The sequence below is a fragment of the Muntiacus reevesi genome, chromosome 19 (genome assembly GCF_963930625.1).
Source record: "Muntiacus reevesi chromosome 19, mMunRee1.1, whole genome shotgun sequence".
Taxonomy (NCBI): domain Eukaryota; kingdom Metazoa; phylum Chordata; class Mammalia; order Artiodactyla; family Cervidae; genus Muntiacus; species Muntiacus reevesi.
The window spans coordinates 53,055,079-53,343,436 of NC_089267.1; the positions used below are offsets into that span (position 1 = coordinate 53,055,079).

The 288,358-nt window shown below is 37.1% G+C and overlaps 1 protein-coding gene and 1 non-coding gene across 7 annotated transcripts; both read left to right on the top strand.

The window, feature by feature from the left end:
* Positions 1 to 34,867: 34,867 nt before the first annotated feature.
* Positions 34,868 to 234,328, top strand: EPHA7 (EPH receptor A7). 6 transcript variants are annotated; one of them, XM_065911294.1, is made up of 17 exons: positions 34,868 to 35,081; positions 39,353 to 39,417; positions 42,972 to 43,641; positions 102,507 to 102,662; positions 103,514 to 103,849; positions 199,537 to 199,661; positions 202,267 to 202,450; positions 207,449 to 207,557; positions 208,157 to 208,212; positions 212,528 to 212,653; positions 213,496 to 213,681; positions 214,265 to 214,326; positions 216,110 to 216,319; positions 217,035 to 217,184; positions 226,710 to 226,903; positions 228,121 to 228,276; positions 230,838 to 234,328. In XM_065911294.1, exons 1-17 carry the CDS (start codon positions 34,985 to 34,987, stop codon positions 230,950 to 230,952), a joined length of 2,997 nt encoding a protein of 998 aa, XP_065767366.1. In that variant the 5' UTR covers positions 34,868 to 34,984; the 3' UTR covers positions 230,953 to 234,328. The 6 variants fall into 6 exon arrangements, with proteins under 6 accessions (XP_065767366.1, XP_065767367.1, XP_065767368.1 ...); XM_065911295.1 differs by having other exon boundaries at positions 212,540 to 212,653; XM_065911296.1 differs by having other exon boundaries at positions 202,267 to 202,435.
* Positions 234,329 to 251,863: 17,535 nt separating this feature from the next.
* On the top strand, positions 251,864 to 251,970 carry LOC136150988 (U6 spliceosomal RNA). Its single transcript, XR_010659976.1, has one exon. It is a non-coding gene; the product is annotated as a U6 spliceosomal RNA (small nuclear RNA).
* The last annotated feature ends 36,388 nt before the right edge of the window (positions 251,971 to 288,358 follow it).

Below are 288,358 nucleotides of genomic sequence, written 5' to 3' on the forward strand. Positions count from 1 at the left end.
CCAATAGACGCTCTTGTTGGCTTCTGTTATGTGTGGTCAGGAGCATCTTTTTTTTTTTTTTTTTTTTTTGAATTAGAGTATATTTGCTTTACAATGTTGTGTTGGTTTCTGCTGTAAAATAAAGTGAATCAGCTGTATGTATAAATATATCCCCTCCCTCCGACTCCCCACATCCCACCTCTCTAGGTCATCAGAGAGCATGGAGCTGAGTTCCCCATGCTACACAGCAACTTCCCACTAGCTATCTCTCTTACACATGGTAGTGTACACACGTCAACGCGGCTCTTCAATTCACACCCTCTCCCCCTCATGTCCATGCATCTGCTCTTTACATCTACATCTTATTCCTGCCCTGAAATAGGTTCACCTGTAGCCTTCTCTGGATTTTATAGATATGCATTAATATACGATATTTGTTTCTCTCTCTCTGACTTACTTCACTCTCTGACAGACTCCAGGTTCATCCACATCTCTGCAAATGGCTCAATTTCCTTTCCTTTGATGGCTGAGTAATATTCCATTGTATATATGTGTTTGCTGCATTGAGTGGCCAGTTGGATGACACCAGGTTTTCCTCAGCTTCACATCACTGATATGAACCTATCCCGTATGTCCTATCCTCCTTACCCAGCCACTCTCTTCACCTCGGTGACTGATCTAGTCCTTTCTTTGTCCTGACCCTGTCCTCAACTGGGTCATTTCTCTTCCCTTATCTACCTATCTTTTTAAATTAGTGCTAATTTTTTAATCTCAATACTCACCTTTAGAAAAGTTCAATACTTGAATTCATTTAGATGTGTATACAGGCTTTCCAGGTGGTGCCAGGGGCAAAGAAGCCAGCTGCCAATGCAGGAGGCATAAGAGACACAGCTTTGGTCCCTGAGTCGGGAAGATCCCCTGGAGAAGGGCATGGTAATCCACTCCAGTATTCTTGACTAGAGAATCCCATGGACAGAGGAGCTTGGCGGGCTACAGTCCATGGGGTTGCAAAGAGTTGGACACGACTGGTGTGTAACTAATAGAAGCTTGATAAGACAAACAGTAGATTTTCAGGTGTCAGAGGTCAGCTGTAAGTTGAGCTATCTGCGGAACAAGAACACTATCCTGGCAGTCTTAAAAAATCTCAGCAGTGAGATGACTGATTACTCTGCTTAAAAATCTGAATGTGGATGCTCGCTTTGGCAGCACGTATACTAAAAATCTGAATGTGGGACTTCCCTGGTGGTCCAGTGGCTAGGACTCATCTCTTGGTGGGGACCTGGGTTTGATCCCTGGTCAGGGAACTAGATCTCACATGTGGCAACTAAAGATCCTGCATGCAGCAGCAAGGCCCAAGGATCCCGTGTGCTGTGACTGGGGTTTGGTACAGCCAAATGGATAAAGAAACATTAAAAAAAAAAAAAAGAAAGAAAAAGAAAAATCTGAATGCTAAAAGAAAGAGGAAAAATAGCACTTTATACTTGTCTCCTACAGATCAATCACAATGAGCTAGACACGTTCAGATGGCATTATCTTCTTTCACTCTCACAATTTAAAAGTTTAGGAGATTTCCCCGAATAACCACTATTTAGACACACAGCTGGGATTTGAGCATGTAACTCCTTCCTCAGCTCCTGCCATGCCACCACTCTGCCTAAAAATCACAGCTACTTCTTTAAAGATTCCGACATTCCAAGTGTGAGAAAATTAGTGGCAGCAGCCAGTTCAGTGACAAAAGTACAAGAGACTACGTGGGATCTTCTGTTTCAAGACGAATTTTTGACAGAACAAGAGACATTTTATGAAGAAGTCATGAATTTGATTGGGTTATGCTTAGAACATCTACTAGAAAACCACTTCTTAAATTACCATTTTATTTTCTATGGTATTGATGGAAAGGAAACTGTATAATTTGCTCATGTGTCAGAGGTAGTCTGTTTACTGTTGATGATAATCAAAATATCTGACATGTAATAATGTTCTGGTAATACTTAAATCAACCTGATTATATTGGAAACCTAATAAACAATAACTAGAATTTTTTTTTAATATGCTTCTGGCTGTGGAAGCACTGCCAATCTGTAAATTATTTGAATTCCAAACCGCAAATGGATGTGTATTCAATTGTATAATCAAAAGGGAGGAAATAAAAAACACAGTTTTGATTGAGTAGCCTTTTAACATGAAATTAAAGAAAAATAACTGAAAATCATAAAAGGACCCTTCAATTTTAAATTTTAATTTTAGGGAATTAATATTATTTTGTGACCGTGATGAGGTTAGCATGATTGAATTCTTTTTGGTAATCGAGTTTCATAGGTGTGACTGGAAGCAGCTGCAAAAGCAAATCAAGTTTACTCAGAAAGAACAGCATTCTGAAATTCCTCATTCCCAAGAGAAAAGTAAAACCTTAAGCTAAATACTTGAAAGAATACACATTTTACATGTTTCTTTTATTAGTGATGAGGGTTGCTTATTAATCAATGTTTAACAATGTAATTACAGCTGTTTTAGTCTCACCAGATAACACAGATTAATAAATGACCTGCAACTAGTGAAGTGTGCAGAAAGGGTAATGAATTCTTTCCATCAGCACACTAATTTATTAGTAATAAACAAAGACCATGATGAATTAGGAGAATTGTAGAGTTTCTGAATATTGAAATCAAATTTCCAGATGAAAGCATTTAATCATTCAGTTTTCCTTCATTTAGTTCTCTTCATGTCTGATAATGGGGTGGGATTTGCTTTTCTGGACTGCATTAAATAGTTCATCTAAAGCTCATATCTTATACTGTTTGCAAGTTTACATTGATCCAACTCTTATTATTATATATTAGTTTTTACCTAACACTGAAAGTAGTGTAACTTTGATATCAACTAATCAAATTATCATGTTTAGAAGAGCTCCTGTTCCAGCTTGATGAGGCATGACTAGATGAGGCCTATTTTTCCAAAACTGGTTTTAACTATGCAGAATTCTATTTGACAAATTGAGCTAACTCAAAGGAGAAAGACACAAATCCATATGCTTTATGATAAATATAACCAAAATCTGATGGGGAAGAAAGTTATTAGTCATATGCACACACAAAATTTATATTGTACAATATTTGAGAATCATTTAAAATATTTCTTTGTTTTAATTCTAGCTCTATTTTGAACTTCTGTAGCAGAGAGTTACTCAAATATGAACACTACCTGGTGGCATATGTTAATTATAATACATGTCCCTTCTGTCATCTCCAGTTAACACCATATGCTATTGTTATCATTCTTGTGGGGAGGGCATTCCAAATCTGAGTTACTAAGTTAGAACTGCAGTACTGTATTAAAAATAATTAAAAGTATAAGATACCAACGATTTTCTTACATTATTTAAGAAATGATTATGCTTATATATGTATATAAAGCACATGTATATATGTTGTGTGTATGTACAGATCACACACTGCTGAACTGTATTTTAAGAAGTGGATCCTGAGAGAAAGGCATAAATCCCTTTAAGTCACAAGATAAAGAGTGAACAACAAGTGTGAAAAGTCAAAGGATAAGAATTTGAAGCAAAATAAATTTTTGCACTAACTTTCTGCTTAGAATGGAAATAAGTCAGTGATAAAATTATTCTCTCCTAATGAGAAAGCCTAAATCACAGAATTTTTCAAAACCCCAAGGGCTGACACTGATTCCTGTAACCACTTACTTTTGTAGACACCCTCTCTTCTTGTATCTTGAGTCTAGCTGGTGGAAGAGAAAGTGTTTCCTTTCATGTAAAAGAAGCAGATAAGTAGGGGGAGAACTACGTACACATAGGCAGAAGGTAACTTACTGCTTTTTCTACATACAAATTTCCAAAGGAGGGTGTTAAAGGCTTCAATACTAAGACTGGAAAGTGTAGCCTACAATGGCTGGAGAAACTGAAGTCATCATAAATCGCTAGGGGGGATGTGAAATGTTTCAGGTACTGTCAAAAAAAAGTTTGACAATTTCTCCAAAAAATCAAATGTAACTGTGATTAGAAAGCTTCCAACAAACAAAAGTCCAGGGCCAGATGGCTTCACAGGCAAATTCTATCAAACATTTAGAAAAGAGCTAACACCTAAACTTCTGAAGCTTTTCCAAAAAATTGCAGAGAGGAACACTCCCAAACTCATTCTATAAGACCACCATCACCCTGAGACCAAAACCAGACAAAAATATCACAAGAAAGAAAATTCAGGCCAATATCACTGATGTAAAAATCCTCAACAAAATACTGGCAAACTGAATCCAACGACACATTAAAAGGATCATACACCATGATCAAGTAGGATTTATCCCACAGTTGCAAGAATTCTTCAATATATGCAATAAATGTGATATGCCAATTAACAAATTGAAGAAAAACCATATGATCATTTCTACAGATGCAGAGAAAGCTTTCAACAAAATTCAACACAGATGATAAAAACAAACAAACAAAAAAACTCTCTAGAAAGTGGGCATGGAGGGAGCCTATCTCTACAAAATAAAGACCATATATGACAGAGTGACAGCAAATATTATTCTCAAAGGTGAGAAATTGAAAGTATTTCCTCTAAAATTAGGAACAAGACAACGGTTGTTTGCCTTCTCAGCACTATTATTCAGCATAGTTTTGGAAGTCCTAGCCATGGCAATCAGAGAGAAATACAAATAAAAGGCATCCACTGCCAAAGAAGAAAAAGAAATAAATGGAATCCAAAATGGCAAAGAAGGAAAACTGTAACTGTTTGCAGATGACATGATAATATAAATAGAAAATCTTAAAGATGCTCAAGTAAACTACTAGAACTAATCATTTAATTTAGAAAAGTTGCAGGATACAAAAATAATACACAGAAATCTCTTGTATTTCTATAGACTAACAATGGAAGATCAGAAAGAGATATTAAGGAAACAATCCCATTTACCATTGCTACAAAAAGAATAAATTACCTAGGAATAAACTTACCAAAGGAGGCAAAAGACCTGTACACAGAAACTATAAGATACTGATGAAAGAAATCAAAGGCAACGTAAACAGATGGAGAGATATACCATATTCTTGGATTGGAAGAATCAATATTGTAAAAATGACTATACTACCCAAAGCAATCTACGGATTCAATGCAATCCCTATCAAATTAGCAACGGCATTGTTCACAGAACTAGAACAAAGCTTTTTTTACAATTTGTATGGAAACTCAAAAGACCTCAAATAACAAAAGCAATCTTGAGGATAAAAAGAAAAATAAGTTGGAGTCATCAGGCTCCCTGACTTCAGACTATACTACAGGGTTACAGTGATCAAGATTGTACAGTACTGGCACAAAAACAGAAATATAGATCAATGGAAAAGGATAGAAAAACTAGAGATAAACCCACATAACTATGATCACCTAATCTATGAAAAAGGAGGCCAGAATATAAAATGGAGGAAAGACACCCTCTTCAATTAAGTGTTGCTGGAAAAACTGGACAGCTACATATAAAATAATGATACTACAACACTCCCTAACACCATATATAAAAATAAACTCAAGATGGATTAAAGACCTAAAACTCTTAGAGGTAAACACAGAACATTCTTTGATATAAATCATAGCAAGATCTTTTATGACTCACCTTCTAGAATAATGAGAATAATAAGTACTATTTATAATAGCTAGGACATGGAAGTGACCTAGATGTCCATTGAGAGATGGATAAAGAAGTTGTGGTACATATATACAATGGGATTTGACTCAGCCATGAAAGGAACACATTTGACTCAATGCTAACAAGACAGATGAGCCTCAGTTCAGTTCAGCCAGTCGCTCAGTCATGTCTGACTCTTTGTGACCCCATGAACTGCAGCATGCCAGGTCTCCCTCCCTATCCATCACCAACTCCAGGATTCCATCCAAACCCATGCCCACTGAGTCAGTGATGCATCCAACCATCTCATCCTCTGTTGTCCCCTTCTCTTCCTGCCCTCAATCTTTCCCATCATGAAGGTCTTTTCAAATGAGTCAGTTCTTCACATGAGGTGGCCAAAGTACTGGAGTTTCAGCTTCAGCATCAGTCCTTCCAATGAACACCCAGGACTGATCTCCTTTAGGATGGACTGGTTGGATCTCCTTGCAGTCCAAGGGACTCTCAAGAGTCTTCTCCAACACCACAGTTCAAAAGCATCAATTTTTCAGCTTTCAGCTTTCTTCACAGTCCAACTCTCACATCCATATATGACCACTGGAAAAGCCATAGTCTTGACTAGATGGCCTCTGTTGGAAAAAGTAATGTTTCTGCTTTTTAATGTGCTACCTAGGTTGGTCATAACTTTCCTTGAGCCTAGAGCCTATTAAACAGAGTAAGTTAGAGAAAGACCGATCTTGTCTATTAATGCATATATATGGAAATTAGAAAGATAGTACTGATGAACCTATCTGCTGGGTGGCATTGGAAACACAGACCCAGAGGACTGACTTCTGGATATGGTGGGGGGAGGGGAGGGTGGGACAAGTTGAGAGAGTAGCATTGAAACATGAATTACTACACGTAAAATTAGCCAGTAGAAATTTGCTGTTTGACACAGGGAACTCAAACCTGGTGCTCTGCGACAACCTCGAGGAGTGGGATGGAGCAGAAGGGGGGAGGGAAGTTCAAGAGGAAGGAGACATATGTATACCTATGGCCTACTCATGTTGATGTACTGCAGAAACGACACAATATTGTAAAGCTATTACCCTCCAATGAAAAATAAACTTAAATAAAATAAACAAATTGGACCTAATTAAATTTAAAGGTTCTGAACAGCACAGGAAACCATAAACGAGATGGAAAGACAACCCTCAGAATGAGAGAAAATATTTGCAAATGAAGCAATGGAGGAAGAATTAATTTACAAAGTTATGTAAACATCTCAAGCACTTCAATTTCAAAAAAACAACCAACCCAACAACAACAACAAAAAAAATGGGCAGAAGACCTAAGTAGACAGTTCTCAAGAGAAGACACAGAGATGGACATCAGACATGAAAGGATGCTCAACATCACTAACAGAGAAATGCAAATCAAAACTACAATGAGAAATGTATGATCTCAAAACTACAGTGATTCTGACTTCACACCGGTCAGAATGGCCACCATCACAAAATCCACAAACAAATGCTGAAGAGGGCAGGGAGAAAAGGGGGATCATCCTGCAATGTTGGTGGGAATGTAAACTGACAGAGTCACTATGGAGAACAGTATGCAGGTTCCTTAAAAAACTAAAAGAGAACTACCATGTGACCCAGCAATCCCACTATTGGGAAGATAAAACCATAATTCAAAAAGACACACACACCCTAATGTTCACTGCAGCACTATGTGCAGTAGCCAGGATGTGGAAGCAACCTAGATGTCCATAAACAGAAGACAGAATAGAAAAGCTGTGGTACGTACGTACACAATGGAACATTACTCAGCCATAAAAAGGAACAAACTGGGGCATTTGCCGAGATGTGGATGGACCTAGAGAGTGCCACACAGAGGGAAATCAGAGAAAAAGGAATACTGTTTATTAATGTGTATATGCAAAATGAGAAAAAAATGGTATAGATGATCTTATTTAAAAGCAGAAATAGACACACAGATGTAGAGAACAAAGCTACGGACACCAAAGGAGAAAAGTAGGGTGGAATAAATTGGGATATAGGAATTGGCATATACACACTATTGATACTATGTATAAAATAGATAACTAATGAGAATCTACTGCATAGGGAGCTCTATTCAATGCTCTGTGGTAACCTAAATGAGAAGGAAATCCAAAAAAGAGGAGATATATGTAAACATAGAGTTTACTCATTTTCCTTTACAGTAGAAACAAACACAACATTGTAAAGCAACTATACGCAGAAAATTTTTTTTAAGAAAAATAGAAAAACAGTAAAATGGAACCTTTGTGGAAAAAGTACAATGAAGATGATTAAGCTGTAAAGAAATAAAATGAACAAATTTTTTTTAAAAAGTATACAACTGAGCAATCCACTCAGCACACACCCAACAGAAATGAAAAGAGGCACCTGAATATATATTCACCCACACTCTCGGCAGCACTGTTCACAGTAGCTAAAAGGTGAAAAGCACCCATAAAAGGATGGATAGACACAATTACCACCATGTACTGTTATTTAGCAGGAAAAGTAATGAAGTACTGACAAATGCTACAGTTTGTAGGAAACTTGAAAACATTCTGAGTGAAAGCAGTCAGCCATAAAACAGCACATATTGATGGTATGATATCATTTGTGTGAAATATACAGGACAAGAAAAACCCAGAGAGAGAGAGCTGACTGGCGGTTGTCAGCTGGTGAGACTGAAGAATGAGAATGAGGAGCAACTGGTTAGTAGGTTTCCTCTTGGGTGATAAAAATGCTTTAGAGTCAGATAAAGTTCACAGCTGCACATATTATGAATGTACTAAATACCACTGAATTAACATTTAAAATCCTCAATTTTATGTTATTTGGATTTCACGTCAACATTATTAGAAACAAATCAGGAAATAGATAAAATCATAGTAAACAATGTCTAAATAGTGTTTACTCCAGAAAGAATGAGCAAAATGAGGATCTCTACTTAAGTAAAATATATACATAAGTATATGAAGATCAATAAAGAGCCAATAATAATAAAAAAAACTCTAATAGAAATAGAAGGAAAAAATACAATGATAAATACTAGCAACAGATATTTAACAAAAACTTAACATTATACTGAAGAGTGAAATGTTAAAATAATAACACAAAAGAATAAGACATCTGTGTCAACTATTGCAATTGTGAAAATTATTTTGCACAATTTGGTTAATATAATTGGACTTACAGATGGGAAAATTTTAAAATACTGAAGGAATAAAATATATCTATTTACAAAACAAATGACACATGCCCAGAAAAATCCTTAAGATACCAAACTTTCAGAATTAAAATAGAATTCAGCAAGCTGGGGAGAATATCAAAAAAACATGCCAAGTTCCATAAATAATTCCCAATAACAAGTTAGAAAAAAAGGCTGCAAAATAAAAGTTCCAGTCAAAATTATTTAAGATTAAAAAATACAATTAGCATCTTTCTTTTTAAAGTAAAGTACCTATATAAAGGACCTGGAACACAAAGCCTTCTCAACACTCTTGGCCACCAACATCGCTTAGATTAGTTTGTGGTAACAGAATCCCAGGATACTGGGGTAGCTGCCATTCCATAGAAGCATTCAAGGACTGCAGTTCCTGAAACCTACCATAGTTGCATGAGGATTCCAGCATGGCAGAGATCTGTAACTAGTCCCAGTGAAGAAGCCGGGGAAACTGGAGAAGGTAAGGCACTCATGAGATATGGATGAGATGGAGTCAGAGCCAGGGCAGAGGAAGCTGGGGCCATGTAGCAAATGGTTCTCCAAGTCAACTAGGCGGGTAAACGATCCACAATAATACAATTTGTTAAAAGACTACTGATTTAGTACTTTTGCTGAAAGACAACTATTGTAAAATTTGACTACAAGACACCATGGTGGGCTATGTTCAAACTTCAAACTGTTACAATTACTCTGGGAGATACATTTTTATCCCTATTAGACAGATGGGGAAACTGATACTAAACAGCTGTAAGACACCTGCCCTAAATCACAAAATGAATAAGAATAGGGCCTGGGATTTGACCATAGATGCACATGCGCTGAAATAAACAATGCAAAGAACAGAGGAAAATGATAGAATGGGAAAAACTAGAGATCTCGTCAAGAAAACTGGAGACACCAAGAGAATATTTCATACAAAGACGGGCATGATAAAGGACAGAAATCTTAAGGACCTAACAGAAGCAGAAGAGATTAAAAAGAGGTGGCAGGAAAACACAGAACTATACAAAAGAAGATCTTAATGTCCTAGATAACCACGATGGTGTGGTCACTCACCTAAAGTCAGACATCCCGGAGTGTGAAGTCAAATGGGCCTTAATGTCCCAGATAACCACTCTGGTGTGGTCACTCACCTAAAGTCAGACATCCCGGAGTGTGAAGTCAAATGGGCTTTAATGTCCCAGATAACCACACTGGTGTGGTCACTCACCTAGAGCCAGACATCCTGGAGTGTGAAATCAAGTGGGCCTTATGAAGTATTATTATGAAGTGAAAGTCGCTCAGTCGTGTCTGACTCTTTGTGACCCCAGGGACTGTAGTCCATGGAATTCTTCAGGCCAGAATACTGGAGTGGGTAGCCTTTTCCTTCTCCAGGGGGTCTTCCCAATTCAGGGATTGAACCTAGGTCTTCCACATTGCAGTCAGATTCTTTACCAGCTGAGCCACACGGGAAACCCAAGAGTACTGGAGTGGGTAGCCTATCCCTTCTCCAACAGATCTTACCCTCCCAGGAATCAAACCAGGGTCTCCTGCATTGCAGGCAGATTCTTTACCAAGCATTATGAGGCATTACTACAAACAAAGCTATTGGAGGCAACGGAACTCCAGCTGAGCTATTTAAAATCCTAAAAGATGATGCTGTGAAAGTGCTGCACTCACTATGTCAGCAAATTTGGAAAACAGAGCAGTGGCCACAGGACTGGAAAAGCTCACTTTCTGTCCCAATCCCAAAGAAGGGCAATACCAAAGAATGTTCAAACTACTGTGCAATTGTGCTCATTTCACATGCTTATAAGATTATGCTCATAATCCTTCAAGCTAGGCTTCAGTACATGAACCAAGAACTTCCAGGTGTACAAACTAGGTTTCAAAGAGGCAGAGGAACCAGAGACCAAAATGCTAATATTCATTAGGTCATGGAGAAAGCAAAGAAGTTCCAGAAAAACATCTACTTCTAAAGCCTTTGACTATACGGATCACAATAAACTGTGGAAAATATTTCGAGACAGCAATACCAGGGCATCTTATCTGCCCCCTGAGAAACCTGTACACAGGTCAAGAAGCAACACTCAGAATTAGACATGGAACAATGGACTGGTTCAGAGTTGGGAAAGGAGTATGTCAATGCTATATATTGTCACCCTGCTTATTTAACTTATATGTAGAGCACCTCATGTGAAATATTCTGCTGGATAAATCACAAGCTGGAATCAAGGTTGTAGAAATATCAACAATCTCAGATGTGCAGATAATACCACTCTAATGGCAGAAAGAATCTGCCTGCAATGCAGCAGACCCAGGTTCAATTCCTAACTCAGGAAGATCCCCTGGAAAAGGAAATAGCAACCCACTCCTGTGTTCTTGCCTGGAGAATCCCATGGACAGAGGAGCTTGGTCTATGTGGTCACAAGAGTCAGACATAATTTAGCAACTAAACCACCACCAATGGCAGAAGGTGAAGAGGATCTAAAGAGCCTCCTGCTGAAGGTGAAAGATAAGAGTAAAAAAGTTGCACTGAAACTCAACATTTGAAAAACTAAGATCATAGCATCCAGTTCCATCACTGGCAAATAGATGGGAAAATGTGGAAGCAATGACAGATTTTCTTTTCTTGGGCTTTAGCGTCACTGCTGAAGGTGAATGCAGCCATGAAATTAAAATAAAGTTTCTTCTCGGAAGGAAAGCTATGACAAATCTAGACAGCATATTAAAAAGCAGTGACATCACATTGCCAACAAAGGTCTGTATAGTCAAAGCTATGCTTTTTCTAGTAGTCATGTATAGAGGTGAGAGTTGGGTCATAAAGAAGGATGAGTGCTGAAAAATTGATACTTTTGAATTGTAGTGCTAGAGAAGACTCTTGAAAATCCCTTGGACTGCAAGGAGATCAAACCAGGCAATCCTAAAGGAAATCAACCCTGAATATTCATAGGAAGTGCTGAAGCTGAAGCTCCAATATTTGGCCATTTGATGTGAAAGGCCAACTCACTGGAAAAGACACTGATGCTGGGAAAGACTGAAGGGAAAAGGACAAGGACGAGATTGTTAGATAGAATCACTGATTGAAGGGACATGAATCTGTGCAAACTCTGGGAGATAGTGGAGGACAGAGGAGCCTGGTATGCTATATAGTCCATGGGGTTGCAAAGAATGGGACATGACTTAGCAACTGAACAACAACAATAGTGATGCATGCATACATCATTATTCAACAATGTAGCCCAGAATAAGACTGAGACTGTAGGAATGGTTTTGAGGGTTTTCCTGAATAATATTTATTTTCAAGATATATGCCTGGCACTAAGAGTTGAACTAACTACAAAGATCATGTTCAATTAGTGAACAGGTGCCATCAATTCTTTTCCATTCATACAATTTTTCTAACATTGCAGCCTTAGAACTTAGTTAGGCCTGAGTTATTGATGATATAGTTATCATATATTATAATATTATTGTAGTTATTGAAGCTACTTCTTGAGAAAATGGATTATGGCAAATGGTGAGATGGAATAGAAAATTTATTATCAATTTATACATGACGCAAACATGGGGAATAGAGCAAGTGCTTAGAGAATTTAATGTGTTGTTTGAGGTTATGTGCTGATACAACATATATGAAGAAGAGACAAAAATAGAGGGTTATATGGAAATGTTCTTTGAATTGAAATAACTATCAAACAAACATAGTCCTAAGAAATTTACACCAAAACCCATAAACCAGGAAAGACCCTCTGCTGGGGAACATGAAATTAGAACATACTTATTTCCCCAGATTGTCCAGATAGCACACATGGCTGATTATGAGTTGATTTAATAATTCTTTTTATGAAAGGTGAAAGTATTTGATAGACAAGGATACACTTACAGCACTCTGAATCTATATTCACTTGCCCAGCTGAGCTCAGACAAGGTTATTAAAAATGACACAGAAGCTATGGGGTCTGCAGCAGTAAGAGAGTTGTTTATGGCTGGCTTCCTGGATGTAACGAACAGGAAAACTTGTTACAGTCACGTGGAGTGTGTTTCTCTAATCAACTGATAGAATGGAGATGGGGTAAACAGAGATGGCTTTTGCAAGACATAAATCTCTGATAAGCTGAAAGGATTTTTCTCCATCAAGCTATGAAAGGAAACCCTTTTAGGAACTTCACTTCAAATTCTTCCTTTTGAGATATTTTCCTTGCAAGAAACTGCAACCTATTCATGGCAGATGCAAAAGGACTTGTTTAGTGGGAAATGACCATTTTACAACTCAAAAACAGCTCAGTAAGGACCTAGGACTTGAACTTAATGCAATTTAGAACAATAATGTGTTTTAACTTCTGTACCTACATTATTCAGTGGGCCATCTTTCAGTTTTTCTTTTTGATTTATTCTACTACATGTTGAGAACAGTGATCAATAAGTACATGTGTAACACAGTCTATTATGAGAGTAACTGAGCATAAAGGAGTAAAGCTAGATTTCTATCATAAAGATATGCAGTCTCCTGAAACAGGTCCCAAATTTGGGCCTTGAATGTGTTCCTGTGATTGCTTCATATTATGTCCGATTATACTACAAAGCTACTGTTATCAAGACAGTATGGCATGGGCACAGAAACAGAAATATAGATCTATGAAACAAGACAAAGGGCCCAGAGATCAGGCTCCTCTGTTCATGGGATTTTCCAGGCAAAAAGACTGGAGTGGGTTGCCATGCCCTTCTCCAGGGGATCTTTCCAACCCAGGGATGAAATCCTTGTCTCTTACATCTCCTGTATTGGCATGAGGGTTCTTTACCACTAGCACCACTTGGGAAGCCCCTTCTTCTTTTTTTCTTTTTTAATATTATTTTATTAGTTAGAGGCCAATCACTTCACAACATTGCAGTGGGTTTTGTCATACATTGATATGAATCAGCCATAGAGTTAACCTATATGCCTACGGTCTTTTCATTGCTCAGTCACTCAGTCATGTCCAACTCTTTGTGACCCCATGGACTGCAGCACACCTGGCTTCCCTGTCCTTCACTACCTCCTGGAGTCTGGTCGAACTCATGTCCACCGAAACTGATGACAAAAGAGGTAAGAATACACAATGGAAAAAGACAGTCTGTTCAATAAGTGGTGCTGGGAAAAGAGGACAGCTACATGTAAAAGAACGATATTAGAACATTTTCTAACATGATACCCAAAAATAAATTCAAAATAGGTTAAAAACCTGAATTGAAGGCCACACATTATAAAACTCTTAGAGAAAAACATAGGCAGAACACTCTTTGACATAAATCACACTAAGATCTTTTATGATCTACCTCTTAGAGTAATGAAAATAAAAACAAACAAATGGGATCTTTTGCACGGCAAAGGACAAAAAAATACCCTCAGAACAGGGAAAACATTTTGCAAATAAAGCAACTGACAAAGGATTAATCTCCAAAGTATAAAGAGCTCATAAAACTCAATATATACAAAACAAATAACCCAAACAGTATGGCGTTTTCCTTACAAAACTAGAAACAGAATTACCATATGATCTAGCAAACTCACTCCTGGGCATATACCCAGAGAAAACCATAATTCAAAAAGATACATGTACCCTGATGCTCATGCTAGCACTATTTACAACAGTCAGGATATAGAGGCAACCTAAATGTCCATCAACAGAGGAATGGATAAAAAAGATGTGGTACATAGACCCAATGGAACACTACTCAGCCATAAAGAGGAATGAAACTGGGTCATTTGTAGAGATGTAGATGAGCTTAAAGACAGTCATACAGAATAAAGCAAATCAGAAAAATGAAAACAAATATAGTATATTAATGCATACACGTGGAATCTAGAAAAAATGTTGCAGATGATCCTATTTGCAAAACAGAAATAGAGACATAGATGTAGAGAACAAATGTATGGATGCCAAGGGGGAAAGGAGGAGGGTGGGAGGGATTGGGATTGACACATATATACTACTGATACTGTGTATAAATTGGATAGCTAATGAGAACATACTGTATAGGACAGAGAACTGTACTTAATGCACTATGTTGACATTAATGGGAAGGAAGTTCAGACAGGAGGGGCTACATGTAAACATATAGCTGATTCATTTTGCTCTTCAGTAGAAACTAATATCATAAAGCAACTGTACTCTACATGGTAAAGCAACTATATAATACAACATTGTAAAACAACCAATAAAAATGTTTAAAAAATTAAAAAAAAACATTGCCTATGCCTTTTCAGATGGAGTTCAGGCACCTACTAGAACAACAAAACCGTTTTTCTGAAATATTCTATATTTAGATCAAAAAATTTAAATGAAAATCCTATTATAAGACATCTATTCTGTGCATATGAACACATATATTCATATGCAATAAATAAGGTTTGAGTACATAGGAACACTTCTATGTTCATAATCATAGAAGGAAATCAGTCCTGAATATTCATTGGAAGGACTGATGTCGAAGCTGAAACTCCAATACTTTGGCCACTTGATGCGAAGAGCTGGCTCATTTGAAAAGACCCTGATGCTGGGAAAGATTGAAGGTGGGAGAAGGGGACGACAGAAGATGAGATGGCTGATGGCACCACCGACTCAATGGACATGAGTTTGAGTAAACTCCGGGAGTTGGTGATGGACAGGGAGGCTGGCCTGCTGCAGTCCATGGGGTCACAAAGAGTCAGACGCAACTGAGCGACTGAACTGAACTGACTAAACTGAACACTTCTATGTACATGATGAAGATACAGTCAGCCCCCCAGTAATCTTTTCTGTGGATGGATGAGGGAAATAAAATTGACCCTTGGACAACAGTGATTAAGGGTGCTGACATTTCCAGAGGTCAAAAATCTGAGTATACCTTTACAGTCCCCCTCTTTATCCGTGGTTCTATGTTCCTGGACTCAACGAATTGCAGATGGTAAAGTACCTTATTTCTTGAGGAAAAAAAAAATCTGTAAGTGGACCCATGCTGTTCAAATGCGCATTGTTCAAGAGTGAACTGTAGGTGAAAGTATGTTTGTTGAATTTCTTGTACCCCTATTATCCTAGTTATTATCTCCATCCTCCATCTTTCCCTACAGACGCCCCGTCTACTCCTAACTCCCTGCAGCACCCTCTCCCCAACTACATCCTACAACCTCCAGATGATGTGCCTCTCTCAGAAACAAGTTCCATCCACAAAGAAGAGGGAAAAGTAAAGACAAGAGGCAGAAAGAAAACCTTGGGGACGATAGATACCCTGGCTCCAGTGAGTCCTAAAACCCGTCCCACTCAATTCCTTATATGAGTCACATGTTTTTAGCTATTTAAGTCATGCTGCTGTCACTCCCAGCCCAACAGATGCCACGACATTACAAAACTTATCATGAAGTCACCTTCTCATCTGCTTTTATTCTTCTTTCATATGCTACGATAAGAGACAAGAAAATCCTGTCCTCATATTTCTATCAGCATAAAGTTTCTGTGTATAAAGCCCGGTCCCACTTCTCTATCTTATCTGAACTCTCATTCTGCTTGACCTCTTGTCAGTATTTGGCAGAGGTGACCACTTCTTGACGGAGAAGGTAATGGCACCCCACTCCAGGACTCTTGCCTGGAAAATCCCATGGGCAGAGGAACCTGGTGGGCTGCAGTCCATGGGGTCGCTAAGAGTCGGACACGACTGAGCAACTTCACTTTCACTTTTCACTTTCCTGCATTGGAGAAGGACAGGGCAACCCACCCCAGTGTTCTTGCCTGGAGAATCTCAGGGACAGGGGAGCCTGGTGGGCTGCCGTCTATGGGGTCGCACAGAGTCGGACACGACTGAAGCGACTTAGCAGCAGCAGCAGCAGGCCACTTCTTAAAACAAACTGCCCTACCGCATTCTAGGACGCCACACTCTCCTTCCTCACTGGGTCTTCTGCTCCTTGACAAGCCCTATAGATGGGGGTCCTTTATGGCCTCTTCTATAATTTTGTTGCACAAATGTTTTTAACAAATGGTTCTGGAGCAACTGGAGCATAGGCCCCCTAAAATAAACCTTTACCTAAATCTCATACCTGACAAGAAAGCATTAACTCAAAAGATTCACAAACTTAAAAGTAAAATGTAGAAGTATTAAACTGTTGAAAGCATATGGAAAAGTCCTAAATCTCTAGAGCAAGCAAAGAGATTTCAGACTTGACAACAAAAGCACACAGTTCATAAAAGAAAAAAAAAAAATGAACCACAGAAAAATTAAAAACTTCTTCCTTGTGGAATACCTTGTGAAGACAATGAAAAACCAAGCTACAGACTGAAAGGTAATATTTATAAATCACATATATTTATAAGAGGTCTGTGTATGTTAGTTGCTCAGTCACATCGGATTCTTTGTGACCCCATGGACTGTAGCCAGCCAGGCTCCTCTGTCCGTGGAATTCTCCAGGCAAGAATATCAGAGTGGGTTGCCATTTCCTTCTTCAATAAAAGGTCTTACACCTAGAAAATATAACAAACTCTCAAACCTCAACACTACAAAAACAAATCAGTATATTTGACAAATATGAAAAAGATATGAGGAGTCATTTAACCAGAGAAGATATATAGATGGCAAATAAGCATATGGGAAAATATTCAATATCATTAGAGATAAGAAAGATTTAATTTAAACCCACAGGAGATATCACTACATACATAAATTAGTGTCTGTGCTGTTCTTAGTCACTCAGTCGTGTCTGACTCTTTGTGACCCCGTGGACTGTAGCCCGCCAGGCTCCTCTGTCCATGGAATTCTCTAGGCAAGAATACTGGAGTGGGTTGCCCTGCTCTCTTCCAGGGCATCTTCCCATCCCAGGGATCGAACCCAGGTCTCCCACACTGCAGGCTGATTCATTCTGGACTGAGCCGCCAGGCAAGCCCAAGATTACTGGAGTGGGTTGTCATTTCCTTCTCCAGGGGATCTTCCCGGCCCGGGAATCAAACCGTGGTCTCCTGCATTGCAGGATGATTCTTTACCACATGAGCTACCAGGGAAGCCCTAAATTAATGGCTAATTTTTCAAAAAACTGTGAGAACACCAAATGCTGGCAAGGATGCAGAAAAAATGAGACCACTCATACTTTACTGATTAGAAGGTAAAATGCTAGCCGCTTCAGTTTCTCACAAAACTAAACTTGTGCTAACCATATGATCCAGCAGTTGCACTCTCGGGCATTTATCCCAGAGAAATGGAAAATTATTGTCATATAAAAACCTGTACATGAATGTTCATAGTTTTATTTGTAAAGGTCAAAATCTGGAAATAATCCAAATGTCCTTCAGTGGATGAATGGGTAAATAAACTATGGTATATTCATACAGTTAAATGCTATCAATAAATAGCATAAACTACTGATATACTCAAAAACTTGGATGAACTTCATGGATATTCCATTGACTGAAAACAGCCAATCTCAAAAGCTCATGTCCTGGATGATTCTATTTGTGTAAACATTCCTAAAGTAACAGAATGATAGAGATGGAGAAGATATCAGTGATTGCCCAGGGTTAGGAATGGTGGGGAGAGGAGTTGACTGTAACTGCAAAAGAGGAGCAAATAAAGGATGCAAGATCTTTGTGATAATGTAACAACTCTACATCTGGATTATATTGGTGGCTACATGCCTCGACACATAGGACAAAACTGAGAGAACCGGCCCCCCCCCCACACACCCCATACCCACGAGTGACTCGAGTGAAACTGATGACATCTGAACATGCTGCGGATTGTACCAACATCAATGTCATGGTTTTAATATTGTACAATAGTTTCGCAAAGATGTTAATACTGAAGGAAATTGGGTAATTGGTATATAGTCCCTCTGTATACACTGATTCTGTGAGTCAATAATCCTTTGAGAAGTTACAAAATTAACTGAGAGTCTATTTAAAAAACCCAAGCCCAGATTTCATCTCAGACCAGTTAAATCAGCATCTCTAATTAAGCCAGGTCGTATCAAACAACAGCATGTTAAAAACATCCCAGGTAATCCCAGTGAGCAGCCAGCATTAAAAACCAGTGCGCCAAAGTAGGTTTTTCATGGTGTGATCCCAAAACAAGAAACAAAAAATGATCTGGAAACTTGTCAGTCATGCACATTATCAGGCCACACCCTAGACCTACTGGCTCAGAAAACAAGCAAAGTTGTGTTTTAACAAAATATCTAGGTAATTTTGTAGTACTATCCAATTGGAAGCAATTTTCTCAGCTATGTGAATACAGTGGCATCAATCAAGGAGCTCAAAAAATAAATAAATCTAGTACCTATACCCTACCACCCCAGACTGACCTATATAAATCAAACTGTTGGCAATGCAGACCTGGGGTTGACAATTTTAAAAAGCTCCCTGGATGATTTTAATGTGTTGCCAGGTAGAAGAATCACTGATCTAAAGCTGGGTTCTGAATTTTTTCTGCTTGGATTCTTTCAAAAATTAGATTTAGGAAACTTCCCCCAGAAAATACACATTCACACACAATTTACATATATTTTCAAGACATTTCTAGGAGTCATATAAAGAATTCCTGCTTTAGGGATTTTATATGGTTTGTTTTTAAGAAACTTGAGGGCTCCCCCCACCAAAAGAGAAAGGAGTTTTAGATAATGATAATTTATGTCCTTAGACCTAGACGTTTATGAGCACATTCTGTTTCTAAGCAGGTAAACTGGACTGAGGATGAGCTGTCCATCTTAAGCTCAGAGATAATTTTTGTAATTTACTAAGCATGTATAATGAGAACATATCCTGCTTAATTCTGTCTTATTTCCCCAATAATTATCTGCTATATTTTATTATGTATAGCTCTCTTTAAAAATGAATATACATCCTCTGACTTATTGTTCCCTCTTTTGAATTTTATAGATGAGTCACTGTAGTGCATTTCAAAAATTTGAATTTTTGTCATGAATGGCACTGCCAAAAATCTCACTTTCAGAAAATCTAGGCTACAAGAAATGTCCTTGTGAAACATGTCTCTAGGAATAACTTCACAGAGCTGATTATAAAACACATGGTCAAACTAACTGAAAACTATTCATTCACATATTCAGCTATCAAGTATGTAGTATGTGCGTAACCACTGTTCAACGCACCAAAGAAACAAAATATTCCCCATTCTCATGCATCTTACATTCTAGTTTGGAAAGAAAAGATAATAAACTTAAATAACGACATCACATATTGAATGGTGATAAGATCTGTAGAAAAAGAAAAAAATAAGGGATAGAGAAGTCCAAGGAAAACCTTTGTAAGAAGAGACAAGTGAATAAACTTAAAGAAGGTGAAGGAATCATAGATATAAACATCTAGAGGCATTATATTCCAGGAAGAGGGAATCTGAATGGCTTGATGAATAAGCTCCCCTGGCGTGTTAGGAGAGCAAGAAATCAGTGTGATAGAAAAAAAGACAGGGGAAAAGAGACAAGAGAAGTGGCAATCCCGGGGTCATAGTTTGGTGGGCTTTCTTGGGTCATTAATGAGCTTGATTCCCACCACAAATGAGATGGCAACGACTGGAGACTTTCCAGGGGAGGAGCGAGGTATTCTGTGTTGAAAACAGAACGCTCCGGCGCAGAACCCCAGCCTCTGGCATCAAGTGCCTGATGATGTGATGTGAAGCTGATCTAATGACAGAAATAAAGTTCACAATAATGTCCTTGAATCATCCTGAAATCATCCCCCACCCCAGTTGGTGGAAAAATTGTCTTCCAAAGCCAACCGGTCCCTGGTGCCAAAAAGGCCGGGGACCCTGGCTCTAGCAGACTGCTGAGAATGCACTGAGAGTATGAGCAATCCTGGAAGCAGAGAGCCTAGGTTAACAGAATCATTTAAATGCTCGGGAACAGGTGATATGTTTGAAACTTAAATGTTGTATTTCTACCTAAGGTTCTAAGTTTCTATAGTCATTTTGTTTATAATCACTCTCAGTCTGTATTATGTCCCACAAGGGATAAAGGAGGAAGCGGAAGAACAGGAAGCAGCAGGAACGCATGGCTCCAAGGCTCTTTTCTCTCTTAGGAAAAATTGATGGGCATGTCTTTAAAAGCTTCTTTATTCTTGCCATAATTCATAACATCATTTGTGGCACTGAATGCTGCTCCCTGTCTAGTGAAACAGGAAGAATGAAGGCAGATGAAACATCTGTAGGTTTGTCTTAAGTAAGCAATATATTTTTCCAAAGATCAGGATAAACTTCAAATGGACAATAACTAGACATTGTCTCAAATTATAACAAAAGGTTTTCGAAGTCCTATCAACAAGAATGAGATCTCTGTGAAGTCACGCAATGGCACAGAATTTTAAATCACACATTTCCTCCCTTACTCAAAAATAAATAGGTAAATATGCCAGTGTTCTGACTAGTATGGCTTTTTTGACAACTGAACATCACAAACACTTAGTAGAATCTTTCACACACATAGTCATCCACCAGATTACAATCAAAGCGCTATTATAGTACAATGCAGAAAAGTAGGTCTTTTGAAGAAATGATGCTGGGTCTATTATATACTTCATGGGGGGAAAAATACATCTTGATCTCTACCTTCCACCATAAACAAAAAAAAAACAGTTCTAGGTGGATTGCAGATTCCAGTGTGAAAGGGAAAACAATACAGATGACAGAGGAAAACACAAAGAAATATCTTTGTGGCGCTAAATTAGGCAAAGATTTCTTGAACAAGATATTAACATTACTAATCCCAGAAGAAAATCAAGAATTTCTTTGTATCAAAAGACTATATTAACAGAGTAAAAAGGCAAACCACAAAGTACACCTGATAAAAGATGCATATCTAGATAAATGAACCACACTGTAATCTACAATAAAAAGACAACTCAAAGAGAAAAAGTTTTATCAGATGCTTAATAAATGATACTCAAGTAGCCAATAAACATATAATAAAAATGTATTCAAGTTCATTAGTCATCAGATAAACACTAAGACCACAATATATCACCACACAGAATGGTAAAAAAAAAAAATGGGAAAAATTAAGTATATGGAGTAACTGAACCCCCATACTTCAATGCGCTGATGTATGAGGAAATGACTACTAGAGGCATTTGAAGCTGGAGAAAATTAATTAGAAATCAGACACCCACAAAAGTTTGTGAAACTTCTTGTATTAGTTTCGGACAATTGCATAATAAATTAGCCCCCAAGTTAGCAGCTTAACATAACAACCACTGTTTATTTTCCCAGTTCCTGTGGGTTAAGAATTCCATGTAAACGTGGTTGGACCCTCTGGGCCAGCGTCTTGTCTTCCACAGGCAGCAGTCCAGGTGCCCACCTGATTATATTCATCTCAAGGATCAACTCAAAGGTTCTGCTTCTTAACTCATACCTGACGCTGTTGTTAGTCTTCCTAATACCTACTTTCAAGATCATTCCAATTAAATTTCTTCAAATGTTTGAAAGTTTCCATTCTTCCAATAAAATATAACATGGGCATACCCTGCTCTGCCCTTTATACACTATCTCTACTCTCTGAAATGTTAATCATCAACTGTTTGTGACCAGCTAATCCTGCAACCCAAGACCAATCTGAAATGCCAGTTGCTTCAAGGATGTTCACCCCAGTCTGACTTATTGCTCTGAATACATCAGGGCACCTACCTCATTTAAAAAGCTCCATCTGTTAATTACATTAATGATGTGAATTTCTGTCACATACTAAAATAAATATTTTTTGTGTGTTGATATTTTACAATATGCAAAAGTGTTGAATCATGTCGTACATCTAAAATTAAAACAATGTTTGATTGTAACTCTACCTGAGAATCATAAACTATGATAAGCTAGGAAAAATATAAGAACTAGTTGTAACTTCTGAAAACAGAAGTTCACACCATATTTCAATTCTCTCCTCCCCTTTCCCAATTTTTTGCATCATACCTACATTCTCAGAATATAAAGCTATTATGACAGGCTGGAACCTGGGCCCCTATACCTGAATGCTTGCACCTGGAGAAAAGTCTCCTCCAGCAGCAGAATATAACCACAGGCACCCAAAGTCTGGTTAATTACAAACAACAGGATACCCAAAGGCCACAAACCTACTGCCACGTCGGAAGTGCTAGGATCAACGGAGGGTACTGTGCATGATCACTGCACACAGCAGCACCAAGAGGGTGGGCAGACCACCAAAGCCTCCCTCCAGCATCCGATGATACACCCAGACCCTCACCTCTTTAAGGAAGCAATCCCCTCCCCACCTTCAACAGCAAGCAAGGGCACTTGTTATCTGCGTTCACTCCCTCCGTGCAACACGAGTCCCAGTAAAGCCCTGTCTGAATTCCTCAGCAGATTTCAATTGATTAAATAGAGTCCGAGGACCCAAATCTGCATCAATTGCATACTATTTTTTTTTAAACCTTCCTTTAATCTTCACACTCATCTTACTGCAATGTCTCTTCAGTTATTTTCATTTCTGCAGCGGGTTATTTCGTAGGCTTCTCAAGGAGGGCGCCTGGAACATTTTCATGAAACACTGTCGTATAGTCAGGATCAGCATTACTGATTTTCCCTTTTGCCTCTAGGCTCCAGAATGGCTCCGCATCAAACTGCTAATGATTCTATCTTTAAAAGTTTGAGATTTTGCTTGTCAAGGATTTTTGGCATTAAATTCGCTTTTTGAAGAATTACTGCCTTAAAAATTTCATTTACTTTGATTTCTGAGCTGTTTGGAGCCCCTGAAATTTCGTGTCAGACACCAGGGCCTTTTTTGCTTTTCCTGGTTCCAGACCTGAATTTGAGTTTCCCTGGCGTTCGTCTTGAACCATCCTACTTAATTTTGATTCCGCTCCTTATTGTTGACGTCCACGGTGCAGTCCAGTCCCAGTGGAACCCTGACAGCTCAGTGTGAGGATATAAAGACTTTCACGCGTTACCTTAGACGTCTGCCTGGTTCACTGGTGGGGTTTAACCAAGATGCTCTGCCTCCCGTTGCAGCTCCTGGCCGGACTCCACCGCCCAAGCGCTGAGCTTAGGTGTCGCCGGCACGGAGCATGCGCGGGCGCTTCCCGAAAGGGTGGGGCTGGGCTCGCTGGGCTGCTCTACCGAGGATGCGCCGGCCACGCCTCGCTTCTTTCTGCTCTCCCCACGTTTGGGGGGATGCAGGGCAGCTCTAGTGGGTATTGTCCGCCGCTTTGTACTTTGTGATTACAGCGGGGTACCTTGTCATCTGTATGTATGGGCTGTCGCTTCAGGCGTGCCCGGCTCTGTGCGGCCCTATGAATTGTAGCCCACCAGGCTCCTCTGTCCTTGGGGTTCTCCAGGCAAGAATACTGGAGTGGGTTGCCATGCCCTCCTCCAGGGGATCTTCCCGACCCAGGGATCCAACCTGTTTCCCAGTCATCTCCTGCATTGGCAACTGGATTCGTTACCACCAGCGCCACCTGCTCTTGTTGAAATATTGTTACTGGATTTTGGTTTTAATATCTTAATGGCCCTGTGTGATGTGGGAATCATGGAAGACACAAGCTATGCTTCCACAACTGCTGCCATCTTCCCATAATTCTTAATTTATTTTTAAAAGAAACTTTAAAGGAAAAAAAATGGAGAATCAGATTTATTTTTTATGTATAGAAAAAAAAAAACCCACCTACAAGATGACTGTTTGCTGGAGGCTTAGATATGTTCTCATTGTTAGCAAGGGAGACTGCAGCTGGTAGCGATGTGACAGTTCCTGGTCCAGACAAGAGGTAGACTAGATAGCCCAAATGCCCCTGTGGTGCAAACACCCAGCCATGTGATGGCCAGACCAAGCTCAGCAGAGAGAGAAAGGCGCTGGGAGTGAAGAGGGAAGGGAAACCCAGGGGCAAGTTGTCATCCAATATTTCAGCTGCCAGGCTAGCGGTTCTCTTACTGCTCTATTGAGACAGGTGCCTGAACGAGTTGTCTTTTGCTGGGAGAGGAGGCAGAGATCTGCAGTGAAGACACACACACACACATACACACACACAGAGACACACACACATACACATGCACACACACACACATACACACACATGCACACACATGCACACACACATACACATACACACACAGACACAGACACACAGACACACACAGACACACACACGTACACACACACGTACACATGCACACACGTGCACACACACATACACACAGACACACACACATACACACATGCACACACACAGGCACACACACAGACACACACATACACACATACACATGCACACACACACACATACACACACATGCACACACATGCACACACACATACACATACACACACAGACACAGACACACAGACACACACAGACACACACACGTACACACACACGTACACATGCACACACGTGCACACACATATACACACAGACACACACACATACACACATGCACACACACAGGCACACACACAGACACACACATACACACATACACATGCACACACACATACACAGACACACATGCACACACATGCACACACACATACACAGACACACATGCACACACATGCACACACACATACACACATACACATGCACACACACATGCACACACACATACACAGACACACACATGCACAGACACATGCACACACATGCACACACATACACAGACACACACATGCACACACACATACACAGAGACACACACAGAGACACATACAGACACACACAGAGACACACACAGACACACACACATGTACACACGCACACACATACACACACATGCACACACACACATACATCTGATGGTGGATTGTGCCCCTAACAGAAGGTTGACTAGATACAGCAGTCCCCAACCTTCTGGCATCTGGGACCAGTTTCATGGAAGACAGTTTTTCCACAGACAGGTAGGGGGGTTGTTTGGGGGATGATTCAAGCGCATTACATTTATTGTGCACTTTATTTCTATGCTATTATATCAGCTCCACTTCAGACCATCAGTGTGGGAAAATTAACAAGATGGCCCCAGCCAGGCTCCCCGCCCCACGCTCTCCTGCTCTCTCACCTCCTGTTAACAGTGACTTTACGTGGTTATGCAACAGCTGAGATCACTTACAGCACTGCACATGCACGTCATGAGGTTGGCCACAGGCTGCTTTTGTTCTGTAAGTATATATAAGCTTCACCTGGAAAAGCCCGTCAGGCTTATGAGCAATTATGTTGTGTTATGTCCTCTGCTTCAGCTGCTGTGCCAGCCAGGAGAGAATAAACGTGTCTGCAGCTCCTTCTGCTCCTTGCGTTTTCTTCCAGCCTCTTAGCTCGTGCCTCACCTCCCATGGCGCATACAATGCACACAGTGAGATACAGAGAGAAAACTGACGCTGTGAGCAGGATCAGAAATACAACCAGGTATTAGATCCCAGAGATTGAGGACCCCTGGACTAGAAAACATTTTAATCATTAAGGAAACTTTATAGTCTGGGCTCTGGATGAGGAAGAAAAAGACTTCTCTGAGGGAATCCCAGGTGGCACGGAAGTAAAGAATCTGCCTGCCAATGCAGGAGACACAGGAGACCTGGGTTCGATCCCTGGGTGGGGAAGATCCCTTGGAAGAGGAAAGGGCAACCCACTCCAGGATTCCTGCCTGGAAGATCCCATGGACAGAAGAGCCTGGCAGATTGCAATCCATGTGGTCTCAAAGAGCTGGAAACAACTGAGTGAGCATGCATATGCACAGGCACTGAATATTTGTGCCTCCTCAAATTCATATGCTGAAAGCATAACCTCTAAGGTGATGCTATTAGGAGGTGGAATATTTGGGCAGTGATTAGGTCATGAAAGCAGAGCCCTTATGAACGAGTGCCCTTGTAAAAGAGGCCTAAGAGAGCCCCCTTGCCCCTTCTGTTGTGTGAGAACACAGCAAATAAATGACTATCTATTAGCCAGAAAGTAGGCCCTCATCAGACACCAAGTCTGCATGTACCTTGATCTTCATTTCTCAGCATCTGAAACTGAGAAACAAATTTCTGTTGTTTATATGCCATTGAGGCTATGGTACTTGTTATAGCAGTCCAAAATAAGACAGCCTGGGATTCAGCCAGTCAGTGTCTGATTATAAGTGTTAAGGGTATAATAAAATAGAGGAAGGGGTGGAGACTGGGAAAGGGGACTTTTTGTTTTAACTAGGGTGATAAGTGAAGTTTGAGACAGGAGTAACATTGAGGAAATGATATCTAAAAAGAACACTACATGTTCATCTCCACAGGGTCTGAAAATGTGTTTGAGAAAAATCAATATTCTTTTCTGATTAAAAACCAAAATCACATTTAACAAAAATGACCACAGGTAAATATGTCCTTAACATGACCAAAAAAACATATATATATATATATATATATATATATATATACAAGTGTGTATATATATATGTACATGTATATATATAAGTGTGTATATATCTCAAAACCTCAAAGCTAGCAAGGATTCACCATCACCAAAATATACCCTGATCTCACCATGAATAACAGTCAGCAGATACTACAAATTGGTGGACTACATCAAGACCTACATGAAATAGATAATTTAATAAAACTATAACTGATGAAAGAAATTCCTGTAAATTGGTTAAAGACATAAAGGATTCATGCTGTAACCCTAAATGAATAAGATACTGTGAAAAAATAACAGGAAATTAGAAAAACAAAACAAGATAAAAAACTTCTAAAACTAAAAAAAAAAAAAAAAACAAGCCATGGTAATTAGAATTCTATTGGATGGAATAAGTAGCAGATTAATTAGAGCTGAAGAGAGAAAAGATAAACAAAATAAAAACAGAACGAATACAATGAAACATCAAAGGGGTGACTCTAGAGCAAATTTTAAAAATATTATATTTTGAGATATTTGAGTACATAGAACTACAATATTCCTCCTAAATTTGTGACTGCTTCCCCCCTGGCCCTTTTTCATTCAGTATCTTTCACCATCCTGTTGTGTGGCCTTGGGAACCAGTGCAATTGATTGAATCACAGCTGTCATCCTCTAAAATGGACATGACTACCATTTAAAATGTGATGCTCTACTGGACAGTTTCCCATATTGTCCTTATTATAGTATACCTTTATTCAAACTTAGAAGGTAATTGTTTCTCAAAATTTAACTCAAAGTTACCATGTAAATATATGATAAATTGTTAAAATAAAGACAGATGTGATTGTATAGAAGCATTAAATCCATGTTGAGATTTGAAAGAACTCTCATAAGGGGTCTTGTCCTTCTTTACTGGAATGCAGGGTAAATTTCCTTGCCCTGTACTTGTGAGGTAGATAAAGCTGGTTTTGCCTTTTCTGATTATCGTTAAATGAGGCAAATTTCTGTCATGATTTTTACATTTTTAGTTTTACAGAGTTTGCCACCAGAGCTTGCTGCATAAAAGACTGCCGCGAGTGTGACTATCAGATATTAAAATACTTGATTAAGCTGAGATTGACCTCAGTCATTTCATCAATCTAAAATCAACTAGAGAATGTGCCAGCTTAACTTTGTAGCTTTAGTTAAAGCAAATGCATCTATATAACCAAGCAATGATAGTAATATACTCACAGAATCTTGAGATGGAGTATGAATGTTCATGATTTTTTTTTTTTTTTTTTCATCTCATCTGAGTGCAGAGAGGGGAGAAGAAAAGACCTTTGAACAAGCCAGATGATAAAATCCTTATCGTGGCATTGAATCACTTTGCAATTTATGGCTAAAAGTGTGACTATGTAGACCTCATCATTGTTCTCATGGCTGAAACCAACACTGAGTAACACTGGCTAGTTACCTATCTCTCTAAACATATGATCTTTCTGTTTCCTGGTGGTGTCAGGTCTTGAGAGTATTGGGCTCTGCTTTATTCATCTGGATATGACCCCCGTGCCTTTCTAAATATTTAATACTTGATAATACTATTTTAATCATGGTTTCTGTCAATATCCTTTTACTGAAATAGTATGCTTTTTAGATTGTGAATCTGTAATCTATTTGATCCGCATCATCAAGGAAAAGTATATAGTCATTTGTCTATTTTAATTTGCTCAGTTCAAAGGGAAACCTAGCATCTCCTTCTTGAGGTCTTCTTTTCTCCACAATTGTCTAGGAACTTCCAGAAGTACAGTCAGTTCAGACGGGTCAGATTTCTCCCCAATGACTCATTTGTTCAGTCCACTAGTGTCTTCATTTTCCTTTTTATTTATTTATTTTTTTCCCATCCTTACGGCCACACTGTATAACATTTGAAACCTAGCTTTATACAGAATGAGTGCAGTGAAGCCTTGCTCGGTCACTCAACGTTTGAGCTGCGATGGCATGTCTCTTTCACTCCACACTTCGATAAGTAGGACCAACACCATCCCTGGCTGGCTGGGTTCAGATCTAAGCCTCAGGCGTGTGGGTTCACCCAGCAAATTTTAAGCCCAGAATGTTCATTCCCATCTCAATGAGGACCTCGTTGAGGTCCTTAGGTGTATTTACTTCTCAATCAGAGCCAATCTAATATTTTAGAGCTTCTCATACTGTTGAAATTCAAATGGGACTGCATTAGGGACTTAAGACACCTTTCCTCCCAGAAACGTGTCCCCTTTCTCCACAGAGAACAGACTGCGGGCCCAGATAAGGGGTCGTGGACGGCAGCACCTTCGGCAGTGTAGAGTCCCACACTGGAAAGTGGAGGCGCTAGTCACTCAGTCGTATCTGACTTTTTGCCCACTGGGCTCCTCCCCATGGAATTCTCCATTCAGGAACACTGGAGGGGGTTGCTATTTCCTTCTCCAGGGGCTCTTCCAATCCAGGGATTGAACCCAGGTCTCCTTGCATTACAGGAGGCGTCTTTACTGTCTGAGCTAGCAGGGAGCTCACTTCGTGGAAAAAGTACCCACAGCTTTATAATTTGATAGCTAGGGCACACTATTTATAAGTTCTTTCCCCTGTAACATGGAAATCCTATTTCTAAATTACTCTGATGCATAAGATTACTATTGTTCAGACCTTTTCTTAGACCTCCTTGAGATCAAGAAGGCAAATTTTGACAACATTTCATTTTTAGTATTAACCATGGCAGAAGACCATGGGTAGAAGTGGCCTGTAAAATGTTCCTCAAACAAGGGAGTCCTGGGAATATCACAGGATCCTTAAAAACAGTACTGTCAAGTCCGAGGGAACACTCAATCCCAGCCTGGCCATGTTTCAAGGGTGAATGACTAGGAGTAAAGTGGGTGGGAAGCAAGAGTATCTGAGGTCTATCTGGAGACTGACAGCTCCTCAGATGTTTGGTTTAAAAGAATTGGAGAGAGCTTTTCTGCAATATCACTCACCGTCTAAGGTGCCTTCAGAATCTATTCAGTTAAATATGGCCTGAACAGTTTGAAATAGGTTGTATAGCATCTCACAAATTTTTACAAAGGCCTTTAAGTACACTGGTATAGTTACAGAGTATAAGAAACTTAACAGTGTCAAAGGACCAAGTATGTATTTACTACATACATACACATGTATAAAGTTATATACACACACATATATAAATACACATAATTATGTACGTAAATAATTTTATAATTACCTCATCCTTATTCAGTGTGGGCTTGGTTACTCAGGACACCCAGAGATCCTGATGCCCCCTGGTGGTCACTGAATTATCACAGATCTCCTTGACATCTGAAAATCCACTAGGTTTGAAGAGCTAAAAAGTTGCAAGATGAAAAACCATGTAAGCATGTAGAAGTAATTTGCATAATTTAAGCCAGTTCTTCCTCTCAGTGCTGGTGATTTATGGAATAGAGAACTATAAGTAATGGGTGAGCCTCCCCCAGCAAAACCAAATTTGGGAAAAAAATTCTTAAGCACAAGTGGGCATGTGTTAAGTGAATTTGAATATAATGTGTCACATTTCCCTGCTATGTTTACTAGTTATTTTAATAACAATCAAATAATTAAAGTTATTTTATTTAATACTTTTGAATATTTTAAGTGATCAGAAAATTTCAGAGTGACACCTCAGCTATATTCAATTTGACTTATAATTTTGATAAACTGTATTTTTGTTAAGCTCTCTTGAATTAACTCAGTAATTTCAGTTAAAGAATTATAATTTTAATCTTCTAAGTGTTACTAATTTATCCAACCATGCAAAAGTGAATGAACTTTTATAAAGGCACAAAATATAGCCTTGACTTCTGACTTCTGACCTCTGACTTCCTATACGACTAGATAAATCTGAAAATCTGAAGAATAAGTAAAATCATTGCTATTTATGAGCTTAGCCTATGTACATTTTTACACTAGACTACAAGTAAATATTTTAAATATACTACATAAATCATGCTAATGTAAACATGTAAGTGATTTTCCTGCACAGTGGAAAGACTGTTTACATTTAGACTGAAATAACAAATAGAGAATCCAATTTTCTGTAATATCTATTGAGACTTTTTTTTCTATTTATAATCAGTTTCTTCTGTACAGGACGTTTTCTTTCTTTTTTTTTTTTTTTTTAGGACCTTTTCTAATTCAGTTTAAATTACCCCTTTTCTGTGATGAACTTGCATTTCCACATTTACCAGCTGTGAATGCATTTAGACAGTAAGTGCAAAACTAGTAGGTTCAGAAACAGCCCTTTGATTTTGTTGTCACTGTTAACTATTTAGTTTGGCAGCCTTGGGTGTGTAACTAAAGTCTCAGGTTCTTCCTTTCCCCTCTGAAGGCCTGTTTACTACACACACACACACACACACACACACACACACACACACACACACACACACACACACACACACAAAGTCTTTTATTTGAAAATTTATGGAACTTATTCTCTGAAGTCATTAGAATATACTTCTAAGTAACTATTCCTCTCTTAAAATTCGAAAATATCTCCCAGAGATAAACAATGAGGTAAATATTAGTGTTGAAGCAAGTTAAATGAAGATAATAGCTGTACCCTCATTTGGAATGTTTCCTGAATTTGTACATTTATTTTCATATATGTACAGTTATGTGTGATTATCAGTAATCAGATAGATAAAAATAACAGTGCATAAATATTGGGCATATTTTCTTTGTATCTAAAAACAGGCATTTGTCATCTTTCTGCTATACAGTTAAGACAGATGTTTCAAAAGAGGGTTTATAAATGTAATATTAAAGTTCTGGTCTCTTTTTTCCAAAATTATCTTAATATAAGCAGGGTATTCAGCTGCATTTCCCAACAAATACATAAAAATTAAAAAACAATTTTTTTAGAATTTCTGTTTTGGCTCACATGTGTTGGTTATATATATGCCATTTGGTATTGTTCAGGAAAATGATTTCTAATACATTTTCTAAACATACATATGTTTGCTTTTCTAAAATTTGCCTTAGTGATAATATGCACAAATAGATAAGATGCTAATATAAACCATTTTAAAAGTGATAGAAAGGAATTAACTATTTTAAGTTATTTTAAATAGGACAGTTTTGTGAACTGATTATTTTTTTATTTCAATGGCTTCATGTACAAAGAGGTTTATAGGCTTTGCTGTTAGTCAAAGAGTCTATTACTAATTTATGCATTGTTTTTATATATTAAAATGTATACTGTATAAAACAGTATAACAATCATCCTTTCCTTGACTAAGTCATTAACTTTAAGTTAAATTCCATGACTTCTTTATCACCGTTCCTAGATACAAAGGAAAGAGGGTTGGTAAACCTAAAAATTAGTGTCGTTGTGCAACTCTGCAGGCAAGGCTGCCAGAAGTCTGGCACGTGTGCATTCAATGGAAAGTCTCTTGCCTCTAAAAATAAAAGCGAGGCTGAACATGCCTCTATGTCTGATAGAGAGAAGGGACGCAATAAGGAGATTCCTTATACCACCTACACTCATCAGAGTGAAGGATGTTACTTCTTTGGTTTCCTGGTCTAATGGAAAGGTATTTGTAGTCACATCACTGAGTATTAGTCATTCAATAGATGAAAGGAATATTTTAAACTTTAAAGGCTACCTTGGTGTCATTCTAAGAAGTGGGGATGAGACCCTGGGGAAAGTGTTGAAATTCTGGAGAATTATTTTAACTATTAGAAGTGGTTTAATATCTGGGAGTATGTGAGATTAACAGTTTTATTGCCTATGCATGGGGATCTACATTCTTAGTTCTAGTGTTTTAGCTTACAATTTTTACTCCTTAAAGCACCCGTTTGTGTAAATACTGCTTAATCTCTATAACAAGTGCACTCTCCATCTTTTTGTCTAGTTTCAAGGTTACTCTATTAAGTGGTTTACATTTTCCATGCATCTTCTAAAGGGCACTAAAGATGCTTTTAGTTATAATTTCTAAAATGTTTAATAGGGGTAATGGCTAGGAACAAGTAATATTTAAGAAATGAACTAGAGACCCAAAGAGAGGTTAGAGGGGAGGAAATCTCATTTCTCTTTTCTTCATAATTGCATTAGGCAAGTAAAAACTACAGGAGACAATTTTTCATAAAATACAATTTTAAAATCTGGGGATCTGTCATCTCTGAAAAGTCTCTGCTATAAATAAAAGAAACAATTCAATTTACTTTACATATCCAGATAGAAAAGATAGGAAAAGTTTGGAGTCTTAGACAAGGTCAAACTTTTTGCCTCTGTTACATAGAGGCAAATCATGAATGACAGATTTTTTTTTTTTTTTTTTTAAGGAGGAAATATATATAGGACAGGAAGAAAATGAAACTCTTCTTAGACATGTGATCAAGTTACTAGGCTTGACCTTCGGATTTGATGATTTGGCAATTAAGGTTTTTAAGTTCTTTATCTTATTGTATTACCCATCTTTTGAATTGCAAAGTGTCTGAAACTGCCTGACGGGAATGGGATTCCTCTAGGCAGTCGTCCTTAATATTTTAGTTAGACGAAATCAACCGGCGATGTTGGTGACACTTTATTCTTAGCTTGCCTTTGAAAGGTAATTATTGACTAATTATTGAAAAGTACTCAATATGTGCGAAAGAGGTCTTGCTCTTAATTTAACTTAATTGAATGCATGGTAACATTCTTTAAAATTAAATGTAATTTATGCAGCGAAATGGAAAACGATCAAAGTGGGGGGGATTCCAGGAAGATCTCGGAAAATGATACGCACGTAAGAAAAACGTTTCGGAACCTCCAGAAGTTTCTCTTGCAGTGTTCTATTTAGTCCTACCAACTATCGGTAAACGATAGGGCGGGGGTGAGGGGGGCACATAAAACAAAAGACTTCCTTTCTCCACTCCCTTTTCCTCTGGCTCTCTTGCCAGAGCTTGTTGCAAACTCTTGGAAACATTGTTTGAACATAATACATTTGATTACTTTTATTCTACCAGAGATTGTGCTGGGTGGCGCCTAAAGCTAAGTGTCTTTGGAGTCACAGAAAAGAGTAGTAACCCTTCAAGACAGAAAAAGAACAAAGTTACCCGACCCGCGGAGGTTGTGAGTAACCACAACAACAAAAAAGTGAAAGGCACTTTACTTAAAGGCACAGCTCATTTCACTGTCCCGGCTCCGTGCTTGGTAGCTGAGAGAGCTTGCATCGCTCTGGTTTCTAAAGGAGCACAAGGAGCACCGCTATAAACACGACTGTAAATTGGGAGGGTTATGTTAGGATTGCTTCTGCTCCGCGAAAGCTGCGATTGCTAAAAGCCAAGCGCCCACAGCAGCACGCACCTCGGCTGCCATCCGCGTCCTCCTCGGAGCATCCAGAGCCAGCCGAGAGCTCCGAACCTGGAGGGAATCCTGGATCCGCAACCTGACTCCGCTTGCCGCCGATTGGCCCGCGCCCCTAACCCAACCCCCAAGGCTGGGGCGGCCGCTTCGCTGGGACCCGCCCCTCAGCCCTGGGAATCGCCGCCTGGGAGGCCGGCTAGGCCTGCCACTCAACCCGAGTGGCGGAGGCCCTGGGCTCGGAGCCCCGCCCCCTCCCCTAATTGATATTATTGGAGTGTGGAGCAAGCGGCCGGTCTGCAGTCGGAGACTTGCAGGCAGCAAACACAGTGTGAACGAAAGGAGGGGGGGAAAATTTTTTAAAAGCTAAACGTGGAGCAGCCAGCCGGAGATCGAGAAGGGGAATCAATGCGTGGAGCGCAATAAAAAATAAAAAGCCCATATACTTCGGAGCAAACAGCATTTAAAAAGCTACGGCTCAACTGAAACCGAAGATAAAACCTGCTCATGCACCATGGTTTTTCAAACTCGGCACCCTTCATGGATTATTTTATGCTACATCTGGCTGCTCCACTTCGCACACACCGGAGAAGCGCAGGCTGCAAAGGAAGGTAAGGTGCTGGGAAAGCAAAGTTTGTTCTGACTTATTTATTTAGCTGTCTACCTGCAAGAGCCGGCTGGTCCGCGGGGCTGCCGGCCGCGCCTCCGGCGCCCGGCGACCCTCCCCCGCCGGCTCCCCGCCCCCTCACCGCCCCGGCCGCTCCAGGCTGGCCGGTGGCTAGCGGGGCTCTCTGAGCCGCCTGCAGCCCCGCGCCCAGGGCCGTTCGCCCGACGAGAGTGGGATTTCTGGCGCAGACTGTCCAGAGGGCGTGAGCATCAAAGGAAGGCGGAGGGGGGGCGGGGGTTCGGGGTTGTGGGAACCGCCGACGAGCTCGTTCTCCCGGACCCGGGGCAGGTCAGAGCTCTTCCTCTAGCCCTCTGCTCTTCCTCCTCTCGCCGTTCGTCTCACTGGGAGTCAGCTCTGGCCAGAGGTGGTCGGAGACCAGGCTCTAGAACCCTGGCCAGCCCGCGGCGAGCGGCTGGAGCCTTCCCTGAGGGGCCGTGACTTGTGTGAGCTCCGAACGCTCGGGTTACTAATGAAGTGCTCACTGCGTCGGAGGAGCAGGCGCGGGCCTGCGCTTGGCGCTCGGACGCCGGCGCGGAACAATAACGCCGCGGAGGTGAAGCAGCGGACGGCGCGCGCCCCGCGCCCCGCGGGCCGGGGACATCTCCATTCAGCGCGCGCGGCGCAGGTCCGGCGGCCGCGGGGCCAGGGGCGGCCCAGCGGGCTCGGCCCGGCCGGGGGCGGGCGGTGGGAGTGGGGGGCAAGGGAGGGGGACAGGGGGACGGCTGGGACTGTGCAGTTGATCAAAAGATGCCGCCTGGGCGACCAGAAGTCCTCAAACCTCTGCCCCCACAGTTCTGCAGTTAAGGAATACGAGGGATCGAAGCTTGCAAAAGACGTGGACCCCAGGGGCTAGTTCTGGTTCCTGAGAGCAAGATTCTTTGGGGCAGCTAGATACGCCTGTATATGGCCTTTTCCTCTCCTCTTCTCCTTTGAACCATTGACAGAAGGTAAAAATACCTTTCGGTGCCTGTAGTTGGAGCTGGGGAAAAATAAATCCTGTCAATGGAAACGTCTTCTGAGCAGTGTAACAATCTGCCCACCCTCCTCCGTATCGTGCAGGCTGATCTCCCGATACTGAAAAGCAGAATACTAATAATTACTTGTCCCTAAAGTGTGGAGGATGGAGGAATCTGTTACCAGATAGAGGTCTTGGGGTCGGGAGTTGATGCGCATCGGTACTCGCGTCATCTGTGTCTGAAAACTTCCTGCTTTAGGGCTGCTTTTTACGATTCTCTTCATGGGGCCTTCTTCGGTCAGGCAAACCTCTCCCCCCACCCCCGCAACCAAACGCCATGGCCTACTCTTTGATCCAGCCTGACCTTCTGACCCCAGTTTCCACATCTGCAACCTGTGTTGATGCTGAACCCATTCAGAGCAAACCTTAACTTCCAGCTCTCGGTTTCGCTCTTGCAGATGAAGACACATCTGCTAGAAACACACAGCCATACACACCAAAACCCACATTTCTCCTCGCGCGACATCAGAGAATAGAGACATTGACTCCTGCAAACTTATATTGATTGCTTCGGAATCTCGGGACCCGAGGAAAAGTTTGCACCGCCGGGGCGAAACCCCGCGCGCTAGCTCGCGCAGACCCCGGCTGGAGTTTGAGCTATAAATAACTGCATCACTAGGGGGAGAGGTTCCTGCACTCAGAATGGCTTTTGCACGCCCGCGTTTCTCTTCTGGGTGCGAAATACGTGGAGAGGATTCTGATTCTAGGAGGCCGAATTCTTTACAGGCAGAAGTGAGCTGTCTAAAAGGTGGGCGGGGTGGCGAAGGCGCTCCGCTCCTCGATGGCGAACTCACCCGGCGTGTCGCGGCGGTCAAGGGCTGCCGTTCTGGGAGCGAGCGAGCCCCGGGGCGACGCCGGGGCACCCAGGGCCGAGCGCCGGGAAGCGCCTGGAGCAGGTGCCGAGCTCTCTGGAGCGGGTGGGAATGATTAGGGAAAGATGAGGGACCTCCTTTCCCCACTTTTCCCGCACATGTTCTCTCGGGGAGGTCGGTTCCCGCTACTGCGAGCGCGCATATAAGTCAGTCTAACGCTTGGAGGCGAAGTGCAGCCGCTCTATTTCCCCTCCATTAAGGCTGCCGCCGCGGCCCCCTCCGAGGAGACGCTTCCCGATAGCCCCTCTCCTCCTCCGGCTCCTTCTGGAGCCGGGGCGCCACCGGCTCCCTGGAGTGCCCAGGTCTGCCGGAGGCGTAATGGATGCTCCGCGCGGCGGGCGCGCCCGTCTGGCAGCCCCCGCCCCGCCCCGCCGACGGCCCCGCCCCGGCTCGCAATGCTGCCCGCGGCGCGCCCGGCGTCCCGCTCCCCGCCCGCGCCCGGCGGCCCGCTCCCCGCCCGCGCCCCCGCGCCGCGACGGCTCAGAGTCCCGGGACCGCGGGCCGCACGCCGCGGCCGGCCGACCGCCAGGCTAGGCCTCCGCGGGCGGGAAGGGAGGCTGGAGCGGGAAGGCGAGAGCGCGGCTACCGGCTGGTCCGGGGAGCAGACCGCGCCAGGGAGACGGGCTGCATCTTTGAGCTAGTTCAGTGCTCGGGGCCGGCTTCCCTTTTGCTTTTATTTGTTCGTTTGTTTCTCTGTTGTTTGCCGTCACCGCCCCCCCTGGGACCCTGGCTCTCCCCCAGGCTGTGCCGAGGGGTAACGGAACGGCAGTAAACAATCATCACTGTGCTTCTTTCACCTTCAACAATGACCCAAGAAAGTCTCCTGGCTTTAAAATTCACTTGTCACTACGAACGACGGAAATGATAATAATAATAAAATAAATCATCTCTAAAAAAAGTACATAGACCCACTTTGTGCATATTGAGGACAAAAACACACTTTAAAAACCATTTCCTATAAATTCAGTAGTCCAAGCATTTATTGATGTTCCTAGTTCGAAGTACAACTTAGTTTTAAAAGTCTGGGTTTTAAAATTATTATTATTATTTGAAAGGGTATGTGCTATCATGGTCTTCCTGAGAGTCTTAAGTATAAAACATTTTGGGGGAAAAGTGTTTGTTTTCAGTTATAGGGAATAACCTTGACTAGTGTGAAGGAGTTGATAACATCAGCTGTTTCTCTCTTTTCTTAGAGTAAAAAATTTTCATTACCTTTAACACCACAGTTGTTTTCCTCTAGTAATAGTTACTGAAAAGTTTATTTAAGCATGTATTTCATTTGAGTTCAAATTTTAACATTTTGTTGAGGTTGATGGCAAGCATATTTACATGCCTGAAAATATATTCACATTTCTGGACAGATTGATTCATTTGTTAAAATGCTGTGGAATCATGGAAATATTTTTGAAGAATACAAACTCATGTAACTCTGAAACTAGTTTGAGCAGAGTGAATGCTTTAGGAGATTGTCATAAAAAGCAGTAAAATGTATCAAATTGGAAGTATGGTATATATTAATGTGTGACATTTGAATGCATTATCTTGCATTATATTGTATTGTATTGTAAATGCACCATTTATATAAATGTTAACTGCAGTATACTTTATGGTAGCCTAAGAGCAGAATACAACTGTTTTTAAAAGTCAAGTCAAAGTTTGAATATCCCATTTTGAGAATTAGCTAATGCTTTGAAATATTTGTAAATTTAAAAAGTAGAAATATTAAAAACAGATGTTTGAATAACCCAGAAATGTATCTTGTAAGTGATAGGCAATTTACTTTTTTCATAATAACATTGCTTAATATGATTTTTAATTATATTCATTTTGGCTTAAGAGAAGACATTGTGTGTGGAAAGTTAAAAAACTAAACTCCAATTCTCAAAAGGCACCAGGAGATACTTTTCGAAGAATAGTACAAGTCAGTGACTGAGGAGTAATATGGAATTATGCTTTATTATGTTAATGCTATTTTATTTGACAAAGTTTAGAGCACTCAGTGGTTTACAAAATTCTTTATAATATACAATTACTACAGAATCAGTATGCATCACATATCATTTTTTACCTTTGCTTTCATGCTTTTGAGTTTTTAATTAATTTTAATATTGCAATATAAAAAAGTAAGTTGGTTTTTCAATATCTTTCTTCCTTAAGTGGAATATTTTTGTCAGGTGGGTCTATATTTCATCATTCACTAATATAAATAACTTTATATATTTTAAATCATAAAGTGATAATTGTTTTAAAAATTAGATTGACTTTAATAACTTTTACAAACATTTTCACTTTTCATCTAACATTTAGAAATGCAACTTTCTTTTTCAGTACTACTGCTGGATTCTAAAGCACAACAAACAGAGTTGGAATGGATTTCCTCTCCACCCAATGGGGTAAGTGCTTCTCCTCATAAAATATCATTATTTTATTTTTTATTTTTTAAAGTAAGAAATAAAACTTATTTCCCTTCCCCAGTGGAGTTATTCAGATTCTTCACATTTAAATTGTTTTGATTTCACATATCTTGTTCGATATTTTGTTGGGTTTATAATGAGACATTGAATTCTTGGAGTAGAGATGGTATACTTAGAACTCTGAAAAATAAATTTTTAGAAAAACTCTTTAACCATAATCTTTTGAGTTCTTCTGTGAGTGGGACCATATGTCAGTTTCCAGGCTATAAATGTTAACTAATTACAGAGAATTTGCCTTTCATGAACTCAAACCTCTTTAGTTGCTTTATACTTCTTTAGTATAATCACCAGGTAGGTTGTGTGTAGTTCTTTAAAAACAGTAGGTAATCTGTTTTCCTCTTTTGAAAAACATTTTAGCATTATTCAAAATATACTTGAAAGGATAGCTAAAAGTGTGATATGCTCAACATTTTAACATAAAATTTACTATGAAATATGATTTGGATTCTCCAAAATTTGTACCATGTGCTACCTGTTCTTATTAATCAGAAGTGATGGCAGAGCAAGCGGATATCAGAGTAAAAATCTGTTACAATAGATGAGTGAAAGCTGTCCAATAAAAGTTTATGAAAATATAAGTAGATTCTAAAAAAATTCTGACCGTTAAGTTTCATGTATCCAGAAAGATACCTTGCTTACTTAAATTTAGTTCAATGTCGATGTCTTTGGGTATTATTTTATTTGTGAAAGAGGGTACATACGTCATCCCTTACTAAGTAAAAAGGCTCCAAGAAAGGGAATTGTAACCCCCATTGTTACTGAAGTTAATCTTTGGTACAATAAAACGTTTGGAGTCAAAGAGCATTAAGTATAAGTGAAGATATAAAAAGTTTGCAAAGAATGAAAGTCTGACAGATTTTTGAGTGTAAGTACATCATGAAATGAACATGTCATAAGCTGGAAGTTAGTTTAAAAACGTAAAATGTGAACAATGCAAATCTGTTTAAAGTAGATTAGGTTTTTAAAATGAATATTTGAGATGCTTAAGATCATATTGCAGTTTTCTATATTGGTCAGAAAGAGCTTTGAAAAAATGACAAGTATTTTACAGGTTAAATATAAAAAGTAGGCTGAGTTTGAAGTATGAATGTCATACTTACCTTGAAAGTTGAATGGTTTCCATGAGTAAAATAACATACATTATACAAAGGCATTCACAAAAAAATGGAGCACCTTTCTTGCCAATGATAGATGTGGCCCATTTTCCACCCTTCATCAGTTAAAACAATTAGAGATAGAGGATGGTTTTTATCTCGTAAGGAGAAGTAAACTGATACATGTTTCTAATATTTCATCCATGCAATCGGTAAAGTGATAAACCATGACCTTCTGTGTTATCATGGACTGAGATGGACATTTTATCAGTGCAAAGTATCTTGAGTGAACTTAACCCTACATATCTTAAGAAACAGCAGATAACATTAGACAATAATGATTGACAGTATATCCCATGTATAAAATGGGTTGGCTTACATGTGGTTGAATATCTAACTGGAAATAAAATGTTATTAAGAAATAAGTGTCTAGAAATAATTTTATAAGCATACTATAAAAACACACTAACCAAAGACTTCTTTCCCAGTGTAGAAATCAGTCTCTTAGAAATAAGATAATAAATCAAAAGTTGCATTAAATGCATTAATTTTGCCTCACTCCATCTTGAAGTTTCCCTTCAGGAGTAAATTTTTAAGTAAACATTGAAGTTAACTGAGTTTCATTGGTAGTAAAATTGATTTTGCATACATTGAACAAAATAATATAATTGTTCTTAGAGCTAGAAAAAAGAGTTCTTCAGATGTATTCCTTTCTAATAATTGGCCTTGGCTTCTTCTAACCAGGGAATTGTTAAAAAGAGCACATTTATCCTTGGAGCTTTTCACTTTTTGGTAGATGCTATTACTAGTTTCACTTCTTTTAATAATTTCAACCTAATTAAGAAACTAAAATCTGCTCATCGAAATGGATGAATTTGGTTATATTTGGCTAAGAGCCATTCAGGAAGATTATAAGCAGCTAACTGAAATGGAAAACTATGCACTCCATTAACTAGTCACAAACTTAAGTTGTGTTGAGTAAAAAGCTGAACATGATAATGGGCTGTTAGCTACATTTGAGGACCTTTGATGGTGTGTATAATAAAATGGTAGCAAAATATGTCATCACAAGAAATTTCTGAATTTCAGGGTACTGCTACTTTGTCTTGTTAGTTTTCTCAGAGCTACTTTTAAAAGTAGATTTTAGTATTTTACAGAATATTTAAGGAAATTGATGTTTCTGATTGAGTTTTACAAATGAAACTCATTACCCATGCTTATTTTTTTCCCCTTTGCTTTTCTTGAAGCAGTAGTTTAAATATTGCATGTTATGTGACTTTGGATTAGAAGACTAATAGGATTTTATATTTGGCATTTCCTATTAGGGAAAAGAATACGAGTAGGTGACAATTTCACTATTAAGGTATCATAAATACAAAGTTGGAAATTTTGTAATAATGGTAAGAAAGGATATAAATAACAATTGCCTTAGGCTTTTAGGTGAAGTGAAATTATTAACCAATAAGCAATATAAATAATATTTAACAAGGTTTAGTAATCTTTAAATTGTTGCAAATTTGGCTGAGCTTATTATTTTCCTTTTTTGTGAAAATAAATGAGTTTGCTATAGTATGTATTATATCAGTATATGAATGGGCATTTTTAAACATCTGATATTTTTCCTGTCAGAAAGCTTATTACCTACATGTGATTCAACATGCTGGTTTGCCATGGACATTTTATTGTCTGTTGATGAATCATACTTTTATAACTATTTATGGCTATGAGGCATTGTGGACAATATTATATACAACACTGCAGTAAATAAACAGCTCTATAAAACGTGACTCCTTTATATCTCATTTTGCAAAGATTGTGAAAGATTGCACATTATGAGTATCAACATGTTGTGAAATGCTCTTGCATTTCAGAGTACTCTTGGAATTTTCTTCCCTGTGTTTTTAGGTACTCTCTTAATTTAAATATAACATCAACACTTAAAATGTCAACGGAGTGATCAAAAATTCTGCCATGTAGCTGTATGTATATGCATTAAATGGTAATTTAAGTCATTTCGTTATGTGCTTTAGTCTATAAAAATCATAAGCTCGGTGGAGACTTTGGCATAAGCAAACACGTAAAAAGCGACACTAATACACCAGCAAACAGATACTAAGCAAATGAAAGATGCTTAGTGAATAATACACATACAAATGAAAGATTTATTGTATGCCTAAAAAATGTAAGTAACCTAAATGATGTTCTGCCACCAGGGTGAAGCTGAACAGACTTATTCTAAAGGTTCCATTGTCAGGGTAGGAGATCACCTCACTCTTTCAAAGACAGGCATTTGTGCCCCACTGAAGAGTCCTCAGGCACTTGCACAACCCGAATGTTATTATTTGATGAATGACTGATGACCTTTTCTGAATTTTGCAGTGGGAAGAAATTAGTGGTTTGGACGAGAACTATACCCCAATCCGAACTTACCAGGTTTGCCAGGTCATGGAGCCCAACCAAAACAACTGGCTGCGGACTAACTGGATTTCCAAAGGCAATGCACAAAGGATTTTTGTAGAATTGAAATTCACCCTGAGGGATTGTAACAGTCTTCCTGGAGTCCTGGGAACTTGCAAGGAAACCTTTAATTTGTACTATTATGAAACAGACTACGACACTGGCAGGAATATAAGAGAAAATCTCTATGTCAAAATAGACACCATTGCTGCAGATGAAAGTTTTACCCAAGGTGACCTTGGTGAAAGAAAGATGAAGCTTAACACTGAGGTGAGAGAGATTGGACCTTTGTCCAAAAAGGGATTCTATCTTGCCTTTCAGGATGTAGGGGCTTGCATAGCTTTGGTTTCGGTCAAGGTGTACTACAAGAAGTGCTGGTCCATTATTGAGAACTTAGCTATCTTTCCAGATACAGTGACTGGTTCAGAATTTTCCTCTTTAGTCGAGGTCCGAGGGACATGTGTCAGCAGTGCCGAGGAAGAAGCGGAAAACGCCCCCAGGATGCACTGCAGCGCAGAGGGAGAATGGCTAGTTCCCATTGGAAAATGTATCTGCAAAGCAGGCTTCCAGCAGAAAGGGGACACCTGCGAACGTAAGTAATATGCGCTGTTCAAATTTCACTTTGCACTTTTTTCTGTTTCAGTGTCAAAGATTTCAAGTAATAATGATGATTTGAACAGGTGAGTCAGTTTGTACCAGCAGTCCCATTTGGTGGATTTTAAGCAAAGTCACTGTTGAGCTTATTGATGATTCACCACAGTGATTTCTGCACTGTGTGCAATAGGTGTTGTAGTAAATATCGATGATAATGGTATTTCTTACTAAGATTTAACTAACCCTGTGCTTGATGTGGAAGACAACAGTTGCACTTTGGGTTATGAGATTTAAGAGAGGAGATTGGGCAGAGTGACGTGACATTAATCATAATTGAATGATGTGTGATTCCTCTTGTTTTGAACCCATATTGCCTGGATCCATGGGTATCAGGAAAAGGGCATTAAGGGGGCTGCTAACCAGAGTTCTTCTAACAGACAAGATACATACAAATAGATTTACAAACTTAGAAAAATTTTTTCTAAGTACTAAAACTTCTATGCCAAAATCATCAAATTTCACTTGCTAAATCTCTGAGATTGCTTCTGCCAAAGCTGTATTTCTTTCCTGGACTAAACAATAAAAGGAGTGTTCCTCTGATAAGTCAAGTTATACTACATTTTTGTGGAAGTGGGCCAAAGTAAAGTTTTAGTTATCAGAATATATCAGCTGGACATTTTCTGTTTTGAAATAATAATAGCATATGAATTTGTGAACCTTTTCCTTTGTCTAGTAAAACTGAATTTTCTCTTACATAGCTTTGTGTAGTCATAATAATTGGCCAGTGTTTTTTGTTTAAAACTATGTCCAGGGATATTCAAAATTAATAGGTATGTTTCTATTTGTGAATATCCTGAAAATATAATCAGGTTATATTAATTATGTCTCTTAGAAAACATAATACATTAGCCAAAATAACTTTTATATATTCTTTGTACCCCTAAGGCAGCTGTATAATTTTAATATTTGTACTTCCCAGTTAATTTAGAGGGAATTGTAGTGAACAATAATTATTGTAACTAGATGTTTTTTACTAATTTACTATATGCAGATACTCCTCCAAGTTCTTTACACAAAAGAGTTCATTTAATGAGATAGATAACATTATCACCTCTATTTTACAGGGAAAAAAAATGAGGCTGTCAAGGGTAAAAGACTGCTTGCAGTTACTTTAGTAAGTAATTGTCCTAGCTTAGATTCAAACTCAGAATGTTCTGATTCCAGAGCCTGGACGTTTAGCGACAGTATTGCTCTGGCTTCCATCAGAAAGCAAAAGAATCATAGCAAGTATTTTTGTTTCATTGCTGAACTTAAATGCCTTGATTCTAGTAGTTTAATATGTAAATCACATTACTTTCCTATAAAATTCTCATTCTAGCAGAATGTTTCAAGAAATTAGCAAGCATTTAGATCTCTGTTGTCTAAGAAGGTAGCTGGTGGCCACATGTGAATCTGAGGTTCTAAAAAATGACGATTCTAAGTTAAGATAAACTGTAAGTATGACTTACACACTGAATTTCAAAGACTTGGTACAAAAAAAAAAAAGTGGCAAACATGAGTAATTTTTTATGTTACTTTGTTATTGGAAGACTCATACATTAGAAATGTTGGGTTAAATACAATATAACATTAAAAATATTTCAATTGTTTCTTTTTACTCCTTTTTAATGTGGCTACTAAAAATGTAAAAATTGCATATGTGGCTTGTGTTATATTTCTACTGGATACACTATTTAGATGGAATAACTGAGCAAATATAGTTTTTCTGTCCTGACTGAAGTGTTAAATACTTCATGTGAATGGTCGCTAGCATATAAAATGCCTCTGACCCAGCACTCAATTATCATTCCTGCCATAGCTGACATTGTAAAGTGAGCTCTGAGCTAAACAGAGATGATGTATTCCCGTCCCCTAGACCAGTTTAGCAGCCTCCCTGGCTATTCCGTGAAGGAGTCAAACCTGTCTGCCCACTGTCATCGTTCCCTTTCCCCTGCTAGTAGTAGTTCTTATTGAGTAGAATATTCTGCAGGTTGCATATGTATGGAAATCAAAAACTGATGGAGATTTATCACTACTAATAGGCAGAATGCTATTCCACTGGGTAAGTATAGAAATATTCTTAGTGAATTCATCAATTCAGTGAAATGGAATGTTCTTATTGACTTGAGATTAACAACAGGTACTTGAAAATGATGGAGGATTCAACAATAACTATTATAAGAACATTTTAATGACACATTGTTACACTTCAGCTGTGAAAGCAGCCGGTTTCAGTAGTATGCAGATTTTGATTGATGTGAAATTGGAATTTAAAATGTTTTCACAATTAAAAATGGAACACATAAAAATTCATACAAAAGCACACAATTAAATTTGTCTAAAAAGAAACTGGGAAATAACATTAAAGATCTTGTTCTTTTAAGGTTTAAAGAATTTTAAATCAGATTATAGTCTTTTTTGTTTTATTTTATGTAATTTAACTCAAATGATCTCTACATTTACTTGTTAAGAAAATCAACCAGGAACTGTTTGACTTCTGTACTTCTAAGTATAGAATTTAGTATGAAAAGCAGTCTTTAAATGCAGTGAAGGGATATATTTACTGTGAAGTCTCCAGTTTCTTCAAAATGACGAAAATCATCTCATTAAAAGTGGTACTATTAAGATTATTTACATTCATTTATTTTGGTTTCAAGAATTGGAACCACATTTGAGTACCAAAATTATTGTCGCCTGCAAACTGTGCCAAGGTGGGGTGCTTAAAAATAAAGTAAAATTAGTTCACTGTCAGCTGCATTAATTCTGCATTGGAATAGGTGAAATTAGGTATTAATAGTGAGAGTTCATTAAAAACATGTGATTCAGGGGCTCAATATGCCTTCTTAGAGTTCAGCTGAAAGAGGATGTGCACACTGTTTTAAGTTAATTGTCTACCACGTAGCTTTCTTAATTTTTAACCTTAGCGATGTTGACAAAGGAATTAAATACCTTACCCTTAACCATGGCACTGTGTTCATTTGCAAAAACATTTCCCTCCTTGGCATAGCTCCAGCGCAGTGCTCTGGGAGTACTCGCCCCTGGAATCAGTCCAGGCCTGCCTTTATGAGTATTTCTCCTGTTTCCTTTCAGCGATCCTGCTAAGAGTTTGAAAACAATTTCAGTCCCATATTGAGGAAAACTGAAGAGTTTGGGAGAGGATGGTAGTGAGTCACCAGCCACATAACGGTAGTCAGTCACTTAAAGGCGAGTGTATCTGAGCACGTTCTAGACTGGCAGCCTGTTGTGATGTGTGTTAAAAGTGTAGTTTGAAATATGGACAATTATGAAAACTGATCACAGTTTTCATCAGTTGATGTAAAAGCTTTTATTTCTTTGTGATTTTGCAAAACATAATTCAATTTTGAAAACCACATGTTTCTCAAATCTACTAGTATATGGAGAACTTCTAATATTTTTTTTATATTTTTATGAAAATATCTTTACACTCATTTAAAAATATAATTCTAGATAGCATGTTGATTATGAAAAAGCCCTTTTGAAAATATTTAGTATATCAGTACCACCACAACTTCTATGTAAACTAGCCAGTATATTTAGATAGAAGTGTATTAATTTAAAAAATTGAGAGCAGATTTTATTTTACATATACAAATATTTCTTGAAGACTAGTAAAATTGTATTCTTAAATATAGCTTGAAATTTTTAGAAGTTTTCTACAATTTTATTTCATTTAAAAAGTATTTTCGAAGTGTGACACTTGTTATTATAACTTGAATTTGTATAAGTAATTTGCAGCTCACAGTGAAAAATCATGGTCATTTTTCTCGTTTAATCCTCACCACACTGCTAAGAGGTGGAAAGTATTTTTTTTCTCTCTTTCAATTTAGGAAGAAACTGAAGCTTAGGGATATTAATAAATAAAATTGGCTGAGAATCCAGGATCCTGTTTATCAGTTCAAGTCGTTTTTTTTTTCCCTACTTCATCACAACGCTTCCTAAAATTTATACTGAACTTCAACCAGTAGATTTTAGTTACTGAAGAAGTAATGAAATTTTATTCTAGGTAGGGTGACCATAAACCTAGTTTTCTGGAAATAATTGTTTTACTTTTTACACTGTGTCTTTTTTGCTTTTAAAAATCTTCAGATTTGGATGGTAAAATATATGGTCAACCTAATTGTAAAAAATCCAAGGATGTGATGCAGTTTACATGCACATACATTGGCACATAGAGATGTGAGCTACTTGCATTATTTATATTGCTTAATTTTAATTTCCTGAATTAAAATGAAGATTTAATAATTTTTGATGATTTCATATAAAGGAGAATTCAAATAATTGTAGATTTTCTAGTTTTTATTATAAGGGATTTCCCTAATAGTTGCTTCTTAATAGTTTCTATATACCATTGTTTTACTAACATATAACTTATGGACATAGAACAAATGTTATATGTTACTTCAAGAATTAGAACATTAATTAAAACACTCATTCAATTTAATGGCATTAATAATAGTTGAAATATGGTTGTTGATTTTGAAAACTGTGTTTTTCCACAGAAAAGTAGCAGTTTGTACCATTACTTTGACATTTACATTTGACAGTAACAAGTATGTCTTTATGATATATAGTATTTATAATATATAAAAAGAAATATAAGGTACACTACAGAGTTAATAGCTCAGATGCTGGAGTCATAGCTTTTAAATTCTGGCTCAACATCACTCCAGGTGCAAAAACTAGGACAATCTTCTAAGCCTTAGTTTCCTTAAGTATAAAATGGTGCTAATAAAAATAGTACCTGTTTCCGTAGAACTCTTGTCAGAAATGAATGAAATAATGCATGTGGAAACCCTAAGAATAGTATCTGGGACATAGCAAATAATCAATGAATGCTTGCTGCTGTCTCATTATTAATAATGCAACAAGGAGTTGTCTAAGTAAAGAAATTTTATGGCACTGGGTAAATGAACATAACTTTCCAAGGCCACAGATAGTTAAATATCCTTTAGGTCAGTAATCTCATCCCTGGTCATTTGCTGAGGAAGATATATCAATGGAAGAAAAGAACTTTTTATATAACCTTTTTTCCCACCAGCCTTGTTTATAATTTGAAATACTAAAAAAAATCTAATTGTCCAAAGGTAAGTGCATCATCTTGATTGAACTTAAAGTATCAGCAGTGTGATGTAGGAATTTTAAGTCATTTATTAATAGTTTTAAATGGAAAACAAAGAAAAATATGTTGTATATACTGATATTTAGAATTATGAAAAATATGCATATAGAAAAGATTAGATAAGAACATAAATATCACAATGAGTGTGTCAGATTGGTGAAATGAGGGCTGATCTTTTTTCTCTATGTTTTTAAAGTATCTTGAGATTAAAATTTTTTAGCAATGTAAGTTTTATGTAACCTGATAGCTTATTCAAACACAACTTGAAATGTATCTCCAAAATATGGGTTTTTAAATTAAGTTAACATCTGTATAAAATCGCTCAGGCAATAGAACAGCAGTAAACAGCAGGTATAGTTTAAACGATTTAAAAGAGGGGAGATTCACCAAAAGGCATTCAATAAATACAGGTCATAGATTTTGTTGGTTTTTAAATTATAAAAAGATGGCAAGAGCTGTTTTAAGTGCTTCATTTTATTAATTCATTTAGTCTTATAGAGAGGCATTCCTAACTCAATCTGGTGGGCAGGCACTTTTATTACCTAGTTTAATAGGAGAAAAACATACTTAGAAGTATGTAAAATGTAAAAGTTATACATTCTGTATATTAAATTAGATTTACATAAATGATATGTGTACACATTTTTATGTAAGAAAACCAAAGCGCAGTGAGGGGTGGGTTAACTGCCTGAAATCACATAGCACATAAGTGGCCAACTGCCTTTTAATCAAGGTAATCTGACTCCAGAATCCCTGCCCATAACTAATACAGTGGATCGCATCTTTATAGATGAGCATTTATCTATCAGAAACATTTTTTTAAAAGATAAGATTTCTTTCAGGATGTCTTAAAAGGTGATACAAATTTTCTTCAATTTATAATAATTTCAAAATACTTGGACCTCTGTCTTTCCCAAACATTCTAAATATTTCACCTGCTTTGCGGTTCTTCTTTTATGGAACAGTAAGAATTCACTTTGTAAAGCACGAGAGACATTTTCACAGTATTACTCGAAAAGCTTCGGGTTTCTAATAACCAATAAAAATTCCCCATTTTTTACAGTGGCATTTTATTCTTTTCTAACTTTCAGTCGCATAATTTATCATCCTTGAGACCCCTGTTCCATCTGCTTGGTACTGGTCTCTTGTTCTACCTGAAGACATCTGTAGATGTTTTTATGATGCCCTATCACTTAACATTTGGTCCCCAATAAACAGAAATGCAAATAAACCATCATGACTTCTTACAATTATCTATTGTATCTTAATCTCACATATCCCCGGCTTCTTCCGCAGCCTCTCCTCCAAATTCTGTTAGACACTGGCTTACTTCCCCTGGTTTTTACCTTGCTTGTTTTCTGCCTCACAATGCCACCTGCCCTATATCAGACTGCTGAAATTATGCCTTTCCTGACAATTTCCAATTAAATGACGCTTATGCCTTGTTAGATGATCTTGCTTTGAGGATTCCTACAAGTGCTTTGCCCTTTCCCGCTGGAGATCATCATATGTGGTCTGATTTTTATCATTGTAATTTCCTTTTGCAAATTCTAAAACTTCTTAACAACCAAAACCTACTTATGGTATGCTACCTATATTTCACAGTAGCTGGCACGGTTCCTTGCACCACCCAAATCTTCCAGTAAATGTTTATCAGATTTCTTAAAGACTTTGAGAAATTCGGTAAATATGCTACCTACTCCAAAGGCAAATATATTCTTATTTCATTTTTCTCATAGCATATAGCAAGTTGACTTGCTAAGAATAAACAAACAGGAACAGGAGTCTGCTCCAGACATGAGGATTTATTTCTATGAGGATAATGCAACTACTTATATGTATTCATTGTCACATTGCTATTTTCTATTTGTCCATTGTCTTTATGGTTTTCTTTTTAACTTCTCCATCTCCCTCTTTTAATGAAAGGAAAGCCATTTCCCCCTTTTTACTAACATACTATCCATGTCTTGAGAAAAGAGCCTGGTAGATTTTCTAAAATAAGAAGATTCTTGAAGTTTATCTTACATGGCAAAGTGGCTTTTGTTTTAAGGTTATATTGGTTTTCTTCCAAATTATATGTTGTAAATATTATCTTGATTTGCAAAAGAAATGAAAAATAATACAGAGAAACAAAACACAAGAAGTCAATTCCTAAACTAACGTTGTCACTGTATATGTTGGAAGTTAACATACATTCAATTTCTTGTCCAAATGTATTTCCGCTAGTTGAACTATAACTATATTGTATTATAATTTTTATACTCTTCTTAAAATTATTAATTTTTAGAACCTTGTAGTACATTTTTAAAAGGCTTTTTGAATAGGTAATTTGCAAGATCTGGAACAACTGCCATCCATGTGTGCTCCAGTCCCCAAATATTACTTTTCCCAGGAGCAACTGCTTTTAATCAGTTTCTTCTGAACTTTGCAGAGACAATTCCTCATAATTTCTTTAAAAATATGGAGAAGGGTCATTGTGATACTTAATAAGAATCATAGTACAATTTCCTTATAGAACAGTGTAGACTTCATTTAAAATTATACTGTTTTTTACTCATCTCTGGTCATCTTTGTATGTACCCACAGTTCATTGAAATGATAGCTATTCAAAAAATAAAGAAGGACAGAAAGAAGATCTGATGAAAGTGAGGAAAATTAATCAAAGAGGAAAGAAATATGAAGTTAATATATGCAATTTAACTTCATATGATTTAGAAACTCAGTATATGATATCAGATTATTTCTAATTATCCTGTGTTTATATACCCCTTTATATCTCTAGTGGAAATTTAAATTGGCATCAGTTTCTAGAAGCTAATGTTAAAATTTAAATCATCGATACCTTAAAATGTTGTGATTAGTTTGATTTTTTTATTGAACCTTGAATTGTTTTCTGTAAGATAATTATCACTAATCTACAATAGATTTTATTTATAGTAATATCATGTATAATATAGTTATTTTGTGCAAATAATGCTATTATTTTAATGGCATAAATTTAACCTAGCCATATATTTCTTATTTTTCTCTATGAGCGTAAAAATCTGATGCAGAATTCAGAAAGGAAAACTTCAGACAATCCTTTTATCTAGATTTTCCTCAGAGTTAATTTATCTCATCCTGTGCAAAATGTCACGCAAATTCATTTTTATGAAAGCATGTCTTCACTAGGATAGTCACATAGTACTAATACTTGTTAATTCCTATAGTAATAATATGTGGGAGGTAGAAGAGTACATTCACATGTAATATGAGGATTGGCAACAAATCCAGTAACAACAACAATTCACCCTTAAGTTTAGGTCAGATTAATGAGATAAAGTCATTTTTGTTTTCTGCCTATAATATCAACCTCATCAAAAGTTTAGGATCCGTGTGTTTTTGTTTAGTTGCCAAGGTATGTCCAGCTCTTTTGTGACCCCCCCCTCAATGGGATTTCCAAGGCAAGGATGCTGGAGCGGGTTGCCATTTCCTTCTCACAGATCTTACTGACCCTGGGATTGAACTCACGGCTCCGGCTCTGCCTGGCAGATTCTTTACCACTCAGCCGGCAGGGAAGTTCACATCTGTGTGTACACATGATATATATTAATCTGTAATAATAGCATTTCACAGGAGCCCAGAATAATACATCAATTGAAATAAGTTTACATTATTTTTCTTAACTTTTGTGATCTTATTAAGAAGTAAGGAAGGTTTGTTATTTAGTGTTCTTTGTTTAGTCTAGGGTCAACGAATGACATAGAAAACAGGGGAAAATACATTTGGGGGCATAGTAGTTTGAAAAATTTTAATGGTTCCATTTTATGTATTATGTATTTTGAATTTTTTAATTTAGTTCATTCACTTAAATTATTTACTGTTGATAATTATATTATCTCTTGCTTCCAATATATTAGAAAATTAAGAGGCTTCGAAAGGACATTTAACTGTGGTTTATTTTTTGTTTCATGTGTCATCTACTTAACATCTCGTTTAACTATGCTAGTGTCAGCCTCGGACCTACACTGAAGCTATTAACTCTGAAATAGCCTTTCAAAGAAAACCTAGATCCAAGGAAGGGTATTAGCATTGCAATGCTTTTATTAACAAAATACAATATTGATCACATAATTTACATATCTTTGTCACTTATCAGAGTTGCTTAACAGTTTGTCATGTTAATATTACCTGTTATATTTTTTGATAAGATCATATTTTTTAAAGAGAAATTAAGAGTGGGATTGTAAAGATGAGAATATATCTGAAAATCACTAGATATAGTAAAAGTTTTTCTCTGAGAAAAATAAATTATTAATAAATTCACTATATTAATCTATGTTTTCCAATGATATATATATATATGTTCCAATGATATATATATATGTTCAAATGATATATATATAAACATATATCTATTTATTTTAATAATAGTTTATTTTAGCTAAACAGTTCCCATATAGACATTGACACTTAATGGCATTAACTTACCTAAATGACATTAATTAATGACCTTAATTTAAACTAGTAGATGATCTAAATAAACTTAATTGATTTCAAAAATGTTTCTTTATATCTTCTGTTTTTAAAAGGTGAAATAAAGTATCCTACATAATGTTCTTATTTTAGTTGACATTTTGCTGTGAAGTAGTTTTATCCTTGAAAAGAGATGTGAGATATGTATCTTACCCACTCAAATGTATAAATTCATTATAGCAGAAGTGTTCTGTGGACATTCTTGTACTCCTTGAGGGTATAATCTCCTCCAAGACAATTAGAATCACAAATTCTTGAAGGTTGAGTGTACCTTAAAGATTTATCAAAGATAAATTGAGGGGTTTTTTTTTAGAGGATTGTAATAAATGGGACAACTGAAAACCTCATTTTTAGTTCTCACAGTTTATTTATGACAGGTCTCAAGGTAAAATCAGAACTTACTGTTTCAGTCTTCTTTCCATTTCAGTATCACAAGCACAAAATACATATGTACATATACACACATATACAGAAATATTGCCCACCTCATCCCCTACCAAGAAGAAAACCTGCAAGTGAACATAATGGGAGAAAAAAAACAAGATTTTTGTTCTCTTTGACCCATTTTTAGATTTCTGAATTGCTGTGCACTAATCTCTTAATTTATGAGTACTGAAGAGTTAAGATTCTTTTCTCTGTGGAAATCTCAGCTGACAGTTACAGAGAGGCTGAATACTCATATAGGATATTCTTGGATTACTGCAGATTTTAAAAAGAAAAAACAAAGTAAAGCTACCTCAGGAATGGCTTTAAATTTTGCTTCGCAAAGCAAACAATTTATAAACAAATTTTTGCTTCTTTATTTTCAAGTAGATTGTATTTCCTCTACTATGAGTGAAAGTAAATTTCACTTTTTTTTTTTTAACTTACTTAATTCATGTAGCATTTTACCAGATCCTAAGAAGGTGGATTTTTGCAATTAATGTGTTTTAAGATATTGTGACTGTTGTGGGTAAATATGTTTTAAAATGAGAACAGCGAACACCTCTTGCATTACCAGAAATCTAGAATTTGGGATGCAGCAGAAACCCTGCCGTGTAACTTTGTGGTTTCTGTCTAGATCTCCCTCTGAGAAGCCTATAGACTTTAGCCGCTCAGTCTTTTCAAGGACAGGGGACAGTCAGGCTTCACGAAAATCTTTTTCTCACACTGACCTCAAAATTAACACATGCTAACCTGAGACATTCGGCTTGTGATCTGAAGCTAGAAAAACACGTGTCTCCAGGTTTAGTATATAGAGACAGTATTTTAGTTTGCAAAGAAAACTGACAGGAAAATTTTAAATTTGCTTTTCAACCATGTTGCTTGCTGTGTCTAATGTTTATTGTGCACAAACATTATGTCCTTGAGTACTGTGTGTTTCAAGGTAGAACATAATGGTTTCTTCATTTTACCCCTTTGTAAATCTTTCCCATAAGAAGACATTGCTACTTACTTCAAATTCAGAGAGCTCTCCATTGATTTTCAAGCTTATTCACCAGGTCATCACTCTTCTTTCTAATATTCTGCAGTCATCATTCAAGGTGGCACAGTGAATGTTCTTTCCCATTCCAGCTCCCTCTGATTTCCCTTTTATTTTCTCTGCATCTTTTCCTATAGTGGCATCGACTTTGAAAATAGCTTTTCATTTACCATTCAGGAAGTTCTACACTCTTCTTGGGTTTAAAACTTTTTAGAAGGTAGTGAAACTACATCTTCCTTCCCTCCTCTGTGTTTTTATTGATGAGATATAATATAGTTTGAAACATTTTGCCCTTTTACTTTTCTAACATGGCAGTGATTCTATATATTATAATTCAGCATTATTCATATTAATAGTCAATAAATAAAAAAATTTAGACCTTATTAATAACTACTGCTCATTTTCATTGCAAAGTTTTGGTCTCATGATGGCGTATCTTTCTGTTTTGAGATAGTATCCATTGTTTCACGTTTCTCGTTGAATTCTTAAGTAGGTGTAACAGGAAATCTAGTTGTTATCTCTTCCATCATTGATTATGTTAATTTTTGCAAACATATATAAAGTTAAGCTTTTACTATTGATCAGAGAAAGAAGTTTTATAATGGAAAGGTAAAGTGGTAAAGTAAAAATTAAAACCACAAATCACAGTATGTGGCATAATTTGTATTCTAACTTTGGGTTTTTTTTTGAGCTAAGAAAATAAACACTTTGATCACTGTTGAAGGTTATTGTCCCTTTTGTAACATTTAGACTGTATCTAATTCTAGAATTACCACTGTCAGTACCACAAAGGAACAGTCAAGATGTGTATATGAATGCCTAATCAGTTAAAAGTTCTCAACCCTGATTTTTTAAAAAGTTGTAACAGTGACTGTTTAGAGTATGCTTAAATCTGAGAAGGAGGGATGAAGACACTGACAAAGAAGGGTGTAGTGATAATCTAAGTAGTTTTCCTACCAGGAAGGCAGATTAAGGGTAAATAACGGGAGAGGTGCAAGGTTAGGACACTGATGCAACTTCTTCTGGTCTTTAGTTTTTTAAGGATCTTCTGTCTTATATACTCTATTACAGAGACAACAAACTACATGTTAGGTCTGTAAAAGACAGCAGACACATTCAGGAGGCTGTGAATACAGCTCACTTAAGCTTGTATAATACAAGCTAAGACAGGTTGATTTCTTGAAAAGCAAAACACTAATGTATACCAGAGACCACATTAAGCACATCTTTTATTGCAGCTACTTTAAAAACCATTTCCTAATACATAATTAAAAAAAAAACAAAACAGCAAACAAATGCAAAAACCAAGTCTGCTTTTGCATGTTGGCTAATCTGCACCGGAAATAACATACATTTTATTCATGTAAACCTAAAGGGCATGGTTATTTATTATTCATTAATGTCAACAGATAACTCACTGTCACTTGTTGTCAGACTGGAATCTGATAGAATGCTGACATTGATTGATAGACGTGATCCTGAGAATTTGTAGGACACACTTTTTAGATCAGTTCAACATAAAACCCAGATTGGATATGAGGCATCTTTTTGGTTTTGTTTTTTTTTTAAAGCATATCCAGAACTCATTTGATTTTTAAGATTAGTTCTAGATTTTTAGCACCACCATTATAAAATAAGACTACTAACTGATTTGATTTTAAAAATAATTCAGGCTGCTGGTGCTTCTTCTGGCTCATGTTTTGGAGCAAGAATTTTAATTTTGTTCATGCTGTCTGATAGAAAGAAAAATCAGTAAAATAAATTTTAAAAATTGATAGCTGTTTTACATATGCATACCTGAAATAACTGAAATTTTTTTGGGAGATACTGTTTACTTAAAAGAGTAAAAATTAAGTCACTGAGGTACCATATATAAAAAGAAGAGAACTGTGTTCTTAAATTTCTCCTTGAATACCTATCAGCACTGTACAAACAAAATGTTTGGCTGCAAAGATTTTAAGTGATAATTGTTTTTAATCATAATTTATTTTCTCAACTTGAGTGAAAGCACCAGCACTAAAAATAGTATGTAGAATTAATGGCTTTTATTTCAAATTACGGGAAAATCAACATATTATATTTTGTCTGCAACTTAATAAAAGGGTTAATAAGTTAAAATTGGGAAATCCTTATCTTTGTTTTTGTGAAATATATTTTTATTTTTAGTTCTTTTTTTTCAGTGCTGAGATTGATATGTTATATATATATTTACTAGCTAACTCTGCAATTCCAGATATGCAAATATATTAAATTATATTTTGCATGGAATAAATAATGTTGATAGTTATATATAATAATATTTTGGAGTCTCTGAGTTATAAATACATACATAATCAAAATAGTTATTTTTTGTAAAATGTGTTGCATGTAAATCTCTTTGTAAGAACTTGTCATCATTTTATCATATGTGTTTTGAACATTTGAATTTGAATTTAGATAATTTCTTTCAAATTATTCAAATATCAATAACAAATCTCCAACATATTAAAATAGCTCGCAGTCAGGATCTCAAAGAAACATGTAATTTGTTACATTGTATGGCATCTTTGTTAGGCATTAAATATTTTTATGTATTTTTTAGTCAGGGAAGGCCATATTTCACAGTGTCAACCACTGGTAGAAGTCACAATCGAGTTCTGAAAATTATGTAGAGTATTTTCAGGTACATTTGTTCTAAAATATGGTTGTCAAAATTGCTTATATAAAATGACTGGGAAGCCCTTTTTTTTCCTACTGACTGAATAGTTCTGTGTAACATACATTACATACTAGTCAGTCATCAAAATGACAAAAGACTTTGATTTTCCATTGAGATATATACTAAGATTATCTAAGGGTTAATTTCTGCAGACAAATGCCATATTAGTTTCATTAAAATTACTTTGGTAAAAGGAGATAAATAGTTCAGCATGCTCTCTCCTGACATGATGCTTGCCTGTCCGATTGCATCCTTTCCAATAGACAGCAGAGATGGAATTACAAAAAAAGACATCTGTGCCAAGGTTTAGCTAGCCAAAAAGGGCAAGCTCTTGTGTTTAAAAGGTAGAGAATCCAATCGATGAAAATGTCTGTACCTGTTAGCACCAATAAAGCTGAAGGCCACTGGGAAGCTCAGAGAAGGTCTTTTGTTGTAGAGCTGGAAAGAGACCCAAACTATGACAGTTTAGGGGAGCAGGGTCAGCGAGGAAGATCATCCATCTTCTGCAGTGGCAGCTCTCTGTCAGATTCTAGCCCTCTTCTGTGCAGGAACTAAGCCTCTACTGTTGACACCAACCAATTCTCAGCCAAGTGTAAATGAAGCTAATATTCACTGACCTTATGCATAGCAAATGAAGCGCTGTGTGTCACTTAAGGAATAATGTTATCTGACACTTCAAAAAGTGAGTGATGGACAGTGTGGATATGTGTTTTTGTGTGTGTGTATGTCTGTCTGTTTTTCTGGATCAAGTCAACAGATATGTATTCCTTAAGCACTCTGTGTTTTTAATTGATTTTCACAAAAGCCACAGATTTACCATATTGACACTGATTTACTTTCTGTTTTATTTTCACTTACATGTCATGAAATTTTACATGCAGGGATTCACTGTGTTTCAGAACAAAGTCTTATTTGGCTTCCTTTAGATTCGGATACAGTACCTGGTCACAGAAAGAGAAAACTCAATTTCGCTCATAAAAAAAAATTTTCAAAGAGCATTGAGTTACTAGTTCACATCCAAAACATGATAAATTAGAATATATGTCTTTGTGATTTTGAAAAATGTATTGGTCTCTTTATAGTGTAGCAATACAGAATGACTGTTTTGTTTATCATTTTAAAGCATTGTCTAAAACCTCTTTTGAGTTAGTAATGCCTGTTACAATCTAATACCGTTTCTTAGTCTCTAAATCAAGATATTCGTATTTTATGCTTACTGAGGATTATATGTTAAATTGCATTTTGTGAATTTCCCATTCTCCAAGGTTTTTCATGGTACTTAAAAAAGATGCTCACAAAAGTGAGTGTTAAAATGTACCGGTGGTCATAAATATCCATTACGCCAACAATCCTATGTAGCCAGTGTGCTTTGTAAGTAAAACAGTACCACTAAAAAAAAAAATTGAAAAAATAGCCATACTAAATATAAAGCAAAAATTCTAAAGAATGTGAGGAATGCAAAGGTTTAAGAGAAAGATGAGTTAAAGCATGGGGTTTAATTTTCAGAGAGTTCCATGCAAGGTGATTTATCTGACATGGTGGATTTCATGAGACTTTCCAGGACGGATCTGCATCTAATTGACATCAATCATTTTTTAACTGAAAATAAACAGTTGTAAAATATTTGGGATCTGTGTATTGATTTTTGTTCACCTCATCAGTCTTGTTTATTTGTACTTATTAAATGAGTGAACATTTTTTCCCTACCAAACTTAAAAAGACAGCATCTGATCCGTAAGATATTTTTTTCTTCCTTTTTGACAAGTAACTAAAATCAGATGAGATCAAACACAAAGTTTTCTCCTGGCAGTGTTCCTGAATCTAATCACATAAAGACTCTAAACATGTGTTTAGTCAATTCTTATTTCTTTCCCCTCACATTTCTGTGAATCTAAGCACCCTTCTAAGAAAAATGATGCTTAAAAACCAGAGAGAAATTATCCATGTTGATAGTAACTTCACTGAATAAGGACAGCTCTTTGTCTGTCATCAGCTGTTTATCTTCTACAGGATTTAACAATGATGTCCGTATAAGACACAGGTACTAGAGTTTTAGCTTGTTTATGAATTATGTGTGATAGATATCTGCATATATGGTTAGTAAATTAGGTCAGTGAATCAATTATTTTCAAAGCAGTGCTCTGACAAAGAATAACTTCATAAGCTTTGCTGTCAGTGGTGTTAGGGGCTGGGAGGGTGAGTTAGGGATTAGAGTTAGGGTTATGGAAAGGGAGTGGACTAAATTGAACTGATTTTCATATATTTTCAATTGCATTTGTTTGTACAAAGGGTCTTTAAGATAAATACATGCAGATTTACTCCAGAATTGACAGGAGCCTACTATTCTGGGTATAAATTTGTTGATAGCAATCTATAGAAATTTGTGAAGAGCTCTCTGCAGTACAGATATAATTTTGCTTAGACTTTTTACATTATTTTGTCATAGATTTTGCTGATTTCTTCAGAAATGTCATTTGAAGAGTTTTCGTAATAGAAGGAAATAAGGGCATACTTGTTAAAAGGGAGTATATTTTGCTTTCTGGAATCAGGAGTTAATGGATTTAGCCAGGTGTTTGAGTCTACATTGAAAAGACCAATTGTACTTTATGATTTGCAGAAGTCAGTTTGGATTAGTAACACTGAAGTTTAGAAACCAAAGTGTCATTTTGTGCTACAAAGTAAGTCTCAGCACTTTTGCCCTGAGAGTTTACAAAGTTCCACTCAATTCCATCCTACTTGCTCAGAGGTTTTTTAAACATGTGGGTCAGTGTATTATGGTATCATAAAGACTTCTGATAACTTTCCAAAATGATTCCTTGTTGAATCATGTGAACTCATGGTGGTATCATATCACAGGACTGCTTCTCACAGCCATTGTTTGAATTGGAAACTTGGAGACATTGAAAGTACCTAAACATCTTTCACATACTAATTTAACAGTCACTGATGGAGCTATATCATTCAGCATTATACTATGTAGCAAATTCACGTATTGCAATACTGATTTATATTTCAGATTTTTAGGATCCAAAGAATGCCTGAAATAATTGTGATTCCTGGTTTCTGGTCGGAAAACTGTGATAGCTGACTATTGTAGTTTGAGAAAAGATGCCATAGAGGGTTATTAAAAATGCCTAAATAAATCATGCTACTTTACTATGAATTATAATTTGCTAGAGCAGATCTTAAGATGAGTTTCAAAGATCTTTGCATTCAGTCAAACTATAGAATCAAACCTTTTCCAGAGTTGATTATAGTCATTGCCATATATTAGTTTTAAATGAAATGAGATATTTTGTCCACCTAGTACTGGTTTCATGATTTTCTCTAAAATAAGGATTACCATAATTCATTTAATAAGTATTTTTACTTAAATTTTAAACTAATTCCCAAGAAAATTTTTGTTTCTATTTATTTTCAAAGAAAAATTGAAACATATATCAAGTAAGTTAGTTCTTAATTTTACATTTTATGCTTTAAAACTTTACCTGGGGAATATGTATATACAGAGAAAGACATTATTGTTTAAAAAATAATAAATGGTGCTGCATTGTGCAAACAACAGGCTTGACATGCTTATGTTTTTAAATAGGAATGAAACTGGTCTAGGTTCAAAACCCCCTCCCCTCCGAAGTCAGTCTTTTCCATGGTATTGATTTCACATGCTGTGTTAAGATATCTTAATCATTACTTTTTTATCTTCAAGGAACAATTTATGGAGTAATCAGGTAAATGGATAGTATTCAGTTTCAAATACTATTTGTTTATTTTTTCTATTCAAAAAGTGAATGGAAAAAATGGGACTGGTGATTTGTAGTATAATAGGTTGGAGACTCATCAGGTGAATAGTGGCATCTCTAACTTAGAGCTTTGGAAGTTGTGTTTTCCTTTGTGTCAATCTGGAGGGAAAAATAAACCGGCAGTTCCAGGCAGTTCCAATACCTGGTCTGACATTTCCCGTCTTTTCTTGTGGAGGCTGCTGGGCAAAAGCGCACACGGTGACTGAGAAGGTAACTGTCCCTTTGAGGGCATGGTTGATTTTACTTCTGATTCTGCGGTGCTGTAGGGGTCAAGGATTTCTTGAGAAGCTTGACCTATGTTTGCTGTCAGGAAAAGTGGGTGATTTTCACTCTCTATACCTGCAAGTCTCTGAAGTTATGTGTAGATTGGAGTTTATTCTGCACTGCTTTGTCAGCATGGCTGGGGCTTTTTTTGACACTTGTAAAAGAATCCTGAGATGGAAGGAACTGAGTGTAAAAATTGCTTTTTTTTGTAGAGCAGGAGACTCCTATATAATTTATAGAAATTTAGATTGTACCATATGCCTTTAACAAAATTTTAGAGTATGCCACTTTATAGTTAAGAAAATTCTGTTTAATTCTGACTGATATGCTCCAAAGTACAAATATTATAATCAATTGAAATTTTGTTCTTAGGTTTTGTTTGTTTTATATTTTCTGTCTCCTGAACCATGAAGAGTTTAACTTTTATTCTGTTTTTAGGTAGCTGAAAGTTGAATGAATAAGTAATAGATTAAAAAAAATAGATTATTTTATTCTGTTGTCCTTATCTTTTAGCTAGTTAACTAAATAACTAATCATCTTCTTCCTCCACTTCTCCCATCCTGCTTTCCCTTTTCTTTCTGTTATTTATTTGTAATCATTAATATACTGTAAATAGTTTATAATGACATAAATATTTTCATAAATACACAGATAGCTTTCCCAGGTCAATAGACCTTGCAGTAAATCTTCTTATGTACATCTTTTCCTTTGTGACTGAGAAATTATTACTTGAGTTTTTCCCTATTCATGCTACTTCCTTTAGGCCCTCTTCTGACCTTTTCTACCAAGACATGAATATTAACATAGGAGGTCAAGGTGCTGTATTTTTATCTTAGCAACACAATATGATTATGTTGCACTATATAAAAGTATTCTAGTAGGTTTTCTGCTTTTCTTTTCCTCCATTATCAGTTTTCTGCTTCTGTTTATATTTTGAACAATGATATCATATTGGTAGTTTATCGAGTGAAGATGATGCCGAAGATCTCATTCACATTTTTATACCCGTAATGACTTTTCTTGCTCTCAAAGTAGATTTATTTCTGCATCTGTTTGAACCCTTGGAGGGCTAGTGTGCAGCATAAAATTCCAGAGGGATTGATTTCATTAGAATATACCCATGTGATACTAGTGGTAAAGAACCTCCCTCTAATGCAAGAGACATAGGAGACACAGGCTTGATCCCCGGGTGGGGAAGATCCCCTGGAGGAGTGCATGGCGACCCACTGGAGTATTCTTGTGTGGAGAATCCCCATGGACAGAGGAGACTGGTGGGCTGCAGTCACAGGGTCGGAAAGAGTCAGACAAGACTGAAGCAATTGAGCATATACACATGCAGAAGGCTGCAAGGACTAGTAGGCTATGTTTAAATATGTTTTGACAATTTAGATTATTGCTGCAATTTAATGAATTTTTATTGAGCGAAAATTATGAGACTGACAGGAATATAATAGAAAGGGGAATTAAGGATTCTTCAGTGCTGCATAGAGAGTGGAAGATCAAACAAAAGTATTGGCCTTCACAGGAATTCACTGGTAAAAAGGACTGCTGGGGAAAAATGTTTGGAATATAAAACCAATTCAATTGAGTTCAATAAATATTTCTAGGATGCTTTTCACTTATAGATAACTATGATAAGCTTATAGAGACAAGCTTACTTGAGTTTATAGATTGCCAAAAACACCCAGTATTCACCAGATGATGGAGTAAAAGGACGTGTGCTCACCTTCTACTGTGAGAACTCCGAAATTGCAACTAACCTCTGAAAAACCATTAACAGGAGAATGTTGGATCCCACCAAAAAGATACCCCACATCCAAGGGCAAAGAAGAAACTCCAAGAAGATGGAAGGAGGGAAAAATCACATTTAGAATCAAACCCCATACCTGCCAGAGATGCTCAGAGGGCTCAGAGATGCACAAAATCTTGTGTGCACCAGGACCCCACGAGAGACTGAGCAGGACGTGCCTTTGAGTGTTTGAGTGTTGGCTGTGGAGCGCGGGTCAGCTGTGGCCTGCCTTGGGGGACAGGGGCTCTGGGTGCAGCAGACCTGGGAAGCATGGGTGTGAGCCCCACCACGGAGCCACAGGCTGGAGAACAGTTGTACCAAAGACGTTCTTGCCTGCTGTGAAAGTTCTAGGGACCACAACAGATTCCCCAACCAGGGATTTGGCAGAGGGACTGAGCACCCCCCAGGGAATTTGACTTTGAAGGCCAGTGGGTTTTGATTACAGTACTTCCACAGGGATGGGGAAACAGACACTGGGAGGGCGCAAGCAAAACTCTGTGCACACCGGGACCCAGGAGAAGCACAAGAGACCGAACCAGACTTGCCTGTGAGTGTCCAGGAGCCTCCAGCAGAGGCGTGGGTGGAGAGTGGCCAGCCAGGGAGTCGGGGGCACTGAATACAACAGTGCTGGCCTAGGTCCTTTTGAAGGAGATTGCAATTACTACCATTAGCCCTACCATAGTTTGGCTTCAGGCCAAACTACAGGGAGGGAACACAGCCCCACCCATCAACAGAAAATTGGAGTAAAGATTTACTGAGCACGGTTGTCTGAGGAGGCCTTAGAAGTAGCTGAGAAAAGAGAAGCTAAAGGCAAAGGAGACAAGGAAAGATATACCCATTTGAACGCAGAGTTCCAAAGAATAGCAAGGAGAGATAAGAAAGCCTTCCTCAGTGATCAATGAAAACAAATAGAGGAAAACAATAGAAGGGAAAGACTAGCAATCTCTTCAAGAAAATCAGGAAGAGAACGTTTCTTGCAAACATGGGCAAAATAAAGGACAGAAATGATATGGACCTAACAGAAACAGAAGATAGTACGAAGAGATGGCAAGAATACACAGAAGAACCGTACAAAAAAGATCTTCATGACCCAAATAACCACGATGGCGTGATCACTCACCTAGAGCCAGATGTCCTAGAGTGTGAAGACAAGTGGGCCTTAGGAAGCATCACTACAAAGTTAGTGGAGGTGATGGAATTTCAGCTAAGCTATTTCAAATCCTGAAAGACGACACTGTTAAAGTGCTGCACTCAATATGCCAACAAATTTGGAAAATTCGGCAGTGACCACAGGACTGGAAATGGTCAGTTTTCATTCCAATCCCAAAGAAAGGCAATGCCAAAGAATGCTCAAACTACCACACAATTGCACTCATCTCACACACTAGTAAAGTAACGCTCAAAAGTTCTCCAAGCCAGGCTTCAGCAATATGTGAACCGTGAAATTCCAGATGTTCAAGCTGGATTTAGAAAAGGCAGAGGAACCAGAGATCAAATTGCCATCTGCTGGATCATCCAAAAAGCAAGAGAGTTCCAGAAAAATATCTACTTCTGTTTTATTGACTATGCCAAAGCCTTTGACTGTGTGGATCACAATAAACTGTGGAAAATTCTGAAAGAGATGGGAATACCAGACTGCATTATCTGCCTCCTGAGAAATCTTAAGCAAGTCAAGAAACAACAGTTAGAACTGGACATAGAACAACAGACTGGTTCCAAATTGGGAAAGGGGTACATCAAGGCTGTATATTGTCACCCTCTTATTTAACTTATATGCAGAGTACATCATGAGAAACGCTGGGCTGAATGAAGCACAAGCTGGAACTCAGATTGCCGGGAGAAATATCAATAACCTCAGATATGCAGATGACACCACCCTCATGGCAGAAAGTGAAGAAGAACTAAAGAGCCTCTTGGTGAAAGTGAAAGAGGAGAGTAAGAAAGCTGGCTTAAAACTCAGTGTTCATAAAATGAAGATCATGGCATCTGGTCCCATCACTTCATGGGAAATACATGGGGAAACAATGGAAAGAGTGAGAGACTTTATTATTTTGAGCTCCAAAATCCCTGCAGATGGTGACTGCAACCCTGAAATTAAAAGACGCTTGTTCCTTGGAAGAAAAGTTATGACCAACATTAGACAGCATGTTAAAAAGCAGAGACATTACTTTGGTGAAAAAGATCCATCTAGTGAAAGCTATGGCTTTTCCAGTAGTCATGTATGAATGTTAGAGTTGGACTATAAAGAAAGCTGAGCACTGAAGAATTGATGCTTTTGAACTGTGATGTTGGGAAAAACTCTTGAGAGTTCCTTGGATTTCAAGTAGGTCCAACCAGTCAATCCTAAAGGAAATCAGTCCTGAATGTTCATTGGAAGGACTCATGCTGAAGCTGAAACTCCAATCCTTTGACCACCTGAACTGAAGAACTAACTCCTTGGAAAAGACCCTGATGCTGGGAAAGATTGATGGCAGGAGGAGAAGGGGACAACAGAGGATGATATGGTTGAATGGCTTCACCAACTTGATAGACATGAGTTTGATCATGCTCCGGGAATTGATGACAGACCGGGAAGCCTAGCATGCTGCAGTCCATGGGGTCGCATAGAGTGGGACAGGACTGAGCAACTGAACTGAACTGTACTGAGCATGCCCCCCCCCCCCCCCATAGCCAGTCCCTCCAATCAGGAAGCTTCCATAAGCCTCTAATCCTTATCCATCAGAGGGCAGACAGAATGGAAACCACAAGTACAGAAAACTAGTCAAACTGATCACTTGGATATCATCCTTGTCTAACTCCATGAAGCTATGAGCCATGCTGTGTATGGCCACCCAAGATGGATGGGTAATGATGGTAAGTTCTGAAAAAACGTGGTCCACTGGAGATGGGAATGGCAAATCACTTCAGTATTCTTGCTTTGAGAACCCCATGAACAGTATTAAAAGCCAAAAAGATATGACACTGAAAGATAAACTCCCCAGGTCAGTAGGTGCTCAATATGATACTGGAGAAGAGTGGAGAAATAACTCCAGAAAGAATGAAGAGGTGGAGCCAAAAAGAAAACAATCAGTTGTGTATGTGACTGGTGATGAAGGTGAGGTCCAATGCTGTAAAAAACAATATTGCATAGGAACCTGGAATGTTAATTCCATGAATCAAGGTAAATTCAAAATGGTTAAACAGGAGATGGCAAGAATGACCATCAACATTTTGGAATCAGTGAACTAAAATGGACTGGGATGGGCGAATTTTGTTCAGATGACTGTTTTATACACACACACACACACACACACACACACACACACACACACACACTCTACTGTGGGCAAGATTCCCTTGGAAGAATTGGAGTAGCCCTGATGGTCAACAAAAAATTCCAAAATGCAGTACTTGAGTGCAATCTGCAAATATCATTTTGAGATCAGAGAAATGGTAGAATGATCTCTGTTTGTTTCCAAGGCAAGCCATTCAATATCACAGTAATAAAAGTCTATGCCCCAACCACTAATGCTGAAGCAGCTGAATTCGTATTCTATGATGCCCTACAAGACCTTGTAGAACTAACACCAAAAAAGATGTCTTTTTCATCATAGGGGACTGGAATGCCAAAGTAGGAAATAAAAGGTATCTGGAATAGCAGGCAAGTTTGGCCTTGGAGTACAAGATGAAGCAGGGCAAAAGCTAACACGGTTTTACCAAGAGAATGCACTGGTCATAGCAAACACCGTCTTCCAATAACACAAGAGATGACTCTACACATGTACATCACCAAATGGTCAATACTTAAATCAGGTTGATTGTATTTGCAGCTGAAGTTGGAGAAGCTCTGTATAGTCAGCAAAATCAAAACCAGGAGATAACTGTGGCTCAGATCGTGAGCTCCTTGTTGCAAAATTCAGACTTAAATTGAACAAGGTAGGGAAAACCACTAGTCCATTCAAGTATGACCTAAATCAAACGCCTTACGATTATACAATGGAAGTGACAAATATGTTCAGGGGATTAGATTTGATAGACAGAGTGCCTGAAGAACTGTGGACCGAGGTTTGTAACATTGTATAGGAGGTGGTGATCAAAACCATCTCCAAGAAAAATAAATGCAAAAAGGCAAAATGGGTGTCTGAGGAGGCCTTACAAATAGCTTAGAGAAGAAGAGAAGCAAAAGGCAAAAGAGAAAAGGAAAGATACATTCATCTGAAAATGCAGAGTTCTGAAGAATAGCAAGGAGAGGTAAGAGCCTTCTGAAGTTATTTCAAGTTGAAACTTCTGGTAGGTATATAGTGTAGTTGATATGGTCTGTTTTTCACTGCATCAAAACAGAGCACATTTTCCTCTTATTTGTGATGCTGTTTGATGACTTGTTTCAGGTTATATATTCCAGATCCTTCTGTTGTAATAGACTGTCTTCTTTGAAATTAATCAGTCATCTATGCAGGGCTACTTGGAGATGCTATGATTTTCTAATTCCTTGACAATATTTCACCCATATTTTATTATCCATTGATAATATCACACGGAATCACTTATTACATTGGTAGTTGTAAAATGTCAATTACATAATTTTTTTATTTCTTTTATGTTTGGTAGTTTGTTTTATTCCATAAGAAAGAGTTTTACCTCCTTTGGCCCAAATTTTATTTTTTGAATAATGCTATGAACTCATAGAATCTAATAAAATACTTCTTTAAAGAGAGTATTTACTTAAAGAAGAATGAATTCTATTAAATGAAGAAATAAATTGAATGTTAATAGTATTTAATTTAATGACTGCTCATAATTTTTAGGGTTTAAATTCTACCCATGTCTTCCAGTTTTTATTCTTTTTTTTTTTTTTTTTTACATATTTTCCCTCAGAAGAGAAGTTTAATGCATCTTTATTGCTGTGCATCCTTTGTGACAGAATGAATAAGTATGTTATTTTCAGAGACTTTTTGAGACATCTTTCAGATTAGCATAACCCTATTAAAGTAATTAAATTATGCTTAAAAATATCCCTTCTATACTAAAGATACACAGAAATGCCTGTCCAGAAATCAACACCAATTATCTGTATAAATGGGCAAGTTACTTAATCTCTTTAAGACCTTGGTCTCTAACATTTAAAGAGGGAAATACTATCTATTTCAAGAGGTTGTGTGTGTAGACCAAATGATCTAATAAACAGAAAACACTTGCACAAGGAAAGTGGACAATAAATGTGCATAAAAATGAGGTGATTCTTGTAAAGCATTTAGCACACTAACATGTGATGAGCAACCCATAGATGTTTAGCTACAATTGTAATTATTTTAAGAACTGCGATCTGTGTTTCTGTTTTGGTTAATGTGCCTGGGAATGATTGAGGAGTCTTACTTTTCTACCTCTGTAAAATCTCTCCAATCGACATTCCTCCATCCTAATGCCACTATCTTAGTTTAAGTCTTTTCATGTCTAACTCAAAGAATATCAGTAGCCTTTTAATTTGTTTGTATTTTTTCTTACTCACCTTCCGTATTTTCTACTCACTCTCAAGAGCTTTTTTAAAATGCAGATTCAGTCATTTCAAAATTTTCTTCAAAATGTATAATTGCTTCGCATAGTTTCCAAGTTATTTTTTAACATCCTGCTCAAAATCCTTTTAACTTGCCTGTACATATCTGTTTACCCGTTGCTCACTTCCCTCGTGGCTCAGTGGGTAAAGCATCTGTCTGCCATGTGGGAGACCCGGGTGCCATCCCCGGATCGGAAAGTTCCCCTGGAGAAGGAAACGGCACCCCACTCCAGTCCTCTTGCCTGGAAAATCCCATGGACGGAGCAGCCTGGTGGGCTGCAATCCACGGGATTGCAAAGACTCTCACACGGCTGAGCAACTTCACTACAATACTGAATAATTTGAGGTATCCCAAATACTTAACTTCTTCTGATTTCCATATATTGTAATTTTCTACCTAGTTGGCCATCTCTTTTTGAAGACTTTTCTAATCTTCTTCCACTCTCCTCTCTTTCTCCTTCACAAGTGCATAGCCATACTGGTCAGGCAGGCATTCAATATGCATCAGCTTTACTGTATGCACCTCATGGGGTTATAGGTTACTGCAAAGTAATGACTTTTCCTTCACAACTTATGTTCTTCACAACTAGCACCCTACCTAAAGAATCAAACATATAATGATTGTTTAGTTAACTTGTTTTTGTATAGCAGGGCATAAAGATTACATATCATACCCAATATTCAGTTGTGCCAACAACTAATTTTGGTGATGATAATTATGCTAATAGAGTCTCTTCCTAGACAAAGAATTTTGACTCTTAAAGGGAAATGACAGCCTTAAAGGTCCAAGAATAGGAGATAAAAACTACTATGAAATATCCTTAATTTAAGATGGCATGCATGCATGCAAAGTCCCTTCAGTTGTATCCAATTCTTTTTGACCCCATGGACGATAGCCCACCAGGTTCCTCTGTCCATCTGATTCTCCAGGCAAGAATACTGGAGTGGATTGCCATGCCTTCCCCCAGGGTGGTTTCCTGACCCAGGGATGGAACCCATGTCTCATGTCTCCTGTGTTGGCAGGCAGGTAATTTACCACTGAGCCAGCAGGGAAGCCCTTTAAGATGTCAAATAGCATCTCAGATCATATCATTGAATTATAAAGTTTATGTGGGGAAGTGTTCACAATATTAGGTTAAGTAAGAGTAGTATGCAGAGTAGTATTTACAATATCATTTTTAGGATATTAGTTTAGGGTTAGGGTTAGTCTATGTTGTTTATGTTTTCTTCCTTGATCATGTGTTACTTTGCATGGATGTATGTACAATACGTATGTATGTGTCAGTATATGCATCTACTGGGGCCTTCCCAGGTGGCTCAGTGGGTAAAGAATCCACCTGTAGTATGGAAGACACAGGAGATGTGGGTTCGATCCCTGGGTCAGGAAGACCCCCTGGAGGAGGGCATGGCAACCCACTCCAGTATTCTGGCCTGGAGAATTCCATGGACAGGGGAGCCTGGTGGGCTACAGTCCATGAGGTCACAAAGAGTCAGACACAGCTGAAGCCACTGAACATGCACACAGATACATTTATCGATCTATCTCACCTCTGTCTGTGTAATTTCACAAAGGAAAAAAGGAACATGGGCGCTGCAAATGGCAAAATTAACTCATCCTTGTCTTGAGTTTTACTCTTAGCATTTGTGGTCCAAATACTTTTTTCTTTTCTTTTCTTTTTTTTTTACTGCTGTTTGATATTATGGGGCACCATTCTAGTTAATAAGTGGGCTTCCCTGGTAGCTCAGCTGGTAAAGAATCTCCCTGCAATGCAGGGGACCCTGGTTCGATTCCTAGGTCAGGAAGATCCCCTGCAGAAGGGATAGGCTACCCGTTCCAGTATTCTTGGGCTTCTCTTGTGGCTCAGCTGGTGAAGAATACACTTGCAATATGGGAGACCTGCGTTCGATCCCTGGGTTAGGAAGAGCCCCTGGAGAAGGGAAAGGCTACCCTCTCCAGGCCTAGAGAATTACCTGGACTGTAAATCCTCAAAAGTTTAATTTCCATAGACACTTAACAGTGGTTCATTTACTAAGGCCGAAAAAGTAAAATAAAATAAATTATCTAAACCAACTTAGTAAATGAACCACTGTTAAGTGTCTATGGAAATTAAACTTTTGAGGATTTAAAAAGTTATGGTCTTTAACTGTTATGATTTCTTTCTGATTACTAGATGACACAGAGAAGTAGATTATTTAAGCACCCTGTATGTATCTCTTCCTTTCTCTCTCTCTCTCTCACACACACACATATGTATGTATGTAATATATATTACCTATGTATTTTAGTCATTTAGTACACATATATTTTAGTCATTGATTACTAGCCCTTGAGCTGTAGCTGTTACTAAGAAGATATATACTTGCAGTCATTTGCATTGTTCTTTAGCATTGAATATCACTTACAGAATAAGCTGCAAATGGGTAGTATCAGTTCTAGTAGATTTTATTTATTAATTCCCCAAAAGTAAATGTGTCTTTTTGTGTGAGGAAGAAATTGGTATATAATTGCAATTTAATTACAAAAAATGAAACCAAATTAACTATAAGCTTAAGTGCTAAAAGGAAGTAAATACACAGTAACAATCACCTTCAATAACATATTGAATCTTGCCATGTTCTGTATACCACATATACATTTATATTTGTACTGCAACTGATTTTTGATTGTCTGATATGGCATATTCAAATCTCTGAGTTTCTTAGTTTGAATGAAACTACAGTTTTTAATTTTCATGCTATTCAGTATGTCTGTTTTAAGGACTCCACATTAATTTTCATATTAGACTGCAGACAATATTTTAGGGTGATAAATCATCTGGGAATCATATGACAAAAGTATAATGTGTAAGAGTGATTTAAAGATGTATGTAAACTTGTGGCCTCTAGGTCTGCATGCTGCTGCTAAGTTGCATCAGTCGTGTCCGACTCTGTGCGACCCCATAGACGGCAGCCCACCAGGCTCCCCCGTCCCTGGGATTCTCCAGGCAAGAACACTGGAGTGGGCTGCCATTTCCTTCTCCAGTGTGTGAAAGTGAAAAGTGAAAGTGAAGTCACTCAGTCGTGTCCAACTCTTAGCGACCCCATGGACTGCAGCCCACCAGGCTCCTCCGTCCCTGGGATTTTCCAGGCTAGAGGACTGGACTGGGTGCCGTTGCCTTCTCCTTAGGTCTGCATAGTCTTATATAATTTTGGCTAGAGCAACCTTCTCTACTCAGACATTTAGGGATAAGATATGTCAGAATCCCAATCTTAGAAGCTTCTGCAGCACCAGGAAACTTGTGACTAGTAGATGGAAAATAGATGGAAAAGGCTGCCCACAGCTTTTGTTTTTCTGCCACGACAACTGTTGCCTAGCTCAAAACTTGCATCAGGAATACTTCTGCCTCTGCAGACAGTTTCCCCCCAAGTTATCTCCCTATCACTAGTTGAAAAAACAAACCAGACAAACAAAGCAAAAAACTGTACTGAGAATCTATTCTGTACATTGTAGGTAAACTTTCTGTTTTCATCAAAATATAAATATTTAAATAACCAGTAATAATAAAAGTCAGAAAATGGTAAATTGTATATAAGTTCTAATTAAGGGTGGAAAGAAATTTCAACCAGAGAAAAAAATAAGGCTTTTAGGAGACGGTATGTATATTGAAAACGTTAGTCACTTAGTTGTGTCCGACTCTTTCCTACCTCATAGACTGTAGCCTGCAGTCTTCTCAGCCTGAGGAATTCTCTAGGGAAAAATACTGGAATGGGTTTCCATTTCCTTCTCCAGGGCATCTTCCTGACCTAGGGATTGAACCCAGATCTCCTGCATTGCAGGCAGATTCTTTACAATCTCAGCCACCAGGGAACAGACGGAAGTGAAATCATGTAGACACTTCCAGGCCTCGTGAGAATGATGAACAAAGATGGTGTATGTATGAAGTTACAGGTCGCATTTGTTGATCAGATTGCTGGGGTGAGTGTGAAAAGGAATATAGTGGGAGAGGAAAATAGAAGATAAGCTGATTGGATCTCGAGGGGCTTTCTACGTTGTAGTAAGGGAGTTGTACTTTTGTAGTTATGAAGAAACCATCACAAATTTGTTAAGTAGGGTATATAATCAAAAGTTGTGCTGTAGTGATAACTTGAAGGGAGGTTGAAGACTGGATTAGAGATGAGAGAAACTGAAAGTAACACCTATTTGAGTGACTAGAAAACAAATCTCTGAAGGAAGACCCTGTTACTGAGAATTGGAAGGGAGAGGTGTGTTGGGACACATAACAGACAAAACTAATGCTCAGAAAAACAGCAAAGCAGTTAGGAGTGGCATATGACATTAGAGTTTTCAACTTATCTTTTATTGCTATCCTGTTTAAGCCCACTTAGCTTCAGTATAACTTTATTTGTCAATATTTTCTAAATGTAGTCCTTAGTTTTTGGTTTCAGTGTTTTCTGTCATGCTTGCTTCAGATTCCAGATACTTCTTTTCCTCCATTCCACATAACACATGCATATTTTGTATGCTGTTCAAAAACTCAAGTTTAACTACCCGCAGCAACCATCTGTAATTTTCATGGTCTAAACAAATCTCTTGGATCCTGAAGTCCCAGGATATTTTATTTCTGTATTTTTAAGAAAAGTATATTATTGTCTAAGATAACACATTTCACTGGTAAAGAGCAAGAGCTTTGGAGTCAAATTCTTATTCTACTACTTCACTAGTCTTTGTGCAAATTACTTAATCTCACATAAGGTTTCCTTGTATCAAATTATGGGTTCATGGTTGATTCATGGAATCCAAGTCATATCACATATTATTATTAATAGTAAATTGTATGGTGTATATATATTACTGAATGACATCCCAGGAACAAAATAAGTGTTTGCTAAATTTAGTTTGGAGAAGCTCTATACAGTCAGCAAAAAAAAGACCAGGAGCTGACTGTGGCTCAGATCATGAAACCCTTATTGCCAAATTCAGACTGAAATTGAAGTAAGTGAAGAAAACCACTAGACCATTCAGGTGTGACCTAAATCAAATCCCGTATGACTATACAGTGGGAGTGAGAAATAGATTTAAGGGACTAGATCTGATAGACAGAGTGCCTGATGAGCTATGGATGGAGATTCGTGACACTGTACAGGAGACAGGAATCAAGACATTCCCCATGGAAAAGAAATGCAAAAAAGCAAAATGGCTGTCTGAGGAGGTCTTACAAATAGCTGTGAAAAGAAGGGAAGCGAAACGCAAAGGAGAAAAGGAAAGATATTCCCATTTGAATGTAGAGTTCCAAAGAATAGCAAGGAGAGATACGAAAGCCTTCCTCAGCAATCAATGCAAAGAAATAGAGGAAAACAATAGAATGGGAAAGACTAGAGACCTCGTCAAGAAAATTAGAGATACCAAGGGAACATTTCATGCAAAGATGGGCTCAATAAAGGACCGAAATGGTATGGACCCAATAGAACAGAAGATATTAACAAGAGGTGGCAAGAATACACAGAAAAAAAAAAAAAAAAAGAATACACAGAAGAACTGTACAAAAAAGATCTTCATGATCCAGATAATCATTATGGTGTGATCATTCACCTAAAGCCAGACATCCTGGAATGTGAAGTCAAGTGGGCCTTAGGAAGCATCACTATGAACAAAGCTAGTGGAGGTGATGGAATTACAGTTGAGCTATTTCAGATCCTGAAAGATGATACTGTGAAAGTGCTGCACTCAATATGCCAGCAAATAAAACTCAGCAGTGGCCACAGGACTGGAAAAGGTCAGTTTTCATTCCATTCCCAAAGAAAGGCAATGCCAAAGAATGCTCAAACTACCACACAATTGCACTCATCTCACATGCTCTAAAGTAATGCTCAAAATTCTCCAAGCCAGGCTTCAGCAATATATGAACCATGAAGTTCCAGATGTTCTAGCTGGTTTTAGAAAAGGCAGAGGAACCAGAGATCAAATTGCCAACATCTGCAGGATCATTGAAAAACCAAGAAAGTTCCAGAAAAACATCTATTTCTGCTTTATTGACTACACCAAAGCCTTTGACTATGTGGATCACAATAAACTGTGGAAAATTCTGAAAGAGATGGGAATACCAGACCACCTGACCTGCCTGTTGAGAAACCTGAATGAAAATCAGGAAGCAACAGTTAGAGCTGGACATGGAACAACAGACTGGTTCCAAATAGGAAAAGGAGGATGTCAAGGCTGTATATTGTCACCCTGCTTGTTTAACTTATATGCAGAGTACATCATGAGAAACGCTGGGCTGGATGAAGCACAAGCTGGAATCAAGATTGTCGGGAGAAATATCAATAACCTCAGATATGCAGATGACACCACCCTTATGGCAGAAAGTGAAGAAGAACTAAAAAGCCTCTTGATGAAAGTGAAAGAGGAGAGTGAAAAAGTCAGCTTCAAGCTCAACATTCAGAAATCTAAGATCATGGCATCTTGTCTCATCACTTCATGGGAAATAGATGGGGAAACAGTGGAAATAGTGGCTGGCTTTATTTTTCTGGGCTCCAAAATCACTGCAGATGGTGATTGCAGCCATGAAATTGAAAGACGCTTACTCCTTGGAAGGGAAGTTATGACCAACCTAGACAGCATATTAAAAAGCAGAGACATTACTTTGCCAGCAAAGGTCCGTCTGGTCAAGGCTATGGTTTTTCCAGTGGCCATGCATGGGTGTAAGAGTTGGACTATAAAGAAAGCTGAGCGCCAAAGAACTGATGCTTTTGAACTGTGATGTTGGAGAAGACTCTTGAGAGTCCCTTGGACTGCAAGGAGCTCCAACCAGTCCATCCTAAAGGAGATCAGTCCTGGGTGTTCATTGGAAGGACTAATGTTGAAGTTGAAACTCCAACACGTTGGCCACCTGATGCGAAGAGCTGACTCATTTGAAATGACCTTCATGCTGGGAAAGATTGAGGGCAGGAGGAGAAGGGGACAACAGAGGATGAGATTGTTGGATGGCATCACCGACTCGATGGACATGGGTTTGGATGGACTCCTGGAGTTGGTGATGGATAGGGAGGGAAGCCTGGTGTGCTGCAGTTCATGGGGTCGCAAAGAGTCGGACATGACTGAGTGGCTGAACTGAACTAAAATTTGGTTTAGCTATAGATGGTGTATGAATTGATAGGAACTGCCTACAAGCTTTAAGGCAGAGGAGAATAAGGCTCTCCTATCAAATGTTGGGCCAATCAGATTGAGCACTCTTAATGTGAGGCTTTTAAAATCAGATAAAGACTTTAAGTACAGTGGACAGAGAAGCAAAGGATAGTTTCCAATACCCAGTTTTGCTAAAATCTTATCCTTGGTCAAGACTTAGCTACTGAATAACAGCGACAGCATCCTTGCTTAGGTCAGAAAACCTGGCAATACGTGCTCTCCTTTAATCTGAGCGTGGCTGTAGATGGTAGCTGCATACAGGGTTAGTGATGCCCCATACACTTAGCTTGAGTAAGCTAAGACCTTGTCAGAGATGTTTGTGAAAACGGTAGTAGTTGTAGCAAAAGATGGGAAGACACGTTAGATTAAATCTAGCTGGCAGAATTTCTTAGGACGAATCATATGGGGGCAAGTAGCGTCTCAGTCTATCATCTAGATAGTGGTGAGGGCAAAAACCAAGTTCAAGTGAGCCAAGAAATGAATGGTCAAGTGTGAAAATGGTGCTTGTCATGAAGAAAAGGAAGCCAAGACAAGGTAAACTTGTTAGCAGAATGGATAAAAGTTTGTCTATTTAGTTACTTGGATGGTCCACATAAAAGGCATTCTCGTTCTGTGTTGGAGAGTTAATGATGATAGACAAAAGCTTTAAGGAGTTGGTATTAAAGACTTTTTTATCCAGAGTTTCCTAAACTTATTTGATAGAATGTGCAAAGTTGACTTTAAGATAAATCCTTTTTTGTGTAGTAATAATTCTTAATAATATTTGGAGCAGCGTTTCCAAATGCAGTGGAAGATTATCTATAGACCTTGAAGGAGAAGGGCAGAGAAGGAGGAGAGGAAGGAGATTCAAAGCTGAGATCAAAGTGGGGAGTTTCCGAGTTTGTGACTGGGAAATGAAAAACATTTGATTGATGATGATAACTTAAGCATGACTGTGCTTGTTGACAGATGGAGAGATTTCTATAAGTTTTTCTCTCCAAAAGATGGAGCAGAATTGGGAAGAGAGGATCACAGAGTATAAGAGAAAAGGACAGAGGCAAGAGTGGGGTGCGGTGGGGTGTGGGTGGGGGTGGGGGGAGATGCAGAACTCTGCCTTGGAATTCCAGAATGTAATTATCTTTTCTCCTGACTTATTAGCTCATTGGTTCTAATGACCTTTGATATAAAGTTTCTAAACTTTTTAATTTGTGATTTAGCTTGTGATTAATTTAATTGGTAATTAATTTGCTAATGTTTGTTAACCAGTTGTTAGAATTACTAAATACATGTGTTAATAATCACAATACCAAAGGAAGCTGCTTTGTTTGCCCTATAAATCAAACTGAAAGGTCCTACCTTTTAAGGACATATTTTGCAAAAAAAACGATTTTCTAAAATAGAAATCTTTAGTTTGTTCTCAGAGAAAGTAGAAAAACTTATCATCTTTTAAAGACATATTACATCTGATCTTACTTGTGTTCACCACCACTTCATTTCCTGATTTGTGAAAATGAGATATGTATCACTTACCCATCTAATAACTTAATGTAATAATTTACTTTTATTGCTTATTTTCCTTTTCACTGAACATTTATCACCTTAGAATTTTCTCAGTTTGTTCAAGGACAGTTGTGCATGAAGCATTGTAAGGAGGTGAATTTGTAAATAAAAAATATGATCCTTTGAAAAGAATATACTCATGAGTAAAACACTAAATAATCCAGAAAAAAAAAAGGCTATATGTTTTTTTGCTGAAAAGGATTTCGTTATATTTAAGAGAATACTATGAAAAATGTTCAGGAGGCAATGCTTAATGTTAACTGAAACACGTGAAAAGCAAATCGAAACAAGGCAGTCACCTTCTGCAGAGCTTTTAATAGTAACAGTGAGAAATTAAGGACCACCTGCCATGTTGTATTTTACAAGTATGAATGATGCAGCAGTATTTGCCAATACATTCACGAATAAGTGAAAAAAGAGGGGTTTTATATAGTAACACAAACCTTCAAATGGAGTTAATAAAAGACAGGGTTTTTCTTTACTGGGTGGAAAGTTATCTGCTATATAGAAAAAGGCCTACTGAATGAAACATTTGTCCTCAAATTCCTTTTAATCTGCTGTGAGGTTCTGCCTGTTACCTCCTTTGGAATAATGTGCCAATTTTGTAAGGATAAAGAGAATTTTATCCTTTTTTCGTTCCTTTAGCTTCTTGATGCAGCATTTCCTTGAATTTCACAGTACCTGCCTGTTTTTAGCAGCTCTAATTTCAGACTATCACTTTCCTGGGCTAAAGTGTAAAAACTGATATTCTCATCCCCTTGATGGAGAATATTCAAGAAATGCAATCCCAGTGAGAATGCTGCTTACTAATGGATATTTCTTTCTCCAGGCATCTTAAAAAATTCTGTTTCTGTTTCAACTCTTTAATACCCCCTATTCTCTGCAGAGCTGGATTAAAATGTCTGGTATCTGTGGAAGAATGCTTTTGTGGTAGTAATTGTTTTTGTATTATATATTGTAAGTGGTTATTGTTCACAGCTCACACCTTAATGGTTTGAATTAAAGGTTTTTTGTTTTGGTTTTTTTTTGCTCCTACCAAAATATTTGCTTTGTCCTGTGACAGTTTGGAACTGAAGTGCAAGGTATGCGAAAGTATAATAGGGTTTGATTAGGTTGGCACTGAAGCTTGGCTTTTCAAAGTTAATTGGGTATTGTTCCTATAGATTGAAAAGATTTAAGTGGAAATAATTATAGACTTGTAAAATGTTACTGGAGATTGAAATCTGTTTGGTAACTATGGCAAGGTATTCAGGTTCTTAGCACTAAAAATGATACTTTAGTGTGCAGGAATGTTCAACAGCAACAAAAGCTTTTACAGTTTTCAGTTCAGTTTTAAGCAAGTTGTTACTGTGAAATATATTGATTCTAACTTACTTCTAAAAATATTGGTATAATTTCCAAGCTCTCCAGATCTCAGAACCTTTATGTATGTCTAGGTTATCTAGTTATATTATTTGTATGTGAAAGTGAATTTTACTGAGGAGCTCATCACTGTAATTTTAGGAACTCTTAGAAAATCCATTTTCCTTTGTTGTTATCTCATTCTAGTGATTAAGGTGACACTCATTCTGTTGTTATTATTAATAGCTCCTTTTTCACTCTTGAAAAGGCTCTGGTTTGGAGAATAAATTATATAGTCACCTTCCATATAAAGTGTTTAGCTTCATCCTTTTCACATATTTTATGTGTTTCTAAAATAATCACATTAAAAAATATATTTTTGAATGTTTTAGCTTTTTAAAACATAAAGTTCTTAGTGCCTACTATATCCAAAATAAAATTTATATATGTGTAACTGGTAGTTATATCCACTAAGAAAAGTAATTATAATGCCCTAACATTAAGTTATTAAATTATGACTCAAATCTTCATATTTCATGATATAAACTGACTAATTATAGTTTTTGGAGTCAAATTTAGAGCTGAAAATGTGGAGTATTTTATAGGATTACTTGTGAAATGCAACTAAATGCAAAGAAAACTTGTTTTGGAGAAAAGAGGCAGTTCAAGGTTTTCTTTTTTTTTTTCTTCTCTGCAATCAATGTGTATTTGGAGTGAACTTGCATGAGGGTAAATTTGGTTTTTGTAATTCATTATATATTTATGTTCTGATCATGCTACCTAACCTAAGTGTACTCTGGATAATGATAATAGATCTCTTTCTCCCATATTATTTGTATTAAAATAAATGTTCATTTATGATTTTATTCATCTTGTTATATTCAATATAATAAAAGTTTTTGCTCTTATTTTCATTTATATGTATAATGGTTAATGACTATACATATACACAAATTAAATGATTAGGAAATTATACTTGACAGTAATCATATGCTACAGAATGAGTACTATATACCAAACAGCACAGAACTTGGACAGAAATCTAGATCCAGAAAAAACATTCTGCTAGAACCAGAACTGGATTCGGAAACGAATGGCTGTGTCCTAAGCCCACTTTTACTTTTTGGTAATATTATAAATTAGGATGTTACTCTGTGGCTTAATCTCTCTGAACTGTCACTTGCATCTCGTGTCCTATGAAGGAGATTTGCCTGCCTACTTATATGATGTTGTGAGGACCCTCTTACTTATTCTAAATCAAACTGCATTTTAATTTCCAATATTTTAATATCAAATCTGCTAGCATGAGCTAGGTAATTGGAAAGTATAAATATAGAGACTGGGGAATATCTGGCGGGGAAAAAAAAAAATCTCCTGATTCTACCTCCCAAGTATCTCCTGAGTGTCCAAGTCTCTATAAGCAAACTCACGCGTCCTCTCGCGGGCCATCTTCTTCCACCTGTGTTACTGCAGAGGCTGTTTCTCTGTTCTCTTTTTCTGTACCCTCTGAATCCATTATAGCCAGGGTGATCTTTCTAAGTGTAGGCCTTAGCAGAACACTCTTCTTAAAATCCTTCAATGGCTTTCTATTCCTCTTAGAATAAAATAATAATAATTCTTAACTCCTGCTCCTGTTTCCTTTTTCCAGTTTTATCACTTGCTTCCACTTGTATTCTACATTTCAGCCCTTTGACACTCTGTCATTGCCTCAAACATACCATCATCCTTTTCCTTTCTGCTCTTTCTTTTGAATAATTTCTTTCCACTCTCCTCTGAATATTTCTTCCTGATTCTGCAGGTTTCAGTTATAAGAGAAGAGCTGTCATTTATCTTTCTTCTTACTGCAACACTCTTTCCGAACACATCATGCTTTATGATAATTGCTTGTTTAATTATTGGTCTTCTGCTGGACAAGAACTCTGTGAGGGGAGGGACTTGTCTGTCTTTCTTCTCACAATGCCTGCTGTTCTTTGCATTAAGTGTATATGGAAGAGTGAAAATATTTGTTGAATGAATGAATAAGTGAATGGCTGTTATAGGAAGATAGAGCAGTAAACAAGATGAACTGTGATAAACGTTTGACACAGGGTTGCTATGTTCAGAGTGTCAGAAGAATAATGGACAGGAATTAACTTGATACAAGAAGTAGTGGAAAGTGGAAACTGCGAAGTTTCCTGCTCTTGATGGAATGACAAGTTCAGGGTTTGTTTTGCTCAGTTTTTGAATTTTAGGTTTGGATAGGCTTTGTAAGTAAAGACACACACACACAACTGTGTAGCTGGAAATTTGAATCAGGGGGCACCCTGTGAGCAGAGAGAGAGTGGTAATAGCAATAGCTCTGTCAACCCCAATCCATGTGGCACTCTTTTTTTAGTTTTCTAAATTTTTTTACAGAAATTTCAAATGAGGTTAATTTCTAAGCAAATCATATAGAACTTTAGCTGGAGAACTTTGAAGAAAAATTAAATTTATGAAAGATAAACCAGATGAACCTAACTTTTGTAAAACAATTGTTTTCTCTTTGTATAAATATGAAAAAATCTAGCCATGGTCCTTTTTTATTTTGCCCAGTTAGGACTAAGCTTCATTAATAAGGAGATACCTAGGACTTAGAGTGAAACTGACAGATAGCTGTTTGTAGTAAAGCAAGGTTTCTCAACAGCAACATTATTTAAGTTTCATGCCAGATAATCTTTTGTTTTGGAAAGCCCCGTAGGAGGCTGAGGAGCATCTCTGATGTCTGTTTACTATGTGCTGGTAACAGCACCACCCTTTCTAGTTATCTTAATAAAAACATACCTGCACTCATTGCAAAATGTTCCCCAGGATCATAGTCACCCCCACTTGAGAAGTATCTCCCTGGAGAATTGAAAATTATTTCCCTATGCCATAGATAGGAAAACCTTGTAATATATTGGAGTCTTGTAATTCCCTGATAAATTATTTCTAGATCTTTATTTGGTGATTATTAGCAAAATGCAAAGGACCAATGTCACTACTCCCAGATATTGCTAGTCATGTTGAGTGGTGAGGACTGTGGCTACTTATCTCAGAAAGCAGAGACACCAAAGGAGTAGAATAAGAATGGGAGTGTAAGAAGGGAAAGGAAGTGAATCTACATTTTGAGGATCTTCCTCAAAAGTGGAAGGAGAGAATGTATGCCTGCCTGAGTCTTTGACTTGGGGCCCATAGGCAAGCATTTGGTTACAAGGGTGTATGTACACTTTTGTAAATAAGTCTTTTTTTATTCAAAGGCATCGAGGTGGAAGACAGTGAATATTTTAATCTTATAATGGAAAGACATGATTTTTCCAAAAATCAGCCACATATGTTCCTATAGGTGGGAGAAGCATCTCCAGCCTTCTGTTTTCATACATCATTGATCAGTTGTGTTTTCTCAAAGATACCATGTCAGTTGTTTGGCTGCAGACACTCGATATTCTGTCATTATGTGAAAATGAAACCACAGTTTGTCACTTGATTACTGCTCATGACAGTAAAGCATGCTTCTGCACTGTGTTCTCTCCCTTTCCCTTTTCTTTTGTTATCTTCAGACTTTTTAATTAGGAGAAGGCTGCACCTCTTTCTGTCCAACCTGCCCTATCTCTATAGATGGTGAATCTCTTGCAGTGAAAGTTCTATTAGGCATACTGGCTAAGAAATAAAGCAACAAAAGTTCTAAAATACTGCACTTTTTTTTTTTTTATGTTTGTTTGTTTTGTTTTGGAGTCTTGAAGGAAGAAAATGGTAGCTTTCATTTTTCTCTGTTGTCTTTAGAAAAGCATTGGCAGGCTTGGAAGATGTGGGTGGAAAGTTGTTTGATATTAAATTGTATATGGATGCATACATCCCTGGTAAAGGTAGCAAATAAAAAGCTTAACCTGCCCTGAAAAAATATGTTGGATGATTATAGAAGTCTATGCTTTTTTCATTACTACCCCCCTTTTTTCTCAATGGATATTTCATCTATAATATCTTCCTGTAAGATATCAGAACGTTTCTTGACTTCAAATCTCAGTTTTTATCAGTCTGTCTTATGTTGTTTTATTTTATTACATGGAAATTATACAGATTGAAATGTGTGTTTGGTATATATCCCTTCATTGTTAAATATAGGGCAGAGTTTTGTCTCCACCTAAATAGCATATTAAACCAAGTAAGTTTATCCAAACCAAAAGAGCAGAAGGGGAAATACATTAATTTTCAGATGAAGATCTTTTTTAGAATAATGTTATTTTAAAGAATCTGATATACATGATTTCTTTAGTTGTTGAAACTATTAAAGAAATGACTAAGTTGAAACTTTTACACATTAAGTTATGGGATTTATAAAATGATGCATTTGAACAGATTGTTTGCAAAAGTGTTGGAGAATATTCCAAAAGTTTTGTATGTTTTAGTGGAAGCAAAATTATCTTAAAAAAAAAAAGAAAAGATAGTTGTCTTTACTATGTTAACATAATGATAATTAAATTAACTGATGTTTTCAGAGTATCAAATATGTGTTAAATACTGTCATAAGTTCTTTAATTTAACCGACACAGCAATCATATTAGGAAAATTTTTTTTTTATTATTTCTAGGCACTTTGTGGTTCAGTGGTCTAGTGGTAGCTCTGGCATTTGAACCTAGGGTTTGAATTCAAAGTGTTTGGCTCCCTAGCATGCATTTTTAAAGGCTATCTTCTACTGTTCTATAAACTTTTCCTTAGCCATCAGTACATATTCACACATACAAATGTTTTCTATTTTGGCAATAAAATTGCAATCTATATAAATATACCTAACACAGCAACATATCCTGGGTGGTAATAAAAACTTGCTTAATATTTCTTGACACTAGGAAGGAAAGCTTCAAAGGACCAAATTCCTGTGAAATATAAAAGAAATGAAGTTAACATTGTTACATTTACTTGGAAGAATATGATGACCATCTTGTAAGATTGTGGTGATAGTATAATGTACCTAGAATGAGTTAGATGTATAAGTAGATGAGAAAAATAGATGGGTAAATGGATAGATAGGGATAGATATAAAGATGGAGATTTTGGATCTGTAAGTGCTTAACTATTGGAAGGGGAAAAGAGAAGAGGGACTCAGTTGCCTAAGTGTCAGTTGCCCGGTTGTGTCCGACTATTTGTGACCCCGTGGCCCGTAGCCCGCCAGGTTCCTCTGTCCATGGGATTTCCCAAGCCAGAATACTGGAGTGGGTTACCATTTCCTTCTCTAGCAGTTCTTCCCAACCCAGGGATCAAACTCAGGTCTCCAACACTGCAGGCAGATCCTTTACTGTCTGATCCACCAGGGAAGCCCAGTAACCAGAGGTTAAATACGGTGTCACTAAGCAGTTGTGGTTTGAAAATTTAGCAAATTTATTTGTAAAGAATGTCCTTTTAGAAGTTCAGCACCACATACCTTACGCCATGATATAAATCTCTCTAAATTTGAGAATCTTAAAAAAAAAAAAAAAAAGTAATGTTCTATTTTAATACTTCTGTGAGACTTCATGTGCTTTCTTTCTATTAGGAATTCAATAGTCTACCATCTTATTAGTTCTTCTGGCATTTGATAAAGTTTTCTTTATTTATAGTTATGCTGTTTCTCTTTAGAAGTTAATAGTGGGGGCACTAACAAAACACCGAGGTGTACTGTAAAGGATTTATTCCTTCATATTTTAGTTTAATATGTAAAATGAAATTTGGAGTAAATTTTTTTAACCTTTCACAAAACTACATGCAACTGTATATTAATCCATTAATAAATGGTGTGCTGATGCTAAACTCGTGAACCTTCAGAAAGAACTGCGCCAAAAGAACAGGGAGAGTAACAGATATAGCTTAAAACTTTGTGGTTCTAAAGAATGACTTTGGAGACATGAGGGAATCCTGAGAGCTAAACATAACTCTAATTTTGATACTGTCATTCAAGCTCACTAATTAAACTATCTCTGTAAAATAAGACTGTGGAATAATATGTGGTGATAAACAGCTGAGAAATCAGTGTTGTACCAAATTCATAAGAGAAAATTGATAAGAGAAGAATTTCATTTTGGGAAAATCCTAGAACTTTACTGACCCTGTGGGCTAGACTATCCTTCAACATCTGTAGCTTGAAGAACTTCACCGTTTAGAGTCTAAGTTAATCTACAAAATAACCTTTTTCAAAAATAGCAAAAGGATTATTCCTTACTGGGTTTGGGCTCTCTCCTTTTGTAATTGTTGACATTTGGCAAGGATCACCTTTGATCCAGTCATGTCATTTTTTTTTGTTTAGTCACTAAGTCATGTCTGAGTCTTCTGGGACACGGGCTGTAAGCTGTCAGGCTCCTCTGTCCATGGATTTCCTGGGTAAGAATACTGGAGGCCGCTGCCACTTCCTTCACCCTGGGATCTTCCAGGGATGGGACCCCCGTTCCCGCATTTGCAGGTGGATTCCTTATCACTGAGACACCAGGGAAGTCCCCTGATCATGTCATAGGTGGTATGTTAATTACAGTGACGGGAAGTAGAAGCACATGAAAATTTGTAGCCATCATTTTCCCATTGGCGTGCATCTACTCAGAGGTGGTTTTTAAGTCATAACTTTGCTGCCACTGCTTCATCACTTCAGTTGTGTCCGACTCTGTGTGACCCCATGGACTGTAGCCCGCCGGGCTCCTCTGTTCATGGTGATTCTTCAGGCAAGAATACTGGAGTGGGTTGCCATGCCCTTCTCTGGGGATATTCCCAACCCAGGGACTGAACCCATGTCTCCCTCATTGCAGGCTGATTCTTAACCACCTGCAATTAAAGTCATACCTTTAATTATACCTAAATTACATAGGACTGAGTCAGTCACACGTTAGCTTTTAGATGTTTTGTTTAATTTAAACATAGATACAACTACTATTCTTATCAGCCTTTTGTTAAGCATTTACTCAAAAGATAATTCAACTGAAATATTGAAAAAAATTATTCTAAAAATATTGTCTGACCTCATCCACCAGGTTTCCATCTCTGACAGTAAATTTCCACAGTCTGTCACCTGCTTTTATTCTGTACGTTCTTTATCATTTGACTTGGATATAATCTTTGAACTGGTTTTCTTCCTTTCATATTATCTGAATTCAGATTAGTATAGATTGATATTTCCACACCTATATGAAGGTTTTGAAATGATTTGATTCTAATTAATTAAGAACATTTAATGTATTATTAGCTCTTGGTATATAATATTATATACAGGCTTCCCAGGAGACACAGTGGTGAAGAATCCATCTGCCAGTGCAGGAAATGCAAGAGATGCAGATTCGATTCCCGGGTCGGGAAGATCCCCTAGAGTAGGATGGCATCCCGCTCCAGTATTCTTGCCTGACAAATCCCATGGACAGAGGAGCCTGGTGAGCTGCAGTCCATGGGGTCGCAAGGACTTGGACACCCTGAGCACACACATGCATGTAATATTATAGTGCCATTAGTATAGCGATAGAATCAATCATTATATTCTTTTTCATTCTTTTCTTTGTAAGAACTTTCCACAGATATTTCATTAACAATATTATCCTTTTCTATGAGAAAACAGTATTTGACTTCTAAAGTTCTCAGTTATTTCAGGTTGACATCTGTCGGCATATATGTGTTGTTTGATCCTTTGTAGTATTGATGTTACATTCCCTGAAATCACTTTAATGTTAAGGTACTTTATGTTTTTATCCAGTTTTTCTGTTGGGATTAAGTTTAAACTTGAAAAAAGTGAGATATTATATGTACGTATAAATAGGCTTTAACCCTTAGTTTTATCATGATGCTCTTCTCATAAGTCATAAGCAAAACAATTAATTTGAGATATATGAAATTGAATGGAATAACACAAATGTATAGAAGGTTAAGTGAATGTATATATGTGTTTGCACTCATAATAAAACAAAAGATGCAATATCCCATTGTATTTAAATTAGCTTTTTGCTTACTCTACAGTAATTGTTTTTTTAAATTTAAAACAGCCAGTTGGAAATAAATTGAAATCATTTTTCATAATGTAAGGCATCAGTGGTATTTCTGTGTTTTTCAATAGAAATGTTAATTACAAGAATTTATTTTAAAGATGGCCTGTTCAATTCAAAGTTACTTGCAGAAGTGAAAGCATTTGTGTACTCTTTCAGTTCAGTTCAGTTCAGTTCAGTTGATCAATCGTGTCCGACTCTTTGTGACCCCGTGAATCGCAGCGCGCCAGGCCTTCCTGTCCATCACCAACTCCCGGAGTTTACTCAAACTCATGCCCATCGAGTCGGTGATGCCATCAGCCATCTCATCCTCTGTCGTCCCCTTCTCCTCCGGCCCGCAATCCCTCCCAGCATCAGGATCTTTTCCAGTGAGTCAACTCTTCGCATTAGGTGGCCAAAGTATTGGAGTTTCAGCTTCAGCATCAGTTCTTCCAATGAACATCCAGGACTGATCTCCTTCAGGGTGGACTGTTGGATCTCCTTGCAGTCCAAGGGACTCTCAAGAGTCTTCTTCAGCACCACAGTTCAAAAGCATCAATTTTTCGGCTCTCAGTTTTCTTCACAGTCCAACTCTCATATCCATACATGACCACTGGAAAAACCAAAGCATTGACCAGATGGGCCTTTGTTGGCAAAGTAATGTCTCTGCTTTTTAATATGCTGTCTAGGTTGGTCATAACTTTCCTTCCAAGGAGTAAGCGTCTTTTAATTTCGTGGCTGCAGTCACCATCTGCAGTGATTTTGGGGCCCCCCAAAATAAAGTCTGACACTGTTTCCACTGTCTCCCCATCTATTTCCCATGAGGTGATGGGACCAGATGCCATGATCTTAGTTTTCTGACTGTTGAGCTTTAAGTCAACTTTTTCACTCTCCTCTTTCACTTTCATCAAGAGGCTTTTTAGTTCCTCTTCACTTTCTGCCATAAGGGTGGTGTCATCTGCATATCCGAAGTTATTGATATTTCTCCCGGCAATCTTGATTCCAGCTTGTGCTTCATCCAGCCCAGCGTTTCTCATGATGTACTCTGCATATAAGTTAAACAAGCAGGGTGACAATATACAGCCTTGATGTGCTCCTTTTCCTATTTGGAACCCGTCTGTTGTTCTCTATGTACTCTTTAGAACATGGCAATTCTAGATTATCTAAAACTAGAATATTCTTGGTTTTGAGTTTGAATAGATCATATATTTAAAGTAAAGTGTTATTCTTTAAGAATATGAGGGGTCTGTTATTCTTTAGAGTTTGGTCTGGAAAAATTGCCCTACATTGAAAGTTTTGTCATGATTTCTAATTTAGTACTTAGCAGTTGCTCTTCCCTCGACTTTCCCTCTCCCATATTCAAAGAAAATGATTTTGATTATACTCATAAAATATGTTACATCTTGGACTTCCCTGGTGGTACAGTGTGATAAGAACCCTCCTGCCAATGCAGGGGGCCTTGGGTTCAATCCCTGGTCCAGGAAGAGTCTCCATGTGTGGGTAACTAGGTCAGTGTATCACAGCTCCTGAAGCCTGGACGTTTTAGGGCCCGTGAGCCACAACTACTGAACCTGCATGCTGCAGCTACTAAATTGTGCACCTAGAGTTTTGCTCCACCACAAAATAAGCCACCGCAATGAGAAGTCTGTGCATTGCGATGAAGAGTAGCTCCGGCCCACTGCAGCTAGAGAAAGCCTGCAAGCAGCCGTGAAGACCCAGAGTCACCAAAAAATAAAAAATAAAAATGTTACACCTAATTCATACATTTACTCATATTAATATGTCAAGGATGCTCATAGAATCATTCTAGAAATCATCTAGTGCATTAATCTAAATGTACTATTGTTTCCCCATACAGTATAATAGGGAACTTAGGAGTGCAAGTCCATGAAATGTCTCCTTTAACTGGTATAGTCAAGACGGCACCACATTCTACTAAGAATGTATCACGTCATTTCCAGCGGTCTGATTACTATGAAACATTTACTAACTGGTGTCAGTGAATTAACCTCTGATAAGTAGGATGACAGTTACCAGATGCATACTGCTGTAGGATGAATAAAGATTCTTTCCTTCAATAAATGAGGTTAACCTCCTGCTATGTACTAGGCAATGTGCTGTGGTTTGGGGATCCATGGATAATATAATCCCCGTCCTTGAGATGCTCACGGTGGGCTGGAGGAGACACACGGAAAGAAATAATTATGGCAGTGTTAATACCGCGATTGTGACCAGTTTATACTGCCTCCTACGTAGCTTTAGGAGGTCAGGAAATACGGAGGGAGTAAAGTTTTTAATTGATTCATAAAGAATGAGTTACTTATTCTTCAAAAAGGAACTGAAGTAGTTAGAATGTCTTTTTACATATCTAACACAGTTTTTTCTAAAGACTTTATTAAGAAACATTAAGTAATGTTCTAGTAGTACCAACATTATCTTTTTGCAAAGTGGATAGGACACTAGAGAACTATCTAGATTATTTGCTTGGTGTAGATATAAAAATTAGCAAGTAACTAGTTTTCTATTATTAAGAAGTTGTATGGGTATCCAGTTAGAGAATTCTTGCTGTTTTGTTTCCCTCTAACCATTCTGTTTTTCTGACAATTCTGTGTATCTCCTATATATGTATATGTATGTGTCTATTTCTTTTTGTGTATGTGTATAGCTAGCTCCTGTTTTGAGAAAAGGATTGAGCTCAACAACATTATTTGTTGTAAGGACTTATTCTGCCTATTATTTTCTTTTATTTCTGAGAATTAAGGATTGACTGAATCTCCTCATTGTCCTGATGCATCTTTTTAAAATGTCCTGCTTCAGGGTTAACTGATTTCTTTATGATCTTCAGAAAATTTTCCACTGACATAATAGAAATGATTATTTATTTCCCCACATGTTTAAATTGCCTTAAACTGCTTTAGGGTAATTTGTTTCACAAGACTTAGTATTGATCCATATTTTATAACTGACTAAATAAGAAAAAAAAAGAGTCTCCATGAAATAGCTAGAAAGATTGCCTTAACTGATGATTTTGTTTCAATCATTATTGAAATTATTGCAGAAAACTGATGGTTGAAAGCCCATATCTTAGGCTGCTTGAAATGGAAAGTCTGCTCTTAAGAAATCAAGGTGAAATTAATTCTTTTCATTTTGTCTATGGATCTTGCAAACTTTTTCTGCATAATTGTAGTTTTAAATAGATTGTAGGAGAAAGTTCAATTATTGATGAATTGCTCACAATATAATCTAAGTTTAATTCTTTGAATTTAACTAAAAATATTCATTTTGTTAAATATAATGAATCACAAACATTTGTATGTGTATACATATTTCTTGTCCACCTGAAGTTTTTTTAATGTGAAATAACCTGTCTTTACAGAGTATCCTTATATTGCCAGATCACTATTAGACTCATTGAAAAACAAGCCAATAACTGCCACAAATAGCTCTCCAGTTTAAATATAATTGGTCAATAATATGTACTTACACACATTTCCTGCATGTCCACGTACACTGAGTAGTTTTTTCCCTTCACATTGATGAAATGCTACAGCTTTGGCAGGAAAGGTGACTTCTGAGTCTGTGTTCAGCATGGAAATAGAAGATAATTAAGTACATTGTCAAAGATAAAAATTAAGGTACAATATTTATAATTTACATAGGTGATTTCTATGAAAAATCAGAAATTTAATTAGCTTAAACACATGATTAACATAATTATTCATGCCATTTGATGCTAGTTCAAAAAGGAATATAGTATTGAGAGATCATCATGTTTGTCTTTTATCAGATATAACTTTGGTCCAGTACCTGGCACAATGCAAAGAGTAGGCAAACAATAATTATTTTGTCAGAGAATAAATGAATAATAGGACTCTATTTGCCTAACAATTAATTCATGTTTCCTATTTGCATATACATCTGGTCATGGGGAAGTGCTCAGTGCTTACCAGTGGTAGAAAGCAGAGTGGGATCAAAACTTCACATGAAATAAAAACAGTCTGTCTTTGGAAGGAAGAAACCTCACATGGAAATTGACGTTGTGAAATAGCTGTAATAGTTTACTATTTACTGAGTGCTGATTCCCTACCAGGCATTGTGCTAGGTTCTTCACATGAATCATGCACTTTCATTCACAACAATCTTTGGAAGTAGTCTTATTAGATTTCTTTGTTGTAGATATGGAAAATCTAGGTTCAGAGAACTTAAGCAAATTGAAAAAGGTCACACAGCTAGTACATGCTAGAAGGAAGTCAGATTCATAATTTATATAAAGAACAAGTAGTATTGTTTTTCAAGACTGTTGGCATGAGACCTATATGATGAAATTAACAATGCCCGTCTTTTAGAATATTAACTTTATCTTTTAAGCAATTTTTTTTTTTAATATGATTGTGCTAAAACAGGGCTTCCCAGGTGACACCAGTGGTAAATATCTGCCTGCCAATGCAGGAGACTTAAGAAACGCTGGTTTGATCCCTGGATCAGAAAGATCTCCTGGAGGACGGCATGGCAACCCACTCCAGTATTCTTGCCTGGGGAATCCCACGGACAGAGGTGCCTGGCAGGTTATGGTCCATAAGTTCTCAAGGAGTAGGACACAACTGATGCGACTTATCCCGCATTCGTGTGTTGAAACAAAAATATTGAGCTTTCAAAACAGGAATTCATGCTTATATACTTTACATTATGTTTTGCGTATAGATCTTACATCATCTGACTTTTCTTGCTATTTTCAAAACTCTGAGGAGATCAACTAAACAGAAAATCAATAAGGAAACACAAACCTTAAATGATACAATGGACCAGCTAGACCTAGTTGATATCTATAGGACATTTCACCCCAAAACAATCAACTTCACCTTTTTCTCAAGCGCACACGGAACCTTCTCCAGAATAGATCACATCCTGGGCCATAAATCTGGTCTTGGAAAATTCAAAAAAATTGAAATCATTCCAGTCATCTTTTCTGACCACAGTGCAGTAAGATTAGATCTCAATTACAGGAAAAAAATTGTTAAAAATTCCAACATATGGAGGCTAAATAACACGCTTCTGAATAACCAACAAATCATAGAAGAAATCAAAAAAGAAATCAAAATATGTATAGAAACGAATGAAAATGAAAGCACAACAACCCAAAACCTATGGGACACTGTAAAAGCAGTGCTAAGGGGAAGGTTCATAGCATTACAGGCTTACATCAAGAAACAAGAAAAAAGCCAAATAAATAACCTAACTCTACACCTAAAGCAATTAGAGAAGGAAGAAATGAAGAACCCCAGGGTTAGCAGAAGGAAAGAAATCTTAAAAATTAGGGCAGAAATAAATGCAAAAGAAACTAAAGAGACCATAGCAAAAATCAACAAAGCTAAAAGCTGGTTTTTTGAAAAAATAAACAAAATTGACAAACCATTAGCAAGACTCATTAAGAAACAAAGAGAGAAGAACCAAATTAACAAAATAAGAAATGAAAAGGGTGAGATCACAACAGACAACACTGAAATCCAAAGGATCATAAGAGACTACTACCAGCAGCTCTATGCCAATAAAATGGACAACTTGGATGAAATGGACAAATTCTTAGAAAAGTATAACTTTCCAAAACTGAACCAGGAAGAAATAGAAGATCTTAACAGAACCATCACAAGCAAGGAAATCGAAACTGTAATCAAAAATCTTCCAGCAAACAAAAGCCCAGGACCAGATGGCTTCACAGCTGAATTCTACCAAAAATTTAGAGAAGAGCTAACACCTATCTTACTCAAACTCTTCCAGAAAATTGCAGATGAAGGTAAACTTCCAAACTCATTCTATGAGGCCACCATCACCCTAATTCCAAAACCAGACAAAGATGCCACAAAAAAAGAAAACTACAGGCCAATATCACTGATGAACATAGATGCAAAAATCCTTAACAAAATTCTAGCAAACAGAATCCAACAACATATTAAAAAAATCATACACCATGACCAAGTGGGCTTTATCCCAGGAATGCAAGGATTCTTTAATATCCGCAAATCGATCAATGTAATACACCACATTAACAAATTGGAAGATAAAAACCATATGATTATCTCAATAGATGCAGAGAAAGCCTTTGACAAAATTCAACACTCATTTATGATTAAAACTCTCCAGAAAGCAGGAATAGAAGGAACATACCTCAACATAATAAAAGCTATATATGACAAACCCACAGCAAGCATCACCCTCAGTGGTGAAAAATTGAAAGCATTTCCTCTGAAATCAGGAACAAGACAAGGATGCCCACTCTCACCACTACTATTCAACATAGTGTTGGAAGTTTTGGCCACAGCAATCAGAGCAGAAAAAGACGTAAAAGGAATCCAGATAGGAAAAGAAGAAGTGAAACTCTCGCTGTTTGCAGATGACATGATCCTCTACATAGAAAACCCTAAAGACTCTTCCAGAAAATTACTAGAGCTAATCAATGAATATAGTAAAGTTGCAGGATATAAAATTAACACACAGAAATCCCTTGCATTCCTATATACTAACAATGAAAAAACAGAAAGGGAAATTAAGGAAACAATACCATTCACCATTGCAACAAAAAGAATAAAATACTTAGGAGTATATCTACCTAAAGAAACAAAAGACCTATACACAGAAAACTATAAAACATTGATGAAAGAAATCAAAGAGGACACAAACAGATGGAGAAACATACCGTGTTCATGGATTGGAAGAATCAATATTGTCAAAATGGCTATTCTACCCAAAGCAATCTATAGATTCAATGCAATCCCTATCAAACTACCAACGGTATTTTTCACAGAACTAGAACAAATAATTTCACAATTTGTATGGAAATACAAAAAACCTCGAATAGCCAAAGTAATCTTGAGAAAGAAGAATGGAACTGGAGGAATCAACCTGCCTGACCTCAGACTCTACTACAAAGCCACAGTCATCAAGACAGTATGGTACTGGCACAAAGACAGAAATATAGATCAATGGAACAGAATAGAAAGCCCAGAGATAAATCCACGAACCTATGGACACCTTATCTTTGACAAAGGAGGCAAGGATATACAATGGAAAAAAGACAATCTCTTTAACAAGTGGTGCTGGGAAAACTGGTCAGCCACTTGTAAAAGAATGAAACTAGAACACTTTCTAACACCATACACAAAAATAAACTCAAAATGGATTAAAGATCTAAACGTAAGACCAGAAACTATAAAACTCCTAGAGGAGAACATAGGCAAAACACTCTCTGACATAAATCACAGCAAGATCTTCTATGACCCACCTCCCAGAATATTGGAAATAAAAGCAAAAATAAACAAATGGGACCTAATGAAACTTAAAAGCTTTTGCACAACAAAGGAAACTATAAGTAAGGTGAAAAGACAGCCCTCAGATTGGGAGAAAATAATAGCAAATGAGGAAACAGACAAAGGATTAATCTCAAAAATATACAAGCAACTCCTGAAGCTCAATTCCAGAAAAATAAATGACCCAATCAAAAAATGGGCCAAAGAACTAAACAGACATTTCTCCAAAGAAGACATACAGATGGCTAACAAACACATGAAAAGATGCTCCACATCACTCATCATCAGAGAAATGCAAATCAAAACCACAATGAGGTACCATTACACGCCAGTCAGGATGGCTGCTATCCAAAAGTCTACAAGCAATAAATGCTGGAGAGGGTGTGGAGAAAAGGGAACCCTCTTACACTGTTGGTGGGAATGCAAACTAGTACAGCCACTATGGAAAACAGTGTGGAGATTTCTTAAAAAACTGGAAATAGAACTGCCATATGACCCAGCAATACCACTTCTGGGCATACACACTGAGGAATCTAGATCTGAAAGAGACACGTGCACCCCAATGTTCATCGCAGCACTGTTTATAATAGCCAGGACATGGAAACAACCTAGATGCCCATCAGCAGATGAATGGATAAGGAAGCTGTGGTACATATACACCATGGAATATTACTCAGCCGTTAAAAAGAATTCATTTGAATCAGTTCTAATGAGATGGATGAAACTGGAGCCCATTATACAGAGTGAGGTGAGCCAGAAAGATAAAGAACATTACAGTATACTAACACATATATACGGAATTTAGAAAGATGGTAACAATGGCCCTATATGCAGGGCAGAAGAAGAGACGCAGAAGTACAGAACAGACTTTTGAACTCTGTGGGAGAAGGGGAGGGTGGGAAGTTTCGAAAGAACAGCATGTATCAAGTGCTCGGGCCTGTTGGGCTGGGAAGATCCAGAGGAATCGGGTGGAGAGGGAGGTGGGATGGGAGACCGGGATGGGGAATTCGTGTAACTCTATGGCTGATTCACATCAATGTATAACAAAACCCACTGAAAAATAAAAAAATTAAAAAAAAAAAAAAGAAAGAATAAAAAAAAAAAAAAAAAAAAAAAAAACTCTGAGGAGTGATTTAGCATAAAAGGAATGAATAATAAAAACAAATTATAAAAAGTATGATATCATAATAACTATAAGAGAAATATTTGAAAATAAGCTTTGCAGTGGTATAAATGCTAGAGTAAATTGTATCCCCTGTCTGAATCTTCCTAACACCAATTGCTGTTTGAGAACTTATTGCTGCCTCTTGTTCTTAATGACATGCCCTCAAGGAAATCTTTTAGTAGAATGCAGTAATACTGTGTCATAAATAGGCTATATTTTTTTTAGTTACTACAAATAACTAATATAATGTTCGGGTAGCTGGCCTCCCCTAATTTAAGTGTTTTTCGCCCATGGGAATTCCGTAATTACACTATTTTGCTTTAGCTGTGAATTAAGGTTAGGATTATTTTAGTTCATTTCCAGTGGGGTTACTAAATCCTGAGACTTCACAATTAATTTGTGTTTTTTATCTGTAGGTGGATCTCTCAGTGGATCTTTGAGGACAATACTGAGTGAGATCCAGAAGGGTCTGATTTCATTTTGAATCTTTCTCTTTATGGGAGTTGACTGTTAAGTAATTTACGTAATTAGAAATTCCACTTCTGGATGCTTACCGGCAGGAACCAGAGTAATGTGCCTGTCTCTGGGCCACACTCAGGGTTCGGCAGCAAGGGCCCAGAGAGAGCCGAGGAGAAGGGCTGAGCGCAGAGATCCTTGCCGCAGCCCCTCTGGGCGCACGCAGAGGCAGGACAGCCCTTCCAGAGCCTGCCTTTGCCTCTCTTGCTGAGGCTCCCCTGAAAGGCTGAGTGGGTGTGAGTTAGTATGTGCCGTTTTGGGGTGGTGATGGTGGTAGAAATATATGTGTTTTTACAGATAGCATGTCAATGAAAACACTTGCACTAGCGTTTAACAGCTAGGTAACCAATTAGTGTGTTGTTAAAACAACCTTTTGAAAATTGGGATGGGGGAAACTATTGTCTATAGCTGTTAATAATTTATAACGAGGAAACGAGGATATCGAAGCTGAGAATGTGAAATGTCTTTGTCTAAATTGCATGCCAGTAAATGGTGGAGTGGATTTGAACACAGTTCTTTGAGTTAAAATCCATTTCTCTTTTGAGAATAGGGAATAAGAGAAAACATTTTTAATATTCTAACTTGACTTTTTTTGTTCCCTCTTTTTAAAAATCGTTTTGGCAATGAGGTCAGAATTAGGGTGAGATTCTGGTGTAGTAGAGAGTATTTTAATACCAGACGTCAGCAAAATTCCTAGCATATTTCAAACTGAAAATTTAATAAAGAAAAAAGCTATTTACGTACTGTTTAGTTTTATTTCTCTTACAGTCTAAATCTTAAAAATAAAATCTTTAAGTGGTTTTTATATTATGTTTCCTATTCACTATATTGAATCAGTAAAACATTAATTACTCAAATAACACAAATAAATAACATATATATTTATAATTCTCCCAAATTAGTTTTTATTTTTAGTTTGAGAAAAATCCCAAAATTATTTTCACCCCTTGAGCACCTAATATCAAACTTTATTTTTCTGCATCTTTTCTAAATTCTTACAAGTTAGTTGTGAGGTGATATGGATGGTGATTCACAAGCTGTAATATACTTGTTACATCATGTTGCTTTTATCCTCCCTGCCCACTGTTCATTCTCAATGTGAAAAATCATAGCATATCAATGACAGGAGGTCTGGCTTTCAGACAGACTTTTGTAATTATTCCCACTGAGGCACTGTCAATAGGATTAAAATACAAATTCTGGATCTGTCCATCCCGGATGAGGTCAGCACTTTGAGCAGTGGGAGTACTATTTCTGCAAGCTGTGCACTCCTCCTTGCATGGAGAAGCATAGACATGAATATGACACAAATATTTGAAAGCTCCTATGGAAACAGGCTAGCTTCTCCTAAACTAAATGTCCATCTGCAATAAATAAAATAACAGCATTCATTAGAATCCCTATGTATGTATGTAGACTCTCCAATAATATTAAGGCCCAGAAAGTTTCAATTACAGAACAATCCACTTATAGTTCATAATTAATAAACTCTTTGCAGCTGTATAACTGTGGCCGGAAACATCTGCAAAGCCTCATATTTTACACACAGACACATACATATAATTCCTTCAGAAAAAGTTTAATTGTGCTTAAAGTCACAGGTCTGGAAACAGAGTGAGAACTGAGGAAGCTAAGCCTAGTTGTATTCAGTTAGCTCTTGGGAAAAGGAGATGGAAAGTAAAAAGGAAACCAGCCCTTGTCTGGCGCAGTGAATGTGGGTAAAAAACAAGAATGTTTAAAGTCTATTCATACATTCATTCAAAACTAACTTTGTATATAATCCCCCTACGTATAACTTCATATTGATAGGTATCTAAGTTATAAAATTATTCAGATAAAATTGCTGGTCTTCAGATAAAAGATAAATTCTTATAAAACTCTAAAGTTAGCAAATGAATAAAATATATTGATTATATATTTTCCTTTTTTTAAAAAAATTTTTGCTTAATTTTTTACACCCAAATATAGCCATATAAAAATAGATGAATACAGAACATATGTGTTAGAAAGGCAAACATTTTTTTGACAGATAAAATTTGGTATTTTTTCTTAATGTTGGCTTACTTAAATGTTCAGTTTAAAATTGCATTATCAATGGATTTTATTATGCAAAACAACTTTACTAGATAAAATGTACATACCATTCAACTCACCCCTTGCAGTTAACAGTTTAAAATATTTTGTTAGTATAGTTATGGGTGTGCTTAATCACTCAGCAGGTCCAACTCTTTGCGACCCCATGGACTGCAGCCCACCAGGCTCCTTTGTCCTTGTGGATTCTCCAGGCAAGAATACTGGAGTGGGTTGCCATGTCCTCCTCCAGGGGATCTTCCCAACCCAGGAATTGAACCCAGGTCTCCCACATTGTAGGCGGATTCTTTACCTTCTGACCATCAGGGAAGTCCTAGTATAATTACAGAGTTGTGCAACCATCACTCCAAATCAATTTTTGAACATTTTCGTTATCCCAGAAAGCGACCCTGCACCCATTAAGAGTCACTTTCTATTCCTCTCAATGTCCCAGCTTTTAGCAACCACTAATCTACTTTCTGTCTTTATAGACTTGCCTATTCTGGATATTTCATGTAAACAGAATTGTATAGCAGATGGTCTTTTGTGGCTGGGATTCCCAGGTGGCCAGCTGACAATCCTGGAGATGGGAGAGATGCGGGTTCAGTCCCTGGGTCAGGAAGGTCCACTGGAGGAGGAAACAGCAACCCACTCCAGAATTCCTGCCTGGAAAATTCCATGGACAGAGGAGCTTAGCAGGTTGCAGTCCATGGAGTCACAACGAGTCGGACAGAACTGAGTACACACACTTTGCTGCTGTGACTGGATCTATGTGACCGAATTCTTTCACATGGCATAATGTTTTCAAAGTTCAGTCATGCCAGAATGTATCAAAGTTTAACTTCTTTTGATTGCTGAATAGTATTCCATTGTGTGTATTCATTTATTAGTTGATGAACATTTGGATTGTTTCCACATTTGGGGCTATGATGAATAATTCTGCTGTAAACAATTAATTATATTCATCTCTCTCATTATCTATTTAATGATGGCCTTGCATGTACTCTATCATTTTGCAGGCATCCTCAGTGCCAAAAATTCATAGTGAAATTGAAAAGATCTATTTAATACACCTATTCTGTAAGGTGTGCTAGCTAGGATATTATTTCACCATTTTCTAAATTAAAGTAAATGCTTTAGTCAAAGGATATGCTAAAAGACAGTAGGTACCCACTGAAAATTCATTTGTGGGATGCTAAAGCTTCAAGACACATTGAATAGATGCCAGACTTTGGCTCATTCAGCAGTCAAGGCTGAAGCAATAGCATATGGTTGAGTATCAGCAGTCCTGTGTTATAAATCCAGTTTTAACCTAGACAATGGAATTATTTGAGGAACTCATGTTAACTTTGCTTCAAATCTGTTTTCCCATCTGCTAAAATGGTAACAGAATTTAATGTAATTTGAAAGTTGAGTGATAAGGGTTTTACATTTCTCTACATTAGGTACCATACATATTCTACAAATCATGGAAGTGGAGCAAGAAATGGCCCTCCTTATTTGTGAGAAAAGTGGGAGTGAGCCTTAGTTAGAAGCCTTTCTTTGCAACAGGAGGATGAGAATTGCAGGAGATTCCACTGGGTAGCGTGCTGCCTACCAGTTCTGGCAGCGTTACCTTGCTGTTCAGTTGCTAAGTCAAGTCTGACTCTTTGTGACCCTGTGGACTGCAGCCTGCCAGCCTTCCTGTCCTTCACTATTTCCTGGTGCTTGCTCAAATTCACGTCCCTTGAGTAGGTCAGGCTATCTAAGGATCTTATCCTCCGCTACCCTCTTCTCTTTTTGCCTTCAGTCTTTCTAAGCTTCAGGGTGTTTTCCATTGAGTCGGCTCTTTGCGTCAGGTGGCCAAAGTATCGGAGCTTCAGCTTCAGTCCTTCCAGTGAATATTCAGGACTGATTTTGTTTAGGATGGACTGGTTTGACCTTGGGTGTCCCTGTGACTCAGACAGTAAAGAATCTGTCTGTATTGCAGGAGACCTGGGTTCAATCCCTGGGTTGGGAAGACCCTCTGGAGAAGGGAATGGCTACCCACTCCAGTATTCTTGCCTGGAGAATTCCATGGACAGAGGAGCCTAGTGGGCTATAGCCATGGGGTCACAAAGGGTCAGACATGACTTAGTGACTGAGCAACAACAATAAGGGAAGGCTTCCAGAATTGATAGGCATCCAGCTACCTGGTAGAATCTTGTTTGGTCTTACCTGCATACCAAGTGTCCGACTCTGTGAGACCCTATGGGCTCTGCTGTCCATGGGATTCTCCAGGCAAGAATACTGGAGTGGGTTGCCATTTCCTTGACCAGGGGATCTTGCTGACCAGGGGCTCTAAAATCCCCCACATTGGCAGATAGTTTCTTTACCACTAGCACGACCTGGGAATAGAAACAAAATTTTTAAAAAAAGAAAAGAAAAAAGCTTACCCAGTAGATGTTAAATGTTGATCTTACCTAGTAGATATTAAATCATGGTGCCACTGTGTTCATTTCCTTGTTCCCTAACCTCCTATCTCTGTAAAAAGTAAACAAATACACATAATATCATCAAAGAGTATCAGCATACACCTCTTCTCTCTGTCTTTATCTTGTTTTCTTTTTTAATTCTCTGAGACTTTGTGTTATCAAGCTGTAGGTTGTGAATAAAGTATTGCATTCTCTATATTATGGATGTTCTATCTGATCACTGAATTACAGATAATATGTGGAGCAAGATACAGTGCATACTTACAGGAATTTCCAGCCTGAGAAATCCGTGCTAAATCCTTTATCCTACCAGTTAACCATTCTTTTATGTGGCAAGGTCATATCTTTAGAAACATTTTAAAGTGTTTTTTGATATTATTTCATAATGGATCTCACTGTTCTGTGTTTTAGATTTGTAGTAATTCGTACAAGAACATGTGAAGATGCGTTCATCTACTGGCCTAATAAGTTTGCCAGTGTTTCCCTCTTGTAGGAATTGAGGATGCCAACTAAAAGCAGACTGGCTTCTGAGAGCATAAGTGGATCATATGTTTACATAGAGATGATGCTAGTTCTGTTCACAAATCTTTAACTTATCTATCACAATATAATATATCTTTAAGTTTTTAAGTTATCTTGTTCATATAAAACAGTCTTGTTTTTTCTTTAAGCTTAAAAGATAATTTGGATTTCTTAATTATACCAAATTATGTATTAAATATTCAGCATGTGAGCAAAAGTATAGAATGACTTAACTTTTTTTTTTTTTCTGGAGAATAAGATAGGATTTTCTTAATAAGATAGGATTGTTTTTCCCACCCGTGAGTGAAAATGTGATTATGCTGCTGAATAATGCCCAAGTTGAGAATATTAAATAAACTTGAATCTAATACATAGAAGTTATAATTGAATTTATGTTAAATATTCAGCAATTTTTCTTTATAGATATGATTTATTAATTTCCATTAAATTTGAAGGTCACTGAAACTTAAAGAGATATTCAATTAATAAATATGGAGGGCAAATTGAATCTCTTTAATATATTCAATGTATGGTACCATCAATTAATTTAAAAATGTTGAAATGAGGAAAATTGAATTTGCTAAATTTTAATTGAAGATAAATATGTAAAATGTCTGGGGATAGTAAATTCTCTGTAACATGTAGTCTCAGTGAGTAAGGGAAACTCACGGGAAGGTGGTAGGCATCTTTGGGTGCCGTCTATTCCCTGCTGAGAGCAGTTGCTGTGTTACTCTGACTACCCTGACTTTTCCCAGTAGACGAGAGTCATCACCTGTTTGTCGTGAATGGCTTTCTCCTTATTTCTGATAGAATAGGTTTCTCCTATCCATATGATTTCATTATTTTTAGTAACAGGGAAGTTTGCTGAGTGGAAAACAGACTGCCTTAGAACTTAAATTATATCTTAAAAGTTTTCTGAAAATTGGTAGGGGGAATACATTTCTATCATTTTAAGATAAAAATTTTTGCATCACTCTTGTTTCTAGTCAGGTCATAAAATGATTTTAATATTTTTCACTAAGAACCATATTCACACATAAAGACTTAATTTACAGCTGTATTAGATTAAGAAAACAGAACTTTGAAGTGTGTTAATGCAAATCAACAAGCAAGTTAATTATTACTGAAATCAAAGTTCCCCTGAATTAACCATGTTGAGATTTTGTCTAAATAAATTATGTTTGTGTTTAGTTTTGGGCTCTAGATTTTGGATTGATGCCAACTACAGGTCCAAGTTTGCTGTATCATTTGGTTTTTATTATTTTGCTTTAAAATGTAGTATTGTAAAGTAGGTTTACTGATATACACTAAATAGAATTATAGAATTATACCGTAAAGGGCATGTTCTTACAATTTTTTTTTTTCTGTTTAATTAGAGACTTAGGGCTTATAGTTAGTGATAGTTCTCAGGAAACATGGCTACAGATATAAAAGGAATATGTTAGAAATTTCTTATTAGAATCTAGGTTTCTATTGAGTCTGATGATAGCACATTTGGAAATCAGATTTCATATTTTATTGTTTGCTAAAAATTACTAAAATTCAGAAAGGGTCTGCTTGTTCTCATGTTTCTATTTTCACTTTCTTTTGCGTTCTCAGCCTGTGGCCGTGGGTTCTACAAATCTTCCTCTCAAGATCTTCAGTGCTCTCGTTGTCCAACTCACAGTTTTTCTGATAAAGAAGGCTCCTCAAGGTGTGACTGTGAGGATGGGTATTACAGGGCTCCATCTGACCCACCGTACGTGGCATGCACAAGTAAGTTCGTATTTGTAAAATAAAGACTTTCAGGCCCCTTCCATTTGTTTGTAGGATTGTGACATCATTGAGATAAGCCTGAAATTTCTGAGTACATTCTTAATTATTATTAAACACTTACAAACTTTCCATAAACCAATAAGGCTAAACAATGATATAAAATAGATACACCTTACATCATCATCAGTGTAGTTTTCATGTCTCCCAGATCTTACATTTTAATCATATTTTACACATGTATCCAATAGGAATAACAAATAAAATGTAAAAATTATTTGTGTCTTGCATGGCTGTGAAATGTAATTAAAAAGTAATGGTTTCTGAATTAAAATTCCATCACTAAATAGAGCAAATCTCACATCTTGGTGCTTCAATGAATGAATGTTTGAGAGACTCAGATCCAAAGCCAATACCAGACATTATTATAAATCATTCTTGAGCACATTAAGAATGAATAGATGTATTCTCTCTTATATGGTTAACAAGAAAACTATTTTTAAACAACTGCACAACTGTTTTTTTAGGTGCATTAGCTATTCTTTTTTAACTGGTTGGAAGAAAAATAGCTAAAGACCATGGCAAAACTACAAAGACAGTCGTTATCCTGTTTTCATTTTGACATATTAAATGGAAAATAAATAAAGCCTCTTGCCAAGTGAATTCAGGATGGCTTTTATAAGGTTTGTCTAGGAAAGGTAATGAAATGTCTATGTGAAAGAAAGCATTTTAGCTAGTTTTCTGTGTGGTAACTGAGCCACTAGCTTAATGCCCCGTGTGGATCCTTTCATTTGTTTGTTTGTTTGTTTTTGGCTAGTTTTGTTTATTCATTTACGTACTTTTGGTTTCCTAAGGGCCTCCATCTGCACCGCAGAACCTCATTTTCAATATCAACCAAACCACAGTGAGCTTGGAATGGAGTCCCCCTGCGGACAATGGAGGAAGAAATGATGTGACCTATCGGATACTCTGTAAGCGGTGCAGCTGGGAGCAGGGCGAATGCGTTCCCTGTGGGAGTAACATTGGCTACATGCCCCAGCAGACTGGATTAGAGGATAACTATGTCACTGTCATGGACCTGCTGGCCCACGCCAATTATACGTTTGAAGTTGAAGCTGTAAATGGAGTTTCTGACTTGAGTCGATCCCAGAGGCTCTTTGCGGCGGTCAGTGTCACCACGGGTCAAGCAGGTATGTTCTCCTGTTTGTCTTCACGGAGTGAAAACCAGTGAGGTCTCTCGCTTGAGTATCTCCTTAACTCAGCTATACAGAACCTGATTACTCCAGCTTGCGGAGTATTCACACCTTTAGCTTTTCTTTGTTATTTCTTCTGTTGTCTGTTAAACCATTACTAGACTCATTAACATCTCCTCCAGAGATCTGGCAGGAGAAAGAAAAGGGGATAAATTGTAAACCAGTTAAAGTTGCTCTAAGAGGAGCAATTCTGTTAAGCTTAAGGGGAGGACAGGGAAAATGGACAAAATAAGATGTGAGATAATCCTTGCATTTTTTACCTTTTGGTGTGCTATGTGTTCAGTGCTAATGATCAAAATTTACATAATTAGGAATAATGAAGGAGTTGGCTTCAGTGTCTCAAGTAGTGACAACCACATAAAAAGTGATATTTGTAATGGATGGCAAATCTGCCTTAAAAATTGCATGAAGGAATTTACATGCCTCACTAGATTTGTGATCATATCATGTTAATGTCTATAATATTGGAAAAATATTTAGGAGATCTCCTGAGGATTTAAAACTAAATGAATTAAGAAATATAATAAAGATGATGGTTGTGAGCTGGTAGCTTAGCCTGAAAGCAGTTGTGACTTGTCTTCTTACTGGCATTTAAGATGCTCTACTTGGTCATTCTTTGCTGTGGTTAAGTTGGTTTTGGAAAATATAAATTGGGAAGGTGGCTTCAGAAATTGGGGACTTTCTAAACTTTCAGAAAAATCTTATGTCTGAGGGAAGTTCCAGAAATTGAGGGCTTTTCCAAACTTTTGAAAATTCTTGCTGCTGAAGGATGATGCGATGTAGTCAGTGTGGCCAAGTGCTATGTCATTGTCAATAAAATTAGACCTGCACCAGAGTACTGAGTCGGGAAGGCATCATAATAAGGTTATAACAAGGTATTCTTAATCTTTGGCTAGCTGTCAACAGACATTATTATCACAAGTTCCTGGACATAGTCTGATCTATTCTTCATATCTATGCCAATTTTAATAAAATGCTATCTATTTAAATAATATCTGTACAATGAAACCTATGCATGTCTTACACTTACCATTTTGAACAGATTAGTGGGTTCCTATTCTAAAGGCTTCATTTTGATGTTTATTTAAAAGGCTATTGCAAATCAGATTTCTTAATGTAAAAGCTGACATCTGGAGGTAAAACAGCATAGAAACTTTTAAATCTTCAAAAATTGGACAAAAGAAGGAACTGATTTAACTAATACTTGGATTGTCTCATTTTATTTACCCTCACTTCATTTACCATTCTTTTAAAATGCTGTTGTCGCTAGATATTTTTACTTGTGTGGCTTTATATTGAAATTTGTCATCATAACATTACAGTAAGTGGTTCTGAAACATTTTGGGTTCTTGTTTGTGACCCTAGAGCTATCTTTGGAATCATTAATAAAAACTCTTAGGTCTGCTGAGCTAGAAAAACTGCTCTAGTCCTGCTGATAACAAGTATAAGAAGGGATGTTTTTATTTATTTTTGAATTCAACCTAAAGATATTGAACTCATACAAGTTGAGTTTGTCAGATAGACCACTTTGGGGATCTGTTTTCTTGCTTTTTAAATGATTGTTATTTAACTTTTCAAGTTAACACTTCACAACCTAAATAAGTCATAGATTTTCCATAAATTCCTGAATCAACTCTTATACTAGTTAAGTAAAATGGCTTTATCCCTTGATTCTCTTCTGGTTAAGAGTAAACTAGGTTTGTTTGCTTTGGGGAGTAATTTAAATGTATAAAAATTAGATTGCTGTGGTTATACGGCTCTGTAAATATACTTAAAAATGTTGAGTTGTGTACTTAAAATGCATAAATTTTATGGTATGAAAATTATATTTCAAAAAAGCTATTAACATTTTAAAAAGAATAAATACAATACAGTTTTAAAAAACTAGGTTTGCACTTTTATGTTAAAATATTAATTCACAGTTGCCTAGTCCCAACTACCTACATCTCAAATGCTAAAAACCCATGAATATATACTTTTAGCTTTTTCTGCTTTCAAAAAGAAGTGCATCAATGAGGCAGCAAGCTGTGGTAATTTTTAAAGTTATAATATATTTTTAGCACAAAATTTAAAATATGTTAGTGATTATTGTTCAGTTAAATTGATACCCACTTCCCCCTCCCCCATCATCAATAATCAATATTTTTCCTTTTTCAAAGGGGAGAATGATTTGAACCTTTGTCCATGTTTATGATCATCCATGAAAACCTACAATGATCCTTAAAATCTCATTCTACATTAACCAAACTGCATTACCTCCCACTTAGTTTAGGCTGCAGTCACTTCAATAATGAATTTAAGGGTCTCTGGTCAGTTATTACCCTCATCAGCAACCCACTGGGACAAAAAAAATCTGCATGTGTTTGGGCAAGATGAGAGGGTAAGAATGGAAAATCATCAGGCAGTGGTTGAAAGATTGTGTGTATACTCCGTAGTTCTTTTTCTATTCAATTTGAAGTCTGAAGCTCAGGACCCTCCGTAGCAGCGTTTGTGGAAATGGAAGCACGTTGAAGACCCTGTCCTTCCCTCAGGACGGTGGTAGGGTTCTAGGTCCTTAAGGACCTGTAACTCGCCCCTGTTGCCGCTTACGAGGTGCATGCTTTTGGGTGGACCACAGAGGTGCTACTTGAGTAAAGTGGAGATAAAATGGTGTGTATGTTCCTGTATCATCCTGTCAATGAGATGTTGGGGAAAATTTTAAATTCTTTATTGTCATAAAAGTGTTATTTCAGTGAGGAGCAGGACTGCTGATTAATGCTCTTTTATGCAACACTTTGTGGACCTGCCAAGGCAAAGCACGCTACAGTCTTTATCTACTGGCCTGTGTCTGAGGCGGGGGTATGATCGAGGCCCAGAACTGGCAATTGGGTGTTACAGCATGCTGCTGCTGCTGCTAAGTCGCTTCAGTCGTGTCCGACCCTGTGCGACCCCAGAGACGGCAGCCCACCAGGCTCCCCCGCCCTGGGATTCTCCAGGCGAGAACCCTGGAGCGGGTTGCCATTTCCTTCTCCAGTGCATGAAAGTGAAAAGTGAAGGGGAAGTCGCTCAGTCGTGTCCGACTCTTAGCCACCCCAAGCACTGCAGCCCACCAGGCTCCTCCAGAGGGAGAAATTAATTTTGTTCAGTCACAGGTTATCTTAAGACTGAGATTCTTATTTTAAAAAAAATTAACTTTAAGATGAGACATGTATAGAGAAGCATAATATATGATATTTTTATTTAGATAGTTTTTGTGTTTGCTTATCAGGAACATGTGACCTACACCAGCTGGCTGAGATGTATTGTTTTCTGTTGTTGTTTTGTTCAGAAGGATATTGATCTATTAAAGGTGAAGTCACACAGATCAAACTTCTACACTGGAGATGTGTGTGTGTGTGTGTGTGTGTGTGTGTGTGTGTGTGTGTGTGTAAGGGGGAAAGCACATGCATTTGATTTATGACATTATGATCCTCATTCTTCCTTACAGTGGAAGACTCTCTGGAACAGATATGGTCTTGATAATTGCATAAGTGTTCTGAAGAGGTAACTATTTAATTGCCGCTTTTCAGAACATTAACTCAGACAACTGTTCTGAGTAGTATTGTCAATATAAGTCAAGTTATGTCTAGACTCTGTGGTACCCTGAGAACAGGAGAGCAAAGAATGGGCCTGTCCTTATGAGGCTGTATATTAAGTTATACAACTAATGAGAGGGTACCTGAATATAATGTGATACTTGCTGTAGAACAAGATTAGGAGCAAAATATAGAACCTCAGAGAAGGAATGATTTTCTTCTGTGGAAAGAAAGGGAGTCTTCACAGAAAAGATACCAATCAATCTAGAACTTTAGAATGAATATGTTTTTGCCAGAAGGAAGATGAGTAAGTCATTTTCTAAGCTCTCAGGAGGACTTGTCCCATGAAAACAGAATAATCGCCACTACCTTCCTCCCACAGATCAACTGCATTAACACACCAAAATGGGCTGCAGAAAAGTTAGTAAAAACCACTCACCCTAAAATTACTGTCTCTGTCTGTAATACCTTGATTCACTGTGGGATCCCTTAGACAATTAGATAATTTTTAGCTTTGTTATAAAACATAAAATTATAAAATGTGGTTTCCCACCAAGAGATGTAAGAGATTTAGCAATTATTCTTCAGGTCAATAATTATATTTGTGTCTTTACCATCTAGCACAGTTCTTTCTGTATTACTCATGTTGTGCAATTAATTCCAGTGAGGAAGCTAGTCACATGCAAGAAAAGTTAAGTGATTTTATGAGTGAAAACATTCAGACATGAATGGAAAAGGCTTAGGATTTGATATTTGGTGACATGATTACTTCATGTTAGATAAGATATTTCACCTCTTTAATTTGAATTTTCTCCTAAATGGATGAGATAATGCTACTTAACTCCTTATATTATTAGAAAAATTAGCTTTTAGCTTAATACCTGTAACATTTATTAGAATAAAATGAGTGTGTTATTATACTATAACAATTATAATAATTGCAAAAACTGACTCATTGGAAAAGACCCTGATGCTGGGAGAGATTGAAGAAAGGAGGAGAAGGGATGACAGAGCATGAGATGGTTGGATGGCATCGCTAACTCAATGGACGTGAGTTTGAGCAAGCTCTTGGGGTTGGTGATGAACAGGGAAGCCTGGTGTGCTGCAGTCCATGGGGTTGCAAAGAGTCAGACACGACTGAGCAACTGAACTGAACTGAACTGAATGATAAGAATTACTAGTGAGTGAACACAATATATATTTTGGTACTTTTTAAGTGTAAAAGGTACACAAAAAGAGTGTCAAGTTGAATCACTTAATGTCTTTGGACTCATGTAGTCCTCCGAAGTAAAGGAGAGGTCTGAGACAGAAGACCTCGAAGAGCTCATCTTGTGTCTGTAATTAAATGGACAGTCATAATAGAGTACAAACTATACATTGCACAGTGCAAGGCTGACTGCTGATTATTGATAGCTGAGTAATATGTGTACAGACACTATCATTTTAAATGAGACCTATGACTTACAATGCTTAATTAAGGATGAAAGTTGTAACCTCTTAAAAGAGGATTAATTTCCCAAAGTGGGCTCTCTAGGAAGCAGACAGTGTGAGGCAGATTCTTGCAGAAATTGTGTCAGGGCTTGTAATTGGAATCAGCGCTATCTGAAGAGAAAGAGGGGAGTGGAACTGAGCAGAAGTTGAGCCATGTGATAATCTCATTCGAATCCTCTGCCAACTACATGGGAGTTCTCCACCTGTAAGGGATCTTCAGATTGTCCCAATTTGAAAAGACAGTAGCAGGCTTTTATACCTCTTTGTCACGCAGGCATGGGCTGCAGGCTCCTCTAAGAAGGTTTCATTCTTGAGACGAGGACATTCTAAAAGGGGACAGGGAACTGAGGTCTGTTTTCAGCAGCTGTCTCAGCAGCTAGCAAATTCTTTCTCCATTCCTTCACCAAAGGGAATGGGGGCCATCTCTAATAACATACATTATGTAGAACTAAATCATGTCAAAGAATACAAGGGGCAAAGTTTAGAGTGTGTTTAGAGAAAAAGTGGTATAAACTGGATGAATAGAGTTTTCTGGGAAGAACTAATGGGAAAGTTTATTTTTAAGAAAGAAGACCTTTCTAATTGGAGGAGGGGATAGTGGGAACAGGATGTTTTGAATAGGCAAGTTACATAAGTAACCCTGGTTTACATTTCAATTTTTTGTGTATCTTCACAGAACATTTGCTGTATTCCATATAGCAGTTTTTAGTTTTTTTAATTACCCTACTTAGTGTTGATTCCTCTGGAAAGCAGATATGTAGAAAACATTTTCAGCAAGTATGAGAAAGTATCAGCAAAGCTGACATATCAAGGTAGAGACCCGTAATTTCTCTACAAAGCTATCTCAGAGAAACTGTATCAAAAAAACAATTTTCTTTTTCCCATCTTCAATTTTGTTGTATATGAATGAATGGTTTTTATGGCACTTATATACATACTGTATCATTAAAATTTGAAGTAAATTTGTAAAGTTAGTAAGACAGGTTTTAATACCAATTACAGGTAAAATGTTGAAACTTAGTAATGTCACATGGCAATTATAAAATGGTGACCCAGAGTATTGTAATCAAGTATACTGCTTACCTCAGAATTATTATAGTATGTAATCTTGTCATGGGCTGCTACCTTAAAGAATTTAGCTCTGCAATCCTTTACATGGGAATTTGGAGATTGATTCAATAGTTTGGTGATAGATTACTCCTCAATGAAAGGGGGACCTCCTATGATGCTTTGTTTCCTGAAAATATTAATAATACATACAGTCTCTGAGAAGGAAGCATTGTAGCTGTATTATTTGCCTCCTATCTATGATTTTTATGGGCTTCCCATCTGGCTCAGTGGTAAAGAATCCGCCTGCTAAGAAATAGAGGCGGATTGGTCCCTAGATCTCCCCTGGGGAGATCCCGCAGAGAAGGAAGTGACAACCCACTCCAGTATTCTTGCCTGGGAAATTCCATGGATGGAGGAGCCTGGGGGCTATAAAGTCCATGGGGTCGCAGAGTCAGACACGAATCAGTGATTGGACAGCAACAGCTGTGATGTTATTACCCCCCCTTTAAGAAACGTCAGAGACATCCCTTCATATCTTGACTAATTTCCCTTGTGTTCTCAAATGCCCAATCTGATTTCTCTGTTAAAATTAAGCTTTGCTTCAGTATTCCCTTTACTTAGATTTTTGAACTTTACATAATGTTCCAAATGAAATGTAACCATAGAGTTATATTATATAACATTATAAGTGAGTAAAATTCTACAAAAAAAAAAAAGAGAACCAAAATCATTTTCTGTATTTGTCAGAAATATCTTCACTCCCATTCATTAATGTAACTCAACTATGATGATTTTTCTCATATTGATAAATTAATTCAGATCATCTCTTTTCAATGATTTTAAAGAGTAGGCCATCAAGTTATGTATCCTTTAAGCAAAAGCAACTAATTCCATGTAACTTTATGTATGTTGAGATTTCTTAGAAATCTATAAGCTTAATTTATATTTTAAGGGAACATAATGTTAAAAAAACATATTTTCTTGTTTGAGAGATTTACTGAATAATATTAAATGCCACAATTGCCATAAGGTGAAACAGGATATAAATAAATAAAAAAAAACAGTGACAACAAAAATTTTTTTAGAAATAGTGTTAATGTTGTTAAAATATGCATTACTTATGCAGTCTGCAGCAGAAGAATATACACGCTTATAAAATATACATGCTTATGCAGTCTGCAGCAGAAGAATCAACTGAATGAGATTTCTTTAACAGTAACCCATTCAAAATGTGCATTTCTGTTTCTAGTTACTTTATAAACCTGATGTATCTGAATGGCATCACAGGATTCAGTCATGCTAATTTTTACCAGAGGGCATGACATTTCAGAAATTTATATGCTTTGCTTAAGGAGTAGGAGATTTAGACTATGTTAGAGAAATTTAATGCTTTATTTTGAGTTTTTTTGTGACACCTTTGATTTAAAAGTATACATGTAGATCCATTTACAGTTTTTTGTCAATATATATCAGTAATCAAGACAGCTGTATAAAAGAAGATTTTTTGGATGCTATTTTAGAAGATGCTATTTAGAAGAAATACAGCCATGTGGTATTAATACTGACGACTAACACTATTGGCTATTTAGTGTGTGCTGATCACTTTAAACGTAAAGACCCATGTGCCTACACAGCATCTTCACATCCCAAGTTCACAACAAAAATTTGGGAAATAGTTCGGTCTTTTTGTGATATGATCTTACAATAAGTATCTCATGCATTTTCTTACAATATCTGTGAAATATTTGTCTTTCCTGTTAGAATTCATAGTGTAAAGAAAGAATGCCATCTTTGGTATTATTCTCTAGCCTCTACTATGTATAGGGCCCAAAGTACATGCTTAGTAAACTTGTTGAACTAAATCCGTAAATTGGTTATCTATTGTCATGTAAAGAGACTTTATAAGATTATCAAGATTAATATATAAAGGGTTACTTTAATTCAAATTTAATATAGTTTTATTTAAATTATGCAGTGACTATATAAGATAATGATTTGAGGTATAAAAATTTTGTGATTTGGTCTTGAAGCTATAAATATATTTAAAATCTTAAAATGAGTTTTCATCCATAAGTTAGGATTTAGTAGAGATTTAGAACAAAAGCTTAAAGGAAACTTATTATGAAATTTTAAGATACAAGTCACATTTAACTTTCAAATCTTTTATACCTACTTCTCCATGGGCTTCCCAGGGAGCTCTAGTGGTAAAGAACCTGCCTGCCAGTGCAGGAGACATGAGAGATGTGAGTTCGATCCCTGGGTCGGGAAGATCCGCTGGAGGAGGGCATGGCAACCCACTCCAATATTCTTGCCTGGAGAATCCCGTGGACACGAGAGCCTGGAGGGCTACAGTCCATGGGGTTGCAAAGAGTCTGACGTAACTGAAGTGATTTAGCACACATACATGCTTCTCTATATTTTGAAAACTTACTGAAAATAGAGTTGATTTATTTCTTTTTACATGATATTAAATGTAGTGAAAGCGTGAACAGAGACCAACATTTGAGATTTTTCATCAGTGCTTAAGCCTACTATTTTAAGCACATGTTACCGACTTTTTATAGCTTATTTTTAATATTTTTTCATTTGTGTAGTTTTGTAACTGTTTAAGACTATAGCACATAGTTGTTCTATGATATTTCTTAATTAAAATATGTGTAAGGAAATGTCTGTAAGCCCCTGTGTTCTCACCCCATACCTTCATCTTAGTCCCACCTTCCAAGTTCAGTATCTTTGTAAATTGTCAAATCCCCCTTTTTCTGCTTTTATAAATATTTCTAATGTATTTACACTTATATTGTTAGGACTGTAAGTTGATCTACATATTATTGAATGAAAGGACTCTGTTAACATTTGAAAGAAACCTAGTATGTTTTAAGAGTCATGATTTTATTTCAATACATCTTAATCTTTTCTTAAATTCTTTAATCGCAAAATTGCTGTTTTGTGATAATAATGTTTATGTATCTGAAGAAAGAAGTTTATTTGTGCAATAACTCGGATATAATACTGCTGTGGACTGAGTTGTGTCTTTCCCCAAATTTTTATGTTGAAGCATTATTCTCAACATGACCACAGTATATTTGAAGGTAGGGACTGAAAGGAGGTAATTAAGGTGAAATGAGGTCAAAAGGTTGGGGCCCTAACCCCACAAGAGAACTGGCTCTCTCTCCATCCACTTGCAATGAGGAAAGATCAATGAGTTCATCACCACAACTTCTGGCTTGATCCACAAGCCAGAAAGAGAAGCCTCATCCAAACCTGAACCCTACTGGACCTTGATCTGGGACTTGCAGCTTCCAGAACTTTGGGAAAATTAATTTGATTTTTTAAAATTGCAAATTGATGGTAGGCTGAGTACACTAATACAAATACCCATTCCTGAGATAATTTAGTTCCAACCTGTCACTTGAAAATTATTGGGCTGCAAGGAGATCCAACCAGTCCATCCTAAAGGAGATTAGTCCTAGGTGTTCATTGGAAGGACTGATGTTGAAGCTGAAGCTCCAATACTTGGGCCACCTGATGCGAAGGACTGACTCATTTGAAAAGACCCTGGTGCTGGGAAAGATTGAAGGCGGAAGGAGAAGGGGACGACAGAGGATGAGATGGTTGGATGGCATCACTGACTCAATGGACATGGGTTTGGGTGGACTCTGAGAGTTGGTGACGGACAGGGAGGCCTGGCGTGCTGCAGTCCATGGGGTCGCAAAGACTCAGACACGACTGAGCGACTGAACTGAACTGAATTTATTTTCCATATGAATGAGAACAGCTAAGGTGTGAAAACATTTTTGTGGCTAGGTCAAGGAGTCGGAGTCGTAGGCATTTTATACATTTCTGTGATTTCTCCTCATCAAAAATTACTAAATTAATTTAGTGCGATTCATTAAAGTAAGTACTGGAAAGACCAATAGTAATATTTTCCTTTTAACATTCAAGATGGTTTTTTTAAACAGAGCAAATTCATTATCTCATAAATTATAGAAAGTGCTACATTGATGGTAGCAGAACATTCAATATGAAATAACTTATGAATTTTGTCCCTGATTTTCAAGCTTGAGCAAGTTTGTCATATTCTTGGCGATTTTAAACTAGCAGTTTCTACATGCTTAAGAAGTGAGTGCTATTTCAGGATTCTCTAGTGGAAAAAAAATTATAGCTCTATGTTTTGGATATTTAAATGTGTAACTTGTTAAATTTAAGCTTCTTCTAAACAGACTCTGCAAAAAATATGACTGCCCGTTAGGATCATTATCCTGGAATACTCCATAATGATGGAATTATGTAAAGTAACTCTTATTGCATTGTCCTTAATAGAAAATCCTTCATTTTGCTCCTGTCAGTTTGTAGAGTAGTGATTATAGAAAATTGAAAATATATCCACTAGAATATTATTTATAATGAAACAACTACTTTTCTTTAAAAGTCAAGAAATTTGTTCAAGTGAGATATAAAAAATCTATTTTAACTGAAATGTGACTAACCAAACCACCTACTCTTTACTTTTAGGGAGAAAAAGATGATAAAACAAGTTAACAGCAGGGACTAATGTAAAATATGCAAAAATTTTTTTTTTCAGGTTACAATCCTGAGTCAATATATATTGAATTCAGTCTCTTTTTCTGGAGGTATTACACATTCATAAATAATAAACAGCAAAATGTATGTAATATAATAAGATTGTTCTGCTGAGAATATAAACTAACATATTGGTAAAAGATTTTCAATATAAATTGAACCAAGAACTGATTTTTGGTTGATCCTTAGTTGACCAAAACCAGTTACCTAATTTACTTGGTATTGTTCCACGGTACAAAAAGACTTTGATCTCTGAGTTGTTTGCGTAGTTTTTATAGGGCAAACTATCATAAGCATTATCCCAAAGGAATAGCATAATGAAGACAGACACAGTTTCAGAAAAACTTCATTTAAGAACAGGAAATCAATAGGCTGCATTTCAGAGAATGAAAAGCCGATGGATGGTAATTTCATACATTATTCATATATAGACAAGTACATATAATGTGGATTGATAATGGTGATGATGATAACGATGTTGATGATGAACATCTGATGAAACTAATATAATGTTGTATGTCAATTATACCTCAATTAAAAAAAAAAAACTTCTACCTATAAACTTGAAGTGCATATTTAGGTTTTCTCCCCAGTTTCATTTCCTACACTGCTACACCCAATCACACACATCATTTTAAGCCCTGAATGAGCTGAGGGACATGAGGCAGGTAGGAGATAGTTTTTATTTTTTATTTAATTATTTGTTTAAAAAATTATTGGAGTATACTTTCTTTACACTACTATGTCAGTTTTTGCTTACAGCAAAGTGAATCAGCCATGTGTATACATAGATCCCCTTGTTTTTGAATTTCCTTCCCATGTAATCACCACAGCGCAGAGTTCCCTCTGCTATAGAGTAGGTTCTCATTAGTTATCCATTTTATGCATAGTAGCATGGATGTATCAATCCCAATCTCCCAATTCTTCCCACCCCCACCTTGTTCCATTTGTCATCAATATGTTTGTTCTCTAGTTCTGTCTCTCTGTTTCTGCTTTGCAAATAGCGCTTGGTTGTTCTGTTTTCAGTATTGGTGTTAGAGTAAATGTTGATTATTTTATTCTTTGCTTCATTGGTGATGAATTGAAGCAAATTTGATTCAGACAGGCTACCTGGTGGAATGATGCAGAACCATCCACAAAAACATCTGTACTAATCAAGCAATGCGGTAAATTAGAGCTTTATGGAACAGACATTGATCCAAGAGGATCATTAACCAACTGATCTAAGTTATAAGGTAAAGGAGAGAACACTGTCGAGATCTTGCTTTCGGATCTGTCAATGACTGCTATGAAAGCCTGGCTGCTACTTGTTTCAGTTCAAGCTGTTTTATGACTTTGGTTTCCTTTATGCTGTTGTAAAGGGCCTCCTTGGAGGCATTAGCTTTAATGAACCTGCCTGCCAATGCAGAAGTAAGAGACCCAGGTTCAATCCCCAGGTCAGGAAGATCCCCTGGAGGAGGACATGGCAACCTACTCCCATATTCTTGCCTGGAGATTCCCGTGGGCAGAGGATCCTGGCGGGCTGCCGTCCACAGGGTCTCAGAGTCAGACATGGCTGAAACAGCTTAGCACATGCTTTTGTAAGCAAGAAATAATTAAGAGGTTAAAAACCCAGAAAAAATTATCCACATTTCTTGCACTCCATTTACAAAGGAGTCAGTCACAAAGGGAGAGGTAATTGCTGCAACTTAACAAAAGTTAATTAGGGAGAAGGCGGGATGGATGATATACCTTCTGTGACAATGTACTGTGTAGAGATGTTCACGCAATCATGTGTTTGCTTGCCTTTTAATGACGCAAGGACCAGAGAAGATCTGTGAAAAACAGCTAGCATAGCTTTAACACAGGCAGTTCTTAATTATCCATAGCATGTTGACATCAGATAATTAGTGTCCTGAATTTTAATAATATTTGATCATTAACTTCAGCATTTAGAAAGATACAGAACAGTGTCTGAGTGTAACATTGATAATGGCGAGCATGTGTGATGACAAATGCAAAGATGCCGATTAAGCCGTATCCCTATTGCATAGTTTATTCAAATACCACTAATGCTCTTAAACACAACACCCTTATTCCTGTTATTTCAGGCTATGTCACATGTGATCCACTGTGTCTATAGACATGTATATGAACAGTTGTAACTGTACGTATGCTTTAATTTAATACATTTTCTGAGCACATATACATTCCTAAGCAAATGGATATTCAAATGTCGGTGAAAAATGTTATAGATTTGGGAATCGTGAACCTATAGTTGACGCGTTAATGAATGGCCTTTTGGGGGGGAGTAGGGGTAGAGCTAGAATTTAAAAGTTTGAGAGAGAACTGGTACAATATCAAAAACACATGATGAAAATCAAAAAGGAGTACCTAGGCCAGTTGAATAGGAGGCTGTCACAGTAACCAAAGAAGGAAAATTTCCTGAGTCAGTTGATTGTAGAATTAAATGTCACAGGAGGTCAATAGAACGGAGGCAAGAATAAAGTCCAAGGATTTAACAATTTCAGGCCGTGAGACACAATTCTGATAGACAACTTGGGGTAGAGACTGTCATAATCATATTTGTCATGGTTCAGAACAAAGCCTCACACTATGACATATGTGGTGTAAGTACTCAGTGTTGGCTGAATTGAAATGTAATAGATTACTTTTTATGCTGATTTCATACAACATTTATCAGACTGGTAAAGACTCTAAAATAGATTATGAGTCTGAATTTTGTTTGAAAAAAGGACTGCCTTTGTTCTCTTCTAATACATTACAATAACCTTGCTTTCTCCTTGTTTTGTCACCTCATCCTATTTTCACACATTCCTGACATCACTAAGAACCCAAACTTAGCCTCACATAAATTTCATCGTTGAGAATCTGATAATCTCAAAAACAGAGGTCATAAAAGAAAAGAAGTTAATTCTGTTAAGATAAACTATGCCTTTATGGGTCTCTTCTCATATATTTTTTGGGCTTCCCTAACAGCTCAGGTGGTTAAAAAAAAAAAAAAAAATCAGCCTGCAATGCAGGAGACCCTGGTTCAATACTTGGGTCAGAAAGATCCTCTGGAGAAGGAAATGGCAACTCACTCTAGTAGTCTTGCTTAAAAAATTTCATGGACAGACTATGGGGTTGCAAAGAGTCAGACTGACTAAGCAACTAACAATTTCACTTTCTCATGCATTTATTATCATTCATTCTTAATAGAGAATAATTCTTAATTTTCAGTCTAATATATGTTTTATTTAGAGGCTTCCTTGGTGGCTCAGATGATAAAGAATCTGCCTGCAATGCAGGAAACCCAGGTTCAGTCCCTGGGTGTAGAAGATCCCCTGGAGAAGGGAATGACTACCTATTCCAGTATTGGTGCCTGGAGAATTCCATGGACAGAGGAGCCTGGCGGGCTACAGTCCACGGGGTCACAAAGAGTCAGACACAACTGACTGAGCAGCTAAAACTTTCACTTTCTGTGTTTCCTTTGCATAAAGTAAAGTACATATAGGTGTATATGTATAGCTATATTTCATGTTTTGCTTTTCATTTCTGTAGTTCTTTTTCTCCCTAGTTTCTTCACTTCCCTCAGAGATTTAAAATCATGTGCCACATCATGTGCTCATCTATAGTTTAGTTCAGTCACCCAGTCGTGTCCGACTCTTGGAGACCCTTTGGGATACAGCACACCAGGCCTCCCTGTCCATCACCAGCTCCCAGTGCTTGCTCAAACTCAAGTCCATCGAGTCAGTGATGCCACCCAGCCATCTCATCTTCTGTTGTCCTCGTCTCCTCCTGCCTTCAATCTTTCCCAGCGTCAGGGTCTTTTTCAATGAGTCAGTTCTTCGCATCAGGTGGCCAAAATATTGGAGCTTCAGCTTTAGCATCAGTCCGTCCAATGCATATTCAGGACTGATTTCCTTTAGGATTGACTGGTTTGATATCTTTACAGCCCAAGGGACTCTCAAGAGTCTTCTCCAACACCCCAGTTCAAAAGCATCAGTTCTTCAACGCTAAGGTTTCTTTATAGTCCAACTCTCACATTCATACTAGATGTCACTAGACAGACTTGTTGGCAAACTAATGTCTCTGCTTTTTAATATGCTGTCTAGGTTGGTCATAACTTTTCTTCCAAGGAGCAAGCATCTTTTAATTTCATGGCTGCAGTCACCATCTGCAGTGATTCTGGAGTCCAAAAAATAGTCTGCCACTGTTTCCAGTGTTTCCTCATCTATTTGTGGTGAAGTGATGGGACCAGATATCATAATCTTAATTTTATGAATGTTGAGTTTTAAGTCAACTTTTTCAGTCTCCTCTTTCACTTTCATTAAGAAGGTCTTTAGTTCTTACTATCTGCCATAAGGGTGGTGTCATCTGTATATCTGAGGTTATTGATATTTTCCTAGCCATCTTGAGTCCAGCTTGTATTTCATCCAGCCAGACATTTCACATGGTGTACTCTGGATGTCAGTTAAGTAAGCAGAATGACAATATACAGCCTTGATATAACTCCTTTCTTGATTTGGAACCAGTCTGTTGTTCCAGGTCTGATACTAACTGTTGCTTCTTGACCTGCATACAGATTTCTCTGTATATAGGAGGCAGGTTAGGTGGTCTGGTATTCTCATCTCTTTAAGAATTTTCCGCACTGTGTAGCGATCCACACAGTCAAAGGCTTTGGTGTAGTCAATAAAGAAGAAGTAGATGTTTTCTTGAACTCTCTTGCTTTTTTGATAATCCATTGGATGTTGGCAATTTGATCTCTGGTTCCTCTGCCTTTTCTAAATCCAACTTGAACATCTGGAAGTCACAGGTCACATACCGTTGAAGCCTGGCTTGGGGAATTCTGAGCATTGCTTTGCTAGCGTGTGAGATGAGTGCAATTGTGCGGTAGTTTGAGCATTCTTTGGCATTGCCTTTCTTTGGGATTGGAATGAAACTGACCTTTTCCAGGCCTGTGGCCACTGCTGAGTTTTCCAAATTTACTGACATGTTGAGTGCAGCACTTTCACAGCATCATCTTTTAGGATCTAAAATAGTTCAACTGGAATTACATCACCTCCACTATCTTTGTTAGTAGTGATGCTTCGTATGGCCCACTTGACTTCACATTCCAGGTTGTTTGGCTCTAGTTGAGTGACCACACCATCGTGGTTATCTGAGTCATGAAGAACTTTTTTGTATAGTTCTTTTGTGTATTCTTGCCACCTCTTCTTAATATCTTCTGTTTCTGTTAGGGCCATACCATTTCTGTCCTTTATTGTGCCCATCTTTGCATGAAATGTTTCGTTGGTATCTCTAATTTTCTTGAAGAGCTCTCTAGTCTTTCCCATTCTATTTTTTTCCTCTATTTCTTTGCACTGATTACTGATTCTTATCTCTCCTTGCTATTCTTTGGAACTCTGCATTCAGATGGGTCTATTCTTACCTTTTCTCCTTTGCCTTCAGCTTCTCTTCTTTCCTCAGCTATTTGTAATACCTCGTCAGACAACCATTTTGTCTTTTTGTACTTCTTTTTCTTGGGGCTGGTCTTGATCACTGCCTCCTGTACAATATCATGAACTTCTATCCCTAGTTCTTCAGGCACTCTATGAGATCTAATCCCTTGAATCTATTTTTCACTTCCACTGTATAATCATAAGGGATTTGATTTAGGTCATACCTGAATATTCTAGTGGTTTTCCCTATTTCCTTCAATTTAACTCTGAATTTGGCAATAAGAAGTTCATGATCTGAGCCACAATCAGCTCCCAGTCTTGTTTTTGTTGACATTATAGAGCTTCTCCATCTTTGGCTGCAAAGAATATAATCAATGTGATTTCAGTTTTGAACATCTGGTAATGCTCATGTGTCGAGTCTTCTCTTACATTGTTTTAAGAGGGTGATTGCCATGACTAGTGCATTTTCTCCCATCCAAGTACTAACCAGGCCCGACCCTGCTTAGCTTCCAAGATTAGACGAGATCGGGCGCGTTCAGGGTGATATGGCCGTAGACGACTACTGCATTTTCTTAGTGAAACTCTGTTAGCCTTTGCCCGACTTCATTTTGTACTCCAAGGCCAAATTTGCCTATTATTCCAGGTACCTCTTGACTTCCTTCTTTTGCATTCCAGTCCCCTGTAATGAAAAGGACATCTTTTTTTGGTATTAGTTCTAGAAGGTCTTGTAGGTCTTCACAGAACCGTTCAACTTCAGTTTCTTCAGCATTACTGGTCGGGGCATAGTCTTGGATTACACTGATATTGAATGGTTTGTCTTCCAAACCATATTGAATGGTTTGGAAATGAACAGAGTCCTTCTGTCATTTTTGAAATTGCATGCAAGTACTGTATTTTGGACTCTTTTGTTGACTATGAGGGCTGTTCCATTTCTTCTAAAGGATTGTTGCCCACAGTAGTAGATACAATAGTTATCTAAATTGAATTCACCCATTCCAGTCCATTTTAGTTCACTGATTCCTAAAATGTCAATGTTCACTCTTGCCATCTCCTGTTTGACCATTTCTAATTTGCCTTGATTCACGGACCTAACATTCCAGGTTCCTATGCAATATTACTCTTTACAGCATCAGACCTTGCTTCTATCACCAGTCATATTCACAACTGGGTGTTGTTTTTGCTTTTGATCCCTCTCTTTATTCTTTCTGGAGTTATTTCTCCACTGATCTCCAGCAGCATATTGGGCAGCTACCGACCTGGGGAGTTCATCTTTCAGTGTCCTATCTTTTTGCCTTTTCATACTGTTCATGGGGTTCTCAAGGCAAGAATACTGAAGTGGTTTGCTATTCCCTTTTCCAGTCGACCACGTTTTGTCAGAACTCTCTGCCATGACCTGTCCATCTTGGGCGGCCCTACACGGCATGGTTCATATTTCATTGAGTTAGACAAGGCTGTGGTCCATGTGATCAGTTTGGTTAGTTTTCTGAGACTGTGGTTTTCATTGTTTCTGTGCTCTGAGGGATAAAGATAAGAGGCTGATGGACGCTTCCTGATGGGAGAGACTGACCGGGGGAAAGTGGGTCTTGTTCTGATGGGTAGGGCCGTGCTCAGTAAATCTGTTGTCCAATTTTCTGTTGATGGGTGGGGCTGTGTTCTCTCCCTGTTGTTTGACCTGAGACCAGACTGTGGTGGAGGTGATGAAGATAATGTGGCCTGCCTTCACTGCAGTCTGCAGTGCCCTCGACATGCCTTTCCAGGCCTCCACCCGAGCCCTGGACACTCACAGGCAAGTCTGGGTCAGCCTCTTGTGGGATCACGGCTCCTTCCTCCTGGGTCCTGGTGCACAAGGTTTTTTTTCGTGCCTTCCAAGAGTCCGTTTCTCCAGTCCTGTGCAAGTTCTGGAGTCTCCATAGTGGGGTTAACGGCCACCTCCTCCAAGGAGGCTTATGCCACACCCAAGTCTGCTGCAGTGGCCTGCCACAGGGGTGGGGCTCTGGGTGCAGCTGACCTGAGTGCGGCTCATCCATAAAAATGTAAGAAAACCACCTAAAACGTTTGGAAACTTTATTTTTCTATTTTCCTGTATGATAATACTAATCTCTCACCTTTTATTTTGAGTCACATCTCCTTTATCTTTAAAAATTACATAAGCAACAAACAGAAATCCATGATGCTCTTTCACCAAACTTTGGGTGTTATCATTTGTAAGTCACTTCTTGTGCACCTGCTGCATTAAATGCTGGTGTTATGTCTGAAAAGACACCAGCTGACCTCTTTTACACCGCCTTCTGACTGCTTTGATGTTTCATTATTTTCTTCAATCCAGGGATGAAATGGATGAATGGATCTTAATTATAGTGTCCTGGTGACTCTTTTCTCAGATCATTTTTCTGGACAAGCATCAGCTAATCTGACAAATCATGAACAGTTTACTTTATAGTGTGGTTGGGATTAAGTTACTAACTGGAACCTGCAGGGAACATAAAAGAACAGTGTCTCTTGATAAAATGCACTGGATGTTTGCCATGCCTGTTTTCAATTTTAATCAGTAAGCTTTAGGAATGGAGAACTATAAACAGATAATTATCCAACAGATGTATTTTTATACATTCACCTATAGGACTTCAAACACAAACAGGCCCTATATATCAGATTTACATATCTAAAATCTTATTGTGTCTTTGCCTATGAATTTTCTTCCTTCCAATTTTTCACCATGTAGAAAGAGCTACTATGTAATATTTGTTTTTATTTAAAGCAACTTTAGATATAGTACTTTCTTAGAATTAGAGTATTTATTAGAAGTCTTTTAGTTTCCTGAAGGTAATAGTACAAAATAGGTGGGTATTTTTTATTATTTTAACTCTCTTTTAATTTGAAGGATATTTTTATGTGATAATGGAATGGATGGATTTTTGAGGAGAATTTGAATTCAAATTCTGTCGTTTTTCAAGTTCAAATAAAATAGAAAGTGAAAATTTGGGGGAAGCTACACAATTGTTTCAGGATTTATAATAGTAAATCAATATTTACATTGTTATTTAAAGATTTTCATACACCAAAAGGCTTTCCACTTTTATGCTGTTCTTTTTTTCTGAGAGCAATTAATTGTTTTTGTAAATTTCATGTGCATTCTACTAGATAACATGGTTTCTTGTTCAGCTTTATGTTTGTTGTTGTAGACAAGATAACTATCATGCAGTTTCTTTATACAGGTCAATAAATGCAAAATATGTTCATTAGTTAAACAAATGAGTAACATGTAAAACCATATTTTTCAGTAAGTATCGTTTAATTGACATTTTGCTTCATCTATCTTCTTTTAGGTATGTAATAAACATACCTAAAAGAACTCAAAGTAGAAATTAGATTTAATAATCCCTCTAGGTAACTGAAATAACCCTGATTGTTGTTATAAAACAGTCTTTTTTTTTTATTGTTCTTAGACTGTAAATAAATGAATTGACAGTAAAGCATTAACAACACATCCAGAAAGACTTTATTTAATAATGATGATATAAAATACATCTTATGCCATTCGATTTATCTAATTTATAACTCTGTTTGATTACCCCAGCATGCCTTTCATCTGTAGGAATTGCACCCTGGGGACTAGTCAGCTTATTAATTCATCACTTGTTCTTTTATGGTTGCATCCCTATTATAGTAGGAACGTAGAATGATACCCTCTTCTGAAAGCTGCCAGCCAACCAGCTCCAATCTAGCTGACCTTTTGTTTGCAACTATAATCCTAGTGGTTTTTCTGTTGGCTTCTGTTTCTAATAGGTTGCACTTCAATCTCCCTCTTTGTCTTATGGTATCATGATGAGGATAGGCCAGCAAGAATGAATTCCACACCTGCGATTACAGTTTTACAAAGAGGAAAGACCTGCTTCAAGTTAACCTGTAGGCTTTTTTAAAATGCCTTTTGATTTATCTGTCACCTGATCCATCAGCAATGAATAATTTTCATGGAAGGTGCACTTTAATTACATTCCCATTTGACTTGCATTATCAAGCCCTATCTAGGTAATTAATCTCACCAAGTATCCAATTTCGGCCTTTATTGCTGGCAGGCAGGCCTCTTGAATTATGTGTGCTTGAATGGGTCTTGGGTCTTTTTAACCAGGCAGACCCTGAAAGAGACCTGGAGCCTTCCCAATCCTGGAACCGGGTCTCAAAAAGGCTTTCTTTTTCCTTTAGATATTGTGATTAAATTATATTTGACATCAAAAGTACACTTCCATATTTAATGAGGCCTATAGATGACTATAATCATGAAAGCCTTCACTTTTAGGTGTAGCCAATCTGCATGTCATTTTGTATGTGGTGGATCTGTGCTAAACTGTTAACTATAGCTAACATCTGTATCAATCTGCTGATATAAATTTGCCACAGTTACCACCTAAACTTAAGCCTGTTCTTTTAGTTCAGAATTTAAGGTTTATATGAATTTAGGTAAATATAAAGTTAAAAGATGGTTAAATCAAAATTAGAATCACAATTATCTGGCTTTATATTTAGTCATATGCTTTTCAACAATTTTCTTTATTTTGAATTAACAAATAACTCATCTTTTATGTTTCCCTATCTTTTGATTTTGATGATCTTCATCTCTTAATTACTTAAATCGATTAATGCCAGAGTTCAATGATCTTACTAAGTTAGTTATATACATACATGTACTAATTCTGAAATATATTATTTGCCTTTCTATTATAGTCTTGTTTTAAATCTAGTGCAAAAATTTTCAATGTGCTTTATGATTTTCTAATTTGGAAATTATGTTTATAAGGAATACAGCTTTTTGCTTCTCTCCTCTGAAGACATTACAAAAAACATTAGGAGCTTCTTGAAAATCAAATTACAATATAGTGTAAGTAGATCAGTTGCCTATTTGAAAGTTATGTAAACCTAAATATCTGACAATTTTTGAAGCCTTAGCTTGCCTTATTAGTAGAAGAGAAGGCTGTTCAATCTTTTGTAGACTAAATAGATTATAATATTTACACAGTAAGATAATTTGGAAACTATGGACTGATGATAGAGGGGACAAAGGATGAGTACCTCTCCAGCTTCTACTATCACCCCTATATGGTTAATTTTATGCACCCCCACCACTTACTCTGACCCCTCTCACAAATTCATACCATGTATCTCAAGGCTATAGTTATGGCTGAATTTGTAAGTATTTTGCCATCAAGCCAAACTCCACAGGAAAAAAAAAAACTATTTTTTAATATGTAATTATTCTTAATACACAACTTTAATCTGACCCTTTGTTTTTGAGACAGATAGTTGAACACATTTTAATGGAATACATATTATGTATGGATTCCTAAAGCATTATCATCACTTTGTAAGAATCACATAGTATTTTTTTATCCAAGTATTAGTTGCCCTTGTCATTTATTTTTTTCATAGTAGTTTAATTGTAAGAGTATATAGAAACCTTTTATCATTTACCATATAGTAACATTTTACCAAAACATTTTACCATTTTACCAAATAATTCAGTTTAATCTATTTCAGTTATATATGTTCATAATTATGCTTATAAGATACAAGAGAGCTTAACTCAGAATTTAAATTGGCAGGGATATTTGCTACTGAATGGTTCACTATTGTGAATTCCTCAGTCAAGTGTGTGTGTGTGCACACATCTATATATATATACACACACATGCACGCCCATATTTGTACATTATATGTAATATGAATATGTATGAATTAATATTAGACATTTTAAAATAAATTATTTCCTTTATGAATATACCATTAACATATATGCCCCTGATAATTAGGTATATAGTGTCCCTTAGTAGTTATATTTCCTCATAAATATTAATAGCTAACCAAAGAGCTCATGGCTTTTTAACATCTCTCCTTACATTTATTTTCTTTTTGGCATTTTTGATTCAAGATGGTTTGTGTGTGTGCATGTGCTTAGATGCTCAGTTGTGTCCGGCTTTTTGTGACCCCGTGGACTCTAGCCCACGAGGCTTTGTCCATGGGGATTCTCCGGACAGGAATACTGGAGTGGGTTGCCATGCCCTCCTCCAGGGGATCTTCCCAACCCAAGGATCGAACCCAGGTCTCCTGCATTGCAGGTGGATTCTTCACTGTTGTATTTTTCAGTAATTATTATTGTTCCCTGTAGCAGCATTTTGAACTGGACTATAACAAACGTAATTAATGCTCACAGATAAAGGAAGTGAGACTTAAATGAGAAAGACTGCTTATATAGCATCATATAGTAAATCAATAGAATCTAGCTTAGAATTTAGGAATAATTTGTTAACTGAAACATTCTGTCAGAGTTATTTTGCTTTTCTTCTGTGTACTCTTAGATGTTGATCTTTTTCAGTATATTGATTTGCCAAAAATATTTATTGCTTAGGCTGTTTACAGGGGCAATAAATATATCAAAGCAAAATCAGTTTCTGTATAATAGTGCATGTAGAGGTAGACTTAAAAGACATCAGATTAGTTTGACTTAGAATGATAGATTTAGAATCTAAATGTCTGACTCCATGCTATACAAGTTGCTTTTTGACTTTGTACCATTAATGCAATCTTTTTATCTTATTAGTTAAGCAAGTATTATGTGAAGCATTATGTGAAAAAGTTTTATAAACTTAAAACCCTGCAGTTGTCGTTTGGTGCTGTTGATAATCTAGAATGGAACACTGTGCTGTAAATTTAGCTGTAGCAAAGCACATTCTTAGAAAAAATTATCAAAATAATGCTGATTATAATACAAGTTAATGTTGACTTTATTCTCCCAATATATAGTCCTTTCAGTAGCCAGACCTACAAAAGAAAAGATGTTTTAAAAACCTATTTCTGGGCAAAATTATCATAGTGCAGAAAATTCAAGGAATTAATAAGAGGTGTGTTAGATATAATCAATTTCATAAAATGAGCTTTGAATTTATAATATATTGTCTCACAAAAAATTAAAATCCTATTTTTATTGCCAGTTTTCATATTATTTTACTTTTAGAAAATGATGTTCGGTATCAATGCTAAAAGTCTTCCCTGGTGGCTCAGCGATAAAGAATCTGCCTGCAATGCAGGAGCCTCTGGATGTGCAAGTTCAATCCCTGGGTTGGGAAGATACCCTGGAAAAGAGGATGGCAGCCCACTCCAGTATTCTTGCCTGGAGAATCCCATGGACAGAGGACCTTGGAGGGCTACGGTCCATAGGGTCACAGTCAGACATGACTCAAGTGACCTAGCAGCAGCAGCTTCAGTGTTAAAATTGAATATATTTTTGAAATTTAATTAAACATAAAATTTAATTTTCTAGATATAGAGAGATATTATAACTGTATATAATTTTCTTTACTACTCCATCATTATACAGGGATCTTCCACTTTTAGGCTTAATTTATATTGTATTTTGAGGGTAAGATAATATAAATCTAGAAGATAATGATTTTATAGAAACAAATTGAAAGTATTCTAAAGATCAATAATCTTTAGTTATATTTTTAAAAGATATTAGTATCCATCTTCATAAAATGATAGGAGAATTAAAATGACTTATTTTGTTTTAATTATTTAATATTCAGATGTGGCTGGGAACATCTGTATTTGAAGTTTAAGCTCATTTATGGCAAACTGGGAATAGGAGAAATATGACTTAGAGAGAAAGCTGAATTTCAGTGCTTCAGATATGGTATAGAATTTCTAAGTACCTGAAAATGGTTCTCTTATTTGCTATATTTGATTGATTTCTATTTTTCCAGTGGTTCCTTCTCTATTGGCTAAACCATGAGCCCCTGAATACACATTCTTGTGCACACCCCTCTATTAGATTACTGCAGACTGCCTGGGAGCCAGGGCCGGGGTGGGGGCGGGGGTGATGCAAGATTAGGAGCTAAAAGATGTCAAATGCAAGAGAAAAAAAAGAAAGAGGAAGAGGACATGACTTTGCACATGCATTCTAACTCGGGAATTATATGACAGCAGTTCCAGACTGACCTTTACTCCAGAAAGTCCTCGTCTACCTTTTACATTTCTACCTCCAGGGGCTGTTGATAGGTATTTCTAGCAACATTGAGAATATTCTTGGGCTTCCTGGCCTGGAGTTTTATACTGTTTGACATGGCATCTCTTTTTTTCTCTTTTCTTTTCTTTTCCGTACACCCTCTCCTCTTGCCTTTTTCTCTCCCCTTCCTGTCTTTCCTGCTATTCTGTTTGATTTGGTGGTGAGCAGTAGCTAGGTACAGAAGAAAGAAAAAAAAAAAAAAAAAAGCTACGATATGAAACCACGATCCCAATGTCACAAGAGTCGTATAAATGGCGAACAAAGCACAGGTTGTTCTCTGAGAATTCATTTCTTTGCCTCCAGGATGCTGCTGTTTTTTTTCCATCCTGTGATATTTACTTCTCTTTCTTACATACATCTGACTTGAGAGCTGCAGGTCTGAGATCAGTGGTGGGGAAAACAACAGACTTGTCTGTGATACTGTCCTGTTTGATATGGAAAAATGTTGGGATATTTTCTTTTCCTGCTAGCTATCCGTGACAGAAATTTTTCAATTATCGACTGACTACATTTATATTTATACAAATATGCACAAGTGGTTTTTAAAAGTAGATGTTTGAGACCTTTCAATACAAGATTTTCTTTCCTTCCAGTACGTCAAAATTCTCTTAAATAGAGTAGCACTATGTCCAGACTGATTTTATATTTTAAAAGTAACTTTTTCTAAGGGTGGAATTGGTCAGAGACCTACCCACAGAAAAGTAGGTCTCATTTCTAATCTGTATTCCAAAGAATAAAAATAGTCTTTTGTTACAGCCTTATTCAACCGATGTGTAAATACACTCACTATAAGATCTTGTAATTCTGACCTTTTGGAAATGGTGTGCAGTCACTGGAGCCTTGCTTTTGATCACAAGTAATCTTTGACATTATTAAGCAATCTTATCCTTGAGGATCTTTCTTAAGTGTTCTGGGTCAGTCTCCCAGGGGAGAAAAGGGAGATTTTACATCGTGGATTTGAAAGCAAGGGAGCAGTACCCTCTTCTGTTGTGTAATGTACTTTTCTGTGAAGATTCTCGCTGTAGCTAATGTGCCTTCAGTCAAATGCAGCAAAACCACACCATCAGCCACTTTTAATTACTCCTTTAAAGTTAGTTCACGCATACCTCTTTCATAACCACTCCTAGCCCTATGGATGCCTAACAAAGGAACAAGTTAGCTGATAGAGGCTTCTTTGTTTTTTTCTCTTCCTTTTCTATAGTGTTTTTTAAAGTGGATTTAATTTATATGACTCTAAGCACCCTTCAGATGGTAAAATTTATGGTAAAATTTTTAAATTGGAAGAACGATGCCATGCAAAGCAAGAGATTACTCTTGGCTACTTGATGGGTAGTTGCTATTGGAGGTAGTTGCTGGTGACAAGGAAAAGTATTTTTCCTGTTCTTACAAGGTGTAAAAGGTTTTGTATAGCTGTCCATTTGACTCACCACTAGGCTTCCAAAGTGGTAGGAACACTGTATGAAATAGTTTGTAATGTGCAGCATATGAGTAGAATCTGAAACTTTGGTGTTTGTTTGCACTTGCATGGTTTACTGAAGCTAAGCTCATGGAGGACAGTGCAAGGAGTATTCTCTGAGCCATCTTAAGAATCAAGAGCAGCCTTGTAAATGAAGTTGTGCAGTGGCTGTAGTTTTCTCTCTTATGTTAAAAAGACTTACATTAATTGAAAGGCTTGAGTGTTTCGGTACTCAGTACACTACATAAACTTTTTAAGTTTTTTCCTCTTTATGTTACTACTTTAAGTCCACTTTTAAAAATAGATAAATCACAATTAGACTTTATTCAGTTTATTTTGGGTAGCAAAGATAATACATGTGCCTCTTTTCTAGGTTATAGAGAAAAAGCTGTATCATTCATCTTTCATGTCCTGGGTAGATATGTTCAGATCTCCATACTACCAAATCTGTAGACTATGAAGAGATAACAAAGAGGGTTTTCCCGAGTGCTTTGAATCTTAATAATCTCTTTTAAATTATTAAACAGCTAAATAGTTTCTAAGTTTTCACCAAATGCAAAGGAAAATTATGTAATTTATAGTAACTTATATTTCAGTATGAAATTATTGTAATATGAATTGAGAAACTATAATTAGTTTCCAGCTCTCCTAAAAAACAAAAACTGGATGATTATCATAAGATCACTAAATTATGGGTGAACTTATGGGCCCAATAATTTTTTTTTTCCTTTTTCCACCTTTTTCTTAGTAGTCTGTATCTTTTCTGGTGGGCTCCATCACAAAATACAGGTGTTTTTTAAAGTATAATTATTTCATTGCTTTTGTTTAAGTAATTCCTTATGTTCCTAATGACACCCAGAACCTCAACTAATCCTTTGAAATTAGAATGTAAATACCAATGAAATTGTAAAATCTTAAATAGAATTCATGGCCCAGGTTTGGTGAGACCAAAAAGCTTATATTACCATCCTAGACAGATAATATATCACACATGTAAATGATTATGCTTTACATTGGATGGAAAGCCTCATTTCATCCTAATACTAGAAACAGATGTAGACAGAATTTTTATAATATTGCTTGAGTACCCCCCCCCCCCCCATATTTTGAGACATAGAAAAGTAAGACTGGAGTTACATGACAGGTATTTAGGGATTCAGCCCTGCCTGCTAGCATTTTATTGACTCTCTAGTTTTCTGAGGCGGAGAAAGCAACGGCACTCCACTCCGGTACTCTTGCCTAGAAAATCCCATTGATGGAGGAGCCTGGTGAGCTGCAGTCCATGGGGTCGCGAACAGTCGGACACGACTGAGCGACTTCACTTTTACTTTTCACTTTAATGCATTGGAGAAGGAAAGGGCAACTCACTCCAGTGTTCTTGCCTGGAGAATCCCAGGGATGGGGATCCTGGTGGGCTGCCATCCATGGGGTCGCACAGAGTCGGACACGACTGAAGCGACTTAGCAGCAGCAGTAGCTTTCTGAAGAATGTGTTATTTATTCAGAATGCTGGGGGAAATTAAGCAAATTGCCCCAGGTGATAAGGCCCCAGATGATGTGTCCGAATGAGATGACCACTGAGCCCAGCTCTCAGATGACCACTGAGCCCATCCTCTTACCTCCTAGGTTATATTATTCCTTCCTGTTCTTGAGTTTTGAGGTTGTGTTGCTTTTTTTCTAGGGAAAAAGTCCATCCTAATAAACAGGATGCATAGACATACTGGAAGTTTTCTAAACAGAGTCTACACATCACAATCTGTATACTATTTTTAGATTAAGTGTAAAGATATATAACATGCAAATACATTCATGGAATCCAAGGACTGACATGGATTTGCATTACACTTTTAACCTTAATATTTGTGAATTTGATCCAGAATGTCCTAGTTATAATGCATGGAAAACCCACAAGAATACAGATTTCTACCCAGAGTAACAGCCATGGCAACCCCATGGACTTTAGCCCGCTAGGTTCTTCTGTCCATGGGATTCTCCAGGCAAGAATACGGAGTGGATAGCCATCGCCTTCTCCAGGGGTTCTTCCTGACCCAGGAATCGAACCCAGGTCTCCTGCATTTTAAATTGTAGCTGTTATGTATACAGGTCAAAGACTTATCTCTAGAAATATAAAATTTATGTAAGTAGAAACATAAAATTAGTTTCTGTTATTTTGATAATCTTAAACTAGGATATTTTATGTTTAAATTAAAACTTTACATAGTTTGATTGCTTTAAATCTTTGCCAGATCACATTGTTGATCATAGCTGTTTCTTTGAAAATTTGAAATTAAAAAACTAATGTAAATAATATTTTTTTACTTAAGTGTATTGAAAATTTGAGGCATTTTTCTGAAACATCTCTTTTGCCTTCAGGAAGTGTATTAATAGAATGTGCACATAAACAATACTAATGTATTTATGATCTTGCTTACTTTTGCCATGAACAAGAAGAATACAGTGTAGCACAAAAATTTAACTTCATCAAAGTTACAGTATAATTGAGTTCCTGTGTAAACACTGCATATAATAAAAGTATAAGCCACTTAGCTTATATTATAAAGAAAGATATGGAATTTGCAGTATTTATAAAAGTTCATATCAGATGAAAGATTGCCAAAGCTCCCCTGTAAACAGCCATTCCTTCTTTATAGTACATTCTCTTTATAGTCAGAGCCAGTTAGCAGAAATGGAACCTGCCAATGAAGGTAAGGGGAGTCACAACATCTATTTAAGTAAATATTTTATGAACATTATCACTCGTTTATTAATTTTCCAAGGAGATTTTTATTCATTAATTTTAGTTTTTGCTTTATTTGTTTTCACTCCTCAACTGCACCACATCCACTGAACTTCACTGTAAAAATACCGTGAATCTAGTTCTGTGAGAATACTCTTAAGAACTCTATTCAACACATTTTCTATGGTCATGCATCTAAAAGTATAAGGCATGTAGTAAATGAAAAATGCATACTTCTTGAGAAAGCAGTTTTATTTTCTTCTAGTTTTATTGAGATATAATTGGCACGCAGAACTGTATGAGGTTAGGGTGTCCAGCAGCTTAATGCTTTGACTTATATACATCATAAAATGATTGCCACACTGAGTTTAGTAATGATTCACTATAGATACAAATAAAAAGAAAACAATTCTTTAGATACATAATAAAGATACAAAATAAAAAGAAAACAATTTTCCCTATAATGAGATCTCTTAAGATTTACTCTCTTCACTTTTATATGTAACATACAGCTGTGTTAACTATACTTGGCATGTTGTACATGCTTATTTATCTTGTAACCAAAAGTTTGCATCATTGAACCACCTTCCTCACCATACAAAGATACCATGTTATTTTTGACTATGTTCTCCACACTGTGCATTTCATTTCTGTGACTTACTCATTTTGTAACTGGAAGCTTGTACCTCTTAAATTCCCTCATTTCTCACTGATAAAATATTGGGTTGGGCAAAAACTGAAGATGTTATGGAAAAATCTGAATGAACTTTTTGGCCAACCTGATAGATTTTCCTATTTTATTTATGTATTAAAATAGATATCACTAATTAGATTTTAACACATTATTTCTATTTAATTGAACAGTGTGAATAAATATGACTTAGAGTTGTCTATGATTCCCTTAAAACAGAGAGCTGATTTAATGAAATCCTCTTCATTCAGTAGCCGCTTACAGATACTTTGGGACTGACAAAAGACGTAGTTGTTTACAGTAGCAGCTGAAAAGTGGAAAATACATACCTGTGCAGAAATAATTAATCTACAAACTAAACAAATGTATAAAGAAGTTGCTGATATTTGTCACAGATACACAAATTATATTGAGAAATTTATTGGGTGAAAAAGCATAGTTGACTCCATTGTTTGTATATTTCAAATGAAAAAATTATTTTTTCTCAGTTATACAGATTATTCCTTTAACTCTTCATGATCATTTCTTTGGAAAATGTTTATGTGCATGCATAAACAAATCTTGTATGCATTCCAGAAGGAAATTCTTTTTCATAGTAAGTTCTAAAAGAGAAGAGACTCTTGTCTATGATTTGAAGGAGTTCCAGGGCATGCATTTTATAATCATTTTTGGCTAAAGATGTAATCTTTATATTCCAGGAAGGAGCATATAAAAGAGTTGCAGAATTCAGAATGTGTTTATGGGTGGAGAAAACTAAGTAAGACATTTGGATTTATTGGGTTGGCCAGCTGAACTTTTTGGATCTTCATGGAAGGCTTAGATAGCACGGTTTTATTATAGTGATGTGACTCTGCTACATGGGAAATAAAACTGGAGGAAAAATTACTAGACCATCCTGTTTACTTCTCCTAAAGTACAGTGAAGTTCCTTATTCGTAGTATTCTGATTGATTCATTCTTCGCCAAAAGTCATACCCAAGATGTTATAGTTTTACTGCATACCCATGTTGCTAGTTTACTTTTCAACATTGCAGACTTTTCTTCAAATAGCCATGGTTTATTGAAATGCTTGATCTTTATGCCCACTGTTAAATGTGAATATGTTCAGACAAATCTTCTAATGTAAAACCATTTAAGAAATGCTCAACATTGTGGTTAAGTGTTTGTGTTCATAAAGAAAAGTCCTAAGATCACTTCCAGGATGAGAAGTCAATAAATGTTTGACACTTAATACCCAAGCTAATGAAGAAGAGAGAGAATAATATACATATTTTTTTGCCCATGAAGAAAATACTGTTGATTGCCTTGGATAAACAGTTTACCCATGATTACCAGCTTGTGCATTATTTGGAAAAGAGTTTAATTACTGTGTTTAGCATTATATATAAGGATTTTTCAAGCTTCTCTTAGCAATCACATCCCGTTATCCCACTGACTGTGACATTCTTCTCCATCCCTTCCAAAATGTAGCTTTTCTTTTGGCCAGTGTAAAATGAGAGAGTTTACATTACCAATGACTTAATTCAACAATATAATTGCTTATATCATTACAAGGTGAGATCTTTGTTTTTGATTTCACGTCAGCTGTGGAGTGGAGTGGGAAAAAATAAGATGGAGCCCTCAAGGAACAGAGACATGATTTTACTTTCCAGTTCTGCCACGTCACTATTGTGTGAAGTAGATAATGCATAGAGCAAGATTATTTTATACATAACATTATCAAAAGTTCTTGAGAAAATTACTAAAAAATATTTGAGAAAATCCAAGAAGTCCTAAGTTTATTTAACCTCAGTCATGCTTTATAGAGTATGGGATGTACATGTTGGGAAATGTCCACTTATTTTCAAAGTCTACAAAGAACAAGTATATTGCAAAAGTACTTGAAAAATCAAATATATCAGGATTCATAATTAATAGTTCAGCACTCACGTTCTTTATTAGGTGTGAAATAAAATTCTTGCAAGAGCTCTTGGACCATATGCTGTTGCTGCGTTCAGTTCAGTTCAGTTCAGCCGCTCAGTCGTGTCTGACTCTTTGCGACCCCATGGACCGCAGCATGCCAGGCTTCCCTGCCCATCACCAACTCCCGGAGCTTGCTCAAACTCATGTCCATTGAGTCACTGTTAAAAGTCAGTATCTAAAAATGACAATTTAATTCCATAGTTATGTTAATATTGCTTATGGTGCGGCTTAGATATTAACTGACAAAACCTTTCAAACTTTTCTGTCCAAAATTAAAACTACTGATATTTGGCTATTAAAAATTACAGTTATTTCTGCTTAAAGGATAAATGGTAATTGTTCAGTGGCCAATATCTCCTTCAGAACTTGAGGGACAAGCTCTGTAGTTATTTATCTTAGGCATAATTAGTCATATTTAAGTCCTATCATTGCAATATAGATTTGAAGAAAGAGATGTGTTCAATCTGACACTAAAATATGAAACTTCTGATGGAGGACAAACATTGAAAGTTCATGGTAATAAAAACAAACTACCTAACTTCATTAACTGTATTTTCGTGAGGAGTTACTTGCGTGCATGTACTAAAATGATGAGACCTTCACTTGTACTATCATCACTGGGGCTTCCCTGGTGACTCAACTGGTAAAGAGTCCGCCTGTAATGCAGGAGACCTGGGTTCGATCCCTGGGTTGGGAAGATCCCCTTGAGAAGGGAACGGCTGCCCACTCCAAATTTCTGGCCTGGAGAATTCCATGGCTTGTACAGAGTCCTTTGTATATGGGTCGCAAAGAGTCAGGTATGACCGAGCGACTTCATCATTACAAGCTAATTTTGATCATGAAAGATGATATTGAACGTGGATTTTTATAATGCAGCTTCAGTGATTTGCTTTCCAAAATATTTCCTTTATTTTCCTTTTTTAATTTTATCTTTAAATTAGGAACCTATAATTTTGTCTATATTGTTACATACTCCTGCTCAATCACTCAGCCATGTCTGACTTCGTGACCCCATGGACTGTGGCCCGTCAGGCTCCTCTGTCCATGGGAATTTTCAGGCAAGAAAGTTGCCATTTCCTACTCTCAGGGATCTCTCGACCCAGGTATCAAATCCACATCTCCTTCTTTGGCAGACGGATTCTTTATTGTTAAGTCAGGGTACTGTTTTGTTCACGATGTGTATGTAGTTTGCTTAGGGAGACCACACCATCTTTCTCCCTAAATCCGCCAGTGCATCTTTCTCCTGTTATTCTTGCTTTGAGGGACACATTGATTATGTAGAGCTTTCATGGGAGTTCTCTAATGAGAATGAATTAATACCCAGAGTGAATAGTGACCCTGTAATCTGTTTTATTTGCTATAACTCAGGAACCAATGTCCTAGGAGAAATCTTGGCATCCAAAGATAATAAAGTCAGGTAAGAAGAGCTTATCTCTATTTAGAGTTAGAAAAAGTCAGTAGTGTGATGTATGGTGCACTTCTAGGGAGGTGAGGATTCTATCACACCAGAACTCTTCTCAGTTGGCTGACTGTTGAAAATGCACTAGTGACATACTTTCACTTAAAACATTCATTCATGGAATTCCCTGGTGGTCCAGTGGTTACGACTCAGTCCTTTCGCTGCCAGGACCGGGTTTAATCCCTGGTTGAGGAACTAAGTTCCTGCCACCATACGGTGTGGCCAGAGAAAACCCTTTCATTTATTCTTTTACTATGCAAAAATCTATATTCACCTTATCACAAATTCAGAATATCATAAATTTCACCTGATGTGAAGAACCGACTCAGTGGAAAAGACCCTGATGCTGGAACAGATTGAAGGCAGAAGGAGAAAGGGACAAGAGAGAATGACATGGTTAGATGGTATCACTGATTCAAAGGACATGAATCTGAGCACTCTGGGAGATAGTGCAGGAGAGAGGAGCCCTGCACGCTGAAGTCCATGGGGCTGCAAAGGGTCACACATGACTTAGCAGCTGAACAAGATAAATTTCACACATATTTCTAGGTACTAGGGGAAAGCAATAGACAAAAAAAAAAAAAATGCTGTTAGAAACTTCTAGTAAGAGTGAGATGAAGAGTGAAACAAAAATCAATTAAATGCATGCCATATTTAAAAATTAAATGATCCTGTCCAATTAGTGTCAGTGGCTCAGTGGTAAAGAACCACCTGCCAATGCAGGAGACATGGGTTCAATCCCTGGGTCAGGAAGATCTCCAGGAGGAGGAAATGGCAACCCATGCCAGTATTCTTGCCTGAAAAATCCCCTTAGACAGAGGAGCCTGGTGGGTTACAGTCCATGGGGTCACAAAGTGTCAGACATGACTTAGTGACTGATCAGTCACGTCCAATTAGTGTAGGAAAGGCATGAACAGAATTTCAGAGGGGTTATCTAAAAAATCTTCTTAAAAGATGACATTTGAGTAAAAGTCTGAGTAAAGTATAGAAGCAAACTCAGAGGAAAGAAGAATGTTTCAGTCAGAACCATCTGTGTGAGGCCCTGAGGGAAGAGTGGGCTGGCCATGTTCAACTGGGGAGGAGAGTAATAGAAAGTGTGGATGGATAGAAGAGAGTAGAGTGGATGCCAGAACTTTAATGGGATTGGAGATGTTGTAGTGGTCCTTACAGACCATTAAAACCACTGACTTTAGATAGAGATGGAATACCACTGGAGAGTTCCAACAGTAGAGTGATGTCAGCCTACTTGCATTTTAACAGTGTAATGTTACGAATGGATAAGAAGGGCTCAAGGGTGGAAGCAGGAGGTTCTGGAGGCTATTGCATTAATCTAGAAAGGAGATGACACTGGCTTGTGTTTGATTATTAGCAATGGAATGGTAAGGAGTGGTGGTCAGAGTCTGGATGTGTTTTGAATATAGAATCCACAGATAAACTGGTAGAATGTGGGCTATGAGAAAAAGAGAAAGGCTAAGGGTGGTTTCTTTGCTTCCCTGGTGGTTCAAGATGATAAAGAATCTGCGTGCGGTGCAGGAGATCTGGGGTCAATCCCTGGGTTGGGAAGATCCCCTGAAGAAGGACATGGCAACCCACTCCAGTATTCGTGCTTGGAGAATCCCCATGGACAGAGGAGCCTGAAGAGCTCAAGTCCATGGGGTCGCAAAGAGTTGGACATGACTAAGCTTAGGACTAAGCACAGAAAAAGGGTGATTCTGAGCATTTTTACCTAAGCAACTGGAAAATGAAATTGCTAGTAATTCAGATGCAGGAGATTATGAGAGGAACAGGTATGAAGGAGAAAATTAGGAACTCAGTTTTGGATGTGCTAAGCTTAAAATGCCTATGGTTGGATATTACAGATCTGGAGTTCATATCTGAGGTCTGTGTTAGTGATATAAATCTGGAATTATCAGCAAAACATGAAATTTAAAGTAATGAAACTAAATAGGATAATAAATGGAATGAATATAGCTAAAATCACAAAGAGGGTTCAGATCTAAGTGCCAGGGCAATGGGTGATGAGGAACAGTCAGAAATGACAGAGAATGAGTGGCCAGTGAGGTTAGCAGGAAAATTCAGAGTTTAATGCTCTGAAAGCAAAGAAAGTGTTTCAAGGAGAAGGCAGTGATCTGTGTCAAATGTTAATAGCCCTGCAAGGTGAGCAGTGAGAACTGAACTTTGGATATAATCAGCTCAGCATGAGTCTAGTGGCCATCAGAACATCTCATATGTCTTCGATTGCACTAATCTATCGTCTAAGGGTGGCTGACATTCTGCTTTACTCGACTCTAGTCACCTCCAACCAAGTGTATTGTGTCCAGATATGATGCAGCTCACACGCCTGTAATATGAACAGGAGTCAAAAGAATGGATTTGACTAACTTGGAGAAAACAGAGGGTGATACCATGGTAATCTTCAAAAACTATGAAGCTTTGTATCTAAGAAAATGTTTTTTTCTTATATTTAGTTTATAATTTGTCTTTTTGTTGTTTCATCCTATTCATTCATTTATTCATTAAATATTAAGTGCGTCAAACACTGCTGACCACTAGAGATCAAGTAGTGAGCAACGAAGGGAAGATCCCTATGTTTCTGAAGTAGGTTGTCTGAAGAATTTTAGTCCAAAACTGTGATGTGCCTTGATGAGGTTCCAGCTTTGTGGGTATTCTGCATTAGTAGGAAACTCACTAAAACTGAAAAGGGTAGAGGAGAAATAATTTCACACCAAAAATTCAAGGAACAAATGATTTCTTGGTTTTAAAAATTGCTTTTTTTACTTGCTTCTGCTTATAATATCCAGTGAATTCCAGAAAATCATCACATATGGTGGGTTTAGAGCATGCTAGTCAGTCTTTCTTCTAAGGAAGTTCTAACTGTGCTATTCATTAAACATTTAATACTCATGTTAAATTCATTAAAAATCACTTCTTATACCTGTTTAAATTACACAGAATGTTTTGGCAATGTTGTGTTGTGATTTGGGTTGTGTTTTGACTCGTTTGTGGACCAAATATATATTGAGAATTTACTGTATGTCAGGGATTTTTGCCGAGTGCTGGGGATTCTGTGGTAAAATGAGTGGAGTATCCCATGGAACCTAGATTATTGAGGGAGATAGGTACTAATCTATCTAGGTACTAGGTACTAGTACTAGGTACCTAGGTACTAGGAGATTAGTACCTATCTCTTTCTTTATTGCTTCCACAGTCACCTGAACATTATTCTTGAGTGTTGTGAGATTTCCACTAAAGTGCTCAGTTGCTCAGTCATGTCTGACTCTTTGCAACCCCATGGACTGTAGCCTGCCAGGCTCTTCTTTCCATGGAATTTTCCAGACAAGTATACTAGAGTGGGTTGCCATTTCCTTCTCTAGGGGATCTTCCCAACCCAGGAATAGAACACACATCTCCTGTGTCTCCTACATTGGCAGGCAGATTCTTTTTTCCACTCCACCACCTGGGAAGCCCATTATTTTCATTAATGAGTCCTAGTCTATTAATAGAATTATCTGCTGTATGGTTAATGTTTGGTGAATACACCAGGCAGTTTATAAGTCTAAAATTATTGTTCTTGAATCTTTGATGGATCTCACTGATGGTTAAGACAGGATGTTATGTGATTTTTTTTTCCAGTAAGCGTAGGCATCACTTTACATCTGAGCCAGCAAAGAAAACAGAGAATTATTTAATCTCATGTGTTTGATGATAACCATTTTTCTTGGCAAATGCTTGGATTAAGCAAGTTTTCTCTATTGGTATTTCTATGATTCAAAGTCCTTTTTTCAGCCAATTAAATATATTCAGTGTCTGCAAAATGTGTCTGACTAAATAAAAACTATTAAAAGTCCACCAGTATGTGCAAAACAGTCTTTCTAATGCAAGCAAAATTGGTTCAGTGTACACCTGTTTTCAGTATTAGAGTGGTCATTCATTTGGTTGGAATATTTTTTAAAATTCCCCTTATCTTTTTTTTTTTTTTTCCTGCTGAGTGTCCTAGGTACATGTATGTGGCAGGAGCAGGTGTAGTGGGTAGAAAAGCAGCAGAATATAGTAGGATGTTGTAGACTTTTCTACCAGTTTAACCAAAGCTTGAAATTATGGAAAATTTTAGACAGCCCATCCTAGCAGATGCTTCCTGTGAGTCAGTTACACATCACTGGTTGGCCCATGTTTTTGTGCAGCTGAATGGGCCTGGCAGTTGTTTTGAAGAAGAAGCATGCTATCTCTTTTAGAAGGATAAAGTAAAAAGTTTCTTACTTAAAGAGTTTTGATGATTTAATGAAAGTAGAAGAAGAGAGATAATATTGAAATTTCTGTGAAATAAAAACCAAGCAGGTCTAATCCTTTTAAATTCCATTGGTCCTCTGCCTTGAATTTAGGATTAAATGTTAACTGTATTTTATACAGATATTTCCCTGTGTTCATATATGACTCTTGGCAATCCTAATTCTTTTTTACCCTGGTAGACTGTTAAAAGAAATTTTGGTCTATACCATAGGTATTTATTTGCATTGTGATTTGGACTTTTTTTTTTCTTTCTTGCACTTTCTTTTCACTTGAGAAAGTGCAGAGATGGAGGCTAAACAGTGTTTTTCTGATAATATTCTTATCTGAAGAAAATCTCCGTCTCTGCGTACTCCTCTTTTCATCTCTCTCCTTCCATCCATACCCATTTTTTTAGCCTACATAATCCCTGTCCTAGAAAAGGTGTATGGGAAAGAATGTTTTCATGATTATTATTCATAAGTAGAGAAAGGAAAATGAGTTTGTGTAAGTTTAAGATGTATAGCATAATGATTTGACTTACACTTATTGAGAAATGATTATAAATATTGTTAACATGAATCTATTCTTTTCTTGATGATGTTTCTCAAAGTCAAAGAATGGATCCCTCTTATTAACCCAACATACATGCAGATATATTTTTAAAGCATGACTGTCAATTTTATCTAGAAGTAATGTACACAGTTCTGAAAATACACAGTTTCCTATTTCCAAACTTTTCATTTTATTCACTAATATATTGTGTATGAATTCTGTGATCCCAGTTTTTCCTTATTGATGATCCTGCTATATTCTGTATTTCATGCCTTTCATTTGCTCTTGGGTTTCCCAAAATCTAAGTTTGGTTTGTAGGTTTCCCTTTACCAAACTAAAAACTAATAGCCACTGAAGTTTATGGAATATTATTTAGCACCATCTTAATTTCATTTTCAGGTAGCAGCTTTAAAAAATTACTTGAGATTTCACTGACCACTGTACATAATTGAGGTCCAGTGAAAAAGATTCTGATAAATATTATAAAGAATTAATCATAAGAATATGTCTTGGTAATAAATTTCATGTAGGTAAATAAAGTTACCCCAGGCCAAACCTAATGCAGATTTGAAAACAACAACAACATCAAAAAAAATTATTCTGTCCATTAACATTAATGTTATAGCTTTTTTCTAAGCAAACAGATAAAAAATTATAGCAATATTTCTATCAAAAAATCTCAAAAATATTCCTTGTGCTCAAAAAGGTCTGTCTCCCCCTTCAAGGATGCTTTTAGATAACTTTTGGCAACAAAAGCAGACCACTGATAATACTTGGAGGTAGTTTGTATTTGTGATTAAATGCATGTGAAATGTATAAATGGAAGGACTCCTGGAGTTAAGATTTTAATATTTCAGTTGTATATAACTCTCTTTGAAAACATAGCTCTTTGTACAGATTTGGTGTGAAAATGTTTAGTTGAGCAGATGGAGATCCAGCTGGTGGAGTGTATGTTTGTCAGGGTATCTGGCATTTAGCTACATCCAAAAATGATATCAAACCAAAAGATGCTAAAGAGCAGCACTGTATGAAAGCCAATAGGATCAGTTAGGGGTAGCATTCCCTCAGTTTTGATTTTCTAACCTTGTAGGGATATATTGTAATCCAGATGGAATTTTCCATTTCAAAAATAAAGTCTGAGAAGATGTAAATAAAATTGTCAGACAGCTGCCTTTCCAAAATCATGATTACAGTAGGCCAGGAAACACATGCTACTTTGTGTGTTGAAATTTATCTAATGGATAGTATATATCCATAAGCATACAGAACCATACACAGTTCCCAGAACTTTATATTCTGTATACTTAAAGTCATTGTTTTGGCTTCGTGAGCTAAACTGTAAGAAGTGGCAGAGGATAATGAGTAGAAAAGTAAAAGAAAGATGTAAAGCATTTGGAGACAAATGACAGGAGCCCTAAATATATTTGAAAACATTTTACCCTATGGGATAGCAGTATTTAAGCCCACACTGCAGTGGATAAAAAGGCCAGCTTAGTAAGGAATAATAATATGTTTACTCCTGTTTTGTAACATGTACATTTGGTTACTTATTCATTTCTTTCTCAGAGATGAATTTTTAGAAATAAATTATTTTGTCAATATGTACATGCATTCAAGAAGTTCTGTATTGCACATTTGAAATCATTTGAATCAAGAGAAATGAACAAATGTCATAATTGTAGTTAATAAAAAATTTTGCATCCTGTTTTTTGTTTGGTCCCCCTTTTGATACTGTATTAGTAAAATATATATTCAAATTTAAAATTCACTGAAAATGACAAATTTGATTGTTGTTTTATGTGAGACTTACATAGCATCATTTAATATATCTATTCATAGACCTGTTAATATACACATAAGCATGTGCACACAAAAGTAGGGGGTGGGATGTCCCCTAAATACTTAAAACTGCATACCATAGTGAGTGCAAATATCTGCAGGTTACTTTTGGAATGTTTACTGTAAAAATTTAAATGAATTACTGACTCCAAAGAAAATTTTAGATCCTAATTTGATTTAATGAACTCATAAAATTGGTTCCATGTTTTATAAGTACAAAATCAGAATAAGATAGTCAGTAATATGCATCCCTGATTCTGCCATTGACATAATAAGAATTCACTGCACCGCTTTAAAATATCCCCTTACCAAACACCTTTTAGCATGATTTAGTTCGTTCAGATTTAGAAATTATTTAAGGAAGCTTGTGTATCTACATAATGCTAGTGTATTTATCAGAAAAAACACACCTCTGTGAAATAAAAAATCTTTAGGCCTCCTCAGGGAGCTTCATATTTTATAAAACAAGACCCAAAAAGTGCAGTTACTTTGAGTAGATTATAAAAGATATTTGCTTTTTATTGCTATGTAATTCTTTATCACAACATTTCTTCCTAAATATTAAAAAATGTTAATACCATATTTTATCTATTTCAGATATTCATCTCACACTTTACTTATTTAAATCATTTTTTATAGTATGAATTATATTTGTGTATGTTACATATTAGGGGCTTCACCCATGGCTCAGAGGTAAAAAAATCTGCCTAAAATGCATGAGACACAAGAGATGCAGTTTTGAGCCCTGAATCAGGAAGATTCCCTGGAGAAGGAAATGGCAATCCACTCCAGTATTTTTGCCAGGAAAATCCCACAGACAGAGGAGCCTAGTGGGCAGCAGTCCATGGGGTCACAAAGAGTCTTACACAGCTGAGCAACTGAGTACATATAATATATAACTTACAGTGCAAGTTATGGACGTATATACTTGTGTGTGTGTGTGTGTGTGTGTGTGTGTGTGTGTGTGTGTATTATAGATAAATAAAATATGTGAGTGTGTACCTCAGTGTGGTGTGAAAACCCGATTGCTTAATATACCTTATTCTGAGTTTTGTTAGGTTCTTTGCATCATTATTTCAATGAATTCTCATAGTACCCTATAAAGTGAAGTTAATTTTGCCATGTTACAGATGAGAAAATACAGGTGTAGAAAGTTTGAGTAACTCAAAGTTGTATAGAGGCAGGAATCTAACCCCAAACCATGTTCTTTATCACTATGCCTTATGCTTTGTGTTAAGGCACAAAGTCCTTTTGAAAGTTCAAATTAAATCTTAAAGGGCATAGTTTAGATATCTGAGTAACTGACCAATTCCTTTAAACAAATTCCCAAACAGTTAATCTATTCATGTTGATCAATTAGTGTCGCAGTCCCCATGCATGTTGCGTGGACCACGGGGGCCTACAGAGAGGATGACTGTCTCTAGGGAGCCGTGCTTCCCACTTCTCACTAATGATCCACACATTTTCAGGGAGGCCACATCTTAATTCCAGAAGACAAGCCCGAAAACTAGATTCTTTTGAGTGAAATCTTAATATTTTACAATTTGTGTGTAATAATGTCATTTTAAAATAAGCAATATGTTCACTGGGTTAAAAAAAAGGAAAATAGGAAGGAAAGAGATTGTATTAATTTCTCAACTGTAAAATGCTCAGCTATAAGAAGGAGAGGCAGGTTTAATTCTAATGGTGAACAGAATCTGAGACAAAATTGTGTATGCAGGAAGTGTCTCGGGGACTTGTAGACATCAACACCTCTAGAGCGCAACAGTAGCAGGACTGAACACAGGTATTCAAAGAGCGACCATTGATGCAGCTGCATCCGTGGTGTTAGCCAACTCCACAGAGCACCTTGGCCCTGGATAGGCACTGTAGAGCTGTCCTGGTTAGGGGAAGGAGCCAGGCCTTCACGCCTTCTGTCCTCCCTTCTGCCATTAATCAGTCACTGGCTATGCTCCCGCTTGGGGGTGTGAGCTTGGGCCGTGAGACTCTGTTTATTGTTCAGCCCCCAAGTTGTGTCAGACTCTTTGTGAGCCCATGGACTGCGCCATGCCAGGCTTCCCTGTCCTTCACTATCTCTCAGAGCTTGCTCAAACATAAGTCCATTGAGTCAGTGATGCAATCCAACCCTCTCACCCTCTCTTGCCCCCTTATCCTCCTTCCTTCACTATTTCCCAGGATCAGTCTTTTCCAATGAGTCAGCTCTTTGCATCAGGTGGCCAAAGTATTGGAGCTTCAGCATCAGCCTTCCAGTGAATATTCAGGGTTGATTTCCTTTAGAATCGACTGGTTTGACCTGTTTGCTGGCCAAAGGACTCTCAAGTCTTCTCCAGTGCCACAATTTGAAAGCATCAGTTCTTCGGCACTCAGCCTTCTTTATGGTCCAACTCTCACACCCATACATGACTTCTGGAAGAACCACAGCTTTGACTGTGTGTACCTTTGTCAACAAAGTGAAGTCTCTACTTTTTAATACTCTATGTTTGTCACAGCTTTTCTTTCAAGGAGCAAGCATCTTTTAATTTTGTGACTGCAGTCACTGTCAGCAGTAATCATGGAACCCAAGAAAATAAATTATGTCACTGTTTCTACTTTTTTTTCATCTACTTGCCATGAAGTGATGGGACCAGATGCCATGATCTTACTTTTATTAATGTTGAGTTTCAAGCCAGCTTTTTAACTCTCCTTTTTCACATCATCAAGAGGCTCTTTAGTTACTCTTGGCTTTCTGTCATTAGTATGGTATCATCTACATAGCAGAAGTTGTTGGTATTTCTCCAGGCGATCTTGATTCCAGGTTGTGATTCATCCAGCCTGGCATTTTACTTGGTGTGCTCTGCATGTGGGTTAAATAAGCAGGGTGACAATATACAGCCTTGATGTGTTCCTTTCCCGTTTTTGGACCAGTTCATTGTTCCATGTTGGGTTCTGTTGTTTCTTGACCTACATACAGGTTTCTCAGGAGACAGGTAAGGTGGTCTGGCATTCCCATCTCTTTAAGAGTTTTCCACAATCTGTTGTGATCCACACAAAGACTTTAGTGTAATCAATAAAGCAGAAGTAGATGTTTTCCTGGAATTCCCTTGCTTTTTCTGTGATCCAGTGAATGTTGGCATTTGATCTCTGGTTCCTCTGCCTTTTTTAAACCATCTTGTCCATCTGGTAGCTCTAGATTCATGTACTGCAGAAGTCTAGCTTGAAGGATTTTGAGTATAATCTTATTAGCATGCAAAATAAGTGCAATTGTATGGTAGTTTGTACATTCTTTAGTGTTGCCCTTCTTTGAGACTGGATTGATAACTGACCTTTTCCAGTCCAGTGCCGAGCACTGCTGTGTTTATTGAGTTGGCATTTTAACAGCATCATCTTTTAGGATTTGAAATGGCTTAGCTGGAATTCCATCACCTCCACTACTTTTATGCATAGTAATGCTTCCTAAGGCCCAATTGACTTCACCCTCCAGGATGTCTGGCTCCAGGATGTCTGGCTTTAGCTGAGTGACCACAGCATTGTGGTCATCCAGGTCATTAAGAGTTTTTCTGTATAGTTCTCTTGTGTATTCTTGCCACCTATTCTTAATCTCTTCTACTTCTGTTAGGTCCTTGCCATTTCCGTCCTTTATTGAGCCCATCTTTCCATGAAATGCTCTCTTGGTATGTCCAATTTTCTTGAAGAGATCTCTAGTCTTTCCCATTCTGTTGTTTTCCTGTTTCTTTGCATTGTTCTCTTAAGAAGGCTTTCTTTTCTCTCCCTGCTATTCTCTGGAACTCTGCATTCATTTGGGTATATCTTTCCCTTTTTCATTTGCCTTTCACTTACCTTCTTTTCACAGCTATTTGTAAGGCCTCCTCAGACAACCACTTGGCCTTCCTAATTTCTTTTTCTTTGGTTGATTTTGATCACCATCTCCTGTACAGTATTACCAACCTCTGTCCATAGTTCTTCAGGCACCTCTGTCTATCAGATCTAATCCCTTGAATCTATTCATCACCTCTGCTGTATAAACAAAAGGTATTTGATTTAGGTCAATCCAAATGGCCTACTGTTTTTCCTTATTTTCTTCAATTAAAGCCTGAATTTAGCAATAAGGAGATCATGATCTGGGCCACAGTGAGCTCCTGGTCTTGTTTTTGCTGATTGTATAGAGCTTCTCCATCTTCAACTGCAAAGAATATAATCAGTCTAATTTCAGTACTGACCATCTGGTGATGTCCACGTGTAGAGTCTTCTCTTATGTTGTTGGAAGAGGGTGTGTGCTAGGACCAGTGCATTCTCTTGGCAAAACTCTTGTTAGTCTTTGCCCTGCTTCATTTTGTACTCCAAGGTCAAACTTACCTGTTAATCTAGGTAGTTCTTGACTTCCTATTTTTGCATTCCAATCCCCTATGATAATAAGGACATCTTTTTTGGTGTCAGATCTGGAAGGTTTTGGGCTTTCCTGGTGGTGCAGATGGTAAAGAATCTGCCTGCAATGTGGAAGACCCATGTTTGATCTCTGGGTCAGGAAGATCCCCTGGAGAAGGGGATGGCAACTCACTCCAGTATGCTTGCCTGGAGAATCCCATGGGCAGAGGAGCCTGGTGGGCTACAGTCCTTGGTGTCGCAAAGAGTCAGAGGCAACTGAGTGACTAACACTTTCACCTTCACTAGAAGGTTTTGTAAGTCTTCATAGAACCATTGGACTTCAGCTTCTTCAGCATTAGTGGTTGGGGCATAGACTTGGATTACTGTGACACTGAATGATTTGCCTTGGAAATAAACTGAAATCATCCTGTCATTTTTGACATTTCACCCAAGTACTACATTTCAGACTCTCTTGTTGACTATGAGGGCTACTGTATTTCTTGTAATGGATTTTTGCCCACAGTAGTAGATATAATGGTCATCTTAATTTAATTTGGCCATTTCCTCCATTTTAATTCACTGATTCCTAAAGTGTCTGTGTTTACTCTTGCCACATCTTGCTTGGCCACATCCAATTGACCTTGATTCCAGGTCACATTCCAGGACCTAACATTCCAGGTTCCTATGCAACATTTTTCTTTCCAGCACCATACTTTACTTTCAGCACCCAACTCATCCACAGCTGGGGCTCGTTTCCGCTTTGGCCCAGCCTCTTCATTCTTTCTGGACCTAATTCTCTGCTCTTCCCCTGTAGCATACTGGGCACATACTGACCTGGGGGGGCTCGTCTTCAGGTGTTAGAACTTTTTGACTTTCCATACTGTTCTTGGGATTCTCAAGGCAAGAGTGCTGGGAGTGGTTTGCCATTCCCTTCTCCAGCATACCATGTTTTGTCAGAACTCTCCAGAATGACCCATCCAGGTTTGGTGACCCTTCATGGCATGGCTCCTACCTTCACTGAGTTACACAAGGCTGTCAATCATGAGATCATTTTGGTTAGCTTTCTGTGATTGTGGTTTTCCTTCTGAAGCCTGTGAGACTGCAGTAGTTGCTGCTTCTGTCTGCCCTCTGATGGATGAGGGTAAGTGGCTTGTGCAAGGTTCTTGATGGGAGGGACCGGCTGTGGGGAAAAGTAGGTGGGGAAAATCAGTCTTTCTCTGGAGGCAGACCCGTGCTCAGTAACTCTTTACTCCAATTGTATGGTGATAGGTGGGGCGGTGCTCCCTCCCTTAGTTGTTTTGCCTGAGGTAACCCAGGTCTGGCTTGTGCAGGCTCTCTGGTAGGGCTAATGATGGCCTCCAAGGGTCTTACTGTTAACCCACGGCTCCGGGACTGCTGCTACGGGTGCCCCTGTCCCCGCGGCAGGCCACTTGTCGACTCACACCTCTGTGGGGACCTGCGAATACTCACGGGCAAATCTAGCTCCGTCTCTGGTGGGCTCATTGCTCCTTTCCCCCGGGTCCTGGTGCAGGGAAGCTTTTGTTTGTGCCTTCCACGAATCTCTGTTTCCCCCAGTCTATCATCAAATCCTGCTGGCCTTCAGAATCGGTCTCCCTGGGGATGCCCAGCCCCTTTGCCAGATCCCCAGGTTGGGAAGTCTGATGCGGGGCCTGGTACCTTCACAGCAGTGGGAGACCTTCTCTGCTGGTGTTGTTCCCCAGTTTGTGGTTCGCCTACCCAGTGGGCCTGGGATTTGGTCTTAAGGTGATTACGCCCCTCCTACCCTTGCATTATGACTTCTGCTTTGTCCTTGGCCGTGATGTATCTTTTTTTGGTGGGTTTCAACGTCTTCCTATTGATGGTTGTTTAGCAACTAGTTGTAATTTTGATGTTCTCTCAGGAGAAGATGAATGTCCTTCTCCTCTGCCATCTTGATGCTGATGAAGCTCTTATTAGACTAGAAAAGTTTTCAGAGGGCCACTCAACCATAGGCTGTCAGATTAGCTTAAGACACTCAGTACTGAAGGAGAGGAGCTGTGGGCCTGGGTAGTCACAACAGATATGGCAGCCTGCTAGCCACAGCCTCGCCCTGGCCACTTAAACCATCTAAGTAATCTAATAACTGATTTCAAAGTATTCACTTATAACATAGACCCTTCACCAAAAATGCCTACTTTCCACCTCTACAAATTCAAATTCTATCCATCCTTAAAGACCTTCTCAAGCCTCCCTTTTCCTATGATTCTTTATGGACCAACTCTCAGCCACTTTCATATGTTTGTATGTATGTATATATATGTAATCAAACAACAGTGTGTTGATGTTGCCCATTCTTTGATTCACAAAATTTTGTTCCCAAAGTTCATGCCAGGTACTTGCTATAAGTGCAGACACTGGTACCTAAACTTCGGAAGTCCTGATTCTGTAGGTAGCTGGGCTGGAGCCTAGTCATATGCCTGTTTATTGTATGCAGCCGATTCTTTATAATTTAAATACATATGCCAGATGTTTCTATAGCAGGTTGAGATATACTGATTTAAAAGAGAGACATATACATGCAAATTTGATATCTGCTTCAGGTGTAAGTTGTGTCTTCGTAAGCCTTCCTCATAGGATGTAGGACAAGAAAGCAAAACCACTGCTTTTTATTTATAAATTATTATATGAGAATAAAATGCATACAAATATACAAATTCTTCTGTAAACATGAGACATTTTATGAGTGAAATTATGTTTCAGCTAATCAGAATTATTCTGGAAAACTTCTGACTTGGTAAGCTCCCACAATCCTGTATTTTAGCATTTTAATGCTGCCTTAGGACTTGACTAATTGTCTTGGGCCATCTTGTCTCTAAAGCATTAAGTACTAGTGAAGCTGTGTAAGCTCTAAATATAATTTTCTAAATTATATTTTCTGACTAATGCTTATGGAATTCCATTTATTATAAAAAATGCAACACATTTTTATTATAAAATATATATATATATATATATTCCTCACTTGTAATTGCACATGTGACCTGTGTCTAATATCATCTTTCTAAAACCATGGAAGGGAAAAGTAAGCATTATACTTCCGCCGAACCTGTTTTTGCTAGCTACATTCTTAAATATATTTACTAAATATGAAAGGGAATTGTTTTTCTCCCTAGTGAAGTAAAATTGCTCTACAAATCATTTTGTGCTAATGATTGTATTCTTTTAAAATGGCCAAGCATATTCAGTCTCTAATCACTTTGCCTATCATTGCAATATAGTGTTAATTTTAAAGAATTCTCTTTTGGAATGAAATAACTAATTTACTGAATCTTTATTTGAATTTTACTTATGTATCAAAATACTTCACTAAGCTTTTGTTGAATCTTCAGAATATTCCAACATGCTGAAGCTTCTTAGTATTAAAATACAACATTTATTAAAGCAGTTAGGAGAAAAACAAAACCAAGTTTGACAATATAATATTGGGTAAAATTTCTTCAGTTTCACAAGAAGGTTAATTAATCAATGAAATGGATCAGTGATTTCTCTTCCTTCAATAAGTAACCTATTAATACTAGCATACAATGCATGCTACAGATTTTACCAGTAGGTCACTTCTTTAATTATCTAACATACTTACTTATTGTAACATTTTACCCAATTTTACACACAGTCCATCATCTAAATATCTAGTAAAAATATATTAGTAAAAGGGATCCTCATCCTAGCAAATTTATTTTTCAGCTTACCACATGAATTGAAAAAAATTGTAAAATGAACTGTTTCATTGCATTAAGAATTTTATTTTCTATGAAATTAATAATGATCAGTTATTGGTTACTAAATAAGCTGATTATGTAGGATATTATAAAAGTATGATAATACTTGATTATTTGATTATTAATATATGCAGTCTCAGGAAATCCTGTTGACTCCACCTCAACATATTTATATGTTTAGAAAATATGTATGTAGAATCTGACCACTTTCTTCACTTCCATGGCTTTTCAGCTATTCTAGACCACCAGCATTTCTTACCTGGATGACAACAACACTTATCAACATGTCTCTTCTAACAGTTTTCAACACAGCACCTAGAGTCTTTTTAAAGCATATACGATTTTATTCCTCTGCCCAGAAAACAGTCATGGCGCTCCATCTCACTCAGAGCAAAAGCCCGCCAGGCCTCTGTGCCTGCTCCCTCCCCACCTCATTAACCTCCCTGGTCTCCTGTACTCACTCCATCACTTAATCCAGCCATGTCAGTTTCGTTGATGGTTCTAAAACACACCAGAAGTGCTCCCAACTTTGGACCTTTGTTTGTGGTATTCTCACTACCTTAGAATTATCTTAACCTGGATATCAGTTTGGCTAACTAATTCATCTCCCACAAATCCTTGTTCAGAGCCTACCTTCTCAATGAGGTTTATTCTGACAACCTATGGAATGTGACAACTTTTAAATTGTTAGCACCTAACATCCTGACCCTGCTCACCTGTGTCTTTATGTCGGAACACTTTTCACCTTCCATCTTATATAATTTTTTAATTGGTGATTTACTGTTTGTCTTTCTTCTGGAGAATGTAAGCTTCAGTGTGGTAGAGACCTTATTTCTATAACACAAAGAAATGTGTGAACATAGTAAACTCTTAGTAAATATTTGTTAAATTGAATTGAATTGTGACGGTAGTAAGAAGCTGAACTGTTAAACACACATTATGTGTTAAATGTGTTACAAATTATTTATGTGTTAAGAATTGGAGAATAAATGACAGCAAAGATTGAGAGGTTGAAACACCAGAAAAATTAGCTCTATTGATCAGAAAAGACCACCAGTTTTTCTGTCAGCCAGCCATAATAATAGTTTCCGGATTCTAGAATTCCAGGAAACTTTAAAAGAATTTTTTTTTTTCAAATAAAAATACTGACAGACAAGGAAGACCTCATGAAGCTTTAATAGCTAATCTTATTAGAATATCATCATCATAAAGATAATAACATAGACAAAAAGCAAGGACACAGAACAAAAACAAAATCCTGTATAGTTTTATCTCCACTATCTCTTAAAAACAATTGTATTTAAAAACCGTACTAGGAGAACATAAAATTTCATTATTAAGGACATCTTTTAGATTAAATGAACTTGTCATAATTTAAATTGCATTAATTTTTAGCATTATTTGTGTTTTTCTCATTTTTAGTGTTAACTACCTAAGTGATAGCACACTGGTCCACAAACCTCCAGTTAGATACCATGAATCAGTGAACTCATTGCCTTCAAAATGCCTGACTCCAAATAGTTTCTTTCCACATGTATCTTTCACTTTCTCACCAAGCAGATGGCAGCATAGTGGCAAGCTATGGAGACATCAGGCCAATTTATTCTGCCATGCACTGAAAACTGTGCTAGAATTTGTAGGCAAAACAAAAGCAAGAGAAAGAAACTAACAGTTTCGAGAGCCATATTATATACCAAGCACTATGTTAGTGTTTTCATATATGTATCTATGTGTGTGTATGTATATATATATTATATGCATATATATATATATATATATATATATATAATTTCATTTAAGACATCCATGAATTAGCAAGAGAGAGATATTAGCACATAGGAGTATGATGTGTTTATAAATACAACATTTTTCTTCTGAGAAGGATAATGCCATAATTGGCTTAGCTCTTCATGAAGTGTAATATGTTGATCAAAAGGAAACAGTAGAGAATTCCAGATACAGAAAAGATTATGAAGAAGGTATAGAGCTGAGAGCAAGAGCTGTGCTCATCGGATAGCTGAAGTGAAGGAGGGTGAAGACTTCCAGCTCATATTGTAACCTCATTAGATAAACTATTTCATTACTTTCTGTGGCTAATGACTCTCCAAGGAGTTCTTAAGGCAGCTGTGATGGCAGCAGGAGCCGGTTTCACATATTGAGGTGCTAGACAGGGTCAAGATTTCTGCTTTCATAACAGCTGAAGGAGTTAGGGGGTGACTTGGGTGGATATGAAGGAAGGACATCACTTACTTGTTTTATTTGTGCAAAGTTAGTTCTGCCCAAGCAACTGATGTTTATACTTGTCATTCTGTATAACTCTGATAGAGTACAAATGCTTCCAATATTAAGCCTTCATAGGCCAAGACCTTATTAAAAGAAAGTTCATAGTTGGATTAATTGCTTTGCTAGGGTTAAAATGGAATATCCTGCAAATTGTCTGGGAATCAACTATGGTCTATAATTCATACATAAAAAGTATCAAACGAGGACAAAGTTGGATCTTAAATAAATGATTCTCTCAAGTTAGTAACCTTCTTTATTGCACACCTTTGTTTCTAGGCTACTGCTTTTTATACCATGCATTCCTGGGACATGGCTCCAAGTATCATACATGGAAAATGTCAATTTATTTCCACATTCAGTTCAGTCATGTCTGACTCTTTAAAATCCCATGGTTGCAGCATGCCAGGTTTCCCTGACCATCACACAACTCCCACAGCCTACTCAATCTCATATCCATCATGTCAGAGATGCCATCCAACCATCTTATCTTCTGTCATCCCCTTCTCCTCCTGCCTTCAATCTTTCCCAGCATCATGGTCATTTCCAATGAGTCAGCTCTTCGCATCAGGTGGCCAAAATATTGGGGTTTCAGCTTCAGCATCAGTCCTTCCAATGAACACCCAGGACTGATTTCCTTTAGGATGGACTGGTTGGATCTCCTTTCTGTCCAAGGGACTCTCAAGAATCTTCTCCAACACCAATTCAAAACCATCAATTCTTTGGCGCTCAGCTTTCTTTAAGGTCCAAGTCTTACATCCATACATGGCTACTGGAAAAACCATAGCTTTAACTAGATGGACATTTGTTGCTAAAGTGATGTTTCTGCTTTTTAATAAGCTATCTAGATTGGTCATAGCTTTTCTTACAAGGAACAAGTGTCATTGAATTTCATGGCTGCAGTCACCATCTGCAGTGATTTTGGAGCCCCCCCCCCAAAAAAAAATAAAGTCTCTCACTGTTTCCTTTGTTTCCCCATGTATTTGCCATGAAGTGATGGAACCAGATGCCGTGATCTTAGTTTTCTGAATGTTGAGCTTTAAGCCAGCTTTTTCACTCTCCTCTTTTACTTTCATCAAGATGCTCTTCAGTTCTTCGCTTTCTGCCAAAAGGGTGGTGTCATCTGCATATCTGAGGTTATTGATATTTCCCCTGGCAATCTGGATTCCAGCTTGTGCTTCATCCAGTCCAGCATTTTCTCATGATGTACTCTGCATATAAGTTAAATAAGCAGGGTGACAATATACAGCCTTGACGTATTCCTTTTCCTATTTGGAACCAGTCTGTTGTTCCATATCTAGTTCTTACTGTTGCTTCTTGACCTGTACACAGATTTCTCAGGAGGCAGGTCAGGTGGTCTGGTATTCCCATCTCTTTCAGAATTTTCCACAGTTTCTTGTGATGCACAGTTAGACTTTGGCGTAGTCAATAAAGCAAAAGTAGATGTTTTTCTGGAACTCTCTTTTTCAATAATCCAGTGGATGTTGGCAATTTGATATCTGGTCCCTCTGCTTTTTCTAAATCCAGCTTGAACATCTGGAAGTTCATGGATCACGTGCTGTTGAAGCCTGGCTTGTAGCATTACTTTGCTAGTGTGTGATGTGAGTGCAATTGTGCAATAATTTGAACATTCTTTGTCATTGCCTTTCTTTGGGATTGGAATGAAAACTGACCTTTTCCAGTCCTGTGGCCACTGCAGTTTACAAATTTGCTGGCATATTGAATGCAGCACTTTCACAGCATCATCTTTCAGGATTTGAAATAGCTCAACTGGAATCCCATCACCTCCACTGGCTTTGTTTGTCGTGATGCTTCTTAAGGCCCACTGACTTCACATTCCAGGATGTCTGTCTCTAGCTTATTGATCACACCATTGTGGTTACCTGGGTCATAAAGACCTTTTTGAATAGTTCTGTGTGTTCTTTGCACCTCTTCTTAATATCTTCTGCTTCTGTTAGTTTCATACCATTTCTGTCCTTTATTGAGCTCATCTTTGCATGAAAAATTCCCTTGGTATCTCTAATTTTCTTGAAGAAATCTCTAGTCTTTCCCATTCTATTGTTTTCCTCTATTTTTTGCACTGATCACTGAGGAAGGCTTTCTTTTCTCTCCTTGCTATTCTTTGGAATTGCATTCAGATGGGTATATCTTTTCTTTTCTCCTTTACTTTTAGCCTCTCTTCTTTTCTCAGCTGTTTGTAACACCTTGTCAGACAACCATTTTGCCTTTTTTGCATTTCTTTTTCTTGGGGATGTTCTTAATCACTGCCTCCTGTAAAATGTCATGAACGTCCATCCATAGTTCTTCAGGCATTTTGTCTATCAAATCTAATCCCCTGAATCTATTTCTCACTTCCACTGTATGATCGTTAAGGGTTTTGATTTAGGACATACCTGAATGGTCTAGTGGTCTTCCCTACTTTCTTCAGTTTAAGTCTGAATTTGGCAATAAGGGGTTCATGATCTGAGCCACAATCAGCTCCCAGTCTTGTTTTTGTTGACAGTATAGAGCCTCCCCATCTTGGGCTGCAAAGAATATAATCAATCTGATTTTGGTGTTGACCATCTGGTGATGTCCATGTGTTGAGTCTTCTCTTGTGTTGTTGGAAAACGGTTTTGCTGTGACCAGTGCATTCCCTTGAAACTCTCTTAGCCTTTGACCTGCTTTGTTTTGTACTCCATAGCTTATTTGCCTGTTACTCTATGTAATTCTTGACTCCCTAATTTTGCATTCCATCCCCTATAATGAAGAGGACATCATTTTTGGGTGTTAGTTATAGAAAGTCTTGTAGGTCTTCATAGAACCGTTCAACTTCAGCTTCTTCAGCATTACTGGTTGGGGCATAGACTTGGATTACTATGATATTGAATGGTTTTCCTTGGAAACAAATAGAGATCATTCTGTCATTTTTGAGATTGCATCCAAGTACTGCATTTCGGACTCTTTTGTTGACTATGATGGCTACTCCATTTCTTCTAAGGGATTCTTGCCCACAGTAGTAGGTATAATGGTCATCTGAGTTAAATTCACCCATTTCAGTCCATTTTAGTTCACTGATGCTTAAAATGCGGATGTCTACTCTTACCATCTCGTGTGACCACTTCCAATTTACCTTGATTGATGGACCTGACATTCCAGGTTCCTATGCAATACTGCTCTTCATAACACTGGACTTTACTTCTATCATCTGTCACATCCTACAAGTGGGTGTTATTTTTGCTTTGACCTGTCTCTTCATTCTTTCTGGAGTTATTTCCCCACTGTTCTCCAGTAGCATTTTGGGCATGTACCGACCTGGGGATTTCACCTTTCAGCGTCATACCTTTTTGCCTTTTCATGCTGTTCATGGGGTTCTCATGGCAAGAATACTGAAGTCGTTTGCCATTCCCTTCTCCAGTCGACCACGTTTTGTCAGAACTCTCTGCCATGACCCGTGTGTCTTGGGTGACCCTACACGGCATGGCTCATAGTTTCACTGAGTTAGACAAGGCTGAAGTCCATGTAACCAGTTTGGTTAGTTTTCTGTGACTGTGGTTTCCATTCTCTCTGCTCTCTGATGGAGAAGGACAAGAGATTTATGGAAGCTTCCTGATGGGAGAGACTGACTCGGGGGGGCAGGGGTGGGGATTGGGTCTTGTTTTGCTGGGCGGGGCTGTGCTCGGTAAATCTGTAATCCAATTTTCTGTTGGGCAGGGCTGTATTTCTTCCCTCTTGCTTGACCTGAGGCCAAACTATGTTGGAGGTAATGCAGATGATGGCGACCTCCTTCAGTATGTCCAGTGCAAGCAGCGTGGCACTCGGTGCCCCGACCCTGGAGTGGGCCACCGCTGACCCACGCCTTCACCAGGAGCATTCCCACACTAGTTCATTTAAAATGTAATTCAAATAGTGAATCTTTATCAAGTCCCTATAATAAAGTCCAAGGCCAGAAGGTTATGGGTTTTCTGTAAGATTGTTTTATAGCTACACAGGTGAACATACAACTTAACAGTAGAGAATAGAGTCCCCAAGGACATCTGCCTTTACACCTGCTTTCATCGTAGCATAAAGAAAGGAGAGAAGAGAGGAAATTCAAAGTGTCCAGTATATTTGGCAAAGATGAGCTCGGGAGAAATGGCCCTTAGTAAACACAGCAGGTAGTGTTACTAAATGCACAATATGAAATTACTACATTCCATCTTGGGCTTCCAAAGTGGTAAAGAATCTGCTTGCCAGTACCGGGAAACAGGAGATGCATGTTCAGTCCCTAGATCAGGAAGATCCCTTGGAGAAGGGAATGGAAACCCACTCTAGTATTCCTAACTGGAAGATCCCATGGGCAGAAGAGCTGGCATGCTGCAGTCCATGGAGTCTCGAAGAGTTGGACACAGCTGAACCCGCATGTATGCACATGCATTCCATCTTAAGGTTGTAGTTAGGTATTCTCTTGTCAAGGCTAAGTATTATTTTCTTTCTGATTTCTAAATGTTTTCAATATTTGTTCTTATCACTACATTGCTTACAGATTTAGAACCGATACATAAGAAATACATCCAGAGAATCTTGAAAGCAACACCATTGGTTTATATAATGTAGAAACTCAATAATCAATAAGCAATTTCTGAAAACATGTGATTCTTCTACCTTAGAAGTGAAGTGAAGAAATAAATATATGCCTTAGGTTTACTTAGTCATTTTTACCAACTGACATAGAAAATAATTATTTAACTCAATTAGTAGTTTATGTATTATTGTTGTTGTTTAGTCGCTCAGTTGTGTTTGACTCTGTGACCCGGTGGACTGCAGCACGCCAGGCCTCCCTGTCCTTCACCATCTCCCAGAGCTTGCTCAAACTCTTGTCCATTGAGTTGGTGATGCCATCCAACCATCTTGTCCTTTGTCATCCTCTTCTCCTCCTGCTTTCAGTCTTTCCTGGCATCAAGGTCTTTTCTAATGAGTCAGCTCTTCATATCAGGTGGCCAAAGAATTGGAGCTTCAGCTTCAGCATCAGTCCTTCCAATGAATATTCAGGACTGATTTTCTTTAGGATGGACTGGTTGGATCTCCTTGCAGTCCAAGGGTCTCTCAAGAGTCTTCTTCAACACCACAGTTCAAAAGCATCAATTTTTTGATGCTCAACATTCTTTATGGTCCAACTCTCACATCCATACATGATTACTGGAAAAACCATGGCTTTGACTATACAGACCTTTGCTGGCAAAGTAATGTCTCTGCTTTTTTATATGCTGTAGAGTTTTGTCATAGCTATTACAAATGTGTAAATTATTAATTTCATATAAAAAGTGACTTAGGACCTGATAAGTAGTCATTTAAAAGAGAAGATACTGTTTAAAATATGTAGATGTTTGCAATGAAATTGTTTCACATATAACCTAAAAATTCTGTAAATGTAATACATACTCAAATGCAAACCATAGCTTTCAAGGTCTCTAAATATATCTGTAGTTCCACAGAGAAAAGCCCTAAATATTTCAAGTTGATTCTCTGAGAGTAACTTCTAATGTTATGAGCTACTTGACACATTCAGGTAATGAAAAACTTGTAAGGATTTAGTGTCACATTACTTAGGAAGCTGGAAGAGTCCATTGTATTTTTGGTCTTAAATATAGATAATGTGCTGCATATTCATTATTAAATAGAAAAGATTTTTAGAAATCAACTCCTGATGAGGCAAAAGCTTAGTGCTGTATAGTAAAAAGTTGAGCAAAGAAAGACGAGCAGATACTCAAGCTGTTGCCCTTTAAAAGGTTGTCACCTGTATTCTTTTGAATAATGCTCACCAACATGACTTTAAGGTTGTGTTTCTAGTGCTTGGTATGGTTGTAGGACATGTCTGTAAGTTGGACTTGTTACTCTGTTGGTTGGATGAAGATAGCTAAATGCTCAGGAGATGCATGTTATCATTAGTAATTGTGAAGTAAGTTAGGACATGTGAGAGAGCTGGGCAGGTGTCTTGAAGTGCCTCTGGCCCTTTGCACTCAGATGTCTTTTTATGCTACCTTGTTAAATGTTCCCCAGCTCTAAAATTCTTCATCTCCAAAATTGAATCACCATAGCAGTTATTAGGATGATTACTGTGCCAGTTAAATAATTGATAATTAATATTAGACAACATAATAGGAGTAGTGGTAATGGGTGTATTATATAGGATTTTTTCCCATATTAAGACTTCTTAAAAGTAAAGCAACTTACTCATATAACAGAAACTTCTCAACATTTATTTTTTATGTAATTTATTTTTATTCACTGTATTTTAAAAGTTATGTATTCTGTAATAACCTAAATGAGAAAAGAATTTGAAGAATTAGGTAGACATATATCTATAACTGAATCGCTTTGCTCTACACCTGTAACTAACACAACATTATTAATCAACTGTGCTCCAATATAAGAAAAAAAATTAAAAATTATTGTACTTTAGATATTTCCCTCAATGAAAATAAATATTTTCTATGATATATATTTGTTTAGCTTCAATGTGTTTGTTTAGCCTCAATGTGAACCCAAAAAGATTGTTTCAATATGACTATTTTTATTACTAATTTTCAAAACATTCTAAATAGGCTTGACTGTGCATGTTGAGACAGCTGTTGTCAAATGGAACTTATGTCTTATAGAAACCAGACAATGGAATAAGTAAATGCAGGCAGGGGTAAGGTAGTTGATGGATTAGAAAAGAATGGAGAAAAAAGTATAGACTACAATACAGAAGCAGAAGAACTGAGAAGAGAGATAAAAGGACTCGGAATATAACCTACAACACAGGAAGAATAGAAAACATGAAGAGAAAGGCCAGCCCTCAAGTCCTCATTTTCTCTAATGTATTTGCTACCATCTGTGTCTGGCTGCCAATTGGTACTAAGAATGGTGCTGTTGACTCAAATTTCCCATTTTCCCAGACTGAAACCATCTTCCTTAGTCTGATTCTCTTCCTTGACCATTATTTCATTACAGGGCAAGGAAATCTCTGCTTGAATTTGATTTTTGGTAATAATTTTTATTGAAGTAGACGTGGGTTCAGTGCCTGGTGCAGAAAGATGCCCTGGAGAAGGAAAGACAACCCACTCCAGTATTCTTGCCTGGAGAATCCCATGGACAGAGGACCCTGGAGGGCTACAGTCCATGGGGTTGCAAACAGCTAGACATGACTGAAGTGACTTGGTATGCATGCAGCATGTATATATATATATATGTATACATGTGTATATATGTGTGTATGTATGTGTGTGTATATATATATATGCATGCATATACACACATCCATACACACATCCCTCTTCTGGATTTCCTTCCCATTTAGGTCACCACAGAGCACTGAGTAGAGTTCTCTGAACTATACAGTAGGTTCTCATAAGTTATCTATTTTATACACGGTATCAATAATGTATGTGTGCCAACCCCAGTCTCCCAATTCTTCCCACCTCTCTTTTCCCCTCTTAATGTCCATATGTTTGTTTTCTATTTCTGTGTCTCAATTTCTACTTTGCAAATAAGATCATCTGTACTAGTTCTCCAGATTCCACATATATACATTAATATACAATATTTGTTTTTCTTGTTCTGACTTATTTTACTCTCTATGACAGTCTCTAGGTCCCTCCATGTCTGATTGAGTCTTTATACTGCTGTACAACATGTCTTTAAGTAATACTTAACTCTGATGATTAATATCTTTTTTTTTAATTTTGTTTTTTAAAAACGGGAATCATATGAAAGATATCCTGTATTTGATTTTGCAATTAAAAAAATTAAAGAATACATTTTATTCTGCTTATGTATGTATATTAAATTTTATTTTTATATATTTGAGTATACAAAATAAGTATCTTTTACTATATGAGACTCTTTTATAATAACATTTATTGTTTCTGGCTATAAAAGCTACACATTTGTTTATTATGGAGAATAGAAGGTTCAGATATGTACAGCATTCAAACAGGAAAGGAAATGATCACCAACTGATAAAATTTTCCCAAATTTTCATTAGTAGTGTTAATTTGATTCTATATTCTATTTTTTCTTCAATACCATGTAGTATCATTTTGTTTTGAAATGAAGTATTTCTTAAAAACATTAATTTCAGTGGCTTTATAATATTAATATATGGAGAATATTCAATAGATTGTTTTTAAATCTTCACCACTATTGATAATCCATTCCTATTTTTCTAAAGGTATACCTTTTAGCATCTATTTAGGATACATTCACAGAAATAAGATTAGTTAGTCAAAGATGGTGTACTTGTTAACTTGTTTTACAAAGGAGGTATTTCAGTGTATACTAACAACATAGGCGAGAACTTGCTGTCATCTACTCAGGGGCTTTCCCTTGCTGATTTTCATTCAATTTTCCGTGTCTTCCACAGTGAAACTGAAAAGTTACTTGGGGGTTGGAGATTATAATTTTCTCCATTGAAGCCATAGCCAAAATTTATGTTAACTTGATTCATGTCATAGGCCAAGTAATTTATTCCAAAACTCAGCACCATGAAAATGCAAATTAACTAGAATCATTCATCTCATTGAAAACTATTCAAAAACATACCCCTTTTTAGTCTTTTTAAATGTACTTGTTAGCTGCCTGATAAAGCTGTAAAGCTGTCAAGGACTGTCAACCAAGTATAAAGTAACTAAAACGGTTAAAATTCACCTCTTAAAACTTGCTTCCCATACTTCTTACCTCACTCTCTTTGCCTTTTAAAAAGTAAGAGCTGAGTGATGCTATTTTCTGATGTAAGTGAGGCTTAAACAAAACATCTGTCTACACTGTTTATTTAATTGTGCAGCTACTCATATTGATTAACATCAGAAGTTATGTTAATGCTAATTTTGCTTCCTAGTCTCTACATAAATATTTATTTTGTTCTTTACTTACATCTGCTCAAGAATAAACTATCTTATAAAATATTTTAATTGTATAATGATACTTGGGTAGGTATTCATTTTCTCATATACTTTTGTTTGATTAAATACATTATATGGCTATAATTTATTAAATTTTAAAAATGGATTTTATTTGAATGGCATATATAATAAGGACATCTTTGATTAGCCATATTGGGCACCAGGAATTTTTGGCATTTTTTCAGTATAAGTGATAATTTCTTTACAAGTCATTATTTTTATAAATCAATATTACCTTTCAGTTAAAGTTTTATGTGGTGAATGCTGGAAAAAAGTTTTACCTAGAAACATTTTACAGTTTTGATGACTACTATGATTTCTTTTATCAGCATTTTATATGGTGAAGTATTTGATATACAACACTTTTTAAAGTGGGCTTCCCTGGTGTCTCAGCTGCTAAAAGGAACCCACCTGCAATGCAGGAGACCTGGGTTCGACCCCTGGGTCGGAAAGATCCCCTGGAGAAAGGAATGGCTACCCACTCCAGTGTTGTGGCCATGGACGTATAGTTCATGCGATCACAGAGAGTCGGACATGACTGAGTGACTTCCACTTCATTTCACTTTTTAAAGTAGCCATCATTTCAAACAGAATTTCATAAATAAAGCTTCTTCCATTTTGTACCCTTCAAGGAAAGGAGATCTCTGAAATTAAAAGATAGTTTAATTATTTATAAAAAGTTGCCATATTAACTGGATTTTAAAAATCCACATGTAAGTATCAAATAACTATCAATTTTATTATCAGAATTAATAGTGAATTGATTCTACTAATTATAGCAGCAAACAAAAAAGAAAAGAAAGAAAAATTAAAGTATTTTTCCTCTTATGTATTGAAATCTGTTCTGTGGTAGCAAGAGCAGGTGTTGAAGGGCTTCTGGGCTCAGCTCATTTAGCCCCAGAGAAAAGATTCCAGTATCCTGAGCAAGTGGATGATTAGAGCCTGAGATAAGAGTTATCATGTAGCATATCACTCATTAGTGATTAAACCTCAAAAGATTAAAAATGGCCAGCATTTCATGAGAGTCAAAGAAGATGCTTTCTCTTTGGATAGCATCAGGTTTCTGTGACTCTGATACTGTTAGCTTATTCTGCGCCAACACATCTCTCCCTCCCTCCACCCTTTACCAAGAACACTGCCAGTGGGAGAATTCAGGATGATGTTCTTTCTCTATTCTGAGAGTGCTGACATCCCAACAGAAATGCCCACATCCATATCCATCATAAAGAAATACTGATATTTGAGAACTAAGTAGAAATTATTTACTACTTTGCCTACTTCCAGGTTACCATAGAAGGTGTTTTTGTTATTAGTAAATCTTCCTGGTTTCATCTAGACTTGAAGCCTAGATGAGAGCTTTCTCCGGAATGAAGAGAACAAGATGGAATTAGACAGTCCTCAGGGGATAAGCAACACAGTTATAAAGACTGGTCTGCATTAAAATGTAGCATAAATGCACACATATTTTACCAGAATTGTTCTTACTTTTCCACTGTCTGCTGACTGCTTGATCTGAATGCTGTGAAATTCTGTATGTACTAATCAGACTAAGGGGAGTACAAACAAGTTTGATTCAAATATTGTATACTTTACAGCATGAAATTTAAAAATAACTTTTTAACTTTCATTAAAAAGATTCAGCTCCTTAAAACTTTCTATTTTAGGAAGAAAAAAAAAATGGTGAGGTTAAGTACCATTCCTTACATAATACCTATTTGGTATGGTATTGTGGGTGTGATTTAGTCCAGACAGAGTTGAAAGAAAGAAAGTGAAGTCATTCAGTTGTGTCCGACTCTTTTTGCGACTGTAGGGACTGTAGCCTACCAGGCTCCTCCATCCATGGGATTTTCCAGGCAAGAATACTGGAGTGGGGTGCCATTTCCGTCTCCAGGGGATCTTCCCCACCCAGGTGTCGAACCTGGGTCTCCTGCACTGGAGGCAGACGCTTTAGGGTCTGAGCCACCAGGGAAGCAGAACTGAAAGTGATAGCAAAAAAAGTTACTTAAAATTTGTTACCATAGTCAGACAACTCTTTACCTGAATAGATTTAAAAGTTTATTATTTTCACTTTTTCTACTATATAGAGTAGAGAGTGTTTTAACTGGGAATTTGTGCTTATTATGTTTATCATCATGACTATACAGTGGAACTGAGAAATAGATTTAAGGGACTAAATCTCACAGATAGAATCTCTGATGAACTATGAACGGAGGTTCATGACATTGTACAGGAGACAGAGATCAAGACCATCCCCAAGAAAAAGACATGCAAAAAAGCAAAGTGGCTGTTTGAGGAGGCCTTATAAATAGCTGTGAAAAGAAGAGAAGCAAAAAGCAAAGGAGAAAAGGAAAGATATTCCCATTTGAATGCAGAGTTCCAAAGAGTAGCAAGGAGAGAATAAGAAAGACTTCCTCAGTGATCAACGCAAAGAAATACAGGAAAACAATAGAATGGGAAAGACTAGAGATCTCTTCAAGAAAATTAGAGATACCAAGGGAACATTTCATGCAAAGATGGGCTCAAAAAGGAAAGAAATGGTTTGGACTTAGCAGAAGCAGAAGATATTAAGAAGAGGTGGTAAGAATACACAGAAGAACTATACAGAAAAGGTCTTCATGACCCAGATTATCACTATGGTGTGATCACTCACACTCACCTAGAGCCAGACATCCTGGAATGTGAAGTCTCGTGGGTCTTAGGAAGCATCACTATGAACAAAGCTAGTGGAGGTGATGAAATTCCAGTTGAGCTATTTCAAATCCTGAAAGTTGATGCTGTGAAAGTGCTATACTCAATATGCCAGCAAATTTGGAGAACTCAGCAGTGGCCACAGGACTGGAAAAGGTCAGTTTTCATTTCAATCCCAAAGAAAGGCAATGCCAAAGAATGCTCAAACTACCACACAATTGCGCTCATCTCACATGGTAGTAAAGTAATACTCAAAATTCTCCAAGCCAGGCTTCAGCAATACGTGAACTGTGGACTTCCAGATGTTCAAGCTGGTTTTAGAAAAGGCAGAGGAACCAGAGATCAAATTGCCAACATCCGTTGGATCTTTGAAAAAGCAAGAGAGTTCCAGAAAAACATCTATTTCTGCTTTATTGACTATGCCAAAGCCTTTGACTATGTGGATCACAATAAACAGTGGAAAATTCTGAAAGAGATGGGAATACCAGACCACCTGACCTGCCTCTTGAGAAACCTGTATGCACGTCAGGAAGCAACAGTTAGAACGGGACATGGAACAAGAGACTCCAAATCAGAAAAGGAGTTCCAAATCAGAAAAGGAGTACGTCAAGGCTATATATTGTCACCCTGTTTATTTAACTTATATGCATAGTACCATCATGAGAAATGCTGGGCTGGAGGAAGCACAAACTGGGATCAAGATTGCCGGGAGAAATATTAATAACCTCAGATATGCAGATGACACCAACCTTATGGCAGAAAGTGAAGAGGAACTAAAGGGCCTCTTGATTAAAGTGAAAGAGGAGAGTGAAAAAGTTGGCTTAAAGGTCAACATTCAGAAAACTAAGATCATGGCATCTGGTCCCATCACTTCATGACAAATAGGTGGGGAAACAGTGGGAACAGTGACTGACTTTATTTTTTAGGTCTCCAAAATCACTGCAAATGGTGACTGCAGCCATAAAATTAAAGACACGTATTCCTTGGAAGGAAAGTTATGAGCAACCTAGGCAGCATATTAAAAAGCAGAGACCTAAAAAATAAATAAATAAATAAATAAAAAATAAAAAGCAGAGACCTTACTTTGTCCACAAAGGTCTGTCTAGTCAAGGCTATGGTTTTTCCAGTAGTCATGTATTCATGTGAGAATTGGACTAAAAAGAGAGCTGAGTGCTGAAGAGTTGATGCTTTTGAACTGTGGTGTTGGAGAAGACTCTTGAGAGTCCCTTGGACTGCAAGGAGATCCAACCAGTCCACGCTAAAGGAAATCAGTCCTGGGTGTTCATTGGAAGGACTGATGCTGAAGCTGAAACTCCAATACTTTGGCCACCTGATGCAAAGAAATGACTCATTTGAAAAGACCCTGATGCTGGGAAAGATTGAGGGCAAGAGGAGATGGGGATGACAGGATGAAATGTTTGGATGGCATCACTGACTCAATGGACACAGGTTTAGGTAGACTCTGGGAGTTGGTGATGGACAGGGAGGCCTGGCGTGCTGCGGTTCATGGGGTCGCAAAGAGTCAGACACGACTGAGCGACTGAACTGAACTTATCATCATGGTGAATTTTTTTTCTGTACTACATATTGTCACAGTGGTTGGTTTTCTAACATGGAAAATACAGAGAAGTATAACATTTGGTTGGTACAATGGTAGTGTCATCAAGTATTGTCTTTGTAAGGAGATACAATTTAGATAGGCTTGCTAATTTATAGTCCAATTTAATTTTTCTAGCAGTTCCATTAAAGTCCTGTGTTCAAATATATTATTATTTATCATTATGCTAAAAAAGAAGCATATACTATATTATTCTGTTAAGGTTAAATTGAGATATGAACAGTTCTAAGCATGTTGATCCACTATTATATTTTCTGTTAAAATAAGTCTCAGGAGAGAGGGGATATATGCATACATGTAGTTGGTTCACATTTTCTACAGCAGAAGTTAACACAGCATTGTAAAACAATTATATTCCAATTAAAATAATAATAATAATTGCTACGAAAAGAGTTAAATGATTTGCTTTATTTTTATAGAGAAACTTTTCATTCCTTCATGAAGGAATTGATTTCTCTCACCTAATGAACTAAAACCTAGGATTTCCACTATAGTTCATAGAATTCAGTTCACCTCTTATCCCAACTAGAAATAAACCAAGGGCTGATGATCTCATGCTTTAGAAAATGTAGTTAGACTTACAGGGAGTCCGTGTTATTTACATATTTCATGAATATGTGAACTGACTTGAGCTGTACATGGAATTTACCTTAGGAATCAGGGAAAGAAAAGGCAACTTACTTAACACTGAGGGTTATTAAACATTAGAATTAATTCCACAGAAAAAGACTACATTCAGTTCAGTACATAGGTTTGCTTTAGGTCTCTGTTTTACTCTAAGCCTCTGGTTTTATCATTTTTAGGTCCGTAGTTCTGTGCCATGCATGCTTTTAGAGCATTGGATATGTCATCAGGAATTGCTCTTTACTTTAATTAAATTCATTTGAATAGTTGAGAAGTATATTCCTAAAGCTTTTGGGTACTTTGTAGGAACCTAATACTTGTCAAACTCTCTGAAGGCATTTTTTAAATATTTTCATTCCCATAGAAGTAAACATTTACAGTTTCATTATCCCATTAAATGAGATGAAATATAAAGTTTTCAATCTCTGGCATGTCAGCAAAATAAAGAGTCTTCCAACTGGGATTGCTGGAAGAATTTATGAGAGTAGAGAACTGTAGACTGCCTCCACAATTCTCTAGTCAAATCATACTTTAAAAAGTTCTATTAAAGTTAGAGAGAAGTTTGAAATTATTTAGTTGAAATAAGTATGATTCTAGCATAAATAGTGATTACCATGTAGTTTTTCTTTTGGATATCTGTTAATGTGTGTAATGGTAACTGGTTTATTTATTTATTTATTTATTTATTTTAATATTATTTTATTAGTTGGAGGCCAATCATTTCACAACATTTCAGTGGGTTTTGTCATACATTGACATGAATCAGCCATGGAGTTACACGTATTCCCCATCCCGATCCCCCCTCCCACCTCCCTCTCCACCCGACCCCTCTGGGTCCTCCCAGTGCACCAGGCCCGAGCACTTGACTCATGCATCTCACCTGGGCTGGTGGTCTGTTTCACCACAGATAATACACATGCTGTTCTTTCGAAACATCCCACCCTCACCTTCTCCCCCAGAGTTCAAAAGTCTGTTCTGTACTTCTGTGTCTCTTTTTCTGTTTTGCATATAGGGTTATCGCTACCATCTATCTAAATTCCATATATATGTGTTAGTATGCTGTAATGTTCTTTATCTTTCTGGCTTACTTCACTCTGTATAATGGGCTCCAGTTTCATCCATCTCATTAGAACTGATTCAAATGGTAACTGTTTTAAATACCATTACATTTGTGTAAACATTCAGGGTATATGGGAGCAGTATATTTTTTAAAATCTTTCTGCAAGTTTGCAAAGATGACACTATTGGAGATATTGACAACAGGGAGAAAAACTTATTTAGTTTCCAGTATTTATTCCCATAAGATACAGAATAAATGAATGACTTTGACTTTCATCTGCCTTGGCAGTTTACAGTCTGTATTTTTCACCAGTAACTTAAATATGTCTAATAAGTCTAAATTAGCATTAAAATTTATGAAGAATTAGAAGGAAAGCCACTTTCCGAATCAGTAGTTATTGGTCACTTAATTGCTTGGTGTTGTGTATTGCACTCTGATTTTTATTTATTTAGCCATAGAAGTATTTCTCTCTTACATGGACATTTTAGTTTGGAATCATCCATGTGGCTTTTGATGGTTATAGAGAAATTGAAGGAGGAAATATTCCTTACAAAAAGTGATTTGTAACCATCACAGGGCATCATGGAATTATTTTCAGGAGATTTCAATCCACTAAATTCTGTACATCATGAACTGCTTTAACCTCTCGTATGATTCCTTGAACATTTACTTGCATAATTTCTCTTTTCACTATCATCACATTTACATTTCTTTTTCCCTGCTTAATTAAATCTTCTCCCATACTTAAGGTCCAGCTTATGCTTTTCTTCCATAAACTCTTTCAGTTGTTCATTGATTCCATACGTATGTATTTTATATCAGGAAATAATAGAAATAGTGTAGAAATAGAAGCTATAGAAATAGTTGTGAAAAATTGCAAAAATTGAAACCCTCATTGGAGGTGCAGTTTATGTTTTAAATATGTTTGAAAATAAAATTTTAAAATTTATTTTAAACTTCTAGAGACATGATGGGGAGATAACTAAGAAAATTAATAAACTATATGGTGATTTAGATGGTAATAAATTGGAATAGGGAGTAGGAACGGGGTGGTAAGGCAGAGGTTGATTGACAAGTTTAAATAACAATTAGGGTAACATTACTAATATGAAGGAGGAAAGGGAGCAAACCATGGGCGGGAAGAATGTTCCAGACAGATGGAACACCATATGTGAGGCCATGAAGCTGGAGCTTGCCTAGTGAATTCTGGACACAAGACTATATCTAAACAGCAAGGGAGAAAGTGGTAGGCAGTGAAGGTACCTGGTTACTCTGAACACTGGAGCTGCTTTTACTGATGAAGCTGGGAAACCACTGGAGAATTTCAGCAGAGGAATGACAAAGTCTGAATTAGGATTTTATTTTTTATTTATGTTTTGATTGGGGTGCAGTTGCTTTGCAATGCTGTAATAATCTCTGCTACAGTGAAGTGAATCACCTATGTATATACTTATATAGCCTCTTTTTTGAATGTCCTTCTCGTTCAGGTTACTGCAGAGCATTAAGTAGATTACCTGTGCTGTACTGAAGTTTCTTATTAGCTATCTCATTTATGCATGTGAATGTGCTCAGTTGCTAAGTCATGTCAGACTCTTTGCAACCCTTGGACTGTAGCCCGCCAGGCTCCTTGTCCCTGGGATTCTCCAGCCAAGAAGACTGGCCCAAGTTGCCATGTTCTTCTCCAGGGGATGTTCCCAAGCTGGGGATCAAACCTGCATCTCCTGCATCTCCTGTATTGCAGATGGATTCTTTTACCCACTGAGATACCTGGGAAGCCCCAGATGGTATAGTGGCAGTCAGTAAGTGATGTGGCATTGATCTGATTTGGAAAGCTGAAGCAGAATAGATAAAATAAGCATTACAACAAGCAGTGGAAGCCCTGGAAATCATTTCTACACAGATTTGTTAGCTTACCTTGTAAATACAAGCAGTCCAATAGAAACTGTTTTTCTGTCTTCAATCTAGAACACAAAATAAATTACAAACCCTCAAGGTACCTCTATATTGCCCTTCAAAACACATAATTTGAGCAAGTATCCACAATATAGGACTTGTATATAACAACCCCTCCATCTTAGAATGCCTATTAAGTCTTTACACCTTTTGCTTAGTGGATCCTGTGATTTAATCAGAAATTTTTCCAGCGTTCTTTTCCTTTGAGTGCAGTGAAGGCTGTCTTTAGCAACAGATGCAGAACCATCTTTCTCCTATTCATTTTTCAGACATTTATGTCTTGCAGCATGTGAGAAGCATATTAAGTGGCAGTTAGGTAGTAGTAGAAAGGTTTCCACAGATAATGCCTGACAATTCAATCAAAGAAAATCAGGAGGAACAATTCATGGAAAGCAGGTGACAGAGAGATAGGTGGAGTTCCTGTGGACATTTGCAGAATAGAGAGTGGCCCTTTGCCTTGCTTCTTCATTCTCCAGGAATGCAACTTCATCTCTCATTTTTACAGAATCAGAAATCAGATATCTACTGATAAAATTAAAAATCTCCAGTAAAAGCTTATTTAATTTCATTTTAAAATGCAAAGTAGATACTCTGCTGATTCATATAATTATGTATGTGCATTTGCCTCCATTTACTTCCATTCTGTTTCTTAAAAAGGAATAAATGGTCAGGTTTTGCTACTCAAGGTAATCTTCATGCTGGATTTAAAATGCAGCCATCAGCAATATTTCTCATCTTTCTACCCTGCCTTATTTTTCCTTCTTAGCTCTTCTTACTGTTATCATATACATACGTATATATATTTTACTTACTCATGCTGTTTCCTATATATCTGCTTCCCACCCTCATTAGGATGTAAGCTCCTTGGAAATATATATATAGTTTTATGATCTATTTTATTCATTGCTTAATAAACAGAACTAAAAGAGTGCTAAAATACATTAGGCACTAAAATATTTGCTGAGTGAATGAAATAATTGTAATTACAAATTATACATATAATTTGATACATATACATACATATATGTTTGTATATACACACACCAGTTGTTTCTGATTTTATATATACCACTCTTTGACACAGAGAAGTTTACCTTTTTATGTCTATCTTTTGCTTAATGATTTATATCACTATTATTATGCTTTGAAAAACCTTCTCCATAACAAATTTACAAAACTACTTCTTCACTATTCTTTTATTAAATGGCTTTGATTTTATATTAATATTAAAATTTTTAACTATCAAGAATACATTTCATATGCAATGTGAAGGTGTGTTTTAACTTTCTCCTCCCATTAATCTTTTCACTTGCTTCGATACTATTTACTGTAAAATTCATCTTTCTCATGGTGTTTTAAAATTTTATACCAAGGTCATGTAGACCCTAGGGCCTGTTCTGGACTTCCTAATCTTATTTAATTCTTTATTATTTATTTTGTTGGCTAATATGACATTATTTTACTTAATACATATTTAGATTTTTATATTATGTAATTTTTGCCACTTAATTATAATTATCTTAATTTTATTGATTATGAAATATTTATTGATACTTGTCCAGCTAACTTTTAGTTTTTAAAGCCTCTTAGAGTTTTCACTGAGTTGTCATTTTATTGAATTTGTGAATTAATTTGAATAAAATGAAGATCTACTTAACACTGTGTCTTCCCATCTCAAGAACATATTCTATTCCTTTATTTAATTACATAAATATCTGTGTAGCTGAGTAAAGGATTATTATTTTCTTCATATAAGTTCTGTTGACTTCTTAGGTTTATTCCTAGGTGATTATTCTTAATGAATTTTTATTCCTGAAGGAAAATAAAATTGCTGTTGACTTTCAGATTTGTAAGACTAAGTCTACAGTAAGAAAGACAACTTTTCAATTTATAAAATTTACAAATATGTGCTGCATTTTGAAGGTTATGAAACAGTACACTATGAATAATAGATCATGCACTCAGTCAATTCCCTCAACTGAGCATTTCTAGAAAGTGCTTCACACCATACCAAGTGATCCACCTCTTTAAATTCTGTAGCAAAAGGTACCTAAAAGCGGGAATGGTCTTTGTTTCTCTTCTTTGTGGTTCTAAGATAGAGATGAGAGAAGTATTGTCTTGTGGCTGCCCAGTTAGTAACTATTTGACTTACTGGAAAACCCACTGACCATAATACAAGAAAAACTGAATTCTAATCTACTGATCTACTAAATTACCACTAACCAGTCACTTCTCTCGGAGTCTCAGTGTCCTCAGCTATAAAATTCAAGAACTGAACTGGGAAAGAGACTGTAATTTATTGATTCCGTTCCCACTGACACCCTACTACTATTTTGCTTGCTGGCTCTGCTTCAGTGAATAAAGCAAAGTCCCTGTCCCCATGGAAATCAGATTCTTGTGAACCTAGAACAGTTCTAATTCTAATGCTCTCTGCGCTATAGTACAAACCTTACTTATAATCAAGAAAGATATAGCCACTGGAATTCAAGAACAGTTGACCCTCTGTATCTGCAAGTTCCACATCCATGAATTCAGCTGGCAAAACTTGAATTTGCAACATGCAGGCAACTATTTGTATAGCATTTACATTTTATTACAGATATATATATATAACAACTATATTGCATTTACATTGTACTAGGTTTTTATAGGTAATGTAAAAATGATTAAGAGTATATGATATGTGTAAGTTATATGAAATACTATCTCGTTTTATATAAGGGACTTGATCATTGCAGATTTTGGTATCCTTGGGGATCCTGGAATCAATCTCCCATGGATACCAAGAAACGACTGTACACTAAATTCTCTGCTGACTATCACCAAACCCAAGAAGCTCAGGAAATACAATCCTGTAATGTACTACCTTTATAACATGCATATTTTTATTTAAATTCAGTTCAACCGGCTTCTGCATGTATCTATGGACCAGCTTCCTCACCTTTTCCTTTCCAAATGTCAAAATGCTCATTCTTACAGACTACAATAATAGCCACCTCGATGGTTTATTTTGTGGAGAGAATGAAATAATATATGGAAACATTTTAATATAAAGTGTTTAAAAAAAACTCTGTTCAACAAATCTTAATTTTTGTCCCTGTTCAACATACTCTGAAATTGGAACTTTTCTTCACCTGTGAATTATATTAGGTTGAGGTCAATGTAAAGATCACAGTAGGTCAAAAACAGGATGTATAAGTCACAGAAGCAGCTTTTCTGTTTAACAACATGCTGATCTACCAAACGCTTCCTGGAAGGAGAATTTCTGAAATGACACAGATCTAAAAGCTAAAGCTAATTTTGGTCCCATCCAAACTAAAGATAATTCCAACTCTAATAAGTGAGAAATTGGATATGAAATATCATAATGGAAATAAGGGTCAACCAGGGTATTTTTGGCAGAGACATATGCTGAAGTAGAAAATTTAGTGGCTTAAAAGGCATTTAGCTCAAGCCTTCATAGTATGTTTTGGTGTAGATTTGGAGATCCAGTATATAGGGGCCTCAATTACCGAGTTTCTGTTTTTAGTAAATAGTTGCCCTGAAGGTCACTAAGTGCTATTGCTGACAAGGTTGTATACGAGAAAGCTTTTATTTTAATAACCAGCGGCAGCTTTGCACTTAGAAAGAACCTTCCATTTCTCAAAGCCCTTCTTTGGTTCAGGATAGCTATACAGATTGCAGTCACCTCAGGAATAGTAGACCTAACCCAAGTATTAACACCAGAACAAACGGGACATCAAAGAAAAGGAGATTTTTGAGTAGAAACAGAGCCCCAAGGCTTGTTCTTATAAAATATGATTTGTGGTCTTTATGGCCACATTGAATAAAATGCTTTTCTTAAGATCCATATTCAATAACCTGCAAATAATTAGGCTCAGTTTCCTTAGGAAAAAAAATTAGTTAGACCTAGTTCGTGTAGAATCTATATTATAGTTGTCAGCTCTTAGTGTTGTAGGTATAGCGACCTTGGGAAAATTACTTAAATTTTAAAAAAATCTACTTCCTCTCTGTAAAATGGTGAAAAAAGCCTTCTGCAAGGACTTTTCATGATTAAATTAGTAATTATATAGCACACCTGTTTCAGTGAAGCGCATACAGTAGTTGGGAAGTGAATAATGGCCAGTAAGAAAGCAGAATTTTATCTTTATTTGCAGCAATATGGATGGACCTGGAGATTATCATACTAAGTGAAGTAAGTCAGAGAAAGAAAACTGCCATGTGAGAGAGCACATACATGAAATCTAAAAAAAAATTATACAGACATATTTACAAAGCAGGAACAGATTTACAGATTTAGAGAACGAAGTTACGGTTACCAAGGGGGAAGGGGGAAGAAGAGGGATGGATTGGGAGTATGGGATTGACAGGTACACACTGCTTTATTTAAAATAGACAGTCAGCAAGGGCTTTCTGTATAGCATAGGCAACTCTGCTCAATACTCTGAGATAGCCTAAATAAGAGTTTGAAAAAGAACAAATATAGATATATATAACTGAAGCACTTTGCTATACACATGAAACTAACGCTACTTTGTTAATCAACTGTACTGCAGTATAAAATAAAATTAGAAACATGATATCATTACTGTGTGACTAAATCCAACAAAAGCATAATTTTAAAAATGCAATTGACAGTTGTAAAAATAAACACAAAAATCTGTATGTGACCATGTGTAATGAAAGGTTTTATAGAGAAAACCTCGCAGCATTTTCAAATGGCATGGAAAAGACCTCACTCAAAGTATAGAAAAAGCCAACAATATTTATCATTTGGAAATCTTCATGACATAAATATATCAAGATTTGTTAAATGAATTCTTATATTCAATGTGATTATAATCAAATTTCCAATAGAGTGTGTGCATGTTTGTGTGTGTAATACTTAATCTGTTAATCAAATTTCTGAACTAAAGGGAAAATGAATAAAAATAGAATAAAACAATTTTAAAGAAAATATGTGGAGATATTTTATAAAGCTGTGGAATTTAAAAGTATGCTATCAGCAAAAGACTAAGTAGCCTAATAAAATAGAACAAATATTTCAAACACATACAAAATATGTAACAGCAGTGATAGGGTTAAGTAAATAGTGCTATCAAAACATTTATGGTACTGTACATAATAAATATTTCCATAGAATAAAGAAAATTGTGAAGAGAAGAATATAACAGACAATTTTGAAGAAAATATAGATGACTGTCTTTATGACCCTTGATTAGCAAAGGAATTTCCAGTAAGCTTGGTCCATAAAGAAGAGACTGATAACTACTATAAAAGTGAAAATACAAGCCACACGGTGGAAGGAAATGTTATGTACATCTGAAAAAGGGGTAGTGTCCCATGTTTATTTTAAAAAAGAAAAATTGCAAAATAATAATAAAGCAACCTAATCAAAAATATGAAGCTGAAGAATCAGAAATGGTTCATAAATCAATTAGAGAAATGCAAAAGTGAACAGCAATAGAACATTTGATACATAAGTAGAATAAGATATTAGTTAAAATATAACAGAATATTGTGTTGTAGAAAACATAAAACATGGAGAATTTGATAAACTCCTAGTAGAAATTTATAAAATGGCTTAAAATAACATAGCAATATATATCAAAATGAAAATTATCTTATTTTTGAAGTTTTAGTACACACAGAAGTTCAAAATGGTTCACTGTATTATTGTCAGTAATTAATTACAAACAAAAATGGACATTAACTTAATGTCTGTAGGAAATAATGGCTGTTGAATAACATATTTTCTACTTTTAGAACTTGTGGGATTTAAAAAAATGTAATCAAATTTTGTCCAAAGTTTGTTTCATCTCTCTTTCTCTGTCTCTCAATTTCTGAACGGAATTACACTTATTTGGAAAGGTTTTTCCCACAAAAAAAAGTAATTAAAAAAACCTTTAAATCTTAAACTTAGAAAAAACCATCAAATTAGCCAAAGGAATTTTAAATTTTTCAGGTAAAATTCAATAAAATATGTGTAAACAAAGATATGTTTGTATTCTAGTTTCTATAGACCTCCAAAACTTTCACTTACTTTCACTGTCAAATGGGGGTCTTCACCTATTAGCATACACCTTGCAAAGTTGGATTTAAACTAAGCATGTACAAATAATTGTTAGAGGTATATAGGTTTTTCAGACTGGGAAATTGTAATTAATATAATCATAGATGGTAACCCAAGATGATATGCATTATATGTATATATCCTTTGAAACAAAGCAACCTTTAAATTTATAACATCAAAATTTATTTTTAAAAGTTTGTATATGTTGGAAAGCAGTCCTCTTAATAATAAAAGTCAAACTAGTTACTTATGAAAAAAATATACATTTCTTCAACACACATTCTTATTCTTCTTCAGTATTAGCTTATTGATAGATATATATAATTTCTGATACATCAGAATTGAGTTTATTTTCTTACCTGTAATTGTCATTTGATTTAAAGTTAGCCACCTTAGTGCATTGTTCCTGACACATTGCCCATTTAAGAAGGTAAGGAAAATCCTTATAATTACATGGGGGAAATTTTAGTATATTCTATTTAGAGTCCAAAGTTAAAACCCAGACTATATTGTCATCTCCACATTCAAAATCATAGTGTATTAAGACTTTTTCTACAGCTAGCATCCTTGAGGTTGACATCTTCTTGTGACTGAGTAGATAGCAGCAAGAAATTCAATTACAGCAAGCCGGCTCTGTCATTGCACCTGTCTGCTTGCGCAGGAAATGATTTGTAAATTGGGCTTTATCTTTCCCATCCCATAAATCTCCTGTCCATAATTGACACTTGTCACCATAGATGAATAGTGTGAGAAAGAAAACAGAAAGTAAATGAGTAGCCCACCGGGGAAAACGATGACTTGTTGCCTTTGGGAGTCATTTACAAACAGCAGTACCCACGGGCCAGAGTTTTTATCCTCAAGCAGGTGGCAAATATTTTGCAACTGAAAAATGCAATTCCTGAGCTGAATCACAGTGCAGACAAGAACAAAGGGATGATAATTAATATATAACATTTTTCCAGAGCACATAAACTTGTCTTCCCAAGAAAATAGAAGCATTTCTTGGCTAGTTGTGATGCTCATGTATTGCCGCTACACATTTGTAAATATCAGGTTGGTGTCTGACCTGTCAAATGCATTCATGAAGCAAGCATTTCGGCTGTCTTGGGAGTTGATATTGTCACTTGTTACACAACTCAACATCAGTTCAAAGTTGTTTGATACCAGTGTCGACAGATTGGTTTAAAAAAGACATGGGAATAACAATGTTTTCTTTCAAATGTAAAAGAAAGAAACAGGAGATTTCATAAACATGATCTTGGGAGCAAGCTCTAACTGTAAATATATAACAGATAAACCTTTGTATCTAATTTTCCTAAATGGCTAATTTAATTTTACATTTCTTTCTGAATCTTATCTCGTATTGTGAAATACTCATATTTTAAAACAACAGAAAATATTTTATAATTTATTATGATCTCTTGGTATTAAAATATATAAATATTCTAAAAAACCGTTCTCAAATTATCACCAAAATTTTATTAAAAAATATAACCACAAGTGAAAATAAATCACAGAGCAAATATTTTACCAACTAAAATATAAAAAACAAAAATCTTTATTTATGCATCATGTATGGTTTTGACAGTCTTTTCTACATATTACCTGACATTTTAATAATTCTTTAGTGTATAAAATTTCATCAATAGTTTTAAAAATCTGCAACTTGTTTTTAAGAACAAAAAATTTGTCATTTCTTTTGAGTTTTGCAAGATCCAGAATTATTTCTTTCACTTTATATTTTACAAATATATTATAACTTTTAAAATATATATATATATATATTCTAACTTAAAAGGATAACAACTTCATCATTCTCTTTGTTCCCACAGATCAGCACAAATATAAAGTTTATTTCTTCTAAAATAAAAGCAAAAGATTGGAAGTGGCGCAATTGCAGAGCATAGCTTTAACTTGATACCTCTCCATTATCAGCTCCTATCACCTATGGTTCAAAGGGTTGTTTGCCTATATATCTAGTGTTTAGAGAAACTGTCAGCATCCTGTTATTTTTGTACTGCAAAATGAAAGTTTGAGTGAGCAAGTTGCTTCTCCATAGTTTATTGTTAGTATAAAATAAATGATTTATGTATGCCTACTTTAGTATTCTGGTCTTGTAAACACAGTAGGGAATTACTTGGATATTGATCTAAAGCAGTAGGTAGTTATAGCATAATACTGTGGTACTCCATAGCTCTTTATCAGGGTCAACTTTGTCATTTGGCAACTTAACCAGAGAAAGAAAAAAAAACCTTTCAACACGAGTAAGGCATTTTACCTGCCTTTTCTCAGCAGTTTTCCAGTAACAAGTATATCTCCTATTTTTATCTATTGAGTGTATTGGTCTGGACATAGATATTTAAAATACTAAGGTAATATCAACAATACTAGGCAGCGTGGAAAATAGAGATGTGGGTACTGCTGCTGGTTTATTTTTAAAACTTCTTTAAGTAGATGCATTGCTTGTCCAAATGTCAGAAAAGGCTTTCAGTTTGTTCCACAAACGTGTATGAAGTTCCTGCTTCGTGTGTGTTCTGGGCAGGGTCCCGGGATGTAACCATGAACAAATACAGTCACTACCCCAGTGAAGCTCGTATTCTGTAGGGGAAGAAATTGTATAAACAGGTCATTCCCCTCCAAGAAAGTCTTAGTTGCTCAGTCGTGTCTGACTCTTTCTGGCCCCATGGAATGTAGCCTGCCAGGTTCCTCTGTCTATGGAATTCTCCAGGCAAGAATACTGGAGTGGGGAGCCATTCCCTTCTCCAGGGGGTCTTCCTGATCCAGGGATCCAACCTGGGTTTCCTGCATGGCAAGTAGATTTTTTATCTTCTGAACCACCATACAAAATACAGAGAAGTTGAGCTTTCAATTGTCTTAAGTTATGGACGGGAGCCTCCCAGCAGGCTAAGATAAGGATTTCCATACAGAACAAATTGAGCAGTCATAACTATGGACTCATGAAATAGCATGAACTGTTAAATAAGGCAGAGACGTCCCTGTTAAGCTAATTTAAAGGCATTTTGCTATTTGAGGTTTTTTGTATTTCCATACAAATTGTGAAATTATTTGGGAGAAGGCGAGGGTGGGATGTTTCAAGAAAACAGCATTGAAACATGTATATTATCTAGGGTGAAACAGATCACCAGCCCAGGTTGGATGCATGAGACAAGTGCTCGGGCCTGGTGCACTGGGAAGACCCAGAGGGATCGGGTAGAGGGGGAGGTGGGAGGGGGGATTGGGATGGGGGACACATGTAAATCCATGGCTGATTCATGTCAATGTATGACAAAACCCACTACAATACTGTAAAGTAATTAGCCTCCAACTAATAAAAATAAATGAAAAAAAAAATAAAATTAAAAAAAAAAGCCTAGAAAAAAAATATAAAATAAAGGCATTTTGCAATCCTGACAGATAGATAGAGAATGAAATGACAGGTACGTGATGCTGGAGAAGTAAGCAGAGGCCAGCGAGGATAGACCTTGTATGCTTGCTCATTTTAAGACAGCTATCGTTTTTTCTATATTCAGTTTGCTAAGCACTTCTTATCTTTTCTCATTTAATGCTTTTAGTGCCTCCTTCAAATGACATTATTCCTTTGGACAGATGAGAAAACTGAGGCACAACGAGATAAAATCAAAGGTTACAGTAGGTGTTATAAAGAAATGTTAAGGCCATCCTTTCAAATAATTTAAAAGAATAGCAAATCAGTATATTAACAGACAATTTTCTCTTATCAGAAAACACTGCATTATAATTAATACCCAGAACTTAACATGTAATAATTTATTTAGTAAATAGCATTCTTACATTAGAATTTGCATGGATGGTTTCACATTATATAGAGCATTTATCAAGTCTCTATTAACACAAATAACAAAAAGAAACGAAATAGGATATAAAAATTGAATAAGTTAGTACATCTCTGCACCTGAGACCTGAACATAGTATATTCCTGTGGATCCAAAGTAAAATACTCAAGGTTTCAAATATATTGTATTTGGAATATTTACATTACAAGATGCCAGTTTGCATTAGAAGAAAATAATGTCAATGAGTTGAATAGAAATATTTCTACTCATGTCATTTTGTAAAGTCAATTTGGCATGCTTATTTTTTCTTTAATTTCTTTCTTTCTTAGTATTAACATTTACTGAATGATTGCTAGTTGCTAAACATTGTGTATGTGATTCATATTTATTATCTATTAAAATCTCTGCAGTATCCTTACATTTTCAGTTTTGCAGATGAAAAATCATGTGCTTTGGAGCAGTTTAGCAACTTGACAAAATAACAGAGCTTGGATCAAATATTTCCTGTGTAACTTCAAAGCTTGTGAAAGTTGAGTGGGGGGCACATCTTTATTAATATATTTTCCATTTATCCTAATTATGAAATTATAAATTATCATCTATGAAAACAAAACAATGCCCAATCATATGTTTGGTGAAGGTAGTTAATTTAAAGCATGAGAAATCAAATTCAGACTGATTTGAAACTATCTTTCCTTCTAATTCTGGGGCGTAATGAATTCACATGGCATGTGTGTGTGTGTGCGTGTGTGCGTAGGTGTGTGTGTGTGTGTGTGTGTGCGTGTGTGTGTGTGTATGTATGTCCTCAGTCTCCAGGTGTTCTTTTGCACCTTACCTAAGAAATAATGTGCAGTTTTTCCAAAGGATTAATGGTCGGCTGCTAACAAATGGCTTCTTGTTCCTTGAACACATAATTTGGTAGTCTGATACCAGAAAATGATTCCTTGTCTGTTATTTAGTGGTGAATTAATCTATTCTGCAAATACTTTATTTGGCCATGTTGTTAGATGCTTAATGATAATTCTTTTTTGTCTTTAACTTAAAAAAAAAAAACAAAAAATACTAGAACTCTGTTTGATTCAAATGTTCTTATTTTAAAATACCGTAGAAGGAACTTTCCAATCAAAATGAATTCTTAATAAGTGCAAACCGTACAGAATCCACCTTTCATTTTTCATTGATATGTAACACAAAATATGTTACACGACTGCTTTTGTTTGTCATCCAAGCCAATTTACAGCAGAAATAAAGGATGTGTTCAGAAATATGAAGGAGTTTTCCAGAGAAGTGTACCACTGGTCAAATTTTATTACTGGACAGAAGAGAAATGTTCTCATTTTAAAGAGCAATTAAGCATTTGTTGGTCAGTGAGTTGCAAATATTAAGTGAACATCAGCAGGTTAATGCTTGCCACAAAGACAGTTAGAAGACATTTCAATATTATATTAATTGCGTGCAGTTGCATTTTTTGTTTTCTTTTGTTTTATGATGAGGAAAAAGCAGATTTGTATTAACCAGGAAGTAGAATTACCTTAAATGAATTATTCACATGACTTTCCTAGTCACAATAGACGGTCATGGGCACTCAGGAGAGCGTGCTCTGGCGCTGAGTGAGGTGAGGCTGTTCCGTGAGTGGGCAATGGAAGGAGCTCAGAGCTCTGCGTTGCTCCACCTCTCAGACACAGAAGCTGATGCTCAGCCTCGGTGCTCGTGCGTGGGTTTGTTGTTTTGTTGTTGTCCTGTCGTGTCCGACTCTTTGCGACCCCATGGACTGCAGCATGCCAGGCTTCCCCGACCTTCTCCAGGTAACCTGGGTCATCTGTATTTGTGGGTAGTCTATTGATTTAAGGCAAATTTATCTAAACCTGAGTAACTAACCTAAAACTAAGAGAGAGAGGGGAGAGAGAGAAAAGAATAAATCATTTTTTTTCTGTTTCAGAGGAAAATTTTAGGTCAGAGTTTTGTAAGCAAAAGGAACTATGAGGACATTAGTCTCCCAAAATTAGACCTGACAAATTGACTCTCAGAGTTGAAGAGACATCTAATACTATTTCTCTCATACTGGCGTTTGTTTAACTAGAAACTGAAGAGTTATCAATTGCCTCTCTTTATTAAATATGGAGTTTATTTTTAAGAGAATATGCACCAATAAAATTTCTGAGATTGCCATAAAGCAATGAGAAATATCTTTAATGTATGAGTCATTTATTTCACAATACCATTCTGTAGTTAGTACATTTGCAAATCAGTAGCAATAAAATTATCAACATATTGGTCATAAAGTGCTTTTAATTATAGATATGAAAAGTTTGTATATGAATATAGTTATATATATCTGTGTATGTATCACATGTTCACTTATAGGATGCATGACTTTGTAGTTAGATACTATAAATGAAGATCTATAGTTTTTTGTTACATGAAAAATTACTTAAATATTGATATATTTTATATATTATATAAATATGTATCAATTTGAATAAAAATAATTTTCTTTTATAATTTGAGAACATTTTGCTTTTTTATCCCAAATGGTTTAAGGCCAGGATAACAGGTATTAACTAAAATCCTTCATGATAATGACCACTGAAATAAAAATTGGGGGAATTGAAGCTAATATTTTGATGACTTTGTTTTATTAACAAGTATATTATTTATAACCAAAATTTTGTACATCCTATGACTTCATATATGTATATTCCTAATCCTGAGCAGACACACAGAGCAAGACATAATGAGGGAACTTGATTGCATTGGAAATATTTTAATAAAATAAAAGAACACTCATAAACCATAAGCAAAATTATGCTTATTTGAATAAATAGTTTGAATGTATTGGTATTAAAATTTGTCTTACTGATATATTGAAAAATACCAAAAATTAATCACCAACTTTTAAGTTGCTCTAGTATAGAATGGTTTCACCAATTTATTTCTCTCTCTTTTTTTAATCATTTGGCATTTTGTGATGTCTCTCTCTTAGAGAATTGCAATAGACATGGCAAGTAGTAGTCAGAAAAAAAAAATCTGATCTTAAGTACATATTTAACTTTGCAAAGTTCTGCAAGGTATTTTCACACTTTAGTTTGAGAGAATAATTAACCTAGAACAAAGAAAAAAACAGATTTGCATCCTAGAGGAGATTTTTAGATAATTAAGAACTATAATTTGTTCATTAAATCAGAAGTTAACATGTACCTAAAGGCTGGCAACTACGATAAACAGTGGGGACATTTTGTTGTCAAAGTCAAGCGTGTTCCCCCAGCCTTATGGAGCATACAGTCTAGTGGGGAAAACAGATATTCATCAAATAATTATACAAACATATGTCAATTTCCAGCTCTGAAGTGCCGTAAAGGGAAATGTTTAATTCCGTGCCTGCAGTGGCTTCAGTCCTGTCCGACTCTTTGTGACACTATGGGCTCCTCTGTCCATGGGATTGTCCAGGCAAGAATACTGGAGTGGGTTGCCATTTCCTCCTCCAGGGGATCTTCCCAACCCAGGGGTCAAGCCAGGTTCTTTGCCACTAAGGCCACCTGGGAATGAGCATACAAAGTAAGTTGGGTTGTATTCAGTCAGAGAAGCTGGAAAAGATACTCTAAGAGGAGCAGTCAGAATGAGGTTTTATCTGCGTGTGAATGGGAATTTGTCACAGCTGAAGAACAGAAGTATAGGACGCACAGAATGTGGGGCTATTTATACATGGTGAGGCTGGAAAGTTGGAGTAAGTAAGTCATGTTAGTTTTGATCCTTATTCTAAAGTCATGGAAAGCCCATTTTAAACAACTTTCTTTAGATATAATTTGCATACTATAAAATCCACCCCTTTCAAGTGTATCATTCAATGGTTTTTGGTAAATGTGAAGTGTTGTGTAATCATCACTACAATAAAATATTAAAGTATTACCATTACCTTAGGAAGGTATCTCCGGCCCATTTTTGGCCTATCCCCATATCTACCCCTAGACCTAGCCAACTACTAATCTAATTTCTGTCTCTCTAGGGTTGTCTTTCTAAACATTTTATATAAATAGGATCATACAATGTGGGTCTTATGCATCCAAGTCTTTCAGTTAGCATAATTTTTTGAGGATCATTCATGTTGTACCATATAGCAAGTCCATTCATTTTTATGGAATGAATATATACTGTTCCTTCATATATATTTCCCTCATATAGTATTTCATTTTATTAGTCAACAGTTGATGGAGCTCTAGGTTGTTTCCAGTTTTGGGGCTGCATGAACAAAATTGCTATAAATATTCTCGTTTTAAGTCTTCACGTGGATCTATGTTTTCGTTTCTCCGGGATAGACTACTAAGAGTTTAATTACTGTGTTATATGGTAACTTTATATCTACCTATTTAAAAATTGGCCAAACTGCTTTTTGAAAATAGCTGTTATATTTTACATTTCCCACCAACAATGTGTGAGAGTTCTGGTTTTTTCCCATCCTTGCTAAGACTTGTTATTACCTGTCTTGTTGGTTGTAGCCATTCTAGTTGGTATCAAGGAGTGTTTTAATATGGCTTCAATTTGCATTTCTTTAATGACTAATGAACATAAGCATCTTTTTATACAACCTTCCGGAAATTTGACTATTGCTTGAGGAGAAAAGGCTTGCAAAGGAAACAAAGGAATTAACCACACAGATAGGGAAAAACTAGAATAATGTGTCTTGGGAGCCAAGGATAAAATGAGAAAAAGTTAACAATATTAATGCCGTTGAGAACACAAGAAAGATGAGGATTGAGAAAGTCCTTCCATGCGGTTAGACTGAGGGTATTGGTGGCTTATCCCACCAGCTGGATGAATGAGGTAGACTGAAGCCAGACCGAAGAAGGTTGGAGCATGAATGAGTTTTAAAGAAAGGGAGAAAAAGAATCTAGACAACTTTTGGGCACCTTCAGCCATAAAGGGAAGAAGAATAATTCCCTGGGAGATGGACGGGGGTATAGGTTTGAGAAATAATTTAATTTTCACAGGGGAAACCTGTAAAATCTATTAGGTCAAATCCAATAAAGAGGAAGCGATTGTTTACATAAAAGAGAAAGGGTAACTGGTATGTGATAAATGTATCCAGGTACTTAGCATGTACTAAGTGGCTAAAATATGCATGGTAGTATGTCCCTTGCTAGTACTGTCAATCAATTTGAGACTCTATTTCACATAGGAATTTCTCATGTCAAATGGTTAAGTGAAATAATATCATTTAAAGGTGTTCTTACAAAATGTTCTGTTAGTTAACGTGCTATTCATGATGTCTAATAAATGGTTTCTCTCAAAAGAAAAAATGTTTAAATCACCTGATACGACCTTTTCAGACCTGATTGTTGCACTCTTCAAGTTTTCTACAACTGTCTGGTCCTTCAAGAAAAAGTTTTACTTCACATAATTCCCTGATACAGCCAAACAAGGAAAAAAATTTTTTTTTCTCACTTTACTCTTGTGTGCGTGAACGCTAAGTTGCTTCAGTCATGTACAACTCTTTGCAAACCTGTGGAATACTGCCCGCCAGACTATTCTGTTCATGGCATTCTCTGGGTAAGAGTATTGGAGTGAGTTGCCATTTCCAACTCTAGGAGATCTTTCCAGCCCAGGAACTGAACCCAGGTCTCTTAACTTCTCCAGCATTGACAGGCGGGTTCTTTACCACTAGTGCCCCCTGGAAAGCCCACCTTACCTTTAAGTTCAGTTCAGTCGCTCAGTCGTGTCCGACTCTTTGCGGCCCCATGAACTGCAGCATGCCAGGCCTCCCTGTCCATCACCAGCTCCAGGGGTTACCCAAACTCATGTCCATTGAGTCGGTGATGCCATCCAGCCATCTCATCCTCTGTCCTCCCCTTCTCCTCCTGCCCTCAATCTTTCCCAGCATCAGGGTCTTTTCCAATGAGTCAACTCTTCGCATGAGGTGGCCAAAGTATTGGAGTTTCAGCTTCAGCATCGGTCCTTCCAGTGAACACCCAGGACTGATCTCCTTTAGGATGGACTGATTGGATCTCCTTGCAGTCCAAGTGACTCTCAAGTCTTCTCCAACACCACAGTTCAAAAGCATCAATTCTTCTGCACTCAGCTTTCTTCACAATCCAACTCTCACATCCATACATGACCACTGGAAAAACCATAGCCTTGACTAGACGGACCTTTGTTGGCAAAATATTTAGAGATATCATAAATATCTCTCTAAGTCCCAGTTTACATAACCTTTTTTTATGCATCATCTAATGCCTTCAATTAGGAATCTGAATCACTTTCCTTGATCTGTTCTGTTCTATATTCAGAAGAGAAATTAATTGAGGAGGCTGGGAGGATAGGAATCAAGTGATTGATCTCCCTTTCTCTTGCTGTTGGGAAGACAAGGCTGGCAGACACCTCCAGTTTCCTCCCTGTTATCAAGTCCTTTCTTCTTATTTACCATCCTTTTTTTAGAACAGCAGTATACTCTGCTTAAATTATAGAAATCCATGTCCAGCCTAGGAAAGAAGATGAATGAGACATAAACAAAAGATTGCTAGAGCTTGCTGAAAAAGTTGCTTTTCCTTATTTAGACCTTGAGCATTCCACACTGCGTTTTCATTGCATGCCTGCAACGTGGATGTTATTTCTGTAGTTGCAGCAACCTTAACACATTGCAACATTTAGGGAAAGGCCAGGAGAATCTCTGTCCATCCTTGAGCCACTGAACCCAATAGAGCAACAGCCTATCTGTGAAGTATATTCATTTTTGAATGAGAAAAATAAAGAAAAAAAAAAAAACAATTTAAACCATTGTTTGGGTTTTCTTACTTGCAACCAAACAAGCTCCAACTTAGAAGTGACAAACTTTCTGAAAAGGATGAGATAATAAAAATTTCATGCTTTCTAGGCCATATTTTCTTTTATAATGCCACACTTCTTGGATTTTAGCACAAATGGCACCCATAAACCGTAGGTAAGCAGGTGGATCCAGCTGTGTTCTAGTGAAATTTTACTTGTGAAAACAGGTAGCTAGCCAGATTCGGCCCGGAGCCATAGACTTCTGCTCTAACGGATGAGGGTGAAGCTGGGGACATCATTGTCCTGTGCTTGGGTTCTAGTTAGTCATTGAGAAGGAATGGTGGCAGGAGACTATTTAGGAAGAAAGTCAAATCGCCGTATATGAAAGATGAGGGCAGGGCAGAAGCTAAGCAAATATTGATCAGTTTCTGTTTCTGGCTAAGAGACATCAGTATTTTGGGAGGATTCTGGAAGATTTTGATTCCTATATTGAAGTATCTGTATTCAGTGGTAATCAGAATACAGATGGGCATTTGATAAAAATGGGCAAACCCATTTTCTGTTTTGCATATTCACTAGATTAAAGCATAATTGTTTTTAACTTGTTTTCTATACAAATGTACAATATTTTAGCAACATTCTGGGTCAAAGGTGTTTCTTGGCTATCCTGGCAATTTAAATGCTATTTATGATACTGATTTCCATGGAAAATGAAGTCTAAATTATAAACAACTAAACTACAAATTAATCTCTGAAACCAAACTTATTCCTAAATTGGTAAATCTCCCTATATATAGCCATTCATTATAAACCAGATTTTCCCAGTGCATAAAAGTGACTCTTTGAGTATTAATTGGCTGCTATAAGAAATTGCATTAATTTTGTTTTAGTACTAAAATGCTGTTTACTGAATTAATACCACATGGCACCATTGGCATTATACAGGTTTAGGATATTTAATGCAGCTTTCATTTATTCCTAACTTCCTAGGCAGCAGAAACAACTTTAAAATACAAGCCTCAATGCTAGTCGAAATGTATTTAGCAGACTCTATTAAACTAAGTGCTTAGTTTGTAGTAGGTTCTTGAAATAAAGTAATAAATCTTGACTGGTGTTGAGAACTTATTATTAAGCAATATGAATCTCTTAAGTTTATGCACTTTGGAGATGAAATATATTCAGAGTACCTGGAGCATTTGGGATTATAACATTTTTTAATTGCACATTTTAGGTTAGATAATTTTAGTGAGTTTCGAAACACTTTAGGTTTCCTTCGTTTTCTGCCCCTCCATCTCCTCCACCTTTTTCTCTTCCTCTTCCTCCTTTTACTTTCATCTTCTTCCTTTCTTCTTTTCCTTCTTGAATAATCAAACTTTGAATGGAGAATTAAAATTGAATTAGTTGTAAAAAACACCAGAGTGATGATTTCTGGAAAAAATGTTAAAAAAGTGACAAAACCACTAATGAGGAACAATAGCTGCAAAAATAATATTGTTAGATAATATTTAAGAAAATATATTGATTTGGATACATGTGAGTTTTAGGCCTAGAAAGACACAGGCAGAAAAAATAAACTGTATAGTGGAAAAGTATGAAATTGATGGCAGCCAGAATTTAATGACATTTGCTGTTCTCTTTTAACTATTATCGAGAACTTGGGATAGAGTAAAAGAATGGTGTTTAATAGTAAACTCTCATACTTACTTTTGCTGTATTTTATTTTGTGTTATATTACTTTAACACATGCATACCTCTTTGTAAATAGATTTGCCCTCAATTAGAAATATGAATTTCAAGTATAAATGATTTTTTAAATGTTTTAAATGTATTTATTAAAAGTAATTCATAGATGCACATTGTTTATACATATATTTATATAAACATATATATAAATATACTTCAATTTATTTATACATGGGCTTCCCTGGACTCTTAGTGGTAAAGAGTCTGCCTGCTAATGCCGGAGACATGGTTCTGATCCCTAGGTTGGGAAAGTTCCCTGGAGGAGGAAATGGCAACCCACTCCAGTATTCTTGCCTGGAGAATCCCATGGACAGAGGAGCTTGGCAGGCTATAGTCCATGGTGTTGCAAGAAGAGTCAGACACAGCTTAGCAACTAAACAACAATATTCTTACATAAACACTCATCTATGTGAAACGAACATTTGATGAAACTGTATCACTATATGTAGAGAACTCAATTTTTATGGTTTCGTTTTTTGAAATTTTGGTTGTAATACATTATGCTTATTTTGTGATGATGAGAAATGGTGGTGTACTGGAAAAGGATTTGGGGATTAAAAATTCAGTATGGTCACATTGTAAGCACGCAGTTCGCATTCAGTAGTATAAGTTTTATTCTAATGGAATAATATGATTTATTCTGCATGTATATTATTAATGCACTGCTTTAGGGCAAATCTCACATCTCCTCTTTATTTAATATTCTTTCTATTGACAATGTTCCTCTTAAACAACCTACATGTTACTTAAATAAATGCTGTAATGCCTGTGAAAAGTAAACTGAATCTTCAGATTTGCAGAATGTTGTTATAATGTACAGAACAATATTTTAAATATTATGTACCTATTTAGGAAGAGGAACAAATGAGCTTACTTAGCTACATAGTTATATATATAAATATTAGTATATATTATTCCATAACTTAAGAATCATTTATATAGTTTCATTATATATATACTTTTTGTCATATTGTAAGGAAATAAAGTTACAGCATATCAAATAAAAAATAATTTAGAAGTCTATTTTTAATATAATCTGAAAGAAAGTATATTCATGTTATAAAGAATGTAAATAGATGGATGTGAAAATTATAATTAAAGATACCCATAACACAAAGATTTGTAGTATATTAATGTTTCAAAAATTGCTGACTGTCATTACAATATTTCTGTCATTAAAATACAGTGTTATTCTCTATTTATAATTAAACACGTCCCAAGGTCAAAGAAAATGTACACAACTGAAAAGGTTATTCTGTTGACCTGTAAAGGAGGTTTTGGCCATTAACAGATGTATATACGTACATGCCTATATATTTTATTCTGTTTAAGCATTTATTTTCATTATTGAAAAGGTCTTCTTGTAGGCTATAGCTATCCCATACTTCCTTATAAGTCACTTTTATAACTAGTTCATCATTAAGTAAGAGTAGTCACATAGTTGACCTTATAAATAAGGTAGTTTTTAATTCTGGATTCATGGAAAATTAGATGGAGTCATATTACTTGATAGACCACAAGCAAAAGTATGTGGATTTTTTTAAGTGATCAAATTAATAATTTCCCCACCACCCAAAATAGGAGAGATTGCTTCATTTGTATTTTTCTCTCAACTTAATATATAATATTTTGAAAAGAACATGTGTTTGTCCTCTTTTCATTTTGGCAGTCGTTTGATTTTTTTCAGTGATAAGTTCCTTCTAACTGACTTAACCTCAATGATTTTCTGTTTAATGGCATGTATAAAATAGAAAGTATAAATTATAGAAATTGGTCATTTCTAAATTACTGAAATTGTATAAAACCTGTCAATATTGAAAAACCTCACATTTGCCAGCATTTATTATAGACAACCCTGAAATTCTACATTGAATTGACAGTTTATTTTCCTGCCAAAGCTTCAGAGCAATTGTTCTCAAACTTAGCTGTTCATCAGCTTCATCTGAGGACCATTTGAAATAATTATGCCTGAATCTGACCCCAAGATCAGTGTATTCTGGAATGGGTCCCAGGCATCAGTAAGTCTAACACAAACAAAATAAATGTAGAATAATAATAAATATACATTTAATAAATATACATATTTAATATACATATAAATATACATATAATATATACATATAATATACATATAAATATACATATAATAAATATACATTTAACATGTAGTCATGTACTGATTTTCCAGGACAGTTCAATTTATAAAGTATGTACTCTGATTATAGTTGTTTTAAAGCGGAGAAAACCGATGCTCAAGAAGTTTTGTTCATTGTTCATGATTGCATAATTTGCAAATAAGTGATGGAAAACGCACACACAACAGACTAACTCATGATCCCGCACTCTCACTCCTTCCCTCTACTGCTTTGCCACATTTCCTGACTTCAAGGAGCATCAGGACAACTTAGGAGATAAATAGCTATAAATTAATTGTTACATTGTGTAGTACTATCCAGGAGGGAGATACGGTTTTGGAAAAAAAGTTCTCTATTAGCTGAAGCAGATGAAAAATGAGTCAATGAATTGTAACTTATTTGTGGAGGCCACCAGAGAAAAAAAATCATGGGTCCAGTCTTGAACCTGGCTCTGTTACTATTTGTGATAGAAAGTTATCTCATGCAGGTTATAGACACAATATCACATTCTTGGTCATTAACTTATGTAGTTATACCAGTCAGATGGGCTTTCCAGGTGGCCCTGATGGTAAAAATCCACCTGCCAAGGCAGGAGACGCGAGAGACCCATGTTCAATTCCTTATCATGAAGATTCCTTGAAGTAGGAAATGCAAATGGCTCCAGTATTCTCGCCTGGAAAATTCCCTGGACAGAGGAACCTGGTGGGCCACAGTCCACGGGGCTGCAAAGAGTCGGACACAACTGAATACACAGACTTATACCAATCAAACGCTGAATTACAGATGATTTTTGGAAACAATGAAAGTTTTATGTGTTTTACTCTTTACTGCCTCCCAATAATTTGCTAGCACTTGGTACATATTTCATCTATGCTCTGGTATTAAATTATGGATTCAAATTTTGCATATTCATGTTCTAAATTGCTTCTTACACTAAAATCCCCTTGAAGATGGGTCTCGTCATCCTTGTCATCTGTACAGTAGTTTGCGCCAGGCTTAGACGCTCAGCCATGTCCCACTCTTTATGACCCCATGGACTGTAGCCCAGCAGTCTCCTCTGTCCACGGGATTCTCCAGGCAAGAATACTGGAATGGATTGCCAGGCCCTCTTCCAGGGGATCTTCCCAACCCAGGGATAGAACCTATGTCTTCTGTCTCAAGTGGATTCTTTACCGTCTAAGCCGCCAGGGTGGTACAGGCCATACAATACTTTAGTTATACTATTATCAGTAGTGAAAAAATTATATGTTAAATTTTAAAATTAATGAAACATCAGAAATCAATAAAAATATTGTTATAGTGATCTTACCTTCTGGGCATTTTAGTGTAACAGTGAAGTGTACTTCAACTAATGCTAAAATACTTTTAAAAGTCATTGCTACTAAAAATGCTTGTATGTGACAAGTAGCTTGCACCAGAAAAAACATGATCAAAGAGCCTGTAAAGAAAAATAAATGCTTCTTTTTGAAATGTTGCTTCTTTAAGAAAGTTCTGCTAAGAAAAGAATGTCATCTGAGCAAGAACAAAAAAATGCTTGCTGACTTAGGTGTACCTCTCACATAACTTCATCATCTCCTCATAGGCCAAAGATTTGCTTCTGCAATTGGGGCAGCCAGTCTGCACTTTGAGTGGCACTCTCTAAAACATTTTAAGTAATAGTAACTTTATTTAGCCCCAATTTTCTTTGATGAAGCAATGATTCTAAGTGAGTTTTAATAATGGCATATTTTACCTGTTCCATCTGTATAACCTCACCTACCTCTTTTCACCTGCTGGCACTAAACCACTCTGAAATGTTTTATCCTCCTTATGATTCATATTAAATACCAATTTTCCAGCCGTTTTATTGAAGCATAATTTATAGGAGAAAGAGATGGGAGGGGAACATGCTTATATTTATAAGTGTCTGGTCAAATATATCAATATTACATCCACAGACTGGAATACAACACAGCTGGTTAAAGAGCAATGCATATCTGTATGTGTTAAATGATACAAGTTATAAAATATAGCACAAATGAAAACTATCAAGGTTTTGAACTATTAGAATGATATCATCCCTGTCTTCTAAAATGCATCCCCTAAGGGTCTTTTCATCATTATGGCCCCTCCTGGATTCTCAACCAGCGTTAAGTGTGAGGCGTAACAGCTTTTCTGCTTCTAGTACCTGCTCTCAAGAAGTGCCAGCACCTAGAATTATTGCAGTATAGTTGAAAAAAGGCATGGGATTAGAATTTTAAAATGTGATTGCTTCCAAAATCTTCCCCTTTCTGAGTGGATGCTACATAATTTCCATAACCCTCAGCTTTTCCATCAATAAAATAGAACAATGATACCTACCGTCACAGTTATAGTAAGGAAGAAAGGAGGTGATATATCATGACTCAGATAGAAAAGAATCCAGCTGCCATGTGGGTTCATACCCAGGGTTGGGAAGATCCCCTGGAGGGGGTATGGCAACCCACTCCAGTATTCTCGTCTGGAGAATCCCATGGACAGAGGAGCCTGGCGGGCTACAGTCCATGGGGTTGCAAAGAGTCGGACACAGCTGAACCGCCAAGTATAGCAGAGTGTAGCACAGCAAACTGTAAATGTATGTAGAAATGCCACCATGCCCTGCACAGACTAAATGCCAAATACTTATTGACTAGAAATGAACTGGCAAAAAATATTAATTGTTGATTGAAAAGATAGATGACATGTATGACTCAATATCAAGACCTCCTTAACCTTGCTGAATTGTCAGATTGAAAGTGAAAGTCACTCAGTTGTGTCCATGTTTGTGACCCCATGGACTATACAGTCTATGGAATTCTCCAGGCCAGAATCCTGGAGTGGGTAGCCTTTTCCTTCTCCAAGGGATCTTCCCATCCCAGGGATCGAACCCAGGTCTCCAGCATTGCAGGCAGATTCTTTGCCAGCTGAGCCATATTAGGTTATAATTTAGTTATTCTTTTCTGGGTAGGACTGGTGTGAATAGTACATTTAGTTCTGGACACCTGCCTAATTTGTACCTACCTATTTTTACAGTAGTTTATTTTATTTGTGTTAATAGTTACAATTACATTATAATTCTATGAAAATACAAATGCACCTAGAGTTACAAATTAACTCCCTCAGCAATTAATATTTTAGGCAGCACTTAACCACAGATGAGCAGGAGTCCAGATTCATGTTTCGGACTAATGGCCATAGTAGCTTTCATGATAACCCTCAGGTCTTTGCCCTTTAAGGCATTTTAATAGAGAATTACTATTCTAATTAGTAATTAGGCTTACTAATTCCTATAGTAGTTAATTAAACATCCAAATAATTGGTTACTTATCAACTGATGACAGAAAAAGATTTATTTTCAGCAAGATGTATTAGTAGATCATTTTTACGAAGATGTTGACTGTTACTTAAAGAACAAGGCTCTTTTTAGTTGATCCAATAGCTGAGGAGTGACTTTTGTTGTTCCTGTGAAGTGTTTTATTACCCTACTGGAATGATATTGACTTTATTCACTTGGCTGATGGGCTTCCCAATTGGAGCTCATGGTAAAGAACCTGCCTGCCAATGTAGGAGACTTACGTAAGAGAGGCGTTCCCTGGGTCAGGCATATCCTCCGGAGGAGGGCATGGTAACCCACTCCAGTGCTGGTGCCTGGAGAATCCCCACGGTCAGAGGAGTCTGCAGGCTACAGTTCACAGGGTCACAAAGAGTCAGACAAGACTAAAAAGACTGAGCATGCGTGCTCGCAGTGGGAATCTAAAAAATGTCAATAGATGCAACAACTTGTGTAGCAAAAGATTTCTACACAACGTCATACCTGTTGAAGTACTTGTTGACCCATCTTACCTGGTTGTATTGTTTAGAAATACAAATATTATTTTCCACTCACCATTCTTTGCTGATATTCATTGAGAGCATTTAAATGTAGTGAAAATAACAAGTATCCACAAATTGCTTAAGTCCAAAATCAAATTTATGAGCTTCATTGAAGTGCTAATCACAAAAAGAAAGTTTCTTCCAAGTGTATGATGGAGATTTCTTTTCTATAAGATGTGTTTTGAGTCCTAATCAAGATCAACATTCCCTGACTCCATGTTATTTCAGTGTAAATTTTGGTACATCACACTAGTAACCTACCCTATCACTAAACTTTTTTCATCAGCTTTGTTAAAATCCAGCTAAGCCTATTTTTCCTTTACTGTGTATATTAATTTTCTGCTGTTACCATACATTGTTACCACAGAAACTTAACAAGACTCATTTCTTATCTCCAAGTTCTGTGGGTCAGAAGTCTGTGCACAGTGGGTCTGTGGGGTTCCGCTGGAGCCTCAACTGCCAGCCTAATGGGTGGAAATCAAGTTATCAGATGCGTTGGGGGCTTACCTGAAGACACTGGTGAAGATCCACCAGATCTTCTCATTGATGATGTCAGAATTCCAAGTCCGTGCGCCTCTATCATGGTTTCTATTTCTCTGCCTCTGACACCTGTGGCATGACTTTGATCCTCCAAGACTGCCCTCATATCTTGGGTTTCCCACGCATCCCCTCCAGCGATGGCAGGCTGAGTCCTTCTCATTCTTCACGTCTCTTTGGCGTCACCTTTTGCAACATTTATCTAACCCTGGGTGGAAAAATCTCTCTGTTCATAAGGGCTAGTGTGATTAGATTGGGCCCACTGGAAAAAGTCCAAGAAAATATATTTATTGTATGGCCTATAATTATATCTGGAGTGTCCCTTTTGCCCAGTAATGTTGCAAATTTACACAGTCCAGAGATTATAGAGTATGGACTTTGGAGTGCCATTGGCTGACTACATTATGTTTTAAAATTGTCTTTCTCCTCACTTTGTGCTAGGAAATGTTTCCGTAAGTATAGGTAAGCTTACTATTTTGGTGGGGGTTGGGGGTAAATGGAGCCCTTATAAGTCCACAGATGGTGATGGTTTAGTCGCTAAGTTGGGTCTGACTCTTTGCAAATCCACGGACTGTAACCCTCCAGGCTCCTCTGTCCACGGGGTTTTCCAGGCAAGAATAATGCAGCGGGTTTCCATTTCCTTCTCCAGGGGATCTTCCCAACCCAGGGATTGAACCCAAGTGTCCTGCTTGTAGGCAGATTCTTTACCACTGGGCCATCTGGGAAACCCTATGTGTACATTCCATCTTGTAATTTAAACATATTTTTTAGTACTTGGATTTTAATTGAAAATTGAGATCAAAGATCATGCATGAGTGCTTGCCTCTAAAATCTCTGAAATATTGATTGGTTCAGGTCTGTACATAAACCCACCATTCTTAATGATTATTTTCAATTCAAAGACTCATACTAACGATCCCATTGCCCACAAATTTACCTTTTGGCATGTTATTCAGCTTGTGCTTTTCTGTGGCATCAACTTTATCAACTTTGTTTTTATGCTGTTGAGATTTGCCACTTTATTTTTTTTTTTTTAATAAATTTTTATTTTTCAGTGGGTTTTGTCATACATTGATATGAATCAGCCATAGAGTTACCATAGAGTTTGCCACTTTAAAACATAGAAACCATTTCTGTATTTTCCAAGATCATCATTCACTGTCATTTTATGGACTCCAAATATGTCCCCAATAAGTCTTGAGAATAATTAAGGGCAAAATGTTCCATCTGTTCCTTCAGTTGAAATGAATTTTTGTATGTGAATATTTCTAGAAACTTGGGTGAGAAATTAATCTGTTAATCATTTTTTAGAAATCCTACTCAAACTCATGTTTAAAATCTCACCTGTTTTCCTACATTTTCCAATGAAGGAAATTTATTATTGCTATTTAATATTTATTAGCTTCATATTAATTCCAATTATGAATGATTTGATTTCACTTTATTTTGAAAATTATAATGTAAATGTCATAATGCCATTTTGGTTCTTAAAGTATGGATATAATTTGGTTAGTTGTATGCATATTCTTTTCAAAATGAACTTCAGATTGTAGTTAATTGACTATTTTGGTGTAAGAGCATATTCTTAGTGAAACTGTCACAGTGTGATTAATTTATTAGATAAAATATGTTAACCATAGAAATGAATGTGTTTTAAGATTTCTTTCTTCAATTTTACTTCTATGTATAACTTTATCTGAAAATAATGACTGTTAGAATCTGATTAGCTTAGAGATAATTTTGTTTATAAACTATACATCTTGTGAATTGTATATTCTCTATGCCTGAGATTTTGAAACACAAGGGAAGATATTATCAATTTTTATGTACCAAAGTGTTGTATTTGAAGGACATAAGACAGGGAGAGATTTTTCCTATCATGCAGTTTATCTATTCTCAAGGGCTATGTGCTAGTACTTCTGTCTCTGACTTAAATATGTGACTTGATGCAGTATCAGCAAGGGATAAATTTTTTAAAATAAGAAATACACAGGAAATCAGGAGTACAGTCACTGACAGATATGGCTCCTCATACAAAAGTGCCATAAGCTTCAAAATACTATATATTTCAAGTGCATTTTTTGGCGTCTTTCCCCCTCAATCCTCAATTATCATCATTTTATTGGTAAATTCTTTTTCAGGATGAAATAATGAGTATAATGTTAATGTATAACTTGCAGGAATTAAGCCTCATTCTGTGCTTCTATCTTGCTACAACATGTCAGAAACCAAGTTAGGTGCATTCATATCTGAAGTCTCCACGGAATCTGCAGGATTCAGTGTCTAGTCTCCCTCATCTTACGGTTTAGGAATAGAAACGAAGCAAAATGTTTTAGTTTGACTGACACTTCCAAATCACATGAAGCCACGTGTGTTCCTAAAAGAGACCTAGAAATTAGCCATAACCAACCTCCATCTAACCTGCTTCCAAATGGCACACACCACGCCGTGCACCCTGATGGGAGGCCCAGCAGCCCTGAGTAGTTTATGGATTGGCTGTTGTAGTGTTCTCAGCTGTGTTGCTTTCTGTTTTTTAACTGATAGAAAGTAAAACAGAGGTGTTATGGGGCTTCCCAGGTGAAAAGAACCAAGAGATAGTGGTGGGACTCCTGGGTCGAGAAGATCCCCTGGAGGAGGGCATGGCGGCCCACTCCAGTATTCTGGCCTGGACCATCCCATGGACAGAGGAGCCTGGCGGGCTACAGTCCACAGGGTCGCAAAGAGTTGGACACGACTGAAGCAATTTAGCATGCAGCACGCACAGATTTTATGAGTGACTTTAAGTAAATTAGGCTATCAGAGATTACTGGCTACGTATCAATAAGATCTTATCTCACCACTAGTTGGGGTTTGTGTTTCCCAAGGCTGTGGTTTGGGGATGCAACTTTTTGAACCACACAGTTGCTGAGATGCTAAAAATGTTTTGAGTGGAGAGATAAATCACTTTAGAAACAAATATTTCTTCATTGCATATATTAAAGTTTTAAAAGTCATGGAAAAAAAATAAGATTTCATATTAGAAATTGACTTTATTGGGAATATATCAGAGACACAGTTAGTCTGTAAACAGTCTGTTGAGTACTTCAGCTGCATGCCCCTAAAGGGAAAGTTGTTCCACTTAATCTGCCCTAGTTATGCTTATGTTAGTAATCTGAGAGGAAATGGGAGTCATGCATCTTCTGGGTCCTTCCCTCAAAATCGCCAAGCCAGAAAGCAGTGACAAATGTTTTTTTCTCGACACTGATATAAGAAAATATTAAGAAGTAGAAGAAACAAAATAAAGCCAAAGGGATAAACATCAGAAGCTTGCTTAAACAGCTTTAGCCCCATTTAATTGCTTTTCTGTCAGCAGGATTATTAACAATTTTGGACATCTGAAAATTAAATTAACAGCCTGAAAATATTTTACAGAATGAGATAGAGCATGATACATGAAACATAATGACCCCACTGAAATTCAGCCAAGCCAGTGTGACTACTCACTTAGACAGAGAAGACAACTAGTTAATCATCACTGAGCAAATTAGACAGAGCAAATTAGCTTCCTACACTCCACAGTCTTAGCTACCAAGAAGAGTGTATGCCACTAATTAGGGTGAAAGAATTCTAAGCGTATTATTATCTGTATAGAAAGAGAAAGCAAAATTGTAGCTTGAATTACTTCTATTAAAGCTCGAAGCCTAGGTTATGTAGGTATAAATTACGTGTGCAAGCATTTGTGTGTGTGTATGTGTTCACACTTACATATTGATATTTAAGAAACAGAAACCTTAGCATTTTCTTGCATCTTGACCTAATGAAGTATAAAATTTTTTTCAAGGTTAATTAGAATTCTTTGGGAACACACTCACACACACACAGACAGACACATGTCAAACATAAAACCATTTCTTTTAAAGTGTGATTCCTTTCATTAAAGATGAAAGTAACCATTCCGTATACTTTACCTGGCACAGTGTTAAAATTATTTTTTCTTTTAAAAATTGTATTGGCATTGTATATGAAATAAATATTTGGACTTAGTTTATCACTGGAGATTAATCTGAAATCATATTTCGTAGCCTTAATTAGCATTTATTTGCTTAATTGTCGTTCTCAACCCCATCGTTTCCATTTTTCACTAACTTGAACAATGCTGTCTTCTGCTGTTTGCACTTTAATTTAAATTTCTATTAAGGTTTATGAACAGTAATAAGGTCCTGCTTGAATATGCATTAGCTTTTGAATTGTGAGCTCTGAAAAGGTGCTTTCTTTTACCTTAATGGAACTGGCACAGCACGGGACTGATCAGTTGTGACATTTGATGCGAGGCATCCGGTGAATTTTCTCATTGTTTATTGACACATTTGTCCAAACAGCTCCCTCGCAAGTGAGCGGAGTAATGAAGGAGAGGGTGCTGCAGCGGAGCGTGGAGCTTTCGTGGCAGGAGCCCGAACATCCCAATGGAGTCATCACCGAGTACGAAATCAAGTATTACGAGAAAGTAAGTGCTGAGAACTGCTGAAACGCACACCACGCGTGACGCCGCTGTGGCCCATGCCCCCTACTCCACTGTCGACTAAAGCTGGTCATTGTAATACCCACTGTGTGGAGCTACTTCAAAGTGGATAGTTAATGCCAGCCAATCTTAATAACCCTCTGCCTGAATCTCTGGCTCATTAATATAATGATGGTTTCTGTGAATTAAGTTTTTGTGTTACACCAGTGAAAATATTCCACTAGTAGTGTGCTTAGGCATTCAAGTTTTGATATCCTGATTATTAGATGTAGGATGTTTAGTCCCAAAGAAACCTCAGAACCCAGTGTGTCTTTGAAAATGTTTCTTTGAGGTTATCTGTTTGAGCCCTTCATGGCTTATGTTATGTATGTTGTTTCATTGATAATGATGGTGGCCTCAAATAATTTAGTAATTTGAAAAAAATAAGACTCTTTTCTGTAATAAACTTGTAGTCAGGTGATTATATTTCACTCTGTTAAATTCCTCCTGAAGTTATACTAATCATGCTAATTATGTCTATCATTTTTTTATACTCCTCTCTCCGTGAAAAAGTAGTGTGGCTAAAACTCAAGTGCTGCTCCTTCAATCCCCTGTGATGGCTAAATTTTAGTAGATAGTAATGTAACTCCGTGTTTGAGTTTATTTCCTTCTGACCCATCTAGAGAAAGACAGAAAGACTGACACACCCTTGTTCACAAATATTCTAGGCTCCGTCTCACAGAAAACCTGATTCAAGGTTTGAAACATGGAACTATTATTATTACTAGTAGTAACAGTAATAATGCATTTTTATTATTATTGACTTAATTAGCTAAAGTGCTCTAATATACATAACCGTTTTAACCATTTAGATAGAATTTCACAATAGAAACATAAAGCTCTGTAAATATTTGGGGGCTGAATTGACTTGATTGAATCATTTAAATGCATACAGTGTTAACCCTTGGCGATGGATACTTTTTTTTCACTTTAATGGAAAAACAGAGTTTTTAAGTTTGTTATATTTTTACCTTATGAATACATAACTTCCATGGCCAAAGTTGCATTTTAAATACTTCATTTTTGTACCAGAGGATACATTTCTTATCCTATCAAATGTATTTCTGAGGGGATCCTTGATTTTAGTTTTGGTTTTGTTATTTCCGTTTTCCAGTGAACTCTGACAGTTACAGTTTCCTCTGAAATTTCATCAGATTTCAAAAGCAATGAAATGTGTTTTAAAAATATGTTAGGTGGTGAGTGAGAGTAAAGTTTCTCACAGTGCAACACAATATTTTACAAATCTGGAATAAATTTGATCAAATAGTTACTTTTCTCTTCTGCATGACAGAAACAGAATATCTGTTTACTGAATTTGCAAATTACAAAATAATATTACAAGTAATACTATTGCTTTATAATATATGTAAGCCTGTGATATATATATATATATAACTATGTCATCTAATATCAGTTTTTCCTCATTCTTTTATTTTAGATAAATATATATTTATCATATTTTATATATTTTATATATATATAACTTTTTATAAATGGTTATAATGAAGACAGTATAAATCAACTTTAATAAATCCAGTTTATATATACATTAATTTACAGTTTTGCAAATATTATAACTCAAACAGCTAGTTTGACATTTTTAAATTTCACTGAATAGTTTTGTTACCAGATCCAGTTGAGTGCAGATTTTATTATTGAACAAGTAAGAACCTATCTAGAATCATATATTTTGATGAGTAGTTTTTATAATTTTTTTTTATAAAGAGCACATTAGAATCATATCAACTGTTTTAGATTTTTATTCATTTAAATATTGTTTCATGGAGTTTTTATATTCTTTGAATTTTTATATTATTTCATTCTTAAACTTATCATATATAACATGATAAACATATTTTTAAAGTCTGCAAGTCTCAGTTTTCATATCTGAAAAATGAAGAAACTAAGCTATTTAAAATAGTGCTGAACCGTAAAGTACCCAATGCTTTGTTTTAGATTTAAAACAAAAGTCTTACATTGATAACTTCAAATATTCCATTAAATGCTATTTCACAAAAGTGGTTTTATCCTGTGAGAAGTGTAGGTTTTAATGAAAACAATTGATGTGTCACTGTGCTGGTGGTGGTTAGCTAAATTTCTTGATTCAATACCTTTGTTAATTTTTAACATATGGCTTTTTGCTTGCTGAATAACATTCAGGAATGATATTAAGAGAACTGCATTATGAAGTGAAGATTTCTACTGAACCATAAATTTTACAAGTGGAGTTATATTTTGGTCAAAAGGATATTTGATTATATTTATGGCTAAATAGTTCTTGCCACTGTGCCTTCTACCAACAAAGCAAAGACTCAAAACATCATAAATGTTTTAACAAAATTATTTCTCTTTGAAATTTGTAGAACAAAGGCATGTGCTCACATTTACATTTTATATTATCTGAGAAACGGCTCAGTGTTCCAATATTCCACAGGGTACACTGTAGCCTTTATAAAAACAATGCAGCAAATTGAAATAAATTGCAAGAATTGGCTGTCAAATTGTCTGGTTGTAATCACAATTAAATATTCCCTGTACATATTGTTTCCAGGATCAAAGGGAACGGACCTACTCGACATTAAAAACCAAGTCCACTTCAGCCTCCATTAACAACCTGAAGCCAGGGACAGTGTATGTTTTCCAGATCCGGGCCTTTACCGCTGCTGGGTATGGGAATTACAGTCCCAGACTTGACGTTGCTACGCTAGAGGAAGCTACAGGTAAAATGTTTGAAGGTAATTACCACCTTTGGTTTGGATTCTTATCTCTATAATGCTGGCATAGTTTTTGTTGCAATACTGAGTGCCATGGTTTAGTTCAAGGTGATTTTTACATTTAAAGGTGAATGTATGTGCTGTGCTGGGCTTAGTCTGTCCGTCGTGTCGGACTTTTTGCGATCCCGTGGATTTTAGCCCACCAGGCTCATCTGTCCATGGGGATTCTCCAGGCAGGAATACTGGCGTGGGTGCCATGCCCTCCTCCGGGGGATCTTCCCAACCCAGGGATTGAACCCAGGTCTCCTGCGTTGCAGGCAGATTCTTTACCAGCTGAGCTAATCAGGGAGGCCCTGAATGTATATACACATATAAATATATATCTATATACTTTGTAAAGGTTATTCAGAATAATAATTTAAAACTTGCTATTTAGTTTCTTTATAAACTTTGATCTAGTTTCTTTAATACCTACTGGGTTTATTTTGAAAAGATTAAGTCAGAAGCAGAAGCAAGGCTTGCTCAAATGTATATTGACAAAGCTGTCTTCATAGACCGTCAAATGATCTTATTTGAGTTTTCAGTCAAAGCTGCCACATCATAGATACCCCTAAATGAAACCAGAATGTATACCAAGATGGGCCAGAGAAAGATAATTTATAAAAATCAGGGTTAATTGAAGCTACTTGAATTTTAGCAATGATTTCAAATCTTGTCATTCAGGAGGAAGACTTTGTATTTATTTTTACTTTTGTCATCTCTTTTATCAGTTTTATGAAATATTTCAAGCATAGTAAATAATGTATTTAAAGAATATATGAAATATTAAGAAGAATAATTAAATATATCTGTATATTCCACTCAAAAATAGTACCTCACCAAAATCTCAAGTCCCCTTTACCATTTGGTGTTTTATAATGCAACATAGGATCATAACAAAAAAATACACGTAACTAGAGTGTATCACAAATAAACAGATGTGTCTTAGGCTGCACGTCCCAGTTTGCTGTCAGAGGACAAGCTTAGAACAGCTTGACTACCACTGCTGGTTGTTCTTCAGCTAGGTTGAAGCCTCAGGGTATGTTTCTGTATTTTGAAAGCTTTTTATTTCTCTCAATGTTATTCACATACAAGGTTCACCTAGCTGTTACTTCCTTCTCTCCTTGCCAATCTAATTTTTCATGGATTTCTACACAAAAATTAGCTTAAAATATTATACGATTTCCTTTTTTCAATTTTTAATAGGAAGTTTTTTTTAGTAAATTAAACCAATCTAATTTTGATTAAAGAGTTATTTTGATTTTGGGAGAATATTTTTCTAGATATTCTAAAAGTTAGAATAAATTGGTATTATTTTACATTACTTCATGCTTAGTAAGTTTGCTAACAGTAGTCTTTTTTCAAAATATTTTGTTATATTTTTAATTGAGCAGTAACTCTGGCAACCTCAAATAATAAAACATATGTCGAAATATATTTTAAATGCAAATCAGTTATATAGAATTATAAACACAAAAGTCATCCATTGAAAAAGATTTCATATAACTTGGTGTGATAAACTTAATATCAGTATTCTTTATTATCTTTTTAAAATGGAGTATGTAAGATTAAAAATGAGAATATCTAGGTTCAGTGGCCTCCAAAACATTAGTCTTTTACTCTATCAACATTTAAACATTTGAGTGGTCTTCTGTTAAATGTGTTCTAGTAGTTTTCCACTTAGACTGATCTTCTGATATTTGACTTTGTAGTTTCTAATATAATTAAACAACTTAAATTATTTTTTCATATTCTAATGATTAGTTCAAACTTAAAGAAACATCAGTCAGTTATACTTACCCAAACATTCTTTATCAGTTAAAGCTTGAGTCTAAAAACTTTAAAAAATGAGTTTGTGTATTTTCCTGACTTTGTAAATTAAGATTATTGGGCCAAACGATTACTTATTACCTACTGAAATTCATAGATCTTGGTTCGTTATTTAAAAATGAAAATAACTAACACTCATAGAGATTGACATGAAGTAGTAGAACCCAAATGAGCACATGAAACTAATGCTAAAAATGAATTTTGCGTTAGAAAGGATTTGGTGATTTTTATCATCAGAATATTTTCTCCACTGGAAGGTAAAGTTTGATGAAAGAACAATCCATATCTCCCATTTCTTACTTTAGTCTTACAAGTGCCTAATACAGTGCTTGACACATAGAACACACTCGTTAAGTAGGCAAGAAATGAATACTTCACATTAATCAAAAAAACCAAATTACCAGTATCAGTTGAAGCTAGGAGAAATACCCTTGGTTTCACATTTCAGCTCTGCCATGTCTGGCTGTGGGACTTTGGATGAGCTGTTTCTCTGGGCCCAAGTTGCTAGAGAGTGACAGCCAGCTCTCAGAGCGATTGTGAGGATTGAGAAAGTTAATGTACACAGAGTGCCAAATACGGTGCCTGGCACACAGACAGCTCTGAATGTCAGCTTCCATTATTTAGCACAGCCATGCTCCAGTGTTTTGGTCTTGGGAAGCCTTACAAGCTATTAAAAAATATCCCAAATAGATTTTGATTATTTGGGTTATATTAATTGATATTCACCATTTTAGAAATTAAAACTGAGACATTTTTAAAACACAGGTATTCACGACACACATTTCATGAGCCGTCAGAATGATGACGCTATCGCTTGTCATCTAAGTTCTGGGAAACTCAACTCTGCGCTTGTAAGCATGTGAGGTTAAGTGGAAGAGGCAAATAACATTTTATTATGTGAAAAGAGTTGACCTTGCAGATTCTTTGGAAAGCTTCTGAGGTTCCCCAGACCTGCTTTAAGAACTACTGATGAAGCACCCAGGTTCCTGTGCTAGGGATTAGGGATGCACAGAAACGCGTAGAACATCTGATGTGCTCAGTTAGGGAGGGAGACGGTCCCCTAGTTCTGGCCACGCAGGTAGGCACTGCGGAGGGACGGCCCGCTGCTCCCGTAGTGTCAGAAGCAGTGACTCGTGCTGGGAAGAGCAGCCACCCCAAAGAAGTTACTTGAGCACTGATTGGAAAGGGAATTTAAACTTATTATTCCACTTTGCTATATCCTAAAACCCCCTTCTACACAGAACCACTGCCATCAATTTTACAAGTTTTAAACTGTGTAGTGATTATGATATATAAATTATTTTTAAATGTATTATCCATGTAATAGAGGAAAATATGAATCATAAATTGTGACTATCTTAAGATTAAAGTGTGATCCTAACTATATCTATAGAAACATACAAGTAAATATTCACAGCTTCTAACTCTTATTCACCTGACCAGTTTTCTCACTGGAGTTGTGTTTCTGAAGCTAGGGGCAGAAGGGAGTCTAAGACGAGCAAAGAATTAGACCCACGGGACAAACTGAATGGAAATAATTTCAACACAAACGTGTTTAATTTTTTCCTTCCTCGTGAGGAAAACTGCTCCATTCTTTTTCCTCTCTAAATATATATTAAAAGAAAAATAAAAACAAACAACCAAACCAAACCAACACAATTACTTGAAGTCATCTTTCCTCTGTTGACTAATAGGCTGTAATTCAGAAATTAAAGCCTGAAAGTTGTTTTCTTTTTCTTCTTTTTCCTTTTCCCTTGTTTCATTCTCTCAGGGAGCAAGTCAGCAGGTCCTGACTTAGGGAGTGTGTATAATATCTCTTTTCAGAAACTTATTACATTGGAGCTATTTTTACTGTCTTTTCAACATAAGAACTATCTATAGTTAGCATAAGTATACAAAATTAAGAGATAAGTTGTCAAAAGGAGGGAGACATAGGCAAAAAGAGAAAAACCAATAAAAAAAAAACAACTTTATGCTGCCTATTGTGGCAAGACACATTCTGCCTTCATATAATTTACTGCTCTAGAGACCAAGCAATTCCCTTGCCACCACTAAGGATGAGTAGTATTTTCCATCTTACCTTAAAGTTTACAGATGTTGATTGTTTCAAAAATAAACAAACTGTATTAGTTTTCATTATATTAGATATTAATCTGTAACTGAATCATCTATTAGAATATACATTTTCACTGTTTTGCATCCACTTGGTTATTTTATTAGGTTTATACTAGCATTGAAAATAGAATATGCTGGGGAAAATATGACAATTGTGAATTGCCAGATAAGTAAAACTTCACTAATTTGGAAAAATACAAGTGAGAAGGCCATGTGACTTGATGAAAAATAGGAATCAGAGGCTGCTTTAAAGGACATGTAAACATATACTGCTCCCAGAGAGACTCTAAGAAAGGTTCAGCTGGGCTTGCCTTAATGAGCTAGAAGAATCACTTAGCATTATACAGGAAGTGTCTACAATTAGATAATGCTAGAATGGTTTTACAGTGCTTGCAGAAAGTTGGCTCTTCCCTAAACAGCCTAGCTCCTCTGTAATCTTAAACCCTCAAATGTGTGCATTGCATAATTTGTCAAGTTAATATAGGTAATTCTGTTTATTTTCCTGAATTAAGGAGACTTATAAATTCTTATTGATTTGCTATGATTACATCGTGATTTTTATTGGTATTGATGATGTGAGAGATAAATCATTTAACGTATTTTGAAAATGGTGAGAGTATGTTATTTGGGTTCTTCTTTTTTCCTTCACACGCCAGGAAAGCAGATACAGAGGGATCAAGTACCTTACTGAGGGGAAAAATGGAGATTTACTAGCAATTGTAAATGAAAAATCTTTATCTCTTGGATCTTAACTAAGTATCCAACAACCAAGCAGGCGATCACCATTCAATAAGGCATTTTGCAGGGATCTTTTCTAGCTGAAGAATATAAAATAGATGAAAGCATTGTGCTTACCACTTACTTAAAATGTTAAAAAATAAACGTTTATTTAAATTTGTTACAGTAGAATACATTTATTTAGGTTAAAGGTGAATTTAATAGCATAGATATCTTGCTTGTAAGATTTTGTCTAGTCTGCCAAGTTCTTGAATAGTGTGGGGTATGTTATTGAGCCTTGCCTGCTTCTGTTTACAGCTACGGCCGTCTCCAGCGAGCAGAATCCTGTGATTATAATTGCTGTGGTCGCAGTGGCCGGGACTATCATTCTGGTGTTCATGGTCTTCGGCTTCATCATTGGAAGAAGGTAGAACGCGATTCGTTCTAATCTCCAATGTAAAGTGTATTGATTTTTCAGAATTGTGTCAGCCTATTACTTATTGTTTAGTTTAGAATGTTAACTAGTAAAAGCAGTTGTTCTTTGTCTCATGTGAAACACTAAAGGTCAATAAATTTTCATTCTCCCAAGGTCAGAAGAGGAATGAGTAGTGTCATTTCTGTTGGGTGACTTTTTATTAGTTATTTTCAGAGTTCGATTTTTATAATAAATATAGGAGAGACCTGGGGAAAGATTTACTCTCTTAGTTAATGGTTTGTGGAAGCCATTTAAAACCTGTTGTTGCTGTTTTTCAGGGAAAAATATAAGCAAATATTCACTCATTGGTAAATATAAATCTGTGAAATAGGTCCCTTCCACAGTGTCTCATACTTTATATTCTTTGCATTTTTCAAATCATGTGAATTGCTGTATTTTTATTGAGTTCAGAACTATGGACAGAAAGTTTATGTTTTTTGTTTATAGCTCTAACTAGCAAGTTCTTAAGTAATTAAGATATATCATATGAATTTTAAATACACAAAGCTAGATTATTGATTGAGATCATCAAAAATTTTATTTTTTTCCAGGCACTGTGGTTATAGCAAAGCTGACCAAGAAGGGGATGAAGAGCTTTACTTTCATTGTAAGTGTTTGGCTTTTCTTTATTTATTTACCCCAGTTAATACAGAAATCTGGTTGTCAGTATTGGCATGAATAAATTCCTGATGCATCAGGCTGGAAAATATACCATGAGCTCAAAATGTTGCTTTAAAGCACTTGAACAAATAAGTAGAATGAAAATATAATGTGAATTCTTTAAAAATATATTCAGAAATGTAATCTCTCATAAGAAGTTTTAACAGAACTGAAATGATGTTCAGCAGCTTTTATGTCACAATTGTTCCTTTTGCAATCTTTGCCCAAGTGTTTCATATCATCCTAATAATGATTCATTAAATGTTGCATGTGCCCATGTTCTAGCTCAGGAATTCATTTCAAGTTAGAAGGATAGGCCCTTTTTTCTACCCAATGAGTGATGCTATAATGAAAGAATAGACTAAGGAGCCTCTCTCTGTCCATCTACTATAAACTTGCCATCACAGGTGGATATTTTGAGACACAAAATATCAGAGGATTCAGTCCTCTGATGTTTTCCTGTGGATTTGAGCTACCTGATTCTTAAAGTTCATTTTAGAAATTATATCAGAGCATAGCTCAGGGAACCAAAAAAATAGATGCTCAACTGCATTAATCTTACTGTTGTTGCACATGGATGGCAAGTGAAACCCTGAGAGCTTTGAGAGTATACGCTGACTTTTTACAGCCAAAGTAAAATCCAGTGGGTGATGCTCTTATACAAATCCAGTATTCCTATTTTTAATCCTTGAAAGCATAATTTTATGTATAATTTTTCTTAGTAACCATACTCTTTACTAAAATTTCTCATGGGTAGATAAATTTCCTATAAATAGCATAAGAATGACATCTATTTTTATGTTAGTCATCAAATTCTTGTGTCAGTATCTAAGAAGATACTGTTGCATTCTGATTCTTAAGTCATGGGAAGATGTAGCATCAATCAAGAAAGTGTGTGGTTGAAAAAACACAATGTGAACACCATTATTACCATTCCTAAGTTTCTTCAGCATGTTATTAATTGTTGAACCAATAATTCCCTTGACTTTAGTTTTCAAAAGAGAAGTGTCTTTACATAATACATATTCAAATCAATGATGAAACTGTAGAATTCAAACCACTGAAGGCAGGGAGGGTGTTAGGACTGTAAAAATTATAGTAAAAGTTATGACCAGAGGGGGCTTTATCATGATGATTAAGTTTCAGGGCCCCTCACTTTTGCAGACTCCTTTCAAGGCCCTGGAAGAGTTCTAACAAGTTATGTGTAGAATCTTTTTTCTTAAAGAGAATATCCCAAATTGTAGAAGGTTTAAGCCTCACTGAACTCAAATCTACCCCTCATTATGACTGAACACATGTGATTCTATGACCCCTCTCCTGGGATTATTGACATACTCCTCATGTTGGTGCTTCCTCTTGCTAACAGGCAGTGATTTTGTGACAAGTCCCAGTGATGAGAGTATCACAGGCTATTTATAGCTAAAGGATATGCAGAAAAAGTGGAAGTTACATTTTTTTCTCTTTCTTGACATGAGAGAATACTTTTAACACATCCCCAGACAGGAAGGAGAGGATCAAAACTTGAATGCCTTAATTTTTGTGTCGCTTGTATATAGATGACAGTAAACATGTATAGAAGAGAGTAACATAAGACGGTAGTTCCTGGAATCCCAGATTCTACCCATATGTGAATAATTTGATGGAAGAATCATTTAATAATACTTTAATCAGTATGTCACTTTTCTTTGCTTATTGAGGATATCCAAGACATCCCCAAATGATCAAATACTGCCTCTTAGTTAATTTGCTTTTAGCTTGCAAGTTCATGTTGAAGGTAAATTAAAACATGGCTTGCCTAAAACAGGTTGTATAGCTTTCTGCTAAACTGTCATCATTCAGTTTTAATATTTTGATGTCATTCCCTTTTTTCACACTTGACATCCAGTTTGTAACTAGAAAAAATAAAGCTGTGTGTTTTACTTGCTAACATAGAAAAGATAAACTGGAACTTGTTGTATGTATAAACAGTTTTCATCTCTAGAGCAAAGTATCAGTGGTGGTTTTAAGATATTCAACATTCATGAGAGATGTAAATGAGATATTAAAACACAAAAAGCTCACACTCTTAAATCAAAATAAGCAACAAACCAAAATATTCAGAAACTGTGTCAAAATTGTTATTTTAAAGCTTCCATTTTTAAACGAATAATGAAAGAAATACACTTAAGATATCCTATCTTGGTAAATCCTTGATATTTTTGAATCACCCTTTTTACAAGGATATCTTTTCTTGTCATTTGATGAGAACCGGGCATTTTATTTGATTTTATGACTGTATTTACAGTACATAAAGTACAACACTGTGGTCGCCAGCTATTTACAGGTTGGTGTCCTTTTATTCTTTTAGTATACAGACAATTTTCTTGGGTGCTAAGACACCAGATTGAATTTTTACAGAAACATGAAAGCAACCATTTAACTAGCTTTTAGAGCACTGAATTTAATAGAATATCCAGTCATTTGTATCAGGTGCCCTCCACTCTCCATGGCCCCAAGAGATACATTTAAAGATATAAACACAATGGAGGAGTTTAGTGAACCAATTCCAATTTACATTTTGTTTCCTCCTACCATTTCTTCTAACAAAGTCTTCAAATCCAAGCTGGGCAGTATTTCATGTTTTTATGCCAAAATTGCTCTGGCCTGTCAAAATGTTTTGTGACAACTTGAATAAAGAACCATCAGAGACCCATTTGAGATGCAGAAGGTTACCTCCAATCTAGCTCCCTTATCGCAAAATCAAACAAAAAAAAATGAAAGAAAGAATAAAAAGGAGAAGATGGCTCATTCTCCATCTGCCTGCCAATCTAGGAGGTTAACCTATTGTTTTCTTCCCTTCTCTCTTTTTCTCTTCCCCCCCTCTTTCCTGTACTCCTCTTTCTCTCTTTTCTCTTTCTATCCCCTCTCTCTTTTCTTCTTGTGTTTTTTTCTCATGTTCAGCTTTAGTAACAAATGAGCATCTGTCAGTTTTATAAACTGCAACAGTAATTGTTTAAGACAATCAATTTTGGATAAACAATCAACTACAACAGAATAAATCAAGATTTTTAAATCCCATTTTTCCTTTATACATTCTGCTTCTTTTTGTTTGTTATGTGTTTATTTTAAAAATATAATTTCAAGTTGATGTGATGACATAAGCACAGTTAGGCTGCAGTGTAATACATAAAGAAATATATTGTTCTCCAAATAGTAAGATTTAATGAAAAGATTGTTCAGTGGCTTTGTTAAAAAACAATAAAGTTTTTGTTTGAGGATATAGTGTAATTATTTTCATTGCATTAATATAACCAAATATATGCCTATCTATCTTATCTTTGTCTTTAACCAAATGATTAGATTTGGAATACATTATTGTAATTGATTTAAAGTTGACATAGCATTATCTGTTACCTGCATGCTTCTGGGTGCGTTTTAAGACAATTTTAACTTTTAAGATGATTCTATGTTGTTTGAATCTTGACTACCTTTTCTGAGGTGTATTGACTACCTCCTCATAGCAGTTAAGAACTTCCAGAGCCTTATAATTGAAAGTTCATATAAACCATTCCTCTTTCAAATTGCTGTCATACATGGTTAGCAGATCCCAGGAATATTGTAAATTTTTTAACTTTATTCTGAACTTTGTACATTTGGCTTCTATTGCCCTTCAAGGTGAAGAAGAAACTGTGTCTTTAGTAGATTTCTCTCTGGTTTTGTGATAGCAGTCCCTCACAGCTTGTAATAATTTTATGTATATGTCAACGGTGGTTGGTCTTTAACAAAATAAATCAAAAGAATAAGTAAGATGTCTAAATGTTTTTAATATTACTGTCAGTGTAGTAGGCTACCTGTAAATGAAATGTCTTCTTTTCCCAGTGTATTAATTTGATTGATTGACTGACTGATAGATTTACAAATGTGTTTCCAAGTCCATTACAAACCTCAATATGGCTTGAACTATGCCATGATAGCAGTGAATTTAATTAAACCTCCAGTCTGATAAGAGTCATGTCAGAGAATTTTGGTGCCGTCTTTTGTTGATTTACTGGAAAAGCAATTCAGTCAGTCACCTATGAGCTGGATCCTATGTTACCTATAGAAGCTTGCAGATAATACCTATGCGCCTGCAGACTGAAGTAGTCTGTTAAAACTGCTGTGAATCAGGTGATGTGGAAGCAAGTTCACTGTTCCAAGGAGCACTCTGCATAATGAAATTCCTGGGCTGACTGCACAATAAGTGCTTTGCTTCATCACAGTCACGCTTTCTTACATCATTACAGTTAAATTTCCAGGCACCAAAACCTACATTGACCCTGAAACCTATGAGGACCCAAATAGAGCTGTCCATCAATTCGCCAAGGAGCTAGATGCCTCCTGTATTAAAATTGAGCGTGTGATTGGCGCAGGTAAGGCTGTTGTAGCTTCCTTGTTCAGCTGTTCCATTTATCCAAGATCGAAAGTCATACATCATAATGACAGGCAAATAATTATACCTCAAGTATAGAACCTTTGCATTTACCTGAAATGTTGGAAGCAATGAGCCTGTACTTGTTTATGAAATCTTAAGAAAAAAAGTGAAAAAGAAGCATGTGGTGCAGAGAATTGTGTATCTTTTGTCTCTTGTTGGATTTTTAAGATATTGTTCTATTGTAAGCTATTTCATAATAGTTCTGGCCCATCCAAGATATGAATTTATATTTAAAATAATTAGAATGTTGTGAATATTGCTGGAATATATATCCTCTGACTCGATTTATCATCTTCCTGCTAAGCATTCATTTTTATTATTTTTTGTCATATTTGTAGCTGTTGTACTGTTTAATTTCATGTAGAAAATTAATATGTATTAATTATTTAAAAGGAAAATTATTTTCTATGTGTACAATGTATCTTCACAGTAATTATACATTTTTGGATGAAGTCCTTTACATCTAGCAAACCTAAGTACATATGAATTCCAAATTTTTAAATCTTTCAGAAGTGTTGGTATTTCAAGTCCTGAAAACAATAGCGGTATGCAGAATTTGCTAATGTGCCCTTATACTCCCGTAAACAGTGTACATTTTGCAGTGTATTTCAAACCTAATTGTTGTTTCTGAAAGAGTTTTTGTTAAGCCAGTTAAAAAATTAGTAGTTTGTGTAACAGTTTAAAAAAGTTTAAAAGTGCTTTTAAAGAATTTAATGCAGTTACTCTGAGAGAGGAGATATTTCTGTAATTAAAATACACCTGCCTGTTCTGTTACTCTAGGAGAATTTGGAGAAGTCTGCAGTGGCCGTTTGAAACTCCCAGGGAAAAGAGATGTTGCAGTAGCCATAAAGACCCTGAAAGTTGGTTACACGGAGAAGCAAAGGAGAGACTTTTTATGTGAAGCCAGCATCATGGGGCAATTTGACCACCCAAATGTTGTCCATTTGGAAGGGGTTGTTACAAGAGGTACATGTTGACAATATATTTCATTTACCAAATGGACTGTCAGAAGTCAGTGTTATTTCACAGATACTAAAAAATCAAATTGTAAATACACTGCATATTTTTCATGAATTTTTCCTTGGATGTGTAACTGACTAAAATAATTTTCTTTTGTGTTACCCTCTCAGGCAAAAAGTGGATAAGTGAATGCTGGTTGAGAATTAAAGAATAAATTTGATAGATAGATGGAGTGACAGATATTTTCATTTATCTTCAAAAGTCATAAATGTAGACAGTTTAGTCTTTCCACTTTCTGTAAAGTGTCATTTTCTCTGAGTTTTGTTCACAAAACAGGAGTCAGAAAAACACATTAGCTTTTATTGTTTAATTTTATCAATCATGACTATGTTCCAAACAGACAGTTAATGACTCTGCATTTAGCAGTAGCACTAGAAATGTTAGAAATACTCACCACTCACCCAGTCAGTCTTTCAGAAGAGCACTAGGTATTTTATCTGAATAAATCTGAAGTTTACATTACAGCTTTGGAAGCAACACTTTTTTTTTTCCCATATATATATATATCTTTTTTTTTTTTAAATTTTAGGGAAGCCAGTCATGATTGTAATAGAATTTATGGAAAATGGAGCCCTAGATGCATTTCTCAGGGTAGGTAACAAAATTATTCTCCCATTCTAAATATACTATACCTGTTACCAATGTAATTTTCTGAACTTTTCTTTGCATTGTAAAATGGGAACAGTAGAAACTTGAGCAGGTCACAAAATTGTCTCTGAACAGCAGCTTTAAAAAGTCGTAAGACTGGATTGAGAAAGATTTTTTGAGCATTTAAGCAATATAATGTCATTTTAAAAATAGTTTCCATTGATATATTACCACAAATACTGAGGATACTGGAAGCCCTGTAATTGGAATACTTGTTGTAGATAGCATTTGACTTTTTCAAATTTACAATTATAAATGAAATACAGAGGTAATACAGAGAAAAAGTGAGATAACCATTCAATGTTGGTAGGACTGTGTTCTGTGGAACCATTTCTATTATAGTGTTATATGAATATCAAGCTTAAAATGATGAATTATTAACATTTTAAAGTATGGTATTTTTATAAATAATAAGTTCTGAATGTAAAAACATACATATTTTTATGTTCAGACTTTTCATCTAAGAATGTGAGAGGTGTTAACCTTTTTTAAAGGGCGAAGAGAAAATAGTAAGAGGAAGAGAACATGCAGAGATCATACATGATCTAGAATGGAACATTCAATGCAGATTAATAAGCATTTAGAGGATTTTGACGTGCGTGCTGTGTCTTGTTAATATGCATAGCTGTCAACTTTCTAGAAGAAAGCATCCCTTAGCAAATTCGTCTATTCAGACCGCTGTCAGTTTGCATCGTATTTGGAATTCAACTGGAGAAATCTGTGGGTTAAAAATAGGTTAGAAATACATGGTGGCCCGTTGGTTGCAAAGAGTTCTCAATCCCATTTATTAGCACATCTACCTCAGGGAACCTTTGTGGCAAGTAATATTCCAACCTACAGCACAACAATGAAAAGTGGAAGATGAAAACAGTCAGCTGGTACAATCCCTTTCTACCTCTTAATTTCTCTCCATTTTTACTCAAAAATTTTTTCACCCTTCCTTTTTTTACCATTTGGAGAAAAAAATCTAATATATGTGTCTTCATCCTTTTATATATTTTTAGACTATTTATATAAATTTTTAGCAAGTGGGTAAAATGCTTATTAGCTGTCAGGGATTTTTTTTTTTAAATATTCCATTCCCTAACTTCCTGACGATCTCTGCTTTTATTCTGGGGCTTCCCTGACAGTCCAGTTGGTAAAGAATCTGTCTGCCGTGCAGGAGACCCTGGTTCAATTCCTGGGTTTCTGCTGGAGAAGCGATAGGCTACCCACTCGAGTATTCTTGGGCTTCCCTTGTGGCTCAGATGGTAAAGAATCTGCCTGCAATGTGGGAGACCTGGATTCGATCCTTGGGTTGGGAAGATCCTCCGGAGAAGGGAAAGGTTACCCACTCCAGTATCCTGGCCTGGAGAATTCTATAGACTGTATAGTCTGTGGGGTCACAAAGAGTCGGACAGGACTGAGCGAATTTCACTTTCACTTTCCCTAACTTTGACTTAAAAATTAGCAAATACTTTTGGATTTGCGTGCTCTGAAGCTATTATTAATTAATGCCAGTTACATATCAATATAAATAAATGATTACTAGAACTCTTTTATATTATTTGACTATCAAGTTAAATCATCACCTGTTGTTTTTCACAAATGTCTATATTATGAAGAAAATTAAGTAGTAATTCCTCTTATATGACAGAAAATAACTTATGTGCAGACATTTTTCAAGGTAATTTTTTTCTCTTTTCAAAGTATGGTTAACTGGACTTTCATTTTTGTCTTCCTGTAGAAACACGATGGGCAATTTACAGTCATTCAGTTAGTAGGAATGCTGAGAGGAATTGCTGCTGGAATGAGATATTTGGCTGATATGGGATATGTTCACAGGGACCTTGCAGCTCGCAATATTCTTGTCAACAGCAATCTTGTTTGTAAAGTGTCAGATTTTGGCCTGTCCCGGGTTATAGAGGACGATCCCGAAGCTGTCTATACAACGACTGTAAGAAAAAGTCTATTACTGCACCTCTTCATATTCCTGCCAATTTTCCTACCAAGAAAGCAGGGTTTAATAATACAAAACAAAACAGGAGAAAAGGGACAAACTGATCTCTACCTTTTGTTGTTGTGACTTTTTTTCCTTTTGGAAGAATCATCATCATTTTTACAGTCTTCGTGTAGACTAAGAGGAGAAGTAATGATAAGAATATCAGTGGCTTATTTCATATTAGGATGCTTGTATGTATATAATATACATATACAACTTTTGGTTACTAGTGGTTATAGTTGTAGCAGAAAAATATAATCCCACTTTTTACTCAAGATTTTAAGAAAATATTAACTATGCTAACTCTTGTAAGTTTCCAAGATTAGAAAAAAGGAAAATATGTGAGGATTTACTTGTATACTATTATTCCAATATTTCTTTCCATTTTAGTAGTTATTTTACCTGATTTGTCATTGTCGTTTTGACTAGACTCTGGCCCTACAACCACGTAAGTCCATAATTGATTTGCCTTAGAATTGAAAACTTAACCATGACATTTAAAGAGCAAGTTAGTAACTTGAACTACACTTGGAGAAATTCAAGATGAATAGACCTGATACTGCTGAATTGTCAACCAAATGCACAGGCATTTAGCTTAGCTTTATGGTTCTACGATGAATGATTTATGTGTCATTATACATACCTAAAATGTCAATTTCCTTTAATACAGGGTGGAAAAATCCCAGTAAGGTGGACAGCCCCTGAGGCCATCCAGTACCGGAAATTCACGTCAGCCAGTGACGTGTGGAGCTATGGGATCGTCATGTGGGAAGTTATGTCTTACGGAGAGAGGCCTTACTGGGACATGTCAAACCAAGATGTAGGTGTTATGCTACTTAGACAAGAAGGGTTAACGTGTTAGCATTCATTCTATGGGAACTTATAGGTACTGGCTCATAAGAAGAAACTGTTACAGATCTAAAACCCATGGTTGCTGAGTTTTCACGATTATTACCACAGATTATCACAATAATTACTGTGAATTAGTGGTTCAACTAATTTTCTTTTGTCTTCATTTTGAAGAATTGCTTTTTCTCTTTCATTTAAATTCTCTGGGCGTAATAGAAGCCGGAAGAGGATACTTCTTTAATAAAAGTAATGAAGCTGATTATTAATAAAAGTAATAAAAGTAACAGCTATAGTGGGAGAATCACCTGAGTAAAAGATTCATTTATGGAGGGGAGAGAAGGAAGGCTGTGTTTTATTTTGTCTTTGAAGCTTATCTTTCTTTTGCTCTTAATTTCCTGATAAAATCTGTTTAAATTATGTTGTTGGTTGGTTTAGTTAAATTTTAATTTCCTGAGATAACCTAAATTTAACAACCAATATGTGTTTCATAGAAATATTTTAGAATATAATCACAATGGGAATATCTTGGGAAATTTCTTTTAAAAATGCAACTTATTAAATGTATGTTCTGTTACTAAGGCAACAAGTACATTGTTAACCTTTGAGAAAAGAATCTGATGATAGCTCTCCGGTGTGTACCTCTCACTCCAAGAGACCATTTATAAAACAATATAGTATAAGGGCTTTCCTGGTGGGTCAGATGGTAAAGAATCTGCCTGCAATGCAGGTAGACTTGGGTTCAATCCCTGACTCAGGAAGATCCCCTGATGAAGAGAAGGACAATCCACTCCAGTATTCTTGCCTTGAGAATCCAGGGACAGAGGAGCCTGGCGGGCTACAGTTCATGGGGTCACAAAGGGTTAGACACCACTGAACGACTAGCACAACAACAATAGCATAAGTGCAACTCAATATTTACTTCTATAAGTTGAATTTTATGCAATTAACATTTTGTAAGGCAGAAACTTACAAATCCTGTCAGATTCATATGCCTTTATTGAAAATGTGAGTGAAATTTAGGTAGAAGTAGAGTAAGTGTAAAATCTAGGAAGGCAGCCTGCATTGAACTGGAAATATGGAAAAGACCTTGGTTCATAGCTGAGGAGAGAATTCACCACTTTGGAAAGTGCAGAAACAAAGGCTTGGTGAAGTGTATGTGGACCAACCGAGTCACTCTCCTGTAACAGAGCTCCGTACATTTTTACTGATCTGAAATGAAGAGTGTATGTGTGTGCTAAGTCGCTTCAGTCGTGTCCACCTCTGCGACCCTGTGAACTCTGTCCATGGGACTCTCCAGGCAAGAATACAGAGTGGGTTGCCATGCCCTCCTCCAGGGGATCTTTCCAATCCAGAGGTTGAACTTGCGCCTCTCACGTGTCCTGCGTTTTCAGGCAGGTTCTTTACCTCGAGCTCCACCTGGGAAGCCCCTGAAATGAAGATTAGTTTGGGGCAAATTGATGAAAAAAGTGTTTTAAGGAGTTTGGAAATGGTAAACATGCATGCTCTTGAAGAATAGAGTAAAAAAAAAAAAAAAAAAAAAGTGGTGCTTGAAGAAAGTCTCTGTTACCATTTAGAAGAAGCATGTGACAAGCGAACCAGTTTGAAGTACTGAATTCTTGAGATATTATAAGCATGCATAACAATAGAAGCTAACTAAGGTTAAAACTGAGCTATTTTTCAAAAAAGGATCATAATCATTGTTATATAAAATTAGTATTTTTGTTTTTTTTATTTTAGAATTTTCCCTATCAAGTTCCTATGTTTCTTAAAACTAGTAAGTTATTTTTAAACAACTAAAATCAGATTGTTTGTTGGAAAGGTGATTTTCAGTACTTTTTTAAACAAATTTCTGCGTTGACTAAAAAATTCATAGCCAAAAGAAGGAGAGGTTTGAAAAAGTCGTTTACCATTTTGAGTTGAATAATGACATAAAACATTTTTATTGGGGGGTTTCTTTTTTTTTTTGTCGGTTTTGTTTTATTGAAGATAAAAGTCTAAATGATAAGTCCGTTTGGCAGAGGCAAAGCTGTTAATATTTGACAGGTCTCAGTGTCAAAGATTTCATGGACTGTCAAAATGTGGGCAAACAAATCCTTGGGGCAGAGAAAGAGAAATATTTACATTCCCTAGACACTCGGTAGAGTTTCATTTCTTTTGACACCTTCCTTCTGTACTAGATTCAAACATAAAGGAATGACAGGAATATAAGATAACTTTAAATGTAAAGTTCACTTAACTTCTAAAAACAAATAATAGAAATGGTTAAGAAAAAAACAAATATCTTCTATTTTAGTTTTTAGAATTCCCATTTGTTTTTCTTGAAAATTAAATATCATAAATATATATTTTATCTGTCAAGTGTTAATATTTTTACTGATCAAATGAAATTTTAAGAGCACAGTGTTTAATTCTGACCTAAAATGTTAAGCACCATCTTTCTTCTTTCTTTTCAACTGCAGAGGTCTGAATTATTAAATTTAAATGCAAGAGATTACCTACACAGCTCAGGTTTTATAGTGACATTGATATTAACATTCTTCTTAAAGGATAATATTCAGTATTTTATACTTATGTGAAACTGCTATTTGAGCAATTATATATTTCATTTTCAATATGCAAATGGTGGGAAAAACTGGAATTTAAAATAATGAATTCTACTGTAGTAAAAATAATTCTCGAGAAAGCTTTTTTACTTGGAGTCTTCAGGTAGGAGACTATGGAGAGACTTAAATGATCTACCAACTCCCTGATGTCTCTGGAAATCCTCTGTTTATGTGACTATATTTTATTTTTCTGAAAATTATGCTTTTATCAATTCTTCAGAGATATTAATATTTTAAAGATTCGATTGAAAGAATCAAATCACTTTATATGATTTAAATTTAGTTGCTAGAAATTTGTCAAGGATTTTATAAAACCCTCACATTTTCAAATACCTTGGATTATAAGAGACTTTTCTGAAGACATGTGAAACAAGATAAATCAAGACCTAAGTTAATAGTTAAGTTTGTCAGGAACTCCACAAAACTCTGGGCTGAAAACTAAATAAAGTGGGGTTTCTGTGGTTACTCTGAAGAAATAAAAAAGGGGTGCTCCTTATTAGTAGGGGGCTTCCCAGGCGACACTAGAGGTAAAGAATCCGCCTGCCAATGCAGGAGATGCAAGAGATACGGGTTCGATCCCTGGGTCGGGAAGATCCCCTGGAGGAGGGCATGCGTGCGTGTGGACAGAGGAGCCTGGCAGACTACAGTCCATGGGGTCGCAGAGAGTCCGACGTAAATAAAGTGACTGAGCATGCAGCCCCTTAGTATCCATAGGACATTGGATCCAGGACCCTGGCAGACACTAAAATCTGCGAATACTCAAGTCCCTTGGATAAAATGACATTGTTTTTGCACTAAACTTGTGAACACCCTCCTGTGTACTTTAAATTATCTCCAGATTACTTATGATGCCTAATACAATACAAATATTATATAAATAGGTATAAATACAATGTAAATGCTGTGCAAATAGTAACTAGCATGTGGCAGATTCACGTTTTGCCTTCTGGAATGTTCTGATTTTCCTTTTTCTTTTTGAGTATTTTTATCCACGGATACAGAATCTGAAGATGCAGTCTCAGGATATGGAGGGCGAATGTATTGTAAAATCAGTGAGGCAGGCAGTTGCCTGGGGGCTTTGGCCACAACCTGCAGAGGGGAATGAACAAGACCATCTCAGGAAAAAATGATATTCTTATGTATGAAGATACCTACACCCAAAAAGATTTATCCCAGGATTACTGCTCATTGTATTTCATGTGCCCATAACGTCCATGAGTTTTCACTGCAATAGAAACAGTTAGAATCTAGGCATTTGCGATTAAAGCCAGGAGAGCAGGCTCCCCCATACATCTCCAGCTTTCATTCTTCTTTAAGATTCGTAGGTGGCTAGCCCTTTTCATTAATGACTTTTCAAAGTGCAACCATATGTGTATAAATGCAGTCAAATAGAAAAAGTGATACACAAATTGAAAATACTTACACTTGGTATTCACAGAAGCTTTTAATTGACTTTATGTCTTAATTCACATGGGCTTCCCTGGTAGCTCAGCTGGTAAAGAATCCGCCTGCAATGCAGGAGACCCCCTTTCAATTCCTGTATCGGGAAGATCTGCTGGAGAAGGGATGGGCTACCCACTCCAGTTCTTGGGTTTCCCTGGTAGCTTAGCCGGTAAAGAATCTGCCTGAAATGCAGGAGATCTCAGTCTGATCCCTGGGTTGGGAAGATCCCCTGGAGAAGGAAATGGCTACCAGCTCCAGTATTCTGGCCTGGAGAATTTCGTGGACTGTATAGTCCATGGGGTCGCAAAGAGTTGGACACGATTGAGCAACTTGCACTTCACTTTTATGTCTTAGTTAGTCCAAATGTAATTTTCATAGTCAAATTATGAAATTTTAAAATTCTTATTCTGTGGATTGCTTTTTTTTTTTTCTGTTTATCGTTTTCCACAAAGTTGTTTCTTCTTATTTGAAGGTAGGCCAATACATCATTAGTTTTACTAGTTGGTAGTCATAAGGATAATAAAAGGTTAAGCTTTCATAAAGATAGGAGACATAAAGGTAATTCCTTAAAATGGCCCATGAAAAGACATTTGAAAGCTTTGAAAACATAATATGCTCATAACTAAATTTATTCTCAACTAAATTGTGAGCCCTTAACTTTTCCTTTTAAAAGTTATGACTGATTTATTACTTTGATTTCTTTTATATTATGATAGAAAAGAAGTGTAGATTTTTTGGTAAAACTTTGTCATAATTCTGTATGTGGGGTCCAAATATTTAATTGCATAAAAATGGGTCATGTTTGTATGAAGTTAATGAGATGAAAATTGGTACAACAGGAGAACAGAAGCCAATCATGTTATATCATAGTTTGAGTTACTACATTCCCATTATCATGGGGTCTGTCCATGCTCCTTTTTCCCTTAATTGCAATGGTTGTATTTTAGTAATAACACTGAAATACATCTCGGCAGGCAAATGAGTTTGTCTTCTGAGTGTTTCTTTACATCTGTAGTGAAGAAGCACCCCTGATGGATAAATAGATGTTCCCTTACAATGCCGTGTACCCGGGTCACTTCATTTTCTTCTAGGAATGATCTAGAATTAGAAATTGCTGTCAATGTGTTTCTCTTGTTCTTTGACTCTTATTAGAATACTAAAACAAGATCTAGACAGACAAATCCAAGGGGGTTCTAGTAATTTTACAAAAAAGTTGTTTCAAATGAATTTCATGGATAATTACATAATGCTTTAAGAAGTGAAGGATCAGGGATCTTAGTGTGTGTGTGTTTTGCTGTTTCCGAGAATATGTAACTGTTTGCAACAGTGCACTGTTTGTTTTCCGAATTGGAAATATAAGCAGCTCTTAAGAGCATCCGCTCTGGTCAGACAGTCTATGTCAAGTTCTGTCCCTTCTACTAACAGCTCTATGATGTTTTCCGTGCTTAACTTCTCAGCGCCTCTAATTCTTTGTCTCTGGAATCAATATAATAACTTGCCTAATAAGGTTTCTGTAAAGATTGAGTGAGATAATTAAGACAGGGTTAATCATATAGTAAGTATTCAATAAATATTTACTATAATTCTTGTATCCTTAAAAGGATAAGTTGTTTTTCTGGCAGGCTAACCAAATAAAACCTGCAGAGCCTCAAAGCTTCAGTCCTGCCTGAATCATCATCCCATGAGGTGGGTTTATCTTCAACAGGCTTGCCTTGAATTATGACAAAACTCCTTCCCACTGGTTCAGCGATAAAGAATCTGCCTTCCAATGCAGGAGACGCGGGTTCGATCCCTGAGTCAGGAAAATCCCCTGGAGAAGGAAATTGCAATGGCAACCCAATCCAGTATTCTTGCCTGGGAAATCGCATGGACAGAAAAGCTTGGCAGGCTACAGTCCATGGGGCCTCAAAAGAGTCAGATCCAACTCACTGACTGCACAGCAACACCCTGCTGTGTAGAGGCCGAGGTTCCCAGCACACATCTCTGGTGCCTCTGTAGGGAGGAGCATGATTGCTTTAGGAACTTTAGGGTCCCTAAATCTATTGCCAGTCGAGAGCATCTCTTATTTTAAATGTTCTGTTTTGCTGCTGCTCCTTTAAAAATGTGTAAACCACTGTATTTTGGAGAGCTAGACGTGTCATTTTGTATTGATAAATGTTCCCTGTTACAATAACAGGCATTGTCAAATTTCTGTAATGCAGTAGGATAACTACAGAAGCTCATTAACTCTTTCATTCCTATAGGAGTTATTTAATAGCACTCTACTTTAGTCATTGGCACAAAGATTTTGAGACTATATTATGCTCAAAGCCGAAGAATTCTAATTGGAGAGCTACTGAAGAGTACTATGTTAGGAGAATCATGGAAAGGTTTAGATGTACTTTTAAAAGATTGTTTAGAGGGAAATGAGAAAGGAAAGATTTTTCTGCTTGCTTTGTTCTTTTCAGGACTTCTGAGAAAAATCTACAAGTGGGAAATAGGAGGTGGTAGAAAATGATAAACCTTGCTCCAGTCTTATGAGTCCGGGGATAAAGTCCTGTGAATTCAGAAAAATACTGTATATATTCAAATACAAGCAACCTCAAATATGAGGAAAGCCACTCTTTTCCCAGTTTAAAAAAAATGTCCCTCCCATTTGTTTGTTAGTTGGTCATTTTAAATATATCAAGTTTTGCTAGTTATTCCCTTATTCACAACTTGAGCCACTGTTTAAATAACTTAATCCGGCTTTCCAAAGCACGTTATTTTTACTTTTATCTAACTTGTTTAACATAGAGCAGTTTTGAATCCTAGAACAGTGATGCCCCTGGAGTGTTATACAAAGCCACATGAAATTCTTTGCATTTAAAAGTTTTTTTTTTAATTGAATTCCTCCTGCAGTTAAATATTTGTGATCTTTGCGAAGTTCCCATGTGTGTATGCTTTCTAGTGTGCTTTTTAAAAGGATATTTTATAGGAATTTTTGCAATGATATCCAGCATTTGTAGTTATAGAGTCATAAACAGGAAAAATTTTTAAATTCAGTCATATGACTTTCGTTAGCATTCAGTATCAATACTGATTAAAGTGACTAAAGGCCAAGGTGTTTTCTCCATAGCTTTTATTCAAAATAAAGCACTGACGGAAAAATCCCATAATGTGAGATTTTGTAAAGACCACCACATAACTATGGGATGATGGCTCCTTTGCTACAAGAATATGTATATGTATATATATACATATATATATGTATATCTTTTCTGTGTGTTCTATTTTAATCTGTTACATTTGTGGTATTTTCTATAATACTTCCTCCTATCCCTCCAATACCAATTTAATGAAACAAATATAAGGTGACATTTAAAAAATTGATGTTTGCAAAATCAATAGTAATCTTTAGGGTAAATCATATTTAAAACAAAAATACATAAGCAGAATTAATTTACACTAACCCGCTAACCTAGTTTTCAGAATAAAGCCATTTCCAATTACAGCGCTGTATGAGGTCCATACTGTTGTTTAGCTGCCAAGTAGTGTCTGACTCTTTGAGACTCCATGGACCATAGGCCACCAGGCTGCTCTGTCCATGGGATTCTTCTCCAGGTAAGAGAAATGGAGTGGGTTGCCATTTCCTTCTCCAGGGGATCTTCCCGACCCAGGAACTGAACCCATGTCTCCTGCAGGCAAATTGTTTACCACTGAGCCACCAAGGAACCCCCAAAGGGTTGCAGAGAGATCCATATACATGTATGAAAAAATGCTTCTCTCATTTGAATATATTGTATTTAGGAAGTAATATCATCAGCAACTGGTCACTAATTGACTATACATATGAGAAAGTCTAGATGGTTCTCACTTCAGCTTTTCCGACTGGAATGACTGGAAGTGTCATTAATTGAAAGACTAAGAGCTTTGGGGAAAAGGTAAAAAAAAAAAAAAATCAATTTTAAATAAAGTATGAGGTTACTATGGAAAGCCCAAGGGAAGATGTCTAATAAACTGGTGGATCTACCACCTAGTGATCAGGGTTTGGGCTGAGAATTTTATATTTATGAAAACATTCAAAAATTACTGTAATTAAGTTTATCTCTTTAACTTTTAAACTTTATCAGTTTGCATGTATCAATTTCCCTGAAAGAAAAGTGAACACTGTGGTTCTTATACTAAGAATTTTCTCGAAAAATTGTTGATGCTAGCTACTTTGCTTATTCCATCTTACAACCTCTTATATATTTACATGCGCTAATTTTGAATGTCAGCAAGCATCTGAAGGATATATTTCCCTGCAAACAATAAGTTCATCAACATTTCTTAAAGCCAGCTTTTGTCTGCCTACTTTAGTCCTATTTTCTTCAAAAACTCAGGGTTACCTCTTTTTTTTTTCTGTCTTTTTTTCCTCTACATTCTACTATTATATTAGCATGGAAAGGTTGGTTAATCCCCCTTGAATAATATTTTGATTTTTTTACAAGTCCTCATTTTGTTTTTATTTTTCTTTTTGCCTTCCTATTATTTTCCTTGTGCTGCTCAGATTTGTAACAATTTCTGATTTTAAAATCTACTTTTGCTTTCCATGTAAACAAAAAACCCAAGTCTAAATAAATATTTTTTGGACTGATTGCCCTGCACAATGCTTATGAAGGCTTATTTTGTACTACCATTCAAAGCTTCTTAAGCTGTTATTAGGTATAAATAGACAGTAATGTACTGATGAAGTTGAACAGCCAGGCTCTCTGAGTGGGCAAACTCTGATTTGTAACCTTTCCCTGTTTCCTGGTATAACCCTTTCTCTACTCCATACCCCAAGGGTGGTTTCAGTCTGCCTGTTTGAGGTCACTGGACTCAGAGTTGAGAAGTGATACAATAGCTTTGTGAACAATACAAATCACTTTTAGAACAAAACTGTATCTTGTAACACTATACACTCAGTAAGTGTATGAGCTTCATATTATTTAAAACAATAGTGTCTTGGAGCATTCTCCATCATAGTACATTCACATATTTGGATGTCTTGTTGAAATAATATCATTTGAACTCTGCAGAAAGTGAAACTTTCAGGGCAGGACTACTTCTGGGTAACTCAGAACTTCTTTTTACAACAAGGAATTCATAAATTCCACGGAAAAAATATGTACATGCACAGTGATATACAATAAAATCATTCCATAACATCTTCCCTTTTGAAAACCTCTGGGATGACATTAAAAAATTTTCCATCTGTTGCACCCTGGGTGAACTTAATTGCTGCTCCCTATTGCTGAATTAGCTAGGAAATGTCATCATACCCTGAGCTTCATGCACCCCTTAATAACATGCTTAATATTCATGGATGTTTTGGAAAAAGAAAGTAAGTCTTCCGCATAGCAGTGTGCTTCACTCTTATCTGGATAAATCACTTTGCCTCCTGGGCAGTTCATTTTATTCTAGTGGAACCTCAGTCAGTAATATTTTAATATCCTTTTGGCTATTAGGTTATAAAGGCGATAGAAGAAGGTTATCGTCTGCCAGCACCCATGGACTGCCCAGCCGGTCTTCACCAGCTGATGCTGGATTGTTGGCAGAAGGAACGTGCTGAAAGGCCAAAGTTTGAACAGATAGTTGGAATTCTAGACAAAATGATTCGAAACCCAAATAGTCTGAAGACACCCTTGGGAACATGTAGTAGGTAAGAAATAGCCAAGGAAATGAAATCTGGGAGAAATTCAAAAATTCACATGAACCATTTATCTCCACAGCTCCACCCCAACAGCATATTGACGTATGTGTTAAATTATTCAAGTTCATATTAAATTTGTTATTTTAATATAAGTTATTTTTTCTTTTCAGATGGTTAACCTAGTTAAATCAATTTGAAAGAGGCCTATTAATTATTATTGCTTTTTGAAAAATTTAGAATCAATATCACTGGTCATCATTTTAGAAAAATTTCTCAACTGGATGTGTGTGATTTAGTGGCATTTTGCATTTTCAAACCATTGCTATTACATGTATTTTTATTGCTGTTGCCTTAGTTTTATTATTATTATATCCATATTATCTGTTGGATTGTTTGGTTTCAAGTTTAATACTAAAATAATTCCATGAAGTTAAAGTTTATAAAGGTAATTCAATATATGATATAAGAGGTATGCTCATTAAAAAGAGCCTAGCCACCCCATTTATGTTTTACGCTTGGCTTGCTCCATGGTAATGTAGATTAGTAGTTATTCTGCTCCAGTTGTCCGGTAAACCTGCTGCACTGTATCTGAAGTGTAGTCAGGCCCTTATGAAGGAGCATGAACTCACAGGTGCTTCCAAGAGTCCCATTAGTACAGTGGATGCATTATGTCCTCAAAAGCACCCTCTGAGAAAGTCTGTGTTTTCTTTACTCCCAGTTAGTTTCAGAGAAGCAGATTAGCAAATATTTACTGGTTACAAATGTCATTGGCTGTACTTTGAAAAATACATGGAAGATACTATCTGCTAGTCATCATATCTAAATAAAATAGAAATTTTGGAGTTAGTAGTTTTTTTTTAGATTTATTTCATTGAAGTGTAGTTCATTTACAGTGTTGTGTTCATTTCTGCCTTATAACACAGTGACTTGGTTATACATGTATATACATTCTTTTTCATATTCCTTTCCATTTTGATTATCACAGGATATCGAATATAGTTCCCTGTGCTATACAGTAGGACTTTGTTGCTTATCCATTTGGAGTTTGTAGTTATTGGCCAACCTTTACACATTAGTTTTTTAGTAGCATATCTGTTTATTTGTTACTATAACATCAATTAAAATATGTAATTTTATTTCATATATCCTTATTTTTCTGGGAGCCAAGACATGCTTTCTTTAGTAGTTCATGAAAAAATTTGCTTTCCTGTTTTATTCTTACCCAGGCCAATAAGCCCTCTTTTGGATCAAAACACTCCTGACTTCACTACCTTCTGCTCAGTTGGAGAATGGCTACAAGCTATTAAGATGGAAAGATATAAAGATAACTTCACAGCAGCCGGCTACAACTCCCTTGAATCAGTGGCCAGGATGACTATTGAGTAAGCTTCAACTTCTAAAATTATACTTGAGAATGTATCAGGTCAATTCAAGCATTTTACATTAGGTCATCTTCCATCTATTAAGGACATAGGAACCCCAAAAGCAGGAAGAAAATTATCTAAGTGCCTACCCTGTCCCAGGCATTTTGCTAATCAGACTTCTGAACGCGTTATCTTTTTCAACCTTCATGGTAATAATTTTGTGAAGTCAGTAGTTTTACATACAGCAAGGCTGAGGCTCAGAGAATTTAGATATTTGCCCTAAACTGGCTCAGTGGTAAGTGGTGTCTAATTTGTCTCCATAGTCAGTATTCTGCACATCAACCAGTGGGACTTCCTCTTTTATTATTTAGATTCCTAGTCACTGGGGAAATTTTCTCCATTGCAAAAGAGAATTTTTTTTCACCATGTTTGTAGCAAACATTAAAAAATCTCAAAGTTTCATTTTCTAAGTACATTATGAAATTCAGTATGATCACTTTCTGAGAAGTTCAAGGAAGCTTAATTCAATTAACCATAAGAAGAATTTAACTTAAGCTTTGAATGTTATATGATTGATTGACCCATTTGTTTAACCTGAAGATTAAAAACAATTTGAAATTGCTATGAAGTGAAAGTGAAAACACTAAATTTTTCTTTCCAGCCCCATCACTGATGATGTAGAAACACATTTAGTGTCTCTGGACCTCAGCTGCCTGGGCTGCAGCGTAACTCGTGTGGGCGGTGCAGTCCCTCTGAGCCAGTGTGTTTGAAAATGGGAAACAGTTCTGAAGGCTCTCTTAGCGGGATGCTATGGACGTACTGTTGGGAGGCGTGTTTCACATTTTTTCACATAAGAAGGAAGCCGGCAGTCATGTAGTCTTCCCTGGAGTGTAAGGAAATGGCCCGTACATGAATTTTGGCGTGTGCCTGCGCTCTTGGTTTTCTGCTAAGCACCACGTGGGTAGAGCTGATGTACTTACACCTGTCTCTCCAAAGCAGTCTACTCTCCTGAGAAACTGTGCTTCTCAAAGTCTTATTAGACCTCGGCGAGGAAATACCGCAGTACTCCACTGTTGCTGTATTTTAACTACTTGTAGGTACCTAAACTCAGTCATTTGGCCTGGCAGGAGAGGTCTGCAGCATAGTCCATACACAGATACACCTGGCTTACAGCAAATTTAAGCTATCAAACACAGGTATTGTACACTTTAAGGAATATTTTTTTCCCAAAATATAATCAAATGATTGAACTAAAGTAAGAATACAAGCAATAATATGCTCAGAATTACAACATGCTAATTAAACTCAGATAATACTTTGCTTGATCATTGATGAATCTTGATCTGCTAAAGCTAAAAAATGTTTCCATTCATACTGTATCCTATTTTAACAATTAAACATTTTAAACTTCACATAGGCTTAAGAATACTACATTTCAAATAATATTTCCTAACCTTACTTTATGGCTCCGCAGTAAAGAATCTGCCTGAAATGTAGGACATGCAGGAAATGTGGGTTCCCTGGGTCAGGAAGATACCCTGGAGTAGGGAATGACCACCCACTCCAGTACTCTTGCCTGGAAAATCCTATGGACAGAGGAGCCTGGTGGGCTACAATCCATGGGGGTCACAAAGAGTCAGACACGGCTGAGCACAGACATATATATAACTTTACCTTAAGTTACTAATAACTTTAGGACTTTGATACTCTCTTTTCTTTTGAAAGCTGCCAAAATATGTTGTAATGTGAAAACCACAAGTTACAGGACAATTTACACAGTATGGCCCTATTTATGTACAATATTAAGTATGCATACATATATGCTTATGTACAACAAGAAAAAAATGTTGATACACACACACACACACACACACACACACACAAAGATACCATCCCAAGAGGCCCTGGGAAATGGAATATAGGATACTAGAAAAGAAACTTTTGCTTTATATTATTCTATAAAGACTTGAAATAAGGACAGGGAATTTAGGAAAATACTCTTGTCCCAGCTCTACCTTAAATTTGTTGCAGGACCTCAGTTCCCTTATTTTGAAAGTGAAGGTTGAACTTTATGTTCCCTGAGTTTCTTTCTGTTCAAGAATTGTAAAATTCTACGTTTCTGTCATCAATTTGATTTTACTGATGTTGGATTACCTTGTATTTGAGACATCCACAGTCAGAACCTTAGGGAATATCTATTTAATTAGAATGACACCTTTTTTTTTTTTAACTTTGTTCTCTTTTATTCCAAAGAGTACTACAGACTTGTAGTAAAAAAAAAAAAAAAAAAGAATCAAAACTGTATAGAAGATAATTTCTTATATAAAAGGTCAAATCAGTTTAAAAATAACTTATCATTGACACATTGAGAACCTGAGCGGTAGATTTTTACAAAGGAGAATGTGGATGCAGGTTGCCAATCCAACCCAGTGAAGGAATAGAATCCTAATATCCAAGAACTCTAAGATAAGATCCTGTTCCCCTAAGATAAACAGATTAATTAAAAAGTTAATGACAGTTGGATATGAAATAACATGTTTGTATGATAACTAACAATAAAGTGCATTTGTCTTTTTCAGGGATGTGATGAGTTTAGGGATCACACTGGTGGGCCATCAAAAGAAAATCATGAGCAGCATTCAGACTATGAGAGCGCAAATGCTCCATTTACATGGAACTGGCATCCAAGTGTGATAAGCCTTTCTCCCTTATGAGGGAGATGCTGGACCACAAGAGAACAGTCCTGGCCTTCAGTATACGCATAGAATGCTGCTAGCAGACACTTGACGTCCTGGGTCCTTCCTGCAGTGAAGTGAGGGTTTAAGAAGCACCTACAGACTTGAACTCCTAAGTGCCACCAGAATATATAAAAAGGGAATTTAGGATCCACCACCGGTGGCCAGGAGAACAGCAGTGACGATAAACAAAGTACTACCTGAAAAACATCCAAACACCTTGGGCTCTCTAACCTCCTTTTTATCTGATAGACTTTTTAAAATGTACATAAAGAATTTAAGAAAGAATATATTTGTCAAATAAAATCATGATCTTATTGTTAAAATCAATGAAATATTTTCCTTAAATATGTGATTTCAGACTATTCCTTTTTAAAATCATTTGTGTTTATTCTTCATAAGGACTTTCTTTTAGAAAATTGTTTATAGCTTGGACCTTTTTAGTGTTAATCTATGACACACTACTACACTGGGTACCTTTGAAAGAATCTCAAATTTAAAAAGAAATAGCATGATTGAAGATATATCTCTGTCAGAACATTGGTATCCCTTTTATGTAATTTAATTTTGTTTAATCAGTGCTGTTTTGATATTGTTTGCTAATTGGCAGGTAGTTGAGAAAATGCAAGTTGCCAAGCGCTCTGATATTTTTTAAAAAGAAATTTTTTTGTAAAGATCTGACAACACTCTCTTTTCAATGAAAATAGCAATAATGATCCATAAATACTATAAGGCACTTTTAGCAGATTGTTTATAGAGTGATTTTACTAGACAGAATTTAATAAACACTCAAATTGTAGGTTTATGATTATATAAAAAAAGATTAGGCACTTCATCTAAAGAATGTTGGTGAAGGCAAATCTCTGAAAGCAAGAACTATCCAGTGTTATCTAAAATTTAATCTGAGCACATCACAATTTTTTCAATATCAAACATTTAGGAAATTTAGGAGAAATAGTTGGCATATATTTTATATCCTATTCTGTTTAATGCAGTCCAAACATTAAAGGGAAGAATTAAGTTTTATGTTAGAACTCTGAAGCATGATAAAAGGGGCAGTTCACAATTTTCACCTTTCAAAAACAAATTTGCTGCAGAGAATATCACCATTGCAGTTAAAAAAAAAAAAAAAGAGTATTTTTATTTGTGAACACTGATGTGATAAGTTTGTTTAAAGAAAGAACTCTTTTTACCACGTCAGGAAGAGGTGAGGGATCTGGCTTTTTTAAAAGCTTTATTTATTAAACCATGTTATTTGATTACTGTGTTAGAATTTCATAAGCAATAATTAAATGTGTCTTTATAGCTATTTCAGGAATGTATACCTATTGTGAGTAATGCTTTCAAAAGTTATGAAAATCATGAACTACCCCAGAATTGAACTGTTGTATTTCCAAAGAGAATTGGGCTGTTTGTAATAATTATTTTAATAGAGAAAGATCCCAGGGATCGGTCATAATTGGTCTTGTTTGATAATGTGGGCACCCACAAGCAAACAAATAACAGAAACAAAACCTGTAAATGTTCCTTTGTAAAACTTGTAAATTTTATTTATACTGTCTTGTTTTGTACACACATTTCTCTGTAGTGGGCTCTGAATACATTGAAAATGCACTATATTTTTCTATTTTACTTGCAGAGCATCACAAAAGAACAGGTATTTTCAGTGCTACATAATGTGTTTTCCCACATTTAGGACCAAAGATGGCTATAGAAAAACTCAAACTGATTGCTTCCCAAGCCCCTCCCCACCCCCCCTTTTTTTTCTTTTTAAATCACTGTACAGTGTTACTTGATATTTTAATTTATTTTTTGATTGACTAGAAAAAATCATTTTAATTTCACTAAAATGTTTTTTGTCCCTAAGGAAAAATAATCTGTAAAATAATTTTAATTAGCGTAATACAGTCACCTAGACACTTCCATTTGTAATCTTTGTAATAGACTGTAAATATATTTTTGGAACTATAACACAACGTGCTTGAGGGTTATTTTTCAGTGTCTGCAGTGTATACAGTGTTTATACTAAGTACAGCACTTTACAATTCTAATCAGTAGCATTGGCCTTTGTGAGAATGAGTGAAAGAGTTTGAGTGAGTGTTCTTAATTCCATTTGGATTCTAGACTCACTAATAATGAAGTTCTTTTCCTGTTCATAGCTTAAGGTGCTTATTTTTTGTATTAAATTAACAAAAAGCCATTCTAGAAATAGAAGACATAGTAGGTACATGCAAACGGTGTCTTTCCTGCTTTTTTCTAGCACTAGATTTATAGTTGAGTCGTCTTTCTTGAGTAGAAGGGCAGAATAAAAGTTTTTTTGAGTTTTTTTTTCAAAAATAACTTTTTCCTTCAGCAATATACCTCATCTGCCTTAAATTTTTTACAGCTCTTTACAGGGAAAGGGAGAAGGGATGGGAAAGACACAGCACAATGGAAGGGTATGATGCATCACTCTCTCGTTGGTAGGTTTCTTTTCCCAATCAACATTTTGATTTTGAAATACATGTATGTGAAACAGATATTCAGAGAAAAATAATTAACCTTGTAATACTGATTGTAATACTGTCTTCCAGAAAGAGATGAAACGGTATAATGATAAGAATGTACAACTTGCACCTTGAAATCTTCTTCTTTTTTTTTTTGTTTTTTGTTTTTTTGATAAATTAGTGCTCAGGGGAGGAAGGGTAGAGAAAGCAAATGTCGGCAAGAGAACTCAAACGTTATAAAAATGCAGAAGGAAACGGCCTCCTTGCTTTAACAGAGCCACCTTTTTTAGAATGCTGTCTTCACATGTGACTTGTGTTTTGCATTCAGGACTGAAATAAAAGCAACTTTTGTTACATCTGGATCTAACATTTCCTCAGCAGTTGATCTGGGCCTTGTTTTCTAGGACTGGTGGTTTACTTGTCAGAGCACTCTGAGTTGACTCATATTGTATACTTATGTAATCTACATTAGCTAGTACTATTTAGGACGCTGTTTTAATTGCTCCTCCTATCTGTGTTTTAAAGACAATTAAAATGGTGTAATTCACCTCTCTTTTTTATTTAGGTAATGCTGATATTCTCCCTTTTGTTTCCTGAGTAGCCCGAACTGTGCTACTCACTGATGTGCATGTTCAAATAAATTCCTGGTGTGTATTTTTTTGCTATATGTAGAGAAATCATGGGGAACTCGGGGCGAGATGTGCTTTTTGTTGGTTGAATTTGTCCCTCCTTGCCTAAGAATTACTACAGGGGTCATCCTTTTATAAGGACAAACTGCTTTTGAACAGTGTCTTCAATGTATCAAGCACAAATAACTCTTTCTTCAACACGAATCATAAGTCTCTTTTTACCAGCTTACAATAATAAACGAGTCTATTAGACAATGTAAAGAAAATCCTGTCTCCAATCATTGGTGGATTCCTTTATGTCCCTTATGCATTCTTTATGTTTTTACACAGTATCATGAAAGGAGATGTTTAGAGTAAAGGTTTTATTGAAATATTTCAAGGGGCTAATCAGAATACAAAGAAATTAATATCCTTTGCATCTCCTCCTTCTGCACACAGACTTAATTCCACTCTAATTATTACAGAATAACAAGTTAAGACTACGTCTTCAAAGAGCAATACTATCAAATATTTTAATTAAAGCTCTTTTGTTCTTTTTGGAATCGACAATGGCATGGTGCTAACAAGAATATTTGCATGGGAAAGGTAATGTTTTGTCATGGGACCCTGACAAATATCTTCTACATTTAGTATCATGCAGCAACTTGGAGAGTCTGCATTTAAGGTGCTGCAGGAGACAAACACAGAGTCCAGAGAAAATGGGAAAAGTAATCAATCTGGTTGTCTGATTGTTTATCAATGCCACCGAGATTGATCAGACCAGCTTGTGCCTGAAATGAAGAAAACTAAATCACCCCTTTTCTCTAGCATTACCATTGTAAGGTCTACAAACATTGAACAAATATCCAAACGTATTTCAAAAAATGAGACTAGGCAGATACCAGGTGACGTGCTATCACTAGTTATCACGCTCCTGATGCTGAGGCTCAGGGTAGACTACACTGAAATCGAAAGATAATCGTGAAGTCTTGGCTATCCCAAGTCTTCAACAAGCAAGGATGCGCTTGCTAAGTTCACACAGTGATAATAACATAGCCTGAAATGTTGACCGATCGTCAAATGATCTCTTAAAAGTCCTGGATCCATAGGTGGTACAAAAACACACTCTTCCACCAACATGCTTCTTTTCCTCCAAAAGAATCAAGTCATTATGATGAATATACAAATTCTATTGCTAAATACAAATCAGATTGTAATACTTTCAATAATCAGTAGCAATTTTTTCCTTGAAGTATTTTTATCTCCCTCTATTACCTTTTGTTTTTTGCTGTTGTTAGCTGCAATAAAAACTTGATACCAATTTCGAGACAAATTTCTGAGAGAAATCAAAGAGGTGATCAAATTCTTTAATTCAATTCAAAAGATTATCACTACTGATATTAATAAATGATAAAAGACAGCACGTGGTGAACACAAAACATACCAGCTGCTCTGAAGGGACCAACATGTTCTTGGCTTTATGGCCGTGGCCTTCAATAACCCCAACCCAAATGCCCTACTATCCAATGCAGCACAGCACAGCTTGAAGACTATGAACAGGAGAATAAAATATTCCAGAAGGATGCTTCTGTAAGTCTCATTAGAGTGAAGTGCTGTAAGGGTTTCTTTTTTTCAAGTTCAGTGATTGAATGTAATTAAATGTATAATTAAATAATAAAAGACCTCTTCTGATTGACCTTGAGGTTAAAATAAATGTAATTAATTGATCTAATTTAATTGGGACTATTTCACAAAGTTTGGTAAGTAGCAATAAAGTAGCTCTAGTCTAGTGTTCCATGGGTCTGTGACAGCACTAGAAATCCCTTAGGTGTGGGACAGTAGTAGGGATTCTCACATTGCAGGCATTTGATGATTTGGGGAGAGTAACAAGTGAGGTGTTGTCTATCCCTCTCTTCCATGAATAACAAAGCTCCATAAGATATACACTGCAACATATATTTCATTATTTTAGACATCCCAGGTTTTTACTACTGAAGATTATCTTTGTTTTCCCTTTGAAGTTCATGGACTTTAATTAAGTATATTTGTAGATTTTATATATAACTAAAGAAACACAATATATTTTTAATGAATGATTGACCATAGGTCTTAATTAAAGATGCTCAGAGGAAGAAACAAAGGAACTACTTGTTTTTAAGTAATGCTGATTCTCAAAAGACAAATATTCACTGTTCAAGTTTCACCATTTCACTATAGAACCAACACTAAATAAAATGAATGAGTTGAAAACAAACTCAAGAAAAACAAATAGAGATAAATAAGCTTCTTATGTCGAACTAGTATTCATACAGATCATAGTTTCTACATTTTGCAATTCACAGGAGGCAAAAAACTCATATACTTATTTAAAGTGACATGAATTTGCAGACACTTATTACACAGATGGTAAGACCTATAGCAAATTACAAGAGAAAATTCTAAAGTTAATCTGGTGTCCCTCTGTCAATTAGCTAGAAATAAGCACTGTTAAGAGAAAACCAGATGGAATATGAAGCCCACAGGAAAGAGACCCACATCTTTCTTCAGCTCTGATATTTGCATGGAGTGTTTTAGGGATCTACTGTGCAGGGTATCTGCAGGTCATGTGTTACTGTAATTTCGTGTTTCCACTTAAATAGTCACCACTTGCACACTCAGCTCCAGGTGTATTCACTGGAACCCAACTTAACAGAAACCACAGGAATCTGACTCTACAAACAAACCCACGCAGCTTGACCTGAGAAGTAGGCAGGAGGTAATGCATGGGCCTGCGGCTATTTCAATGGCTGCACTCTTCATAAAGGAGCAAATACCTGTGAGCTTAGGTGTGATGCAGGGCCAGCAGAGAGGAGCAATTAAACCTCTTCTGATTTAATTGAAAAGCAAAACAAGCAAACACAAAAGAATATCATCCTTCAGATATGCAAAGGAGCAAGTAATATTGTGTATTAAGATATATATAAATGCAGGGATGGGACCTTCCCTGGGAGTCCGGTATGGTTAAGTCTTCACCTTCCAATGCAGGGGGAGTGAATCTGATCCCTAATCAGGGAGATAAGATTCTACAAACCTCATGGTCTAAAACCCGAAACATAAAACAAAAGCAAATATTATAACAAACTCAATAAAGACTTTAAAAAGAAAAAAAAAAAAAATAGGAAGGGATGAATTTCAGGAAACCTGGAGAGTCAGCTCAGAGAAGCTGAGTTTAATGGAAGAGACATTAAAAAGCTATTGGCAATTCTGACCAGAAAAAAAGGATGTGGTGGTAATGGAGTTTAGAGAACCAAGGCCTGGCCATGATGCTTGAAGGATGAATTAATTATGCTCTGTTTCTGAGTCAGAGCAATCGAATCGACTTCTTTGCTTCCATGGCTTTTCGCTCCTTTCTCACATTCCCTCTCCACTTTCCTACCTGGGAGAATTCCCTCATTTCAACACACAGCTCAGAAGCTATTTTCTTCCAAGCCTCCACTGAACACCCAAGAGCCAGAATTCTCTCTTCTGTGCTTTGCCTCTGCTGGTGGCAGTGGGACTCCCTGACTGTCTTCGGTCAGATTATGATGTGCGTGCCTCTCCCACTAGATCAAGTGCTCTTGGAGGGCAGAAGCCAAATGGAAAGCTTTGTTTTGCCTCCTTTGGGACTCAGCTGTTTCTGTCGCTTGGTAGACACTCTATAAATATTTTAGAATCCTTGAAGTGCAAATTAATTCAAATTGTTTTTTTTTTTTCTTAAAAGGTAGTGTGGATCAGGTGCTCTGAAGGATAAATGGGGTACAGTGAAGGTGGTAGGAAGACGGGTGTTGACGGAGAAAACTAATTGCTGAGCACGGATGGATGCTCCTGTGATAGGCTAGGGCAGCAGGAAAGCCCAGGAGACAGAGCGACAGGGCGCAGACACGGGGACCCGGGTGGAAAGCGGAGGCAGGGATGAGATAATTAGCAAACAAGACCGAACAGCATCACCTTCCTGGTGCTGAGCAGAGTAGGAGGTATCACTGTGGTAAGTAACAGAGAGGCGAAAGAAGAATTTGAAATCAAGCAAAAGAAATTGGACTTGATGTGAGAAACAGGGAAGCTATTTACCAATACCTGGTTTGACGAGGCAAAGTCATGGTGAGAATGTTTGTTAAGGAACAGTAATCTGCAGAAAGATAGGAGCTGTGATTGTGACATTTTAAGATTAGACCCAGGCAAGGGGAAAAGAATATTTTTCTTCTTCTGGAGTGAAAAAGTCCACCACTCCAGCTCTCAAACTCAAGACTATACCAGTAATTCTATAGTTAAATGAAAATAGAATAAAGAGGGATTTTGTGGGCCAACGATGTGAGTCCACTTACCATTTACAGCTGGAAGAGGCAGGATAGTGTGGTGGGTGATGGCAGAGGGTTTGAATACAGGCCACTGGGGGCTAATTCTATCACTCTGTGGGTAATGCAGAGGACACAATTTAATTTCTCCGTTTCCTGTCTTCTATGTTACCTGTAAAACGGTACTAAATATTAATATGTCCCACTTCTAGGGTTGGTACATTTGTTAACTGATGCTTGGAAAGTACTTATAACAGGAATAAGCGCTCAGTACAATTTACCTCTTATTATTTCCCTGAGAAGTATTTTTGTCTACATTTCTATCTATTTAACACACATACAAACACACCATTGTGAATTGTGAAAGAATTCACTTACAAATAAATTTTAGAATTTAATTTTATATTTTCCTCTCAAATTTTATCCCTATCTTTTTTCTCAGTTTTCAAAAAAGGTGACTACTGATCATATCTCTCAAATCAGTACTCAAAGAGTCAAACTTCACTCATCTGGCCATAAACAATTATTCATTACCTCCAACTGATTTTAGCTTTCCGTTATCATTGGAATCTAGCATCATTTTCCCAGACACTGCCCTAAATTACGTTTTCATCATCTCTCACCTACACTAATGTTACATCCTCCAGTGTGTTTTTCTTTCTCTAATCCTTTTTAATTATGACCTTCAGAGTCATTTCTCTAACACGGATCTGATCATGTTTTCCCCCAGTTTAAAAGACTTTAATGGCCCCTCCTTGATCCGAGAAGTGAAGTCAGCTATACAGCATAGCATCAACAGTTGGGATCCTGCCTTTTTGATCTTCACCATTATCCCTCCTGCTGGATTTCATAAACCACTTGTGATTTTGACATACAAAGTTCTTTCACATTCCCTGTCATTAGTAGTTTTCTGAGGGAAGCAACTGAGTGTATTTTATTCCTCTTAGTATCTACTGAGCCCAGCACAGATTTAAAAGCTGGTGGTAGCTTCGATGCCTGTATCTCTAAAACAAATCCTGGGCAAAAATTGAAATTTGAGGAAAAATACACAAACCCCCTCAATTCATAATTGATATCACAATGTAATATTATCACTTTTTATTCACCTTCTTTAATGACCAGAACACACATCTAGAAGCTACAGAACACACCATCTAGAATCTACAAAACAGATTATGTTGTTAATAAGCAATGCATTCTGAATTATAATAGAAAGTTATATATCTATGTGTTTATGTGAAAATTTAGATTTTCTCTTATTTAAATATGTGCTTTAAATTTTATCTTTCATTACTGCTTTTTAGAGAAGTTGTGAGGAGCAGTCCACATGACTTTATTTTGCCATCTGATCAAGGAGTCAGAAAACCTTCTCTCATTTTCCATTACCCAATGATGTTATATAATATTTTGCACTGTTTCTTTATCTGTCAGTGATATTGCCTCACAGATAGGAAGCAGAATTTTTGTGTAATTCACATTTCTATTCCAAAGCCTGGCACAATTCCTAGCAATCTGCAGATTCCTAACAGGTGTATGTTGAGTGGTTGAGAGCCATGTGATTCTCAAGCTCTTCATTGCCTCAAAAGAATCCAGTGTATCAGCAGTAGGTCTTTACCTAAGGCATGAAAACCACTCTACCAAACTGAATCACTCTCCTTCGATTGAAGTGTCTCTTTTCAATGTCACAGATGTTTCCAGACGCTGTGCTATGACATGCCTCATGCAGTCTCCATCTTCATTGACCTGAGAAATATACGCAAAACCCCATCTGAAGACTCCAGTCCACAGGATCACAATGATCTACACACCTTGTCCAGCATGTACTCCAAACGGCATCAGCAACTGATGCACACAAGTTACTTTCTGATTGGAGAAAACATCATATTTATATTCCACTAACTGCTCACAAAGTTCTTTGACTGAAACACAGACATGGAATTGTAACTTCATCATTCTGAAACACCATTCTGGTTATTTAAAATAACGCCACTGTCATACATCCCTTCTTCTACCCATCTTTTTCCAAAGAATTGAGCTAAAAATTTTACGTATTTTCCTAGCCTTATAGCTACACCTTTCCTTTAGCAAGAGGTCTATATGACCTTAGTACAAGGTGATATCATACTTAGTATTTACTCTGTTTTCTTGACTTTAACATTCTTTTTAAATTAATTTTTATTGAAGTATAGTTGCTTTACAATGGTATGTTTGACATTAACATTCTTAAAATGCATACCTTCATGCTTTATCATTTGTTTATGCGGGTATGCTAAGTTAAGTAAAGTAAGCATCCCTCTGGAATTCTCAGTTCATTTCAGTTCAGTCGCTCAGTCACGTCCAACTCTTTGCAACCCCATGGACTGCAGCATACCAGGCTTCCCTGTGCATCACCAACTCCTGGAGCTTACTCAAAATCATGTCCACTGTGTTGGTGATGCCATCCAACCATCTCATCCTCTGTCGTCCCCTTCTCCTCCTGCCTTCAATTTTTCCCAGGATCAGGGTCTTTTCAAATGAGGCAGTTCTTCACATCAGGTGACTAAAGTATTGGAGTTTCAGCTTCAGCATGACTCCTTCCAATAAATACTCAGGACTGATTTCCTTTAGAATGGACTAGTTGGATTTCCTTGCTATTCATGGGACTCTCAAGAGTCTTCTCCAACATCACAGTTCAAAAGCATCAATTCTTCAGCACTCAGCTCTCTTTATAGTCCAACTCTCATATCAATACATGACTACTGGTAAAACCGTAGCTTTGACTAGATGGACCTTTGTTGGCAAAATAATGTCTCTGTTTTTTAATATGCTGCCTAGGTTGGTCATAACTTTTCTTCCAAGGAGTAAGTGTCTTTTAATTTCATGGCTGCAGTCACCATCTGCAGTGATTTTGGAGCCCAAAAAATAAAGTCTGACACTGTTTCCATTGTTCCCCCATCTATTTGCCATGAAGTGATGGGACCGGATGCCATGATCTTAGTTTTCTGAATGTTGCGTTTTAAACCAACTTTTTTCATTCTCCTCTTTCACTTTCATCAAGAGGCTCTTTAGTTGCTCACTTTCTGCCATAAGGGTGATGTCATTTGCATATCTGAGGTTATTGATATTTCTCCTGGCAATCTTGATTCCAGGTTGTGCTTCATCCAGTCCAGCATTTCTCTTTATGTACTCCACATATAAGTTAAATAAGCAGGGTGACAATATACAGCCTTGACTTACCCCTTTTTCAATTTGGAACCAGTCTGTTGTTCCATGTCCAGTTCTAACTGTTGCATCTTGACCTGCATATAGATTTCTCAGGAGGCAGGTCAGGTGGTCTGGTATTCCCATCTCTTGAAGAATTTTCCACAGTGTGTTGTGATCCACACAGTCAAAGGCTTTGGCATAGTCAATAAAGAATAAGTAGGTGTTTTTCTGGAACTCTCTTGGTTTTTCCATGATCCAGGGGATGTTGGCAATTTGATCTCTGGTTCCTCTGCCTTTTCTAAATCCAACTTGAACATCTGGAAGTTCACAGTTCACGTACTGTTGAAGCCTGGCTTGGAGAATTTTGAGCATTACTTCGCTAGCGTATGAGATGAAGGCAACTGTGCGGTAGTTTGAGCACTCTTTGGGATTGGAATAAAAACTGACCTTTTCTGGTCCTATGGCCACTGCTGAGTTTTCCAGATTTACTAGCATATTGAGTGCAGCACTTTCACAGCATCATCTTTTAGGATTTGAAATAGCTCAACTGGAATTTCATCACCTCCACTAGCTGTGTTCATAGTGATGCTTCTTAAGGCTCACTTGGCTTTGCATTCCAGGATATCTGGCTCAAGGTGAGTGATCACACCGTCGTGATTATCTGGGTCATGAAGATCTTTTTTGTTTAGTTGTTCTGTGTATTCTTGCCACTTCTTCTTAACATCTTCTACTTCTATTAGGTCCATAGCATTTCTGTCCTAGAATTCTCACTCTGCCACTATTCTCTGCTTCCAGGGCAGCAGAGCAGCGGCAGACCTTGCTCCTTGCCTGGGTAACATGTTTGGGAAGAGGGCTGAAGAGGGTTCCTATCTATCGCTGAAATGGAACAAGACCTTGTAGTCTTTGCCCACCTCATGTCCTCCACCTGCCTTTTGTCTGTGGAAAAGCTTTGGTGAAAAAATAAGTTTAATCAGAGAAGTGAGAAAACCTAGAAACAAAGGATAACAGTCAAAGGAAACCAAATCATAATAGTTTAGTCATTAAGCATAGTCAAAGACTTTCAATTTCCTTCCTAAGGACTATAAATAATATTCTGAGCCATAACCTGTGAGCTGGCTTATATATTCTGAAATCTGCAAAAGGTGGAAGAAGTTAACTACATGAGGACCAGGCTATAGCTGTGACATAAGCTGCCACAATTCCAAGAACTGGCTTGAAGTAAATGGGAACAAACCAACTCTGGAACTGAAGATTAACTGTGCTTAAAACAATCAAGATGACGCTGGTCAGACCTCCACAGAACCAATTTCAAGATAACTGCCAGATGACTATGCATGTCTGCATGTAGCCTCCTCACTTCATGTATGAAAGTTCTTGCCCACTGGTTGTGGTGCGGGGTGGGGTATAGTCAGTCTTTGGGCAGAAGTCTGCCTCTCCACCTTGCACCATCGTAGGCATCCAGAGTAAAGCAAACTTTCCTTCCTACCAGCCTCACTTCAATGGCATTTGAGCGCCAAGAAGCTGGGCCCCGCTTTCAGTTACTCTGCCCTCACACATTCAGTGTGTTAACAACAGGAGCCAAAATCTGTGTTAAAAGACATGCATTTTTCCATCACTCAGTAGAAGACATATCATCATGTTTTTTACTTTCTTTCCTTACATGAATATTCAATTTTCCATTATAGCAGTACAAATGTTCTCTACATGTGAGCTATGGCTGTGGAGTTGTTGTAAGGAATTTTCCTTTCCATATATTTTCTGGCACTGCATTTGGGCTGGCTTGCATATGGTAGGCACACAATCTATAATTTTGACTGAATGAATAACTGTGCCTGCATTTGAAGCTAAAAAAATATATTTCAGAGATAACTGAAATACAATCTTTCATTTACAAGGGACTCAGTTTTGACTACAGAGTTTTAACAACCATCATGGATATCTCCATATATATTTACTATCAAAGAAAAATCTTTACACTTAAAAAGAAACTACAAATAACTAAGGTAGAGGGAAGAGTTAGAAGCTCTCAGTATTAGAAGTTCTCAGTTATAGAAGTGTTAGTCCTGGTTCCACCATTTATTGATTCCTTGACATTGGGAGAACAAGTTAACTCTGTGAAACTCAGTTTTCTGATTCATCAGATTGGGAATATCTGTTTTGCTTTTTATACACAGTAACTTTAAGAAGAGCACATGAAATTAAACAGACAAACGAAATTTTAAAAATACAGAGCAAATATTAAATAATATTACATAAACTATTTTTCTTTGAAATGAAATTGCAGATTTCATTCATTTTCTTGCCAAATGCTTTTCCATAGCTTCAGTTTAACTTGGTAAAATTCAAATATAGGCATGTAGGGAAGGATTTGATGCTTTCTTATTTTCAATGATTATGCGATACGTGCTTCTGATGTGGGCCGATATTTTCTAACTTGTTTGTCTTTTTTTTTTTTTTAATGCAGACCATTTTAAAAGTCTTTATTGAATTTGTTACAACCTTGCTTCTGTGTTATGTTTTGGTTTTTTGGCCACAAGTCATGTGGGAATTTAGCTCCCCAAATAGGGATTGAACCTGCACCCTCTGCATTGGAAGCCAAAGTCTTAACCACCCGACTGCCAGGGAAGTTCCTTCCTTGTAGTTTTTCAAGCTTCATGGCCCATAGTCCAAGAATTTGCCTGTTTGGCTTGATTCACTTCAGTGGCCTGCAGTCAGGCACAATCTCAAATTCAACTTTTTCTTTGCAGTTTCTAAAGCTTCGATCAATCTTGCATCATGTAACCTGCAAGGCCTCTTAATCCCATAAACTCTAAATCCCATCTCCTACCCTCTAAGCTGCACAGCATTTTTCTGCTGTCCAGTCCCACCTGGAGTTTCGTGGCCGTGAATTCTCTATGTTGGCCCCCAGTTTGCAAGTGGTGGGTGTCACTCAGCGCAGGAGTAAGCTGCTTGAATTAAAGACCTGCAGCTTCTGCATGAATAAAGGCTGCTTGCTTGTCCTGCATCGCTCCAGGGTATAGTGATTTTTGATTTCTTTATTTTAATCTTGTTTGTACGAATGTCTAATTACACTTGTTGGTTTAGCTCTGTGTAGAGAGTGTTGGGTAATGTTATTATCCAGGGTTTACTCATCTTGGAATGACAGCCAGAGGCCTAGAGTTGAAATAACATGACTAAGGTTGGGTCAGCATTGCTGTTAGGGTCTGTGTAATTTTAGAGATTTATATGTTGGATGTAAATATTCACAATGGACTCAAGGAAGACAGGAATTTTCTCACCAGGTTTCAGGTGACTTGAAAAACATAAGAAGATGACTGGCATTTTGGAGACTGTTTTTTTGTTCTTAGGATTTAAAACAATTTTATTGCAGTATAATTGATTTAACATGTTAATTTCTGCTGTGCAACAATTCTTGGATTTTTAAATGAGTCACTCCCTTTAAAATCAAATAGATTGCATTAGTATTTTCTGATTTTAATATATTTCAGACAGGTAGAAATATGTATGCATATTTATAAATAGCAATGCTTTAAAGCTAACCACTTCAAAACTATTATGACTGAATAAATTAATATATAACTGCTATTGAGACTAAAGAAATACATTTCAAAGAGTTACTGAAATAAACTCTGACTTTCTCCACCTTTGACAATAAAATTACAGCTGCTATCATGTGTAAATTCATATAATTTTTTTATAATATATGACACATTGTGTCTTGATTTGCATTTTACTGTTTCCCAAATCACCTGTAATTCAGTTCCTCAAACTCACACCTTTTGTTATCAAGTTTCAGCATCTTTTATCAATTTAACTTTTCAAAATCTGATGGCCAATGGCAAGAGTCCTCCCCATTTCCATTTCAGGAGAGATGTGCGAAGTTGTTACCTTCCTGCTGCTCCAGTCTATGACAGCTGAGTCTCTTGTGTCCTTAGGAAAACTACAAGTTTGAGCAAGGTACTGCTACTGCTGCTGCTAAGTCACTTCAGTCGTATCCGACCCTGTGCGACCCCATCCCTGGGATTCTCCAGGCAAGAACACTGGAGTGGGTTGCCATTTCCTTCTCCAATGCATAAAAGTGAAAAGTGAAAGTGAAGTCGCTCAGTCGTGTCTGACTCTTCGCGACCCCATGGACTGCAGCCCACCAGGCTCCTCCGTCCCTGGGATTTTCCAGGCTAGAGGACTGGAGTGGGTGCCACTGCCTTCTCCGTTGAGCAAGGTTGGCATCTACAGATACTTGAACTTGGCTGGAGGAAAAGGTGAGTAATGTTTGTTCCTTCCTTAAAATCCCATTTCTACCAATTACTAGTGGTGTGACCTTGGGTTAGTTACAACATTTTGCCTCATTTTCCGTTTTGTTGAATGGGAATGATAAATAGTACCTGTTTCATCAGGTTGTACTTAGAATTAAATAAGTTAATACATTGTGTTGGCCAAAAGTTCTTTTTGTTTTTGTTTTTTTTTTTTTTCCGTAACATCTTATGTATTGGTAAACCCAATATGTAAAGATCTTAGAAGAGCACCTGGCTATTATTATTCCATTCGTTAAGTTCTGTGATGAAAGACCCCTCAGTGTTTGTAAGTTAAGTGGCAGGGGCCCATTGGAGGATGGTCTACCTCATTTTAAACTTCGAAAAAGATTTTCTGAACAATAAAGAGCACCTCTAGCAGAGCAGATAGAAGATGGAATATGAAAAAATAAATAAAAAGATTTGTTGAAAGCAACTTAAATACCAAGCATTTTGCTAGACCTCTGAAACCCATGACTATAGAAGAGAAAATGTAAAGAACTCAAAATAGCTTTAGAGCAGTTTTGAAAGAAAGATCTATACCTGAATACACAGATTTCCAGAGCAAAGCAAGAACTCCAGAAAGAATGGGAGAAAACCAGCTTAGGATCTGCCTCAGGGCACAAATGTGGACTGTGGATTTCTTAAATCCCTTCCTAATCAGTCGCAGATGAGACAGTTCCACAGATGTGGGAGCAAGACACATTTCACTGGCAATGCTGACTTGGCTGCTCACTAATTGTGACTTTGAAGAAACCTCTCAAGCTTTTTGAATATGTTTCATCACTAGTCAAATGAAACTAAATACTCCCTTCATATCTGTGAGTCTAATTCTGTTTTGTGATGTACATTTGCTTGTTGTATTTTTTAGATTCTGCCTATAAGATATCAAACAGTATTGGTCTTTGACTCATTTCACTTAGAGAGCCTAATACTCTCTAGGTTTAAGGGTCACCAGTGGGGAGAAGGGAGGGGAGATAAAGGGGAGAGGGAAGGGATTAAGAGACACCAACTACTATTTATAAAATACACAAGCATCAAGAAAATACTGTATAGCACAGGGAAATACAGGCCATTACTTTGAAACAACTTTAAGTGGAGTATAACACATAAAAATATTGAATACTGTGTTGTACACCTGAAACTAATATAATATTGTAAATCAGCTATACTTCAAGAAAAAAAATACTTGCATAAAAGTACTGCTCTGAGAAAAAAGGGGAAAAAAAGCACACTGTCTGATAATATAGTACAATCTTTACTTTCCTTTGCTTGACCATGCCAAGGGCTCTGAGACAGAGAGTGTGCCTTTTCCTTGGTCTACCAAGGGTCTGTCCCCAAGGGTAAAACGCTGGTAGCCCAGGAAGTTGTGGCATAAGTCTGACTTCACAGTGCAGACACTCTGGCTAATCTCTTTTTCCCTAGGAAACTGAAGGATCAAATTGTTTTCAGTTTATCTCCACCCAAATTAGCCTTCCTAGTTAAGGAGTGGCCAAGGTGTGATAGGGCAAAATCTCTTATAATTATCGTACTTGACTTTTTTTTCCATTTATTTTTATTCGTTGGAGGCTAATTACTTTACAATATTGTAGTGGTTTTTGTCATACATTGGCATGAATCAGCCCCGTACTTGACTTTTATCATGACTAGCAGAACTCTTTATGGAGAGAAGTGAAGAAAAAACATCCAGTCCCCGCCAAAGGCTCCCAAACCCGAGGTATAATCAGGCTACCCAAAATTTAAAGATGTGGTAGAGATATTTGAATTATTCAGAATTAATACTTAATGTAGTGCTTCCCTGGTGGTGCAGTGGTAAAGAATACACTTCACGATGCAGGAGGCACAGGTTCGATCCCTGGCTTGGGAAGATCCCCTGGAGGAGGAAATGGCAGCCCACTCCAGGATTCCGGCCTGGGAAATCCCATGGACAGAGGAGCCTGGGGGGTTACAGTCCATGGACTTGCAAAGGGGTCAGACACTGCTGAGCAACTAAACGCCAGCAAACAGTGTATTTTAATACTCAGTTGACAGCACAAGCCACAAATGTATGGAATCTAGGTAGAAAAAGAGAAAAAAAGCAGTCAAGGTGAAAGATTAAAAAGCTAATTGGTTGTTGAAACAGAGGTACACACCACACATACACACACACACACACACAAGAAATCCTCATTGAATGGAGCGTTTGTGGGTACATATGTTAGCCCAGTGCTTACAATCATAAACTGATCCACAGATAGTGTAGATAAGATAGTTTAACTATCTCTCAAAACTTGACAGTATTTAATAGTAAAGAAATGTAAGCCAAAGAAAAAGAAATAGCTAATTATTATTTTCATAACTTAATTTCCTTTTTTTACCCAAATTCCCTTTCTGTTCACTTCCACAACCTGCTGAAAGTTATTTTATTTTTAAGAAACTGTTCTAGCAGCCTACCTTTCTAAAACTGCATAGGTTTACAAAACCCATTTCTTTCCTATTTTCTAAATAGCTGCAGGCAGAATCATGAAAATTATAGAAAAACACAATCTTCTACTTTATCTTGATATGCATTCTATATTGTGTCACCAGTGGGAAAAATAATATCTTGCCTTCATGCACAGTTCAGCATATAAAAGGCAATCTATTTGAATAACTATGCAAAGAGCTACAGCTAAGCAATAAAATGCAAGTCAAGAAAGTATCTATACCCCATCCTTTTATGAATGTTTTAAAATGGGAGCAGTATACTTCTAGTCTGATCACAAGAGTCATTAAAGTTACAATCCTAGCCAGACTCATGTTGTGCTGGGCAAAATATTGTGATAAAGCTTAAAGTTTGTTTTTCAACTTCCAATACTTGGCCTTCTCAGCTTTTACTAACTAATAAGATACAAAGTGTTGTCATGACTTCTATACTGTAGAATTCTAAAAGGGAGTTCCTATTTATTTGGAAGCATGATAGCTCAGTTGGCAAAGAATCCACCTGCAATGCAGGAGACCTGGGTTCAACCCCTGGGTTGGGAAGATCCTCTGGAGAAGGAAAAGGCTACCCACTCCAGTATTCTGGCCTGGAGAATTCCATGGACTGTATAGTCCATGGAGTCACAAAGAGTTGGACATGGCTGAATGACTTTCACTTCACTTTAATTATTTATCAAACTTTCATTATGGCATGTTATATAATTCTGTTCTTTAATTTGGAGGGCAGTCATTGAGGTTTGCTTGAAATGATCTATTTAAATAATTTATTTTTATAAAACTGTCTGTCTTAAATATTTCTCAGGGAATGTTCGTTCTAATTTAGCTGTAGGGATCTTAAAGATGAAAAAAAAAGAAAAGCTAATCTTGTAGTTTTAATTAAAAAAAAAAAGACATTCATACAAAACAATTACATTACATAGTGTTAGATAACCTAAGGGGCTTCCCAAATGGCTCAGTGGTCGAGAATCCACCTGTCACTGACTCGATGGACATGAATTTGAGTAAACTCCGGGAACTGGTGATGGACAGGGAAGCCTGGCAGGCTGCAGTCCATGGGGTCGCAAAGAGTCAGACACGACTGAGCAACTGAACTGGACCGCCAGTGTAGGAGACGCAAGAGATGTGGGTTCAATCCTTGGTTGGGGAAGATCCCCTGGAGAAGGAAATGGCAACCCACTCCAGTATTCTTGCCTGGAGAATCCCATGGACAGAGGAGCCCGGTGGGCTACAGTCCGTGGGGTCGCAGACTGAGCAGTTGAGCATACACAACGGATGATAACCTAAGATCATCTTGAGAGAAGTACCGTTTCCATTTTACCTCACATACTTTTCATGGCACTCTCAGGGAACATTTGAAAATTGCTTATCAGTCTTTAGAAATAAGCAGAAGCATGATTGAGCCAAACTTCTCTGATGAGTGTTGGGAGGGAGACTCAAAAGGAAGGGGACATATGTGTCCATACAGCTGAGGCACGTTGTTGAATAGCAGAAACGAACATGACACTATAAAATAATTGTACTCTAATTAAAAATCAAACAAAACCAGAAACTTCTCTCTTAAGTAGCACTTTCTCACACAATCTCATAAGATTGGGTGTCATTTGTCAAAAATCTTGAGGGTCACTGGAATGTAAAACAAGAAAACAGTTTGCTTCAGAGAAATCTGAATGGAATAGCTTTTGTGCATATTTGGAAATAGCATTTCCACTGCTTAATAAGATATAAGTTGACATTATTTTACATGACTATCAGTGGAAGGACTGCTTTTCCCAGGCACAATCTAAACTCCCTCTTTTAATGATCTTTTGGTCCCATCACTGCTGGCATCCCACCTCCTTTGTAGCAGTCCTGCTTATGCCACAAAGTTTGAAATCTTGCCAGATATACTGGCATCTTTTTAAAAAATCCTCACTGTACTTAAGTATTACTTCATAGAAAAGCCAAAATTCCTGGACATGAGCCAACCCCAGATGGTTTTGCCTAAATATTTGCTTTAGTGTAAAAATCTTTAGTTAGCAAATTGTTATGTATAAGAAAAGAGGGCAGAGTCTAGGGCAGAGGTCTCTAAGCTCACACTTAAATCAGTGGTCGGTTTAAACTTGGACACACAGTAGAAGATGCTGAAAGTCTTTTAGAAATACTGATGCCTTGCTCCTACCTGTAACGTTTTGATATAATTAGTCTGGGGTACAATCTGTAGATCACATTCTTTCTTTTCTTAAGTCCAGGTGATTTAATTGTGCCCCAGCTCTGGGGGCAGCTGACTTGCCCTGTAGCTTTTACACACTTTGAGATGGGCCCAAATAATACTTTTCTAGTTCTTTGCTCACTTAATTTTTTTTTTTTAATAAATGATAATTGCTCACAAGTCTCCTTCCCACCCCCATCCTTCATAACCCCAGGAAAAAATGAAATGGTTGCCTCTATCTCATGATTTTTCATAAAGCTTTAGACATGTCTACAATAGGGAAATGTACAGGAAAGGATATTCATCTTGATTATGTTAATCCTCCTTAGCCAAGAAATGGGAAGTTGAGATCATCCCTCTGGATCAACAGAGATATGTTTATCATTGCCTTAAAATTGTTTGGAGGTAATTTGAATACATCCTTCGGGTTTGTAAAAGATTCATGAAATGCACTATATTTCCCTGTGGGTCACTCTATACCATGTAGAATACTAAAGGCTGTGACTTTGCTTTTTATTTTTCCAAATGCTATTATTTCAGAGTTCTCAGTGATTCAGTATGAGTACATCAATTTAACTCTATAATAGTCATCATGGTTTTGCCTCTTCATGGAAAATATTTTCAGCTGTATCTCTTCAGCAAGACTTTAAAATAAATGGTAATTTTCAAACAAGTAATAATAGTGCTTTGTCATATCTTCACAAGAAAAATTTAGAAAATGCTTATGAGGTTTGATTGATTCTTATTGGACACTTGTGCATTAAGTAAATATGTTCAGGGCCCTTTTGCCTGGGCTAAAATGAGGCAAGAAGTATTTCCAGAGATTTCATAGCACTGATGTTGGTTAGTGACTTCTGATATTTTCAATATTAGAAGTCTTCTTTAGATATACATAATCAATGTTGCAAATTTAATTTATTGGCTATATCAAGAACTCTAGAGCTTGTTATTCTTCTTTCTTTAACTATTCTTAAGCATTTTTAAAAAATATATTTAAATACTCAGTAATGAAAATAATAGTAGCTAATGTACTGTTAGTAATAATAGCAGGTAACAGTTTGCCAGAAATATGCTAAACATGGTATGGAATTATTTTAATTAAGTCTTCTGAAGCTCAGTAAGGTGAGAATTTTGTTATCCTTTCTTCCTAAATGTGGAAATGGGGTTGCCTAGGTTAAGTGGATTTCCCTCAGTTACACAGAACATAAACTGTGAGAGCTAGGATTCACACTTAGGTTGATTATCTCCAGAATCCATGCTTATTATAATGTAACAACATTAATACCAGAGTTTAGTCAAATGTGTGACATTTAAACATCCTGAAGAAAAGTTTAAAATCCAGTCAGGGGCTCGCTTCGGCAGCACACATACTAAAATCGGAACGATACAGAGAAGATTAGCGTGGCCCCTGCACAAGGATGACACGCAGATTCGTGAAGCGTTCCATATTTTTAGACATACAGATGGCTAACAAACACACGAAAAGATGCTCCACATCGCTCATTATCAGAGCAATGCAAATCAAAACCACAATGAGGTACCATTACACGCCAGTCAGGATGGCTGCTATCCAAAAGCCTACAAGCAATAAATGCTGGAGAGGGTGTGGAGAAAAGGGAACCCTCTTACACTGTTGGTGGGAATGCAAACTGGTACAGCCACTATGGAGAACAGTGTGGAGATTTCTTAAAAAACTGGAAATAGAACTGCCATATGACCCAGCAATCCCACTTCTGGGCATACACACCGAGGAAACCAGATCTGAAAGAGACACGTGCACCCCAATGTTCATCGCAGCACTGTTTATAATAGCCAGGACATGGAAGCAACCTAGATGCCCATCAGCAGACGGATGGATAAGGAAGCTGTAGCACATATACACCATGGAATATTACTCAGCCGTTAAAAAGAATTCATTTGAATCAGTTCTAATGAGATGGATGAAACTGGAGCCCATTATACAGAGTGAAGTAAGCCAGAAAGATAAAGACCAATACAGTATACTAATGCATATATATGGAATTTAGAAAGATGGTAATGATAACCCTATATGCAAGACAGAAAAAGAGACACAGATGTACAGAACAGAATTTTGGACTCTGTGGGAGAAGGTGAGGGTGAGAGAACAGCATTGAAACAAGTATACTATCAAGGGTGAAACAGATCACCAGCCCAGGCTGGATGCACGAGACAAGTGCTCGGGCCTGGTGCACTGGGAGGACCCAGAGGGGTGGGATGCGGAGGGAGGCGGGAGGGGGGATCTGGATGGGGAACACATGTAAATCCATGGCTGATTCATGTCAGTGTATGACAAAAACCACTACAATATTGTAAAGTAATTAGCCTCCAACTAATAAAAATAAATGAAAAAAATAAAAAATAAAATCCAGTCCGTAGTTATTGACCAGTATAATGTGCTATCCAGATATTTAGAAATGTAAATGCATATTGATTTTATGTTTAACCAAAAATTTGGTGCCATTTACATGCATCTTTCTTTTTACATAAATGGATTTACAATTAGCAAAATCCAAAATGTTTTCAGAGTAAGTATATCAATGTTTGAATATGAAAGACTATGTGAATTACTACCATCTAGATATTAATTAATGAGTCTTTCTTTTCTTAAAAATTTTGAACAGGTTAAATATAAGAATACTCATTGCCTATTTTGAGTATAAACCTTATATCCATCCTTTATCTTCTAACTTACAATCACACTAGTACCAAGGGTCAGGTTCTTTATAACATCAAGCTCAAATAGCTTAGCCCATAACTGTTTTCTTTCAAGGACATCCCATAAATACCCCCAAACAACACTTAGGTTTTCCTAGTAGCTACATTCACAAGGTGATAAGTGTTCTGATATGCTAAGGCAATACCTAAAATTGAACAATTCCCTTGTAAATAACTGTCATTCCATAATTGCAGTTAGAAACTGGCATACTTTTTAGATGAAATGTCTCATAAACTGTCTATAAATTCTAAGAAGATGAGTTACCATTTAAAAGTGAATATATGGCAATTTGGATACAGTTTGAAAAACATATTGGAAATATTAATAAATATAAATAGAATTACAAAGATAAAAGCTGTCCCCAAATCAGAGAAAATGAGGGGATAGTCAAGAGTGCTGAAAATACAAAAACATGCACACACACATATACACCTATGTATAAACACATTCATATATGTTAGGGACACTCATGTAGGATTATGTAGTCTTCTGATGAGAATAAAGAAGCATGTGACTGTAATAGCTAAACCTGAATGGATATTTACTGTTGATGTCTGTACATAATAGCTATCGATATGGATGACATAGCTGGACTCAGTATGTGGTGTCTCTTTATTCATTATGGTAATTCTATGAGGCAGATGTTATCATCATCCTCAGTCCACAGATGGGAAAGACAACTTGCAGAGCAACTGAGCAACGCAGCCAATGTCTCACAGCCTTGGTGGCTGTGTTTGACTCTGAAGCACCTGACACTTTCCTAAATACAACACTGCGTGTGTGTGCGTGTGTGTGTGTGTGTGTGTGTGTGTGAGGGTGTGAGTCACTCGGTCGTGTCTGACTCTTTGCGGCACCATTGACTGTAGTCTGCCAGGCTCCTCTCTGCATGGGATTAGCCAGTCAATAATACTGGCATGGGTTGCCATTTCCTTCTCCAGGGAAATACCACATTAACTGGAATTAATTGCTTTTCTTTTTTCTTTTGCTTTCCAGGTTCTAAATGGCCTCTTGCCTGAAGAGGCAAGAAATCCAGGTATATATCTATAGAATCTTGCCATAAATGTTTTCCAGAATCATAGAATATAATTACCTTACATTCTCTGTTATATGGTTGAAAAGACTGTTATGTTAAAAAAATTATTTTATTCTAAATGACCCTTATTTCAGACTTATTTAGTCATTTTTTTTTCAATTTCCAATGATAAGTAAAGGTTAGTAGCTTACAGTTCTCAAATTAGAAGTATAACTTTAAAATTCTGAAAGAAGATTCAATAAAACTCAATGAGCACCATGAAATATTTGGAAAAGTGAAAACATTAAAAATGGTTTCATCTTCTTAGTATGTGTTCTAAAAACTATCTGGACCTAGTCTTTCGGGTGCTGGGAGGCATGATGCTTTATTGCATTTGAGAAAAAAGTATAAATGGCATAGAATATGAGAAAAATTACAAGCAACTTAAAATTTTAGAGAGTAAAAAAGACTATATGAATACATAGAATCATGAATTCATTCATGCATGTGCATGTTCAGCTGTGTCTTGACTCTTTGCGACCCTGTGGACCATAGCTCCCCAGGCTCCTCTGTCCACAGGATTTCCCAGGCAAGAATACTGGAGTAGGTTGCCATTTCCTCCTTCAGGGGATCTTCCCCACCCAGGGCTTGAACCCGAGTCTCCTGTGTCTCCTGCATTACAGGCAGATTCATTAGCAGGCAGTTCCCAAATGATACTGATGATGCTGGTCTAGGGGCCATATTTTAGTAACCAATGAATTGGATGACCTCTATGTTCTCTATTATGTCTAACATTCTGACTTTTCTATGGGAAGATGTCAAAATATTTCCCCCAAATTCCCTTCAACAATATTCTAATCTTGACCTTTTCACATTTCTATACATAAATAATAAAATAGACACATCCTTACACTGGACACTCATTTGCTTCATCGCATTAGAAAACCTTTTTTTTAAAGGAGAATGAAACCTACACTGTACCTAATCTATTCTCTTTTGTCTATTGTTCTTATTATTGACGTTTTAACAGATATGAAGAAAGAGAAGTTAACTTTCTCAAAAGCCTGCTAGTGAAAATCTCTCAGGTTTAACTCCAGTTCTTTTCTCTTGGGTCACTAAATTATGCTTTAGTTCAATCTTGTTTTAGAGATGTGCCTGATATTATATCTTCTACAGAGGAAGGATTTTGAAATTATTTTGGTACCTCTCTATGCTCTAGATATGAATAGATTCAAATCTGAATCAACACAACAATCTCAAGGTGCAATTTTTCTGGGTAATAGTGTGAACACAATGATACCAACCGTCAGAATAATTATCATCACAGCCCAGCAGAGTAGTTTGAATGTGTATCTGATGTGTCAGCTTTGATATGAGTTCTGGGTATACATATCAGTTCCATAATGCTTTTTTTTTTTTCCCTTTCAAAAAGACAAGTTCAACAAGAGCTCTTTAGCAGTCATGAGGCTGGGACAAGGTTATATAGTTGCCTGATATCTCAGCCGCTCTCTTGTCACCTGGCTCTTACTGCAATACTTAGCAAATAATTGTCAGCAAGGAGCCGGAAGAGGAATCCAAGGGCAGGCCTGCATACCAGGAGTGCTCCTCTTCATGGCAGCTGCAGCGTTCAGGACGCTCTGGTCAGTTTGCTTACAGCGGCTCCAAATTACCTTTTGCACATGTACAGGTCAACATGAAAATATTACATCGCATTTTGCCCTTTTTACAATCACTCCACACAAATTGTTGATGTCTGAATTTAGACCATCTTATTTCTACATGAGGAACACAGGTATAATTTAAGACACTGTCTCATCAGGGGAAGAGTCTTTTTATCTCCTAATAATCTGAGGCAGCTGTCAGATTTTGCTTGTGCAGCCCCATATCCTGGGCTGGCTCTGCCAGCAGGGCTGAGTGGGAGGGGTACCACCCTCCCAGGAAGTTAGAAAGCAAGAAAGCCTTGTGCCTTCAACCAGTCTTTATGTTGCCCTTGTACTTGATTTGACATTGCTGCACTCCACTCGGGCTCCTGAGTGCTGACTTGGACGTTTATTCTTAATGTTTGGTGTCCGTGGGTTTCTGTCTGGCCTTTGCCATAATTGTCTGCTGCTGGTAACTTGGTGGAATTCCTGATTATAAATAACGCTCTAATAAATAATGAAAAATGAAAAGTAAAAACCGATTGCTGGTGATTTCAGACACACTGTGATAGTTTGGGAGGGGGAAATAAATAGGTTCTGACCTCAGAATGGTGGCACAAATTGCAAAGAGTCAAGGGTAATGACAGTTCCACTCATGTTGCTCAGTGTCAGGATATACACCTATTAGATTATCATCACATGAGTAAAAACATGGTAATTGCCTGGCATGGAGCAAATGTTTAATAAGTGAGGCCAATTACCATGCTTATCCAATTAGGTATATAAACTTATTTGTGATGAAAGTCCTCTATAATCAGGCTAAATATCACCTCTGGGCACCGTCCGTGCTTCAGCCAAACATGTTTCCTGCAAAGGGCCCTGGACCAGGATGCTCCCATTCCCTTTGTGGTGGTCATATGCATCCTGAACATTCTGGTCCTGCAAGAGTGCTTCTTCCTTCTTAACTGAACAGCCCTCTACCTCCTGTCAACGCCCCCCAGGACATTTTGTTCTTCTCTTACAGGCATTTAAATAGGATTTTTCACACTGGCTAGTTCACGTCTCAGCTCTACCACAAACTAGTCTGTGATCGAGAAATTCATTTAGCACTTCTGAGTCAAAGTTTTCTTATCTGAAAAAATGGGGTATTAATACCTGCCACACAAGGAATTAAAATTAAGGTTTATAAATTATCTGCATAGAGCACAATAAACAGATGTTGTTTATTATTAAGAATAATGGATATGAATAATGAATGACTTAATGGACATGAATTTGAGCAAACTCCAGCAGATAGGGAAAGACAGAGAAGCCTGGCATGCTGCAGTCCATGGGGGTCACAAAGAATCAGACATGACTTAGTGACTGAACAACAAGTTATTAAGAAAAGCACAGTAGGGCTTGATTATAAAGATTATCATAGAGCGTGGCAGTACTAAATAAAGTAGGGAACTGACTGAGTGGATCTTCTAATTTAAAACTCTGTGCAGATTCATCTTCATGTTCAAACTGCACTAGTTAGAGAATTATTATCTCTGATTATCAGCATATCAAAGGTAAATCTTGTCATAAGTGCATGCATATGTGTACAGACACATAATTTTACGGCTTTTATTGTACTAGGGAAAAATTCATATCTGAAAATATTTCCTTCTACACTTTCATGAATATTCTAGCAGTTAATTTAAGAGTGATGGACATTCAGTCTGCAGCTTCTTATGAGGTTTGATCCCAAGTCCTTTGGGGATATAACACGGAGCCAATAAGCACACAGCACCCGTGGGCCACTGTTAGAACTTTCCCCTGAGTAGTTTTTCACAGAGAGATGGCCGAGGGAGAAGGCATGATGACAGAGTATGCAGAGGCTTGGGACAAAGAAGGCAAGAACTCAACTTTCGCACACTTCAAGTTTTGTCCAAAAATGCTCCGATATCCCTCCTGAGGATAACATCCTGCTTGGTTGAGTATTTGTTAATTGCTTCATCCCCTTGGCATTCTATTTCCAAGAGGAAGGCCCTATTTACTTAAACCTTTTCATCTTATCTTATATTTGAACTTTAGGTACACAGGTTTGCATGAATGGTCCTTGATTTGATGCACTAGTTTCATTGATCTAAGCATGGTCCACCTCTATACATATAGTTACTTAAATAACTTAATGCTGTAATAAGAACCCATGAACCCAACATCTCAAAGACCTAATTATGAATCTGTTATTATCTTGGTCTTTATCAAAATTTAAATAAATATACGTATTACACCATGACCACCTGAGCACCAAAGAATTGATGCTTTTGAATTGTAGTGCAGGAGAAGACTCTTGAGAGTCCCTTGGACTGCAAGGAGACCAAACCAGTCAATCCTAAAGGAAATCAGTCATCGGAAGGACTGATGCTGAAGCTGAAGCTCCAATACTTTGGGCACCTGATGTGAAGAGCCGACTCATTGGAGAAGACTCTGATGCTCAGAAAGAGTGTGGGGAGGAGGTGAAGGGGATGACAGAGGATGAGATGGTTGGATGGCATCATCGACTCATTGGACGTGAGTTTGAGCAAACTCTGGGAGATGGTGAAGGACAGAGAAGCTTGACACGCTATAAGTCCATGAAGTAACAAAGAGTTGGACACAGCTTAGAGACTGAACAACCTGATAAAATAGTTGACAGTTGACAAATGACTTATGTCTTCCTACTGCCCACAATCCTCCTTGGGGGCACTGACCCCTGTCTACTTCCTGTGATCCTAGTGGTCTGCCAATCCAAAGAACCCACACAACTAGCTTTAGTTCTCAATGACCTCAACCCATGCATTGATTTTTTCCCCCTTGTTGTCACTTATCTGCCTTTTGACCTTATCTGCACCCTAGTCACCTACAAGTACTTAGGAGAGAGATGGTGGTAGGATGGAGCAGTTCACTGTGGTGGAGTTGGTAAAGAGGATCAAATGATGGATATATTTGAAAGATAGAGGCAACATTATTTACACTGAATAGGAGTAACGTGTGAGATAAGGTGGCAGAGCAGTAAAGAAAGGCTTGAAGGATGGAGCAGTTGAAAAATAGGAATGCTCTACTAACAGGCAGGGATACTAATATTGGAAGAGGAGTCTGTTTGAGGCTAAGTAGAAATCAGTTCGTTTTTGGAGGTGTTAACTCTGGGGGCGGTTAGATATCCTTTGATACCCAAGTGGAGGTGACAGGTAGTCTGATCAATGGGTCTGTGGCTTAGAGCACATAGAGGCTGCGGTGTAAGTTGGGAGGCGCAGCATGTAGATGACAGGCTGAGCCACAGAACCAGATGGGATCATCAGGAATGAATGCAGATAGAGAAGAGGACCAAAGACAAACCTGGGGCAATTCTGAGTCCAGGGAAATGAAGACCCACCCAAGGAGATCAAAGAGTAGGAAGAAGGTGGTGTTTCCTAGGAGGTGGGGACAAGGGGGCTCCACGCAGGAAGGAGTTAGCAACTCTGTCCAAGTCACTGATGAGTCATGGAATACAAGAGCTGGGAATTGACCAGGAGTGGACTTGATAAGAGCTGTTTGACAGAATCAGTGTGAGTAACAACGATCAATATTGTACTAGTTTTGTAGTTGCTGTTCCATTTCTAAGTCGTGTCCTGCTCTTTGTGATCCCATAAACTGCAACACGCCAATCATCCCTGTCCTTCACTATCTCTCGGAGTTTGCTTAGACTCATGTCCATTATGTCAATGATGCCATCCAACCATCTCATCCTCTGTCACCTTCTTTTACTCTGGTCCTCAATCTTTACCAGCATCAGGATCTTTTCCAATGAATTAGCTCTTTGCATCAGGTGGTCAAAGTATTGGAATTTCAGCTTCAGTATCAGTCCTTCCAATGAATATTTAGGGTTGATTTCCACTTAGATCTTTGAGATTTGGGGTGCATGGTGAAATATTTATTGGTATAGATTCAGGGGAGAATGAAAGAAGAGAAACTGTTGATAGTCAGTATTGATGTTAGGCTTCCCCCTTGAAAGGTCCAGCTTAATCTTTTTGAAAAGATTTACTTGCTTTTTGACACTTTACTAAATGTCAAATTTACATGACAATTAATTTATAAATTCCTTTCTAACGTCTAATGAAACATCTGTGCCTTTTTGTCCACTGTGATGACCGAGATGTGTGGTGGCAGCCCACTCCAGCCCTCTTGCCTGGAGAATCCCAGGGATGGAGGGGCCTGGTGGGCTGCCGTCCATGGGGTCGCTGGGAGTCGGACACGACTGAGCGACTTCACTACTCTTCTTTCCTATGGTATGCAATGAAAGTATTAATGTTATCCTTTCAAATGAGAATCTACTCCTTGATTCACACCATTAAATAACTTTCTAATCTGTGAGTCAAAATGTCAACCAATACTTTGGACTGGGTGCTAAGGATATTGGTGGGTAAAGAAGAACATTCCTTAGCTGGTTTATTTTTTCTTCAGTATTAGTGCTAGCTTGGCTCATCTCTATATCTATTGTAAGATTGCTTTTTACCCAGGAATTTGAAAATAATTTAGCTGGAGCATTTCTAACCAGATGTATGTATATATTTCTTATTAAATTCTGGCTAGGATCCATCAGTTCTGGAGCTGTATTCTTTTACATTTTGTGACTGGTTTGTCGCAGAAAGTAGAATAAAATCCAACCTTTTTCTTGGTTTCTGAGTATCAGTTTCACTTGGCAATGCTAGTATTTCCATAGCATCTACAAGGTGCTTGATGTTGAGCTGTGGCTGAGGTTGAGGCATTGTGATAACATGCATTCATGGGCCTGCACCCAGTGTATCACCAGACAGGCCAAGAAAGGCCAGCTCTTCTCAACAATGCGTCCCTAGCAATCTGCTTGGTTTCAACTTCCAAACAAACAGATGGATTTCAATAATAAACACAAAACAGACCTACAACTTGAGGATGAATATTTACTTTGTTACCTAAACTGCTGTGGTTAAGCATTAAAGTTTTCCACTTAAAATAATTAGTAAGGACAGACAAAATTATAATTATGTAGGTTGTAAGAAATTTATCTCAAACTATGTGATATCTCTGTTATTTCTAGGGAGTTCTAGATGCAAGCATAGATAATTTATATACATGTACTTGAGATGAAGCTGTTGGCAGAATTGGTTTCTTCTATGACTTCCCTCCTTCCCTTATAGATAATCACCTTCTCTGTGTGTCTTCATGTGGTCGTGCTTCTGCACATCAATATTCTCTTCTTATAAGAACATCAGTCACATTAGTCACCTTATCTTAACTTAAGTACCTCTTTAAACATCATATAACCAAAAAGTCATATTCTGAGGTGCTGGAGGTTAAGAATTCAACATACCAATGAAAGGAAGATTCAATATAGCTCTTAACATTTTCTATCATATTAGACAATTTAAAACTCACATCTAGAGCAATGGTTATTAAATATATTTGAGTGCATAATCTAGCAGAAAAAAAATGTTTTCAACACATACCTATATACAGGCAAAATTTTCATATTTATATACATGTACATATTATGAGTTTTATACATATTATATAATACTTTTATTGACTGATAAATTGAGACATCTGAAACATAATAGTGGACAGTTTAAAAAATTATGTGAAGTAATTATTAAAATATTACAATTTTTAAAAGGTTTTCTCTTTTTCATGGCTTCATACTATCGTTGTCTAAGTTTTCAGACTAATATGCATGTAGGAGGAGATCTGTCATGTCAATAATGAATATAATTTTATATTTCAGATAATCTTGTTTCTTTTACTCCAGGGAAGCAAATAAATTGTTATTGTCTTCATGTCACACTGTGGCTGGAGTCCTGCTCTAGGGGAAAGTCGCTGCTTTAGTAACTGGGGATTTGAACAAAATTCCTGGCTTCATGAAGCTTACTTTCTAGCAGGAATACAGATTAAACAAGAAAATAATATACATACAGTCAACCCTCGAACAATGTGTGGGTTGGGGCAACTACACTCAGCAGAGTCAAAATTCTGAGTGTAACTTGTAGTCAGTGGGCCCCCTTGTATATGTGGTTCCTTAATATCCTAGGTTCCATATCTGTGGATTCAAGCAACCCCAGATCATGTGGTTCCGTAGTAATTCCTATCAAAATAAATCTGCATATAAGTGAACCCATGAAGTTCAAACTCATGTTGTTCAAGGGTCAACTGTAGTTTTAAATTTTTTATTTTTCTAAAATTTTAAAAAATATATTTGTTTTTCATTGGAGGATAATTGTGTTGGTTTCTGCCATACATAAACGAATCCACTAGAGGTATACATGTGGCCCCTCCCTCTTGACCTTCCCTCACATCCGCCACCCCTTCCACCCCTCTAGCTCATCAGAGAGCCCTGGGTTGAGCTCTCTGTATTCATGCAACAAATTCCCACCGGCTCTCTATTTTCCGTATGGTAGTGTATATGTTCCCATGATACTCTCCCCACTCGGCCTGCCTTCTCCTTTCTTCACTGCATCCACAGCCCTGTTCTCTGTCTGCATCTTCGTTGCTGCCCTGCAGATAAGCTCATCAGTACCATCTTTCTAGACTCTATGTGATGATGCAACAAGTGCAAGAAGGAAAGCCTCAGCGAGGTAAGGGAATATGCTTGCTTGGAATATGCATGGAGGACGACTGTAAGGTTACATCCGAACAGAGAATAAGTGAAGGACAGAGCCTGGGGAAGGTCAAGCAGTGCTTGAGGACGGCAGTTGGTTTGCTATATCTCCTCCCTCATGAAGCTCTAAGAGGCACAGATGTAGGACGTTTGGGCCGTCAGTCTCAAGGCAGATATCTCGGTAACTTGGCAGTGCCTGATACAGAGTAAAAAATCAATACATAATTTATTAAATAACTCCATCTTCTTTAGCTTTTGAAAAGCAGTTTAGTGTGATGATAAGTTAGGGAAGAACTATAAAGATGTGATGGACAAAGATTCTATGTGAACAATAAAATGAAAACAATTCTGATATAAGCAATGAGAAATCTGCAGAAAATAAGTGGAATGTTGATGAGATACAAGGAAACAAAAAGTAGAGAACTAAATAAGTTAAAAAAAAAAAAAGACTAGATGCCCAGTTCATTCAGTTTCTGTGGGAGTGGTTTAGTCCCTAAGCTGTGTCCAGCGCTTGTGACACTGTGGGCTGTAGCCTACCCCGGTCTGCATTGACCATGGGATTCCCCAGGCGAGGATGCTGGAGACAGCCAGTCTCCTGAATTACAGGTAGATTCTTTACAGCTGGGCCACCAGGGAAGCAAAACCCAATTTCCAGATCCAGGAGATTCCTTCTGTGTCATTTGAGTTCTCCAGGAAGCCGAGGCTGAGCTGAAGCTAGCAGTTCACAAGCTTTATTGGGAGGTAAGGCTTGTGAAAGGTAGAAGAAGAAGGCAGCAAGACTGCAAAGAGATCCTTCAGACCTCAGTGCAGCGGCGCCAGCCCGAATCCTGGGGCAGGGAAGGAGTAGCGGGGGGCCGGAGGTTGGGAGGAGGAGGATCGAGCAGGCGGCGCCTCTGACCAAGCTGTACATCGGAGAGTGTACCCCAGAGGGCACACGAGAGCAGAGATGCCCTCGGAGAGGGACTGCGTTGGTGGAAATAGGCAGGCCCCATCCTCTGGCAGCGCTCTGTTATTGCTGGGCCCCCGGGGGACAAGAGAAGTGGACCCCGCTGGAGGAATGTCCGGAGGGTGTTAGCTGCTCGCAGCCTCAGTGCAAGCTCTCCCTTGAGAGGAGTCCAGAGAGGTGCCCCTGCTCACCACTCTGATGGAGGCAGCAGCCATGAAGGCACACGGGGTGGCCTTCCAGGGGACTCACAGCAGAGGTCTCACACCCAGCATTTCTGCTCGCTTGTGTTGTCATTATTAGCTTTAACGGCAGTTAGACTTATCTGTCAGGTATCTTTTTAAGCTCCCTATTTTGTGTGTATTGATTTTTTTTTTAATTCAAAAATGTAGGCAGTTATCCAGTGTTAAGCTGCAAATATTACAAATGGCTAAAACAAGCCGACTAGTTGTGGCGTCCCATCCCACCTTCCCCTTTTCTCAAATTCCTCATATACTCTCCATCAAATATGCTTCTCCTGTTACAGAGCCAACCTGGGGTCCCCTTGCCTCCATGCAGTGGGGCCAGTCTCCTGACACCAGGCCGTGGCGCAGGTGTGGTGTTCACTGCAGAGTCCAGGCTGTTGCTGCTGTTCCGTCACTAACTCACGTCCAACGCTCTGGGACTCCACGGTAATAGCCACCAGGCTCCTCTGTCCATGGGATTTTCCAGGCGAAAAAACTGCAGTGGGTTGCCATCTTCTTCTCCAGGGGATCTTGGAGATCCAAGATCAGACCCACGGTTCTTGCATTGGCAGGGGTATTCTTTCCGGCTGAGCCAGCAGGGAAGCCCTAAAGAGTCCAGGCAACGCGTGCTTAAAGGACCCAGATTCCATGAAGGTTTCAGGGAAAGGTTTTTAAAACCAGGGTGAAGGGGAGTGATGTGGTGTGTGTGCTCAGCTTGGGAATGTTCTGATTTGTTGGTGGTAAAGTAATCAGAAATCAACGCCATCAACCTCCTGGTTCCACCTGGTCTGGAGTCTTCCTTTTTGTAGGCAGCAGACAGCTTAACTTCTTACACACTGTGGGGATTTCACAATCTGCAAAGCAGCTCGAAGGATATGTCTCAGAATATCATCTTTAGCCCTTGAGGAACTAAAAACTTAATGGCTCAATTATTATTATTTTGTCTTGCTTGACTGTTTCCTTTTCTGCATTTTCTCACTTCTCTGATTAAATTTACTCTTTGGAAACTGGAGAAGGCCTAAGAGGCTAAAATTTTTCCACAGACAAGAGGCAGCTGGGGGACATGGAGTTGAGGGGTTTGTTGGGGAAGGGCCCATAAGGTCCTGCTAGGTTACACTCCCACACTTGAGGAGTGAGAGGGTTGGTTCAAGACTGTATGGATATTGGCAGAGCCTATTTTCTTTGTCCTTGTCTTATTTATTAAGATGCACACACATGCAATGGGAAATTCTATTTCCTCCCAGTGCCCATTTGGAGAGCGGGAGCTATCTGTGACATGTAATGAGGAGATGCAGAGGATGTGGAAGAGAATGAATAGGCCTTGGGAAGGCAGGATTCTGTGAAGGGTTTTGCTCCCTGCACCCGTTGGCTGCTGATGCCAGAGGGAATGAGCGCAGATCAGAAGCTACCTTTATCCCTGGCTCAGGTTCATATGCCAGCTTAACTAGCAGTTTCTGAGGGCTCAGTGCATGTCAGAAACCTCTTGTATATTATTTTGGCTCCAAATATAGTAGGACTGAAAAGTGAAAATGTTAGTCGCTCAATTGTGTCCTATTCTTTGTGAACCCGTGGACTGTAGCCTGTCAGGCTCCTCTCTCCATGAGATCCTCCAGGATACTGGAGTGGGTAGCCTTTCCGTTTTCCAGGGGATCTTCCCCAACCCCGGGATCAAACCTGGATTTCCTACACTGCAGACAGAGAGAGCCACCGGGGAAGCCCCATAGTAAGATTACTTCCTCCATTTTATAGATGATAAAATTGAGATAGAAAAAAGTGATTAAATATCTCATGCAAATTCATACAGCTACCATGTGACAGAATTGAGATACAAATGAAGCAGAGTTTCCAAATTTCAAATTCTACCCACTAATTATTGCCCAGAATGAGAACTTACATGGCTTACTAAACTATTATGTTAAAAAAAAAATAAAAAGAGTATTACTTTTCATCCATAGATTGCATATGAGGAAAGATGCATGTATTTTCCTTTGTTGGAGATTTTTTTTTCCTACCTCATTACTTTAGATCTTGCTTGTGATGGGCAGTTCCTCTCTCTAGGCCCTATTTATATTTCAAAATCTCTCGATTGCTGTGATATTGAGAACAGGTTTCTCATTAGTATTCAGGTGACAATAAGAGGAAGCTACCAAACAATGCACATGATGGAAGAAGGCTGTCATTATAAACTGAACTTATGAGAAATGCCAGTCAATACTGGTTGCTTGTAGGCTTTTCTTTCTTTCTTCCCTTTTCTTTAAAAAAAGGAATCATTTAGAAGCAGCCTCTGCCTGCATAGTAACCTGCCGTGAGCAATGGGAGCGTCTGGTTAGGTTGAGACCAGAGTAGAGAGCTTACAGGAGATTTAGGGAGCATGTCAGGTCTACAGAGCCAGCCTCTGAATCAGGTAGGGGCATGGTTGACCTTTCATGGAGGGCAACAAGCCCTGCTCTCTTTATTCTTGACAAAATTACTCAGCAGGCCATGCTCATGTCCTTGTTCCGTGTTCAGAAATCCCTGAAGGAAGTTCTGCTTTGACACCCTGATAAGACCAGCCCAGTCTTCACTGCGGGGACGGGGGGCTGGGCCCAGAGCAGCGCTAGCTCCCCGTGAGGTGGTGGGGGTCTTTTCAGGCAGAGATGTGTGGTTTCTCAGGGAACAGTGGGTGAGGATCCTTCTGCCATCCGTTTGGAAACTACTGGTGGCCATCTGGAGATGAGACAAAGGCAGGTGGAATGGCCCCCTGAGTTGGGGGCAACAGTCACAGCCCCAGAAGAACGCTCTCTGCCCACCCTTCAGTATCATGCAAGCCCGTGTGGCTGGTGATTGGCATGCATCTCAGTACATCTGCTCTAGAATGTAAATCACGTGAAAGGAACGACGGGGTCTCTCTAGCTGTGTCTCCATCCAGAGCACCCTGGTGATGACTTCATCATGTTGTTGCTGCTTAGACTCTAAGTGGTGTCTGACTCTTTTGTGACCCCATGGGCTGTAGCCACCAGGCTCCTCTGTCCATGATTTACCAGGCACGAATCCTGGAATGGGTTGCCATTTTCTCCTCCAAGGGATCTTCCCAACCCGAGGATCGAACCCATGTCTCCTGCTTGGCAGGTGTATTCTTTGCCACTGGGCCATCTGGGAAGCTGAGTTCACCATAGGCAGCTGACATATAATTACTTTTATGAATAGATAGGCTGAAGGAAGAGCTTTCTATCTGTGTTGGATGGTGAATTGGGATCACCCACGTGACAGACTACCTCCAGAACTGCCTGGGAACCCTTGCAGATGTACATAAGGGTCTCCTCTGCTGGCTTGCCATCCACCACTCACCTGGCTCCTTTCCTTGTCCACATATTACTGGTTCTCTGTTGCCATTTATGTCTCCTCTGGCTCTTGCTGATTCTCCAGTCTTTGTCTTCCTGCTTTCTCTAAACTCTCAGTCCCACATGTTTCTTAATAGTCTGACCTCTGCTTCCCCAATCTTCACTTTCAAGGATCGCCCAGGCCTTTTCATGACATTTTGTGATTTGAAGTTGAGTGACCAAAGCCAACTTTTCCTTGAACAACCACCTTCCTGTCACTTCTCCTTTCCTAACCTTCATTTGTATCCTTTTGGTGGAATGATATCATGATGCCGGGAATTTTCTTTGGAAGCAATGATTCTTGCTAACGTGCCATCCTTCTCTGGGAACATAGACTAACAGGTAAGCACACGTAAAGAACACTTGCCCAAGGTAGAAATAAAATGCAGTGTGGCTTCCCGTTCTCTGCATTTTGAAGACATGCTCTCATTCAGCTGCTGTCTGAGCAGCTCTTTTGAACGCATCGCTGGGCCAGGTTCTGGGAGGAATACAAAGAAGCAGGTTCCTCATCATCCGGTGGCCTGAAGGAAGAGCCGTGTAGTTGGGCATACGTGGCAAGTGCCAGGAAGGATAACAGGATGTGGGCTGGATGTGAGAACTGCCAACACAGCAGGAGTTTTAGGAGCAAGAGCATTGCGAAGAATCCCAAAGGCCACAGATAAGTGGTTTACCGCGGGCTGCTTTGGTTTCAGTCCTAAAGAACTGCAGTTATCCTGGGAGAGTTTTCATAGGCTGGAAACATCCGGTGGGACAAATCCTAAAACCTATTGGATTTCAAAACGAGATGGAAAGTGTTTCTTTCAAAAGGTATGCATTAAAATATTTGCCTTTCCAACACCTTATGCTGAAAATATTTTCCCCATGTGTTTTCTCCACATATCTCACTTTAAAATAAAAATTGAGGAAAATGACCTTAAAATATATTATTATTTATAGGAATATTGAATATGCAAACATTTGTACTACCCAGACCATGAGTTATGTGAATAATTCGGTTTTTCTTTGTTTCTTTTTGCAACCTGTATAAGTGTTGTTTTCCATAATGCAAAGGATTTGGCTGCTTAGTCAACTGAATTCCCAACTGGGTTGAATATCCAAGATGGTTCCCTCACATCTCTCAGATTTAGGCTGGCTGTGGGCTGAGAGATCCCCCAGGGTCTTAACAGAAACACATACACATGGACTTTTGATGTAGCTTTGGGGATCCCAATAGCATAACTCTTAACTTCTTGGAGGGATTATAACCATTACATATAATTTATGATGGTTGTCTATGGTATATATTATATATGATTATATTATTACATATATTATATAGTATATTGTAACAACCATTGTCCTTTACTCCCAACTTTTTATGTCAAGAATTTGGGAAGAACTTGGGTGGGAGGCTTGTCTCTGATCCATATGTTGCCATGTGGAGTTGATTCCAAGAAGGTCAAGTAGCCCTAAAAGGCTTCTATTCTAACCTCAGAAGCTCCAGAATGTCCTTTCAATTATTCTCCATTAGCCAATTAAGCCACTGGGACTAGGCCATCATATTTGAAGAGCAGGGAATTAGACTCCACCTCTTTATATAAACAGCAGCCTGTGTTCATGAAGGGAATCTACCCACCAGTCTGTCCCCTGGTCATTACGATTCCCATCTCCCCTACATGTGAAACACACTCCTGCCACCTCAGAGCCCAAGGTTCTCTTTCCAGCATGACAGCTGCTCAAAGTCCAGGAGCTCGCCATCTAAATTAGGTCCAAATGTGGCGGAAGTTTCCCAAGTGTAGCTACTCTCAACTTGAGGCTGTGAACTGGAGAGCAGTTGTCTCCCTTCCTCATACCCAACATACAATGCTGATGCAAGAGTAGAATAAAGTAATAAACGGTCCAGAGCCCTAAGTGGAGGGGTGTGAGATGAGGTGTGTGTAGCATCATTGTCCTAAAGCATTTCTGAGAATTAACCAGGCACGTGTTGGCTTTTTCTTGACACAGGCTCAGATTCCGCTCCCTGAGAAACATTCTCTGGATCTAGAAAGACTGCTCTCTGGACTTTCGCTCTCTGTTTGCAGTTGTGTGGTTTTCTGAGTCTACTTTCAGCCCTGGAAGACTGCGGACCCAGAGGTCTTTTTTTCTTTTCTTTTTTTAATTGAACTGTCTTTTTCAATCCAAACTAACAAGTAAAATTCCCCTACAGAGTATGAGTTGCTTAAAAACAACATCGGGGTTCACTTTATTAGACAAAAGCCAGATCTGTCTGTCTATTAGATCCAAGTTCCTCTATTCCAAGAGTCAGGGTGCTGTTGGGCAACGCCCTTAGGATCCATAAAAATCCTTTTGTCTAGCTGAGCTATACAAGCCCTCTCCTCAAGATTCTTAAGGGCCTCACTGTTTATTTCTAGGGAATCTTTGAGCAGACCCTTAGATCTTCCTGAATTCTCAACAAAGGGTCTTACTGTTATATCTTTTTTTTGTGTGGTCCAAGCAATTTACTTTTTATTTTTATTTTTTTATTGAAGCATAGTTGATTTACAGTGTTGTGTTACTTTCAGGTATACACCCAAGTGATTCAGTTATACCTACACATATCTTTTTTTTCTGATTCTTTTCCTATCTAGGTTATTATAAAATACGGGTATAGTTCCCTGTGCTATACAATAGGTCCCTGTTGGTTATTTATTTTATATATAGTAGTGTGTATATGTTAATCTCAGGCTCCTAATTTATCCCTTCTCTTCCCCACACCCCTTTGGTAACCATTGTATCCTAAACTTTATCATTACCCTGAGGCCATTTCTCATGTTGATAATCTTCTCCCTGGCTAAAAAGAGTATCCTGAAGCCTCTATAATTCCATTTTAAACTCATTTCTCTATCATGGCTCCAAAAAAAGTTGGTGCTTTCATCATTTTGCCTGGAAATCTCCTTAGCAAGGCATGGCAGGCAGGTATAATTCTATTTTCCACGTTGTCAGAGGTGACAGTGTTGCCAGATATCCATCCATAACATTGGAATATTATTAGGACAGAGGGTATTTCTAATAGAGGGTGTCTATCCTTCAGCTCTGATAACAATGTCTTCATTCTTTACTAACAGTCTTCTCAAGGCTCTTTTATCTTCTGCCTGTTTTATAGTCTCAATGAAAATGCTATTTGTTTCAGAACCTCATTTCAAGACATCATTTATTTCCATTATTTATTGCTGGGAAAACACTACTTCAGATTTAGTGATTTAGAACAGCCATGTTACTTTGCTCACAACTTTGAACATAGGACCTTGGGAAGAACTCAGTTGGAGGTTGGTTTTCGATCCACGTAATGTTATCTCAGGTAGCTGGGCTAAAAGATGTGCGTCCAAGATAAGTTTTTCCCACACACACCCAGTATCTCAGTGCTTCTTGTTCTCTTTCTCCCTCTCCAGATGGCTTCTCACCCTTAAGGGTCTTAACCACCTGACTTGGGTTTTTTTTTGCTTTTTTTTTTTTTAAATCATTTTACATTGGAGCATAATCGTGGGCTTCCATGGTGGGCTCAGACAGTAAAGTGTCTACCTGCAATTCAGGAGGCTTGGGTTCGATCCTTAGGTCGGGAGGATGCCCCTGGAGAAGAGAATGACCACTCCAGTGTTCTTGCCTGAAGAATTCCATGGATAGAGGAGCCTGGCAGGCTCACGAGGTCACAAAGAGTCAGACACGACTGAGCGATTAAACACACAGCTGATGAACAAGGTGGCAGTGGTTTCAGGTGCTCAGCCAAGAGATTCGGTTATACATATACACGCATCTCTTCCTTTCCTCTTTAGGTTATTACAGAATACTGAGCAGAATTCCCTGTGGCATACAATAGGCCTTTGTTTCTTATCTATTTTAAATATAGCAGAGTGTACACGTCAGTCCCAAACTTCAATCTATCCCTCCCCCCAGCTCGCCCCACAATAACCATAAATTTGTTCTCTGAGTCTGTTTCTGTTTTGTAAATAAGTTCATTTGTATCACATGTTTTTAGATTCCACATATAAGTGACATGGTAGGATATTTGTCTTTGCCTGGCTTTCTTCACTTAGTTTGATCATCTCCAGGACCATCTATGTTGTTGAAAATGGCATTATTTCATTCTTTTATATGGCTGAGTAATATTCTACTATACATCTTCTTTATCCTTTCATCTGTTGATAGACATTTACGTTGCTTCTATGTCTTAGCTATTGTGAACAGTGCTGCAATGAATACTGGAGTGCACATATCCTCTTGAACCATGTTTTTCTATGGATATATGCCTAGGAATGGGATTGCTGGATCATAGCTCTATTTTTAGTTTTCCATAGTGGCTGTACCAATTTACATTAACATCAATAGTGTAGGAGGGTTCCCTTTTATCCACAACAATTCTAGCATTTATTGTTTGTAGATTTTTTGAGGATCGCCATTCTGACTAGTGTGAGGTGAAAACTCATCGTAGTTTTGATTTGCATTTCTCATGATCAGTCATGTTGAGCATCTTTTCATGTGCCTCTTGGCCATCTTTATGTCCTCTTTGGAGAAACGTCTGCTAAGGTCTTCTGCCCATGATTGGGTTATTTGGTTTTTTGGTATTGAGTTACAGGAGCTGTTTGTAAATTTTAGAGACTAAATCCTTGTCAGTCTCATCATTTGGACATATTTCCTCCCACTCTTGGGTTGTCTGACTTGCGAGTTTTACAGCACGGTGCTCTTTGGCAGTGCCAATTATTACGTGGTGCATGGCTTCTAAGAGAAAGGAAGCAGGAGCTCCCCAGATGAGGTCAAAGCCTGGAACTGACACGTCATTATTTCTGCAATTATTTGTGTTTGTTAAAGAAGTAACAGGGTACACCGTGTTCTATGAAGTGGAGAAATAGTCTTTCTTTTTGGTGTGCAATGTCAAGCTGTCGTTGCAGAAGAGCACATGGGCTGGGAAATAGACTGTGGGCGTGTTTGAAAGTCCAGTCTGCCACCTTCTTTGCTGTTGCTACCAAAACTGCACTCCGTAGCACGTTGTGGCCATACTCTTCCACTTTTTATTCTGCTCAATGCCATACTGAAAAATTGATGTTATCTTACCCCTATTTGCATGAAAACTAGTTGCATGAAAACTTTCATGTCACACAAACATTTTATTGTACTTAAAATTGTATTTTTTAATAATACAATTTGGTGTTAAAAGTAGGTTCTGTGCTCTGTCAAATACTTGCTCATCTGCAATTCCCCCCAAATGTGATGAAACATCAAGAAACACAAGGAATATCAGTTTAAATGAGATGAGATCAGGTCTTTTCTTGACCTTAGATATATGCAGTGTTACTGTAATATGTAAAACAGTATTTACAAACTTCTGTATGAAAAGGGAAATGTACAAATTCTTTGATAAAACTTGGCCATCTGCATTTATTTCTGAAGAAATTTTAACAATCAGAAGATTGCCAAGGAATCTGTGAAATGCACAATATTTAGCATATATCTACATATTTTATTGTAACTTCACATCCTGGTTTTTAATTTTTCTCAACTTGTGATCTGAAGAATAATTTATTTAGACAATGATACAAATTTTCCATAGAAACAAAATACAGTTTTGGACTTGAGAGGATGTAGCTATGAAGTGGACACAAATAAACTAACTTCCCTCTGTTTCAACTATAATATTTTGATAACATTTCATAGCTTTCAAAGAATGAAAAAAAATGTGTTTAAACTTTTGTCTTTTTTCCATTTATCAAGATTCATTTATACTTGCCCCAATATCTGGATAATATATATTTGTTGTTGCTGTTTAATTGGTAAGTTGTGTCTGACTCTTTTGCAACTCCATAAACTGTAGCCTGCTAGGCTCCTCTGTCCATAGGATTTCCCAGGTAAGAATAATGGAGTTAGTTGCCATTTCCTTCTCTAGGGGATAGTCCTGACCCAGGGATCGAACCCATTTCTCCTGTATTGGCAGGCAGATTCTTTACCACTGAGCCACCAGGGAAGCCCACATAATACATGTGATTTTCCTTGCTTCACATCTGCTAGTTCCACTCCAGTACTCTTGCCTGGAAAATCCCATGGATGGAGGAGCCTGGTGGGCTGCAGTCCATGGGGTCAGCAGCAGCCCCAAAACCTAATATTCTTCTGGGCCACTTTCTTCTGAAAACTGCATTTCTTTAGGTGTAATCTAAAGAAAATAAGAATGTGTAAGGTATGTTGATTGGAATTTGCTTCCTTATCATAGCCTCCATCAGTAAGAATAATTTATATACAAAATGCTAGGCTGATGTGCACCATCTAAAAAGCAAACTTAACTTTGCTGGGTTCAGTAAAAGATCAGGCTATTATAATTTTAGGGAGTAAAATTTCATAGAGAATGTAGTAGCTTGCATAGGAGCAATGGATCCAATAGCTCTGTTGTATAGTGTAAACAGAGACCATCTGGGATGCCAGACATGTGCGTGTGTGCTCACTTATTCGTCATGTCCGACTCTTTGAGACCCCGTGGACAGTTGCCTGCCAGGCTCCTCTGTCCATAGAACTTTCCAGGCAAGAATACTGGAGTGGGTTACCATTTCCTTCTCTAGGGGATCTTCTCGACTCAGCGATCAAACCCGCATCTCCTGTGTCTCCTACACTGGCAGGTGGATTCTTCACCCCCGAGTCACCTGGGAAGCCCATAATGCCAGACATTCTCCCCTTTATCTTATTGAGTTAAGAGTACTTTTTTAAGGTCTTCTTCTTCTGCCCCCTTCTCTTCTCCTGTCTTGTAAGATTTCAAAATATTTATTTAAAGATAGTTGAATTAATGCATAATTTACATACAATAATTTGTACTTATTTAAGGTATAAAATGCGAAAAGTTTGGTAGATTCATGAAACCATTGCCACAATAAAAATAATAAATATCGCATTACTCTCCCTTGTACCTATGTGATCCCTCCAAAACCCTACCTCTCCTCCCATCCCAGGCAAATACTGGTCTGATGTACTGTGATTAGTTTGCATTTTCTAGAATTGCTTCAAAAAGGGAACATAAAGGTGGCCAAGGTGGTATTAAAATAAGAATACCCTGAGGGCCCCTCACCCCAGGGGCAAACCTACATTATAACTATTTACAGAGCAACTATGGATGAGAACAATGTGAAGACTCGCAGAAAAGATCTACAGCTAAAGATACAAAGAAGGAACCACACGACCTTCCTTGGTGGCTCAGTGGTAAAGAATTCACCCGCCGATGCAGGAGACTTGAGTTGGATCCCTAATCCAGGGAGATCCCACATGCCACAGAGTAACTCAGCCTGTTGGCTGCAACTATTAAGCCTGTGCTCTAGAGCCCAGGAATTGCAACGATTGAGCCCACATGCCACAACTACTGAAGCTCCATGCCCTGGAGCCTGCTCTCTGCCACAAAAGAAGTCACTGCAATAAGAATAAGAAGCCTCGGCAATGCAAGGAAGAGTAGCCCCTACTCACAGCAACTAGAGACAAGTCCATGCAGCAACAAAGGCCCAGCATAGCCAAAAATAAACAAATACAAAAAATATTTTAAAAAAAGAAGAACCATGACAAAATGGGTAGAAGTGGTAGAGATGCAGTATAGTCAAAACCTATACCCTCAGGTCAGAGAAGGCAATGGCACCCCACTCTAGTACTCTTGCCTGGAAAATCCTATGGATGGAAGAGCTTGGCAGGCTGCGGTCCATGAGGTCGCTAAGAGTTAGAGCGACTGAGCGACTGAGCGACTTCACTTTCACTTTTCACTTTCACGCATTGGAGAAGGAAATGGCAACCCACTCCAGTGTTCTTGCCTGGAGAATCCCAGGGATGGGGGAGCCTGGTGGCCTGCCATCTATGGGGTCACACAGAGTCAGAAATGACTGAAGTGACTTAGCAGCAGCAGCAGCATACCCTTAGGTAAGCGACCCCCAAACAGGAGAATAATTACAACTGCTGATGTTCTCTGCAATGAGTAAACGGTCTGAGCACCACACTGGACTTCCCAGGCCAGGAATCCTGCATCAGGATGATGAAAGCCTAGAATGTTTGCTGCTGAAGCCCAGTGGTGCTTCTTTTGAGGAGAGCCAGAGACCTGTGAGAAATCGAGGCTTCTATTGCATAAGAGCTCACACAAAATCCCACGCTTTCTAAGACCCAAGGCAAAAGCAGCAATTTGGACAAAGCTTGAGTCAGACCCACTTGCTAATCTTGCAATGTTTCCCTGGGAAGCAGGAGGGATTTCTGTGGGACTAACAACTGGGACTAACTCTGAGGATCCAGACTTTGGGAGCAGTCACTTCGGGGAACTCATCCTCCCATAGAGACAGTGGTGCTGGCAAGTACCATTTGGAATCCTCCCTCTGGGTTATAGTGCCTGGACTCAGTTCTGCTCACCAGCTCGTCTTCACTGGTCCTGGGACGTCCCAGGTCAAGTGGCCACCTGGGCTGGCACAGGCTTTCATCCACCTGCAGGTAGGATGCCACAGGACCCCCAAACCCTACTCACCCTGGGACCAAGCCCCACCCACAAGAGGGCCCAGGACCCGGCCGCACCATCCAGGGGACCAATACTAGCGCCAAGACCTTCAGGGTCTAGCAGTCAGCCATCAGACACAACCATCAAGTGTACTAATGTTTGCATTACAGAATCCCAGAAGAAAGAAAGGGGCAGAGGACACATTTGAATCCATAAGGGTTGAAAACTTTCCTAACTTGGGAAAGGAAATAGGCATCCAAATCCAGGAAGCACAGAGCACTCAAGAAAGAATCAACCCTAAGAGGCCCACACCGAGATACATTGTAATTAATATGGCAAAAAAAAAATATTAAAAGCAGCAAAGGAAAATCTACAAGTTGCATATAAGACAACTCCCATAATATTGTCCGTTGACTTTTCAACAGAAAATCTGTAGACCAGAAAGGATTGGCATGATCATTTTAAAGTGATGAAAAGGAAAAACCAACAACCGAGAATACTCTTACCTGGCAAGGATCTCATTCAGATTGTAAGGAGAGATCAAATGTTTTACAGACAAGCAAAAGCTCAACGAGTTTGGCACCGCCAACCCAGCTTTACAAGAAATGTTTAAGCGAATTCTCTAAGTGGGAAAGAAAACTCTACAACTAAAACTATGAGAACCACCAAAGGAAAAATATCCTAAGTAAAGGCAAATATACATTAAAGATAGTGCGTGCTAAGTCGTTTCAGTTGTGTCCGACGCTTCGCAACACTATGCACTGTGGCCCTCCAGGCTCCTCTGTCCCTGGGATTCTGCAGGCAAAAATACCGGAGTGGGTTGTCATGCCCTCCTCCAGGCGATCTTCCTGGCCCGGGGATAGAACTGAAGTCTCATGTGTCTTCTGCATTGGCAGGCGGGTAGTGGTCAACCATTTGTAAATCTAATAGGAAGATTAAAAGACAAAATCAGGTTTGCCTGAGCACTGGGCTCTGTGCTCTTTAACCTTTTTATGTGTTTCTTTCTCTGGTATTGAGTAACTTCCTTACTCAGGTGGTGTATTAACACCATGTTGAGTAATCAAGGATGCCCTGTTCAGATCTCCAGAGTTCTCCCTCGTGAGGCATCCTCTCATTTACCAACTCTGTCTGACATTCTGGTCTCCAAACTCTCAGCGTGATCTCTCCATCTAAGGGAGTCTGCCAGGCTCTGTCTGCATTCCCCCTTCTTGGACAGTAGCCTGCAACTTTCTAAACCAGAAAACTGGGAAAACTGTAGGCCAGGAGGAAGTGGCATGATCCTTACTTCCATCTCTCACAGATCACTGTTCTTTGTGGGCTGATGTCCAGTGTCTTGAAATCCATTGTTTCATACATTTTTTTCCACTGGGGTGTTTGCTTCAGTAGAGACATAAATCTGTTCCCTGCTGTTCCATTTGGACCTGAGTGGAAGTCTTCACTTTTTCTTTTACAAGTTAGAATACAATGCCCACCTCTATCCAGTTCAGGCAGATCGTCATTTATCTGTTTTCGACTAAGAAAACACATAAATATAAACCTTAGCATCACCCAATGTTTAAAAGGGAGTTTTAAAACATTTTGAGCATCTTAAGAGAAATCTGGGAGGAACCAGACATGGAACTCCATTTATTACTCACTTAGCTCCTTGAAGTCCCCCTTTGGCTGAACACCAACCCCCAGCACAAATTCTGCCCTGGAACCATCCGCAGACCCAGACTGAGCAGGATCTTCTCTTTCTTTCCCCACCTACGATGTCTGATGATGTTTGATGATGTTTGATGTGCCTGCCTTTCTAACGTAAATAAATAAAGACTTTCCAGTCTTCTTTCAAAATTCTCTCTGCTGCCTCATTGATACAGATTAAAAAGACCTGCCTTCAGAAAAAGTAAAAACAGAAATCTCCTGATAAAGTGCTGTGTGTATATTCATAAGCTTGTGAGAAAAAATTTATGAATATATCTTCTCTAATTTTTGTGTATCGTATACCTTAAGTTTAGAAGAGTAGCAAACTTAATTAACCACTTGGAATTAGACACATAAAAAGTCTGTCTGATTCTAGTTTCTTGATTGGGAAGATCTCTCTCAGATTTCAACTTAATTTTTTTTTCCCCCCTCACTGGATGCCTTCCAATCCTTCCATGTGGTTCTGAAGGCATTTTTCAAGGACTGGAAATCTGGAGTGGCAGGAAGTATTTCTGTGGAGCCTGATAGGAAGGCAGGAGTCCTGAAAGGCCTCTGTGCGTTTCCCCCTAAGATCGCCTTCCTGGGAGAGGGGCACCTGTGCTCGTGGCTGCAGGAACCCTCTAGTTTAAAGGTAAAGGCAAGAGTCAGCAGGGGCAGTGTGACTTTGCACTCTGCTGACAGTCTGCGAAATAAATGGCCCTGGCCTGGACTCTGACACTGAACTCAGCAGGGATAAAAACCTACTTAAAATGAGCAGTCACAGGCAGCTATGGTGTCGAGAAACCTTTCCTGGGAGGATCACCTGAGGAGGCAAACAAGGGCTGTCATCCTGAAAGCTCTCACATGATTTCCTTTCTGTCTTAATATCTGTGTCAAGAATTTTCTACAAAAGAGAATCATCAAACTTGAAAGAGTAAAACAGGCAGTGTTAAGAGTAAATTGAAATTCAGAACAGGAAAGAAAAATATTATGCATGATGGTAAGACAGCACTTAAATATTTTAAATTCATGTCTTTAGGCAGAAACAAATTAAATTCCAGTTTAGTTGTAACAAATCACTCATTGATTCCAGAAATATTTATTGAGTGCCTACCAAGTACCAGCTCTGTTCTCTGCATATGTTCATGGAGCTGGAAGATAAAGCAGACAAAGATCCTTTCCTCTAAGTGCTCTTATTTGTAATTGTGATTGCAAAAACCTTCTCTTAACTCTTTGAAATGTCATAGGGAATAAGAAACTGCCAGTTGACAGGTTTGCCAAATTCTTTCTTAATATTCAAATAAATGGCAGAAGCAGATTTCAGAAACTCTGTGCCAATGACAACCTTGGTTAAAATTAGAAAATAAATTTGAGTCCTTAACACAAGAAAAAGGAATTACGATACACCCAGCTATGTGAAGTCACCTGAACAGCCTTGCCTCACTGCGTCATTGAGTTTTTAGGCAGGTAAATCAGGAGAATTTTATGTGAAAATTATATCTTGATGTCCGTAAGACATTTCTTAACTGTTTCATACCACTTTGAGGGTTGTTTAGAAGGGTTTGGACCATCTGAGTAAACATTCTCTAAGAATCTAGATTTAAAGGATTGATATCAAGTTGGAAGGAGATTTAGAATTTCGGTTGATATAAGTATACTTTCCTGTAATGTAACAGGGACTCTTGACCTAAAAAAAGGAATATTAGAATATTTGTGAACTGTAGGCATAGGTACAAAGTGAAATAAAAACATTTACTTCAAAAGTTTATATGAGGATTAAGGGTGGACATATTTGTTACAAAATAGAAACTCCATAAATATCACTCTGATCTCTCTCTCCCTGGCTCAAAACATAATGTTTATTTTTCATCCTGTTCCTGAAGATATGCTTAGGTATCACCATCACTAAAGCAAAATGTATGCATACTATGATTCTAACTTTGTTAATATTTGGTGTTCTATTAGCTTAAAAATGAAGTAGAACTACTCTCCACATATTATACTATATAGTATTATTTGTGGGCTTCCCTGGTGGCTTAGATGGTAAAGCATCTGCCCGCAATGCGGGAGACCTGGGTTCAATCCCTGGGTCGGGAAGATCCCCTAGAGAAGGAAATGGCAACCCACTCCAGTACTCTTGCCTGGAAAATCCCATGGAGTGAGACATCTCTTTACATTTTGAATGTTGGCTATATACTTATTTTGAAACACAAATAGCTTAGTCACATTTAATAATTAATATTTATGCTTTCTGATGAGAGAAAATACAAAAACAACTCACTCTTTTACATACCTACATTTTCTCATAAAATGAAAATAGTGTATCTAACCATGTTCTCATGACAATCTATATCTTTGGTTTCTCTTTCTGTGAATCTTAACTGCAGAATGATGGCCCCATAAAGATAAATGTACAAGAATACTTTTTACAGCACTGTTTGAAATTGGAAAAATAAAATAAAATCGTGCTTTTAGGGGAGTGGTTATGTAAGTTACAGTACCTCTATATAATGGAATTATGTGTAACAGTAAACAATAAGGAGATGAGACTATAAATATGACTTGGTGAGATCTCAAGACAGCTTAGAAAATAAATAAAGCCTTGGTACTGTATACTGTCAGTAATATATGTAAAAGGACAATGGACATAAGAAAGTGAATGTGTGTGTGTGTGTGTGTGTGTGTGTGTGTGAGTGCATAGGAACAGGGGCTAGAAGATGGTACTTACTCTATTTACATTTATTTTACCTTTTACATTTTTCACGGAAGTATCGTTGACTTACACTGTTGTGTTATTTTCTTGTGTATGCAAAGTGACTCTGTTATATATGTTCTTTTCCATTATGTTTATTACAGAACATTGAATACCGTTCCCTGTGCTGTGCAGTAGGAGCCTAGTCTTTAGTTTATATGCAGCAATTTACATCTACTGATCCCAAACTCCTAATTTACCCCACCTCCCTTCCCCCTTTGGTAACCACGAGATTGTCTTCCATGTCTGTGAGCCTGCTTCTGTTTTGTAAATAAGTTCATTCAGTACTTACTCTTTTGATAGTATGATCTCTGATGAGAGAATAGGTAATCAGTACTGGTGAAATGAATGGGACATTTATATATTATTCTTATCATTTCTATATTGATCAAGACTTTTAAACAAAAATGCACAAATGTGTATCTAGTATAAAAATAACAAATAATGAAAAATAATACTAATATTATTTGTGGAAGTTTAAAGTAAAAATTGACAAACACTCAGAGTCATTGGTCAAGAGATGGATTCTTCTTTAAGCCAGGTCTCAAAGAGCATAATAATAACCAGAAGAAAAAATGAGAACTCAAATCCAAATTGCAATTTGTTTGTTTAAAGAGAATAATGAAATAATATTCTCATGATTAAAATTTTCTTTAACAGTCTAATTTGCCTGTACAAAGAAGTAATTTTACCATTTGCAATTAGTCTCCTTTAAACACGAAAGAGCAAATATAATTACTGTATTTCCTTTTTTTGCAACCATTCACATGAAAAGATCTAAACCAACAATTTAAAAGAGGGACATTCATTAACTAGGTTTTATTTTATGTTATCATTGTAATTAATTTATCTAGATTGACCCTCTCAAAATAAGAGCTCATCTTCTACTTTTGATATTCACAAGAGGGATCCAGGCTCTAATCTTGACTGTGATCATGATGGTCTCCTCTCCCATCTCCTCCTCCTCTTTTTCCCTTTATCTTCCTCCTTCTTTTCTCCCCCTCCACTTCCTCCTGCTTCTCTTTTTTTCCCTTCTGCCTTTTCAAACAGTACTTTTTGTTCATTTAATTACCAAATCAGAATGTATGGAATGAATTTGCCTATTAACTGTCCTAAATGAATAGGCATCAGTGAAAAACATCTCTAAACATTCTTTCAAAGAAACCTTTGGAGAGAGCATCCTCAAACTCAGTGTCCCCAGGCATACCTCAATCACATAGTCCAAGCTTTACATTTCCCATTTTTGACCCATGCAATTTCAGAGAGGTCTGATGCCAGTCAGTCATTGCACTTGCATTTAGATATATTCCAGAGAACTAATTGGTCTTTTTTTAGGGCAATACTTTGATGTTGCTAGTGTCAAAAACTTCACCCCCTCCTGCTAGAGACTGGTATCCTTCTAAACAGGTCATAACTTCTCTGTCTATCTTGGCAAGTTATATCTGCTTTTAAAGAGGCTGTCAGTTTGGTCATAGGTCACTTAAAGCACTTATTTTGTAAATTGCGGGTGTTTGATTCTCTCAGAGGTGTCAGAGCACTTTGTTCTTATTTCTTTCTAAATTTTGCCATGAAGAAAAAGAGCTGTCATAAATCACCTTCTTTGACTTTCCCTGGGTAAGGACTGTGTCCTTCAAATTCAAGGAACAGTTACTACTACGTGAATTTCTTTGTTCTGTCTATTAGAAAGAAATAGACCATGTGTAAAACCATATGTAGCCATCTGTATGATCAGCTCATTCCTAGTAGAGTAATTGTGTAGTGACCCAGGCCAGCCCGGGGCTTCCTGGATGGCACTTGTAGTAAAGAACCCACCTGCCAATGCAGACGACGTAAGAGATGCAAGTTCAATCCCTGGATTGGGAAGATCCCCTGGACGAAGCCATGGCAACCCACTCCAGTATTTGTGCCTGGAGAATCCTGTGGGCAGAGGAGCCTGATGGGCCACAGTCCGTAGAGTTGCTAAGAACTGGACACAACTGAAGCGACTTAGCACGCATGCACACCATGCCAGCCTACAGGGAGAAGACCACCCTGTCCTGTTCAATAGGGGTGGGAACAAGACCTCTGCATTTTTAACATCTCATCCGTGAGGACTCCACCAAGGTTCTTTATGTGTTTGCAACACACTCTTCTATGAACCCAGATGTAGAAGGGAGAGGCATTCTAGATTTTAACTTGACAAGTATTCATCTTTGTTTGGGTTCCATTTTGAAACGTGTATGTCTGAAAATCATTCTTATGTTAGTTTAGCTCAAAGTCTATGCCATGGCTCAGCACAGATCTTTATGTCTTGAATTTGTCTTGCTTCCAGCCCCTGACACAAATCCAGTGAGAAAAAGTGCTACATGACTGAGGTTAAATTTTCAGCCATCTCATTTGAAATCAGAATTTAGTGAAGTTAGAGAAGATAAAGTGATGCTTTATGCTCTCAACAAATATTTAGTATCTCCTCTGTTTTAAGCACTTTCCCTGGCTTTTGAGAAACCAGACAAAAGCCCTTTTTGCATGGTTCCTAAGAACTAGATGTCAAAGCAAAGAAGCCAGTCCTAGGCGGTGGGTGTGCTCCTTCATGTGTCGTTTGTGTGTTGGCCAAAGGCCAGGATAAGATTAGGCTGTTGCAGAACATTAGCCCATAACCAAGAATCATCAGCCTCACAAAGAAGGTCAATATCATGAGAAAGACATTAAAAATTCCATGGAATGCCCTATGAAGCAGAGTTAATATGCTAAGCACCTCATTAAACAGACTTAATAGGCTAACTACTGAATAAAAAGGAGAAATATCTTAGGTAAGAAAGATATATAAAATATAAAAATATGTAGAATTATATGTAAAAATTAAAAATATGGGTAAATTTTGGAGAAATAATACAATGTTCAAGTTGGTGCAAGAAAAAATATTAAATATGATTAGATTGAAAATAAAGAAATTTGAATGTAATAAAAAGCCATACCCCTCAAATAGTTCTCGGCATAGAGGATATTACAGGTAAACACTGTCAAAATGTCAATAAGTAGATTTTATGTCTTTCTCAACATGCTTCTGTAAGTTAAATCCATATATTAGGTTGGGCAAAATGTCCAATTCTTTTAATTATGTACGTGTAACCTTGATACTAAACTAAGAAAACAAAATTATAGACAATTTTCAAAATAGACTGCTACAAAAGTAATTATGGTTTCGGACCCTGATTTTAAATCATCTTAACTAGGCTCAAAGACTTCTTTATTAAGCAAAATGGGAACAATTACACAATCAACACAATTCTGCCAATGAGAAATAAGTTTGTTTTTTCATGTAGCATAAAAATCCATAGCTTCCCAGGTGGTGCTAGTGGTAAAGAACCTGCCTGCTAACGCAGGATACATAAGAGATGTGGGTTCGGTCCCTCAGTCAGGAATATTGCTTGGAGAAGGGCACAGCAACCGACTCCGATATTCTTGCTTGGAGAATCCCATGGACAGAGGAAGCTGATGGACTACGGTCCATAGGGTTGCACAGAGTCAGACATGACTGAAGCGACTTAGCACGCACACAAATCCATATTTCAGGATTCAATGAACTCTTAGGAAGATTTTCTGTGTCCTGCTGGTTGTGGAAACATTTTCCCTGCAAAAAGTTGTCGAGATGGCAAGAAGTCAGGTGAATATGGAAGAGGAGGCAAAACTTCAAGGCCCAATTCGTTCAACTTTTGAAGTATTTTCTGTGTGACCTTTGGTGCTAGTGATAAAGAACCCGCCTGCCAATGTAGGAGACTTAAGAGATGCAGGTTTGATCCTTGGGTCTGGAAGATCCCCTGGAGGAGGAAATGGCAACCCACTCCAGTATCCTTGCCTGGAGAATCCCATGGACAGAGGAGCTTTGCAGGCTACAGTCCATGGGGTCACAAAGAATGGACACAATTGAAGCAACTTAGCGCAACACAGCACATTGTGTGACCTGAGATCAGGTTTTATCGTGGAGAAATGAGACCTTTCCATGGACCAATACTGGGGTTGCAGGAGTTGCAGTTTTCAGGGTATCTCATTGATTTGTTGAGCATGCTTCTCAGGTGTAATGGTTTCCCCGGGCCTCAGAAAGCTGTAGTGGATCAGAGTGGCTGCAGACAACCAAACAGTGACCATGACCCTTTTTTTGGGTGCAAGTTTGGCCGTGGGAAGTGCTTTGGAGCTTCTCAGTCCAGCCACTGAGCTGGTCATTGCTGGTTGTTATATAAAATTTAATTTTCTTCACACATCATAATCCGATCAAGAAACAGTTCATTGTTGTTGTGTAGAATAAGAGAAGATGAAACTTCAAAACAACAATATTTTTTGATTTGTGATAAGCTCATGAGGCTTCCCTGGTAGCTTAGCTGGTAAAGAATCCACCTGCAATGGAGGAGACCCCGGTTGATTCCTGGATTGGGGAGATCCCCTGGAGAAGGGAATGGCTACTCACTCCAGTATTCTGGCCTGGATAATTCCATGGACTGTATAGTCTATGGGATCACAAAGAGTTGGACATGACTGAGTGACTCTCACTTTCATGAGGCACCCACTTATTGAACCTTTTCACCTTTCCAATTTGCTTCAAGTGCCAAATTGCTGCAGAACAGTCAACACTGAATTCTTGCACAGCTTCTCATGTATTTGTAAGAGGATCAGCTTCAGTGATTCTCTCAGTTGGTCATTGTCAACTTCCAATGGCCAGTCACTGTGCTCCTAATTTTCAAGGCTCTAGTCTCCTTTGCAACACTTCTTGAAACACCACTGCGCTGTACTTTCCTTAGCAGTTCCTGGGCAAAATGCATCGCTGTGAGTTGTCTCTGCTGCTTTATGACCCATTTTGAACTCAAATAAGAAAATTGCTCAAATTTGCTTTTTGTCTAACATCATTTCCCTAGTCTAAAATACATATAAAATAAACAGCAAATAATAATTCATTAGCAAAAACATAAAGGAAGAAGTGTGCATTGAAATGATGTACAACAAAACCACATTTAAGAATATATTCCAATATCAAATGGTGAAGCTCAACAATGCAAAACCGAAATTACTTTTGCGACAATCTAATAGATACAAAAATTCTAATTTAACACTAGTTGATATATATTGTAATTAAGTATATTTTTTCTTGGAAATGCAAGGGTAATTAACTAGCAGAGTAATTCCCAGTATTTCTCAACACATTAACGGGAAAAGAAAATCATATACTTTTTCATACATGCAAAAGTCATTTGAGACTTTTCTGCACTTATTTGTGCCAATAGAAATTAGACTTATAGAAAGCAAGAACAGGCCAGAAATTCCTTAACTTGGAAAAAGTTGTATTTCCAAAATCCAAAAAGTAGACAGGGAATTTTAGAAATATTATCTAAGCTTTGGGAGAATAAATGGATCCTTGCTATTGCCCCTATTTTACAATATATTGTGGAAAGTCTCAACAAAAGATAGCATGATAACCCATATAGAATAGAAAAGATTATGTTGTTATTATTTCTAGAAAATTTGGTGGTTTTATCTAGAAACCAAAGGTAATAAACAGAAAAGCTATTAAAACCAATAAAATACTTCAACACCAATATTTGAATTAAAAAAGTAACCCAAAGTCAGCAATGTCCTCCTACATCAGCAATAATCAGATAATATAATAGAAAAGGTACAATAAACATGTGATATTTAATCTAAGAAAATTCTATTAAAACACATTATATAAGGCCTGAATAAATGGAGAATTACATTATGTTCATAAACTGGCCAATTTAACATCACAAGTGAATTTTTTTGGAAGTAGGGAAGGCTTTTTAAAACAAGTCTCAGTAGCACAAGTAATGAAAAATCTGCATTTATTCTACCACACTAAACAAAATGCCCCATTTAAAAGAAAAATCTAAAGATAAGTGGCAACTAGAAATTATCTGTAACACAGACAATACAAAGAGTCAATATCAATACAATGTAAAACTTAAATAAGTAAAAGAGAGCAATCTGTTAGAAATATGGTCAAATGATATAAAGAGCCAGTTGCAGAAGACATTAGAATGCCAATAAGCATATGAAACTATGGCCAACCTCACTAATATTTAGAGATACTAATCTTAAGAACATATTTTCACCTATCAGATCACCAAAAGCTGTAAATTCTGACATTATTTATGTGTTGGCAAAACTATAAGGTAGTGATTCTCAAACACTGCTGCACATTGAGATCACCTGGGGTCTCTGAAGCATCCGACTGCCTGGTTCCCACCCCAACATTCTGATTTATTGGAAATAGACTTTCACATGCATGCCTATGATTTCACCTTGTAGAGAAATAGCATGTGCGATGTGCTATAAAATTTATAATGTTCAAAGGAATATTAAGAGGTAGATTAGATTGCCTATTGAAAATCTAATAGGAAGACAATTATTAATAAATGGGGTAAGCAGAGTCACATAAGGAAAAACTTTGAGAAATAGTGTCCAAAGAAAGAAGGACCTGTTTCATGATATAGAAAGCCACATGTTAGTGGAAATATTAAAGCATGTGGTGCACAAGTGCTTGGTACAGTTTGTAGAGAAAAATTCAGGTTATTAGATTGATAGATTGAATAGATGACCTTACAATGACCTGTGAAAATGTGATACTAGGACAGCTGCTAGCAGTTCAAACTGAATCTTCCTTTTCACCTTGTTTTTTTTTTTTTTTTCTTTTTACCTCCAAGAATTCCTGACTCAACGCTTTCTCCTGGAAAAAAAAAAAAAAAAAAGATCATAACCCAGAATCTGGCTGTGCATTCATTGCTTGTTTCTACATGGTTTTATTGATCTCTCCAACTGTGGACTTGGAGAATAGGAATATACCATTCAGGGTGCATTTAACCAAATACTTTCCATCTTGGGAGTGAGTGGAGATTTTCCTTTGCCATGTGGACTGTACCACACTTCTGCTTTAGCGCTCAGGCATTTGCGGTCCCTCTGTCATTGAATTATTTCAGATGCTTTGGAACATTGTGGCACATCCTCCTGCAGGCCTGAGGTTTGGCAATAAGCAGTTAAAAAAGCCCCACATTTCTGATGCTTCAGTTATTTACTAAGAACAAAGATGACTAAATTTTCTGATCCTATATGCTGAAACTTTTACTTGGGGTCTGGCAAGAACAGAGGTTTTGAGGCAAGTAAGCATGCACCATCATTCAAACAATCCTTCATATTTTACACACACACACACACACACACACACACACATATATATATTTCAATGATTGTATAAATAATGATTTTCCTACTAAGAACATGGAAAATTCCTTATAATACTTAGTGAAGAAAAAGATTACATTTGGTCCACATATGTGCATGTATATTAACATATGTATAATGCTCTGTACATATCCCTTTCCTGATGATAATTTATTCCAGGTGGTTATAAATATAATTATGGGCAGCAGAAAGAAAATAAGGAATCTGTGACTACCAAAAGAAAAATACTCAAGCTTTTGCAATGGGTTATGAATCAGTAGGCAGTGAAGCTGAGTCGATTTATTTTTGACTATCATCTTTAAAAAAAAAATTAGGGGAGACTTCCCTGGTGGTCCAGTGGCTAAGACTCCATGCTCCCAATGCAGGGGGCTCAGGTTCATTCCCTGGTCAGGGAAATAGATCCCACATGCTGCAACCAAGGGTTTGCAAGCTGCAACTCAGAGTTTGTTGCCTCAGCACAGTCAAATAATAAATAAGTAAACAAAGAAATATAACTAAAAAAATTTTTTTTGGTCACACCACATGGCATGTGGGATCTTATTTCCCAACCAGGGATTGAACTCATGCCCCTATATTGGAAGGGCAGAATCTTAATCACTGGACCACAAGGAAAGTCTCTTGACTATCTTGACTCTCTCATCTATTTGATCATTCAGTTGCTCAGTCGTGTCCGACTCTTTGTGACCCCGTGGACTGTAGCCTATCGGGATTCTCCATCCATGGGATTTTCCAGGCAAGAGTACTGGAGTGGGTTGCCATTTCCTTCTCCAGAATATCTAGTCAAACCAGTCAATCCTACAGGGAATCAATCCTGAATATTCATTGGAAGGATGGATGCTGAAGCTGAAGCTCCAATATTTTGGCCACCTGATGCAAAGAGATGACTCATTAGAAAAGAGCCTGATTCTGGGAAAGAGTGAAGTTAGGAGGAGGGTGTGACAGAGGATGATGGCTGAATGGCATCACTGACTCAATGGACACGAGTCTGAGCAAGCTCTGGGAGATGGTGAAGGACGGGGAAGTCTGGCGTGCTGAACTTCATGGGGTTGCAAAGAGTGGGACATGGCTGAGCAAGTGAACAACAGCAATATCTAGTTTACCTAAACTTCCCAGTTTCCTCAGCTGTAAAGACAGTAACCTCAAGTTCTTGGCTAGGTGGAGAAGAGAGGCAGGCAGAGGAGGACAAAGACTGACCGGAGAGAGCTTTCCATGTGAATTATGCTGTG

What these genes read in the sequence shown, in the direction of transcription:
- EPHA7 (XM_065911294.1), top strand. Translation starts at nt 34,985, where the DNA reads ATGGTTTTTCAAACTCGGCACCCTTCATGGATTATTTTATGCTACATC. An exon ending in CCCTAGATGCATTTCTCAGG is followed by an intron (nt 214,327 to 216,109) that starts GTAGGTAACAAA and finishes GTCTTCCTGTAG; the next exon opens with AAACACGATGGGCAATTTAC. An exon ending in GTGGCCAGGATGACTATTGA is followed by an intron (nt 228,277 to 230,837) that starts GTAAGCTTCAAC and finishes TGTCTTTTTCAG; the next exon opens with GGATGTGATGAGTTTAGGGA.